The sequence below is a fragment of the Rhinoraja longicauda genome, chromosome 1 (assembly GCF_053455715.1).
Source record: "Rhinoraja longicauda isolate Sanriku21f chromosome 1, sRhiLon1.1, whole genome shotgun sequence".
Taxonomy (NCBI): Eukaryota; Metazoa; Chordata; class Chondrichthyes; order Rajiformes; family Arhynchobatidae; genus Rhinoraja; species Rhinoraja longicauda.
This window is the reverse complement of record NC_135953.1, coordinates 42,598,655-42,857,248: the sequence shown is the minus strand read 5'-3', so window position 1 is coordinate 42,857,248 and position 258,594 is coordinate 42,598,655. Positions and strand designations below refer to the sequence as shown.

Genomic DNA, 258,594 nt, shown 5'->3' with positions numbered 1-258,594 from the left:
CAATCATGCCTATTAAACCCGAAGGTTCGCAGTAACACTTTCTTCATGGCCTCGTACTTGCTTTCTGCAGGCGGATTAACGATGAACCGCATCACGCGTGTGGTCGTCTCCGGTGATAGAGCGCTGACGAGGTAGTAATACATCGTCGAGTCGTCCGATATCTTCTTTATATGAAATTGAGCTTCGGTGTGGACAAACCAAGATTGCGGTGAATGTGTCCAAAACAACGGAAGGTGAACGCTTACCGCGCTTAACTCCGGTGTGCCCGGCGCGGCAATCAACAACGAGGTGTCGTGTCCCTGCATAGTTGGTGATCGTCCAGATCACGTCGGGGTCACCAATATGGCGAGTCCGAAAACTTGTTGGTTGTAGAAGAAGTTTATTGCAGCCGCAATATTCGAATACAGAGTTAAACAACAAGGTAAAGGACAACCATCAAAAACTTACTGTCTTCTTCGAAGACTTCGCCGAACTGAACATTTCGGGCGCCAAAAGCTTACATGACCACGCTGGCCAATCAGCGATGTCGCTCTCTGGACCAATCCCCATGGTCGCGTTCCCACGTGACCTCGCTGGCCAATCTGAGGGTTCGACGACCTGGACCATTCTCTATGGTCGCTACAATATAGCTCTTAAGGATAGCGGAGTGAGGGGGTATGGGGAGAAGGCAGGAACGGGGTACTGATTGAGAGTGATCAGCCATGATCGCATTGAATGGCGGTGCTGGCTCGAAGGGCTGAATGGCCTACTCCTGCACCTATTGTCTATTGTCTATTGACAGTGCAGCGCAGGAACTGTCCCTTTGGCCCAAAATGACTGCAGAACATGATGCCAAGATAAACTGATCTCATTTGCCTATACATGATCATCATTCCCAGCATCGTAACTTTATAACTAAGTCCCATTGTTTGAGATTCTCTCATGACTGGGCAGAGATGCTGTGTGGTCCCCCCATGGTCTTATGTTTCAATACGATTACACCTCTTCTGAACTCCAAATGATCTAGAGATTTACTTCTATAGGTGGTGGTGTTAGGACAGCCCTCTACGGGAATTACAGGAATGAATTTATTGTGGACTTTCTTCAGTGCCAGTTCATTAAAACTCCATTAATAATAATAATAATAATAATATAATAATAATAATAATAATAATAATAATAATAATAATAATATTCATTTATTGTCATTGCAACGAGTACAACGAAATTAAAAAATAGCCAATCCTGACGGTGCGTACAAACATATATGCAATAAATGCAAAAACAAATAAATACATAAATACAATTATATTAAGTACAAGATTTTTTAACGGTGTTGCCTAGTGCAAAGGTAGTGTTCAGTTCTCGTATGGCCCTGGGGTAAAAACTGTTCTTAAGTCTGTTTGTTCGGGATTTGATCGACCTGAAACGTCGACCAGAGGGCAGATGAACAAACAGACGGTGGCCGGGGTGGGATGGATCTTTTATTATTTTGCCTGCTCTACTGAGGCAGCGTAGGCTGAACAGGTGCTCCAGGGAGGGCAGTGAGCAGCCGATGATCTTCTGGGCCGTCGTGATGACCCTCTGAAGGGCCTTCCTGTCCTTTTCTGAGCAGCTGGCATACCATGTGGTTATACAGTATGCCAGCACACTCTCGATGGAGCAGCGATAGAAGGACAACATGAGCTTCTCCTGCAGGTTGGTTTTCCTGAGGATCCTCAGGAAGTGGAGTCTCTGCTGTGCCTTCTTTACTGCGGTGATGGTGTTGGTAGACCAGGTAAGATCCTCTGCGATGTGCGTACCCAGGAACCTGAAAGCGGGTACCCTTTCCACACAGACCCCATTGATGTAAAGTGGGTCGTATTCTACACTGGTTTTTCTAAAGTCAATTATAAGTTCCTTTGTTTTGGGGGAGTTCAGGACCAGATTGTTCACTGAACACCATGCTGCCAGCCTTTGGATTTCATCCCTATAGGCTGTCTCATCTCCTACTGAGATGAGTCCAACCACAGTCGTGTCATCCGCGAACTTGATGATGGTGTTGGTGGGATGGGTGGGGGCGCAGTCGTGAGTGTAGAGGGAGTAAAGGATGGGGCTCAACACACAGCCCTGTGGTGAGCCGGTGCTCAGTGTAATGGTGGAGGAGAGGTGAGGGCCTATTTTGACGGTCTGGGGGCGGTTGGTCAGGAAGTCCTTGATCCATTGGCAGATGGTTTGGGAAAATCCAAGGTCGGAAAGTTTGGTGACCAGTCTGCTCGGGATGACCGTGTTAAAGGCAGAGCTGAAGTCGAGGAAGAGCATCCTCACATAGCTCCCCTGGTGTTCAAGGTGGATCAGTGCAGTGTGAAGAGCAGTGTCGATGGCATCCCCTGTAGACCTATTTGCTCTGAGCCAGCCTGAGTTTTTCCAGTTTGTTAGATGTTATTCCTATGTTAGACCCCTACTTTTTATATAGATGTTACACAGTGGAATGATATTTCTAATTAACTGTATGTGTTGTCATTTGTGAGCGGAGCACCAAAGCACATTCCTTGTATATGCATACTTGGCCAATAAATGTATTCATTCATTCATTCATTCATTCATTCATCCATTCAATGAACCCAGTAAGTTTATAGAAGTACATTTGTGGTTATTCAATCTGCTGGTACCTTATAGAGCTCAATGAGTTTTGAAAAACTTCAACTAAAGGCTCCATTATCCACTTCCACGTCTTTTAAAACCCTCAAAAACCGGCCGTAGGGACCTGGTGACTGGTCTGCCTAGAGTCGCATTTGATTTTCCAATACCTCATCCCGAGTGATAGTGATTGTTACAAGCTCTTACAAATGGTTTCAAACTAGCCCATTGATAACTTTAGAATATTTACAGTATCTTCTACTGTTAAAACTGATACAAAGTACTAATTTAACTTATTGATAATTTCCTTGTTTCACATTATTAATTCCCTAGTCCTGCTCGCTAGGGATCCCCATCCTCTTCAAGTTTATAAATTTATATCCTTTGATGCCCTTGCCATTTGTTTTAATATTATTTGTCAGTTTGGGCATATAATCACCCGAAACGTCACCCATTCCTTCTCTCCTGAGATGCTGCCTGACCTGCTGAGTTACTCCAGCATTTTGTGATACCTTCGATTTGTACCAGCATCTGCAGTTATTTTCCTACACATTCTTTTCCTTCCTAAAGTGGCCTGGAGACACAAGGAACTACAGATGCTGATTTACAAAAAAAAGACAAAAAGTGCTGGAGTAGCTCAGCAGGTCAGGCAGCATCTGTGGAGAACATGGATTGGTGATGCTTCAGATGGGACCCTTCTGTCAAAGTGCAGGAGTAACCTCCTGAGTTACTTTGTGTCTAAAACAGCGTGGGTTGGTTTTTAACATACACCTCTAAGAAATCATTCTCAACACATTCTACAAGTTCTTCTTCCAAGGTGTCCTTGTTAGTTTGATTTGCCAAATCAATGTGATTAAAATCACTCATAATTGCAGTTTCCCCATTTATTGTGAAACCACACCTTGGGGGTCACATGGACTACTTCCACCTGCATCTTCATTCCCTGTGATTCATTATTTTCACCCAAGATTAGTCCACATTAGTTTCATTAGTAGCTAAAACACTACCAAATCCCTGTAGTCACAAGGGACTGCAGATGCAGGTTTACAGAAAAAGATACAAAATGCTGGAGTAATTCAGTAGGTCAGGCAACATCTCTGGAGAACATGGATAGGCAACATTTTGGGTTGGGACCCTTCTTCAGACTGCTTGTGGTGGAGGGGGAGAAAGTTGGAAGGGAGGTTGATGTGGGACAAAGTCTGGTAAGTGATGGGTAGATACAGATAAGGGGGGGTTCAATTTGGCAGATGGTTGGATAAAGCCAGAAATGAACAGAAAAGGCGTGAAGTAGAAAGATAAGGGTAGAAGCGGAATGAAATGTAAGTCCAGAGGAAGGAATATAGGTGGAAGGAGATGGGGGGGCTGGGGAAGAGAGAATTGCATGTGCATCCATATGGGGTACAGGGAAATGATGCGGAGAAAGAGGGAGTTCAATGTTGTAAGCCACCCAAGCGGGATATGAGGTGCGTTCCTCCAGTTTGAGTGCACTACCAAACCCTTATTCAGCTTTGCACTGATTCCTCCCTTGATTCATAAAACAACCCCATCTCTTTTTTGTAATCATTTTTTTAAAAATCTTGCAGTATCTGGGATATTGAATTCTCAGCTGTGGTCATCCTGTAACTTAAGAAAATAACTGCAGATGCTGGTACAAATCGATTTATTCACAAAATGCTGAAGTAACTCAGTCTGAGGGGGGGGTCTCGACCTGAGGCGTCGCCCATTCCTTCTCTCCCGGGATGCTGCCTGGCCTGCTGAGTTACTCCAGCATTTTGTGAATAAATCATCCTGTAACATATCCCTAACAGTTAATCAATCATATTTATGATCATTGTGTGTAGGAAAGAACTGCAGATGCTGGTTTAAATCAAAGGATGACATAAAATGCTGGAGTAACTCAGCGGGACAAGCAGCATCTTTGGAGAGAAGGAATGGGTGACGTTTCAGGTCGAGACCCTTCTGCAGACTGATCATATTTATGATCATGTTCCTTTTCTGGAGGATTTTGAGCATGTGATTATTATGTCCACACAAACTAATTAAGGCACAGCATGCATATGTCAGAGGCCATGAACAGCTAAAACACATTATCTCATTAATCTTCCTTACAGATTAAGAGTCTTCAAACATTATTGGAAAGTAGGTGCACAACATGTCTCTTTCTGAGGGAATCACAGTGGTGCAGCAGTAGAACTACTGCCTCACAGTGCCAGAGACCTGAGTTTGATCCTCACTGTGGGTGCTGTTTATGCGGAGTTTGCACAATTTCTCTGTGACCATGTGATTTTTCTTTAGGTGTCCTCGTTTCCTTCCACATTCCAAAGACGTGCAGGTTTGTAGGTTAATTGGCTTCTGTAAATTGTCCCTAGAGTGTAGGATGCAAAAGTGAGATAACAGAACAAATGTACGGGTGATCAATGGTCAGCGTGGACTCGATGGGTCGAAGGGGCTGTTTCCACACTGCATCTCTAAACTCTAAATCTACACACATATAGAAAAATAGAATCAGCATATCTATGCACATTAGTATATTGTCATGACCTGTGAATTTTTTTGCATTCATCATTATAAAGGTTGGGCCTTGAGTATTTTGAACTTTCAAGCCAGAAGCAGTTTGCGCTATTTAGTCCAGGGATGAGGTGGGGCAAGGTAGTAAGTTGAAGAATTTTGCTAAGAATGGGAACATGGGGAGACAGTGGAGCAAAAGAAGAGATTGATGGCATTGACTGGATAGATAAATTCAATCAGATAGTGTAATTCCACTCAGAAAAACAGTGGTGAAGAATAGAGTGTTCAACAATATAAATTGCAGGCAACTCACAGAGTAATTACCTATCATGTCACAGTCAAAATTGAATCTCATTGTCAACAATGATTAAAGTCATTTGGGTGTAAGGGAGTCTCAAGATGAGGTGCACCAGGGAACAAGTGTTCCAGGAGGGTGCAAAGAGTAAAGTTGGAGAAATAGTGTGGGTAAAGAGGAGTTGTTTAGTATGGGTTGTTCAGATGGGCAGAGGGTATCGAGTGGAAGATAGTCACAAAAAGCTGGAGTAACTCAGTGGGACAGGCAGCATCTCTGGAGAGGAGAAATGAGTGACATTTTGGGTCGAGCCCCTTCTGCAGACGACGTATCAGGTGGAATGTGGCTGTGGATGGTGAGGTGGGATGGGGAAATGTTGCAGATGATGAGATGTTACGAGCGAGGCATGGAGAGTAACTTGGGTATGGAGAGTTTGTGCAGGATAAAGGTATCATGCTGGGAAGTGTATATTCTGGGCTGTAGATGGAATGGATGTAAAGGGTGGACATTGAGGCTAGGGAAGAGTTAAACCCAGAACTGTCACTATACAGTATGGTCCTGGAGTTTTGATATGGTTTTATTGTTGCCAGGTGTACTGCAATATAGTGAAAAGCTTTTTTGCGTGCTATACAGTCAGAAGGGCGGCACGGTGGCGCAGCAGTAGAGTTGCTGCCTTACAGCGAATGCAGCGCCGGAGACTCAGGTTCGATCCTGACTACGGGCACCATCTGTACGGAGTTTGTACGTTCTCCCCGTGACCTGCGTGGGTTTTCTCCGAGATCTTCGGTTTCCTCCCACACTCCAAAGACGTACAGGTTTGTAGGTTAATTGACTGGGTAAATGTAAATATTGTCCCTGGTGTATATAGGATAGTGTTAATGTGCGGGGATCACTGGGCGGCGCGGACTCAGTGGGCTGAAGGGCCTGTTTCCGCGCTGTATCTCTAAATCTAAAAAAAATCTAAATCTAAATCATACTGTAGGAGCCATTTTGCATATTATTATATTACTTTGTATCCTGCTGTATTTTTGGACACTGGGTGGTTCATGCTATGCTTACGTCTAGGCTGGGCGGAGCCAGAGAGCCTCCAGCTTTGACGTTTTGTCGGTGGTTCAAGCCAAGAAGCGGCTGATAGAAGTTCAGCCTAAAGAAGTAGCTGATGTGAATCGGCTAAAGAGCTTACTGACAGGAGATCAGTAAGAAATCTGAGCTGGAGATAAGATCTGGCAGATTGTATAACTTACGTAGATTACAATAGGATAATAGATTTTTACCAAGCTAATCAATAACAAGTCGATGACAAGAGATATGCCAATATGTTATATTGTTTATATGTTTATATGTTCAAATAAATGACTAACTGATTTAAATGTCGTGGAGATCTCTGTTGTTGTGTTGCTTGCGTCAAGGAATATCGTTCCAACGAATCTACGTCAAAACGGCAGCTCAGAGCTTGATGACAGAGACGAGAAGCTTTCCGTAATTTCGTAAAAATCTATATTCGTGACATCGTAGATTCATCGTAATCTACCATAGTTGGAGCAAACTGTTTTGAATCAGCTCTGCTTGTCTTTGTTTTTGACGAAGCAGAAAAGTTTAACTGTCCTGGAGTGATTTGATGATAAGATTTTCTCAACCAAGAATAAATCTAGAGCTATCTTTGGTGAAGAAACATAAATCTGTCTCTTAGAGTTATTGGAAGATAACTCTTGTATAGAGACTGAAACTTAGCGATTGAAACCTGAAAGATTGTTTGTCGCTAAGCTTTGAAGCTAGAAACGGCTAAGAAATTGATGTCTGCATTAAACTGGTTTATAAGAAAGCCTGATAATTGCAGTAAGCTTTTGGAAAGCTGTTTTCGTAACTGGTACAGGAGGCTTGGAATGCGAGCCACAGAGAAACGACCTTGAAAACCCTGGTTACCAGTCTTGTTGACATTCCTAATAAAGTCACAGCTGCTATTCTTCAAGAAGCTCAGAATGTCTGTAACTAAATCTGATGTTCGGTCACAAGGTGGCGACAACGGAGCATGGCCTAAAGTGGAAAAAAGGGCCATTAAGCTTCCCCAAATTGGTAAGGATATGGCTAGTGAAAACCATGAAAAGATGAAGAGACGTAAATATAAACTTGCTGAGGTTAATGGAAAACATCAAAGTGCTAATGAAATCAGCAAAGGTACATGATGTAGGGTTCAGTCTGAGTCAACTTAACCTCACCAAGGACGAAATCTATGAAACATTGAAACTTACAATTGTCACCAGAAGAATTTGAAAGGCAAGAGAAATGGATGCGCCAGGTAGGGGACACTCTCTATGAATTTGGCCAAAACATTGGTGCATTGATATGCCAAGTTAGCCAAGGGACCCTCCAATGTCGAGAGTGCCTCATGCCAGGGTGGTGAAGACGCAGATTCCATCAGACCTGGAGATAGTGCTTCAAATATTTCGAACTCTAAATTGAAGAACAGAAAAGAAGACAATTAGAATTGGAAGAAAAATGGAAAAGAAGCCAATTAGAATTGGAAGAAGAACAGAAAAGTAGCCAATTAGTAATAGAAAGCCAGAAGGAACGGTTGAAAAGGCAGAAGGAACGATTGAAACTAAATGCTGCAATGACAGCAGCCACAGCAAAACTCAGTGTGCTTGGTACTCCGAAATAAAGGAGCTGCTCAAAGCCAATGGTCAGCTAAACAGCAACCATTTGCGACTAAATCCTGGCATGGTTGGGAGCAACAGTCTGTTCGACCGAAACAAGCAGCTTCGAGACCACATGCCAGAGCTAAGGTATTTATTCACAAAAGGCTGGAGTAACTCAGCAGGCCAGGCAGCATCTCAGGAGAGAAGGAATGGGCGACGTTTCGGGTCGAGACCCTTCTTCAGACTGAAGAATGGTCTCGACCCGAAACGTTGCCCATTCCTTCTCTCCTGAGATGTTACCTGGCCTGCTGAGTTACTCCAGCATTTTATGAATAAATACCTTCGATTTGTACCAGCATCTGCAGTTATTTTCTTACACTACATGCCAGAGCTAGTGATACAGCACATTTAACAACATCCTCCACAAGGGGCCACAGCAAGGCCTCAAGAACAAAGAGGTGAGCAGGGGCGTGCTCATATTAAACCACCTGTACAGCCAGATGGAGGCCGAAACCACGTGTATGAGCTATTGCAGAAGCAGACTGAAATCACTGAACTTCTAACTAAACAAGGTATCACAGAATGCTGGAGTAACTCAGCAGGTCAGGCAACATCTCTGGAGAGAAGGAATGGGTGACCATTCAGGCCGAGACCCTTCTTCAGACTGAAGAAGGGTCTCGGCCTGAAACGTCATCAGTCTGAAGAAGGGTCTCGACCCAAAACATCACCCATTCCTTCTGTCCAGAGATGCTGCCTGACCTGCTGAGTTACTCCAGCATTCTGTGATATCGTCGATTTGTACCAGCATCTGCAGTTATTTTCTTACATCCTTCTGACTAAACAAAATCTTTCTTCCACACTACCACCAAGAGACATTCCTGTGTATGATGGTAATCCTTTGCGGTATCAACTTTTTATCAAGGCATTTGAAAGAGGAGTAGAAAAAAAACTGATGATGAGAGTGACCGTTAACATTTCCTGGAACAATATACAAAAGGACAAGCAAAAAACTTGGTCATCAGCTGTCAACATTTGCCTTCAGACCAGGGCTGTCGGGAGGCAAGGATGCTGTTTGAAGAGCATTTTGGCAATGAGCAGAAGATTGCCACTGCTTATAAAACCAAGGCATTGGCCTGGCCTGCTTTCGGGCCAGACGACGTGAAAACATTACACGAGTTCTCATTATTTCTTAAAGGTTGTTGCAATGCGATACAGCAGCTCAAATATATGGATGAAATGAATGTTCCCTCTAATATGAAGACCATCCTTCAAAAACCGCCTTATAAGCTCAGAGAAAGGTGGAGAGATCAGGCATATGAAATTCAAAGAAGTGAAAACCGTTCCCCTAGTTTCCTGACTTGGTAAACTTTATAGCAGTACAAGTGAGGATACTGTCAGATCCACTCTATGGGAATATTGAAGAGGCTAAAACACCAGAAACCGCTAAAGGCCCTACCTTCAGTAAGACAAGAGAAAGGCCGAAAACAGCCAGAAGTAGTTTTGCTACGGCTGCCGAACCCATGGAAGAACAGGCTCAAGGCAATTTGACGACCAAAGGAAAGAAAGCTGACAAACCTATAGTCGGGCAGCAGGATCATTGTCTGTTCTGCAACCTAAAGAATCATACACTGGAGAAGTGTCGGCAGATCAAAAAGAAGGAACTAAACGAAAAGGTAGAATTTATAAAGGAGAAGAGAATCTGTTTTGGATGTTTGAAAGTAGGCCACATGAGCAGAAGCTGCAAGAATTGTTTGACATGTTGTATGCAAAGGAGAGCATCCTGAGATACTTCATATTGAACAGAAGGACAAAGAAAGGAAACCAGTACAAACAGATCAGAAGGAAAAGGTGAGTGAGAGTGGTGCCGCTCCTCTTTCTCCGATGTGTGGACATATCGGGGCTGTTGAAGGAGCTTGCATCTTCTCCATCGTACCGGTGCAAGTAAAGAGCTACAATGGGAGTACAGTGCCTGGTAAGAAGGCTGAAGATTTCAGGACAAAAGAAGAGGATTCTCCTGAGTACCATAAATCAGGAGAAGTCTGTAACCAGTCATATTATTTCAGGTTTGGAAATATCTGGTCTGGACAGCAATGATTTTGTTCAATTATCCGATGTGTTTACCAATAAGACCATTCCTGTTTCACGGTCAAACATTCCTAGACAAGAAGACCTGAAACAATGGCCTTACTTGAAGAATATCAAGATTTCAGAAATAGACTCTGGCATTGACTTACTCATCAGAACTAATGCTTCCAAGGTATTGGAACCCTGGGAGGTGGTTAACAGCAGAGGGGATGGAACGTACGCCATGAAAACCTTGTTGGGATGGGTTATTTATGGTGCTCTGAGAAAAGACCGCGACAGCAGGGATGGAAATGGCTCTCCTGTTGCGGTTATCAATCGAATATCCATTGCAAATCTGGAGGAACTTCTGGTCAAACAATACAATCATGACTTCAATGAGGAATCCAGCAAGGAAAAGGAAGAAATGTCTAGAGAAGAGGTAAAGTTCATGGATATTATGAATTGTTCGGCGAGGACCACAGATGGACATTATTGTCGAGACTTACCTTTCAAACAGGAGGATATCAGCTTGCCGAACAATCGTTGCATAGCATAGCATCGTATCCAGAGCTTGAAAAGCAAGTTTATTAAGAATGAGAAGTTTTGCAATGAATACACATCTTTCCTCACAGAAATGATTGATAATGGTTAAGCTGAAAGGTTACCAATGGACCAGCTGGATCGAAGTGATGGGAAACTCTGGTACATCCCTCATGACGGGGTGTATCACTCAAACATATTGACTATCTGCAATTTCTGTGGTGGCCCGATGGTGATATGCAGCAAGATCTTGTGGAATACCAGATGAAGGTACATCTTTTCAGAGCCATGTCATCGCCAAGTTGTGTAAACTTTGCACTGAGAAAGATTGCTGAGGACTATGGTGCATGCTTTTCGCAAGAGGTGACAGGGTAAAGAACAACTTCTATGTGGATGATTGTTTAAAATCCATGCCTTCGGAACTGGAAGCAGTTCAAATGATAAAAGACCTGACTGAAATCTGCCAAATGGGGGGATTTACGCTATGGAAATGGATTAGTAATAGCTATGCTGTATTAACATCCATTCCTCAAGCAAGTAGAGCTAGAGAGATCAATAGACAATAGAGAATAGGTGCAGGAGGAAGCCATTCGGCCCTTCGAGCCAGCACCGCCATTCAATGTGATCATGGCTGATCATTCTCAATCAGTACCCCGTTCCTGCCTTCTCCCCATACCCCTTGACTCCGCTATCCTTAAGAGCTCTATCTAGCTCTCTCTTGAATGCATTCAGAGAATTGTCCTCCACTGCCTTCTGAGGCAGAGAATTCCACAGATTCACAACTCTCTGACTGAAAATGTTTTTCCTCATCTCAGTTCTAAATGGCCTACCCCTTATTCTTAAACTGTGGCCCCTTGTTCTGGACTCCCCCAACATTGGGAACTTGTTTCCTGCCTCTAACGTGTCCAACCCCTTAATAATCTTATACGTTTCGATAAGATCTCCTCTCATCCTTCTAAATGCCAGTGTATACAACTTAGGAGTTGGACTTGGACCAGAACAATCTGCCGATGGAGAGAGCACTAGGATTGCGCTGGTGCGTTTAAACCGATGTGTTCAAGTTCAGAATTGCTGTACAGGAACGACTATGCAACAGACATGGCATCCTGTCAGTAGTCGGCTCTATCAGAATCAGAATAGCCTTTATTGTCATCCAAAAATGGATCCTTTAGGATTTCTGGCAACATGTACCTTGCCTACTAAGTTGATTATGCAGGAATTCTCCAAGGAGAAGCTTGGTTGGGTTGACGGTATACCCCAAACATTTCATCAGCGATGGACAGGATGGCTAACAGATCTCAACAAGTTTAAAGTGGAGTTTAAAGTGGACCCGTGCATGAAGCCTACAAACTTTGGCCACATCAGAAATGTACAGCTACACCACTTCTCGGACGCAAGCAAAAGTGGTTATGGTACTGTTTCATATCTGAGACTGGAAAATTGTAGTAAGAAGGTGCATGTTGCATTTATAATGGGTAAGGCCAGAATGGCGCCATTAAAACAGATGACAATTCCCAGAAAGGAGCTTACAGATGTAGTCTTAGCTGTTGGAGTTGATGTAATGCTGCAAAAAGAATTACAGCTTCAACTAGACAATTCTGTATTTTGGACTGATAGCACAACGGTGCTTAAGTACCACAACAATGAAACCAAACGCTTTCAAGCATTTGTAGCTAACAGAATTTCTTTTGTAAGGGATGTTACTGATGTATTGCAATGGAAATATGTTAGCACAAAGGAAAATCCTGCAGGTGAAGCATCAAGAGGACTGACAGCAGACCGCTTCTTAAGCTGGAAGAGAAGAAGACTGAAGAGGGGATGGGGATGGAATGGGTGAGGGGGTACGGGGGAAGGAGGAAGGGGGTACGGGGGAAGGAGGAGGGGGGTATGGGGGGAGGAGGAGTGGGGCGCCTAACGGCTGCGGCTCGCTAGCAGTCTGTTCGTCTTTTTTCCTTTTTTTTGTTGTGTGACGGTGTTGGGATGTTTTTTTGTTTTTTTTTATTGTGTATGTGTGGGGGGTGGGGGGGGGGTGGTGGTGTGGGTGGGGGGGTGGGGGAAACCTTTCTCTTTTAGGTCTCTTCCTCACGGCGCGGGGTGCGGCTCGGCTCGGCCGCGGGGCCTAACATCGCCCGGTGCGGCTCGGCCGCTGGACTTAACATCGCCCGGCGCGGCTCGGCCGCTGGACTTAACAGTGCCCGGTGCGGCTCGGCCGCGGGGCCTAACATCGCTGGTGCGGCTCGGCCGCTGGACTTAACAGTGCCCGGTGCAGCTCGGCCGCGGGGCCTAACATCGCTGGTGCGGCTCGGCCGCTGGACTTAACAGTGCCCGGTGTGGCTCGGCCGCGGGGCCTAACATCGCTGGTGCGGCTCGGCCGCTGGACTTAACAGAGCCCGGGCCGCGGGGCCTAACATCGCCCGGCACGGCTCGGCCGCGGGACTTTTCATCGCTGGTGCGGCTCGGCCGCTGGACTTAACATCGCCCGGTGCGGCTTGGCCGCGGGGCCTTCCATCGCCCGGTGCGGCTCGGCCGCTGGACTTAACAGTGCCCGGTGCGGCTTGGCCGCGGGGCCTTCCATCGCCCGGTGCGGCTCGGCCGCGGGGCCTAACATCGCCCAGTGCGGCTCGGCCGCTGGACTTAACAGTGCCCGGTGTGGCTTGGCCGCGGGGCCTTCCATCGCCCGGTGCGGCTCGGCCGCGGGGCCTAACATCGCCCGGTGCGGCTCGGCCGCGGGACTTAGCTGCGCACGGCTCAGTCGCGGGGCCTTCCACCGCCCGGTTCGGCCGCGAGACGTCTCAGCGCCCGGTGCGACTCGGCCGCGGGGACTTCCATCCCCTTGCGGGGACTGTGCGGGTCGGTCGGGGACGAGCTGTCTGTCCGTGGGCGTGGGGAAGAGAGTGGAAGTTTTGTTGCCTCCATCACAGTGAGGGGGTGTTTGGAGTCACTGTGATGGACGTTTGTGTTGGGGTCATGTGTCTTGTGTTCTTTTTTGTGTGTGACTGCTATGTAGTTTTGTTCGGTACCTTGGTACCGAATGACAAATAAAGCTCTGTTGAACTGTTGAGGAGGAGGGGGGATGGAGTGGGTGAGGGGGATGGGAGGAGGAGGAGGAGTCGAGTAGGTGAGGGGGGGATAAGGGTGGGGGGATGAGGGTGGGGGGATGAGGGTGGGGGGAGGAGGTGGGAGGGGTTAAGTGGCTGAGGGGGGGATGGGGGGAGGAGGAGGAGGAGGGAGGAGGGGGAGGAGGAGCAAGGGGGGAGGAGGGGGTTAGAGTGGGTGGAGGGGTGGGTGGAGAGGTGGGTGGTGGGAGGAGAGAGTGGGGGTGGGGGGGAAGGGGGGGTGGGGGAGGAGAGAGTGGGGGAGGGGGTGGGAAGGAGGAGGCGGGGTGGGGAGGAGAGAGTGGGGGTGGGGGAAGTGGGGGGGGTGGGGGAAGTGGGGGAAGTGGGGGGGGGTGGGGGAAGTGGGGGGGGTCGGGGGAGAGGGAGTGGTGGGGGAGGAGGGGTGGGGGGAGGAGGGATGGGGGTGATGGGGTTGGGGGTCAAGAGAGAGTGGGGGTGGGGGGGAAGGGGGACAGTGGGGGGCAGGGGAGAGTGGGGTTGGGGAAGAGGGGAGAGGGGAGAGTGGGGGGAGGGGGTGGAGGGAGGAGAGAGTGGGGGTGGGGGGAACGGGGGGTGAGGGAGGAGAGAGTGGGGGGGTGGGGAGGAGGGAGTGGGGGTGGGGAGGAGGGAAGAGTGGGGGTGGAGAGGAGGGAAGAGTGGGGGTGGGGTAGAGTGGGGAGGAGGGAAGAGTGGGGGTGGGGAGGAGGGAAGGGTGGGGAGGAGGGAAGAGTGGGGGTGGGGTACAGGGGGTGGGGAGAAGGGTGGGGGTGGGGAGGAGGGAAGGGTGGGGGTGGGGAGGAGGGAAGAGTGGGGGTGGGGGAGAGTGGGGGCGGGGAGGAGGGAAGATTGGGGTGGGGGAGTGGGGTGCGGGCAGGGAGAGTGGGAGTAGGGGGTGGGGAGGGAGATGGTGGCGAGTGGGGGTGAGAGGGAAATAGGGGTGGGGGGGAAATGGGTGTGGATGCAGGGCTGGGGTGATTGGGGGTAGGGAAGGGGGAAGTGGGGATGGGGGCAGTGGAGGGGCAAGTGGGGGTGGAGTGGGTCAGTGGGGGGAGGAGGGGGGATAAGGGGGATTGAGTGGGAGGGGGTTGAGGGTGCTACACCAATACAGGAGGGGCTTTGGGTCCAGGGCTCACTCACTCACACCCTCTCCCCTTCCCTGTCCCCTCTCTACGAGGAATGGGCCCAAGGGGTCCACTTGGTCTAGTAACTCTTAATATTACTACTACATGTAGGATCCTGCTGTGCACACATTTGTGACATCAATCCCTATTATTTACAGTGATTACAATTCTAAAATGCTTAACTGGCTGCAAATTGGCTGCAGAACTCTTTGAGACATCCTGAGATAATGAAAGGTACAATATAACATATAATTTGCGTATTTCATTATTTTTTGTATTGCTAAACAACGAGTGTTTTGATCTTTTCTGGCCTCCAGTTTATTCCCTCCCCCTCCACCTTTTACTTTCAATCTGAAGAGGGTTCCAACCTGAAACATCACCTATTCTTTTTCTCCAGAGATGCTGCCTGACCCGTTGAGTTACTCCAGCATTTTGTGTCTTATGCGTGGGCATTGTTTGTCAGGAAATTAATCACCATTGATGAATCAAATGTTTTAATTTAGAATTAATATACATACATCTTTGAACAGAATAAACATTTTATAGGAAGTTTTGCTGTCGCAAACGAACTACAAGTGACTCAGATATTGTTATCTACTTCACTTTATCTATTCTATCTTTTGATTTAGTTGATTGACTTTAATTCTTGGCTTCTTTTAGTATTTCCTCTACCTCATGGATCTTGAAATCTACATTTGTTACATGTGGAACTCTTTTGTAATATGATCCAGCGAACTGCTTCTCTTCAGCAACTTGATCATTACTTCTTGATTGAGGTGTTGTATAAAGGGGAGAGCCACTACACAATTCGATGGGAAAAACTGTGTGCAAAAAAAGTTGAACGTTTTACTTTCAATTAGTGTAGACAGTATCAAAATCCAGGAAAATTTGACCGATCAAGTATTCAGGGAACATGTAATACAAAATGATTTGATGGATTAATGTGTGTATTGACAGTCCATTTCCCTGCATTAAAGTCAGAGGCTTGCAGGAATGCTCATATTTCCTGCACAATTTTCAGCTCCATCACAGGATTAGCATAAACCAAGTCTTCTACAAGTTCAGAAATGAGTAATACTCTGGAGCAGGGAAAGCCTGTATTTCCTGATTACGGAAATTATCCTCGGTATCTTATGGACCTACAAAAGCTGATTAAATTAAAACTTCTGAGAAAACATTCCATCAGAAATGTATCAGCCTATTAAGCACTTTGCTTATGCATAGAGAAAATATTTCACTTGGGATGATGGCAGTCCTAGTGACATTTATTTAGGAGCATTGGAATAGCTACATGTTGTGGAATTTGTCACATATATTCCATACGAGATGGGGATAGCAGAATCTTCCTTTGATGCACATTAATAAACTAGTTGAGTTTCTGCTACAATCTGGAATTTTCATAATGATTTTTCAGATGCTAGCCCAAACTTATCAATTTCACAATTTTGAACTTGCAATATTTGAAATCCTAGTCTGGTACTACAATTACCAGACAAATCCAGCTGTTAACCGAGTTGCATTCATAAGAGTCAATGGGGAAGGTTATTTTGTTGTTCCTCCTGTTTCTGCACCTGTTATCCTGAAGGAAATTACATGTACTGGCACTCATTTTGGTAGCTGATCGGCATCTGGATTTTACTGGTTGATGTCAAGGTTTAAGAATAAATCAATGGATCTGAAAACCTGTTTAACATCATAATCAGGGCTTCAGATTTCACAGCTTCCCTACCCTGAGTTACTATTTTAGTGTTCTACCAAATCCTTGATGTGCGTTAGTAAATTTTTCGAATAGTAGCAGTATTTTCCCTGCCTCTCCATTTTCCACCTCTGAAGACACTCTTTAAAATTTATTTTTACCAGCTTTCATTTAACCATCCTTGTATCTCTTCTTTTCTCTTCACATCAGTATTTGTTGGAGCATGCTTTCGTTTGAGATCCCTTTGTATATTCAGTGTGAAGTTTTGATTGTTCTATTTTTTACTGGGTTCATGTTATTAACACTGATCAACTGGGTTGGTTCCTGCATATTTGAGAATGGGTTTAACTCCAAATGTCCAATATCTAATTTACTTTCTGAATTCAGCAGTGAGAGCAAAAGCAGTTCATATCAATGGTCTGGTATTTCCACAATATTAATGAATAGGTTTCATATATTAGTTTAGAAGAGATCCAGATCAACTTTGATTTTAAAAAGTGCCTGAGAGATATTTATACGATATACAGGTTATGTAATTAATAATGTGTAAATAAGAATTTGATGCATGCATATACATCATGTATGCAACTGTACTTTAAAGATTTCTTTGTATCATACTGGTTTCATTTACTTTGTTCAATTTTCTTCATTTCTAGGTAAATCTTTCTGTTCTTCTCAGGGTATGTTACTTCATGCAGTGCTAATTTGTAGATGGGTTTGTGGTTACTAGTCATCAGGAGAAACATAATTGTCGAAAGGCAGAAGGGCCATGTGCACGCAGGTAATCCAAACTAGAAAACAACACATAGTAAAACAGTTAGATAGCAGCATAATTTCTACTTCAAGCTATTGATGAATGCAAGTCTGAATTAATGCTTTGATAGAAGATATGCTCCTGGAAATAATTCTATTGTTCCGCAGAATGCAGTTGGTAGTCAACTTTTATCAATTATTTTTTATATGAATGCTGCTGATTTGCATCAACAATGCAAAAAGTAATCTAAATATAGTTTCAAGAATGGAAATGCAAAGTTAATATTTATACATTCCATTTATACATATCTGTCTATATTTTTAGCATGCAGTGCTTCATTTCCCCAGATATTTTGCATTCCACTGATTAGTGGCTCAGTACTGTGCGCCTACCTGATCAAGTGATGTACTGACTGACCTAAGAGTTATAGCCCGCAAGCCACAGTTTACTGGGGTTGTATGCTACTGAAATGTCTGCAAAGGACACCGCACGGAAGAGCAGCTGCCTTGTCTCACAGACATGGACCTTCAAAAGATAGAGTCATACAGCATGGAAATAGGCCATTTGGCCTTCCTTGTCCATGCCAAGTGGTAGGAACCAATTCATATTAATCCCATTTTCCAGCACTTAGCTTGCAGTCATCTGTTACCAGGTGATTCAAGTTCTTGTCCTGTCATTTCTTAAATGCTGCCAGTGAATCTACTTGCACCACTCTATCAGGCAGTGTATTCCAATCTGGATGTAAAAGGTCCCCCTCAGATCTTTACATTTCTTACCCTTAGTCATCACTGTATGGCTAAACACAGCCCCAATGCCATCTATAAATTTGCTGACGATACCATTGTGGCTGGTTGAATCATGGGTAGTGATGAGCAATCAAGACTCCAGGATGGCGTTTTGCCTCCCTAGTGCCAGGGTCCAGGTTGTAATGGACTGGCTGCCGAACATTCTCAAGAGGAAGAGGAAATAGCCTGAAGTCGTTGTGCACGTTGGCACAGATTACCTATGTAAGAAAAAGGATGATGTCCTGCAGAGTAAATATAGGGAGTTTGGCAAAAGGTTAAAAAGCAGGACCTCATGATCTCCGGGCTACTCCTGGTGTCATGTGTTAGTGAAGGCAAGAACAGGAAGTTAGAACGATTGAATTCGTGGCTGAGGAGTTGGTGGAGGGAGTTGGGATTCAGATTTTTGAACCATTGGGATTGCTTCTGTGGCAGTGACCTGTACAAGAGGGACAAGATGCACCTGAACTGAAGGGGGGACCAATATCCTGGCAGGCAGGCTTGCTAGTGCTACCTAGGATCATTTAAACTAGATTGGCAGGGGGACGGGTTGCAATTCAGGAGTGAGGCAGCTTAGAGGCTAGAAGTCGGTGCAGAAGGCAACAAAAGCAGATTCAGACTGGATAGGCAGGAGCATGGCAAGGAGTGAGGAAGAACTGTTGGATTAAATTGCATTTATTTTAATGCAAGAGGCCTGGTGGGTAAGGCAGATGAAAGATAGGGACGTGCAACTAGATATTATAGTCCTGATGGAAACAGGCTGGGGGGGGGGGGAGGGTACGGATGGACAGGACTAGCAGCCTAATATTCCAGGGTACAGGTACTAGAGGCAGGGTTAAAAGAGGAGGTGGAGTTGATTTGTTGATTACGTCATGGCAATCGTCTGATGTGACTCTTCTGATGATTCGTCCATTGAGGCTGTAAGGGTAGAGCTGATACATAAAAAGGGGGTGATCACCTTGTTGGTAGTGCACTATATGACCCCAAATTGTCAATTGGAATTAGACGAACAAGTAATCTTGGAGATTTCTATCTCGGATCGGTCAAAGTCAGCATAGATTTATGAAGGGGAAATCATGCTTGACTAATCTGGAATTTTTTGAGAATGTAACAAGTAGAACAGATAATGGGAGAGCCAGTGGACGTAGGTATCTGGACTTTCAAAAAGCTGACAAGGTCCCACACAAGAGATTAATGTGCAAAATTAGAGCACATGGTTTTGGGGGCAGGGTATTGACATGGATAGAGAACTGGTTGGCAGACAAGAAGTAAAGAGTAGGAATTAAGGGGTCCTTTTCAGAATGGCAGGCAGTGACTAGTGGGGTGCAGCAGGCTTGGTGCTGGAACCCCAGTTATTTACAATATCTATTAACGATTTAGACGAGGGAATTAAATGTAACGTCTCCAAGATTGTGGATGACACAAAGCTGTTTGGCATTGTGAGCTGCGAGGAGGATGCTATGAGGCTGCAGGGTGACTTGGATAGGTTGGGTGAGTGGGCAGATGCATGGCAGATGCAGTATAATGTGGATAAATGTGAGGTTATCCACTATGGTGGCAAGAACAAGGTGGCAGATTATTATCTTAATGGTGCCAGATTGGGAAAAGGGAAGGTGCAATGAGACCTGGGTGTCCTTGTGCATCAGTCACTGAAAGTAAGCATGCAGGTACAGCAGGCAGTGAAGAAAGAGAATGGCATATTGGTCTTCATAGAGAGAGGATTTGAGTATAGGAAAGGAGGTCCTACTGCAGTTGTACAGGGCCCTGGTGAGACCACACCCGAGTATTGTGTGCAGTTTTGGCCTAATTTGAGGAAGGACATTATTGCTATTGAGGGAGTGCAGCGTTGGTTCACCAGATTAATTCCCGGGATGGCGGGACTGACATGTGATGAAAGAATGGGTCGACTGGGCTTGTATTCACTGGAATTTAGAAGGATGAGAGGGGACCTTATAGAAACATATACAATTCTTAAAGGATTGGACAGGCTAGATGCAGGAAAAATGTTACCGATATTGGGGTAGTCCAGAACCAGGGGTCACAGTTTAAGAATAAGGGGTAGGCCAGTGAGATTTAAAAAAACATTTTCACCCAGAGAGTTGTGAATCTGTTGAATTCTCTGCCACAGAAGGCAGTTGAGGCCAATTCACTGGATGTTTTCAAGAGAGGGTTAGATTTAGCTCTTAGGTCTATAGGAATCAAGGGATATGGGGAAAAAGCAGGAACGGGGTACTGATTTTAGATGACCAGCCATGATCATACTGAATGGCGGTGCTGGCTCGAATGGCCGAATGGCCTACTCCTGCACCTATTTTTCTATGTTTCTATCACAGGCACAGCCCTCCGGATCATCAAATGTATCTAATATGAAATGCTGCCTCATGAAGGTGGCATCCAACTAGGATCTGGGCAATGCACTCTACTCACTGCTATCATTTGGCAGAAGGTACACCAAGTTCAGGAACAGTTACTTTCTTGAACCAAACCCCATAAATCTATACGTTCCTCAACATTGTGAACATTGTGGACTGCCTATTGCACTACCATGGACTTGTTTTTTTTAAACTATTAGTGTTTTGCTCTAATATTTTTTTTGTGTAGTCTTTTTTCTTTTTACTGTCTTGCAGAATTTTACGTGTAATTTATATGTAATTTTTTTGTGCGTTTGCCTGAGTCTATGTGCCTAAGCTAATGCATGCGAATTCTTCATTGTACCTCTATCTCAATGTATTTGTGCATCTGACAATAAATCAGATAAGACTGGATTGACTTGAATGTCTTTTAGTCTAATCTGCTTCTGATGTGGAGAAAGGTTTTCTGCCATCGACCAATCTATACATGCCCCTGATGATTTTATATACGCTCCTTCCACCCCTCCCGGAAATACATACCTCTCCTTTCCAGTCTCTTTTCATAATGGAAATGGTACATGCCAGGCAACATCCTAGTGAATCTTCTCTGCACCTTTTCCAGATTTATAACATCCTTCCTATTATGTGGTAACTAATGTAATGTCCGAGAAACATTTTGTATAATTGGAGCATAATCTCCCTGCTCTTGTCTTCAGTGTCCCAGCTAATGAAGGCTAGTACACCATTGGCTTTCTGAACCATGTTAACTACCTTCACTGCCAGTCTCAAAGATCTTTCTAGTCAAGGTAGCAGGGTAGGAAGCATCCAAAGAAATCCCATGAGAACAGCCGGGAATCCCCGTGAGAAAAGAGATCAACAGAAGGTGGCAGCAGACACCCACACAAAGATTAAATTTTTCCAGTCATCGCCATACACTGTTTAAGAAAATAACTGCAGATGCTGGTACAAATTGGTGATGTTTCGGGTCGAGACCCTTCTTCAGACTGAAGGGTCTCGACCCGAAACGTCACCCATTCCTTCTCTCCTGAGATGCTGCCTGACCTGCTGAGTTACTCCAGCATTTTGTGAATAAATACCTTCGCCATACACTGTTTTCTCCCCAAATCTCACAAAATAAGTTGTTTACGTTTTCAAAGTACACACTCCATACTTAGTCACAACAAATGAATAATGATAATTTTTTTCATTCCAATGTTTCAATATTAATTTTGTACCAGAAGAACCATGACTTTCCCTTTCACCGATAAAACAGAACTAGTAAACTAATGGTTATTTTTCTTGATGATATATGTATGGTGCACAGGGTCAAGGGTTTTAGTGGACAGCAACTCATTATCTGATAATAGGGATAAACATATTTTTTACCTGCTCCAACATCCTCCAGACTAATTCTCAACACCTATGCCCCAATCAAAGCTTTTCACTGTTCCTTGGTACACGTGACAATAATAAATCCAAACCTAAACCTATCAAGAGATTCGTTATAGCCCTTTCCAGATTGTCTGCTGCATTTCATTTAAGCTTTGGAAGTAACTTTGTCAGTTGCAAAACACCTTGCATTATTCTGAGTTTATGAAAGCCATGACACAAGTTGGTTCTTTGAATAACTAAACCTAATGGCGGCACTGCCCTAGCAGCTGCCGCTCACCTGCAGTCCATTTGTCTTTGTGTTTTTGTTGTTTTTTTTTGTCTTAATTGTAGTTGTGATGTGGTGTTTTTGTGTTTGTGTACTATGTGTGTATGTGGGGGGGAGGGGGAAACTAACACTGTAAATATGTGTCCCTTCAGAACGGAGACCCGACCTTTGTTTTCTGGGCCGTGTCTCCGTTCCTGCTGCGGCCTACCATCGGCCCAACTCCTGGAGCTGTCGGCCTCCAGGGCTCTGGTTCGCAGAGCCCGCGGATCGGACTTACCACCACCGGAGCCGGCCGTCTTCGGAGGCTGCGGGAGCAGCTGCGACTCGCCTTAGGCTCGGGCCGCATGGATGCCGACATCGGGAGCTCCGGCAGCGGCAGCGTGTTCGCCCACCCCGGATCGCGGGGCTTGGGGCGCGGACATTTCACCGTCCGGCGCGGCCTAGGATGGCCGCGGGATATTTCTCTGCTGGGCGGGGGCTTCAATGTCGGGAGCCACGACCGCCCCGACGTGCAACAACAGCGGCAGCAGCGTGTTCGCCCGCCCCGGATCGGACTTATCATCGGCGGAGCCGGCCGTCTTCGGAGGCTGCGGGAGCGGCTGCGACGCGACGCCCTTGGGCTCGGCCCGCTGTGGACCGTCCGGTGCGGCCTGCAACCACAACAACCTGACTGCGGGCGAGGCACAGCGGGAGAAGGGAAAGACATTGTGGCCTTCCATCACAGTGAGGAGAGAGAGGACTGGAGGAGACTCACTGTGATGGATGTTTCTTTGATGGATGTTTCTTTTTTTGTGTGTTTTTGGGGTTGGGTGGTTTGAGTGCCTGTTTGATGCTTTTATTGTTGGACTGTGTTTTTGGGGGTTTTGGGGTGTGTGATTTGAATGCCTATTTAATGCTTCTATTGTTGGACTGTGTTTTGGGGGGTTTTTGGGGTTGGGTAATTTTGGGTGCCTGTTTAGTGCTTTTATTGTTGGACTGTGGGTGATTGAATTAACATTTTGTTCAAGATGGCCGCGCCGTTGTGTTTGGCTGCCTGCCACTGTATGTTTCTTTTTTTTCCTGGTCAGATGTGCAGCACTTTGGTCAACGTGGGTTGTTTTTAAATGTGCTATACAAATAAATTGACTTGACTTGACTTGACTACGAATTTAGTTAATGATACTTATCCATGGGTTGAGTTTTAAAGGGAAATGCATAAAAATTGTAATAATTGAGGATGATCACTTACCACAGACATTATATTCATGAGTGCTTCTCCTAAGTAAGCGCAAAAAATTGCTTTTGGGAAAAAGAAGGATAGATAGTTTAGTAACTATTAGAAAAATGAATTAGTTTTATTTCATAAAATTAGAACACATACTTGTCTAGTCTTAAGATTGAAATATTTTACAGTTTATTTGAGATGTAGAATAAAAATAATAGGTTTTTAAAGTGCGAAAGCAAAACATGTATATTTTAACGTTTAAATCTGTGATGACATAGGAACAGTTGATGGCCAAGTAAAATGCGTGTTGTGGCGTCAGGTGGAAAAAATATCCTGTAATATTGAAAAATGTACTTGAAGGACATGAAGGCAGAAATAGGGACTTCCGTTGGGTTAAATAGCCAGCAGAGCTAGGCAAGGATGGTCTTACAGGGGAGGAATAGTCTGTACATTGAGAGGCTTTGGGCCACAAGATTTTTAATGAGCAAGTTTGTGAGGTGTGTCATGTACATATTAGAGATGAGAATATCAGAGAAATTAGTACCCTTAGGAATGGATGTTTCAATAGTGAAGAATGAAATACGAGTATAATATTTTGGAGATTGAAGGAGATAGTCCAGAAACAGATGTGGGGTAGAAACATGGTACTGTTTGAAGAGAGTACCAAGATGTGCAGCCTGATCTAATTGAAACTCAAATGATTCCAGGGAACATTGATAGTGTTGATGCTGGGTGACTGTTTCCCCCAGCTGTGGAGTTTGGAGCAAGGATCCCAGTTATCTGAACTACACTTCCTCTCACCCTGCATCTTGCATAGACGCTATCCCTTATTCTCAGTTTTTCTGTTTCCACTGCATCTGTTCCAAAGATGAGACTTTCCATTCTAGGATATGCGAGATGTCCCCTTTCATTAGTAAACATGGTTTCCCCTTGCTGTCATAGATGGTTCCCTCACCCACATCTCCTTTCTGTTCCAAAGTCCTGCTTTTGTTCTACTCGCCCACCCCTACTCCTCCGGACGCCTCCCTCCGTCACCTTCGATGTGATCCCACCATCAGTCACATCTCTGCAGCCATCACTAGAATGTAAGCCAAGAAGTTCATGTCACAACACCTTAATCCAGGCATTGGATTATGTCACCAGCCCTGCGAGTGGCCTTAAAAATATTTACATTCCCCATGCCAAGCGAGGACTGTTAAATTGACCACAGCCACATCCTCTCTTATTTCTCTATTCAGCCTGACCACAAAACAAAATAGCAACAGATCATCCACAATCAATAACCCCTGCCTGCCTTCTCCCCATATCCCTCCATTCCACTAGCCCCGAGAGCTCTATCTAACTCTCTCTTAAATCCATCCAGTGATTTGGCTTTCACTGCCCTCTGTGGCAGAGAATTCCACAAATTCATAACTCTCTGGGTGAAAAGGTTCCGTCTCTCCTCAGTTTTAAATGGCCTCCTTTATTCTAAGACTGTGGCCCCTGGTTCTGGACCCCCAACATTGGGAACATTTTTCCTGCATCTAACTTGTCCAGTCCTTTTATAATTTTATATGTTTCTATAAGATCCCCTCTCATCCCTCTAAACTCCAGTGAATACAAGCCTAGTCTTTTCAATCTTTCCTCATATGACAGTCCCGCCATCCCAGGGATCAATCTCGTGAACCTACGCTGCACTGCCTCAATTACAAGGATGTCCTTCCTCAAATTAGGAGACCAAAACTGTACACAATACTCCAGATGTGGTCTTACCAGGGCCCTATACAACTGCAGAAGAACCTCTTTACTCCTATACTGAAAGCCTCTCGTTATGAAGGCCAACATGCCATAAGCTTTCTTCACTGCCTGCTGTACCTGCACGCCAACTTTCAGTGACTGGTGTACAAGGATACCCAGGTCTCGCTGCACTTCCCCCTTACCTAACACCATTGAGATAATAATCTGCTTCCTTGTTTTGGCCGCCAAAGTGGATAACCTCACATTTATCTATATTATACTGCATCTGCCACGCATCTGCCCACTCACTCAACCTGTCCAGGTCACCCTGCAACCTCCTAACATCCTCTTCGCAGTTCACACTGCCACCCACACTGCGGTTTGTGTCATTCGCAAACCTGCTAGTGTTACTTCTAATTCATTCATCCAAATCATTAATATATATGGTAAACAGTCTCCCAATCCTCTGGCTTCCCGCTAATCTTTGCTGTGTTATACATCTTTTCTTTTAGTTTTATTCCATCCCTAACTTTCCTTGTCAGCCACAGTTGCCTCCTACTCCCCTTAGAATCTTTCTTCCTCTTTGGAATGAAATGTTCCGCATTATGCCCAGAAATTCCTGCCATTGCTGTTCCACCGTCATTCCTGCTAGGATCCATTTCCATAGGACCTTGGCCAGCTCCTCTCTCATGCCTTCACAGTCCCCATTGTTCACTGCCACACTGACACTTCCGATTTAACCTCCTTCTCAAATTGCAGATTAAAACTAATCATATTATGATCACTACCTCCAAGCGGTTCCTTTACCTCGAGTTCTCTTATCAAATCTGGTTCATTGGACAACACTAAATCCAGAATTGCCTTTTCTCTGGTAGGCTCCATTACAAGCTGCTCTAAGAATCCATCTCAGAGGCGCTCTACAAACACTCTTTCTTGGGGTCCAGAACCAACCTGATTTTCCCAGTCTACCTGCATATTGAAATTCCCCCATCACCACAGTGGCATTACCTTTCTTACATGCCAGTTTTAACTCCTGCTGCAACTTATACCCTACATCCGGGCTACTATTTGGGGGTCTGTAGATAACACCAATTAGTGTCTTCTTACCTTTACAATTCCTCAACTCTATCCACAGGGACTCTACCTCATCAGTCCCTATGTTACCCCTCGCAAGGGACTGAAGTTCGTCCGTCACCAGCAGAGCTACCCCACCGCCTCTGCCCACCTGCCTGTCCTTTCTATAGGATGTATAACCCTGAATATTAAGTTCCCAGGCTCGATCCTCCTGCAGCCACGTCTCTGTAATCCCCACAATGTCATATCTACCAACATCTAACTGAGCCTCAAGCTCACCTACTTTACTTCTTATACTTCGCGAATTCATATACAATACTTTTAATTCCTTACTCATCTCACCTTTCACATCGATTCCTATTACACTTGGCCATACTCTCCTATCCCTTTGTGAGCGGTCTTTCCCATTAATTTTGGGGTCATTAACTATCCCTTTACTCTCTTTCCCTTTAACTCCATCCTTGACTATCCCATTTGACACCCCCTCCCCCTTATTTAGTTTAAAACCATCCGTGTAGCAGTGGCAAACCTGCCTGCCAGTATGCTGGTCCCCCACCTGTTAAGGTGCAATCCGTCCCTTTTGTACAATTCCCCCTTACCCCAAACCAGATCCCAGTGGTCTAAGAATCTAAATCCCTGTCCCCTGCACCAGTTCCGCAGCCACACATTCAGGTCGTGTAACTCCCTGTTCCTGCTCTCACCAGCACGAGGAACTGGAAGCAAACCAGAGATAACCACCCTGGAGGTCCTGGTTTTCAGCATTTTTCCAAGCTCTCTAAAGTCACGCTGCAGAATACCCATCCCCTTCTTTCCAAAATCGTTTGTGCTGACGTGCACTTCCACTTCCAGCTGTTCACCTTCGCCCTTGAGGATTTTCTGCACTCTGTCCGTGACATCCTGGATCCTGGCACCAGGGAGGCAGCACACCATCCTCGAATCCCGTCTGTTGCCGCAGAAACCCCTGTCCGTACCTCTCACAATGGAATCTCCAACTACCACGGCGTTGCCTGACCTCGGCCTCTTTGGTTTTGGCTCAACAGCACATTTTGCTTCGCAAACCAGTCTGTCGTTCAGTGTGGCAACGTCTTTTTCCCCGACAGCTTCCTGGTGGGTGAACCTGTTCTCAAGAGGTACAACACCCAGAGTCCCTTGCACTCCAAGTTTCCTTCCCTTTCTCATCGTCACCCACCTTCTCTCTTCCATTACATTCAGTGTAACAATCTCACTGTAAGACTTGTCCAGGAACGACTCAGTTTCTCGGACGGACCTGAGGTTATCCACTTGCTTCTCCAGTTCTCCAACACGGTCCTTCAGGAGCTGAACCTGGATACACTTCTCACACTTGTAGCAGCCAGAGGCACCAGCAGTGTCCCTGACCTCCCACATCCTGCAAGCATCACATTGAATCAGCTTGCTTGACATTTCCTTCGTGTCTCACCCTCTCCAACTTTTGGTATGGCCTCCTCCCTGAAGACTCGCACTTTTCTCACAGGGCACTTTTCTCACAGGGCACTTTTCTCACAGGGCACTTTTCTCACAGGGCACTTTTCTCACAGGGCACTTTTCTCACAGGGCACTTTTCTCACAGGGCACTTTTCTCACAGGGCACTTTTCTCACAGGGCACTTTTCTCACAGGGCACTTTTCTCACAGGGCACTTTTCTCACAGGGCACTTTTCTCACAGGGCACTTTTCTCACAGGGCACTTTTCTCACAGGGCACTTTTCTCACAGGGCACTTTTCTCACAGGGCACTTTTCTCACAGGGCACTTTTCTCACAGGGCACTTTTCTCACAGGGCACTTTTCTCACAGGGCACTTTTCTCACAGGGCACTTTTCTCACAGGGCACTTTTCTCACAGGGCACTTCCCCAACAGGGCTGCACCCCTTGAGCGAGCCTTGCTTATATCAGTTGCTAAATTGATTAATTGGCCAATTTACCAATCTTCTAATTTAATTGCTCAGCCAATCACTGCACACACTCCTAACCTACCTTCCTCTGACAAGCTTGAAGGTGTGTGCTGCTGCTTCTCCCGACTTTGACTGAAAGGAGGTTGACAATATGGCAACCTCAAACTGACAGTGTTTACAGAGTCTTGAGTTCCCTGAAGTCCACCACGATTAGCAACTGTGAAGAAACTCTTGGCTGCTTTACCAGGAAACACGACAAATTATTTAGTGACAATGAACAGCAGATCAAAGAGCTAATTAGTTGGAAATGCAACGCATGCTTGCATTCCTTAGCCTTATTCAAATTACTATGATCTTGATTTTTGTCTTTTGATTTAGAAATTTCCCCTTGGTTGAAACTCCATCCACACTTCCTAGCAGCGCATTTCGAAAGCAGTGACAGGATCGGTCAAAGTGAGCATGGATTTGTGAAGGGAAAATCATGCTTGACTGAAGTTCTGGAATTTTCTGAGGATGTAACAAGTAGAATGGATAAGGGAGAGCCAGTGGATGAGGTGTATCTGGACTTTCAAAAACCTTTGACAAGGTCCCACACAAGAGATTAGTGTGCAAACTTAGAGCACATGGTATTGGGGGTAGGGTATTGACATGGATAGAGAACTGGTTGGCAGACAGGAAGCAAAGAGCAGGAATTAACAGGTACTTTTCAGAATGGCAGGCAGTGACTAGTGCGGTGCTGCAAGGCTCGGTGCTGCGACCCCAGTTATTTATAATATATATTAACGATTTAGACGAGGGAATTAAATGTGACATCTCCAAGTTTGCAGATGACACAAAGCTGTGTGGCAGTGTGAGCAGCGAGGAGGATGCTTTGAGGCTACAGGGTGACTTGGATAGGTTGATTTAGTGGGAAAATTAATGGCAGATGCAGTACATGACCGATCCCGTCACTGCTTTCCAAATGCGCTGCTATAACATCTTTAATAATCGACTCCAGTATCTTCCCCACTACCGATGTAAGGCTAACTGATCTATGATTCCCCGTTTTCTCTCTTCCTCCTTTCTTAAAAAGTGGAGTTACTTTGGCTACCCTCCAGTCCACAGGAACTGATCCAAAGTCGAGAGAACATTGGAAAATGATCACCAACGCATCCACGATTTCTAGGGCCACCTCCTTGAGTACTCTGGGATGCAGACCATCAGGCCCTGGTGATTTATCTGCCTTCAGTTTACCTAACACCATTTCCTGACTAATGTGGATTCCCTTCAGTTCCTCCCTTCCACTAGATCCTCGGTCCCCTAGTATTTCCAGGAGATTGTGTCTTTCTTAGTGAAGACAGAACCAAAGTACTCGTTTAACAGTTCTGCCATTTCCTTGTTTCCCATTATAAATTCATGTGTCTCTGACTGTAAGGGACCTACATTTGTCTTCACTAATCTTTTCCTTTTTATATACCTAAAGAAGCTTTTACAGTCCGTTATTATATTCCCCGCAAGCTTTCTTTCATGCTCCTTTTTCTCCCTCTCAATGAACCCCATTGTCCTCCTGTGTTGAGTTCTAAATTTTACCCAGTCCTCTGGTTTGCCACTTCTTCTGGCCAATTTATATGCCTCTTCCTTGGATTTAACATTATCCTTGACATCCCTCGTCAACCACGGTTGAGCTGCCTTCCCAGTTTTATTTTTTAACCAGACAGGGATGAACAATTTCTGGAGTTCATCCATGCGGTCTTTAAATCTTTGCCATTGCATCTCCACTGTCAACCCTTTAAGTATAATTTGCCAGCCTATCCTCACCAATTCCCATCTGATACCTTCAAAGTCTCCTTTAGTCAAGTTCAGGACCCTAGTCTCTAAATTAACCGTGTCACTATCCATCCTAATGCAGAATTCTACCATATTATGATCACTGTTGCCCAAGGGGTCTTGCTCAACAAGATTGCTAACTAATCCTTCCTCATTACACAATACCCAGTCTAGGATGGCTTGCCCTCTAGTCGGTTCCTCTACATATTGGTTTAATAACCCATCCCGTATACATTCCAGGAAATCCTCCTCCTCAGCGATGCTACCAATTTGGTTGGCCCAATCTTTATGTAGATTAAAGTCACCCATGATAACCACTGTACCTTTGCTACACGCATCCCTAATTTCCTGCTTGGTGCTATCCCCAACCTCTCCACTGCTGTTTGGTATACAACTGCAACAAGCGTTTTCCGCCCTTGGCTATTTTGCAGTTCTACCCATACCGATTTTACAGCATCCAAGCTAATGTCTCTCCTTGTTATTGCATTAATCTCTTTAACCAGCAATGCCACCCCATGTCCTCTTTCTTTCTGTCTTTCCTTCCTGAATATTCGAAAACCCCTGCATGTTCAGCTCCCAGCCTTGGTCACCCACCTAGTAAGGTTACCGGCACGGTAGCGCAGCGGTAGAGTTGCTGCTTTACAGCGAATGCAGCGCCGGAGACTCAGGTTCGATCCTGACTACGGGTGCTGCACTGTAAGGAGTTTGTACGTTCTCCCCGTGACCTGCGTGGGTTTTCTCCGAGATCTTCGGTTTCCTCCCACACTCCAAAGACGTACAGGTATGTAGGTCAATTGGCTGGGTAAATGTAAAAATTGTCCCTAGTGGGTGTAGGACAGTGTTAATGTACGGGGATCGCTGGGCGGCACGGACTTGGTGGGCCGAAAAGGCCTGTTTCCGGCTGTATATATATGATATGATATGATATGAGTTTTTTTTTTGATAGGCAGAAAATAGGACAAAGGCAAGACAAAAGGTGTGAGACAAAGATAGAAGAGTCGCAAATCGTGAAGACAATTAGGAAGGAATGTAGGTGGAAGGAGGGAGAGGTGAAATGGGTGCGAATCCAGGTGGGGCATAGACAATAGACAATAGGTGCAGGAGTAGGCCATTCGGCCCTTCGAGCCAGCACCGCCATTCAATGTAATCATGGCTGATCATTCTCAATCAGTACCCCGTTCCTGCTTTCTCCCCATACCCCCTGACTCCGCTATCCTTAAGAGCTCTATCTAGCTCTCTCTTGAATGTATTCAGAGAATTGGCCTCCACTGCCCTCTGAGGCAGAGAATTCCACAGATTCACAACTCTCTGACTGAAAAAGTTTTTCCTCATCTCTGTTCTAAATGGCCTACCCCTTATTCTTAAACTGTGGCCCCTGGTTCTGGACTCCCCCAACATTGGGAACATGTTTCCTGCCTCTAAAGTGTCCAACCCCTTAATAATCTTATACGTTTTGATAAGGAAAGGGGAGGGGGGGAACGGTGTGTAGTTACCTAAAATTGGAGAATGCAATGTTCATATCGTTGGGTTGTAAGCTACGCTAGCAGAATATGGGGTGCTGTTCTTCCAGTTTGAGTGTTGCCTCAATCTGGCAATGGAGAGAAAGGTCAGTATGGGAATGGGACGAGGAGTTAAAGTGGTTAGCAAGCAGGAGATCCAGTAGGCCTTGTTGGACTGAGTGCAATTGTTCAGCTAGATGGTCGCCGAACCCTAAAGGGATTGAGTAACTACATCATGGACAAAACTGTACAGATATTTAATCTCCTCCCTGATGGATCACAATGCCCACAGTTCTGATAACAACTCAACAACTCCAAATCTTTTTTTCCCCCTGAGTGATGGACACAAATTGTAAAGGTGGTTGCCTGAATCTCACTGGTGCTTGGTAGCTACTACATGCTGCATATTATTGTACACCTTGCCATCCCTACTTAACAGTCTCGATATAAAGAATTTTATTCATTTGATTAACAGTCTTATTAAATTTGTTTATCATATCATATCATCATATCATATATATACAGCCGGAAACAGGCCTTTTCGGCCCACCAAGTCCGTGCCGCCCAACGATCCCCGCACATCAACACTATCCTACACCCACTAGGGACAATTTTTTTTTTTTTACATTTACCCAGCCAATTAACCTACATACCTGTACGTCTTTGGAGTGTGGGAGGAAACCGAAGATCTCGGAGAAAACCCACGCAGGTCACGGGGAGAACGTACAAACTCCTTACAGTGCAGCACCCGTAGTCAGGATCGAACCTGAGTCTCCGGCACTGCATTCGCTGTAAAGCAGCAACTCTACCGCTGCGCTACTGCGCTATCTACTTTATTACTTATTTAATGAAGTTGGAATTATATTTTCCATCATTTTTGTTTAAACCACTATCCAAACTTAAAAAACAAAAAAGGTAAACCTTAAAAACCAATGGCCTATCCATTCTCCAGAAACGTAACATTGATTTTATTTTTGCAGTCTTGTAGTCAGACTGTTGATACTCTCTATTCCAGTTGCTGTTTTTTTCATTTCTACCACTCTCATTCAGGTTCTGTTAATTCTGTCTCTTGGCTCTTTATATCCTTGCTACTTTCAGATAAACATTTCTTTTCGTCTTTTGCCATTATATCTCCATCATGCTCATTCAATTACCACATAAGCATGCTCTCTTTATTACCTTTCCATAACTTTACATTTCCTATGCTTTCATTGGACTTTTCTTCTATACATTTGCTATATTTACTCAATGCTATCTCTTACTCTCCATTACAGCAAACATTTAATTGTAAAAAAATATTGTAAATTAGCTTATACTCTCCTATTTCCCTCACAGCCGCTCCTTTTCATACACGTGTACAGTGTTGTTATTCCATATTATAACCTGGCTCTGGTTCAGTGGTAGTATTTACCAGCATAACTACTGAGGAATTTTAGTTCACTTTCGGTCTAAAGTAGAGGATCATGTGGACATTCGGCAGCTATGGCAGGGCTCACACACCATTACTTCCTAAAGGCATCAAAGATGCTCAGCACTGGCCACACTCTCATCTTGCTCCTACCATCAAGAAAGTGGCACAGAAGCCTGTAAACAGTGACCTACAGGCTATTGAATACTTCACAGGTAGACACAAAATGCTGGAGTAAGTCAGCGGGTCAGGCAGTATCTCGGGAGAGAAGGAATGGGTGACGTTTCGTGTCGAGACCCTTCTTCACACTGATGTCAGGGGAGGGGACGGGACAAAGATAGGATGTAGTAAGAGACAGGAAGACTAGTGGGAGAACTGGGAAGGGGGAGGGAAAAGAGAGGGACAGAGGACCTATCTGAAGTTAGAGAAGTCAATGTTCATACTGCTGGGGTGTAAACTGCCCAAGTGAAATATGAGATGCTGTTCCTCCAATTTGCGCTGAGCCTCACTATGACAATGGAGGAGGCCCAGGACAGAAAGGATTGGGAATGGGAGTTGGTGCTGAGCCACCGGGAGATCAGGTTGGGTAAGGCGGACTGAGCGAAGGTGTTGAGCGAAACAATCGCCGAGCCTGCGCTTGGTCACGCCAATGTAGAGAAGGCGACATCTGGAGCAGCGGATACAATAGATGAGGTTGGAGGAGGTGGAGGTGAACCTCTGCCTCACCTGGAAAGACTGTTTGGGTCCTTGGATGGAGTCGAGGGGGGAGGTAAAGGGACAGGTGTTGCATCTCCTGCTGTTGCTGGGGAAAGTACCTGGGGAGGGGGTGGTTTGGGTGGGAAGGGACGAGTGGACCAGGGAGTTACGGAGGGAATGGTCTCTGCGGAAAGCAGAAAGGGGTGGAGATGGGAAGATGTAGCCAGTAGTGGGATCCCGTTGGAGGTGGTGGAAATGTTGGAGGATAATTTGTTGTATACGACGGCTGATGGGGTAGAAGGTGAGGACAAGGGGGGACTCTATCCTTGTTACGAATGGGAAGAGGAGGAGCAAGAGCGGAGCTGCGGGATATAGAGGAGACCCTAGTGAGAGCCTCATCTATAATGGAAGAGGGGAATCCCCATTTCCTAAAGAATGAGGACATCTCTGATGCCTTAGTATGAAATACCTCATCATGGGTGCAGATGCGGTGTAGACGGAGGAATTGGGAGTAGGGGATAGAGTTTTTACAGGAAACAGGGTGGGAAGAAGTGTAGTCAAGATAGCTGTGGGAGTCAGTAGGTTTATAGTAGATGTTGGTCACTAGTCTGTTTCCTGTGATGGAGATGGTGAGATGCAGAAATGGTAGGGAGAAGTTGGAGATGGTCCAAGTATATTTAAGAGCAGGATGGAAATTAGTGGTGGAATTTATGAAGTCAGTGAGTCCTGCATGGGTACAAGAGGTAGCACCAATGCAGTCATCAATGTAGTGGAGGTACAGTTCGGGGATGGGGCCAGAGTACGCCTGGAACAGGGATTGTTCGACGTACCCTACAAGCGTTTTGCTCCATCTCCACCCACATTGAATCTTTCTCTTTAGTGGTCCACATGATTAAGGCTCTGAGTTGCGTTGCCCAATAATAATTTCTTAAATTAGGCAAGTTCAACCCTCCCTTTTCTTTTTTGCTAAGAAGCGTCTTGTATTTAATTCTTGCTTTTTTACTTTGCCATAAGAATTTCGATATAATTTTATCCAGTTTTTTTAGAAAAGCTCCCGAGATCATAATAGGCAACGATTGGAACAAAAACAACAGTCTTGGCAATATATTCATTCTGACTGTTTCTACTCTTCCCACCAGAGTCAACGGTAAAATCTCCCATCCAGCCAAATCATCCTTTATCTCAGATATCAGTTTCCCATAATTAGCTTCAAATAGCTGTGCTGTATTCGAAGTGATAATTATACCAAGGTATCTAAACCCTTTTTTGGTCCATTTAAAATGGACTTTTTCTTTAAGTTCCACTGGACAATCTCCTGAGAGCATCATTGCTATTGATTTGGCTTCATTTGTCAAATATCCTGATATTTCACCATATTCTTTTAGGTTATCTAGTAGAGCTGGTATAGACGTGGAGGGCTCCACTATGTATGTTAATAAATCGTCCGCAAATAATGACGTCTTGTGTTCTATGCCCCCTTCATCTTTTATTCCTTTAATGTTTTTATTTTGTCTTATTGACTCTGCTAACGGTTCAATACTTGCAGCAAACAGTAGCGGGCTCAGGCAATCTCCTTGCCTGACTCCTCTTTTGAGGTAGAAGAAGTCTGAGCAGCAGCCATTAATTCTGATCCGTGATTTGGGATTTTTATAAACAATTCTTACCCAGTCTATAAACGTTGAGTGAAACCCAAAAACCTTCAATGTTTGATATAAAAAGTTCCATTTCACACGGTCAAACGCTTTTTGTGCATCTAGGCTAAGCAGCATGGTAGGTCTGGGATTATTTTTAGCACATGATATAAGATTTAGTGTTCTCCTGATATTGTTAGCCCCCTGTCTCCCCGGGATAAACCCCGTTTGATCTGGCTTGATTAATTTAGTTATATGTTGTTGCATTCTCTTTGCTAGTATGCTTGTTAATATTTTTAAATCATTACAGAGCAAGCTGACCGGTCTATATCCCTCACATGAAGTCGGATCTTTGCCCTCCTTATGTAATACGGAAATTATGGCTTCTGACCAAGTATCTGGGCGGTTTCCTGTTGATAGCGCATAATTAAAAACTTTACATAATTCTGGTGTTATGTCTTCTGCAAAACATTTATAATACTCCCCTGAGAAGCCATCTGTACCTGGGGATTTGTTACTTTTAAGGGTTTTTATAGTATCGGCTATTTCTTGTGACGAAATTGGTTTTATCATTTCAGATGCTTCTTCTACCTTTAATGCTGGTAAATGTAGTTTTTTGAAAAATTCTTGTGTTTTGGTCTCAGTGAGATTAGATTCTGAGTCACTGTATAAGTTTTCATAATATTCTGCAAAGGCCTTTGCTATCTCTTTTGGCTTAGCCATAATAAAATTGGAAGTGGGATGTCTTATTTTTGTAACTATTCTATTTGTTTGAGCTTTTCGCAGTTGGAATGCCAGTAACCGGCTTGCTCTGTTACCCATCTCATAATATCTTTGATTTATAAAACGAAGAGCTCCTTCTGCTTTATATGTTAAAAGTTCGTCTAACTCTTGTCTCATTTTTTTTAATTCGACGAGAATAGATTTGTTTCTTGTTCTTTTATGTTCTAAGTCCAACTCTCTGATTTTACTTTCTAGCTTTCCTTGCCTTTCCATTCGGGTTTTTTTCAATCTGGAAGTTATCTCTATTATTTTCCCTCTCATGACTGCTTTTCCTCCCTCCCATAATGTCGATGGTGAGACCTCGCCATTGTCATTTATTTGAAAATATTCCTTTAAGTTTAGTTTTAGTTCTTTGACAACCTTTTCATCTGATAGGATTGACACATTAAGTCTCCAGTACTTAAAGAAGGATTCCCTGCCCAGCTCAATGGATAGTATGACAGGGGCGTGATCACTTATAGTTATGGATTCTATACTGCAGTCCCTGACTGTATGTATCTGTTGTTTTGACACACAAAAAAAGTCTATTCTCGAATAACTCCCATGTGGGTTAGAATAAAAGGTAAAATCTCTTCCTTTAGGATTATTATGTCTCCATGGATCAACCAGACCTAATTCTTTTATAACATTATTTAGGACTCTAGATTTTTTTGTTTTTGGTCCCCTCTCAGATGGCAACCTGTCTAAGTTACCATTCTGTATGGTATTAAAATCCCCTCCCAAAATTATCATCCCTCGTCCGTTACTGGTAAGTATATTGGCTATGTTTTTAAAGAATGTTTCATTTTCTTCATTTGGGGCATAGATGTTTAATATTGAAATACTCATATCTCCTATTGTGCCAACCACCATGATATATCTTCCCATATCACCTTTAATCACTTTCTCTACAGAAAATGGTAGGGATTTATTAATTAGTATGGCCACCCCCCTTTTCTTGCCATATGAAGCATGGAATACTTGGTTTACCCATTCCCTTTTCAGTTTTTTATGTTCATTTTCACTCAAGTGAGTTTCTTGGATTAGTGCAATGGCACATTGTAATTTCTTCAACTGACTCAATATTTTCTTTCTCTTAATAGGGTGATTTAGACCGTGCACATTATAAGAAACAAGGTTCAACTTATTCATGACATTTTAAGATGTAGGCCATAAACTCGGTTCCTCCTATAAATCAAAACAACTGTGCAAAACGATACACAGCGAAAAAACAAACAAACAATACACATCTCCCTCTGAACTACTATACAAAAATAACATGTGACTCCCAAAAGTCCCGTCATCAGAGAGTGTGGCAATCTCTCTGGGGAAATAGCACAATGTGCACCTGCAACTTCTCAGAATTAAGTTGCTCCTTGCTCAAATTGAGATCCAGCTTTGCTCCTTCAACCAATTTTGACATTATTCAGTATAAGTGTTACTTAAATCCCATAACTAGCTCCTTTTCAATTCTTTGAACATTAAACATAAATTCAGATTGTCCGCATTATATATACTTCAGGATTGTCATTATTTTTTTACCCTTAGTTCCAGGCTGTTTTTTTTTTTAGTCCTTACCACTGTGAACCTCAGATTTCACAGACCGAGGGCTTGTATGTCCGCCTCTGTGATGGGTGGCTGTCTCCTCTTTCCCTTCTGTCCTGTCCCCGTAGTCCAGCTGCCCTCCATCCTCACTCTCTGTAGTTTCTCCCACTCGTCCTCCTCCACATGGATCCCCATGTCCTTCAGCATGGGGGCAGCCTCCATCAGTGTATTGAATGTCTTCGTCTCTGTTCCCAGAAACACCTTCAGTCTTGCAGGATATGGGGACTGTGCCTTTATGTTTTTCTCCTTCAACTTTTTTATTACATCCCGCACTTGTTTCCTCTTCTTCTGTATCTCGGTAGTGTAGTCATGGTTGAAGTAAATGGTCCGTTCCTCATATGTTATTTTTTGTTTCCATGCTTGTTGTATGATGCGGTCTTTCACCTGGTGGTCAATGAAGCGGGCGATGATGGCTCGCGGGGGAGCCGCACTCTCTTTCGGTTTGGTAGTCAGCGAGCGGTGCGCTCTTTCGATGCGGATATCGACGGCCGCCGAGATTTGTAATGTTGTTCGGATGAAATCAGTCACAAATCCTATGGTGTCGCCTTTCTCAGCGCCCTCCGGGATCCCATGTATCCGTATGTTATTACGTCTCGCTCTTGCTTCCAAGTCGTCACATTTTGCGGCTAACGCCGCCTCTCTTTGAAGAAGAAAGGCGACTGATCTTTCCAGCCGCGCTGCCCTGTCTTCCGTCTCCCCCAACCTTTCTTCTATGTTCACTGTTCGTCGCTCCAGTGAAGCGGTTCTCTCCAAAAGCTCCTTTAAATTAGTTTCTAGTCTCACCAGAGCTTTTTTGTTGTCATTTACCGCTTCTGTGTGCTCTTGTCTTAACTTGCGTAGCTCCGCCAATATTACGGAGTCTTGTTCCCCACAGCTGGTTCCCTTATCTGGCGTGGCTCTCTTTGCCAAGTCCGTAGCTTTAGTATCCGCATTATCCTTTTTGTTTAACCTTGTCTCCATATTTTTATTTATCGTTAACTTTCGTTGTCGATATAACTTGCGATTGGCCCGCTTCCTGTTGTTACTAATGTTTAAAAGAGCTAGTTTTAATTGGTTTCTTTGAGAGCTAACTTTTTAGAGCTGCAAGGAATAGAGACCCAGCCTACTCAACCTCACCTTATAGCACACACCCTCTAGTCCTGGCAACAGCCTCATAAATCTTTTCTGAACCTTTTCAAGCTTGACAATATCTTTCCTATAACATGGTGTGCAGAACTGAACACAATATTCTAAATGCTGTCTCACCAACGTCTTATACAACTGCAACATGACCTCCCAACTTCTATACTCAATACTCTGACTGATCTCATTCCTAAAATAACGTACTTTAATTCAGAGGCTATGATCTCTCGTCCTAGACTCTCCCACTAGTGGAAACATCCTCTCCACATCCACTCTAGCCAAGCCTTTCACTATTCTGTATATTTCAATTGAGGTCCCCCCTCATTCTTCTAAACACCAGTGAATACAGGCCCAGTGCTGTCAAACGCTCATCATAGGTTAACCTCCTCATTCCTGGGATCATTCTTGTAAACCTCCTCTGGACCCTTTCTAGAGCCAACACATCCTCAGATATGGTGCCCAAAATTGCTCACAATATTCCAAATTTGGCCTTACCAGCACCTTATAGAGCATCAGCAATACATCCCTGTTTTTGTATACAAGCCCTCTTGAAATAAATGCTAGCATTGAGTTTGCTTTCTTTACTACTGATTCGACTTGTAGGTTAACTTTTTGGGAATCCTGCACCAGCACTCCCAAGTCCCTTTGCACCTCCGATTTCTGGATTCTATCCCGATTTAGAAAATAGTCGAAGAGTTCTCCGAGATCTTCGGTTTCGTTCCACACTCCAAAGATGTACAGGTTTGTTGGTTAATTGGCTGAGTATAAATGTAAAATTGGCCCTAATGTGTTTAGGATAGTGTTAACGTGGGGGATCGCTGGTTGGTGCGGACTTGGTGGGCTGATGGGCCTGTTTCCGCGCTGTATCTTTAAACTAAACAAAACTATTAAATTGCAGCAAGTTCATGCTTGGCTGTCCAAAATCGAAGGCAGCTGGGAAAATTGCATCAGACTGCAAGTTATGATCTTTGGCTCGTGTGCGAATCTTGAACATCCTAATAATGAGGGAGGTAAATTCTGGCAGGTCAATGTGAACTGCTGGCAGTTTCTACTAAGTTTTAGCTTAACATTTCCCTGTTATCCTCCTTCTGTTCTCTCTCTCTCTTTTTATTCCTAGCTGCATCATATCCACATCACACTCATTCAGCTCTCTATATCGTCTCTATTTACATGAAGCATTTCTCAACCCTGTTACATTTCCCCTCTCAACCCCATTCTCCTGCTTTCTCCTCAGAATCTCTTTTAGCTCTCTTTCTGAAAACCCAGCAGATTTTGAGTGATTTCAACGTTCTCATTCTCTGTTTTCATATCCTTGCCAACATCAAACAACTCTCTAGTTCGTGAGATTTTCTTTGAACCCAGGTCACTGGCGCTATGAGGCAGCGATGCTACATGCTGCACCACTGTGTGACTCATATTCATCACTTATACTCTACCAATCTTTTTCAGCTCCCACTCTCCATCAGCATACATATGGGAAATGAGTATCCTGTATTTGAAAAATACATGGGAGATCAAAGGCGGATGCATCAACGTTGACCATATAAGCAATGGGAAAACAAATGGCTTAAAGAGATGCAATGTCCAGATAATGGGGCTATATCAGCGTTATGCTATAAAGATAGACTATTCAGGAAAATGATTGATGGTAAGGGTCAAAATGTGATTAGAAATTGGAAAGATATTCAGGATTTCTTCAGGGACTATTTCTGACATTTATTCAAACTTACAGCATATTATTGCCAATATGTGGGTCTGCCATGTTAAGGCATAAAACATTCCACCCACAGCAATGCAGGCAAGGACAGAGTTATAACTCCATAATCCATTATAGATTTTCTGAAATGGCGACGCCAAAGATAACCCTGCAAAAAAGTGAGCAAAAAAGCAGCTTAGCCTCTTATTGATTGCTAGTTGTTTCCACCTCTTCCAATAAAAATGTTTAACAAATACCTTTTTCTTAAATTTAAATGAACTTCTTAGGTAATTAAAAAAAACAAATGAAACAAATAGTGAATACTTGTCTTATGTCAGTGCCCAGAAGTTTCGTAAGAAACATAAAATGACAAAACTTTTATACAATAATTATTTAATTTAAGTAGCTTTGCTGTACGGTGGTCCTACTTGTCAATTCCTTGTCATAATGAATTTATCATGGGAGAAATTGGGATCGGGCATCTTATGTTTTCATTCTAATCTATGATGTTTACATAAATAGTTTATTGTTTTATAAAGCAATGATTGTCTAAATCTCTATTTTCATAGGCTGAATTAAATTTTACATAAGAACTTTCAAATAGAGAAGTAAACTCATGTCAAATTTTGAAATCAGTTAAATTATCAGTACAGCAATTTTGATGTCATGTTATTCGATTTGTAATCCAAAAATTAAATGAATCTAAAGAATATCCTCAAATTCCAGCATCGCAATTTGTGAAAAATTTAAACATTAAAAATATTCAGTAAAAGTGACATGAAGCTAGTGATCTGTAAAATAAATTCTTAGAAAAGTAAACTTGCCATCCTTATCTGTGGTTCCAGTGCCACAGTAGAGGCAGTACAGTGGTGCAGTTGTAGAGTTGCTGCCTTACAGTGCCAGAGACCCATGAACGATGCTGATCACCAATGCTATCTGTATGGAGTTTGTACGTTTTCTCTGTGATTGCATGGGTTTTCTCCGGGTGCTCCGGTTTCCTCCCACATTCCAAACCCAGGCTGGCTTGTAGAGTAATTGGCTTCTGTAAATTGCCCCTAGTGTGTAGGATGTGAAAGTGGGATAACATAGAACTAGGATACAGATTGGTCGGCGGGGTCTCGGTGGGCTGAAGGGTCTGAATCCATGCTGTATCTCTAAACTAAACTGGTTTATTTCTAACTTACCTCTGAAGTGGTCTAGCATCTGCACTTTTGTGAATGATCAATAAATCTTGACCTTGTCCAAGAAAAAGGTAATAAGTAAAATTTTACATGGAACCCTTAAAAATTATAAAGAAGTATGTAGACACACCTGCCAAAGTACCCACACAGGATCCAATTGCAGCATGCAGACATATGATTGGAGATGAGATAAATAATGCAGCAAAGAAAATGCCACCAGTCCATGGATTATCACAGCCGTACACCTGTCCAACTCCCACAGGGATAGATCTCAAGAGCTGAATAAAATAGCAACACAACATTTAATGATTTTCGTGGAATATGAACATTCTTTTATTACATTTTCAATTAAAAATAAACAATCATAGCTAAACTGGCGATCATAGAGGAAATACTGTGAAGACTTTAGAGGGATTGGTTTTGTGTTCAGAGGGACCTGAAAGTCCTTGTATGCAGGTTACTTTAAATTAACATGCAGATACAACAAAATATCAATAAGGCAAATGGTACATTAGCTATTTTTGCAATAACATTTAGTGTAAGAGTAAAGATATCTGACTGGAATTACATAAGCATTCAGCAGGACCACACCTGGAGTAATCTGCTCAGATCTGGTCTCCTCACCAAAGGAAGGATAGAGGGAGAACCAAGAAGGTTCATCAGATCGATTCCCAGCATGGTGGGGTGGTCTTGTGAGGAAAAGTTTTACAGGCTGGGCCTACATTCTCTAGAGTTTAGAATGAGACGTTATCTTGTTGAAATATATGAAATTCTTACAGAACTTATCAGGGTAGCTGCAGAGATGATGTTTCCTCTGGCTGCGATGTGCATAACAAGATGTCAGAGTTTCAGAATAAGGAGTGAACCATTCCGTAATGAGATGAACAGAAATGTCTTCATCTGGAAAATTGTGGGAATTTATTGCCAAAGGGATGTGGAGACTCAGTGCCTGACTATATTGAAGAAGTAAATCAATAGAGTTTGAGAAATCAAAGGAATCATGCGGATACGAGTTTAGTACAAGAAAGTGGTGCTGATGTAAAAAATCAGTGGTGGAATCTTATTGAATGGCAGAGAATGTTATGTTACATTTGTACCAACACAACTGTATAAAATACTTAATTGGGTTATCTTCAATGTAATGATGTTTATTTGTTATGCAATTGTCTATTTTTCAAAGGATTCAGAAAGTAGTTCACAATATAAAACCAGGTTCCAAATGCTGTGGTACCTCAGACTACATCACTGAAAATGACTTGTATCCACTACATTTGGTCTAATTAATATTGCCATTTTAACCCAAAATTGTTGTGCACAGGAGAAAATATTATAAGAACTATTAACAACTGTCTTTGTGGGTTAGATAGTTTAGCAATATGGAAGCTCTGGGGGCAATCACAAAGATGGGGCAACTTTGTTAAAAATATTTGCAAATTCACGGAACCACATGATGGCAACAGCAAGAAGCAACAAACTAGAGAGGGTTAAAATGGAACAATTTTTAATGTTCCTGCAATGCCTAATGTGCCAAACTGCATATTAGCCTATGTGCGGTCCAGGTGTGAAAATTAGCTGGCATTTCGTTAGTCCACCAATTGAGGTATGATAATATCCTGGGATCCCAATGCAGATTTTAGTTCCAGCAGGTTGAGCGTTTTCCTTGAAAACTAAATGTATTGATCTTTGCAATGAGCAACTCAGAGGTTCTTAAAGAACAACTGTTGTAATAAGAATAAGTTGGACTAAATTTGTTTTCCTACTGTCAGGAGGGACATTACTGATATAACTTATGAAACTGCCCTCCATTCCTAACCCTCTGTGGATCATACTTCGGATCAACCTTCCCTCACTCATGTTTTCCGCAACTAAATGTACTCCCATTAAAATACTCAGCTAAATCAGGCAGTTTCTGAGGAGAGTGACAGTCAGTTTATATTGGAGGAGCAGGCGACATGGTGTCACAACTGGCTGTGCTGTTGCCCTAGTTAATTTCTGAATTTAGGTTCTAGCTGTGTGGAGTTTCTTGAAAATGTGGTAAAAAAAATAGAATAAGTGTGAAGGGGTAGTTGGTGCTCGGCATAGACCTCATATGCCAAGCAGTCTGATCCATATGGTATCTCTCAATGACTCTAAATTGTAATTGATTTGTATTCACTCATCTATTTTCAGGTGATTTCTTATGCCCTCAAAAATATACAACATTGCATACATAAAGAAAAAAATGTGCATAAATATAAACAATTGTTTTCGTGAAAATATATATTTCTGAGTTAGTTATATTTGAATAGATATCTTGAACATTTCTGATGTGTTCTCTATTAATCTAATGCGATTGCCATCTTACAACATTTAAAGATTTAAAAGGAAGCATTGTATTGCTTACCATTGGAATACTGAGATCAGGCCATGTAATATTATACGATGTAGTTACAGGTTCAATAAGAATCTGAGGAAAATGATGATTGTAGTGCCCCGTAGCAGCCATGAACAAACCAACACTTAAGTTAAAAGGCAACGTGAAAACCGGTAGATCCCATTTCCCCAAGACCGCAGCCAAGGCACTTGAAATAATAGGGCTGTAAGTAGAAATGTTTTTAGTGCAAAAATAAGATAAAGTTTTAATATCACTCATTAAAGAGCTTGGTTGCGCTGTTTTCTCACAAACAATGTAAAGCTTTGTTTCTGTACTTTTTCTATCTATTCACAATTCCTTACAATGTTGATGGAAGCTATACTCGTTGATTAGACGTTGAGTCTATGCCAGTTTTCAGAGCAAGTCCATCAGTCCCAATTCCCCACTGACTGTCTTCAAACTTATTCTTTTTCATAGGTCTATTAATTGTGCCATGATTGTCCTACCAGGACAATCTACAGTTGGAAATTAACCTATCAACTTTGTGATGGTATTAATTTGGTTTGGTATTGGTTTATTATTATTGCCACGTGTATTGAGATACAGTGAAAAGCTTTATTTGCCTGCTATCCTGCACAAGTATAATAAGTTGTGAAACAGAGAGAAAAAACACTGGAGTGCAGAATATAGTATTACATAGTTATAGTTGCAGAGAAGGTGCAGCTAAAAAAAAAGTACAAGGGCTGCAATGAGGTAGCGTGGATGACTAGGACTGCATTCTTAGCTTATGAGAGGACCGTTGAGCAGTCTGATAATCACAGGGAAGAAACTGAATCCAGTTGTATGTGCTTTCAAGTGTGGGTGGAGCTGATTGGAGGGAGGCTGGTTTGTGTGATAGACTGAGTTACATCCACAATTCTCTGCAATTCTTTCCAGTCTTGGGCAGAACTATTGCCAAACCAAGCTATGATGCATCCTGATAGGATGCTTTCTATGACACATCTATAGACATTAGTAAGAGTCATTGGAGCCATGCTGAACTTCCTTAGTCTTCTGAGGAAAGAGAGGCATTGGTGTGTTTTCCTTGCCATCGCTATAGTTTTTCCAGGATAATTTATTGGTGATATTTACACCTAGAAATTTGAATATCTCGACTATCTCCACTTTGATACCATTGATGCTGACTGGTGCACTTCTTTTACTGAAATTAATAACTAGTTCTCCATCTTGCTGATGTGGGAAGAAACATGATCATCTCGTGGAATCCATGTGATCATAGAGTGAATATGCTAATCACACAAAAACAGCACTACAAGCCAGTCTAACCCTGATCACTCGAACTATGAGGCAGGAGCACTACCAGTTGCAGCATTTTTCATGTTGTAAATGATTCCTTGGTCCAAAGGCTTAGACAGGAAGGTATATTTGGGACGAAAATATTGCAAAGATTTTTTTAGACACTAATGCTTTCGTAAACAGCTGCACAGAACAATTGTCCAGGAAGAGGGCTTTCCGGCAATTTTTCAACAGCCCTTCCTGTGTCAGTGTAGCTGAGCTTCCACCGTAAAGTGATTGTCAAACAACCCAGTAGTCATCTCCAAAGTAAAGCATGGAAAAAAACCTTCACTCCTTTCATTGCTCTCAGCTAATTCATGCATGCCATGTCAATCACTCTGCACCTGGAGGGGAGAATTGAACAATTATTCTTTTAAAATCTTTCATAAATTGAAAAAACCCTTGCAAAGAGAGCCAGTCTGTTTATTCTTTCCCGATATGTATAATCTTATGTTTTTGATATCAACCCTGTACATTTCCCTGCATTCTTTGCAATGCATTTATGTTTAAAAAAAATATAACTTAGTGATCTTACCAGGATTAAATACATGTTTGGCATAATTTCCCTAAACTTCAGCGCTATCTATTTAGAAATATATTCTGGTGCCTGGCTTGTTTTTCTTTATGGATATAATAACCCGCAGCTTTAATTTTCATGATTCGTATATTTATGTACTGAGATCCATTTGTTATTCTACCCCTCTTAAACAAACACCTTCCAAGTAATAATTGGCATACCTATTCTTCCTTCCAAAATATATTACTTCACATTTACCTATGTTGAATATTATTTATCAATTATCCCTACTACAAAATCATTATTTATCCCTCTGTTGACTATCTGATTCTCCTCGAACCCCAGTTTGGTATCATCAGTTCTGGGCACCATGTTATAGGAAATATGTTGTCAAGATGCGCAGAGTCTCTTGCCCAGAGTAGGTGAATCGAGGACCAGAGGACATAGGTTCAAGGTGAATAGGAAGAGATTTAATAGGAATCTGAGGGGTAACGTTTTTCCACAATGGGTAGTGGATATATGGAACAAGCTGCCAGAGGAGGTAGTTGAGGCAGCGACTATCCCAACATTTAAGAAGCAGTCTCTTATGGAGAGGTTTGGAGGGATCTGGACCAAATGCGGGCAGGTGGGACTAGTGTAGCTGGGACATGTTGGCTGTTGTGGGCGAGTTGGGCTGAAAGGCCTACTTCCACACTGTATCACTCTATGACTCTATTTTCCAATTTATAATTTATGTTTATGTTTCCAGGGTCTAAATCACATGTAAATTATGAAGAGCAGTGGTCCAAGCAGAGACCCTTGTGGAATAGGACGATCCATTTTCTACCACTGTTTGTTGTGGTCCTTTACTCTTACTCCCTGTTTTCTGTCCTGAAGTCAATTGCCAATTGCTGCTCGCTTCCTGACTGTATTTTCTAACCTATATCTTATCAAAAACCTTAAAAAAATTCTAGATAAATTACATCTGTTGTATTATCATTGTATACTCCCTCAATTCCTACATGAAAATTTATGTAAAGTTGGTCAAGCAAGGAGTCCCCACTGATTATTCATAATTATAATTTTTATGTTTAACTGTTCTTCAATTCTCTCCTTTATGTTTCCTCCCATTTAAGTTAAGATGACGATCTATAAATTCCTGTACATGTTCTAAAATCAAAGAGCATAGTTTTAAGGTGGGAGGGGAAGGATTTATAAGGGACCTGAAGGACAACCATTTCCTCCATAGGCTGGCATTGATAGTTGAAAAAAGATAATTTTGTCAATATCCATTCTGTTCTGAATTTTCCTTTAATGACCGCAGCCCATCCCTTTTTTCATATTTTTGCCAGAGTTCTGGTTCTGGTTGATTACTACGCAAACACCTTATAAGTGGTTATCTCGCGGGTTTTGACTAAGGGTCTTTGACCTTTTATCTTTGTTTCTCTTCCCACTGAGTTGGCCTAACTCACGAGTATTTTCAGCATTTTCTGCTTTTAATTCAGATTTCCAGCATCTGCAGGTTCTTGATTTTCCATAATTTATTGTTGCATCTGTAAGACATGTTACTATTTTTGTTCTTTTATTATTTAATAGTTTCTCTTTAGCTTTCTAATTATCTTCAGTCCTTTCATGTTAATCACTCGTGAATTTTCTGCTATCAAGGTACTTAATTGAATTATTTCCTTACTCTTAATTGTTCCCTTACCAATATTATGTGTTTATGCTGGAAATATTCTACCGTATTGCTCTGACAGCAAAGATAATGTACATCAACAAAATCTTAATTATTCCAAATCACATGCCATGGGTTCATTTTTCTCTCAATCAAAAATAGCAGAACAAAATATACAACTGGACACCTCTCCTAAACCAAATTCATGAATGAATCAGACCATCGATAATCCATTCAAAAGTCAGGTAATGACTGTACTTTTGAGCGCCGTTTAAAACCAACAATACTGAACAACGTAAAACAACTACTAACTTTACTTAGGAATTTTTGGACGCTGTTATCACCAACAATACTGAACAATGTAAAACAAAAACCTCTCGACATTCGGTACCATTTTCCTCATTTAGTAAGGTACGAGTACGAAGATATCTTCAAAAGAACAGTAATACGTTTTTTTTCCAGTGGGGTACTGATGGAAAATGAACAAGTGACAGCCCTCTGGCCCTTGGGATGTCGGTGCAGTCGGCGTACACAGGGTAATGTAAGGTTAAGGCGGATGTTAAATGCTCCCGCTCAACTGTCCCTTCAACCCAAGTCCAGCCGGCCCAGGCCGATGAAGCTTGTCCCCAGGTCCTCCTCTGCTCACTGACTTCCATGATCTCACACTGCCTGTTACTTGTTTGGTGGAGAACCGCGGAAGGATTATCTGATGCGAATCAACATATAGCTACTCATGAAATCAAAAGGAAAAAACCGAAAATGTAAAAACAAAGAAGTGCAGATGCTAGTTTCCACAAGAAGGCACAGGCACAGAGTGCTGAAGTAACTCAGCGGGTCAGGCAGCATCTCGGGAGAACGTGAATAGGTGACTTTTCAGGACGGGTCGGGACGCTGTGGTCTCGGCCAGTGGTGCTACAGATTGTCAGAGATTCAGAGGGGCAAACACGGGTAGTTTCCGAGTGTTTTAATAATATTTTAATTTGTTCAAATTCTCACACAATCACACATACATTTGTATAATTATATAAAATAATCGATGTATAATTATTAATAATTATTATAATTAGATAGCAGTAAATGCTTATCTTGCCACAGTGTACACTTTCTGAGAACGTACAACACATAACAGCCAGAAGATCAAAAGCAATGTATAATATCACTGTGGTTGCCATATGTTTTACAATTCTAGGTTGCTAATGTTCAGGTCTAGGGATTTGTTTCAGTCTTCACTGCCATCTCACCACCTATTTTACTATCATTTGTCTGCTGGACAGGATTTGGACAGGACAGGATATGGGTCAAATGCGGGAAGGTGGGACTAGTGTAGGGTACCTTGGTCAGCATGGGCAAGCTGGACCAAAGGGCCTGTTTCTATGCTGTATGGCTGCATGACTGTAACACCAGTGGACTGAGCACCTATTCCTGTGGCACATAGTTGGTCATTGGTCTCTGATCTGTAAAACAATCCTCCACTATAGCCCTTTCTCCTTCCACAGAGCCGTTTTATCCAATTGGCTTGCTTGCCCCGTACCCCATGGGATTTGACCTTCTGACCAGCATATAATGCGGGCCCTTGTCTGGAGTTTTGCAGAATTCAAAGTAGACAATGTCTACTCCCCTGCCGCTCTCAATGCTCTTGGTCACCTCTGCAAAAATCCAATCAAATTTGAGAGATGCAATTTCCCATGCACAAAGCCATGTTGACTATTTCTAATCAGTCCCTGCCTTTCCAAACACTGATATTAGGCTCACCAGCATGCAGTTCCCTGGCTTGTTCGTGCAGCCCTTCTTGAATTAAGGCACAACATTAGCACCCTCCTACCTTTGGGTATCTCTTCCATGGCTAAGCAAGGTATAAAAATCTCTCCAGGCCTCCTTTAATTTTTACCCTTGCTTCCTACAACCTGTTAGGATTCTCTTGATCATATCCCAGGGATTTATCCACCTTAATGTGTCTTAAACACTTCCTCCATAATGTCAATATGTTGCAGGGCATCACTGTTCTAATTTTAAAATTCCGTGGCATCCACAACCTTCTCTGCGGTATATACAAATGAGAAGTTTACATTTAAGTCCTTGTACATCTCCTTTTGCTCCACACATAGACAGCCACGCTGATCCTGAAGGGACCTATTCTCTCTAGTTACACTTTTTCTCCTATAATTATGGAATCTGTTTGTCCTATCCACCAGGTTTTGTTGCCTGCCCCATTGAAACCATCATTCGTGCCATCTACATGGCTCTCTTGAGGAATGCCTTTCTTTCCTGGCCACCGTTCACTTGTGTCTGACCACATGCAAATTTGATCCTTGTAGGGGTTGGTTCAGCTTGTGGAATTTTTACTTCTATACATTAGGGGTCCAATTGACCCCATTTTCTATGGCAGCATCGTTTATTGTGTACATGTCAACCACATGTGCATGGATCATGCACCAGAATTCAGCTGGACCATCGGTGGAGAGAGATTCTATCTTTATTCTCATGGCTCCAATGCAGGGGCACCGTGGACTATTGAAGTTATCATAACTATTGCCGTGAAACCGGACATTAGACTGCATGATGGTTAGGCGGATCAAAGGTTGACCCAATGAGTCATGCAAAATTCCCAAAACTTTCGACTTTACTTTAGAGATACAGCGTGGAAACAGGCCCTTCGGCCCACCAAGTATGCACCAACACCAACAGTACTAGCACTGCCCTACACATTACCGACAATTTAAAGTTTTTACTGAAGCCAATTAACCTACAAACCTGTATGTCTTTAGAACGTGGGAGGAAACCAGAGCACCTGTAAAAACCCACGTGGTCACAGGGAGAATATACAAACTTCATATAGACAGCACCCATAGTCAGGATTGCACCCGGGTCTCTGGTGCTGTAAGAAAGTAACTGTACCGCTGTGCCTCTGTGCCACCCCTAACTGATTGAATCCATGCGAACAGAATATTTTCCCATGGTGAGGAGTCTGGAACTAGATGGTCACCATTTCAGAATAATGGCTTGCATATTTAGGTATGAGCTGAGCTGAAATTTAATTTGGAGTTCATTTGGAGTTTGAAGTTCTTGACGTCGTTCTGTGATTACTTAATAGCCATTCACTGCAGTGACTGATAGAATATTGCATATTATCGAATCAAGGACTATGAAATAGTACAGAAAGGTAGTGTTAAGATGGAAGATCAACCATCAATGTTCCATTGCACTGTGTGCTCAGACACATCACTGTTGCAAGCATTACATTTGTAATGCTTCTTTTATGCATTGAGACACTGCAAATAAATATATTCACAGGTAGCTTAATTGCAAGGCAGCGCATAAACACTTTACATGCTGCATTTCTAAAATGTTGCTGCATACTGAATGGCATAAAATATTACATTTGAAAGGCATATGCAGCACATGACACAAATACATGTTGAGGTACAGAGGAAGCTGCATGTTCGTTGCTTAAAGATACATTACAATACTCACATCTTACTGTTTTCACAATGCCTAGCATTTAACAATGATGGTCATGTCACTGAAACAGCATGTTTAATATCCAGGTCTCTTTGAATACCCACATTTCCAAAACTCTCACTATATTAAATAATGCTAACCATTGAAAGTATTGACTTATGCTTATTTGATCGTTAATGTTTGTAGATACTTAAATGATTATATAGAACAGGCAGCACAAACTTGTTGGTTCTGCTTTGCAATTAACTGGCACATTAATTATGCTTTCAATACATATGGTTGTTTACAGGGTTTATCAAGTTTAAACTCCAAAGGATTTCAGCTTCCTTAATAAAGTCAAGCTTAATAAATTAGCTTACTTCAAAATGCCCCTTCTGGTTTCATGGAAAGAATTTATGGTATTAACATTGAAATAAGTATGACCTTCATTATCCACTTGCACTACTTTTTTGGTCTTGTGGCATTCAGTGTTCATAGCCTTAACTTTGAAGCTGACCAGTGTATCTCCTACACCCCTGTTATGCATACCAGGGAAACATGTTACACGATTGAATACTGTTCTTGTGCTTGGGTAATTCACTTTATCTAAACATTTCCCTGATTATATTAACAGGATACAAGTGAATGTTATTATGGAAGCCTGTGGTATATAATTTACATTCAATCTGTGATAATACCAGTTCAGGTCTCTTTACCAACCATTTGTTTTGAGCTAGTGTAAATTGTAGGGTATACTGTAAATGTAGACCCGCCACTTAAACAGGACAGGCTTTGGTTAAAATAATTAATTGATTTTCATTCCCATTATTCCCAACTGATCATATAAGAAGATGGAAGAGATTGTATTTTGCTTAGGAAGTGTAAGACAGAATTAAATATTCTGATTCATGGAGGAAAGAAAAGAAAACTTGTGGCAGGAAGAAGAAAAAAATTAAGAATAGAAGATGATAGATTATCAAAGGACGTAGGAAAATCACTGCAGATGCTGGTACAAATTGAAGGTAGCACAAAATGCTGGAGTAACCCAGCGGGTCAGGCAGCATCTCAGGAGAGAAGGAATGGGTGATGTTTCGGGTCAAGATCCTTCTTCAGACTGAAGGTCTCGACCCGAAACGTCACCTGTTCCTTCTCTCCTGAGATGCTGCCTGACCCGCTGAGTTACTCCAGCATTTTGTGGTACAATAGACAATAGGTGCAGGAGTAGGCCATTCGGCCCTTCGAGCCAGCACCACCATTCAATGTGATCATGGCTGATCATTCTCAATCAGTACCCCGTTCCTGCCTTCTCCCCATACCCCCTGACTCCGCTATCCTTAAGAGCTCTATCTAGCTCTCTCTTGAATGCATTCAGAGAATTGGCCTTCACTGCCTTCTGAGGCAGAGAATTCCACAGATTCACAACTCTCTGACTGAAAAAGTTTTTCCTCATCTCCGTTCTAAATGGCCTACCCCTTATTCTTAAACTGTGGCCCCTTGTTCTGGACTCCCCCAACACTGGGAACATGTTTCCTGCCTCTCACGTGTCCAACCCCTTAATAATCTTATACGTTTCGATAAGATCCCCTCTCATTATCAAAGGACAATCTTTTCCACAGTATAAGTGTGGCCATGCCATTTATGTGAGACACAGAGACCAAAGATGTTAAGACACAATGAAGGATTTAGGACGGAGCTTTAAAAGATTTTCTGCAATGAATAAGAACAAGAGTTATTGGAGAAGAACAAAAGTATACTCCATTCAACTTTTGAAAGTATTGTTGAGGGGTTGAGACCATTTCTGGCATTTTTAGTTGGTTAATTGTTGTATTCGGCTGGCTGCCAGGGATGTATATAAACAATATTTGTCAACATTGAGATGGGCATGCATGCTGTTTTACATCCATAATGGATGCAATTAATACCAGTTTATTGCTTCACTTATATTTCTATTGCTATCATGATTGGCGAGAAAGCATGAAAAGTACCAAATCTTACAAACAATGCCATTCTTAGTTGCTAAATGCTGCGGACACTTACCCTTCTATTCAGTCATGTCTGAAATGGAAAAGAACCTTTCCCATAATTTTCAATGACCAAAATGACATTCTTGAGCTGAGTTCCAAGAGACTTGGCCCATGATTTTCCCATAAGATCTGGAAGTAGTAAGTATTCTTTCACAGTTCTGTTATTTGCCCTGTATTCTGTTCACCGCTGGGAATTCACTCTCTCAGTAATGCTTTAATTTCTTCTTTTGAATTGAATTTTCTCCCTTGTTATAATAATTTTGTTTTCCAGCTTAAAAGTTGACAATGTCACTTGAAATTACAAATGTTCACAAATTTTTTCCAGTTTATTCTCTGCTTTTCAAGTTTAAACAAACTCTATTAATGCCCCTTGGTTTTAATAGATTTGATTCTCATTATGTTTCTAAGTTGCTAAACAGGTACCAAAGAATCTGCAAAATCTTGAAGTGAATTTAAACTCTGTTTGGTATCTTCAATAAGTTGTATTAACATAGGATTACAGATGTGAAGTTGGCAACTAGGGTACTGCAGCTCTTGGAATTACTGGCCGTTATTCAGGTCATATCATACCATTGGGTATGCAACACATGGGTCCCACAGGGGACGGTCCTCTCTCCCTTCCTGTTCACCATCTACACCTCGGACTTCAGATATAACACAGACTCCTGCCACCTGCAGAAGTTTTCAGATGTCTCTGCAAATGTGGGTTGCATCAGTGGATACAGAGGTGTCGTCAACGACTTTGTTGAGTGGTGTGGGCTGAATCACCTGCAGCTCAACACCGAGAAGACTGAAGAGTTTGTGGTGGACTTCAGGAGGACAGGAACACCCCTGTCCCCTGTCTCCATCAATGGTGTGGATGAGCAGTTTACCAAGGAGTACAAATACCTTAGAGTGTACCTGGACAGTAAACTGGACTGGTCCAGGAACGCTGAGGCCCTGTACAAGAAGGGACAGAGCCGGCTGTACTTTTTGAGAAGGCTCCGTTCCTTCAACATCTGCAGCAAGATGCTGCAGATGTTCTACCTATTGGTGGTAGGCAGTGCCATCTTCTTCGCTGTCGTGTGCTGGGGCAGCAGGGCGAAGGCAGCAGATGGCAACAGGATTAACAAACTGATCAGGAAGGCTGGCTCCATCCTGGGGGCGGAGTTGGATTCATGGGAGGTGGTCTTGGAGGGGAGGATGCTCCTCAAACTGCGGAGTCAAACTGAGGAGTACTTTCATCAACAGACTGATTCCACCAAGATGCAGTACAGAATGCCACAGGAGATCCTTCTTTCCTGTGGCTATCAAACTGTACAACTCCTCCCCCTTCTATCATGGGGTAGACTGACTCCTCTCCCACCCCCCCCCCCCCCCCCCCAACTCCCTCCCCAAATCTTTGCACATCCCCAATCCTTTCAATCGTCACTTTAATTTCATGTTTCGTGTTTTATGACTGTTGACAGATCAATTTCCCTCCTGGGATAAATAAAGTTCTATCATATCGTATTGTATCATATTTAATATTTCACTTTTAAAATTGTAAACCCTGATTGATACCATATATTCCACTGTCTTTCTGCTATTTGAATATGTTAGCTTTAGATTCATAAGATAACCCTTACCTCCATAAATGATTTAACCACTATTCAGTTAATGACTTCTGTTATTTTTGTGGTTAGGCCATTAACAAAGGTTGAATGATTATGTTATTTCCTTTTAATTTGCTATTTGATTGTATCTCAATTGGCTTTATGTTCCACTGCTTTTAATCAGCAGGTAATTCATTCTCTAGTTCCATGTTACTACATCCAGGCTGTCAGTAAAAGCTCAAGACCTTTCCAGGCCACTTCATCCACCTACAATGCTTGAACTCACATCTACCTCATTTTTGGTCTCCCAAAGAATTACAATCATTTGTGTTATTTTCATGGAATGGGCCACAATTTTAATTAGCAACCGATTTACAAATTATTATTGAATCAAACTGAGAATCAGTTTTCATTTATTTAAACCACATACAGGAATTAGGTGACAGACATTTGCTCTTGTGCTCTCTTGACGAGTACCTTTATCATTGAAAATGCCTACAGGATATATTTGGACAAGCCCCATGGGTTTTCTTATCGTCAGTTTTTTGTCAGAATATTGTATTTACGAAATTTCTTCTTTTTTTTGTGATCAAAATTTACTTGTGGGAAATAACTTCCACACAATTATTACATATTTTTGGCTGTAATGCCAAATTACAGGCATGGCAAGTGTCAGAGAACACATCTCCTGCAGTTTAACTTACCATCACTTTCTGAAGAGCAGTTAGACATGGACAATTAATGTTGACAATAGACAATAGACAATAGGTGCAGGAGGAGGCCATTCGGCCCTTTGAGCCAGCACCGCCATTCAATGTGATCATGGCTGATCATTCTCAGTACCCCGTTCCTGCCTTCTCCCCATACACCCTGACTCCGCTATCCTTAAGAGCTCTATCCAGCTCTCTCTTGAATGCATTCAGAGAATTGGCCTCCACTGCCTTCTGAGGCAGATAATTCCACAGATGATTTTACATGTAAGTCCATATCCAATGAAAAGATAAAAGAACACTAATTATTGTTTAACCCTCAAATCTATGAGGTAGAAATTAATATGACCTCCAAATAAAAAAGAACAATAATTATCATATAACTAAAATCTATCGGGATGGTGGGCCTGTCATATGATGAAAGAATGGAATAATTGGGCTTGTTTGCATTGGAATTTAGAAGGATAAGAGGGGATCTTATAGAAACATATAAAATTATTAAGGGATTGGACACGCTAGATGCAGGAAACATGTTCCCGATGTTGGGCGAGTCCAGAACCAGGGGCCACAGTTTAAGAATAAGGGGTAGGCCATTTAGAACTGAGATGAGAAAAAACATTTTTACCCAGAGAATTGGGAATTTGTGGAATTCTCTGCCTCAGAAGGCAGTGGAGGCCGATTCACTGGATGCATTAAAAAGAAAGTTTGATAGAACTCTTAGGGCTAGTAGAATCAAGGGATATGGGGAGAAGGCAGGAACAGGGTACTGATTGTGGATGATCAGCCATGATCACATTGAATGGCGATGCTGGCTCGAGGGGCCAAATGGCCTACTCCTACACCTATTGTCAATGTATCTATAAGGTAGAAATTAATATGACCTAGATTTTATTTTGTGTCCAGACTTAATACTGCACATGCCTAATCAGAAAAGCCCACATCAGCATCAAAATTGGGCTTCAAGTCTCACGTGTACATTTAGAATGAGTACATTTAGAATGAGTCTGTCAAATCTCGACCTGTGGCAAAATTAAATATTGGAAACAACCCTCAGATAATTTCTGAGATCAGGCAATTTGGAAGTTAACTATCAGTACTGTGAAGTCGCGAAAGTACATATAGTCCTTATTTAAGGGTTCATGCATTAAATACTGTGTGATGTATATCAATGTTTTTTTTAACAATTCCCATTCAACTGCATGTTCCCCAGTCCCAATGTATGCTAGATGACTGATAGTATTCTGTACAATGGGTAAAATATACAATTCAAGAAACCTGGCTCATCGGGTGCTGGTTCTGTGCTCCCTTTAAACTTACCAAGGCCCATGAAAAACATTTTATACCACTGTGTAATACATTAAAATAATTAATTTAAAGTTTGATGGGGTTAATGGGAGTAATATCCAATAGTCCAGTAAATCTATGAGTTCCAAACCATTAAAGTTCTCTTTTATCCCTATCTCCTTATCTCACACGTTTTGTCTTTTCATCTCTGGCCTTTGTTTAGCCATCTACAAATCAACCCCCCCTACCCCCCCACACCTGCATCCACCCATCACTTGCCAGACATTGTTTCTGCCCCACCTTTCTTCCAACTTTCTCCCCCCTACTACAGTCTAAAGAAGGGTCCGACTCAAAGTGTTGCCTATCCATTTTCTCTTGAAATGCTGTCTGACCCACTGAGTTACTCCAGCACTTAGTGTCTTTTTGGTAAACCAGCATCTGCAGTTTCTTGTGTCTAAAGTTCCAATTGTGCTGGGCGGTAGGTGTTTTATTGCAATCTCTTTTTTGAACACCTGTACAGAAGTGATGCAGTCCATCCCATTCCATCCTTCCCAAAATTTTATAACCTGTCCTTTACGATATCCTTTTTGTACGACCTTTTATAGATATATACCCCTGAGGAGAAAATACAGATGAAATAAAAAATTGCCTTTTGGCAAGGCTTAAAGTAATTATTTCATTATAACCGTACCTGGCCTGAGTGTTCTATTCCTTCTTCAAAATAATGTTTTAAACACATCAAAATTCACCAAATATTTAATGCCAGTTTTAAAGAAAGATATTAGCACAGAGGTACTGGTGGTGATATTAATGGGCAAAAACATGATTTTAGGCATTTCTTTGTCTGCCAAGTGAAAATAAAATACATGGAATCACCCAATGAAATCCATTACTGATCCCGACATAATTTCATAATGTGGTTCCTATATTTAAACCTCAACCACGATAAATTGTATAGCAGATGAATTAGAGATTCCTTTTGAAGTTTAATCATGCATTAGCACAGGATTAGTTTAAAACATTTCTTCATTGTCAAAAATGCTAGAGGCAATCTGTAGTTGCTGTAAAGAGTATAGTTTAACTTCATATAACAGTTCAATTATGAACTTACCAAACCATTGACATCAGTATCACAGCTGACAACAACCACCAATACCAATCTCCTTTGTCACAAAACACAGCCAATAAGACACCGACCAAGATGCCATTATAGCCAGAAAGCCCGGCTGCAATCATAGACCTGCAAAGTTTAAAGGAAATGAAATAGTTTCATTTTAGAATTGGTTAGTTGTTTGTATGGATTAAAAAATATTAAAATTATTATGTTTTAATTGGGTTATTAACAGGTGGTGAACTAATGCAAAGATGTAAATGGATATTTTTTGTAATAAACTAATATTCAACCATGTTGATAAAAAATAATTTCCATTCTTACATCGAAGGAAAAAATAAAAGAAACTTTAAAAAATATTGTCTGACTGGTGTTTCATCTCAAATTTTACATTTGGAAATATGCTTCAGCAGAAGGTTGGAGAAAAAAAATGCAATTCAGGCACAATTTATGCCAGTACCAATGGTTCCACCTAACCCAAAACTCCTGATCTCCTGTCAAAACTTTGATCTCCCAACCCCTAACCTACATTCACAAGCCTGTTGTTGAATGATGACTTCAATTGAGTGCGTGCAGCGTAGGTTCACTAGGTTAATTCCCGGAATGGCGGGACTGTCGTATGTTGAAAGGCTGGAGCAATTAGGCTTGTATACACTGGAATTTAGAAGGATGAGGGGGGATCTTATTGAAACATATAAGATAATTAGGGGATTGGACACATTAGAGGCAGGAAACATGTTCCCAATGTTGGGGGAGTCCAGAACAAGGGGCCACAGTTTAAGAATAAGGGGTAGGCCATTTAGAACAGAGATGAGGAAGAACTTTTTCAGTCAGAGAGTGGTGAAGGTGTGGAATTCTCTGCCTCAGAAGGCAGTGGAGGCCAGTTCGTTGGATGCTTTCAAGAGAGAGCTGGATAGAGCTCTTAAGGATAGCGGAGTGAGGGGGTATGGGGAGAAGGCAGGAACGGGGTACTGATTGAGAGTGATCAGCCATGATCGCATTGAATGGCGGTGCTGGCTCGAAGGGCTGAATGGCCTCCTCCTGCACCTATTGTCTATTGTCTATTGACTTGCCTGAATGCCAGCCAATCTGGCCACAATAGAAAAATAAGAACTGACAATCAATCTGAAGGGTCCAAACCTGAAATGTCACTTGACCATTCCCTCCACAGATGCTGCCTGGCCTGTTGAGTTCCTCCAGCATTTTAATTTTTACTCAAAGAACTGATAACAAATTTATGACATTTAGTTTGGATGAACATGAAATAAACTTGTTTTTTTTAATCTTCCAAAAGCAAAATTGTGTTCTTCAAAATCTATAGTTCCATCCCAAACTCCTCCATGCCTCCATGTGTCAGGAATGTTCAATCACTTTTTCCTTGTGCTCTGAAATTCTACTGGTTTCTTAGAGAATCATTGAAAGCATCTACAGACTTGTAAACTTGGTTCTTAGCAATCAATGGCAAGATCTTTTCTTAAATAAGAATGAAAAATGGTACCATAACTAGAAATGTGCAGAATATCATTTTGATATATGTCACGAGAACAGTTTGAACATCAAATATTTATTGCCATCACACATTTACCTGTCATGATTAAGCAAAAGTGCTGCCAAAGTCGCAAACACTGTACCCAGGAAGCCATTCAGTGCCCACCATGGATTCTGCACAACCAGTCCAATTAAAATAACAAGTCCACTCAGAGGGTTGTTGACAAACATCACTTGAGCGGAACCACGCAAGACCCAGTCGATAAATTGAAAGGTAATGTTCTGGTCTGAAATGGGGCCAAGAAAAAAAGTATATGACAATTAAATAATATAGTGAGCACCAGCCCTATAAATGCAGATTTTAGGTGCTGCCATGCAGTCTGTAAATGTTATTTTAACCTTAAAATAACCTTATTACAGCAGGTATTTGCATAATAACCCAAATAATTTTAGGCGGCTCAGTGGTGCAGCTGGAGGAGCTGCTGCCTCACGATGCCAGCGGCCTGGGTTTGATCATATATGCTGCCTGTGTGAAGTAGACATAGACATAGACATAGAAAATAGGTGCAGGAGGAGGCCATTTGGCCTTTCGAGCCAGCACCGCCATTCATTGTGATCATGGCTGATCGTCTACAATCAGTAACCTGTGCCTGCCTTCTCCCCATATCCCTTGATTCCGCTAGCCCCTAGAACTCTATCTAGCTCTCTTTTAAATTCATCCAGTAAATTGGCCTCTACTGCCTTCTGTGGCAGAGAATTCCACAAATGCACAACTCTCTGGGAGAAAACTTTTTTTTTCACCTCAGTTTTAAATGGCCTCCCCTTTATTCTTAGGCTGTGGCCCCTGGTTCTGGACTCCCCCAACATTGGGAACATTTTTCCTGCATCTAGCTTGTCCAGTTCTTTTATAATTTTATTTGTTTCTATAAGATCCCCTCTTATCCTTCTAAATTCCAGTGATTACAAGCCCAGTCTTTCCAAAAAACAAATTTGGTTATTGGGTTATCTGTTGAGTACTGTGTTTAGAAACCTGTTATGCTGCTGCTGCAACTAAGAATTTCATTGTTCTGTTTTGGTATATATGACCATTAAACACATGATTCATTATCTCTTGAGGTTTCAGGAGGGTAGGTTTTGCAGCTATTGTAATAAATAATTTACAATTGTAGGTGACAGGTTAAATGATCAGATGATCCTCAGCAGTTCTTCATTGGTTTTATGTTGCATTACATGAAAGCATTTCACATCATTTTTGGAGTTATACTGTGTAATGAACTTTAAAAATTGCAGTGTGGACATACATTTATGAAAAACAATATTTTTAGTAAAAGGGAACGTAGATGCACTATGATGGTACTATCATGCTTATTTGACACATATGACTTCTTTTTTATGGTTAATCAAAATCCTAGTATTTATTGTCATAAGTTACCTCCAGTTACATTTTGGATTCAATGAACACTAATCTGACTATGTGCATCTGCTGATAAATAGGACCAAATTACTTGAATGCACAATGTTACCTAATTTCCCAGGAACTGTGGAAAATAAACATTTTTCGAATAACTTTTCTTATCACCCAGTGATATTGGTTATTGTTTCCTACAACAGTGTATTTATATTCTGATCCTGAATCTATTGAATATTGGAAAATGATCACCAATGCGTCCACTATTTCTAGAGCCACCTCCCTGAGGACCCTTCAGTCCCAATAGTCTACCCAATACTATTTCTCGCCTAATGAAAATTTCTTTCAGTTCCTCTATCCCCCGAAATCCTCTGTGCTCCAGTACATCTGGGAGATTTTTTGTACCTTCCTTAGTGAAGACAGATCCGAAGTACCTGTTCAACTCTTCTGCCATTTCCTTGTTACCCATAATAATTTCACCCGTGTCTGCCTTCAAGGGACCCACATTTGACTTTGCTACTCTTTTTCTCTTAACATATCTAAAGAAGCTTTTACTGTCCTTCTTTATATTCTTGGCCAGCTCCCCCTCGTACTTCATCTTTTCAGCCCGTATTGCCCGTTCTGTTACCTTCTGTTATCCTATGAAAGTTTCCCAATCCTCTGGCTTCCGGCTACTCTTTGCTGTGTTATACATCTTTTCTTTCAGTTTTATTCCATCCCTAACTTCCCTTGTCAGCCACGGTTGCCTCCTACTCCCCTTAGAATCTTTCTTCCTTTTTGGAATTAAATGATCTTGCGTCTTCCGGATTTTGCCCAGAAATTCCTGCCATTGCTGTTCCACCGTCATTCCTGCTAGGATCCATTTCCAGTCCTTTGGCCAGCTCCTCTCTCATGCCTTCATAGTTCCCTTTGTTAAACTGCAACACTGACACTTCCGATTTAACCTTTTCCTTCTCAAATTGCAACCTTTTCCTTCTCAAATTGCAACCTTTTCCTTCTCAAATTGCAACCTTTTCCTTCTCAAATTGCATCAAAATGTTCTCATCCAAATTGTTTAAATAAATGACGGATAAAGGGACCAAATCCAATTCTTGTGGCACACTATTAACCATAGGTCTTCAGTTTGAAAAACAACTTTCCACCATGCTTTCTCCCATCAAATCGATGAAGCACCTAATCAGTTAGCTCTTCCTAGATTGCATATTAATTTTCCAGATGAGCCTACAATGTGCGACCTTGTCAAAGGCGTCGCTGAATTTCTTATAGACTATGTCCACTGCCTGCCTTCACCAATCCTCTTGGTTCCCTCTTCAAAAAGCTCTATTAAATTTGTGAGACTCAATTTCCCACATATATATACTTACTGACTAATCATAATTAATTCTTGTCTATCCAAATGCTAGTAGATCCTCTCCTTCAGAATTCGCTTCAGTAAGTTTGCACATGCTTCCTGTGACCATGTGGGATTCTTCTGGGTGCTACAGTTTCTTCCCACATCCCAAAGATGTGCAGGTTAGTAGGTTAATTGGCCTCTGAAAATTGCCCCTAGTGTGTAGGCAGTGCATGTGAAAGTGGGATAACATAGAACTAGTGTGAATGGGTGATCAATAGTTGGCATGGATTTGGTGGATTGGTGCCTGCTCCCATGCTATTTCTCCAAATAAACTAAGTTACCCATCACTGATGTCAGGCTCACTGGCTTGTAGTTCTCCGGCTTCTCCTTGCTGCTCTTCTTAAATAACAATACAAAATTAGTCTTCTGGAACTTCATCTGTAGTTAAACATGAAACAAATAAATCTACAAAGGCCTCCACAATGTCTACCCTTGCTTCCCACATGGTTTGAAGATACACTTGGTCAGGTCCTGGGGATTTATCCACCTTAATGTGCCTTAAGACTGGCAATACCTCCTCTTTGGTAATTTGTATATGTTCGAAGGCATCACAACTCATTTGGCTCAACTCCTTCTCCACAGTAAAAACTGATGAGAAATATTCAATACAAAATCTCACCCATCTTTTCTGGGTCCACTCACAGATGGCCACACTGATCTTTAAGGAGGTCCTATTCTCCCCCTAGCCACATTTTCTCTCTTAATATACCTGTAGGATCTTTTAGGATTTTGCTCTATCTTGCCAGCCGGATCCATTTCATCCACTTTTATGTTCCCTTCTTATTTCCCTTCACTTACTATTCCTACACTCTTTATGCTCATTGAGCTACTCACTTGATCCTGACTGTCTAAACTTAATGATTGCCTCCTTTTTCCTGACCAATGCCTCAATATCTTTCATCATCCATAGCCACCCAATATTGCCAGCCATACCCCTTGCTCTACAGGAAAATACTCTCCTTGAACTCTTGCTGTTGTATTTTTAAAAGTCTCCCACTTGTCGGACGTCGTTTTACCTGCAAACTGTCTCACCTAGGTGACCTCAGCAACATCCCATCTAATGCCTCCAAAATTGGCATTTTCCAATTTAGGACTTTAACTTCTGGACCAGTCCTATCTTTCTTCACAACCGTTAAAAAAGTATTAGAATAATGGTCACTGGTCCCAAAGTGCTCGCTCACCAAAACCTCAGTCACTTGTCGAAACTCATTCACCAAGAGGAGATCCAGTGTTGCACCCTCTCTATACTGATTAAGGAAGCTTCCTTGAACATATTTAACATATTTTATCCCATCCAAGTTCTTTAAACTGTGTGTGACCTAGTCATTACTTGAAAAGCTAAAATCTCACACTAATAATACCCCTATTCTTACAACTGTCTGAGAGTTTCCTGCACATCTGTTCCTCTAATTCCCCAGCTCATGCCTGTAAGCCCTATAATACAGTCCTGTACTTCGCTTACCTGTACCACTACCACACCTGTAGCATCTGTACTCTTGGGCATTGAGCTGCCACTCTTGCATTTTTCTCAGCCATATTTCCGTTATGGCTATCATTTTCCAATCCCTTAAACCAATCCTCACCTTGAGATAGTCCATCCTACCTGTTAAAGCTCTTGCATTGAGATTAGGTGGTAGATGTCTAATTGGACTGGTTAATTGGATCCATAATTTACTTATAAGAGAGAGGCAGAGGGAGGAGGAAGGAAGGATGGACAATAAATGAGGAGTGGGAACACCTAAAAGTTGCTTGGAGCTCAACCTGTGAGGAGGCCCTAGGGAGAAGGACCCAAAAGCACAAGGAGTGGATAACACCAGCAAACCTCAACACAATCCAACAGAGGTGAAAGTTCAAAGAAAAGGTGAACAACTCAAGAACAATAACTGAAAAGGCTTTGGCCCAAAAGGAGTACAACAGATGCCACAAAGAAGTGCGAAAGAACATCAGGAGGGACAAGAGAACACTGGTGGAGAGGCTAGCCAAGGAGGCAGAAATTGCGGCGACTTAAAAGAACATGAGGGAGTTATATACCATCACAAGGAAATTGTCCGGGACATACCTGCACAGTAATAAACCAATTACAGACAAGAACGGCCAACTGCTTTCAACCCAGGAGGCGCAGCTCGACAGATGGGTAGAGCATTTTGAAGAAGTCTTAAACAGGCCACCACCGGCAGTACAGCCACATATTCCCAAAACCAGGAAACCACTACATATTAAGTGTGATAGACCAACAAAATCAGAAATAAAGGCTGCAATCAAGCGACTGAAAACTGGCAAGGCTGCTGACCCTGACAATATTCCACCTGAAGCCCTTAAAGTAGATATAGACTCATAGAAACATAGAAACATAGAAAATAGGTGCAGGAGTAGGCCATTTGGCCCTTTGGGCCTGCACCGCCATTCAATATGATCATGGCTGATCATCCAACTCAGTATCCCGTACCTGCCTTCTCTCCATACCCCCTGATCTCTCTAGCCACAAGGGCCACATCTAACTCCCTCTTAAATATAGCCAATGAACTGGCCTCAACTACCTTCTGTGACAGAATTCCACAGATTCACCACTCTCTGTGTGAAAAAAAACTTTCTCATCTCGGCCCTAAAAGACTTCCCCCTTATCCTTAAACTGTGACCCCTTGTTCTGGACTTCCCCAACATCGGGAACAATCTTCCTACATCTAGCCTGTCCAACCCCTTAACAATTTTGTAAGTTTCTATAAGATCCCCCCTCAATCTTCTAAATTCCAGCGAGTACAAGCCAAGTCTATCCAGTCTTTCTTCATACGAAAGTCCTGCCATCCCAGGAATCAATCTGGTGAACCTTCTCTGTACTCCCTCTATGGCAAGAATGTCTTTCCTCAGATTAGGAGACCAAAACTGTATGCAATACTCCAGGTGTGGTCTCACCAATGCCCTGTACAACTGCAGCAGAACCTCCCTGCTCCTATACTCAAATCCCCTCGCTATGAATGCCAACATACCATTCGCTTTCTTCACTGCATGCTGCACCTGCATGCCTACTTTCAATGACTGGTGCACCACGACACCCAGGTCACGTTGCATCTCCCCTTCTCCTAATCGGCCACCATTCAGATAATAGTCTGCTTTCCTATTCTTGCCACCAAAGTGGATAACCTCACATTTATCCACATTATACTGCATCTGCCATGCATTTGCCCACTCACCTAACCTATCCAAGTCACGTTGCAGCCTCCTAGCATCCTCCTCACAGCTAACACTGCCCCCCAGCTTCGTGTCATCCGCAAACTTGGAGATGTTTCATTCAATTCCCTCGTCCAAATCATTAATATATATTGTAAATAGCTGGGGTCCCAGCACTGAGCCTTGCGGTACCCCACTAGTCACTGCCTGCCATTCTAAAAAGGACCCGATTATTCCTACTCTTTGCTTCCTGCCTGCCAGCCAGTTCTCTATCCACATCAATACTGAACCCACAATATCGTGTGCTTTAAGTTTGCACACTAATCTCTTATGTGGGACCTTGTCGAAAGCCTTCTGGAAGTCCAGATATAACACATCCACTGGTTCTCCCTTATCCACTCTACTAGTTACATCCTCGAAAAATTCTATAAGATTCGTCAGACATGATTTACCTTTCATAAATCCATGCTGACTTTGTCCAATGATTTCACCACTTTCCAAATGTGCTGCTATCCCATCTTTAATAACTGAATTTTGCATTTTCCCCACTGCCGATGTTAGGCTAACTGGTCTATAATTCCCCGTTTTCTCTCTCCCTCCCTTTTTGAAAAGTGGGGTTACATTAGCTACCCTCCAATCCTCAGGAACTCTCCAGAATTTAAAGAGTTTTGAAAAATTATCACGAACGCATCCACTATTTCTGGGGCTACCTCCTTAAGCACTCTGGGATGCAGCCTATCTGGCACTGGGGATTTATCGGCCTTTAATCCATTCAATTTACCTAACACCACTTCCCGACTAACTTGGATTTCACTCAGTTCCTCCATCTCATTTGACCCCCGGTCCCCTGCTATTTCCGGCAGATTATTTATGTCTTCCTTAGTGAAGACAGAACCAAAGTAGTTATTCAATTGGTCTGCCATGTCCTTGTTCCCCATGATCAATTCACCTGTTTCTGACTGCAAGGGACCTACATTTGTTTTAACTAATCTTTTTCTCTTCACATATCTATAAAAGCTTTTGCAGTCAGTTTTTATGTTCCCTGCCAGTTTTCTTTCATAATCTATTTTCCCTTTCCTAATTAAGCCCTTTGACCTCCCATGCTGGACTCTGAATTTCTCCCACTCCTCTGGTAGGCTGCTTTTTCTTGCTAATTTGTACGCTTCATCTTTTGTTTTGATACTATCCCTAATCTCCCTTGTTAGCCACGGATGCACTTCCTTCCCTGATTTATTATTTTGCCAAACTGGGATCAACAATTGTTGTAGTTCATCCATACGGTCTTTAAATGCCTTCCATTGCATATCCACCGTCAACTCTTTAAGAATCAATTGCCAGTCTATCTTGGCCAATTCACGTCTCATGCCCTCAAAGTTACCTTTCTTTAAGTTCAGAACCGTTGTTTCTGAATTAACTAAATCACTCTCCATCCTAATGAAGAACTCAACCATATTATGGTCACTCTTGCCCATCAACAGACATGCTCTACGGCTTCTTTGGGAGAATTTGGGAGGAGGAAAAGACACCCACAGAATGGGCAGAGGGATACATTGTGAAACTGCCAAAAAAAGGGGACCTAAGATAATGTAACAACTACTGAGGGATCACCCTACTTTCTGTACCCATTAAAATTCTAAACCGGGTCATCCTGAACCATCTTCAGGAAGCTGTAGACGAGAGGCTACGGGACCAGCAAGCAGGATTCAGGAAGGATCGCTCATGCACAGACCACATAGCAACACTACGCATCATCATTGAACAGTCTATTGAATGGAACACGTCCCTGTATATCAACTTCATCGACTTTGAAAAAGCGTTTGACAGCTTAGACAGGACAACACTATGACACCTAATGGACCACTATGGAATTCCCACCAAGATCATAAACTTAATCAAGAACTCGAATGATGGAACCTCATGCAAGGTTATGCATGCAGGCCAGCTCTCCCAGAACTTTAGTGTCAAGATGGGTGTCAAGCAGGGATGTCTACTGTCACCATTCCTGCTCCTCCTGGCAATTGACTGGATCATGATGGAAACAACTGAAGGGAAAAGAAATGGAATTCAGTGGACAATGTGGGAACAGTTAGATGACCTTGACGTTGCAGATGACATAGCTCTCTTTTCACACACACAGATACAAATGCAGGAGAAGACGGACAGACTCTTACAAGCTGCAACAAAACTTGGTCTTACACCCAATACAACAAAGACACAGGTGATGAAGATCCATTCCAAAACCAGCAACCCTATCTTCATGCACAGCACTGCCCTGGAGGAGGTAGAAACATTCACATACCTAGGCAGTTTTGTAGACACCACCGGAGCAGAGGGGCAGATGCAGACATAAAAAGCAGAATCAATAAGGTTAGGGTGGTGTTTAACATGCTCAGGAAGATCTGGAGTTCAAAATACATCTCAATCAACACCAAAATACGCAAATTTAATTCAAATGTGAAGCAGGTAATGCTGTATGGATCAGAGACATGGACAACAACAAAACACACAACAAACAGGCTGCAAACATTCATTAACACCTGCCTTAGGAGAATACCAAACATCTGGAGGAGAGACAAAGTAAGCAATGTGGACCTGTGGAAAAGAACAAGCCAGGATCCCATTGACTTACAAATTCGAAAGAGTTGGATTGGACACACCCTGAGAAAACCTGCCACAAACATCACCCGGCAAGCCCTGAAATGGAACCCCCAAGGAAAAAGGAAAAGAGGTCGCCCCAGGAGCAGCTGGAGAAGAGGTGTCCAGGCAGAAGTGTCTGGGAGTGGGCTCAACTGGGGAGATCTCAAAAGAACCGCCAACAACCGAGGGAGGTGGAGGACATTTGTCAATGGCCTATGATCCTCAGAGGAGCCAAGGGCTTAAGAAGAAGAAGAAGAAGAAGGCAGAGGGCAATGGTGAATGAATATTTGTTTTATTGGGAATCTGTGACTATGGTGTACCAGATGGATTGGTGCTATGGATATTTGCTGTTTGTGATATTAATGACTTGGATGTGTGTATATAGGAGGTATGATTAGAAAACATGTGGATGACTCACAAATTGATTATGTTGTGGATAGCAAGGACAGTTGTCTAAGGCTACAGCAGGGTATAGATCAGTTGGAAGGTTATATGGAGCATTGGTAGATTAAATATACAGGTGGGAATATCCCTTTCAAGTCAAATTGAATATATTATCATATGCACAAGCACAGTGAGGTGCTTGTGCATATGATAAATTTTGTGCAATGTAAATATATGTGCCTATGATGCTTTTGCTGGCAAGATTTTCATAATGCCTGTGCCTTGCCATACTTGTGCAAATGACAATAAATCTGATTTGTCTTGAATGGGTTACATTTGCTTCTATATTTTCTATTCTTATGTTACACTGTCAATTACAGAACCTAAATATTGTGGGTGGGAAGGAACTGCAGATGCTGGTTTAAACCGAAGATAGATACAAAAAGCTGGGGTAACTCAATGGGACAGGCAGCATCTCCGGAGAGAAGGAATGGGTAAATTTTCGGGTGAAGAAAGGTCTCGACCTGAAACATCACCCATCTATTCTCTCCAGAGATGCTGCCTGTCTCACTGAGTTACTCCAGCATTTTGTGTCGATCTAAGTATTGTGGGTGTGGAATACTTTTTTAGGTGGTTTCAACCAGTGCTAGCCTGAGTTTGGTAAAAAGTAATAAACAGCAGTTAGGGATGCCTGAATTCTGCAATAATGTGTTGAGATGAAACATTAGTGGTGTTTAGATGCTGCCCCAGTTTAGCATCCATTTGCCTGCATTATCTACTTTTTCCCATATAATTCTGAATCATGGAGGAGCAATGATCAATGCTGTAAGCTAATTTTAAAAAAATGCAAGGAATGCTAGTATTTGTATTATTGTGCTCTTAAGTAAATGTGGACATCTCATTGTTCTAATGATGCTGCATAAATGTAAATTGATATTGTTGAAGTGGAAAATAAGAAGTATTTTAACAAAAAAATTACAGAGGACAAGATGAAAGGATAGAAAACACCAAGAAAAAGTATAATTTACTCTATTTATTTCACAGATAAAGATGAAAAATAATTCTATTTTTGACCATATCAAAATCACTCCATCTCTTGATAAAGGATTCTGCAAAGTATTCCCGTACCCAAGCAAAGTTCAGAACTTATTTGACTTTTATTTTACTTTATCTATATGTGTCCATATCTTTGGCCTGATGTTATCTCAGTAGGCCAAAAATTATCACAATCTGCTCAATATTCCCTGACTATGTTTCTCTAAAATATTGCACCTAACTAGAGAATCTCAACTGTTTTGTCTATGTTTATTGACAGGTTTATCTTATATCTATAATACATAAATGTAGATATATTCATTTCATTTACATTGATTTCAGAAATTTACCCGTCTTCTTCACACCCCTGTTATTGAAAAATATTTTCTTGCAATGTTGGGACGCCACATTGAGAATAAATCTTCAATATTCACTTACCTTTGATCCAGTAACCAAATTCTCTCATATCACCAGACAGATAGCGTACTCCTTTCAAAAAGATGTTTTTCATGTTATTTTGTTGCACGAATGATAACTCCTCAATTGTTTTCTTTGACTCCATGAATGATTTCTGTTTCTCAAACTATTAAAAGAAAGTTAGTGTACCATGATTTTATTGTGATGATAACTTTACATATCTGTTATCTTGTACGTAACAAATGTATTCAAATTATTCTAATTTAAAATGAGGCTGGGGAATTGTGGTAAAAACAATTCAGATATAAGATCATACATACCTGAGGAGTTTAAATTTAAATATTCAAGCTGTTTTTGTCTTCACTGGTCAACTCCAGGGAAAGATCGAATGCTTTATGCAGTATAAATAGTGTGTAAAATTTGAAAGCATATTGCTATCAAGATTGCCAATTTGTTTAATGAGCTTGTATTTGCACTGCCTAGGGTGTTCTGCGTATGTGATGAAATATTTTACTTCCTTATCGATTAATAAGTTACTTATGAAAAGTTTACAGAAATTCATAATTTGGCACAATGGAAAGTTACGGTGGCTTTAGTCCAGGAGTGAATTCAATGATTTCAAGTTTTTGATATATTCAACTAACATTCCTTAGCAGGTTCAAGACACCATCTCTCCTGAGTGGCTCGCCTCTTATTTTGAGACTGTGACTACTCTGAGCAAGCATCAATTCTGCACCTATCCCAAGAATTTTATACATTTCTCTTAAGATTTTCGTTGATGGGTTGGCGATGGACAGTTAACAGCTTCAAATTTCTGGGAATTAACATCTCGAATGGCCTGCCCTGGGCCCAGCACATAGATATAATCACAAAGGAGGTGTACCAGCACGTCAAATTTCTTTGAAGTTTAAAAGGATTTGGCATGTCACTGTAGGATGTATCATGACTAGTTGAATCATGGCTTGATATGGCAATTGCAACACACAGGGGCATGAGAGGCTGCAGAGAATGGTGGACTCAGCCCAGTCCATCACAGGCACAGTCCTCCCTACCATTTTAAGTGTCTACATGAACCACTGCCACAAGAAAGCAACGTCTATCAACCTTGGAAAATTTGTTCAGTTAATCCGTCAGTTTAGACCAGATGTGGCCTCAGCAATTCCATCCATATCAATGGAAAAACCCACAGAAGGAGAAAAGTTTTGGGTTTTTTTGTAAACATTTTAGGGTCCTAGCACTGCTTGGGACTGCACCAGTCAAGTAGGCCCACAGTTCTTTGTGGCAGTTTGTATTGGGGAAACAATTTAAGGAAGCAGTAAATTCAGTGGATGGATGACGTGAATGTGAACAGGGAGCAGCATTTGTAGAGATTTTAGGCCAATATTTCAGGGTCAAGCCGAATCAATTTAGAGATCAGACCCATAAGATAAGAAGCTATTCATTTTAAACCAGTCTAATAGCTGCATCTCTGAAGACAGCTATATTATATAAATTAAACTATTATTAAAAAATTATGAAAATGCTTTCCATCTACAAGTTGTAGGTTGCACTGTAGCGTGCTACATCATTTATTATGATTGCTTACAAATGCAATAAATGTTGTTTCTTTTCTCTTTTTGCTGCCTGGAAGGAAAATGGTACTATAAATAACATAAAAGTAAACTCTTATAAAAAAAACAGTAGGAGTCTGCTCATGTTATTAATGGTGCTCAATCAGACTCTTTGATGTGAAGTTTTGACTTTTTCACTTCCATAATGATTTTCATGAGGCTAAGTGCCAAAACGCTTATATATCACTGTGTACAGTGTACAAAATCGTGAGAGATTGGGTAAACGCACAGCGTCTCTTGCCCTGAGTTGGGGAATCGCGAACCACAGGACATAGGTTTAAGTTGAGGGGGGAAAGATTTAATAGGAAACTAAGGGGTAACTTTTTTACACAAAATGTGGTGGGTGTATGGAACGAGCTGCTGGAGGAGGTAGTTGAGGCAGGTACAATCGCAATGTTTCAGAAACATTTAGACAGGTACATGGATAGGATAGGTTTAGAGGGATATGGGCCAACCACAAGCAGGTGGGACTAGTGTAGATGAGACATGTTGGTCGGTGTGGACAAGTTGGGCTGAAGGGCCTGTTTCTATGCTGTATGACATTGGTCAATTAACCATTTAAAAAATAAATGACTAATATTTTCCCATACCTTTGGGCCAGCTCCTTTATTGAGATCTGTAACAATAACATTCCTTAAAATTGCTGATTTGTCCAATAAGACTCCTATGTTCTGATAATCCATAACTGGAATTGTTTCCTGAAGAAAATCAAAGTGAGTTAAATTTGCATTCAAGGTTTTAAATTTATAAATTTGGTATAATATAAAACAATTTATTTTTGGGGTCGCCATACAAATATATTGCAAATTATTTAAATTAGTTTCATTAGAATTGAAAGCGAAACATAGGTTTAATGTACATATTGTTAGAAATGTGCTTGTAATTGAACCAGTTCTGAAGTTTGATCATGCTGCCCGGTCAAAGGAAACCATTCTGAAGAAATTTACATTTAACATTTTAAAAATGAACGTGTAAACAATTGAGATTCCAATCAAGACCATAGGCAAGTATTAATAACTTTGCTTAATGAGTTTGCTATCATACCATTTATAATATTCGATGCACATGAGCAAATAATTCACCCTTTTATTAATCAATGACTTAAGAAATACTGACATAAATTATTCACCACAATGAAAAAATTGGACACCTGTGTTCCCAGAATCTATTTGATTGACGACTTTATTCCACATACCAAGCATATCGATTTGAAACAATGCAAATCAGAGCTGAGAGTTGCAGTGGAGGTTGGTAGGAATTGAACTGTGCTGTTACCATTCTGTAACAATTCTTTCTTTCTTTTGTACATAAGACGTGACAAAGATATAATTGATAGAGTGTACTGTCAACTTAAAAAATCCTCAGGATTGATTATCTGTATTAATCAACAATGCAAGCGAATTTTAGGTAAAAATTAGCGCTGAACAATAAAAGTACTTGTTTAGTACTAGAATATGTCCTTGCATATTCCAGTCTGTCATGGAAAATTCCTAACTCCTTAACGTTATCTTAAATGTCAACTGTGGACATAAAGCTTGCACGTATAAACTCCAATGCATAGAGAATTCCAGTTCATTGAGAACCTAATGTCAAATCCTTATCTTTTTAATAAATCCTGCTTATTGTTCACCCCATTTAATGCTAATCCAATGTTTTGTGATGGAAACAGTCCTAGAAATTGACATTGACCTAGATCTGATGTTATTAAAAACATTAAGAGGAATCCTTCTGCTGCTAGAAGCAATTTGGTAGATGGGGAGAAAACTGAATAGAACACCTCCCATTCTGGTACAATCCGCTCATCGTCCATTGTAGTAAAGGAGAAACAAGTTAGAAAAAATGCAAGAAACTGTTTAATTGAGGATCCAAATGATTTGCCTTCCTCTGTGGACCACCAAACACCACAATTTTATTATTAGTACAGGCATATTGCAAAAATAGATGGTTTACATAAACAGAATTCAGATGGACATTCAACACTGGATTTTTAAAGTTTATAGCATTGTAAGCCGTTGACTTGAGGGATTGAAAACAGGAAACATTTTCTTAATGATTGAAGGATTTTAACAGAATCAAACTATTTGTTCAATTGAATGACCAATTTAGAAATATTCATAACAGATAAACTCACAAATAAATACAGTGTGCTTTACCATATAACAGGTATAACAGAGCTTTATTTGTCGTTCGGTACCGAAGTACCGAACGAAACTACATAGCAGTCATAGAAAAAAAAAAGAACACAAGACACATAACCCCAACACAAACGTCCATCACAGTGACTCCAAACACCCCCTCACTGTGATGGAGGCAACAAAACTTCCACTCTCTTCCCCACGCCCACGGACAGACAGCTCGTCCCCGACCGACCCGCACAGTCCCCGCACCGGGCGCTGAAACGTCTCGCGGCCGAACCGGGCGATGAAAGGCCCGCGACCAAGCCTTGCGCAGCTAAGTCCCGCGGTCGAGCCACACCGGGCGATGTCAAGTCCGCAGCCGAGCCGCACCAGCGGTGAAAAGTCCCGCAGCCGAGCTGCACCGGGCGATGTCAAGTCCGCAGCCGAGCCGCACCAGCGGTGAAAAGTCCCGCAGCCGAGCTGCACCGGGCGATGTTAAGCCCCGCAGCCGACCTGCACCGGGCACTGTTAAGTCCAGCGGCCAAGCCGCACCGGGATGTAAAGTCCAGCGGCCAAGCCGCACCGGGATGTAAAGTCCAGCGGCCAAGCCGCACCGGGTGATGTAAAGTCCAGCGGCCAAGCCGCACCGGGATGTAAAGTCCAGCGGCCAAGCCGCACCGGGCGATGTTAGGCCCCGCAGCCGAGCCGCACCCCGCGCCGTGAGGAAGAGAAAAGTTCCCCCACACCCACACCACCACCCCCTCCCACACATACACAACCAAAAAATATATATAAAAACCATCCCAACACCGACACACAACAAAAAAAGGGAAAAAAAAGACGGACAGACTGCTAGTCAGCCGCTGCCGTTAGGCGCCGCCATGTGCAAGTAGTATACATCACCTTAATGTCACATTGCTGGATGCTGGATGACTCTCACCCAGTGATCAGTGTGAACACTCAACTTTAATTGTCGCCCCGAGTTCTTGAAAAAGTAGTTTCAGAAGCTGTTTATCTTGTATACATTACTGATTACTCATCCCCTTTGATTGTTTTACATTTGACTGAGTGCAATTCTTTCTTTATGATAGATTTGTAATGTACTTTTTATTTGTTGCTTTAGTACAGGTATCAGAGGTTTTGGGGAGAATGCAGGAGAATTTGGTTAGGAGAGAGAGACGGATCAGCCATGATTGAATGGCGGAGTAGACCTGATGGGCCGAATGGCCTAATTCTACTCCTTTTCCTTATGAGCTTATGACCCAACAGTGGAATTGAGAATGTTGGCAAGTACTTTCAATTATATCAGCAAGTATTAGTTCTTCAAAGCTGAGATGTATCCTGTCCCACAAGCTCCTGGCAAGATTAGCAAAAGTGAAGGTGAAGGAGACTGAATTTAATGCTGAAATAATTTCATAAAATAGACCAACAGGAATTGATATTTTCACCAAAATAGATATTGGAATTTAGGATGTCATATTCAACTGGACTTTTTTAACTCACAGGGGATAAATCGTAACACCCAAAAGTCTGAAATACAAATCAACAACCCTTGCTTTCCTCCCCAGCACACTAATCCACATGCAGTCTTAATGAAGGTAGGATAAGAGGCAGGTAGCCAATCTGTTTGCAGGAGATGGGTTGAGCATTTGCAGAAGATAAATTGATCAGATGCAAGAGATGGATTGATCAACTGTACACCATTTTAGCAGTGGTTCTACACTCTACCTTAGGATACCTTAGGAAATTTGGAAGCTGCAAATGGGCAAGGAGGTGGGGGGGGGGGGGGAGCGGGGTGGGGGGGAGAGGTGTGGGGGGGGGGAGGCAAACCTATCAGGTATGTTATTTTACCTTGCTTGTGAGGAGGAAAAATAGAAGTGTTTCACATAGCACAGGTAGTACGTTTTGAGACCAAGACGTGTCTGGCTCCCCACAATCAACCTCATCAGCACCTTGACACCATTGAACACCATGATCACCATCAGCTATGCAATGTCTGCTTTCAAAATACCACTAAGGTTTGATCTCACCTCATTGTTAGATTCCACGCTTTCCCAGACTTGTTCGCAATTGGCCTGGATATCATGCTGCATCATTTCCAAGCTCTCAGTTAGAATGAATGGTGGAGAAAAACCTGCAGGAAGAAATGTGATATTTCAGGAAATCCTTACATCTCCAAATTGACACCCATATCAAAACCACATCCAGGCCACCTTGTCTAGCTAGGATCAACATCAAGCAGTTTTAGCATTGTGCTAAAGTCAACAGAGCTGAGAGTCAAGAGTGTTTAATTGTCATGTCAGAACACTGAAAGGCTTATTTGCTGCAGCTTTAATGCAATAACACAACAAATAATTATACAATAATCAATAACACTAAATCATCAGTAATATTAGGTAACCAGATCCCTTCAATGGTAGCGAGGTCAATCTCTGTGATGGATCAGTCCACCACTTTCACTCTTGGGTGATCAAGTTACCGAACCAGGCAATAAGTCAGTGTGCTCTCTACTGTACACCTGTAGAAGTTGAACCTGGGTTGTGGGAATCATAACTTATGAGTTGAACTGAATGTGATTTCTACTGACATTGCTTTGCTCCACTTTGCTTTAGTGGCAGTTTGGACCCTCAAGTACAGTTTTAGTAAAATGCAACCTGTCTGAAACTTCAGTTTTTTGAGTGATCAGAATATGGATTTTCTTCTGCTGGAAAGTAAGAGGTGGTGATGCACCTTCTAGTGTTACCAAATTTGTCATAGAAATATGGAAAGAAATACATAGGCTGCTAAAATTTGAAATTCTCCACAAAAAATCTTGAAAGATTTTTTAATATACAGCCATGTTTGTGGAATATAAAAAAATGACCAATATAAAAATCTATAAAGCTATTTAAGTTTATATAAATTGTCATGGGATTAATTCTCCTAGCCGATAGCTGTTACCAAGCTATTTCAGTGATTCTGCAGCTTCCAAGAAACTCAAGTATTTTTCATTGTTGCTTCACTAGTATTTCTTAGCTCCATGGTAGTTTGCTGAAAAAATTACTTCTGTTGTAAATATAAGGAAATGCAAATTCAAGATACTTATGCCTAGAAATAATCACCTTTGTTGATTTTACTGGACAAAGGGGTTAACTAAATGCAGATATTGACATGGATTTTAAATTAGCTTTAAATCTCTGCTAAAACAAAAAATAAATTGAAGACTGACACTCAAAAGGAAATAAATATTATTAAGTTAAGAAATAAATAATTTTACTTCTTTTTGCTGCTCCTAGTGTGCTCGATTCCCCATGGACATTAAACCAACAGGCAATATTAGGTCTTTGACATCTGGAGATGATTGTTATGGGCTGATGTCACTTTTCTTGCAAAGTTAATGCTAAAACTCCATGATGGGTAGGAATAGAATACAAACAGCAAAACAATATAATTTTGTTATCTTCAGAGTAACAGACATTACACACGCACCAGGCACAAGGCAACGGTGGCCCGACTGGTGGTTTGCTGACAAATTCTTCTCAGCCAAAAGTAGGAACAAGGAACTGCAGATGCTGATTACAAAAACAAAACAAAAAAGTGCTGGAGTAACTCAGCAGGTCAGACAGCATCCCTGGAGAACATGGACAGGTGATGTTTTGGTGTAGGGAAGGAACTGCAGATGCTGGTTTACACCAAAAATAGACACAAAATGCTGGAGTAACTCAGTGGGACAGGTAGCATTTCTGGATAGGAATCGGTGACATTTCGGGTCGATTGTATTCAGACTCAGTTTTCTCAGCAGTTGTGGAGGTGAGTCAGTTCCTGGTCCCCCAGCATGGCCTAACTATTTTGCTTTGGGCCCTACCTTGAATTGAATTTAATTGAATTGAATACTTTATTGTCACATGTGACAAGCCACTGTGTAATTCTTTGCTTGCATACCAAGGTATGCAAATAGTCGTCCCTAAAGGGCGCTTACAAAGTTACAAATCCCCACCCCCCTCCCCATGCCAGGTCCCCCTTTGTTCTTCCAACCCTCCCCCTTCCCTCACGGCGGTCCCCCCATGCTGGGTCCTCCTTTGTTCCTTCCCTCGGCAGCGGTCTTCACTTCCACATGTCCTCATCCGTTGGTCAGTCACATCATCGACCGCTGCACCGACCTCTCCACTAATGCTGCCGGGTCCTCTCCAGATACCTCCATGGTGCCGGCCCAGGCTCAGCAGCTGACCTTCCCTAATCAGATGCAAGGTCACTGCCAGCCAACGTTTGGTTTTACTAATACATACCAAGTAAATGCACGGCAAAGGGCAGAGATTAATGTGGCAACAGGGCAACGTCACAAATGCCAGGTCATTAACTTACTTTTTCCTCTCGCCACTGCCTAACTTGCTCAGAGTTTCCAGCACTTGTTGTGAATCGAGTTTGCTTGAAAACAAAAAGATCTCATAAGATCAGCTTCAACACTGGCGATCATCATTTCAAAAGTTTGACCAAAATAGTACCTTTCCCTACCCCACCAAAAAAATCAATATGTGTTCAGAAACATTCTGATGAAATTAGTTCATGACTCTGTTTTTCTGCGGGAGATTCCGTAACTGAAGCAAAATTATATTAAATAATAATTTGTATGATGGAACAGTGTGAAATGTGAATGAACAATATTCTTTCTACCAGAACACTTTGCAGCTGGTGAGATTATGTTCTGTAGCAAATTAGTTCACGCATGTACCAGGGGGCGCCACACGATGGCTGCCTTGCCTACAGTCTGTCTGTCCTTTTCAAACTCTTTTTGTTATTTTTGGTAAGTTTTAAAAGATTGTGTAAATGTTCTCTGGTTTGTTTTATGTGGGGGGTGGGAGAGGGGGTCGGGGGAAACTTTTTTTCAATCTCTTACCTTGCCGGAGATGCGATTGTTTTCCGGATCGTATCTCTGGTCGCTCTGCGGCCTAACATCACGGAGCTGGAGGTCTTGCCTGGGACTGACCTTGAGTCCCCGCGGGGGCGTGGACATCATCTGAGCCTGCGATCCCTTGCCTGCGGACTTTAACATCACGAGCTCGCAGTCTCAGGTTGAGACCGGTCGGGAGCTCCAAAAGCTGCACGAGGCTCGACTGGTCCTGACCCGGGGTAGATCGCCGGCGCGGGGGAGCTGAGATCCCCCCTCCCCCAATGCAGGAGCTCGATCTCCCCGATGAGGAAGGCTCGCCGCCGGCTACGGGAGTCAAGATCATCCCGTCAACGGAAGGTTAGAGCCTTCGACAGCGGGAGGACAAAGAAGGGAGAGATTTAACTTTTTTTTCACCTTCTATCATAGTGAGGAATGTGGAGGAGTCACTGTGGTGGATGTTCATGTTAAAATGTATTTTGTGTGTTCTGTTGCTTTTTATTGTTACGGCTGTATGGCAAATGAAGTTCCTCGTATGTTGTAAAACATACTTGGCTAATAAAGTTTTATTGTGATTGTCTAAAGCAACTGAGTCAATCAATGTTGTAGTTTGAAACATAGAAACATAGAAAAATAGGTGCAGGGGAGGCCATTCGGCCCTTTGAGCCAGTACCGCCATTCAATACGATCATGGCTGATCATCCAAAATCAGTACACTGTTCCTGCTTTTTCCCCATATCCCTTGATTCTGTTAGCCCTAAGAGCTAAATCTAACTCTCTCTTGAAAACATCCAGTGAATTGACCTCCACTGCCTTCTGTGGCAGAGAATTCCACAGATTCACAACTCTCTGGGTGAAAAAGTTTGGAAAGGGATTGGTTCTCTGCCACAGTATCATTCTCCAACAATCTAATGTTCTAACTACAGTATATGCCTACTGAGATCAACAAATACATCTATAAATATTACCTCTCCATAATATAACCTTTTCACAATCCGATTACACCAGGGTATAATCAAAACTAGTGCATAACCACAATGGTTATTAAGTACCCAGTAACAACAATGACAGATAGGTTTATTTTCCTCCACAGGTCTGGAGTCATCCATGTAACAGAAAGACCCTCCTTCAATGCTTTTGTAAGCTACATTGATTAATTGAAGGAAGGATATTGTCAGGAGCTCAATGCCTGAAAGGATAGTTTAAGCAGAAAAGCTCATAACATTTTAACAATATTTGATCTGTGCTTGAAAAGCCATGACCTGCATTGTAATAGACCTCGTGCGAGAAGATGGGATTAGGTTGGGTAGCAATTTTTCAACAGAAGAAATGGGCTGAGTGGCCTCTTGCCTCAAGTTTTCTACGATTCTATATCATTACTCTGTTAATTCAGGGGAATGGGATTACAGGCAATGAAACCTAGATTTTAGGAGGTTAAAAGAGTTTGTTATAAGGATCGAATTTCACAAAAGTCAACACAATCAGTCTCTGTCCACTCCACATCCATTTTTTGACCCCACTGCTCATGCCTGCACTCAGAAAAAGAATTATTGCAAATACCCCAAACCCCAGAGGAATTGCACGCTGTTAGTATATTATTCTTTTGTCTGACGAACGGTTCCGACCTAAAACGTCAGGTCAAAAGTCAAGAGTTCAGCATCTCAATTTTTTGTGTCTACATTATATCTCCTGTAATGTTTCTGCCAGTTACTAGTCATGTTATATAATTCTTATCTTTTGCTTGTGTCATGGAAGAAAGTCATTGGTCCATTGAGTCTATGCAATCTCAGACAATTCCAGCATCCCATTCCCTCATTAACTTCCAATAATTCATTCTGCCTCAAATGCCCATTGGCACATCCTCCCTCCCAACTGATTCTCCCTCTTCCCACCTGCACTAATGGCAGTTTTGTTACCAACTAACCAACCAACTAGCCCATCCTTGGAAAACCAGGGCAGCTAGGAGAATTCCTTCTTGTCATCTGGTTTAGTTTAGATTAGAAATAAAAACTATCTTTAGAGATACAGCGCGGAAACAGGCTCTTCGGCCCACGGGTCCGCGCTGACCAGCGATCCCCGCACACTAACACTATCCTACACCCACTAGGGACAATTTTTACATTTACCAAGCCAATTAACCCACAAACCTGTACGTCTTTGGAGTGTGGGAGGAAACCGAAGATCTTGGAGAAAACCCACGCAGGTCACGGGGAGAATGTACAAACTCCGTACAGACAGCACCTGTGGTCAGGATCGAACCCGGGTCCCCCGCACTGCATTCGCTGTAAGGCAGCGCCCTATTTAAAAAATATGAAATGTTGGAATTAAAATTGAAAATGCTGGAAAGACTCAGCAGGTTAGATAACATCTGTAGAAATTGAAGTAGAGGTATGTTCTATGACCTGACTTCATATATTTAACATGATTTTAACCCACAATAGAACATCATCTTTTATTCCATATACAGAGCACTTCTAACCAACTAAAGACTTTAACAAAAATATCAGGTTTCCAGTGTTTCTTTACCTGTATCCCATCTTAACTAAATATTAAAATGTCAATGAAACTCAAAGACTGCAGGTACTGAAAATCAGAAATTAAAACCGAAGAAGCAGGTTAAAAATGTGGTTACAATTTCCTCCTGAAATGAAGTTATTTGGGGTGGACCCGGCTCCCAATGTGAAGTCTCAAGATATGAAAATGTGAAGTGGAGAAGCAGCTAGAATGTCATAGTGATCCTTTTTACAGTGAATAAAATTTATCAACTCATTCACAGTGTGAACTTTGTTTTTAATGTATTACTAGACCAAGTGGACCCGTTGGGCCCAAACCTCTCCTGCATTGGTGCAGCACCCTCTCCTCCCCCTCCCCTCCCCTCCCCCCTCCCCTATCGCACTATCATGTACCGTTTTGGCTGTAGTTCAGGAACAAACAAACAAACAAACAAACAAGAGTTTTAGTATATAGATTCTCAGCTGAAAAAGAAAACTCAGAGGGAGAAAAAGCTCACATTTTTAGCATAGAAATATTATTAAGATCTCTGCAAAGGGTTAATTGTGTTAATGTACTCTCAATGAAATACTACGTCATATCCTTAAAGTTAGCAGTTTTTCAAAGGTATCCAAAATGTCTGGATTAATAAAACTAATCCTGTGCACCCAGTTGGAGACTTGGCTAAAAAATTCAGCATCATTGACTAATGCATGTTGTCAGTATTGTGTGCTTTTATTCCGGGCAATGGCTTTCATTCTATGAATTTTGACTTAATTATTATAGGGAAATGTTTCATCATTTGAAAATATTCCCAGAGCTAGGTAAGCCGCTAATTAGTAAGTCTCAACCATATGACTGCACAATGTATCTAAACTTCTTGACAACATGAAAAAAAAATAGACTTTTGTACTAGTCTTTTCTTTTATCGTTTGAAGCACAGATATTATTATTCTATTCATTAACTTATGGATAAATCAGCCATGATCGAATGGTGGAGTAGGCTTGATAGGCCCAATGGCCTAATTCTGCTCCTATAACATAAACAATGTCACCCTGGATACTCTCTGCAAAATGCACTGCGGTTACTTACATATGACAAACAAACAGCAGCACCCAAACCTATGACCTCTAAAATATGGACAAGAAATTCAGGGATGCAGGAACACTACCAGCTGCTGATTTCATCCAAGTCACATACCATGCTCTGTTGGAAACATCTTGATGTTGCTTTATTTTTTGCTAGATCTAAATCATTAATGGACATTAGTGGAAAATCTTCAACTGATAGTGTGCTGTGATTCCAGAAGATGTCTAAGCACCATTGTCTCAAAGGCAGTTGGGGAATGGACAATAACCATAGGTCTTGCTACAAATGCTCTCATCCTGAATAAAAAATGTAAAAAAGCTACAAAACTATTAATATATAATAAATGTGAAATGTAAGTATTTAGTGCCTGAAATTGATTTGCTGCTCCTCATTTATAGGGACTTCAAGAGTTCTTAGATATCAAAAATGGTATCCATGATGCTGTACATGCTTGTATCAAGAGTTGTTGAAAGCTATATTGATAGGGTAGGTCCAAATCTGATCCAATACATTTTTAAAAATTCAAAAGTGCAGCTAATTTGAGAATCATTAAAAAAAATTATAAGAATAAATTATAAAATATTTTAAATATAAATTATGTTAGTTGTTGGTTGGCTTCTTGATGTTGTAATTCTTTAAGTGATTGGCACTTACTAATTTTGATTCAAGTTGCAAAAATCTGCCAAGGCCAATAGACACAGGTGCTCCAGGTGTTTCTTTTAACCAACACTTTCTAGTGCATTAATCTGCTTCACTGTCATAGGCACTTCCCTTACACCACAATACAATGCAACTGGGAGAATGAGTAGAGTACAGAACTTGGCTCTGGGTCACCTTAAAGCTGTGCCCCATTGTATGAGATATTTCCATCTTGGTAAAAGTGACTGACTGTCTGCCCTATCTATGCCTCATAATTTAATATATTTCTATCTGGTCTACTCGCAATCTCTGGCTTTCAAGAGAAAAAAATCCAAGACTGTCCAACTGCAGCCTGTAGCTAATACTGTCTATTCCAGGCATTATTCTGGTAAACGTCCTCTGCAACCTTTCCAAAACCTCCACATCCTTCTTGTAATGGGGTGACCAGAACTGCATGAAAGTCTCCAAATTTGACCTAACCAAAGTCCTATAAAGCTGCATTATGACTTCCTGCCTCTTATATTAGGTAGCCCAACCTATGAAGGCAAGCAAACTATATGCCTTCTTTACCACTCTATCTACTAATGTTGCCACTTTCAATGAATTATGGACTTGGACCCCAAAATCTCTCTGCACATCAATGCTGTTAAGGATAGTTAGTTATTTTTAGTTATATGAGAGAAGAGGGGGAGGGTGATACTCAAGCTCTTCAAAGAACAGGTTTTCTGTGATAAAATCTATAAAATCTATTGCCATCCTAACGTGATGTTCTGTCACCAGCTATACTGATGGAAGTTGACAAACAGGAACAGATGCAGCGAAAGGTTGGAGAAAGACCAAGTGAGGAATTGCTATGCACAACCACTTTTTACTTGGCGTGGTCCTGAGGAATTCAACTGGTGTGATTGCAATACCCTTGCGACCAGTACGATATTCCATTCATTCATAGTTTTGCACTTTACTTTCACCCTATCACTGACTATATGAGAGCATTTACCCACAGGCAGAAATAAGAAGACTACGAAATACATTCTATCCCAAATATAGAATGAAACCATACCAGATTCCATGCAAAAATACAGCATTAATCAAATTTATAGGTCTTTGAAAAGAGTATTATTACTTTTGGCATGGCTTGCTTTAAGTTAGAATTTTAATTACTAACAAAAATAATGAATGATTTTCATTAAAGGGCAACATTTATCTTTGAAAGTTATTTAATGTAATGCTATGTTCTTCCAAGAATTTTTTTTTGTTTTTAAATATGAAATGTCTCTCCAAGAAAAGGAATTTCACAGCACAATGTATCAATTTTGGCTCAATTGTAACATTCCAGCTTTTGTGTCGGAGGTTAAATCCCATTCCAAGAATATTTCACATGTGATATTAACAAAATGCTGGTATGTTAATTGTGCCAAATTTTGGGTAAAAATTAAACTGAAGGACAAAAATTAAGCTGTATTTTCAGGTGGATTTCAAAGATTGTTTTTTACAATTCATTTAGGGGATGTAAGTATCTCCAGCAGGGACATCGTTTATTTTGTAAAAGACCATTTCAGAGATGGTTAATAGTCAAATCTATTGCTCTGACTCCAGAATTACACATATGCATGATTTATAAGTAATTGATATCACACATTAGCTTCTTGCACATTGGTTCAGTTATGAGGCTGCAAAATGCGTGAAGGACCTTGCATGAGGCTGTAAATTGCAGAAAGAATATGGCATAGACTTTAGGTTGAAGTACAACGCTCAGGAAATATATTTGCAAAGAGTGGTGCAGCTGGTAGAGCTACTGCCTCACAGCTCCAGAGACCCGGGTTTGATTCTGACTTTGGAGTGGACTTCTGTGTGGAGTTTGCACAATCTCTCTGTGACTGCATGGGTTTCCTCCGTGTGCTCCATTTTCTTCCCACATCCCAAAGACATGTGTTTTGTAGATTAATTGGCCTTTGTAAAATTGCCTGTAATGTGTAGACAGTGGATGAGAGAGTGGGATAACATTGAACTAGTGTGAATGGGTGATTGATAGTCGGTGCTGTATCACTAAATTAAACTAAAATATTTTTTGATAAAGAACACAATGTGCTGATTAGATTGGGATGTTTAACAATCTGAATGACTGGGGATAATCCAATGTTCTCATATGAATCAATAGACAATAGACAATAGGTGCAGGAGTCGGCCATTCGGCCTGAGGGGTTTAGAATGTGGAGAAAAATGGGAGGCTTTAAAGATGGCGGACAAGATTTTTTTTCTTCTATTGGTTGTGGCTTGTGGAATGCATCACCAGAATTAATGGTTACATTTGGGATCATCCCAACATTTAAAAAATTGGTCAGGTAGTGGTTGAATGGATACAGGAATGAATGAGGCATGGGACTAAAATCATTGTTCATTCTCAAGTGTGGAAAGATAGGAAAATTTGTCTATCTTTGTAAATCTGTTACATTTTCTTGAAAAACTTTGTACAGGGTTCAAGTCTCAGTTACATGCTAACAATTCTTTGCCACTTCTTGTCAATCTTTATCAGTCAATGGAATATGATAGTTCACCTTCTTTGTTTCATATCATATCATATCATATATATACAGCCGGAAACAGGCCTTTTCGGCCCACCAAGTCCGTGCCGCCCAGCGATCCCCGTACATTAACACTATCCTACACCCACTAGGGACAATTTTTACATTTACCCAGCCAATTAACCTACATACCTACATACCTTTCAAAGTTACCTAAAGAAAACCTTTTGTATCTGCTGCTTCACTAACTTCTGAATGATCGCATTCTTTACTCCTTGCAAAGGCACAGTTGGTTTTGACTTTTGCATGGGCATGGGTTCACCTTGGCTCATTGACAACACTTGATTTCTGAAACCAATTTAAGTTGAATAAATCGTTTTCATATTGTCAGGGTATTGCAATGGGCTTCAAGCCAATCAGCTATGTATTGACAATTTTCTGCTGCAATGTAAGGTGTGAAGATGGCTGTAATAACAAGTGTCAGGAGAAACAGGTGCACTGAGTGTGATGCTGTAGTTACAGTTGAATGAGGGCAGCTGAATGGAAAGCATTTGAATTCTGAAGTATGAGGCATAATACTTATACATGATATTGGATGTTAAAGCTCTAAAAATTGGTTGCATCTCCAATAACTTTCTAGTCAGTCGTTGATTGTTATGTCAATAAAATGTTTATGAAACTCATACAAAAATAGTCTGCATGTATCTTGTGGTAAGTAACAAGGTGAATACTGAACAGACACATATCATAAAGGAATAAAAGATCAGGGAGGAAAAACTGCTTTCAGAAACATTGGTTGTATTTAAAAAAATACAGATCAAGAAAGAGACTAGCCCAAGCTTCTATATTGGCGTGCTATTTGCCCAAGTTTGCACAGAGATTCTCGTTGAGATCCAGGATCAAATGACATACCAAACTGTCCAAAGTACTCTACTAGTGAACATTTCATCAATGGACCTTGAAATATTTAAAGCCTTTGTTTAAAATTATACAGATTTATTTAAGCACGTGATATTTATCGATTAGTAGCAGATAAGCATGATACTGGTCTTTGACTCACCGTACAGTACAGGAGATAAGTGAGTGAGCAAATGTAAAATGAATGTGTTAATGCAAAAGTGTTAATATTTAACTTCAGTCAGTTTCTCATTACAAAATGTCAGGACAAGCTTGGATAATCTAAATATTGAAGAGAACAAAATGTGCTCTTGCTATCTATTTGGCATTCTTGTGCCATGAATTAGAATTGAAGAAATTGAAACAAAAACAATGGAAATAAGTCAGGGTGTCATGCCAGCCCTTTAACAGAACTGTCCAATTTAACATTTCACACATGCTTTCTCAGCATATCCCTAGAAATTGTTATTTTTAACCAGATGTCCTGTTGCCTTTGAAAGTTCTTCTGGAATCATCTTCTGAATATTCAGGTGGCACAAATGGTAATTATACTTTTACTCTTTTTGCAATTAATTGCACCCAGAGGAATCCAACCCTCTACTTGCTTTTCCCTACAGGGAGAACATATAACTTGCTGCAGGGAGCTCATCTGTAGCGTGTCAAAAGCTTTGACATCCTCCCTGTAGTGTGTGGCATCCATTATTGTGCATTACACTCTGGCTGAAGCTGGTGCCTGGAAAAGGCATACTTTGTAGTTAATATAACTGACACAATGAATCCATATTTCTCAAACATTTTCTTAATCACCTTGTCAATTTGCCCTTCTCAAATCTCTCAATAGGCATCCCAGGTTTATCTCCTCAAAATACAACTATGTAGATAATACCGCCTTACCATCTTGTTTCACCTAAATTGTATCACTATTCCATATAAGATTACATCTGCCAAATGGCCGTCAACTTCACCAGTCCATTTCCTCCCGAGGTCTGCTACTATCCTTTCCGCAACTTACTCCAAGTTGTGTGTTGTCCAAAAACTTTGGCATTACACTCCCTAAACCCAAGTCCAGGTCATTTTTATATCCAGAAAGAAAGTCCTAGTAATTGGGTTTTGAAGGATTCCACTTTGTCTTACGGCAAGAAAAAACATAATCTATTAATTTAAATTAAGTATTTTCCTCACAGCCAAGCAGAATGCTTTTATAAATTACATTGCCACAACTTCGACAGCACTGCAGTATACAGTATCTACTGCACAACTGCGAATAGTGAAAGGCTTGGACAGAGTGGATGTGGAGAGGATGTTTCCATTAGTGGGAGAGTCTAGGACTAGAGCCTCAGAATTAAAGGATGCTCCTTTAGGAAGGAGATGAGGAGGAATCTCTTGAGTCAGAGGGTGATGAATCTATAGAATTCTTTGCCACAGAAGGCTGTGGAGGCGGTCAATGGATACTTCTAAGGCAAAGGTAGATAGATTCTTCTTCTTTCGTGTCCATCATCTATGTTTCAAATGTTGACATCGCTGTTATCGTCCGTCCTGAAAAGGACGCAAGCTTCCAGTGACAATCAGTGGAAGCCATCACTTGTACAATAGATGATGGTGGTAGCAGAATTAGCTCAGGAAAACACTTCCAGTTTCCAGCCCCGCGACGTGGATGCTTCTGCTATGGGGCCAGATAGATTCTTGATTAGTACAGATGTCAAAGGTTATGGGGAGAAGGCAGGAGAATGGGGTTTGGAGGGAGAGATAGATCAGCCATGATTGAATGGTGGAGTAGACTTGATGGACCAAATGGCCTAATTCTGCTCCTATCACCTTATGACCTATTTCATAAAAGCGCTTGAACAGGCAGAACTGACGCTATTTGTTTTTTAAAATAATGTGCAGGTTGTTCATGAGCTTCTCCAAGTGAAAATTAATTTAATTCCTGATTATGCCTTTTTGACTATTTTTTCTACCAGTCCTATTACCCTTAAGGATCAATGTCATACTTCAATATGCTCTCCTTTATTGTAGATTATTGTGCCTTGTTGCACCACTGTAAATGCAATGCCTCCCACTTCTCTGCTCCAAATTGTCATTTGCCACTTCTCTGCTCAACTGATCATACCATCTACATTTTCCTGAAGTTGTTCCTTCTTACCTTGTTAACCCTTATTTAGCCACAGCGTGCTTTTACACATTGATAACACATTTTAGGAACCCTTTCATGCAAGTCACTTATCATTTCTCATGGTCTCACTTTTCCCTTCTTGAATCATTCTTCAATTTCCCCAGCACCCTTTTGTTAGTTAGTTTAGTTTATTGCCATGTGTACCGAGGGAGAGTAAAAAGCTTTTGTTGTGTGCTAACCAGTCAGTGGAAAGACAACACATGATTACAATCGAGCCATCCACAGTGGATGTTGTAGTCTATCTGTTGTAATTAATATTTGTCACTGTCACATCTGGAGTTTACAGAGGCATGAGGCAGGAGCTGGCCAGATTTGACTGGAAGGAGGCCCTAGCAGGGAAGACGGTGGAACAGCAATGGGAGGTATTCCTGGGAATAATGCAGAAGCTGCAGGATCAATTCATCCGAAAGGGATTTTTCCCAAAGAGGAGGAAAGAATCTAAGGGGAGTAAGAGGCACCCGTAGCTGACAAAGGAAGTGAAGGACAGCATAAAAATAAAAGAGAAGAAGTATACATAGCAAAAAAGAGTGGGAAGCCAGAGGATTGGGACTCTTTTAAAGAGCAAACGAAGATAACTAAAAAGGCAATACGGGGAGAAAAGATGAGGTACGAGGGTAAGCTAGCCAATAATATAAAGGAGGATAGTAAAAGCTTTTTTAGGTATGTGAAGAGGAAAAAAATAGTTAAGGGAAATGTGGGTCCCTTGAAGACAGAAGCAGGGGAATTTATTATGGGGAACAAGGAAATGGCAGGCGAGTTGAACCGGTACTTTGGATCTGTCTTCACTAAGGAAGATACAAACAATCTCCCAGATGTTCTAGTGGCCAGAGATCCTAGGGTGACGGAGGAACTGAAGGAAATTCACATTAGGCAGGAAATGGTGTTGCGTAGACTGATGGGACTGAAGGCTGATAAATCCCCAGGGCCTGATGGTCTGCATCCCAGGGTACTTAAGGAGGTGGCTCTAGAAATCGCGGACACATTGGTGATCATTTTCCAAAGTTCTATAGATTCAGGATCAGTTCCTGTGGATTGGAGGGTAGCTAATGTTATCCCACTTTTTAAGAAAGGAGGGAGAGAGAAAACAGGAAATTATAGACCAGTTAGTCTGACATCAGTGGTGGGGAAGATGCTGGAGTCAATTATAAAAGACGAAATTGCGGAGCATTTGGATAGCAGTAACAGGATTGTTCCGAGTCAGCATGGATTTACGAAGGGGAAATCATGTTTGACAAATCTTCTCGAATTTTTGAGGATGTAACTAGGAAAATTGACGGGGAGAGCCAGTGGATGTGGTGTACCTTGACTTTCAGAAAGCCTTTGACAAGGTCCCACATAGGAGATTAGTGAGCAAAATTAGAGCACATGGTATTGGGGGTAGGGCACTGACACGGATAGAAAATTGGTTGGCAGACAGAAAGCAAAGAGTAGAGATAAATGGGTCCCTTTCAGAATGGCAGGCAGTGACTAGTGGGGTACCGCAATGCTCGGTGCTGGGATCACAGCTATTTACAATATACATTAATGACTTGGATGAAGGGATTAAAAGTAACATTAGCAAATTTGCAGATGATACAAAGCTGGGTGGCAGTGTGAACTGTGAGGAAGATGCTATGAGGTTGCAGGGTGACTTGGAGAGGTTGTGTGAGTGGGTGGATGCATAGCAGATGCAGTTTAATGTGGATAAGTGTGAGGTTATCCACTTTGGTGGTAAGAATAGAAAGGCAGATTAATATCTGAATGGTGTCAAGTTAGGAAAAGGGGACGTACAACGAGATCTGGGTGTCCTAGTGCATCAGTCACTGAAAGGAAGCATGCAGGTACAGCAGGCAGTGAAGAAAGCCAATGGAATGTAGGTCTTCATAACAAGAGTTGAGTATAGGAGCAAAGAGGTCCTTCTGCAGTTGTACAGGGCCCTAGTGAGACCGAACCTGGAGTACTGTGTGCAGTTTTGGTCTCCAAATTTGAGGAAGGATATTCTTGCTATTGAGGGCGTGCAGCGTAGGTTTACTCGGTTAATTCCCAGAATGGCGGGACTGTCATATGTTGAAAGACTGGAGCTATTAGGCTTGTAAACACTGGAATTTAGAAGGATGAGAGGGGATCTTATTGAAACATATAAGATTATTAAGGGGTTGGACACGTTAGAGGCAGGAAACATGTTCCCAATGTTGGGGGAGTCCAGAACCAGGGGCCCAGTTGAAGAATAAGGGATACGCCATTTAGAACGGAGATGAGGAAAAACTTTTTCAGTCAGAGAGTTGTAAATCTGTGGAATTCTCTGCTTCAGAAGGCAGTGGAGGCCAATTCTCTGAATGCATTCAAGAGAGAGCTAGATAGAGCTCGTAAGGATAGCGGAGTCAGGGGGTATGGGGAGAAGGCAGGAACGGGGTACTGATTGAGAATGATCAGCCATGATCACATTGTATGGTCGTGCTGGCTCGAAGGGCCGAATGGCCTACTCCTGCACCTATTGTCTATTGTCTATTGTCTATTGAGATGGCTATCATTCAATGCAAACGGATAATTCCTTTTAACAGCATGCTCACCAGGTTCATCATTGTCCTCATCACTTCCAAAATCACCCTCTACGTGACGGACGTGACCCTTCTTTATCTGTCAAGGTCTATCTTGTCACTGGACTTCCCTTTCTCCCTTGCCTTGGAAGATTCACTCTTGTTGTAATCACTTGTCTTGCCCCTGGCCTTACTTTTACATTTCTTTGCAAAATGATCTTTGTCTCCACACTTCCAACATGTTCTACCTTTTGCCAGACAACATGCATCTTTCCCTATGTGACCCTTGTTGCCACACCTGTAACACTCAATCTCACGTTCAGGCTTACTTCTTGGTCTACTGTAGGACAGCCAGTTAACTTGCCCGGTCTTGGAATCTTTGAATTTCATGTTGTGAAATTGTCCCTCAACAGCTTTCAGTGCCGCTGCAATCGACAAAGCATCATTAACTCACCCCATTTTTCTAGCAGCCTTCTCCTGAGCTTGTCTGACCTGCAATGCTAGACAACCTGATCCAATATCTGGTTTTCCACATCAGCAGCCACAGACACCTGTCTGAATCGCGTCACAAATTGAGCAACAGTCTTGCCCTCTTCCTGTGTTGTTTTGCGGAATAAATGGCATTGAAATGTAGCATTCGGCGCCACCACATAATGACTGTTCAATGTATCAAGGGCTTTCTTATAGTCTTCCTTCATTCCGGTGTCATGGAGTGTTTTAAACCATTTCTCGAACCGCTGGCCCCGCGGTGAAGAGAAGCAACGCTCTCCGCTGTGCCTTCTGCCCCGGCGTACTCTCATCAAGAAAGACTCCGCGACTGTCGGAGTAGGCCTCTAATTCTGCCAGCTTAGTGTTCCACTTCACGCTGACGGTACTCGCATCACCCGTCGGATCGGTGTGGAACTCCGCGAAGTGCTGAGAAATCAGCCCCAGCGACTGCCATTATGACCTTTTTCTAACCTTTTTCCAGCTCGTAGCCACGGATTCAGAATCCAAAATGTCCAAAATATCCAAAATGCAAAATATCCTCGTCGCCAATGTCACATCTTCGCCTCTGATGTGGAATAATGATACCGACACAATATTTACGGGTTACATTCCTTATGTTTATTATCTCTGCCGACCATGGCCTCCTGCCTTGGCTTACACAATGCGCACCCCATCTGACCTCCAAGTCAGCTGATACAAAGGTCAAGATATTTGCATATCATTATCATGACTCATCATCTTGACATCCACAAGCTTAAGATAGACATAAAAATTCTGGAGTAACTCAGCGGGACAGGCAGCATTTCTGGAGAGAGGAATGGGTGACATAGAAACATAGAAAATAGGTGCAGGAGGAGGCCTTTTGGCCCTTCGAGCCAGCACCGCCATTTATTGTGATCATGGCTGATCATCAACAATCAGTAACCTGTGCCTGCCTTCTCCCCATATCCCTTGATTCCGCTAGCCCCTAGAACTCTATCTAGCTCTCTTTTAAATTCATCCAGTGAATTGGCCTCTACTGTCTTCTGTGGCAGAGAATTCCACAAATTCATAACTCTCTGGGTGAAAAAGTTTTTTTTCACCTCAGTTTTAAATGGCCTCCCCTTTATTCTTAGACTGTGGCTCCTGGTTCTGGACTCCCCCAACATTGGGAACATTTTTCCTGCATCTAGCTTGTCCAGTTCTTTTATAATTTTATACGTTTCTATAAGATCCCCTCTTATCCTTCTAAATTCCAGTGATTACAAGCCCAGTCTTTCCAAAAAAAAAAAACTGGTTTATTGGGTTATCTGTTGAGTACTGTGTTTAGAAACCTGTTGTGCTGCTGCAAGTAAGGATTTCATTGTTCTGTTTTGGTATATATGACCATTAAACACATGATTCATTATCTCTTGAGGTTTCAGGAGGGTAGGTTTTGCAGCTATTGTAATAAATAAGATACAACTGTAGGTGACAGGTTAAATGATCAGATGATCCTCAGCAGTTCTTCATTGTTTTTATTTTGCATTACATAAAAGCATTTCACATCATTTTTGGAGTTGTACTGTGTAATGAACTTTACAAATTGCAGTGTGGACATACATTTATGAAAAACAATATTTTTAGTAAAAGGTAATGTAGATGCACTATGATGGTACTATCATGCTTATTTGACACATATGACTTCTTTTTTATGGTTAATCAAAATCCTAGTATTTATTGCCATAAGTTACCTCTAGTTACATTTTGGTTTCAATGAACACTAATCTGACTAGGTGCATCTGCTGATAAATAGGACCAAATTACTTGAATGCACAATGTTACCTAATTTCCCAGGAACTGTGGAAAATAAACATTTTTATAATAACTTTCCTTATCACCCAGCGATATTGGTTATTGTTTCCAACAACAGTGTATTTATATTCTGAATTTTGTGCTTTAGCACAAACAGCTGACTGTTTGCAGCTACTTTCACTGTAAAACCTTATTTATAATTACAGAGAAATCATGATTGCAACATGGCATAAAATTCAAGCCCTTGAAATTGTAACCATGGGTATAAGTACAAAACCATCAGTAAATAAGTAAAGTGGAAATTTAGTAAATATAGCTGTGTAAGAAATGGACAAAGTGTCAATTCATTAAAAAGTAGACTTTGGTTTTATTATTGTTGTTCACTATCATCTGTGCTAGTATGAACATGGGCACCGACATCACTGAAGAAGACAAAAGGAGCATTATGTGCAAAGATCTCTCTGCGTTGATTGCATAATAATGAACCTTCAATACTGTCATGCTGCCTCCTGTTGATTTACATGATGGCAGAGGAGGAACAACCTAATTAGAAGCACAATACATTTAAATTAAAGGCCGGCAATTCTGATTGCTCAAACCATAATACAAAAGGACATATTAGGAAGAATGTCATCATCAAACAACTGAACATCCAAGTATCTGCAGAGGATAAGTGTGAGGAAGATACTATGAGGTTGCAGGGTGACTTGGACAGGTTGTGTGAGTGGGCGGATGCATGGCAGATGCAGTTGAATGTGGATAAGTGTGAGGTTATCCACTTTGGTGGTAAGAATAGGAAGGCAAGAGTATTATCTGAATGGTGTCAAGTTAGGAACAGGGGACGTACAACGAGACCTGGGTGTCCTAGTGCATCAGTCACTGAAAGGAAGCATGCAGGTACAGCAGGCAGTGAAGAAAGCCAATGGAATGTTGGCCTTCATAACAAGAGGAGTTGAGTATAGGAGCAAAGAGGTCCTTCTGCAGTTGTACAGGGCCCTAGTGAGACCGCACCTGGAGTACTGTGTGCAGTTTTGGTCGTCAAATTTGAGGAAGGATATTCTTGCTATTGAGGGCGTGCAGCGTAGGTTCACTAAGTTAATTCCCGGAATGGGGGGGACTGTCGTATGTTGAAAGACTGGCGTGACTAGGCTTGTATACACTGGAATTTAGAAGGATGAGAGGGGATCTTATCGAAACATATAAGATTATTAAGGGGTTGGACACGTTAGAGGCAGGAAACATGTTCCCAATGTTGGGGGAGTCCAGAACCTGGGGCCACAATTTAAGAATAAGGGGTAGGCCATTTAGAACAGAGATGAGGAAAGACTTTTTCAGTCAGAGAGTTGTAAATCTGTGGAATTCTCTGCCTCAGAAGGCAGTGGAGGACAATTCTCTGAATGCATTCAAGAGAGAGCTAGATAGAGCTCTTAAGGATAGCGGAGTCAGGGGGTATGGGGAGAAGGCAGGAACAGGGTACTGATTGAGAATGATCAGCCATGATCACATTGAATGGTGGTGCTGGCTCGAAGGACCGAATAACCTACTCCTGCACCTATTGTCTATTGTCTATTGTCATAAACCGTCTTCAGGTTTTTGAATAATTGGTATTGACCAATTTCATTATTTTTTTTAAGGGAATCCCATTTGGTTCGAGAGCCAAATAAGTGATTGATTGATTGAAAGATACAGCATTGAAATTGGTCCGTCAGTCCACCTAGTCCACATCAACTGATTGCCCGTTCACAATAGTTCTATGTTATCCCACTTTCGCATCAACTCCCTACACATGAGGGATAATTTACGAAGTTTCTTTTGTTCAATTAATCTACAAATCTGCACGTCTTTGGGATGTGGGAGGAAATTGAGCACCCGGATGAAACACATGCGGTCACATGGAGAACCTGCAAGCTCCACACAGACAGGATCAAACCAATTTAAAAGGTGAAGTTTACGGACCCAGCAAATGTCAGGTTTCTTTTTCGACATTGTGAGAGAGAAGTAAAAAGGGTTAATTGATTTAAACTAAGGACCATGAGAAATAAGAACCGCAAGAACAAATAGTGACATTCCAAGGATAAGGGCAAGATATCCAAAGAACTAGGAGAGAGGGCAAGATGACCAGAGCACTAGGGGAGAGGGCATGAACTACTCTGTACTGCGCATGCCGAATGAGATAAATGTATATTGCAAAAACGCCCCGCATGACAAGATGCCTCATTTAAATGTACATGCGATGTATGATGTGGGAGGCAACAGGGGCGGTGTCGTTAGATTGTGCACCTCAGTGCTCCGATTGGAAGGAGCCCGAAGGGGAGGAATTTAAGATGTGACAATTGTAAAGTGAAGTGAATAAAAAGAAGGGATTTTCCCGACCTCGGTGTGTCTTGAGAGGGAAGGCACCCAACTCTGCAGACTTGCAAATAAAATACTTGTTTCTCTAGATTGTCTCGAGCATCATAATTGTGAGCACTCACATTTGCATCTCACAACATGGTTCATCTCAGAAAGTAGTTATCATATGCAAGCTGGCTCATTGCTTTGAGGAAAATTAGCCAGGGGTTACATCTCTGATCTCTACTGAGCTGGCACATTTTTTTTTTCTTTTGTAGATATCTGGAAGATATCGAAACCAAGTGGAATCCGATTTCTGGGCAAATGGTGTAATACAATCAAAAAAGAAAAACTGCTTAAATACATCCACTGATTGTATAGGTGAATGAAAGGATTAGGATTAATTATGCAATAAAACACAGTTGTAACATTAATGCTTGCATCTCAATGACATGGGTTGCTATTTTGAATCACTCCATGGATGGCCACCTATATTCCTCATGCATCTCACACACAGCATCAGTAGATTTTATGAGCAAATGTGTATGTGTTAGGTTTAACTTGCATAATATTTTAAGAATGTACAAGTATGTGCAACAGTGCATAAAATTGCATTGTAAAGGTGTACGTCATTCCATGGTATAGGAAAATAACTGCAGATGCTGGTACAAATCGAAGGTATTTATTCGCAAAATGCTGGAGTAACTCAGCAGGTCAGGCAGCATCTCGGGAGAGAAGGAAAGGGTGACGTTTCGGGTCGAGACCCTTCTTCAGACTGATGTCAGGGGGGCGGGACAAAGGAAGGATATAGGTGGAGACAGGAAGATAGAGGGAGATCTGGGAAGGGGAGGGGAAGAGAGGGACAGAGGAACTATCTAAAGTTGGAGAAGTCGATGTTCATACCACTGGGCTGCAAGCTGCCCAGGCGAAATATGAGGTGCTGTTTTTCCAATTTCCGGTGGGACTCACTATGGCACTGGAGGAGGCCCTGACAGAAAGGTCAGACTGGGAATGGGAGGGGAAATTGAAGTGCTCGGCCACCGGGAGATCAGATTGGCCAACGTGGACTGAGCGCAGGTGTTGAGCGAAGCGATCGCCGAGCCTGCGTTTGGTTTCGCCGATGTAAATAAGTTGACATCTGGAGCAGCGGATGCAATAGATGAGATTGGAGGAGGTGCAGGTCAACCTCTGCCTCACCAGGAAAGGCTGTTTGGGTCTTTGGATGGAGTTGAGGGGGGAGATAAAGGGACAGGTGTTGCATCTCGTGCGGTTGCAGGGGAAAGTGCCCGGGGATGGGGTGGTTTGGGTAGGAAGGGACGAGTGGACCAGGGAGTTACGGAGGGAACGGTCTTTGTGGAACGCAGAGAGGGGAGGGGATGGGAAGATATGGCCAGTGGTGGGGTCCCGTTGTAGGTGACGGAAATATTGGCGGACGATTTGTTGGATATGCTGGCTGGTAGGGTGGAAGGTGAGAACGAGGGGGATTCTGTCCTTGTTACGGGTGGGGGGAGGGGGAGCAAGAGCGGAGCTGTGGGATGTAGAAGAGACCCTAGTGAGAGCCTCATCTATAATGGAAGAAGGGAAGCCCCGTTTTCTGAAGAATGAGGCCATCTCTCCATGGTAGTGTACTTAACAGAGTTTGAATTTTCATGTTATCACATTGGTATTTAAAAATATCAGCATCTGACTTAAGCTTCCTCCATTTTTCTTTCTTCCTCTCTCAAAGCAACTGAATCAACCTACACTACCTATAAGCACCTGTACTATAACTCTCTGATCTTTCATCCAATGGCCTTTTCTCATGTGTGGGAGCACTGGGATGAATGTTGGCAAACTATCAGAGTAAGGAGAACAACATGACCTAGCCCAAGCCTGAACTCCCTTATATTAAAACAAAACTGTAGTGGTGGCTTCTTAGTAGAGATTAGGGATGTAATTCCTGGCTAATTTTCCTGGCCTAAAGCACCGAGCCAGTTTTCATATGCTAACTACTGTCTGAGAAGAACCATATAGAATTGAACCTGACATTTTCAAGATCTGCAAACTTCTCTAATCCACAATAGTGATGAAGACGTTGTTACGAAATGAAACACATACAAATCATCCGACAATTTGCTGCGTTAGCACCTTCTTGTGTTCCATCTGACATTTTGTATCTATGAACTCAATTTGGCAAAGAATATAGAATGGGTATTGCACAATTCCTTTTTATTCCATTCTTATGCTCGAAGGGTATAGATTAGAAGATTTTAATATGACAAAACTATTGTTTTAAATTAATTTAATAAAAAACTGCAAATGTCAGAAATTAAAAAAACTGAAAATGCTGGAAGTACTCAGCAGGTCAGGCAACATATGTGATGATAAACAGTTAATGTTTCGGGTTGGTACCCTTCGCCAGAGTAGTAAATAAAAGTAGCAAAGATGATGGGGAGTGGAATGTTGGATCAAAAGGAACATTTCTGAAAAGGATATCGTAATGCAGCAGTTCTGGAGCAGCTATGATCAGATTAAACTTCTTTGTATATAACACAATGTTTTGCAATTAATGCCATAATGCAGGCCAAACTAAACAAAAAAAGAAAATTAAAAACAGCCAAAATGAAGATCAGGCAGAAAATGGCCAATTCTGTTACAAAGAGAAAGAAAAAGTGAGTTGTTAAATGTAGTTAATGTAGACGGGTTAATGTACAACTGTTTTGTTATAATGCTAATATCTATATAAAGGAATTGATGATTCCTTTACATAGATCAGACGCAGTTTAAGACTTCTTTCCTATGCATGGTTCATAAGGACTTTTATTTACAAATCTATGTATCAACTTCACAGGAAAGTTGCTAAGTAGATCGTTATTTCTTAACTATTCATGTTGCATTCATGGTTGTGTTGCCCACTTGAAAGTTACAGGTTAAAAGTCATATGCACTTTGTAAAATTACAGTTGTATTCTGTGGTTAACTTCATGCTGGCACTTAATCAAGTAGTCCTTTAAAAGAATGAGTAATTTTAATGAATTTTTAGGCCATTGTTTGTGGCTATCAATCTTAATAATGTGTATTGTTTGGAGCCAGATTAGCAATAAACTGTGTATATACATCGCCATTCTGATTCAGATGTGTTAGATCAGAGTCTCCGTTTATTTCTCCATGATATTTAGTTCTACTTATTTTGTTTAAAAAATTTTAGTGGTTCTATGCTTTTTATAGGTTTTTGAAAACCATCCATGTGATTTCAATAATTTTGACATCACTTAAAACATTTTGAATGACAGTGAAGATGGTTATCAAGAATTACAGTGGGATTTTGATCAGCTGGCAAGTGGTCTAAGAAATGGTTAATTGAGTACTTTAGATAAGTGTGAGGTGTTACATTTTGGGAAGTCAAACCAGCGCAGGACCTTCACAGTAAAAGGCAGGGACCTGGTGAGTATTCTAGAGCAGAGGGATCTTGGAATGCAGGTATATCGTTCCCTGAAATTAGCATCGCAGGTAGATAGGGTGGTATGGTATGATACGATAGAACTTTATTTATCCCAGGAGGGAAATTGATCTGCCAACAGTAATAAAACACAAAATACATGAAATTAAAGTGAAGAGTGGAAAGGATTGGAGGTGTGCAAAGATTGGGAAGGGGAGGGGAGGAGTCAGTCTCAGTCCCAGTCTACCCCACAACAGAAGGGGGAGGAGTTGTACAGTTTCATAGCCACAGGGAAGGAGGATCTCCTGTGGCATTCTGTCTTGCATCTTGGTGGAACCACTCCATTGCTGAAGGTACTCCTCAGGTTGGCCAGTGTGTCATGGAGGGGGTGAGCTGTATTGTCCAGGATGCTCCGCAGAATACTTTTGAATAACTTTGGCATGCTGGGCCTAATCAGTCAGGGAATTGAGTACAGAACATGGAACGTTCTATGTTTTGTTTATACAAGACATTGGCGAGGCCTCGCTTGTTCAATTTTGGTCATCATGTTACAAGAAAAATGACATCAAGCTGGAAAGGGTGCAGAGATTTACGAGGATGATGTCAGGACACAAAGGGCTGAGCTATAGGAACAGTTTGGGCGGGCAGGCAGGCGTTTATTCCTTGGAACGTAGGAGGCCGAGGGGCAATCTTAAATATACAAAATCATGAGGAGAATAGAGAGGGTGAATGCACAGTCTTTTAAAAAAATCACGAATCAAAAACTGAAGGGCACGTATTTAAGGTGAGAGGGAAATGATGTAATAGGGTGATCTTTTTTACACAGAAAGTGGTAGGCATTTGGAACAAGCTGGCAGAGGAAGTAGTTGAGGCAGATTCAATAACAGCATTAAAAATATATTTAGACAGGTACATGGATAGGAAAGGTTTAGAGGGGTATGGCCAAACATGGGCAAATGAGACTAGCTTAGATGAAACGTCTTGATAGGCATGGAGAATTTGGCCTGAACGGCCTGTTTCTGGGCTCTATGTCCTAGCTTTATCAGGAGATTAAACTCTGCTCCAGACTAAATGTGTAAGAAGGAACTGCAGATGCTGGTTTAAACCGAAGATAGACACAAAAGACTGGAGTAACTCAGCGGGACATGCAGCATCTCTGGAGAGAAGGTATGGGTGACTTTTCGGGTCGAGACCCTTCTTCAAACCGGTTAAGGATAAGGGAAACGGTGATGTGGAGAGATAAGGAACAATGAATGAAAGATATGCAAAAAAATAATGATGATAAAGGAAACAGGCCATTGTAAGCTGTTTGTGGAGTGAAAATGAGAAGCTACTGCGACTTGGGTGGGGGAGGGATAGAGAGAGAGGGGCAATGCCAGGGCTACCTAAAATGCCTACCACTTTCTGTGCCCGATCCCAGAACTCTATCTCTGTTACATTGATGACTGCATTGGTGCTACCTCCTGCACCATGCAGAACTCATGGACTTCATTAACTTCACCACCAATTCTACTTGGACAATCTCTGACAACTCCCTCCCCTTCTTGATCTCACATTCTCCATCACAAGAAACAGACTATTGACTGAAGTCTATTACAAAAACACTGACTCCCACAACTATCTCGGCTACACTTCTTCTCATCCTGCTTCCTAAAAAGACTCTATCCCTTACTCCCAATTCCTCCGTCTACGCTGCATCTGCGCCCAAGATGTTCCATACTAGAACATCCGAGATGTCCTGATTCTTTAGGGAACGGGGGTTCCCCTCTCCCATCATGGATGAGGCCCTCACTCATGTCTCCTCAGTACCCTGCAGCTCTTCCCTTGCTTCCCCTCCCCCCAGTCGAAACGGAGACAGAGTCCCCCCAATCCTTACCTTCCACCCCATCAACCGTCGCATACAACGTAATCCTCCGACATTTCCGCCTCCTCCAACAGGATCCCACCACTAACCACATTTCCCCATCTCTACCCCTTTCTGCCTTCCGCAGAGACTGTTCCTTCCGCAACTCCCTGGTTAACTCATCCTTTCCACCCAAACCACCCCCTCCCCAGGTACCTTCCCCTGCAACTGCAGAAGATGCAACACCTGTCGCTATACCTCCTCCCTCGACTCTGTCCAGGAACCCCGACAGTCCTTTCAGGTTAGGCAGAGGTTCACTTGCACCTCCTCCGACCTCATCTGCTGTATCCATTGTACAAGATGTGGACTCATACATCGGCGAGACCAAACGCAGACTGGGCGATCATTTTGCGGAACACCTTTGCTCTGCCCATGTGAACCAACCATGGTCAGAGTGAGGCTAAATGCAAATTAGAGGAACAACATCTCATATTTCGCTTGGGCACCTTACAGCCCAGTGGTATGAATATTGATTTCTCTCACTTCAGGTAGCCCCGACATTCCCTCTCTCTCTATCCCTCCCCCACCCAAGTTGCAGTAGCTTCTCATTTTCACCCTACAAACAGCTTACAATTGTCTGTTTCCTTTATCATCGTTACCTTTTTGCATATCTTTCATTCGTTGTTCTTTATCTCCCCACATCACCATCTATATCTCTTATTCCTAACCAGTCTAAAGAAGGGTCTCGACCCGAAACGTCACCCATTCCTTCTCTCCAGAGATGCTGCCTGTTCTGCTGAGTTACTCCAGCTTTTTGTGCCTATCTTCTGCTCCTGATTGAGATGGGGGTTCTGGGGCATAGAGCTCAATAGTATGCAACGTGTCATTGCTGAAGACCTGATTTTCCTCAGGTTGTCTCCTGGGCATAGAGGGTCAGACCATTTGAGGCTCTACATCTTGGCCAGGTACATATGGATGTGTTGGGACTACAGTCATTAAGTTTCAGAGACAAGCTGAATCCACCATTGATTTTACCCATGGAATACATTTGCTGCAATTAATTAAACAGTCAGCCGAGAGAATAAGAGAACTTATGAATGCCATAAGTTTAGTTTAGTTTAGTTTACATGATACAGCATGGAAACAGGCCCTTTGGCCCACTGAGTCCACGCCGACTAAAGATCCCTGTACATTAACACTATCCTACACACTAGGGCCAATTTGCAATTTTTAGTGAAGCCAATTAACCTACAAACCTGTATGTCCTTGGAGTGAGGGAGGAAACCGGAGCACCCAGAGAAAGCCCACGTGGTCTTGGGGAGAACATAGAAATTCCATAGAGTCAGCACCCGTAGTCAGGATCAAACCCTGGTCTCTGGTGCTGGAAGGTAGCAACTCAACTGCTGTGCCACCGTGCATATCTGAAGAATTAATTATGTAAATAAATTGATAAACCACAATCATTAATCACTTTTCATATATGTAAAATACAAACTACATGTGACAAAATGCATACATCATTTGAACGGTTGGCATTTTAACATTATAGAAACATAGAAAAATAGTAGGAGTAGGCCATTTGGCCCTTCGAGCCAGCACCGCCATTCAATATGATCATGGCTGATCATCTAAAATCAGTACCTTGTTCCTGCTTTTTCCCCATATCCCTTGATTCCTTTAGCCATAAGAGCTAAATCTAAATCTCTCTTGAAAATATCCAGTGAATTGGCCTCCACTGCCTTCTGTGGCAGAGAATTCCGCAGATTCACAACTCTGGGTGAAGAAGTTGTTCCTCATCTCAATCCTATTCTTAACCTTATATGTTTCTTTTAGATCCCCTCTCATTCTTCTAAATTCCAGTGAATACAAGCACAGTCTTTCATCATATGTCAGTCCCGCCATCCCGGGAATTAACCTGGTGAACCTATGCTGCACTCCCTCAATAGCAATAATGTCCTTCCTCAAATTATGAGACCAAAATTGCACACAATACTCCAGGTGCGGTTTACTCAGGGCCCTGTACAACTGCAGTAGGACCTCCTTGCTCCTAAACTCAAATCCCTCGCAATGAAGGCCAACATGCCATTAGGTTTCTTCACTGCCTGCAGTACCGGATTATTCCTGATACATTTATGAAATCTGGGAATGGTAACAGCATCATGCTTTACTTTTCAAATGCAGGTTTCAATCTATTATCTGACCTCTAGATATTGTGGAAAAATAAACCTTGTTCTCATCACAGACCATTATACTTCAGAAAGTACAATTTGATTGTTATTAACATAAACAATATGATATCAATGCCCTTAGCAATTCTCTTTTAGCATTGCTGAGAATGATAGACCTCCTCTATTACAAAACTAATAAACATACTTCACATCATAATGCAAAGTACTCTACAATTCCAGTAAGAAATTGTAACCTGGCAATATAGGTATGTGCATATTATTAATAGTAATGCAGAACATTTAACACTGCAGATTATAAATGTTTAATTGTTAACATTTACTCACAATTGATAGCTTTGGAGTTGTAGAATATGTCTTTTTAATCACTTATGGGATGTAGACATCACCAGGAAGGCTGGCATTTACTCCTATCATTAACAACAATTGTCTGGAGTTATCTTCATGAGCTGCTCTAGATTAGTCTCTTATTAAGATACTCATATAATCCAGTAGAATCACCAGACAACATATTTGCACAATGCTTCAGAACCTCTGGTTATCATCACACAATGCTTTAGAACCTGTGGTCATTATCTCCACACTGTGTTGTAGTACATCTGGTCATTATCTCCGCACAGAGTTGTAGTATCTCAGGTCATCATCTCCACACAGTGTTGTAGTACCTCTGGTCATTTCTGCAATGTCAAAGTACCTCTGGTTTTTATACTCACACAATGCTCTCGAACCTCTGATTATTCATACAACATTGTTGAATCTCTGGTTATCATACTCACACAAATTTGTAGTGTGCATCACTATATGACAACATTAAAACAGAATTGGAAGCATGGTGGTTGAATTACCAGATTAATAATCCAGAGATCTGGACCAACAATGTAACTCTGTGGCTCCTGGAGAATGTTAAATTTCATTAATTAAATGACCTGATATATGATTTTAATAATGTTGACCTTGAAACTAGTAGATTATAAAGTTCCATCAGGATCACTAATGTCCTTTGATACTGAAAATCTGCTGCCCTTGCACAATGTGGCTCCCTTGACCTTGCTGCAACACTCCACCCAAGCTTGGCGATTCATCTCATGCGTTCAGACCAGCCGCTAATATATGGGATATGATGTGGTGGAAGGAAATAATAGATATTTAATATAGTGCCTCCTTTTCTGAAATAATATGGTTCAGCTGCCTGGAATAAGGCAGGCGGTTTATTACTGTTTCCATGGATGTTGACTACTGTGTGATGTTATTAAACTTACTGCAGTATGGGACAAAGTCCAGAGGGTATCACCACTTGTATTTAGGAGACATAATAAATTGCAGGTGCTGGTTTACATAAAAAGGCACAAAGCGCTAGAGTAACTCAGCATCTCTATAAAATATGGATAGGTAACATTTTGGGTTAGGAACCTTCTTCTGTCTGAAACATCACCTATCTATGCTCTTCTGAAATGTTGCCTGATCTGTTAGGTTACTCCAACACCACTTGTATTATGCTCTCTGGCCAACTCCTCATGTCAGCCCAAGGAGTCTTCATCCAGCTCTTTCACCAAGATTTCAATGGATTAATTTCCAGCAAAGCTTAAACATTTTTCATCACACTTTTAAGAGTTTATCGAAGAGATTATGCCAATCAACAAAATGGTTAGTTTCAGCAGGTGCAAAGGACTCTTGAAATTACTTGAGTTTTGCATGCGCGAATGGGGACAGTGTCGAGATTGCTCACTCCAGAGCTTGCACAAGATCTGTGCATGGAAATTGTACAGATGCCAAGCCAATCTATCCTATATGGCATGTTTCCATGGATTTAATGGATTTCTCACCTTCTTGTACATTGTGTTAAATGCTATCGTGCTGACAAAATCAGAATTCTGCACATATCTACTACTATGATTATACCCCTTAAGATTTGGGATTGGGTCACTGGCTGTTGAAAACAAAGGGTATGAAGAATTTATAAGATTGTGGAGGACATAAATTGCACCCTGTGCTGGAACATACATGGGATAGGATATTGTATTTATTCTGGCTTGTTCTAGAACATTTGTATCGCATGTGCTCTAATTACTTCATTATTTACAATACTGTATTGCCAAGGATATCAGGGATAGCAATAAATATCGATTTGCAAGTGTTTTATATCTCCCACGAAATGTAGTTTACAGAGAAAGTGCTCTGATATTTATGATGAGGCAGCTTCGTTATGCGTGTGGTATTTGCTGAGATATTTACTGATTGTAACTGTCCTATAATAAATATAAACACAATAAGTTTTATGGCAGACAGACAGATTGAGCTTTGCATGGAATTCATGAGATTGTGCTTGCAAGATGTATTTGGAATTTTTGCTGTGATTTTTATCGGGGTTTTGTGAAGAAATTCATGGGGTTCTCTACTATGAAACATATTTAAACTTGGAGGCACAAGGAACTGCAGATGCTGGAATCCTGAGCAAAACATAAAGTGCTGGAGTAACTCAGTTGGTCAAACAGATCTATGGAGGGAATGAATAGGTGATTGTTTTGGGTGAGCAAACTTCTTCAGAATTCTTAGTTTGTAAAAGGGTTCTGACCCGAAACATCACCTCTCACTCACTCCATTACTTTGTGTTTTTGTTCAAGTCAAGTCAAGTCAAGTCAAGTCAAATTTATTTGTCACATACACATACTCGATGTGCAGTGAAATGAAAGTGGCAATGCCTGCGGGTTGTGCACAAAAAGAATTACAGTTACAGCATATAAATAAAGTTAATAAGTTACTAAATATAGCACAAAAAGTGTCGACAAAAATTTAGTCTCTGGGGTTATCAAAGTTGACAGTCCTGATGGCCTGTGGGAAGAAGCTCCGTCTCATCCTCTCCGTTTTCACAGCATGACAGCGGAGGCGTTTGCCTGACCGTAGCATCTGGAACAGTCCGTTACTGGGGTGGCAGGGGTCCCTCATGATCTTGCTTGCTCTGGATCTGCACCTCCTGATGTATAGGTCCTGCAGGGGGATGAGTGTAGTTCCCATGGTGCGTTCTGCCGAACGCACTACTCTCTGCAGGGCCATCCTGTCCTGGGCAGAGCTGTTCCCAAACCAGACTGTAATGTTGCCGGACAGGATGCTCTCTACAGCCCCAGAGTAGAAGCAATGAAGAATCTTCAGCGACACTCTGAATTTCCTCAGTTGTCTAAGGTGGTAAAGGCGCTGCTTAGCCTTACCCACCAGTGCGGCAATGTGCGTTGCCCACGTCAGATCCTCTGCGATGCGGACTCCCAAGTATTTGAAACTGCTCACCCTATCCACAATAGACCCATTTATCTCCAGTGGCGTGTACGTCCTTGGATGTTTAGCCCTTCTGAAGTCCACAATCAGCTCCTTTGTTTTAGTGACATTCAAGAGGAGGCTATTGTCCTGACACCAGAGTGCCAGATCAGCCACCTCCTCCCGGTAGGCCTTCTCATCGTTGTTGGAGATCCGGCCCACCACCACAGTGTCATCAGCAAACTTGATGATGGAGTTTGAGCTGAACCTGGCCCTACAGTCATGTGTGTACAGGGAGTACAGTAGGGGGCTAAGGACGCAGCCCTGGGGGGATCCTATGTTCAGGGTGAGGGAGCTAGATGTGTGTTCCCCCATCCTGACCACTTGGGGCCAAGATTTCAATGGATTAATTTCCAGCAAAGCTTAAACATTTTTCATCACACTTTTAAGAGTTTATCGAAGAGATTATGCCAATCAACAAAATGGTTAGTTTCAGCAGGTGCAAAGGACTCTTGAAATTACTTGAGTTTTGCATGCGCGAATGGGGACAGTGTCGAGATTGCTCACTCCAGAGCTTGCACAAGATCTGTGCATGGAAATTGTACAGATGCCAAGCCAATCTATCCTATATGGCATGTTTCCATGGATTTAATGGATTTCTCACCTTCTTGTACATTGTGTTAAATGCTATCGTGCTGACAAAATCAGAATTCTGCACATATCTACTACTATGATTATACCCCTTAAGATTTGGGATTGGGTCACTGGCTGTTGAAAACAAAGGGTATGAAGAATTTATAAGATTGTGGAGGACATAAATTGCACCCTGTGCTGGAACATACATGGGATAGGATATTGTATTTATTCTGGCTTGTTCTAGAACATTTGTATCGCATGTGCTCTAATTACTTCATTATTTACAATACTGTATTGCCAAGGATATCAGGGATAGCAATAAATATCGATTTGCAAGTGTTTTATATCTCCCACGAAATGTAGTTTACAGAGAAAGTGCTCTGATATTTATGATGAGGCAGCTTCGTTATGCGTGTGGTATTTGCTGAGATATTTACTGATTGTAACTGTCCTATAATAAATATAAACACAATAAGTTTTATGGCAGACAGACAGATTGAGCTTTGCATGGAATTCATGAGATTGTGCTTGCAAGATGTATTTGGAATTTTTGCTGTGATTTTTATCGGGGTTTTGTGAAGAAATTCATGGGGTTCTCTACTATGAAACATATTTAAACTTGGAGGCACAAGGAACTGCAGATGCTGGAATCCTGAGCAAAACATAAAGTGCTGGAGTAACTCAGTTGGTCAAACAGATCTATGGAGGGAATGAATAGGTGATTGTTTTGGGTGAGCAAACTTCTTCAGAATTCTTAGTTTGTAAAAGGGTTCTGACCCGAAACATCACCTCTCACTCACTCCATTACTTTGTGTTTTTGTTCAAGTCAAGTCAAGTCAAGTCAAGTCAAATTTATTTGTCACATACACATACTCGATGTGCAGTGAAATGAAAGTGGCAATGCCTGCGGGTTGTGCACAAAAAGAATTACAGTTACAGCATATAAATAAAGTTAATAAGTTACTAAATATAGCACAAAAAGTGTCGACAAAAATTTAGTCTCTGGGGTTATCAAAGTTGACAGTCCTGATGGCCTGTGGGAAGAAGCTCCGTCTCATCCTCTCCGTTTTCACAGCATGACAGCGGAGGCGTTTGCCTGACCGTAGCATCTGGAACAGTCCGTTACTGGGGTGGCAGGGGTCCCTCATGATCTTGCTTGCTCTGGATCTGCACCTCCTGATGTATAGGTCCTGCAGGGGGATGAGTGTAGTTCCCATGGTGCGTTCTGCCGAACGCACTACTCTCTGCAGGGCCATCCTGTCCTGGGCAGAGCTGTTCCCAAACCAGACTGTAATGTTGCCGGACAGGATGCTCTCTACAGCCCCAGAGTAGAAGCAATGAAGAATCTTCAGCGACACTCTGAATTTCCTCAGTTGTCTAAGGTGGTAAAGGCGCTGCTTAGCCTTACCCACCAGTGCGGCAATGTGCGTTGCCCACGTCAGATCCTCTGCGATGCGGACTCCCAAGTATTTGAAACTGCTCACCCTATCCACAATAGACCCATTTATCTCCAGTGGCGTGTACGTCCTTGGATGTTTAGCCCTTCTGAAGTCCACAATCAGCTCCTTTGTTTTAGTGACATTCAAGAGGAGGCTATTGTCCTGACACCAGAGTGCCAGATCAGCCACCTCCTCCCGGTAGGCCTTCTCATCGTTGTTGGAGATCCGGCCCACCACCACAGTGTCATCAGCAAACTTGATGATGGAGTTTGAGCTGAACCTGGCCCTACAGTCATGTGTGTACAGGGAGTACAGTAGGGGGCTAAGGACGCAGCCCTGGGGGGATCCTATGTTCAGGGTGAGGGAGCTAGATGTGTGTTCCCCCATCCTGACCACTTGGGGCCTGGCAGTGAGAAAGTCCAGGACCCAGGCACACAGAGGGGTGCTAAGCCCCAGTTCCAGCAGCTTTTCAACCAGTCTGCTGGGGACTATTGTGTTGAATGCTGAACTAAAGTCAATGAACAGCATCCTCACATAGCCCCCCTGGCTGTCCAGATGAGAGAGAGCGGTGTGTAGAACCTGGGAGACCGCATCATCCGTGGACCTGTTCGGACGGTATGCGAACTGTAGTGGGTCCATGTTGCGAGGAAGGAGGGCGCAGATGTGCTTCTTGACTAGCCTCTCCAAACATTTCATGACAACCGAGGTGAGGGCCACCGGTCGGTAGTCATTTAAACACGCTGGAGAGGCATTCTTTGGCACCGGTACAATGATGGATCTTTTGAAGCATGCAGGGACCACGGACTTTGCCAAGGAGAGGTTGAATATTGTGGTGAGCACTGGAGCAAGCTGAGTAGCACAAGACTTTAGTACTCGCCCAGATATACCATCTGGGCCTCCAGCTTTTCTCGTGTTCACACGCGTCAGAGCCCACCTCACCTCGTGCTCGGACACCGAGAATGTGTGCACATCCCCAGCGGTGGATCCCCCTCCAGCCTCGCTAGCCAGCGCCCCTTCGGTGCTGTTTTTAGACGGCGAGCTGGTGGTGTTACCCGTCTCGAACCGTGCGTAAAAAGAGTTCAGGTCATCAGCTAAGGAGGAGCCGGCACTTCCGGTTGAGGGGGTGCTGGACCTGTAGCTAGTTATAGTCCGTAGCCCCTGCCAAAGGCGCCTGGTGTCCTGCTGCTCCATCTGTGACTCCATCTTGTCCCGGTACCTCTTTTTTGCATCCTTCACTGCCCTTCGCAGTCGGTAGGACTCTCCCTTGTAGTCGTCCATGTTGCCGGATGCCAGGCCGGAGTTGTAAGCAGCGGTGCGAGCATTCAAGGCCACGCAAATAGACCTGTCCACCCAGGGTTTTTGGTTAGGGAAGATACTGACCCTTACCGTGGGGATGATGGTATCGGCTATAGTGGCAATGAAGTCCGTAACCGCTTCCGCAAACTCATTTACGTCTCTGGAACTTTCTTGGAACATGTTCCAGTCGACTTCGCTCAGTGCATCCTGCAGCATGGCCTCTGAATGGTCAGCCCACCGCTTTACGTCCCTCGTCACTGTCGTTTCCCGTACTATCCGTTGTTTGTACTCCGGCAGCAGGAAAATGGCAGCGTGGTCAGATTTCCCAAAAGGAGGGAGAGAAACGGCCTTGTAGCCTTTCCTGAACGGCGTGTAGCAGTGGTCCAAAGTTCTTTCCCCCCTGGTGACACACGTGATGTGTTGGTAGAAGTTGGGCATGACCTTTTTGAGATTTCCCCTATTGAAGTCTCCAGCCACCAGCACAGCCGCATCAGGGTTCTTGTTTTGGTGTTGACACAACACATCGTGTAGGGTGGACAGTGCCACGTCGGTGTCCGCATGCGGTGGGATATAGACGGCTGTGATGATCATCGAGCTGAACTCCCGGGGTAGGTAGAATGGTCGGCATAGGATAGTTAGATGTTCCAGGTCCGGCGAGCAGGAACGAGAAAGCGTCTTAATATTCCCAGGATTACACCAGTTATTATTGGTCAAGAAGCAGACTCCTCCGCCCTTGGATTTCCCGGATTCTTCCGTTCTGTCCGCCCGGAAAACAGTGAAGGACTCGGATGGGCAGATCACCTGGTCAGGCACCAGCGGGGTCAGCCATGTTTCGGTCAGACAAAGGATGTTACAGTTCTTTATGTCCCTCTGGAATCTGATCCTTGCCCTCAGGTCATCCAGCTTGTTCTCCAGGGACTGGACGTTGGCCAGAAGTATGCTGGGCAGAGGTGGACGTAAGGCTTGGGTTCTCAGCCTGTTCCGAATCCCCCCTCGCTTCCCTCGGTGTTTTTTCCGACTTTCCCACTGACCTGCGCTCCCACTGCTGCTGCCGTGGTGCGCTCCTTTGATGATCTCTATCGGTATATCGGTGAGTAGATTTCTGTTTAATAGTGCTCCTGTAGCGCTCGAGTTTAATTTTACGAGCGTTTCCCGGTCGTACATTGGTTAATGCTAAGTGCTAGCACACGCTAGAGCACTTAGGGATAATTTTAAAGTAAACATACCAGTTTAAAACGCACAGTTCCCGCAGAGCTACCACGACGGCGACTGGACTGGACCGCGCCATAGTTGGACTTATGTTGATTCATGTTTATGATATTTGTTCCTTTGTTCTTTGATAATTGTATATCCTAAGATTTGTATGGTATTATGTATGGACCATATTTACCAAGGATTTGCAAGATTAAAATTGAGAAATGCACTTTGATATTTGTAGAGGTGTAATGGGATATTTTCGAGAGTTTTATTGAAATATTGTAAAATATTTGTAAAGTTACTTGTGCCTGTTGTACTGTGATATTTCATGAGATTTATTATTATATTTATGGAGGTGTGCTGTGATATTTAACAGTGTTGCATTCTCATTCTTTCTGGCGAATATCAGGGTAATTAATTAATTAATTAGTCTTAGTTACTTACATTACTTATATTAGGTTAACTGCTGTGATATTTATAGGAAATTTGTTGGGATATTACATAGAAACATAGAAACATAGGAAATAGGTGCAGGAGGAGGCCATTTGGCCCTTCGAGCCAGCACCGCCATTCATTGTGATCATGGCTGATCATCCACAATCAGTAATCTGTGCCTGCCTTCTCCCATATCCCTTGATTCCACTAGCCCCGAAAGCTCTATCTAACTCTCTTTTAAATTCATCCAGTAAATTGGCCTCCACTGCCGTTGTGGCAGAGAATTCCACAATTTCACAACTATCTGGGTGAAAAAAAATTCTTCTCACCTCAGTTTTAAATGGCTTCCCCTTTATTCTTAGACTGTGGCCCCTGGTTCTGGACTCCCCCAACATTGGGACCATTTTTCCTGGATCTAGCTTGTCCAGTCCTTTTATAATTTTATACGTCTCTATACCTCTCTATACCTCTCATCCTTCTAAATTCCAGTGAATACAAACCCAGTCTTTCCAATCTTTCCTCATATGACCGTCCCGCCATCGTGGAGATTAACCTCGTGAACCTATAGCCTCAATAGCAAGGATGTCCTTCCTCAAATTAGGAAACCGAAACTGCACACAATACTCCAGATGTGGTCTCACTAGGGCCCTATACAACTGCAGAAGGACCTCTTTACTCCTATAGTCAAATCCTCTCGTTATGATGGCCAACATGCCATTAGCTTTCTTCAATGCCTGCTGTACCTGCACGCTTACTTTCAGTGACTGGTGTACAAGGACACCCAGGTCTCGTTGCACTTCCCCTTTATCTAATCTGACACCATTAAGATAATAATCTGTCTCCTTGTTATTGGCACCAAAGTGGCTAAACTCACATTTATCTACATTATACTGTATCTGCCATGCATCTGCCCACTCACTCAACCTGTCCAAGTCACCCTGCAACCTCCTAACATCCTCTTTGCAGTTCACACTGCCACCCAGTTTTGTGTCATCTGCAAACTTGCTAGTGTTACTTCTAATTCCATCATCCAAATTATTAATATGTATTGTAAATAGTAGCGGCCCCAGCACCGAGCCTTGCGATACTCCACTCGCCACTGCCTGCCATTCTGAAAAGGACCCGTTTATTCCTACTCTTTGCTTCCTGTCTGCCAACCACAATAAACAATAGCCAATAGGTGCAGGAGGATGCCATTCCATGTGATCATAGCTGATCATTCTCAATCAGTACCCCACTTCTCTATCCATGTCAATACCCGACACCCAATACCATGTGCTCTAATTTTGCTCACTAATCTCCCATGTGGGACCTTATCAAAGGCTTTCTGAAAGTCTAGATACACTACATCCACTGGCTATCGTTCATCCATTTTACTTGTCACATCCTCAAAAAATTCCAGAAGATTAGTCAAGCAGGATTTCCCCTTCAAATATCCCTGCTGACTTGGACCAATCCTTTTACTGTTATCCAAACGCGCTATTACTACCTCTTTAATAATTGACTCCAGCATCTTCCCCACCACCGATGTCAGGCTAACTGGTCTATAATTCCCCGTTTTCTCTCACGCTCCTTTCTTGAAAAGTGGGATAACATTAGCTACCCTCCAATCCACAGGAACTGATCCTGAATCTATAGAACATTGGAAAATGATCACCAATGCATCCACAATTTCTAGAGCCACCTCCTTGAGTACCTTGGGATGCAAACCATCAGGCCTGGGGATTTATCAGCCTTCAGTCCCATTAGTCTACCCAATACTATTTCTCGCCTAATGCATATTTCTTTCAGTTACTCTGTCTCCCAAGATCTTCTGTCCTCTAGTACATCTGGGAGATTGTTTGTGTCTTCCTTTGTGAAGACAGATCCGAAGTACCTGTTCAACTCTTCTGCCATTTCCTTGTTACCCATAATAATTTCACCCGTTTTTGCCTTCAAGGGACCCAGATTTGACTTTACTAATTTTTTTCTCTGAACATACCGAAATAAGCTTTTACTATCCTTCTTTATATTCGTGGCCAGCTTCCCCTCGTACTTCATCTTTTCAGCCTGTATTGCCTTTTTAGTTACCTTCTGTAGTCCTTTGAAAGTTTCTCAATCCTCTGGCTTCCTGCTGCTCTTTGTACATCTTTTAGTTTTATTCCATCCCCAACTTCTCTTGTCAGCCACGGTTGCCTCTTACTCCCCTTAAAATCTTTCTTCCTCTTTGGAAAGAAATGATCTGGCATCTTCTGCATTATGCCCAGAAATTCCTGCCATTGCTGTTCCCCCGTCATTCCTGCTAGGATCCTTTTCCAGTCTACCTTGACCAGTTCCTCACTCATGCCTTCATTGTCCTCTTTGTTTAACTGCAACACTGACGCTTCTGATTTAACCTTTTCCTTCTCAAATTGCAGATCAAAACTAATCATATTATGGTCACTACCTCCAAGCGGTTCCTTTACCTTGAGTTCCCTGATTAAATCTGGTTCATTGGACAACACTAAATCCAGAATTGCCTTCGGTCTGGTAGGCTCCAGTACAAGCTGCTCTAAGAATTCATCTCGGAGACACTCTACAAACTCCCTTTCTTGGGGTTCAGAACCAACCTGACTTTCCCAGCCTATTAACAGGGATTTGGGTAATACTTGTAGTAGATATTATGCTCTTTGTAGAATTTGATTTAATATTTTTTGCAATCTCTTTGAGCCCAACCGCGGGGCCGTGAACTTACCATCGAAACCTGCGATCCCTTGCCTGGGATCGACGCTCCAGCCAGCGGCTTGCGGATTTCAACATCGAGGAGCTCGCAGACTTGGGTAGAGACCGATGTCGGGAAGCTCCAAAGTAGCAGAAGGTTCGACTAGCCCCGACCTGGGGTCAGATCGCCCGGTGTGGGAAGCTGAGATTCCCCCCTGCTGCGGGAGCTTAATTGCCCTGCCACGGAGGGCCCGACCTCTGGCTACGGAGCCATGATCGCCCCGTCAATGGGAGGCTCGAGGCCCCCGATCGCGGGAGAGCAAAGAAGGCAAGCGATTGAACTTTTGTTTGCCTTCCATCACAGTGAGGAATGTGGAGGAATCACTGGGGTGGATGTTTATGTTAAAATGTACTTTGTGTGTTCTGCTGCTTTTTATTGGTATGACTGTATGGCAAATCAAATTCCTCGTATGTTGCAAAACATACTTGGCTAATAAAGTTTGATTATGATTATGTTTTACTCAAAGAATCTGTACTAAGCTAATTATGTGGATTTGTGCTCATCAACCTGGCTGTTATTTATTGGGTGACTATTTTTCTTTCATAGGATATGGATATGGAGATCAATGGCAAGGTCAGTACTTATTGCAGAACTCTAATTTTCCTTGAGAAGATGGTGAGCCATTCCCAGAACTGCTCTGTCCATGTGATGAATCTGCACCCACATTGCCATTAGGCAAGGCATTAAAAGAGAAAGGGGGATGCACAAGAGACTGCAGATGCTGGAATCTTAAGCAAAATGCAAACTGCTGGAGGAATCAGCTGGTCAGCCAGCATCCGTGGAGGGGATGATGGTTTTGGGTCAGGACCCTGAAACAGTCCGAAGAAAGGTCCCGACCCTAAACATCGTCTGTCTATTTCCCTCCACAGATGCTGCATAACCTGCTAAATTCCTCCACCACTTTGTTTTTTTGCTCAAGGCATTGAAAGAGTTAAATTCAGTGAAGTTTGGAAGATGTGTGACTTGGAAGGGAAATTGCAAATCTGATGTTGCCTACTGTTGTTGTCGTTCAGTCTGGCCAAGGGAGTGGGTTGGGAAAGATCCACATATACTTCAGGATAAGCAAACCAGCATCAGTGTCTTTCCGAAATCATCACCGCCAGCAAAGAAGTCCTGGATGTATGGAAGGGGGGGAATGTTGAATATGATGCCACCTTTTAATTGCATATTCTCCTAAACGGGTCTGAATGGAAGTAAAGTAAACCGGACAGATTTATGTCCATTTTTGGAAGTTGTCACATCTAATGTTTCAAGCTGATTCTCTCCCTCGAAGTAAAGTAAACCGGACAGATTTATGTCCATTTTTGGAAGTTGTCGCATCCAATGTTTCAAGCTGATTGATTCTCTCCCTCGAAGTAAAGTAAACCGGACAGATTTATGTCCATTTTTGGAAGTTGTCGCATCTAATGTTTCAAGCTGATTGATTCTCTCCCTCGAAGTAAAGTAAACCGGACAGATTTATGTCCATTTTTGGAAGTTGTGACATCTGATGTAATTTTCAAGCTGATTCTCTCTCTCTCAGTTGTCACATCTAATGTAATCTTTTTTTTTTTTTTAAGTGACAGAGGTTTTAAAGCGCTGCCCCCCCTGATTTATTGAAAGTTTTCAGGGGGGCGCTGTGGTGCGGCATCTCCTCACTTGTATATATATTTCAATGATTTCGGCTGATTACGGCTAAACGGTGAACCGTAGCGCCACGATTTTTGCACCGCCTTAATCACCACGCTGAACGCTGCTGGAAAATGATTTTTTTATTTGATTCGGTCGTGTATTTTTTAAGTTACAGAGGTTTTAGTAAAAATTAAAAAATTCCAGCCGTTTTTTCCATTGCCTTCAGCGTGTGACGTCAAAATGCCCATGTGACAAGAGCTCGTGCAACCCCCCTCCTACTGATTTATTGATGGCTCAGCATGGTGCGTCTGTGCGTATGGGCTCCCCTCTCCTCTCTCCCCTTGCTTCTCTCCTCTCTCCCACACCCGGGAGACCCTCTCCCCGCTATCCCCCCCCCCCCGGACCTTTCACTGATGCGCTTCCCCCCCCCCGGATCTTTCACTGATGCGCACCCCCACCCCCCCCGAACCTGTTGGTGCTGGGGGCAAGAGAGAGTAGGGGAAAGGGGTGTGCTGGGGAAAGGGGTGTGCTGGGGAAAGGGGGGGTGGGGGAGAGTAAGATTGGGGTTGGGGGAGGAGAGAATGGGGGGTGTGGGAATGGGCCCAACGGGCCCTCTTCGCTAGTCTATCTTATTAAAAGTCAGATCTTGTGAATTAATATATATGTATGTATCTGTGATTTCGCTGATTACGGCAAAACGGTAAACCGTAGCGCCACGATTTTTGCGCCGCCTTAATCACCACGCGGACAGCTGCTGGAAAATGGTTTTTTAATTTAATTCGGTCGCATATTTTTTAAGTGACAGAGGTTTTAAAGCGCTGCCCCCCCCTGATTAATTTTTCAGGAGGGCGCTGCGGTGCAGATTTAGTCTTCAGCGTGTGACGTCACAATGCCCCTGTGAGATAGACAATAGACAATAGACAATAGGTGCAGGAGTAGGCCATTCAGCCCTTCGAGCCAGCACCGCCATTCAATGCGATCATGGCTGATCACTCTCAATCAGTACCCCGTTCCTGCCTTCTCCCCATACCCCCTCACTCCGCTATCCTTAAGAGCTCTATCCAGCTCTCTCTTGAAAGCATCCAACGAACTGGCCTCCACTGCCTTCTGAGGCAGAGAATTCCACACCTTCACCACCCTCTGACTGAAAAAGTTCTTCCTCATCTCCGTTCTAAATGGCCTACCCCTTATTCTCAAACTGTGGCCCCTTGTTCTGGACTCCCCCAACATTGGGAACATGTTATCTGCCTCTAATGTGTCCAATCCCCTAATTATCTTATATGTTTCAATAAGATCCCCCCTCATCCTTCTAAATTCCAGTGTATACAAGCCCAATCGCTCCAGCCTTTCAACATACGACAGTCCCGCCATTCCGGGAATTAACCTAGTGAACCTACGCTGCACGCCCTCCATAGCAAGAATATCCTTCCTCAAATTTGGAGACCAAAACTGCACACAGTACTCCAGGTGCGGTCTCACCAGGGCCCGGTACAACTGTAGAAGGACCTCTTTGCTCCTATACTCAACTCCTCTTGTTACGAAGGCCAACATTCCATTGGCTTTCTTCACTGCCTGCTGAACCTGCATGCTTCCTTTCATTGACTGATGCACTAGGACACCCAGATCTCGTTGAACTCCCCCTCCTCCTAACTTGACACCATTCAGATAATAATCTGCCTTTCTATTCTTACTTCCAAAGTGAATAACCTCACACTTATCTACATTAAACTGCATCTGCCATGTATCCGCCCACTCACACAACCTGTCCAAGTCACCCTGCAGCCTTATTGCATCTTCCTCACAATTCACACTACCCCCCAACTTAGTATCATCTGCAAATTTGCTAATGGTACTTTTAATCCCTTCGTCTAAGTCATTAATGTATATCGTGAATAGCTGGGGTCCCAGCACCGAACCTTGCGGTACCCCACTGGTCACTGCCTGCCATTCCGAAAGGGACCCATTTATCCCCACTCTTTGCTTTCTGTCTGTCAACCAATTTTCTATCCATGTCAGTACCCTACCCCCAATACCATGTGCCCTAATTTTGCCCACTAATCTCCTATGTGGGACCTTGTCGAAGGCTTTCTGAAAGTCGAGGTACACCACATCCACTGACTCTCCCTTGTCAATTTTCCTAGTTACATCCTCAAAAAATTCCAGTAGATTTGTCAAGCATGATTTCCCCTTCGTAAATCCATGCTGACTCGGAATGATCCCGTTACTGCTATCCAAATGCTCAGCAATTTCGTCTTTTATAATTGACTCCAGCATCTTCCCCACCACTGATGTCAGACTAACTGGTCTATAATTACCCGTTTTCTCTCTCCCTCCTTTCTTAAAAAGTGGGATAACATTTGCTATCCTCCAATCCACAGGAACTGATCCTGAATCTATAGAACATTGAAAAATGATCTCCAATGCTTCCACTATTTCTAGAGCCACCTCCTTAAGTACTCTGGGATGCAGACCATCAGGCCCTGGGGATTTATCAGCCTTCAGTCCCATCAGTCTACCCAACACCATTTCCTGCCTAATGTGGATTTCCTTCAGTTCCTCCATCACCCTAGGTTCTCCGGCCCCTAGAACATTTGGGAGATTGTGTGTATCTTCCTCAGTGAAGACAGATCCAAAGTAACGGTTTAACTCGTCTGCCATTTCTTTGTTCCCCATAATAAATTCCCCTGCTTCTGTCTTCAAGGGACCCACATTTGCCTTGACTATTTTTTTCCTCTTCACGTACCTAAAAAAACTTTTGCTATCCTCCTTTATATTATTGGCTAGTTTACCCTCGTACCTCATCTTTTCTCCCTGTATTGCCTTTTTAGTTAACTTTTGTTGCTCTTTAAAAGAGTCCCAATCCTCTCTTCCCGCTCTTCTTTGCTATGTTATACTTCCTCTCCTTAATTTTTATGCTGTCCCTGACTTCCCTTGTCAGCCACAGGTGTCTCTTACTCCCCTTAGAGTCTTTCCACCTCTTTGGAATAAATTGATCCTGCAACCTCTGCATTATTCCCAGGAATACCTGCCATTGCTGTTCTACCGTCTTCCCTGCTAGGGCCTCATTCCAATCAATTTTGGCCAGCTCCCGCCTCATGCCTCTGTAATCCCCTTTGCTATACTGTAATACCGACACTTCCGATTTTCCCTTCTGCCTTTCCATTTGCAGAGTAAAACTTATCATGTTGTGATCACTGCCTCCTAATGGTTCTTTTACCTCTAGTCCCCTTATCAGATCAGGATCATTACACAACACTAAATCCAGAATTGCCTTCTCCCTGGTAGGCTCGAGCTCGAGCTGACCCCCCTTCCCCCCCCCGCGGTATTCAGCGTGTGACGTCACAATGGACAAGCAGCTGCTATTGGGTGTCTACTCTTTACAGAGGTTTTAAATTTAAATATTTTTATTTCTAACCTTTTTTTTCAGGGTCTTCAGCTTGTGACGTCACAATGCTTGTGTGAGATGGGTGCTACATTGTTTCCAAAAGCTTGGTGGTGGGGGAAAGAGGGGTACTTGGAAAAGGGGAGGTCCCCCTTCCCCCCTCAACCCCTTCCTCCCTCCTCCTTCCCACCTCCATCCCCACTCCCTCCCCCCCTCCTCCCCAACTCCCTCCCCCCTCCCCCCCTAACTCCCTCCCCCCCTAACTCCCTCCCCCCTCACCCCTCCCTCCTTCCCCCCTTCCCCCTCCCCCCTTCCCTCCCTCCTCCCCCCTCCCCCCCCCCCTACCCCCTCCCTACCCCCTCCCTCCCCCCTTCTCCCCTACCCCCTCCCTCCCCCTCCCCTCCCCCCCTCCCTTCCCCCCCCCTTCCACACCTCCCTCCTCCCTCCCTCCCCCCCACTCCCCTCCCGGTTACAATGGAAACCCTACGAGGACGGGCCCAACGGGCACACTTGTGCTAGTGATGATTAAAACTGAAGTAATTTTAACACACAATGGAAGGGCATTCGGCTCAGTGACAGAGCTATCCCATTAATTCTATTCACTTCCATTTCCTTTCAAAATATACATCAATCTTCCTTTGTTAGTACAAAAACAGCTTCACACATAAATGACAGAGCAATACAATGTATAAGACACAAAGAATTACGTTTCTTTGAACGGACATGTCAATTTGTTTATTGCAATGTTAATTTAGTTAACTGCTTCCACAATACTAGCACAGATTGTCCCATGCTAAGGGCAGTATGTTCTTGAATATAAATTCAAGCTGAGGAAGGTTAGTTATGTATATAGCCACAAAAGACTACAAAGAACAAACTACTGGAGGAACTCACCAGGTCAAGGATCATCTGTGGAGGGAAAAGGACAGTTGATGTTTTGGTTTGAGATCCTTCCACTGGACTGAAAGAGTGGAGGGAGGAAGGCCAATATAAAGAAGTCGGGGGTGGGACAAGAGCTAGCACATGATAGGTGGACCCAGTTGAGGAGGGGTGGATTGGTGAACCGTGTCAGATGGGGAGAGAGGGGTGGAGATAGCAGCAGAGGCTGAGACATAATTGATGGTAGTAACCAGGGGCTGTAGATTCTTGAATCTGTGGGAAAAGGAAGGCAGAGTGTGCAACAAATAAGAGAGAAGGGATGGGCAGATGGGGGTGGGTCTTAATGGGAGGAATGTGTGAGTGATGGGCAGATGGGGGAGGGTCTTAATGGGAGGAGTGTGCGAGTGATGGGCAGATGGGGTGGGTGGGTAAGAATCTGGCGAGAGGGGGCTTTTGTGGAAAAGAATAGTCTGAATGGAAGGACTTGGATGGAAGGGGGAGCAGGCTACCTAAAATTAGAGAGTTTGATGTTCATGCCATCATTTTGTAGATTAAGGAAGCAGAATATGAAGTGCTGTTCCTCTACTTTGTATTTGTTTGCACCTTGGTGGTGGAGGAGGTCTAGGACAATCAGGTCAGTGTGGGAATGGGGATGGGAATTGAAATGTCTGACAACTCTGAGCTCAGGATGGCTTTTATGGACTGAAGCTCAGCAAAACGGTCGCCTCACCGGTGCTTCTTTTTCACGCTGTACAAGAGGCTGCATCAAGAGCACCAAATGCAATAGACAGGGTTAGAGGAGGTACACGTGAATCACTGACTCACCTGGATGGGCTGCCTGGGTTCCTGGATCGTGGCAAGGGTGGAAGAATAGGGACAGGTATCACATTCCCAAATATTTGCAGGAGAAAATACCTGAGGAGGGTAGGGATGAGCAAACAAGGGTGTCACGGAGAAAGTGGTCCCCATGGAAAGCAGAAAGGAGTGGGGATGTGAAGATGTGACAGGTGGTGGGATCATGTTGTAGCTGCCATAATGTTAAAGAATGATATGCTGGGTGCAATGGCTGGTGAGGTGAAAGGTGAGGACCAAGGGATCCCCATTCAGTCAGGGGAGAAGGCAGGGCGAGAGCAGATGTACAGAAAATGGAGATGTGGGTCAGAGCACCATAAATATCAGTGAGGTTAAAGACCATTTCCTAATGGAAGTGGATATCTCCAACATTCTGGAGTGGAAAGCCTCCTCTCAGGAACAATTGTGGTGGAGGTGAAGTAACTGCAAATACTGGAATCTTGAGCAAAACACTGCTCTCTGCTTGAGGAACTCAGTGGGTCAGACAGCATAGAGTCATAGAGTGATACAGTGTGGAAACGAGCCCTTCGGCCCAACTTGCCACACTGGCCAACAATGTTCCAGCTACGCTAGTCCCACTTGCCTGTGCTTGGTCCATATCCCTCCAAACCTGTCCTATACATGTACCTGTCTAACTGTTTCTTAAACAATGGGATAGTCCCAGCCTCAACTATCACCTCTGGCAGCTTATTCCATACACTCACCACCCTCTGTGTGAAAAAGTTACCCCTTGGATTCCTATTAAATCTTTTCCCCCTCACCTTGAAGCTTTGTCCTCTGGTCCTCGATTCCCCAACTCTGGGCAAGAGACTCTGTGCATCTACCTGATCTATTCCTCTCATGATTTTGTACACCTCTATAAGATCACCCCTCATCCTCCTGCTCTCCATGGAATAGAGACTCAGCTTACTCAACCTCCCCCTATAGCTCCACTCTCTAGTCCTCGCAACATCCTCGTAAATCTTTTCTGAACCCTTTCAAGCTTGACAATATCTTTCCTATAACATGGTGCCCAGAACTGAACACAATATTCTAGATGCTGTCTCACCAACGTCTTGTACAACTGCATCACGACCATCCAACTTCTATACTCTATACTCATCATGACTGATGATGGCCAATGTGCCAAAAGCCTTTTTTGACCACCTTATCTACCTGCAAATCAGCCTTCAAGGAACCATGCACCTGTACTCCAAGATCCCTCTGCTCTACAACTCTACCCAGAGACCTACCATTTACTGTGTAGGTCCTGCGCTTGTTAGACGTCCCAAAATGCAACACCTCACACTTCTCCGTATTAAATTCCATCAACCATTCCTCTGCCCACCTGGACAATCGATCCAGATCCTCCTGCAATCTTTCACAACCATATTCACTATCAGCAAAACCACTAACTTTTGTATCATCAGCAAACCTTCTAATCTTGCCCTGTATGTTCTTATCCGAATCATTGATGTAGATGACCAACAGTAACGGGCCCAGCACCGAACCCTGAGGCACACCACTAGTCACAAGCCTCCAGTCCGAGAAGCAACCTTCCACCATCACCCTCTGCTTCCTTCCAAGGAGCCAATTTGCTATCCATTCCGCTATCTCTCCTTGGATCCCATGCGATCTAACCTTCCAGAGCAGCCTACCATGCAGAACCTTCTCGAACGCCTTACTGAAGTCCATGTACACAACATCTAAGCTCTGCCTTCATCGACCTTTTCGGTCACGTCTTCAAAAAAATTAATCAGATTTGTGAAACACGACCTCCCACGTAAAAACATTGCTGACTATCCCTAATCAGCCCTTGCCCATCCAAATGCCTGCATATCCTATCCCTCAGAATACTCTCTGATAACTTTCTAACTACAGATGTTAGCTCATCGGCCTTTAGTTCCCAACATTTTCCCTGCAGCCCTTCTTGAAAAGAGGCACAACATTTTGCCACCCTCCAGTCTTCAGGCACCTCTCCTGTATTAAAGGACGAAGCATCTCTGGAGGGAATGGGTAGACGACGTTTCAGATCGACACTGTTCTTCAGACTGATATAATCCAAATGAATCAGCCTGAGGAAGGCTCCTGATGTGAAACATTGATTGTCCGTTCCCTCCATAGAAGTTGCAGGACCTACTGAATTCCTTAAGCACATTTTTGCTTTGCTTGAGAGAAAGGGATGGTGTCCTTACAAGAAACTAGGAAGAAGGGATGTAGTTTAGATAGCTGTGAAAATCAGTGAGTTTATAGTAAATCTGCGTGAATGCTTCGTCTCCTTGATAGAGACAAAAAGATCAAGAAAGGGGGAGGGAGGTTTTGGAAATGGTCCAAGTGCATTTGAGGGAAGGGCGGAAGTTACTGGCAGGGTTAATGACATTGATGAGTTCTGCATGACTGCAGAAGGCAGCACCAATGTAGTTGTGGAGAAAGAGCTGGAGAGTGGTGCCAGAGTAGATTTGGAGCACAGAACATCCAATGTAGCCAAGGAAGAGGCAGGCATGGCAGGAACCCTTGGCCCTGTCCACGGCTATGCTTTTGATTTGTATAAATTTGGAGGAGTTGAAAGAGAAGTTGATCAAATGAGAACAAATTCCGCCAGGCGTAGGAGAGAGTTAGTCGAGGGGAACATTCCTTAGTTACTCCCATACTCCACCTTCTTTTCCCATTTCATTCCATCATCTGCAGTTCCCGGTTACCTCTACTAATCATGCCCCAGCCACTGTTGTTATCTCCACTCCTTTCTCCCTCACCTGACTCCTTTTACCAATCCATCCCTCCTCATTTAGATTTAACTACCATGTGCCAACAATTTGCTCCACCTCTCAATATTGTTTATCCCCTCTCCACTCTTTCAGTCCAGAGGAAGAATCTCAACCTGAAATGTCAACTGTCCATTGCCCTTCACGGATGCTGCCGGACTTGCTGAGGTTTTTCATCAGTTTGTTAGTTGCTCTGATTATCCATGTAGCTCATCAATCCATGATTTCCATCCATACCCATCAAAACAATCAGGTAATTCTAGAATCAATAAAACCAACTGCTCTATTTTCACATCCAGATGACATTCATATCAGTAGAATGTTAAACATTCTTTGTATGAAGAACTGATGTCTGATTTTAGTTTTTCACACAGAGGGGGTGCATACATGGAACGGGATGCCAGAAGAACCAGCAGAGGGGCGTATAATTACATTAAAAAACATTTAGACACGTACATGGATAGGAAAGGTTTAGAGGGGTATGAGCCAGGAGCAGGCAAGTGGAACTAATTTTTTCAAGCAACTAGGACAGCATGGATGAGTTGGGCCAAAAGGCCTGTTTCCCTGGCTTATAGCTTTATGACTATACTGCGGGGCTGTCAAACAATGTTAGCGAGTTAGAAATGGGTGGTCTTAGCATTGGTTTTGCTGTGTGGTCAGTAGATCAAAGTGAGATTGTTTCAGGTTTAGCTACAGTGAGGGGGAAGGAGGTAGTGGCTGGAAGATGTTTGTGGTGGGAACGTAGAACATCGAACAGCAGAACATTCTTTGTATAATGAACTGCTTTCCAATTTTAGTTCTAAAGTTACTATTTTACTATTTCATATGTTGGTCTCTTTGGCATAATGTTATCACTTAACATGAAAAGTTACCCCAAAACAGTGGCATCTTCATTGACTTCATGATATTCAAAAATTAAATAAAGCTTTAACTTGTACTATTGAAAATATCAAATAGCTTCGAAGGACGAGGTAAACAATGTGGTTTGCACAGGTACAAAACATAGATTATCCATTAAGATTTTTAAATTACGCATCAATTCATTCAGGTTGTTCATGTTTACACATATCTTTGTAAAACTTTCTGTTCTCCTCAGGGCAGGTGACTTTGATGAGTGGCAATTTATAAATTGCTTTGTTGTTAGTGGTCATCAGAAGAAAAAGAATTGTAGAAAGGCAGAATGGCCAAGTACATACAGGTAATCCAATCTGCAAAACAGCATAACACAATTGTGAAGCAAAGTTCTTTCAAAAAAGTTCCAGCAAAAAGATATGCATTCCAATGCACTAACTAATTTTGCGCACAGGCTGATTTATGAAAGAATAGTGAGAGAACTGGGAATATTAAAGGTTGACTGTCAGTGAGGCTGATTCCTCGATCTGCCGTGTGAAAAATGTCATATGGTCTCAAATGAGCATTGTTCAGCATTTTATCCAAATTATAGAATTTATGAATAGGCAGCATTTTCATGCTCTGGGCTATTTGGATCTGCAAACTCGAAATATCCTGTGCTTGGTGTACTTACATCCTCTTTCCTCAAAGAAAGTGATGAATGTTCTGCTTCTTAAAACCAATTGGCTGTTTTGGTTAATGTCACAAGTTTTGGTTGTATAGTTTCTTGTGTATACATCATGCCATGGACTGAAAATTGACTTTCAATGCTGTTGCAGGCAGTATCTCATTTTGCAGCAGATCCATTAATATAGGTCTCTGATGCAGAATTTGATGACAAAGTGCTGGAGTACCTCAGCAGGTCAGGCCTATCCATGTCCTCCAGAGATGTTGCCTGACCTGCTGAGTTACTCCAGCACTTTGTGTTTAGTCTAGTTTAGTTTAGAGATAAAGGGTGGAAACAGGCCCTTCGGCCCACTGAGTCCGCACCGACCAGCGATCCCTGCACATTAACACTATCCTACACACACATTTTATATTTTACACCAAGCTAATTAACCTACAAACCTTGGAGTGTGGGAGGAAACCGAAGAATTCAGGGAAAACCCACACAGGTCACGGGGAGAATCTGTACAGACAAGCACCCATTGTCAGGTTCAAGCATGGGACTCTTGGGGCTGTAAGGCAGCAGCTCTACCACTACACCACCGTGCTGCCTTGTGTTCTACATAAGATTCCAGCTTCTGCAGTTCCTGTTTCCAGGTCTCTGATGCATCAGGAGGCTGCGAGTAATAAAAATAGGTTCTTGAAAATGGACAGGCTGTTTGATAATGAGAAAACTTTTCCAAATTTGCAAGTGTGTAATAGAAACTCCAAATGTTTCCCTCTTCAAGAACCCTTTTTTTTTTACAAATGAGGCAAACTTCCCGACACATCAGCAATTTCAGGATTTGTTCAAAGTGAAAGTAAAATAACCTTAAGAAGTGGATCTGTAAATAAAAGTTGGAAGATAATTTCAGGCTCAAGCACAGATCAGCGTTATGTGAAACACCAATACTTTAATATTACATTTTTGATGTTTAATGATAGCAACTTACCACAGATATTGTGTTCATCAGCGCTTCGCCTAAATATGCACAGAAAATCGCTAATGGAGGAAAACATTATTTTGTAAATATGAGATAATGATTAATTCTATAATAGAGCATTCTATTAGGGAATTTCTTTAAGCTATACCAATTATATAGCGATAATACTTTGATAATACCTCTATCTAAATGAAAAGGTCACAAAGTGCCTTCTAAGGATATTACCAAATAAAATTTGATACCAAACAGGAACGGACATTATAGGCTGGATCATGCTGTTACGGTCCTTTTTACATTAGATTAGAGACATTCAGAAAAAGCAGGAAAAACATGAATAAAATATTAAAATGTTTTAAATTCCTCGAGTTATTAAATCCCCAGTTTCAGCAACCCATGGAACACCCTGGACTAACTATAGAGGTCAAGGTTGCAGACAGTGATTCAATGCTCATCCATTTGACCTCCTGTGCATTCCAGAATTGCATTCTTGTGCTTGGTGATGGAAGTCCGTATTGAACTGAGGTCCGACCTGCTGCCAGCCATTGGTTCTCTATGAAGTGCCTGTGTGTTCTGGCCCAATAGGATAGATGACCAAAAGTTCAGTTTTAAGAAGCATCATTATGAAATAGTTAGGTTGAAATGTAGAGAGGTTTCATGGAGGACTTTCAAAAATTGGAATCTTGGATGTTGAAGCCACAATTTGTGTGGCGAGCATGCTGACGAGTTAAACCAATCTCCTCTGCCTGCAGGTGATCCATATTCATCCATTCCCTGCATCTCTATGAGTCTATCTAAAAGGCTCTTAAATGTTACTCTAGTATTTGACTCCAACACCACCCATGGGAGGTATTCTCGGCAGCCACTGCTCTCTGTGTTAAAAAAATGCACTCCACACATTTCCTTAAACCCATTTTAACAAAGCTGTGCCCACTCGCCTTTGACATTCCCACCCTGTAAAAAAGGCCTTTCATAATTTTATATACTTCCATCAGGTCTCCCCTCATCCTCTGACATTCCCATGAAAGCAATCCGCAAAAACAATCCAACAATGCTTATCATCCCCATTTGACAATTAGGATCCTTTTTTGAGGGATTGGATCTGCAATCTTACAGTTAGAAGGATTGAACCTAACCACCTGCAGATGCAAGCTTCTTTTCCAAAGCCTGCTCTGGTCCCATTCCCCGACTATAAATCAATCATGGTAGTCTCTCAGAGGAACTCCCAACAAATAGATACATTGTACTATGACATCTGAGGAAAGTAGACCTCAACTGAAAGTTCATTCCTGCTCAAGAATCCTACCCTTGCCAGTAACTGAATAAGTCAAAGTTTATTTTTCTTAAATGGGAGTCTAGAATATTTTTAACTGATGGAACTCTGCCATCTTGCTTTTGAAGTTGTAAATTTTTCCTAATTTTTTGGTTGAATTGCAGACTTTCGAAATGATATCATAAGTTGTTCAGGAAAAAAAAAAATGTAGATGGTGGTTTAAATCGAAGGTAAACACAAAATGCTGGAGTAACTCAGCGGGTCAGGCAGTATCTCGGGAGAGAAGGAATGGGTGACGTTTCGGGTCGAGACCCTTCTTCAGACTCAGCATCCCGAGATGCTGCCTGACCCGCTGAGTTACTTCAGCATTTTGTGTCTACCATCATAAGTTGTTTCCTCTCCTCATTTCCTTGTCAATCCATTTCAGGTTATCACACACTTCTCATACAGTGTTTGCAAACTACCAGCCAATCACAATTTCCCCTTTCTCCTCCATTATTCTTGAAATGTTTGCTGACTTAAAAATTAATACTTCCTGCTCCAAAAACTGGTGGCCAAATAGATTTGTGGTAGAATATTTAGTGTCGTATCCCTGACACCATTACGTTTGGCCACCACCATTGTTTGTTTACTTGGTTGCATTGACCACGATGCCATCAGATGGCACGTCAATGATGCATAACATTTAGGGCATCATGAATACATATCATTTGGGAACATCGTGCATTCAAGGAATAACATGGTAATGTACCAAGAAGATCACAATGCTTAAAAAAAATATTAAGTTGCATATGTCTTATTATTTGAGTTCAATGGCCTGGATTTTGCAGTCAGCAACTTGCACTGCCCACTGCCCTCTAGACAAAGTTTCCACCAATTTATTTTGAATCTTTTCGCGAGAATTTGCTGGATAAAACCAGATCCAACATCAGCGGTAAGCTCTGTGCCAACTGCAGGACCTTTTGCACATATAATCTCATAATGTTGGGGTTGGTGGGAGAATAGAACAAGCCCTGCCCACAAACACTGTAGGGAAAGGAAGAGGAGAGCAGTAGTAATAGGGGACTCTATAGTGAGGGGGTCAGATAGGCGTTTCTGTGGACGCAGTCGGGAGACCCGGATGGTGGTTTGCCTCCCTGGTGCCGGTGTCCGGGATGTGTCTGAGCGTGTCCAGGATATCCTGAAAGGGGAGGGAGAGGAGCCAGAGGTCGTGGTACATATAGGTACCAACAATATAGGTAGGATAAGGGAAGAGGTCCTGAAAGGAGAATTCAGGGGGCTAGGAAGAGAGTTAAAAAAAAGGACTTCCAAAGTAATAATCTCAGGCTTACTGCCTGTGCCACGCGATAGTGAGAATAGGAATGGAGTGAGGTGGAGGATAAATACGTGGCTGAGGAACTGGTGCAGGGAGCAGGGTTTCAAGTTTCTGGATCATTGGGACCTCTTCTGGGGGAAGTATGACCTGTACAAAAAGGACGGGTTGCATCTGAACCCGAGGGGAACCAATATCCTGGCGGGGAGATTTGCTAAAATAACTGCGGAGACTTTAAACTAGTACGGTTGGGGGGAGGGACTCAAACACAGATAGCTAATAGGCAGTGTGTGAGGCAGGAGGCAGAAAAGGGAAACACTCAGACCCAATATGTAGGAGAGAAAGAAGGGAAAAGAAATAAACTGAGAATAAGAAATGATGGGTCCCTTAAATGTGTATATTTTAATGCTAGGAGCATTGTAAGAAAGGTGGATGAGCTTAGAGCCTGGATTGACATCTGGAAGTATGATGTTGTCGCGATCAGTGAAACATGGTTGCAGGAGGGTTGCGATTGGCAATTAAATATTCCAGGATTTCATTGTTTCAGATGTGATAGAATCGGAGGGGCAAGAGGTGGGGGTGTTGCATTGCTTGTCAGGGAGGATATCACAGCAGTGCTTTGGCAGGACAGACTAGAAGGCTCGATTAAGGAGGCTGTTTGGGTGGAACTCAGAAATGAGAAAGGTTTAGCAACACTTATAGGGGTGTATTATAGACCGCCAAATAGGGAACGAGAATTGGAAGAGCAAATATGTAAGGAGATAGCAGATATTAGTAGTAAGCACAGAGTGGTGATTGTGGGTGATTTCAATTTTCCGTATATAGACTGGGAATCACATTCTGTTAAAGGGCTGGATGGTTTGGAGTTTGTAAAATGTGTGCAGGATAGTTTTTTGCAGCAATACGTAGAGGTGCCTACCAGAGAAGGGGCAGTGTTGGACCTCCTGTTAGGAAATGAGATGGGTCAGGTGACGGAGGTATGTGTTGAGGAGCACTTTGGGTCTAGTGATCATAATGCCATTAGTTTCAATATCATTATGGAGAAGGTCAAATCTGGACCAAGGGTTGAGATTTTGGATTGGAGAAAGGCTAATTTTGAGGAGCTGAGAAAGGATTTAAAAGGAGTGAAATGGAAATTGTTGTTTTATGAAAAGGATATAATAGAGAAATGGAGGATATTTAAAGGTGAAATTTTGAGAGTACAGAGTCTTTATGTCCCTGTTCGGTGGAAAGGAAAGAATAATCATTTGAAAGAGCCATGGTTTTCCAGGGAAATTGGACACTTGGTTCGGAAAAAGAGGGAGATATACAATAAATATAAGCGGCAGGGAGTAAATGAGGTTCTTGAGGAATATAAAGAATGTAAAAGGAATCTTAAAAAGGAAATTAGAAAAGCGAAAAAAAGATATGAGGCTGCTTTGGCAAGTAATGTAAAAGTAAACCTCAAGGGGTTCTACAGATATGTCAATAGCAAAAGGATAGTGAGGGATAAAATTGGTCCACTAGAGAGTCAGAGTGGACAGCTATGTGCTGAGCCGGAAGAAATGGGGGAGATATTAAACAATTTCTTTTCTTCGGTATTTACCGAGGAGAAGGATATTGAATTATGTGAGGTAAGCGAAACAAGTAGAGTAGTGATGGAAATTAGGAGGATTAAAGAAGAGGAGGTACGGACACTTTTGAAGAATATAAAAGTGGATAAGTCTCCAGGTCCTGATAGGATATTCCCTAGGACATTGAGGGAAGTTAGTGCAGAAATAGCAGGGGCTATGACGGAAATATTTCAAACGTCATTAGAAACAGGGATGGTGCCGGAAGATTGGCGCATTGCGCATGTTGTGCCTTTGTTTAAAAAAGGTTCTAAAAGTAAACCTAGCAATTATAGACCTATTAGTTTGACGTCTGTGGTGGGAAAATTAATGGAAAAGATACTTAGGGACAATATATATAATTATTTGGATAATCAAGGCCTGATTAGAAACAGTCAACATGGATTTGTGCCTGGAAGGTCATGTTTGACTAATCTTCTTGAATTTTTTGAAGAGGTTACCAGGGAAATTGATAAGGGCAAGGCTGTGGATGTTGTCTATATGGACTTCAGTAAGGCATTTGACAAGGTTCCACATGGAAGGTTGATTAAGAAGGTTAAATCGTTGGGTATTAATAGTGAGGTTGCAAGATGGATTCAACAATGGCTGAATGGGAGATACCAGAGGGTAACGGTTGACAATTGTATGTCAGGTTGGAGGCCAGTGTCTAGTGGAGTGCCCCAAGGATCTGTGTTGGGTCCACTGTTGTTTGTCATTTACATTAATGATCTGGATGATGGTGTGGCAAATTGGATTAGTAAATATGCAGATGATACTAAGATAGGTGGAGTAGTTGATAGTGAGGTAGATTTTCAAAGTTTACAGAGAGACTTGGGCCTTTTGGAAGGGTGGGCTGAAAGATGGCAGATGGAGTTTAATGCTGATAAGTGTGAGGTGCTGCATTTTGGTAGGACAAATCAAAATAGGACGTACAGGGTAAATGGTAGGGAATTGAGGAATGCAGTGGAACAGAGGGATCTGGGAATAACTGTGCATTGTTCCCTGAAGGTGGAATCTCATGTGGATAGGGTGGTGAAGAAGGCGTTTGGTATGCTTGCCTTTATAAATCAGAGCATCAAGTATAGAAGTTGGGATGTAATGTTGAAATTGTACAGGGCATTGGTGAGGCCAAATCTGGAGTATGGTGTGCAGTTCTGGTCGCCAAATTATAGGAAGGATGTCGACAAAATGGAGAGGGTACAGAGGAGATTTACTAGAATGTTGCCCGGGTTTCAGCACTTAGGCTACAGAGAGAGGTTGAACAGGTTGGGTCTTTATTCTTTGGAGCGTAGAAGGTTGAGGGGGGACTTGATAGAGGTTTTTAAAATTTTGAGAGGGACGGACAGAGTTGACGTGGGTAGGCTTTTCCCTTTGAGAGTGGGGAAGATTCCAACAAGGGGACATAGCTTCAGAATTGAGGGACAAAGGTTTAGGGGTAACATGAGGGGGAACTTCTTTACTCAGAGGGTTGTGGCTGTATGGAATGGGCTTCCGGTGGAAGTGGTGGAGGCTGGCTCGATTTTATTATTTAAGAGTAAATTGGATAGGTATATGGATAGGAGGAGATTGGAGGGTTATGGTCTGAGTGCAGGTAGATGAGACTAGGTCAGGGAGAATGGTCGGCGTGGACTGGTAGGGCCGGACAGGCCTGTTTCCATGCTGTAGTTGTTATATGTTATATGTTATATGTTAATAAACATCTACAAACGTTGAAGCCTCAAACCCAATTTTTTTGTCTGTCAAAATGTCACAAATATTTCTAAATGTTATGATCAAATTAAAATATTTAACAACAGTTAAAAAGTTGCAAATATATGTAAATGATTATGTATCTAATTATATAGACACCTTAATTCCTCTCAGTCATTTTTTGAACTTAATGTAGAACAGCTTGCACCAAGTCGAACTTGGCACATGTTGTTGGAGTGAGTTGCCCAGGAAGATGCTAAATCTCTGCTGGACAAGCATGGAATGCGGTTATGAAAATGTTGCTGAGCAACTGTTAGCAAGTTTGGAATACATTTAGTGAAAGTAATAGATCTGTGAGAAACTCTTGGTATTTCTCTGGAAAATCTAGCCTATTTCTTTGTTTGAAACCTTGCTTTGACATGGAACTTTAATATAGAGAGAAAGAATGACAACAAGCTATTTTGTGAAAAGCATTATGAGAATATGATTGCTTTATCAAAAAGAATCACAATAATAAAATATTAACATTAAATTATCATGTATAAATATGATTCTTTCATTTATCTATTCTAAATTCTGGTAGAATTACAAGATGTGATATTCATAGACATCTTATGTAAAACCTTTCATGATATATTGATATGTACCGCATAGCATTGCCAAAAGATGGGTCTGCCACGTCAGGGCATAGAACATTCCACCCACTGCAATACAACCCAGGACACTGTTGTAGCTCCACAATCCATCGTAGATTTTCTGAAATGGTGAATCCAGGGATAATCCTAAAAGACAAGTTAAATACCAAAACAAAATATGAACTATTCAGCTCCATATCAGAAGTAACTTTTTATTTTGCCTATGTATAAGTATCTCTGTTACGTAATTACCACTGTAAAGTAACATGATAAATTGCATTATATTTCCATTGAATGCATTATGTGCATATGCAACGGATATGAGTATCTGATGGAAACCTAACTATCTTGTTGAATCACAAGCAACAGGAGTAAAAATCACCCTCTGTTGCTTTGTAACAATCCATGGCAGGGGCAGTTGCATTTCATTACTCAAGATGATTCCCACTTTACTATCAAAACCAAGAGCCCTCAATATTCTTCATGTTTTTGATTCCAGTATTTCCAGATGAGAAATGTTATGATCTTACCTGCCAATATGCCAAAAGACGATCCGATTACAGCATGCAGGCAGGTGATAGGAGATGCGATAACCAATGCAACAAGGAAAATGCCGCCAGCCCAGGGATTGTTGCAGCCGTAAACCTGCCCGACTCCCACTGGAATAGCTCTCAGAAGCTAAATAAAAATTGATTAAAATTCATATTTTAATTTATGCAATCTATAAGAGCAAAAGTCATGGAAGCTGTCATGGAAATACAACAGTTTTTAAAAGTTTTGTTTACCATATGGCACTGTGTTACTGCGAAGTTTACCTCAGAACTTTATTTCGCTGCACATCTCTTTTCCTTCCTTAGTTGTTTACTGTCATTTCTACAACGGTGCATCCTCTCTTAAAGAATGTTAAAAGGGTGTAATTAGGGTGTAGTAAAGATTAATTAGGGAGGTTGTAACAAAGAAGGGCTTCTGTTATTTGGACAGTCAGAAGAAACCATGAGATTGTTTTCCACGGTGCAATGATGGATGAGAAATGCTTGTTGGAGTTGTTCATGATCAGCAAGGATCTGGACAAAGTGAATAAAGAAACTTTCCAATTGCTGAGTCTTTAACCATAGGAAATGATCTTTGAAGCAGGAGGTTCCGGTACAGAAAGTTGTGAAATGCTGGTCAACGAACATGGATGACATTGTATGCGACTGCTTTGAGCCAGGGACTGGATTCTGCAACTAACCTGAATGAGTACGCCACTGCCGTGACTGGCTTCATTGGCAAGTGCATGGAAGACTGTGTGCATGGAAGTGCATGGAAGTCAATCCGAGTGTTCACTAAGTCCTGGTGTCGAGACAACAACCTTTCTCTCAATATCAGCAAGACAAAGGAGATAGTGATCGACTTCAGGAATCAAACCACACATACCCCAGTTTGCAATGACAGTGTTGATGTAGAGATGGTTGAAAACTTCAAATTCCTAGGAGTCAATATCACCAATAACGTCTCCAACGACCAAGAAAGCACACCAACACCTCTAATTCTTTAGAAGGCTTAAGAAGTTTGGCATGACCCCTATAACTCTAACCAACTTCCACAGATGCACCATAGAAAGCATTTTATCAGGACGCATCACAGCTTGGTTTGGAAACAGCTCCGTCCAAGTCCGCAAGAAATTGCAGCGAATTGTGGACGCAGCCCAGACCATCACACAAATTAACTTCCGTTCTATAGACTCATTTTATACCTCACGCTGCCTCGGCAAGCCCAGCACTATAATCAAGGAGTCGTCGCACCCTGGCCACTCTCTCTTCTCCGCTCTCCCGTCAGGCAAAAGGTATAAAAGTGTGAAAACACACACCACCAGATTCAGGGACATTTCTTCCCAGCTGTTATCAGGCAATTGGATCATCCAACCACAACCAGAGAGTAGTGCTGAACTACTATTTACCTCTTTGGTAACCCTCGGATCATCCTTGATCAGACTTTGCTGGCTTTACCTTGCACTAAACGTTCTGCCCTTATCATGTATGTATACACAAAATGGCTCGATTGTCTTTCTGCTGAATGGATAGCACATATCAAGAGCTTTTCACTGTACCTTGGTACATGTGCCAATAAACTCAACTGTAAACTGGCTGTCCAACAACATTTGTAGTCTGGGAAGGAGTAGTCAATGGCAGGTCGAGCGTAACAAAGCAGCAGTAGACTTGTTCTCCTGGGAAATGTTCTCCTATTCCTCTGTAGCATCTTGCCTGAACGTGCGCAGAATTGTGGATAAGTAATTGCTTGTAATAAAGTTAACCCTGATGATACAAGTTTCACCTTTTTTGGAGTTGGTAGACTAATAGCAATATTTACAATACAAATAATAAAATATACTCTTTGAGCGCCTATATTAACAATATCCAGGCCAGATTGTTCCCATCTCAATGAAAGTGGCCTTTCTCCAGTTGACTATCTTTTAACCTAAAAGGGTCTATATCCCTTTCTGTAGCTGTTTCAATGTAATCAACCATATTAAATGGTTCAATGATACTTTATTTTCACATGTAATTCCTTTTTTGCATCCAATTCAGTAAAAGACCTTGGTATAAATAGGCATAATCATACTCAACTATAAGAGTGTAAGAACAGTAGATTACACTGAGGCCGTACAGAAGAGTCATCATGTTTCTAGTGCCATCTTGTACCTTTCAAGTTTAAAGTTGTTAGAAATGTTAGAGTCTTAACTTGGCCATAATACCCTTTGTCCTGGAGGTAGCACTGGGATGGAATTGCAGGGTCGTCCAGGGTCAGCCTGGCTTGGTGATATTGACAATTCCCTCTACCGTCCAATTCAAGTGCTCAACCACCTGGTATGGTGCCCAATCTAATTGTGCTCCAGGCTGCTGCTGGGTCTCCAACGGTCCACATCACCAACATGGCGATCTGGGCACGTCGACACGTGAACATGCTGACTCTCACCTCACACATCCACATCTCTCCACCATGGCAATAGTGTCGTCAATCAAAGCTACCAATCTACACCCTTCTCCCTTTTCCTGTCCTTCTTGAATACCTTCTTGAAGCCCAATGTAGAAGAGATAAAGGGGTGAAACAGTGACGCAGCGGAAGAGCTGCTGCCTTACAGCTCCAGAGATCCGGGTTCAATCCTGACTACGGGTGCTATCTGTACAGAGATTGTACGTTCTCCCTGGGAGGGTTTCCTCCGGGTGCTCTGGTTTCCTCCCACGTTCCAAAGATGTGCAGGTTTGTAGGTAAATTGGCTTCTATAAATTGTCCCTAATGTGTAGGATAGAACTAGTGTAAAGATATAGGAAGGAACTGCAGATGCTGGTTTAAACCGAAGATAGACACAAAATGCCTGAGTAACTCAGCGGGACAAGCAGCATCTCTGGAGAGAAGGAATGGGTGATGTTTCCCTTCCTCAGACTGAGGGGTGAAGGTAAATCATTGATTTATTGATCTGCGCGGACTCAGTGGGCTGAGGTGCCTGCTTCCCTGCTGTATTGTTAAAACATATGACTCTGTATCTGTAAAACTTATATTCAGGAATATTTAGAACACCTTATTACTTTCTTCTTACCCAGATCTCTATTACTGCCAAGATCATAATTCCATGTGGGTAATTGTGATAGCAGCTCGCCAACCTTGTTTATTGGTTCAACAATAACATAATAAGATTCCACACTACCACTTTGCTTACCATAGGAACATTGAGCTCTGACCATGTGTAGTTTGGTGGTGAATTTATGGGTTGAATAACATTCTGGGGAAGATAAATATTGTGTCTTGTAGCAGCCAAATACATCCATACAGCAATATTGAATGGCAGAGTGAAAACAGGCAGGTCCCATTTTTCCATCACAGAGGTTAATGCACTGGAAAGCAAAGGACTGTAAAAAGAAATAGTTTTCAATGCAAATATATAGCTGAATTGTGTTTAAATATAAATGCCATGAAATCATTAATAATTAGAACGTCAATTGCTAATGACAGAGAAAGATTTTCTAATATCCAGGAGATCCAAAAATAGCTTAGGACAAAAACTTCAGATTTTATCCCCCAGACAGTTTGCAAAAATATAAATTGATATGTGAACGAATTACCCACTGTGGAGAAATTATGGTAAACATTTTCAAAGAGAAGAACTTAAGATCATAATTGTATCATTGATATTATATTAAACACAGATGAACAGTGCATAGAACTGAATAGGTTTAGCAATTACTCCAGATATTCCATAAGGGAGCACGAATGGGACATAATTGGGAAGGAATTGTTAAGAGTTACATTGCAATTTAACTGGATGTGGAATCCAGTTATGGATTATGAAATTTTATATCAATGAGGATCAGGAAGAAAATTCTCCAATGACAGCACAATGAAAGTTGGTTATGACTTTTTGGAGGCTAGTTATTTCTGCCCTGGAATATCATTGTTGGAAACCAGTGCAAAGTCCTGTGCCTAATTATTTTCTGCAGCTTCATCTACAAGAGACAGGACTCGAGCTGTTCACTGATGATTGCACAATGTTCCTTTGCATTCGCTTTCCTTCAAATCAAGTCTCCTATGTCTGTATTAAATCCTTTAGGCAGATAACTGCAAGTAACTTCCTTCCTGTAACATAATTCAGATTATTATCTGAATGGAGTGAGACTGCGAATGATTGAAGTTCTGAGGAATCTTGGTGTGCAACGTGTTTGCAGACAGGTCCAACTATTAGGTATTAGTTACAGCTGTACAAGACGTAGGTAACATCACACCTAGAATACTGAAAGCAGATTTGGTCTACTTACCTAAAAAATTACATAGTGGCATTGGAGGCAGTCCAAAGGATTCACCTTGTCCAAACAAGTTGCCCCCCACCCTCTTTCTTTTGCAAATTAAATTAATGTTGGTCTTGCTGAATGTACATAAGAAACTAGCAGCATGAGTAGATTTTATGCTCCCCAAGACTGCCCTGCCATTAAGTAAGATCAAGGTTGATTCAGTGTTCAAATCCAGTATTAGGGAGGTTACTGATAATTTCACGAGAGCAAATGAGATGTTGTCTCGATCATCATGAGCATGAGGTGATGGGCCACAAGGTACACTTTCAGAGACCATACTAACTACAATGGGAACTGTTGGGCAGTAGGTGGGTGGCTTAGGAAAAATAGTTTTTTTTTGAAAATTGTTTGTTTTGTTTAGATTTCACCTAAGATCTAATCAATAAGGGTTTTCTCAATTGAAAAATAATTTCAAAAAAATTCAAAGGACACAAGATTTTATTTTTCATGTTTTTAGCATGCAAAACATTATGGATTAATCCCCCTATAAAACAATGGAATTTTTACTAATGGAAATTTTCAATATGGTCATACAATTCTCTTATACTTGCCATGTTAGCATTCTCAATTCATGGAGAAAATAAGGATTAGTAATAGAAAATATGAAAACTTAGTGATTAACTTTGAATAAACTGATTAGGTCAGATGAAACACATCAAATAATGCTTGATTAAAGGAAAGCAGTGGAAGGGTGAACTATTGCTAAAAATAAGCTACGCTAATAAGGAAACCAGCAGAAGATTAGAAAATAAGTATTCCAGTTAGATTAAAAATCCTATGCATTATTGAGCAAATGGAGTGACAATAAAGTCAATCACAAAGGAAGCTGTTCAAGTGTATTTAACAAAAATAAAAGAAATGAACCCAAGCCAACACAGGGATTATGGTAGGTAGGTCATGCCAAACAAATTTATTGCTGAGGTGTTCATTCTTCTGAAACATCTAGCCTAATACTATAGTCCAAAGCTAAATTATCCATACAACTGTTATTTTGCTAATCTTAAGAAACATAATACAGGGAACAGTAGGTCCAAAGTGCGGAAATGTACACTTAATATTCAAAATGCTCTTTCTGATACAAGCTTTGTGTTTTATTGGCCTCACTGTACCTATGCTGTGAAGGACTTGGGGGAATGTGAAATTGAGTCATCTGCATTGACATATCCATGATCTCCAATAATCCTTCCTTGCATTCTGTCTATCTCCTGAACATTCTTGGCATAATGGAAAGGAAAAGTGTAATGGAGTTATGATGCTGAGCATGTGGTATGCACATTAATTGTGGCATTGTGTTCATTGCAAACCAGCTGCATGCTTGCACTTGCCAAAGTAATAACAGATCCATGACACATTATCATGTAATAATGGAAACATTGGTTATGCCAATTATTAGTAGATTAAAATAGTTTAATCAACAAAAATATTTTCTTTCTATTAATATTAGTTAATAATGTGCAGATCTATCTTCTTTGCAAGAAGGGTCTCGACCCGAAATGTCACCCATTCCTTCTCTCCTGAGATGCTGCCTGACCCGCTGAGTTACTCCAGCATTTTGTGTCTACCTTCGATTTGAACCAGCATCTGCAGTTATTTTCCTATACATTCTTTGCATTTATCGTTGACTATGTCAACGGTGCTGGCTCGAAGGGCCAAATGGCCTCCTCCTGCACCTATTTTCTATGATAATCAATTGTATATAGATCAACCATTCACTAGAAATACATTTTTCATCATCAATCAAGAATAGAATATAGTTGTGCCGGGAGACACAAAATGCTGGAGTAACTCAGCGGGACAGGCAGCATCTCTGGAGAGAAGGAATGGGTGATGTTTCGGGTCCAGACCCTTCTTCAGAATGATGTCAGGGGAGTGGGTGGGACAAAGATAGAATGTAGTCAGAGACAGTAAGACTGATGGGAGAACTGGGAAGGGGGAGGGGATGGAGAGAGAGGGAAAGCAAGGGCTATTTGAAGTTTTGCTGGAATCCACGAGGTAAACGATGGACGCGCAGGCAAGTCCCAAGAAAACAAACGTGGCTGTGGTAACAGGTCTGGGTTAAGACGTGGTCGTAGAGTCGGAGGGAAGGAGGAATCACAGAGGGGGAGTGTGCCCTTCACTTCATCAAAACCATCATTTTAAAACATCTCGCAAAATGTCCTCAGTTAGATTCTCAGTTCCAATCGAACATATACCATGATTTCAAGGCTCTCCTCAAGACTGTAGTTTCTTACAATTAATGTTGCAGTTCTGGTTGTCCCACTACAGGAAGGATGTGGAAGCTTTAGAAAGGGTGCAGAGAGGTTTACCAGAATGTGACCAAATCAAAGTCCTAATTAGACCAAAGTCCAATGGTTCAATGTTCTTTATTTGTCACATGTGCAAAGTACATAGTGAAATTCTTTTTGCATATTTACACATGCAGGCGCCATGTTTTGGTGCCTCGTTTAGGGGATATTAGCTACAAGGTTGGACAGACTTGGATTGTTTTCTCTGAAAGCTAGAGTTGAGGGGAGACCTGATAGAAATATATAAAATTATGAAAAGCATAGATGGGATAGGCAGTCAGAACCTATTTCCCAGGGTATAAATATCAATGATTAGAGGGCATAGCATTAAGGTAAGAGGAGATGTGTGGGACAAGTATTTTAGGACAGATTTTTTAGAGGGGTAGTGGTGTAGGCAGATACGATAGCGGCATTTAATGGGCTTTTCGCTAGGCACATGGGAGGGCATAGGATTAATGGATATGAATTATGCTTGGGCAGTTAAGAGTTGAACTTGGCATCACAGTTATTGTGGGTCAAACGGCCTAAACCTGTACTGTACTGTTGTCCATTCTATGTTCTATGGGATTTGGGTTTTGCAGGAATGTGGTGCTGAAGTAAAAGGTCATAATTTTATTTAATGTTAGAGCAGGCACAGGGGACTAAATGCCCTACATGCTTCTATTTCTTACATAAATGGAATGCATGTTTGACATCATTAGAAAAATTGATGGAGACATACTCCAATGACATTGGGAATTATATAAGAACCAACCCCTCTTTACCAGTTGCCATCAAATGGAAATAAGACCTTGCATTTTCCACGGAATATTGGTAGACTGATATTGCAGGTGCAAGAAGTCCTGCATACTTCATGCAATTAAATGCGTTCCCACTCGATCCACAAACTCTCGGTTGTTAGCTGATGGCCATCAGCCCATATCCCTTGATTCCACTAGCCCTTAGAGCTCTATCTAACTCTCTCTTAAATCCATCCAGTGATTTGGCTTCCACTGCCCTCTGTGGCAGAGAATTCCACAAATTCACAACTCTCTGGGTGAAAAAGTTTCTTCTCACCTCAGTTTTAAATGGCCTCCCCTTTATTCTAAGACTGTGGCCCCTGGTTCTGGACTCGCCCAACATTGGGAACATTTTTCCTGCATCTAGCTTGTCCAGTCCTTTAATAATTTTATATGTTTCTATAAGATCCCCTCTCATCCTTCTAAACTCCAGTGAATACAAGCCTAGTCTTTTCAATCTTTCCTCATATGTCAGTCCCGCCATCCCAGGGATCAATCTCGTGAACTTACGCTGCACTGCCTCAATTACAAGGATGTCTTTCCTCAAATTAGACCAAAACTGTACACAATACTCCAGATGTGGGCTTACCAAGGCCCTATACAATTGCAGAAGAACCTCTTTACACCTATACTGAAATCCTCGTTATGGCTAACATTCCATTAGCTTTCTTCACTGCCTGCTGTACCTGCAAGGCAACTTTCAGTGACAGGTGTACAAGGAACCGAGGTCTCGCTGCACCTCCCCCTTACCTAACCTAACTCCATTGAGATAATAATCTGCCTCCTTGTTTCTGCCGCCAAAGTGGATAACCTCACATTTATCTATATTATACTGCATCTGCCACGCGTTTGCCCACTCACTCAACCTGTCCAGGTCACCCTGCAACCTCCTAACATCCTCTTCACAGTTTACACTGCCACCCAGCTTTGTGTCATCTACAAACTTGCTAGTGTTACTTCTAATTCCCTCTTCCAAATCATTAATATATATGGTAAACAGTTGCGGCCCCAACACCGAGCATTGCGGCACTCCACTCGCCACTGCCTGCCATTCTGAAAAGGACCCGTTTACTCCTACTCTTTGCTTCCTGTCTGCCAACCAATTTTTTATCCATGTCAACACCCTACCTCCAATACCATGTGCTTTGATTTTAGTCACCAATCTCCCGTGCGGGACCTTATCAAAGGCTTTCTGAAAATCTAGATACACTACATCCACTGGCTCCCCTTCATCCATTTTACTTGTCACGTCCTCAAAGAATTCCAGGTACCTCTGGTAAAGTTCTAAACTCCTTTAAAAATGTTTAGAATGTTGCAATGTCAAAGACCATTGCCATATTTTTGTTGCAAGGACACTTAAAATGTTATGATTCAATCTAAGGATGTTCATTCTTAATCTTTTGTTCTTTTGTTGGCTCTCCAACAGAATGTCTATCAAGTGAGACATTGCAGTGATTCATTCATGTGGCAAAATATTCCTGTCACTTCAAATAATACAAAAGCAAACTTCAAAGGTGTCATGGCATGCATGGATTAAGCAAGGATGTGGAAAGGAAAATTAAAAGCTGCAAACAGAAAAAAAAATGAAAACAGATCATTTTGGTAGATGGATCTCTCACATATTGTTTCGTTTATTAAATTCTACACTCTGTACTACTTATCTATAAATACATATCTAGTCAGCTATTGAATTCATTGATATTTTGATATTAAAATTAATCCTCCTGCATTGCTCATTAGCCTTTTGTCTTTTTGGTGGTATCGGGTACTCAGCGGTGAAATGAAACTTAAAAGAACAAAATTGAACAGTGTTCTTGGACCTATAACCATTCATGTTTTTTGGCCATTTTTAGACTCATTCCCAACCTGATACCTCAGGGGCTATTAGTTTGAATGATATGTTTCATGGTTTAACCATACCAGCCTTAGCTTTGAGTCACAAGGCTGTGGTTTGAGTCCTGTCCAGAGCCCTGAGCACAAGATCTAGGTTACTATTTCAGTTGTACTGGTGGAATGTTGGAGGTTTTGAATTTCAAATTACATTTTCAACCAACAACTGTCTGTTCTTTCTGGTGGATATGAAATATCACATTGTATTCCCAACAAGATCAATGAAATTTTCCCCAGAGGCAGTTGTTAACTAATTTGACTCAGCTGAAAAATAAGTGAACTTATTTTGGGTAGACAGAGGCTTCAACAGATCTCAGTGCTTCCATCTCACTCCTGTTGGACAGACAGCAGCAATATGCCCCAAGGTGCTGAGGATTTCCAACCCTTTTGTGTTCCTATTGTTTAAATTCTAAATTCGCATGTCTTTAAAAACATATATATTTCTTATCAATCAGTATTATCATAACAAGATTATTTTAGTTTCTAAAAATAAAAGTTTGAATGTAGAATATGTGTATCAAATGTTTTAAGTTTATAATGAAAGGATGGCTTCACGTACCAGACAACTGACATGACAAACACAGGCAGAAGCAGCCACCAATACCAATCTCCTTTATTAGAAAAGGCAGCCAGCAGAAGGCCGACCAAGATGCCATTGTAGCCATGAAGTCCTGTTGCAATTTGGGATCTGAAACACAACAATATAATTCATACTTCATAATCCCAAATCACCAAAGCAATTTATTTTTAGGGAAGTAATGCTTCTGAACAATTTAGATGAAAATTTGTGGATACAGATTACATCATGTGTGGGTTTGTTCCAGTTGCTCTGGTTTCTTCCCATATCTTAAAGATGTGTGGGTTGGTAGATTAATTGGATGCGGTAAAGTGCCCCTAGAGCGTAGCGGAGTGGTAGAATCTGGGTGGAATTGATAAGAATGTGGGGAGAATAAAAAAATGAGATCAACGTGGGATTAGTGTAAATGGATGTTTTATGGTTGGCACAGACTTGATGGGGTGAAGGGCTTGTTTCTGTGCTGTTTCTTCTGCATTGACACTTTTCTTCTCGCCACTGTACTGCCTCATCGGTTGAGTGTTTCAGGCATTTTCTGTTTCTGTTTTGAAAAGGAATTCATTGACTGTTAAGTACTTTGGAGGCTCTGAGGTTGTGAAAGGTAAAAAATAAATGCAAGCCTTTTCTTGATTATTTATTCAAAGGATTGTACAGGTATGGTTTATGCTTGATTCCCAATGTCCTAAAGCAGCTTAGCAAAATGCTCAGTTTCACAAACAACCTTTATGAAGCACTAGCACCTCGAAGATTGCAGTGTTTGAAGATTTAGTATACAAGCAGAAAATATTGGAAATGCTTAGCAGGTCAGGCTGCATTTGTGGAAAAGGAATCAGAGTTAACGTTTCAGGCCAAAAACTTCACATTCCTCTGGAACTTCAACTTTCTCCTCTTTTTAAGATTCACTGCAAAACTTGCAACTGAAGCCAGAGCTCTGGTGGCCCAATGTTAAAACCTAGATTGCTTCACCACCACCACCATTCTACTTGCTGTCCACCTGCAGCATGCTCAGGAATTCTTCCTTTCTTAATTACTTTACTGGAGGACTTCACCATTGCCTCTTCAGCAATATCACCCCATTACCCAAAATAATTCCTGTCAGGTGGCCATAGATATCCGGTCCCATTTTTCAGAAATACGAGCTAGTGCAAAATGTAGCTGCCCTGCTCATAGAACATAGAACAGTATAGTACAGAAACAGGCCCTTTATCCCACAATCTCTATCCTGAACAACATGATGCCAAGTTAAACTAATCTCATCTACCTGCAGGTCATTCATAACCCTCCGTTCCCTACAAATGCATGTGCATATATCTAAACCTTCTTAACACCACCATCACAACTGCTTCTAACACCACCCTTGGCCACACAATTCACATTTACACATCTCGTCATCATCAACTTGATTAATTGATTGAATGAAAGGTACAGCATGGAAACAGGCCCTTTGGCCCTCCGTGTCCACACCGCCCATCGATCATCTGTTCACATTAGTTCTATGGTATCCGACTTTCGCATCATTCCCTACACATTAAGAACAATTTACAGTGGCCAATCAACCCACAAACCTACAAGTACTTGGGATGTGGGAAGAAACCGGAGTACCCGGAGGAAACTCACATGCTCACATTTAGAATGTTATAAACTCGGCACAAACAGCATCCGAGGTCAAGATCGAATCCGGGTCTCTGTTGCTAATAGGCAACAGATTTCGGCGAGACCAAGCGCAGGTTCGGCGATCGTTTCGCTGAACACCTCCGCTCAGTCTGTCTCAACCAACCAGATCTCCTGGTGGCTCAGCACTTCAACTCCCCCTCCCATTCCCAATCTGACCTTTCTGTCCTGGGCCTCCTCCAATGTCAGAGTGAGGTCCAGCGCAAATTGGAGGAACAGCACCTCATATTTCGCTTGGGCAGTTTACACCCCAACGGTATGAACATTGACTTCTCCCACTTCAGGTAGTCCATGCTTCCCCTCTCTATCCCCTCCCCCTTCCCAGTTCTCCCACTAGTCTTCCTGTCTCCAACTACATCCTATCTTTGTCCCGCCCCCTCCCCTGACATCAGTCTGAAGAAGGGTCTCGACCTGAAACATTACCCATTCCTTCTCTCCTGAGATGCTGCCTGACCCGCTGAGTTACTCCAGCATTTTGTGTCTACCTTTGATTTAAACCAGCATCTGCAGTTTTATTTTCCTATTTTTTAAATAGGATCTTGGCATCGATGGCAAGACCAACACTTCTGGCACATTGATACTTGCCTTTCAACTGAGTGGATTGAGTGGGTCTACAGGCCACACCAAGGAAGGACAGCAGATTTCCTCCCCTGAAGGAAACCAGTAAACCCGATGAGTTTTTTGTAACAATCTGGTAATTTTATGCTCATCATTGCCAAGGCCCTTATAAATTCAAGATCATTAAGTACTGCAGTGGGATTTCAGTTTGGGTCTCAGGCTTTTTGTTTGAGTATTTTGGAGTAAAGGTAAAGTAATTTATCACTGCTGCATCAAGTACCCACGGGAGCAAAACCTGCACGAGATAGCCCAGCTGTTGGCGGTTGTGTTGTAGAAAACAGAAACAGAAACACCATACCCCATACATAGCTTGCTCAATCTCTTTTTAACTTCCTCCAAGATGTTATCTTCACTCTATCACTGCAACCTTGGCTGGACCCATATCCATGCTTCGTTGACAGGCTCATGGACCTTTTGTGTGAACCATCCTCCCTTTGCTCAATGCCATGCGTTCAACTGCCTAGGTCACAATATGGAAGTTTCTTATTCAACATGTCCCTCCTCTCTAACTCAACTCCTTATCAATGATTGACAAGGGCCGTGTATTTGCCGCTGTGAATATAGACTTTCAAAATCTGCCTGATAAAATATTTTATTACCATCTTAAAAGCAAAATCGAAGGCCATGGAATGAAAGAGGCTGCAGCATTACGGTACTAAATTAGCAACAAAATTAAAAATAGAGTTGTTGTGAATAAATGTTTGTGAGGTAAAGAGAGGTAAACAATGCAGTTCATCTGTATTCTGTTCTGGGCTTCTGCCATTTTTGATTCAAAATATTAAATCCACAGCCCAATTAAAATATCTGTCAGTGAAGCAAAACTTTATAGGGTGGTAAAGTGAGAAAAAAAGTATGAAATATCAGGACATCTATTGGTAAAATATGTGGGCAAGTGGTAGATGGAATTCATTACAGGAAATTGTGGGATAATTGTGAAATAATATAATAATAGCAATGAGCAGTTGTCACCCAGAAAGTAGAACACCACTGCTTAGTGGTGCATGGTCTTTGACTTCCGTCGTCTGTGCCAACCATGACTCTAAATTAAACTGCAGATCTGCCTGCACATGATCTATCTGCCTTCATTCCCTGTCTCATGAACCTCCTCAATAGAGTACCAAGGAATAAAATAAATGATTTGATAAAAATATTTTGGTCTGTTATGTCTGTGTGGTGAAATTTATTATTTCCCAAATCTCACAAAAATTAAACGCACTTCAATGTTTTAAAATTGTTGAAGATCAAATACATATTACCACAGTATATTTACCTGTTCTGACCGAGCAAAACTGCAGACACCGTTGAGAACATAGTGCCCACAATGCCATTCAGTGCCCACCATGGATTCTGCATAATTAAACCGGCCAAGATAATAATCCCACTGAATGAATTGTTGACAAACATCACCTGAGCAATTCCACGTAAGTTCCAGTCAATGAAACGAAAGAGAATATTCTGTTCTGTAAAGTTTATGAAAAATAAATCAGTATAAAATGAGTGCACATGACTTTCACATTATTCATCTTAATGACTTCCAATGTGAAGTTAAATTGCAATTGAAAATTAACATGCTTGTGAACATTTGAATCCAAAAATATTGGTTTACTCAAACAATGGTCACATTGCCTGAACAGCTTTGGTTGAACCCTTTGGCAGTACTCAGCAGAGTGTGGCTGAAGAAGTGTGGTTAAAGGAACATCGATTAGTCACAGATATAATATGTCTACGTTATATCTGCATAATGTAGAACAGATGATTTGTTTTACATTATACAACCTCCACTGATCATTATTGGTGGCGCGAGCCAGTGTGTTGCATGTGCCTAGTGCCCTGGTATAAATCCAGATGCCGCTGGCTAGCAAATTTTTGCGAAAAAGGGAGCCGAGTGCGTAAGCCTCCCCCTGCCAGTACATAACCTCTGCATCATCAAGACTCTCGCAGTGCCTCCTCGTGGCAACACGGTAACTGGGGCCACCTTCAGTCCCAGGCTAAACTGCGCGGGGATCTCGGAGGAACTCTGTCCCCCAGAGATGCGACATGCAGGCCCACCGGCGTGTGGGCACGTCCTGATGTCCATCAACTAGGTCCCAACTATGGGTTAAATAGCACCCCGCTGCCTTGTGGGTAAGGCTCAGGAGAGCCAAAGGCACTGGAGCTGGAGTCCCTAGAGACGGTCGACTGATCCCTCGTGCAATCACCTTCCGGCAACTCCTACAACCGAGTAAGCCCCAGACGTAGCAGCCACACCGTTCCTCTGGAATTAGCCTATCAGTTCGAGAGAAGAATGCAGATGCTGGGCAAGTTCGTATTCCCATTTACCTGCCCAGGCTCAGCGGCCAAATCAAATGGAGAGGACACTTCATCCTTGCTGGGCACAGTGAGATGTAACCACAGATGAAAACTCCTCCCCTCCAAGCAGGACAATGCCAAGCCGCACCATCATCTCTTGCAGATGAATGGATGCCAGTACTGATCATTCACTTGATGTGCATTTGCCTCTGCATACATTACTCTAATGCATTTCTCCCTCAAAAACTGCAGCATAGCCTTCAGGTATGAAGGTCAACAGTGTATTTGAAAAAGAAGGGACACATGGTAGCGGCAGTCAGAGTGATGCTGGCAGTGGTAGTGGTTGTTACTTCCATCCCCGCTTTTTTAATAGCACAAAATGCACCTGTGGTGCCCAGTAGTTGTATTTACTGGCCTTATAGCCAACTAAATCAGGGCTGTAATTTAACTAGCTATCTCATTGTTTGTTAGTGCGACTTGTTCTGGTTAACTGTGAAAGGTTCCTCCCATCAGTACCAGGAATTTCTAGCTGGAACGATCAGTCAAATGCAAGATTCGGTTTAAACCAGAATCTGTAGTTCCTTCCTACACATAATGCAAGATTAAGTTTAATTGAAGGTCAGCAGTGAGCTGACGGTGTATTTCAGCTCTGCACAAAGGAAGATAAATATAGGCTGGATGAGCACTTTGTGGAAAACCTCAATCCAGACTGCAAGCTTGACCCTGTGTTTCCAATGTCCAAACTAAATAATTCACTGACCCACACTCAATCAGCACATTCTCTTCTTGGCTTCATTTGTTTAATAGCCTGAAGCAACTTCACATGTGGCTGTCCAGAGACAACTCAAAATTTGACAAACTCATACAACGATACAGCTACTTCCATTTATACTTTCTCTGAAATCACCTTTTGTTTCTATACTTGCACCATTCCACCCACTTTTGGCTTGCAACATCATCCTTATTGTCATCCAATCTGTCCTGCATTCCAGCATATTACAGCCCAACCTTTTGTTCCGGTTCCATCCAGTTTTTCTCACCATTTTAAAACACTCATCTTATTTATTTACTTTTTACTTTTTATTTTTTCAAGTGCTGTTGAAAGGTTATTTAAGTCCACTTCTACTTGTGCCACAAATGCTGCTTGTCAGTGGAGTAATTTGAGGATTTTCTGTTTTGTATCATATATTCCATGCCTGCAATATTTTTATTCTATCATATACAGTTCTTTCTTTGAAATCTGCATTCTGTTCAATATTTTAATTAAAGTCTGATAAGCCAGTTTTATTTTCCTTATCTTAACAGGCTGCTTTTTCAGATAGTCTTCCTCGAAGGTAGGACATTGACTATGGTGTAAGGAATGAAAGTTTTCTGATGAACAGTCACCGATCTGAGATCTGAATAGTCACCGATCTGAACTTCCTCCAATTAAATGAGAGCAAGTCTGAGGTCATCCTATTCGGCCCCCCCGACTCCATCAAATCGATAACAGGCAGTCTTGGAAGCCTATCCTGCCTAGTCAAACCGCATGTCAAAAACCTCGGCGTGATATTTGACTCTGCATTAAAATTTGACAAGCAAGTCAACGCTGTGGTAAAAGCCAGCTTCTTCCAACTTCGTACCATAGCTAAAATCAAACCTTTCCTCCAATTCGACGACACAGAAAAAAATCATTCATGCTTTCATTTCCTCCCGCCTAGACTACTGCAACTCCCTATACACTGGGATCAGCCAATCTTCCCTGTCCCGCCTGCAACTGGTCCAAAACGCCGCAGCGAGACTCCTGACGGGTACCCGTAAAAGGGACCACATCACCCCGATTCTGGCCTCTCTCCACTGGCTCCCTGTACGGTACAGAATCAACCAAGCTCCTCCTATTCACATATAAAGCCCTAAATGGACATTCCCCCCCCCACATCAAAAATCTTCTAACCCACCTCTCTAACTCCAGGTCCCTCAGGTCGGCCGACTTGGGGCTACTCACTATCCCACGGTCTAGGCTTAAGTTCAGGGGTGACCGCGCTTTTGCGGTTGCAGCTCCTAGACTGTGGAACAGCATCCCTCTCCCCATCAGAACTGCCCCCTCCATCAACTCCTTTAAGTCCAGGCTCAAAACCTATTTCTACTCCCTAGCGTTTGAGGCTCATTGAGGAGGCGCTGTGAACTGTTTGCGTGCTACTGTATGTTTCATTTTTTCCTTAGTACCTAATCAGATGTACAGCACTTTGGTCAACGTGGGTTGTTTTTAAATGTGCTATACAAATAAAATTGACTTGACTTGACTTGACTAACTGTTTCTCTATTCATAAATGATGCCTGATTTGCTGATGATTTTTGATATTGACTTTTAATTTTTTTGGTGTTTGCATGATTTGTTTATCCATGGTTTTTGCTTCTCACTATTGTTAATGGTGAAATATGTGGCCATTATAACAAAAAAGAAGGCCATTTGTCAAACGCAGTTTATCTTATTATTTTTTGAACAATTATGATCCCCACTTCCATGTGCCTTGAACATTCTAATAATTCTTACAATAGTTATATCGATTCAGATTCTGCATTAAGCACAATCCTCAGATGTCATAAATATGGAATAAATTATTCAGTAACATCAGAGTCCACAGTTAGAAATGAATATGTAGAATTGTATGTAGAAACAAGGAACTACAGCTGCTGGTTTACAAAAGAAAACATAAAGTGCTGGAGTAAGTCAGCGGGTCAGGCAGCTTTCCTTGTGAACATGGATAGGTGATGCTTGAGGTCTGGACCAGTCTTCAGACTTAGGCAGAAATATGAAGGTAGGCTAGCCAACAATATAAAAGAGGTTACCAAATGTTTCAACAGATATATAAAAAGTAAACGAGAGGCAAGGGTGGACATTGGGTCCACTGGACTGTGATGCTGGAGAAGTAGTAATGGGGAACAAAGAAATGGCGGATGAACTGAATATTTTTTTCCATTTTCACAATGGAAGACATCACCAATATGCCAGAAATTCAAGAGAGTCCAGAGAGTGCAGCTGCTAGTACAGACAAAAAGGTGCTTGGGAAGCTGAAAGGACAAAAAGTGGCGAAGTCACCTGGACCTGATGGACTACACCCCACGGTTCACAATGACGTAGCTGTTGAGATTGTGGAGGCATTAGTAGTGATATCTCAAGAATCACTAAAATCAGAAATGGTTACAGAGGACTGGAAAATCGCAAATGTGACTCCACTGTTTAAGAAGGGATTGAGGCAAAATATATATATATATATAGGCCATGACATTGGGTGTTTTTAAGGCATAGATTGATAGGACGTCTTGATTATGAAGGACTTCAAAGATTACGGGGTAAAGGCAGGAGAATGGTGTTGAGAGGGAAAAATAGATCAGCCAGGATTGAATGATGAAGTCAACTCGATCGTATGAATGGCCTAATTCTGCTCCTATGTCTATGGTCTTATGGTCTTATGATCTAAATATAAGTTGCCCTGATGCTCTACAAACTTTACCTCACTGGTAGATTTGGCTTTGAATTCATATAAAAGCATTAACCGATAATTAGTCATAGTCATAGTGTCATACAGCACGGAAGCAGGCCCTTCAGCCCAACTTGCCCATAAAACCCAAGATGCCCCATCTAGACTAGGCCCTTTGCTTGCATTTGCCCCATATCCCTCTGAACCTTTTCCATCCATGTACCTGTCTAAGTGTCTGTTAAATGCTGCAATAGTACCTGCCTCAACTACCTCTTCTGGCAGTTTGTTCCTTGTACCTTCCACTCTCTGAGTGAAAAAGTTGCCCTTCAGGTTCCTATTAAATCTTTCCTCTCTCATCTTAAACCTATGCCCGCTAGTTCTCGATTCCTCTACTCTGGGAAAAAAGACTCACCCTATCTATTCCCATCATGATTTTATACACCTCTATAAGATCAAACCTTAACTTCTTCCACTCAAAGGAATGAAGTCCTATTCTGCCCAACCCGCTCAGTCTCCCGAGTCCTGGCAACATCTTTGTAAATCTTCTCTGCACTCTTTCCAACTTAATGACATCCTTCCAATAGCAGGATGACTAAAACTTTACACAATACTGAACTGAATTGAAAATTGTACTCCTGATGTGAACTCACCAATGTCTTGGATTCAAACCTGACATCAATAAATATCTGGATATTAGAGGAATCAAGGAATATGGGGAATTAATCTAGAAGATGAGCCATGATCTTGTTGAATGGTAGAGCAGGTTTAATACACCAATAGGACTTGCTAACTCTTTGTGTTAGGAGGACTTACAGTATCTACTTTTCTCCAACTATCATGGTCTCCAGAAGTGTGTCAGAAAACTAGAGACCCTCTTAAAACATACTCTGCCAAAGCCTCCAGACTGAAGATAAACACAAAGTGCTGGAGTAGTTCAGCGGGTCAGTTAGCATCTTTGGAGAGCAGAGATGGGTGATGTTTTGGGTCAGAACCCTTCTTCAGACTGAAAGTAGAGGGGAGGGAACTGGAGGTAAGAAAGAGCCCGAATAAAGGAGAACCGGCTCCAGGCTCTAATCTGACATCTGTCGTTGTGTGCAGGCACAGGGCATCTTCACTTTACAGGGGCTGGTGAATTGGTGATAGTTACATAAAAATTGAACATTGTGGTTATGGGGTATTGATAACAACAACATAATAGTTTTGGCTAGCCACTGAAATTATGTCAGTGTGATTAGAACAACAATTTTGTGTCATCCTACATAGGGTTCACACAAGTTCAGGTTAATCACATATTTGATGCCAGCAATATTCCAGTGCTAATTTTTTAGGTGCCGGAGCTGTCACTGGTGCCGGAGCTGCCGCTGTTAAATTCCCTGCTAGTTAAAACTCCCCGCTGTTTATTTTGGCTTTTTTTTTTTTTTTACAGAGGTAGCGGCGCTCCGGTAAACTCTGGCAGCACTGCACCCCTGGATACCAGTATAAATGCATCAATGTTCAAATGCATTATTAATTACTGAGTTCCATAAATCTGATCTCTCTCTCTCCCATTTTGTTCTTGATCCGTTTCCTTGTCATTTACTTGTTCGTCATACTGAGCAATTGTTTCACATGGGTAGTTCAATATAAATGGTACTTGATAAAACTATTAAGTCAAGTCAAATTTATTTGTCACATACACATACTCGATGTGCAGTGAAATGAAAGTGGCAATGCCTGCGGGTTGTGCACAAAAATAATTACAGTTACAGCATATAAATAAAGTTAATAAGTTACTAAACATAGCACAAAAAGTGTCGACAAAAATTTAGTCTCTGGGGTTATCAAAGTTGACAGTCCTGATGGCCTGTGGGAAGAAGTCTTTGGCAATCTATATATATAAAACAATTATTTTTGTATACACCCCTATTTTTGCTAAAATTAATAAAGACAGAACAAAAAATCAACTCTGCAGTTTCTTACCTTTAAGCCAATTGGCAAAATTGTAGATCTTATTCGGGTAATCAGTGAAAACTTCATAATTACATTTGAAGGTCTCAGCTTCTTTGATGGCTGTATTCTGTTCTTTGGATATCGATGAAATTCGGTTTAGGAATGCATTTGACTCCAGCTAAAAATCATATTAATTGAAAGAATTTACATTAAAAAATCTCTTTATAATTAAGAACAGTAAACAAATTGCAATTACAAAATATAGTTTACTGCAAAGCTTCGATTTCGGCTTACCTATATGCCAGCTTGGGATAGTCCTCTTATTTTATCTTTGGGAGATTTTAAAGGTCTCAGTCAAGAAAAATCAATCAAAAAACAGTATCTTTATTAGACAAATATATAGAATAAAATGTGCTACAGAAACAAGGAAATGCAGATATTGGTTTACCAAATAAAGACACTAAGTGCTGGAGTAATTCATCAGATCAGGCATCATCTCTGGAGATCAAGGATAGGTGATGTTTCCAGTCGTGACTCACTCTAAAGAAGGGTCCTGTCCTGAAACATCACCTATCCATATTCTCCAGAGAGTGCCTCCAGCATTTGTGTCATAAAATGCGCCTTGTTGTATTAAGAGAAAAGTGGTATTGATTTCATATTTAACTGAGTTTTGAATCATTTTTAGTGCTGAATCATTCAAATTTTAGCTTTCCCAAATATGTTTTCATACAATGAACGACTGTGTGCCAATTTGCCTTCTAATTCTTGTATAATTCTTTATACAATTAACAGGTAATATGACTTTTATGAGATATTTATGTTCATGATGTAAGCACTGCCATGGAGATATTGGTATTAGACAATAGACAATAGACAATAGGTGCAGGAATAGGCCATTCGGCCTTTCAAGCCAGCACCACCATTCAATGTGATCATGGCTGATCATTCTCAATCAGTACCCCGTTCCTGCCTTCTCCCCATACGCCCTGACTCCGCTATCCTTAAGAGCTCTATCTAGCTCTCTATTGAATGCATTCAGAGAATTGGCCTCCACTGCCTTCTGAGGCAGAGAATTCCACAGATTTACAACTCTCTGACTGAAAAAGTTTTTCCTCATTTCCATTCTAAATGGCCTACCACTTATTCTTAAACTGTGACCCCTGGTTCTGGACTCCCCCAACATTGGGAACATGATTCCTGCCTCTAACGTGTCCAACCCCTTAATAATCTTATATGTTTCGATAAGATCCTCTCTCATCCTTCTAAATTCCAGTGTATACAAGCCTAGTCGCTCCAGTCTTTCAACATATGGCAGTCCCGCCATTCCGGGAATTAACCTAGTAAACCTATGCTGCATGCCCTCAATAGCAAGAATATCCTTCCACAAATTTGGAGACCAAAACTGCACACAGTACTCCAGGTGCAGTCTCACTAGGGCCCTGTACAACTGCAGAAGGACCTCTTTGCTCCTATACTCAACTCCTCTTGTTATGAAGGCCAACATTCCATTGGCTTTCTTCACTGCCTGCTGTACCTGCATGCTTCCTTTCAGTGACTGATGCACTAGGACACCCAGATCTCGTTGTACGTCCCCTTTTCCTAACTTGACACCATTCGGATAATAATCTGCCTTCCTATTCTTACCACCAAAGTGGATAACCTCACACATCCACATTAAACTGCATCTGCCATGCATCCGCCCACTCACACAAACTGTCCAAGTCACCCTGCAACCTCCTCACAGTTCACACTACCACCCAGCTTTGTATCATCTGCAAATTTGCTAATGGTACTTTTAATCCCTTCATCCAAGTCCTTAATGTATATTGTAAATAGCTGTGGTCCCAGCACCGAGCCTTGCGGTACCCCACTAGTCACTGCCTGCCATTCCGAAAGGGACCCATTTATCCCCACTCTTTGTTTTCTGTCTGTCAACCAATTTTCTATCCATGTCAGTACCCTACCTCCAATACCATGTGCTCTAATTTTGCCCACTAATCTCCTATGTGGGACCTTGTTGAAGACTTTCTGAAAGTCGAGGTACATCACATCCACCGGCTGTCCCCTGTCAATTTTCCTAGTTACATCCTCAAAAAATTCCAGAAGATTAGTCAAGCATGATTTCCCCTTCGTAAATCCATGCTGACTCGGAACGATCCTGTTACTGCTATCCCAATGCTCCGCAATTTCTTCTTTTATAATTGACTCCAGCATTTTCCCCACCACTGATGTCAGACTAACTGGTCTATAATTTCCTGTTTTCTCTCTCCCTCCTTTCTTAAAAAGTGGGATAACTTGTAGCAGAGAGTCACAGAATCACATAGTTATACCACATGGAAACAGGCCCTCCAGCCTAACATATCCATGCCATTCAAAGCCTGTTTTTGGCTCAAATCCCTCTCAATCTTTTCGATCCATGTACCTGTCCATAAATCCTTTAAATATTGTCTTCACCTCTACTGATTCCTCTGGCAACTTGTTCCATGTACCGCCCTCTGTGTGAAAATGTTGCTCGTCGGATCCCTTTTGAATTTTTTCCCTCTTAACTTCAATCTATACCCTCTAGTTTTAGACACTCCTTCCCAAATAAAAAGACTGACCGTTTCTACTTCCATCATAATTTTACATCCCTCTTTAAGGTCACTCCTCATTATGCTAAACACCAGGGAAAAAGTCTCAGCCCATCCATCTATTCTTTTAACTCAAGTTCCAGTTTTGCACCTGTTTCAGCTTAATGGTTTCCTTTCCATATCTTGGTGATCAAATATGCACACCGTTCATCAAATAGGGTCTCACCAACTACCTACACCCGATCCAGAACTTTTCTTCTGCTCTACCTCTTGCCCCTCTTTTGGACACCATTAATCTCTTTGACAAAGATTTTGGTCACTCCTCCCAATACTTTCCATCTTAGTGCTGATATCAAAATCTTGTTTGAAAACTCTACTATAAAGCTCTTGTACTGCAAGAATGGTACAAGGGCAGGACCTACACAGTAAATGGTAGACCTCTGGGGAGTGTTCTAGAGCAGAGGAATCTAGGAGTGCAGGTGCATGGTTCCTTGAAGGTCGATTCGTAGGTAGATAAGGTGGTCAAAATGGCTTTTAGCACATTGGCCATCATCTATCACAGTATAGAGTAAAGAAGTTGGGAGGTCATGTTGCACTTGTATAAGATGTTGGTGAGATTTAGAATATTGTGTTCAGTTCTGGGCACCATGCTCTAGGAAAGATATTGTCAAGCTTGAAAGAGTTCGGAGAAGATTTATGAGGATGTTACCAGGACTAGAGGGTGTGAGCTATAGGGAGAGGTTGAGTAAGCTGGGTCTCTATTCCATGCAACGCAGGGCGATGAGGGGTGATCTTATAAAGGTGTACAAAATCATGAGGGGAATAGATCGGGTAGATGCACAATCTTTTGCCCAGAGTATGGGAATCGAGAACCAGAGGACATAGGTTCAAGTTGAAGGGGAAAAGATTTAATAGGAATCCGAAGGGTAGCCTTTCCACACAAAGGGTGGTGGGTGTATGGAATAAGCTGCCAGAGGAGGTAGTTGAGGCTGGGATTATCTCATCGTTTAAGAAACAGTTAGACAGGTACATGGATAGGATAGGTTTGGAGGGATATGGACCAAGCGCAGGAAGGTGGGTGTAGTGCAACTGGGACATGTTGGCCAGTGTGGGCAAGTTAGGCTGAAGGGCCTGTTTCAACACTGTATCACTCTATGACTGTAATTGAAGCCATGTTTGATTGCCACATTTTCTCCTTTGGCATCAGGATGATGCTCAGTTGGATAATTTCATTCACACATAAAAAGATCCAGCACCTGGTTCCAGTGTGGATCTTTTCGGGTGTGAGTGAAATCAGATTAGGATTAGGATATTTGATAGTTGTAGCTGTCAAAATAATCCAAAATACATCTGGCAGGTGCCCACGGGATCATGGTATGATACAATTGTCCTAAAGAATATTTGTATGAGGGAGACTACAGCTTTCCCGTAGTCCTTCTAACCTCTGCCTCCATCTCTCTTAATGACACCCCCCCTCTACCCCCACACAACATCACAGAGCAAATAGCTTACCCTGGTACAGAATTTGGGTTTTTGATCCACTTAGACTGATCAACCGTTTGGGGATGCATATCGTTCATTCCTTCGATCTCTCCATATCACCGTCTATATCTCACGTTTCCCTTACGCCTGACTCTCAGTCTGAAGGGTTTCGACCCGAAACGGCACCAGTTCCTTTTCTCCAGAGATGTTGCCTGACCTGCTGAGTTACTCCAGCTTATTGTGTCTAAATCCGAATAATTCCTGCTCTGTCCAATTGTCATCGTAAGCAGCATCCCCTTGTTGTTAGGAGGCACAGTGAACTGGATGCTGCAAAACACTTAAGTGTTGGAGTAACTCTGCATCTCTGAAGAGAATGAATAGGGTCGGAACACTTCGGACTCGATTGTTTTATTGTGTGAGTTGAGGAGTTGCAACCCTCGCCCTCGCCTCCGCTGGCCATCTCCAGCCGGCGCCGTTACACGCCAGTCTCTCGCTGCTAACGGGAGACAGTCGAAGCCACACGTGGAGGGAGACGGGCAGCAGCGATCACATTTCTTCACTAAAGAGGCACAAAAATTAATCTAAATAAATACATTCACATGCATCGACATGCAAACACAAGGTACCTGGATCATCCCGATGTCAATCATTTCCCATTTGATCATGCTGGAAGCGAGCAGAAGGAGTCGCTGGTCGGTGTGAAATCTGTCAGTGGCCAGAGTTGAACACAGGAGTGAGTATCTGGCAGGGCTGTTACATCTACTTAACGTGGAGCCGCGTCAACCCACATGACTCTGCACAAAGCCAATTGGGAAATAGCTGAAAGTCGTGCAGCGGGAAGGAACAAGAAAGCAGAGAAGTGGCGGAAAATGAAGTGCATTGTTTAGTACGTGCAAGAGTGGGACACATGGACTGGGTAGGTCCGCTACAGTTGTGACAGATTGGAATTCTCCAGGAGTGGGGATGGAGAAATCGCCGATGCGGAAGGGTTGGTTCTCCCACCCCGACGATTCGATGTAGCAATTGTTGTGAGAAATAAAGCCTGTTTGAAAAGTAGGACAATGTATTATTGTCATCGGCTTCTTTGGCTTGTGCAGTTATTTAAACTTCAAATAATGGTCAGAGTCAATTTATGAAAGCAACCTCTTCCAAAACAAAGGTGAATTTCCTGTCATTGTTGGTGCTTTGAAGTTAACAAGCCATTTAGTTCTATATTCAATAGGGCAAAAATATTAATCTTTAGTGAGATTCGTATTTTAGTTTCTTGTCACCATTTTCGCCTCTCCCCAAACTTTATCTCGGCCGTGCACGTAGGTCTGAAGCTGTGGTTTGATGAATCAATTGTTCTTTCTCTATTGTTTTAAATGTAAACGTTGCTTCCCCTCTGAAACAGAATCCAAACTCAATTGAATCATTTCTGACCAGCTTACCTAAAGTTCTGAATTAACCAAGTGTAGACCTGATCCAGTGCAAGACTGTTGTGCAGTAGCTAATACAACTCTGTGAACATGTCCATGAAAAGCTTTGGACACAATACAAAGTACTGGAGGAGCTCAACAGAACAGGTAGCAACTCGCAGTGGAAAATGGATCAATAGCATTTCGGATTGGGAGTTGGGACCCTTCTTCATACTGATGGGAGGGGAGAGAGTTGGTGAAAGAGGTGAAAAGAAGGGCAAGCGCTTGCAAGTGATGGGTGGATCCAGGTAAGGAGTGGTTGATTGGCAAATGAATCAGTTGGAGGAGAGAATGATGGAAATAATAATAAGGGGATTAAAAAAAACGTTCGGGACCAGCCTACAATCACATACCGTCCAGGTCGGCAGAGGTGCAGCAGGTGAAGGAGTGAGTGTGGGGATTGGCTGATCAATTAAATCAGCTAATTGGTAAGTTAGCTAATTAGTCAATTAATCAATTTAACAGCTAATATAAGCAAGGCTTGCTCTAGGGGAGCGGCCTTGTCGAGGGAAGTGCATTGTGAAAAAAGGGCAAGTCTTTGGTGAGGAGGTTGAGGGAGGAGACTACACCAAAGGCTGGAGAGGGTGAGAAGCTGTAAGGAAATGACAGGTAAGCTGAGTCAGTGTGATGTTTGCAGGATGTGGGAGGACAGGGACGCCGCTGGTGCCTCTGGCTGCTACAAATGTGGAAAGTGTGTCCAGGTTCAGCTCCTGAAGGACTGTGTTGAGGAACTGTAGAGGCAACTCAGGTTCATCCGAGAAAACGAGACGTTCCTGGACAAGACCTACAGTGAGATTGTTACACCGAAGGTACCGGAAGAGAGAAGGTGGGTGACGGTGAGGAAGTGAAGGAAGCTTGGAGTACAAGAGACCCCGGGGGTTGTACCTCTTGAAAACAGGTTCACTCTCTTGGAAGCTGTCGGGACAGAAGTCACTGCCAGTCTGAGCAGTGGACAAGTCTGCGAGGCAAAACGTGGTGCTCAGTCAAAGCCGAAGAGACCGACGTCAGGCAGAGCTGGAGTAGTAGAGGACTCCATCGTGAGAGGCACTGTCAGGGGTTTCTGTGGCAACAAGTGGGATTCAAGGATGGTGCCAGGATCCAGGACATCACGGACCGAGTGCAGAGCATCCTCAAGGGTGAAGGTGAGCAACCGGATGTGGTAGTGCATGTCGGCACAAACGACATCGGAAAGAAGAGGAAAGATATTGTACAGCGTGACTTTTGAGAGCTTGGAAGAAGGCTGAAAAGCAGGACCTCCAGGGTGGTTATCTCCAGTTTGCTTCCAGTTCTTCGTGCTGCTGAGGGCAGGAACAGGGAGATAGGGGATCTGTGCCTCTGAGATGGATTCTTAGAGCAGCTTGTACTGGAGCCTACCAGAGAGAAGGCAATTCTGGATTTAGTATTGTCCAATGAACCAGATTTAATAAGCGAACTTAAGGTAAAGGAACTGCTTGGAGGTAGTGATGATAATATGATTAGTTTTAATCTGCAATTTGAGAGGGACAAGGTTAAATCAGAAGTGTCAGTGTTGCAGTTGAACAAAGGGGTCTATGAAGGCATGGGAGAGGAGCTGGCCAAGGTCGACTGGAAAAGGATCCTAGCAGGAATGATGGTAGAACAGCAATGGCAGGAATTTCTGGGCATAACCTAGATGGTGCAGGATCATTTCTTTCCAAAGAGGAAGAAAGATTCTAAGGGAGTAGGAGGCAACCGTGGCTGACAAGTGAAGTTAGGGATGGAATAAAACTGAAAGAAAAGATGTACAACATAACAAAGAGTAGTGGGAAGCCATAGGATTGGGCAACTTTCAAAGGACAACAGAAGGTAACAAAAAGGGCAATATGGGCTGAAAAGATGAAGAATAAGGGGAAGCTGGCCAAGAATATAAAGATGGACAGTAAAAGCTTCTTTAGGTATATTAAGAGAAAAAGATTAGTAAAGACAAATGTGGGTCCCTTGAAGGCAGACATGGGTGAAATGATTATGGGTAACAAGGAAACGGCAGAAGAGTTGAACAAGTACTTCGGATCTGTCTTCACTAAGGAAGGCACAAAGAATCTCCCAGATGTACTTGAGGACAGAGGATCTAGGGAGATGGAGGAACTGAAAGAAATTTGCATTAGGTGAGAAATAGTATTGGGTAGACTGAAGGGACTGAAGGCTGATAAATCCCCAGGGCCTGATGGTCTGCATCCCAGGGTACTCAAGGAGGTGGCTCTAAAAATCGTGGACGCATTGGTGATCATTTTCCAATGTTCAATAAATTCAGGATCAGTTCCTGTGGATTGGAGAGTAGCTAATGTTGTCCCACTTTTCAAGAAAGGAGCGAGAGAGAAAACGAGGAATTATTGACCAGTTAGCCTGACATCGGTGGTGGGGAAGATGCTGGAGTCAATTATTGAAGAAGTAATAACGGTGCATTTGGATAGCAGTGAAAGGATTGGTCCAAGACAGCAAGGATTTATGAAGGGGAAATCCTGCTTGACTAATCTTCTGGAATTTTTTGAGGATGTGACAAGTAAAATGGATGAAGGAGAGCCAGTGGATGTAATGTATCTGGAGTTTCATAAAGCCTTTGATAAGGTCTCACACGGGAGATTGGTGAGCAAAATTAGACCCCCTGGTATTGGGGGTAGTTTGTTGACAAGGATAGAGAATTGGTTGGCAGACAGGAAGCAAAGAGTAGGAATAAACGGGTCCTTTTCAGAATGGCAGGCAGTGGCGAGTGGAGTGCCGCAAATTACATCTCCTGATGTAATTTGTACCTTTCATACAGATTGGTATTTAGAGGGTGGTATATAACACCCATCAGGGTCTTGTTACCCTTGCAGTTTCTTAACTCTCAAAACTCTAATGCTTTCCAATGCATCCACATCCTGCCTGTAATGAGGTGACCAGAATTGCAACAATACTCTAAATGAGGCTTAACCAAAATCATATAAAGCTGCATCGTGACTTCCCGACTCTTGAATGCCCTGACCATTGAAGGCAAGCATAACATGTCTTCTTGTGTTGCCACATTCAGGGAATTATGGATTTGAACCCAAAGATCCCTCTGTATGCTGTTAAGTATCATGCCATTAATTGCATATGTCTCCTTACATTCAACCTACCAAAGTGCAGCACGTCAGGTTGGGAAAATCAGGTTGGAAATGGACCCCAGGAAAGAGAGTTTGTAGAGTGCCTTCGAGATGGATTCTTAGAACAGCTTGTACTGGAGCCTACCAGGGAGAAGGCAATTCTGGATTTAGTGTTGTGTAATGATCCTGATCTGGTAAGGGGACTAGAGGTAAAAGAGCCATTAGGAGGCAGTGATCACAACATGATAAGTTTTACTCTGCAAATGGAAAGGCAGAAGGGAAAATCGGAAGTGTCGGTATTGCAGTATAGCAAAGGGGATTACAGAGGCATGAGGCGGGAGCTGGCCAAAATTGATTGGAAGGAGGCCCTAGCAGGGAAGACGGTAGAACAGCAATGGCAGGTATTCCTGGGAATAATGCAGAGGTTGCAGGATCAATTTATTCCAAAGAGGTGGAAAGACTCTAAGGGGAGTAAGAGACACCTGTGGCTGACAAGGGAAGTCAGGGACAGCATAAAAATTAAGGAGAGGAAGTATAACATAGCAAAGAAGAGTGGGAAGACAGAGGATTGGGACTCTTTTAAAGAGCAACAAAAGTTAACTAAAAAGGCAATACGAGGAGAAAAGATGAGGTACGAGGGTAAACTAGCCAATAATATAAAGGAGGATAGCAAAAGTTTTTTTAGGTACGTGAAGAGGAAAAAAATAGTCAAGGCAAATGTGGGTCCCTTGAAGACAGAAGCAGGGGAGTTTATTATGGGGAACAAAGAAATGGCAGACGAGTTAAACCGTTACTTTGGATCTGTCTTCACTGAGGAAGATACACACAATCTCCCAAATGTTCTAGGGGCTGGAGAACCTAGGGTGATGGAGGAACTGAAGGAAATCCACATTAGGCAGGAAATGGTTTTGGGTAGACTGATGGGACTGAAGGCTGATAAATCCCCAGGGCCTGATGGTCTGCATCCCAGAGTACTTAAGGAGGTGGCTCTAGAAATAGTGGAAGCATTGGAGATCATTTTTCAATGTTCTATAGATTCAGGATCAGTTCCTGTGGATTGGAGAATAGCAAATGTTATCCCACTTTTTAAGAAAGGAGGGAGAGAGAAAACGGGTAATTATAGACCAGTTAGTCTGACATCAGTGGTGGGGAAAATGCTGGAGTCAATTATAAAAGACGAAATTGCTGAGCATTTGGATAGCAGTAACGGGATCGTTCCGAGTCAGCATGGATTTACGAAGGGGAAATCATGCTTGACAAATCTACTGGAATTTTTTGAGGATGTAACTAGGAAAATTGACAAGGGAGAGTCAGTGGATGTGGTGTACCTCGACTTTCAGAAAGCCTTCGACAAGGTCCCACATAGGAGATTAGTGGGCAAAATTAGGGCACATGGTATTGGGGGTAGGGTACTGACATGGATAGAAAATTGGTTAACAGACAGAAAGCAAAGAGTGGGGATAAATGGGTCCCTTTCGGAATGGCAGGCAGTGACCAGTGGGGTACCGCAAGGTTCGGTGCTGGGACCCCAGCTATTTACGATATACATTAATGACTTAGACGAAGGGATTAAAAGTACCATTAGCAAATTTGCAGATGATACTAAGTTGGGGGGTAGTGTGAATTGTGAGGAAGATGCAATAAGGCTGCAGGGTGACCTGGACAGGTTGTGTGAGTGGGCGGATACATGGCAGATGCAGTTTAATGTAGATAAGTGTGAGGTTATTCACTTTGGAAGTAAGAATAGAAAGGCAGATTATTATCTGAATGGTGTCAAGTTAGGAGGAGGGGGAGTTCAACGAGATCTGGGTGTCCTAGTGCATCAGTCAATGAAAGGAAGCATGCAGGTTCAGCAGGCAGTGAAGAAAGCCAATGGAATGTTGGCCTTCGTAACAAGAGGAGTTGAGTATAGGAGCAAAGAGGTCCTTCTACAGTTGTACCGGGCCCTGGTGAGACCGCACCTGGAGTACTGTGTGCAGTTTTGGTCTCCAAATTTGAGGAAGGATATTCTTGCTATGGAGGGCGTGCAGCGTAGGTTCACTAGATTAATTCCCGGAATGGCGGGACTGTCGTATGTTGAAAGGCTGGAGCGATTGGGCTTGTATACACTGGAATTTAGAAGGATGAGGGGGGATCTTATTGAAACATATCAGATAATTAGGGGATTGGACACATTAGAGGCAGATAACATGTTCCCAATGTTGGGGGAGTCCAGAACAAGGGGCCACAGTTTGAGAATAAGGGGTAGGCCATTTAGAACGGAGATGAGGAAGAACTTTTTCAGTCAGAGGGTGGTGAAGGTGTGGAATTCTCTGCCTCAGAAGGCAGTGGAGGCCAGTTCGTTGGATGCTTTCAAGAGAGAGCTGGATAGAGCTCTTAAGGATAGCGGAGTGAGGGGGTATGGGGAGAAGGCAGGAACGGGGTACTGATTGATAGTGATCAGCCATGATCGCATTGAATGGCGGTGCTGGCTCGAAGGGCTGAATGGCCTACTCCTGCACCTATTGTCTATTGTCTATTGTCTATTGTCACACTTCCTCGAATTAAACTCCATCTACCATTTCTCCACAACTTTCTATAGCTGATCTGTATCCTGCTGCATACTTTGACAGCCTTCCTCGTAGTCCGTGACCCCAATAATCTTGGTGACATCTGCAAACCCGTCTACATTTACACCCAAGTCATTTATATATATTGCTAACAGCAGAGGTCCCAGCTTAGATCTCTGTGGAGCTCCACTGGTCACAGACCTCCAGCCTGAATATCATCCTTACACACCACAACCCTCTGTCTTCTATCAGTAAGCCAGTTCTGAATCCACAGGATCAAGTTACTGTTAATTCTATGCATCTTAATCTTCTGGATCAACCTATCATGGGGACATTGTGAAATCTATATACTAAAACTCTCGTTTGTTTGTTTGTTTGTTTGTTCCTGAACTATAGCCAAATCGGTACACGATAGCGCGTCAATTTTGGCCCATCTTACTCACCGTCAACCCTTTGGTGCTAATGGGAGAAGTTTCATTGAAATCGGTGTTATATTTTTTAACTTATTCACATTTTAAAGTTTAAATCTATCTCCCAGGGAGGGAGGGAGTGGGGGGAAGGGGGAGGAGGGATGATAAGGGGGGTTGAGTGGATGGAGTGGGGAGGAAGGAGGGGGGAGGGAGGGAGGGAGGAAGAGGGTGTAGGAGGGTGTGGGGGGGGGGGGGGGGGGGGTGGGGAGAAGGTGCTGCACCAATGCAGGAGAGGTTTGGGCCCAACAGGTCCACTTGGTCTAGTGCCTTCCTAAAATCAATGTAGATAACATCTATCTCCTGACCCTCACCAATCACCTTCATCACCTCCTCAAAAAGCTTGATCAACTAGTTGAATTGATTAGATAGCATGCAAAACAAGGCTTTTCACTGTACCTCGGTAGATGTTACAATAATAAACCTAAATCTATTGAACCGACTGGGATAGGACTGGGATAGAATTGATGGGGGAGGGAAGAAGCATACTTCACCATCCACATCTTTTATATGATAAGACAATGAGAATGAGGGGAAACATAATACAAGAAAGAGAGATGGGCATAATTGTTCTACCATTTTCTGTGGTTCAGGAAGTATATCCTGCGTCTTTGCCACTGGACCTTTTGTCCTTGCCACTGCTATGATCATGAGTACCCTCTTCTCCATGCTTTCGACCACTGAGGTGATGTACACCTGTGTTAGAGGGAATGCAGTGAAGGCTCACGAAAGTGACTCCTGGGATGGTAAGTTTGTTTTATAAGGCGACATTAAACTGCCGTACACTCTTAATTATGCAACCATGAACAGTGATCTAATCAAAACCAACACATTTTTAAGGCAAGAGAGACATAATGTTTGATCCATTGAGTTACCACAGCACTTTGTGTCATTTCTTTTTGTAAATCAACATCAGCAGTTTCTTGTTTATTCAAAATTTACAAAGCACTTGAGTTGATGTTTGCCATAGCTGGAGATATTAGTACCAGGTTATCAAACTCACAATTAAAAGAGAAAAAAACATTCAGATAAGAAACAAGAAGACATTTTGTTGCCCAAAGAATGGCAAAGCTTTGAAATTCTCTACCGAAAAGCACTGTGGAAATTGGTCACTGAAAGCATTCAACACAGCATTAACATATTAAGAGAATCACAAATAGAAACATAGAAAATAGGCGCAGGAGGAGGCCATTTGGCCCTTCGAGCCAGCACCGCCATTCATTGTGATCATGGCTGATCATCTACAATCAGTAACCTGTCACCTGCCTTCTTCCCATATCCCTTGATTTCACTAGCCCCGAGAGTATATAACTCTCTTTTAAATTCATCCAGTGAATTGGCTTCCACTGCCTTCTTTGGCAGAGAATTCCACAAATTCACAACTCTCTGGGTGAAAAAGTTTCTTCTCACCTCAGTTTTAAATGGCCTCCCCTTTATTCTTAGACTGTGTCCCCTGGTTCTGGACTCCCCCAACATTGGGAACATTTTTCCTGCATCTAGCTTGTCTAGTCCTTTTATAATTTTATACATCTCTATAAGATCCCCTCTCACCCTTCTTTACTCCAGTGAATACAAGCCTAGTCTTTGCAATCTTTCCTCATATGACAGTCCCTCCATCCCAGGGATTAACCTCGTGAACCTACGCTGCACTGCCTCAATAGCAAGGACGTCCTTCCTCAAATTAGGAGACCAAAACTGCACACAATACTCCAGATGTGGTCTCACCAGGGCCCTATAAAACTGCAGAAAGACTTATTTGCTCCTGTACTGAAATTCTCTCGTTATGAAGGGCAACATGCCATTAGCTTTCTTCACTGCCTGCTGTACATGCACGCTTACTTTCAGTGACTGGTGTCCAAGGACACCAAGGTCTCGTTGCACTTCCCCTTTACTTAATCTGACACCATTGAGATAATAATCTGCCTCCTTATTTTTGCCATCAAAGTGTATAACCTCACATTTATCTACATTATACTGCATCTGCCATGCATCTGTCCACTCACTCAACCTGTCCAAGTCACCCTACAACCTCCTAACATTGTCTTTGCAGTTCACACTGCCACCCAGCTTTGTCATCTGCAAACTTGCTAGTGTTACTTCTAATTCCATCATCCAAATCATTAATATATATAGTAAATAGTTGTGGCCCCAGCACCGAGCCTTGCGGCACTCCACTCTCCACTGCCTGCCATTCTGAAAAGGAACCGTTTATTCCTATTCTGCTTCCTGTCTGCCAACCAATTCTCTATCCAGGAGAAAATGGGAAATTATAGACCAGTTAGCCTGACATCAGTGGTGGGGAAGATGCTGGAGTCAAGTATAAAAGAAGATATTGCGGAACATTTGGATAGCAGTACAGGATTGTTCTGAGTCAGCATGGATTTACGAAGGGGAAATCATGCTTGACTAATCTTCTGGAATTTTTTGTGCATGTAACCAGGAAAATGGACAAGGGAGAGCCAGTGGATGTAGTACCTGGACTTTCAGTAAGCCTTTGATAAGGTCCCACATAGGAGATTGGTGTGCAAAATTGGAGCACATGGTATTGGGGGTAGGGTACTGACGTGGATAGAAAATTGGTTGGCAGACAGGAAACCGAGTAGGTCCCTTTCAGAATGGCTGGCAGTGACTAGTGGGGTACCGCAAGGCTCGGTGCTGGGACCACAGTTAATTACAATATACATTAATGACAGATGAAGATATTAAAAATAACATTAGCAAAATTGCAGATGACACAAAGCTGGGTGGCAGTGTGAACTGAGGAGGATGCTATGAGGATGCAGGGTGACTTGAACAGGTTGTGTGAGTGGGCAGATACATGGCAGATGCATTTAATGTGGATAAATGTGAGGTTATCCACTTTGGTGGTAAGATCAGGATAGCAGATTATTATCTGAATGGTGTCAAGTTAGGAAAAGGGAAAGTACAAAGAGATCTGGGTGTCCTTGTTCATCAGTCATTGAAAGTAAGCATGCAGGTACAGCAGGCAGTGAAGAAAGCTAATGGTATGTTAGCCTTCATGACAAGAGGAGTTGAGTATCGAAGCAAAGGGTCCTTCTGCAGTTGTACAGGGCCCTAGTGAGACCACACCTGGAGTACTGTGTGCAGTTTTGGTTTCCAAATTTGAGGAAGGACATTCTTGCTATTGAGGGAGTGCAGCATAGGTTCACTAGGTTAATTCCCGGAATGGCAGGACTGTCGTATGTTGAAAGACTGGAGCAACTGGGCTTGTATACACTGGAATTTAGATGGGATCTTATTGAAACATATAAGATTATTGAGGGATTGTACACGCTAGAGGCAGGAAACATGTTCCCGATGTTGGGGGAGTCCAGAACCAGGGGCCACAGTTTAAGAATAAGGGGTAGACTATTTAGAACGGAGATATGGAAAACTTTTTCACTCAGAGTTGTAAATCTGTGGAATTCTCTGCCTCAGAAGGCAGTGGAGGCCAATTCTCTGGATGCTTTCAAGAGAGAGCTAGATAGAGCTCTTAAAGATAGCGGAGTCAGGGGGTATGGGAAAAGGGCACGAACAGGGTACTGATTGTGAATGATCCGCCATGATCACATTGAATGGCGGTGCTGGCTCGAAGCACCTATTGTCTAATGTCAATACCCTACCCCCAATACCATGTGCTCTAATTTTGCTCACCAACCTCCATGTGGTACCATATCAAAGGCTTTCTGAAAGTCTAGATAAACTACATCCACTGGCTCTCCTTCATCCATTTTACCTGTGACATCCTCAAAAAATTCCAGAAGATTAGTCAAGCAGGATTTCCCCTTCATAAATCCATGCTTACTTGGACCAATCCTGTTACCGCTATCCAAATGTGTCATTATTACCTCTTTAATAATTGACTCCAGCACCTTCCCCACCACTGATGTCAGGCTAACTAGTCTATAATTCCCTGTTTCTTCTCGCTCCTTTCTTGAAAAGTGGGATAACATTAGCTACCCTCCAATCTATAGGAACTGATCCTGAATCTACTGAACATTGGAAAATGATCATCAATGCGTCCACAATTTCTTGAGCCTTCTCCTTGAGTACCCTGGGATGCAGACCATCGGGCCCTGGGGATTTATCAGCCTTCAGTCCCATCAATTTACCCAATACTATTTCTCGCCTAATGCAAATTTCTTGCTTCCTCTGTCTCCCTTGATCCTCTGTCCACTAGTACACCTGGGAGATTGTTTGTGTCTTCCTTAGTGAAGACAAATCCGAAGTACCTGTTCAACTCTTCTGCCATTTCCTTGTTACCCTTAATAATTTCACCCGTTTCTGCCCCATATTCATGGGATTTGAGGAGAACAACTGCTGTTCAAGAATTAGGATCTCCTCCTCTCATTTCACGTATGAACAGATAGGCTATCTTTTGTGCATCATGACATCCTGGGGTCTAGACTTCATTTTGTGGTAGAATGCTTACGCTGATCCCCTTTATTGTTCTTTTTGAATACTCCTCATTGCATGGAAACATTCAATTTGTTGTTTCCGGTCCACTTTTCCAAAATCTTTCCCCAGTTTATTAGAATTGACACGTCCAGTCAAATGGATAGTATTTCACCTTGCTCCTCTCATGTTCCTGATTCTTAGATGATTCTTCCTGCATTTTGTGGACAGGACATAACACTGCAATTTTGAACCAGAGATGTTTTTATGACAGTATGAGGAAATCAGACTATAAATTTTAGCAGTTTTGCATGTACAATTAAATGCAGAGTCTAAATGTTATTGTCAAAGATATTCAGTTCACCAGTCATCAAATTATTTAATTTTAAATGAATATTGTTGTAAATGTATAATGTTAATTCTTTGGAATATTATGCATAGCCACATTGGGCTATTCTTTTTATTCCTTTCAAGCAAATGGTGATGGCTTTTGAACTACAAGAGATCCAACAAACCAAGTGTTTAAGAATGTCAGAGAATATCACACTGCAGCCAGAGTGCTGCTTGGACTTAAGTCATAGCTGGTCAGAGGCATGGACATAACACATTTAGGGTTGTCTGTTATTTTCCAAAACAATGTACACACTGAGAAATTTACTTCAAATCGTAAGGAACGATCAAATTTTATTGCAGCTAGAAAATTGTTTAGGTATATATTAAAAAATAATGATTTATTTGAGGACTGGATTAGGGACTTTGACAATACCTTTCACTTCAATAAAGAGTTATTTTTATCGAGTTGAGTAAAATGGACAAGGGCATTCTATATAGGGAAATATTATAATATGTCTAGAATTATAAAACAAATGGTAAACAAATATTTAGAAGAATTTCATGGAAATATTGTGTTGGACAGTACATTTCTAACAGAGATGAAATAATGATTTTAATCAGATATTCTCAAACACCAATGATTAAATTATTTCCCCACATAAGAAGTGTTCTGAGCGAAGACAATTTAATTACTTCTCCAAAGGATTTGTTGCAACATAAAGTTTAATATGGAACTTTCTCTCTGGATCAGAAGGTTGCAAAACTAATTCATTATAACCCAGCTCACTGAACGCATGATGCACCAAACACAATCACAATTAAATGGAATTATGGCACAGTCCTAGGTAAAGATGAACCGTGGGAAGTGGAAGTATTGAAGTTGCAGTCTGCAGGGCTGGCATGTAAATGCCTCTTTCTCAAGATTTATGAGCCAACTTAAAGAAATAGTGAAATTTTTTAAATGAATAAGGTCTACTTTGAAGCATTTCACATGCCTTGGTGTTTTAAGTTCATTGTTGTAATAAAACTATTATTAAAATTGTTAAAGCAAATACAACATATTTTTCCATGTCATAAGGTCAAGTGTGATGGTCAGTTATTTCGAAACGATGGTAATTGCAAATAATGCGTTGAAACAGAATTACGTTTAACACTTAGCAGTGAATGTCAGGAAACTTAATTGGACTGGTGCTATGTTGGTAGAAGATAAATAACCTAGGACAGAAGAAGTTTGTTAAATCTGTGGCAAAGAATTCCACAGATTCACCACCCTCTGACCAAAGAAATTCCTTCTCATCTCCTTAAGGGAACGTCCTTTAATTCTGAGGCTTTGACCTCTAGTCCTAGACTCTCCCACTAGTGGAAACATTCTCTCCACATCAGATCTATCCAAGCCTTTCACTATTCAATAAGTTTCATCCTTCTAAACTCTTCTGACCAAAAGACCGCAATCGGTGAGGATAGGTGACATCATTCTCTATGATAATCCTCAACACTGGTGCCCCGCAAGGCTTCGTTCTCGGCCCCCTTCTATACTCCTTAAACATTCATGACTGTGCAGCCAAATACCAATCTAATCCAACTCAATTTACTATAGTGGGCCGGATATCAAATAATGATGAGACGGAGTACAGGAATGATGTTGAGAACCTTGTAACCTGGTGCCAGGCAACAATCTCTCCCTCAATGTCAGCAAGACAAAGGAGATTGTGATCAACTTCAGGAAGTGAAGCGGTACCTACACCCGGTTATACATTGATGACGCTGAAATAGAGATGGTTGAAAGCTTCAAGTTCTAAGGAATAAATATCACCAGCAATTTGTGTAAGGCCAACGACAAACCAATGGCCAAGAAAGTAGGTCAATGCCTCTCCTTCCTCAGAAGGCTTAGGAAGCTTGGCATGTCCTCAACAACCCTCGCCAACTTCTACAGATTTTTTTGTTTAGTTTAGAGATAACAGTGTGGAAACAGGTCCTTCGGCCCACCGAGTCCATGGCAACCAGCGATCTCCGCCCACTAATGCTATCCTATACACATGAGAGATAATTTACAATTATACCAATCCAATTAACCTACAAACCTGTACGTCTTTGAATGCACCGTGGAAAGCATTTTATCGGGATGCATCACAGCACGGTTTGGAAACAGCTCCATTCAGGACTACAAGAAATTGCAGAGTGAAGATAGCCAAGACCATCATGCAAACCAACCTCCAATTCATTGACTCCATCTGCACTTCATACTGCCTCGGTAAGGCCACCAGCATAATCAAGGACCAGTCTCATGCCGGTCATTCCTTCTTCTCCCCCTCCCATCAGGCAAGAGGTACAGAAGTTTGAAAATGCATACCTCCAGATTCAGGGACAGTTTCTTCCCAGTCGTTATCAGGCAACTGAACTGTCCACTCAGCAACTAGAGTGTCGTCCTGATGTCCCATCTACCTCATTGGAGATCTTCGAATGATCTTTAATCGGACTTTACTGGACTTTATCGTGCAGTATACTCTTTATCCTGCATCTGTACATTGTGGACAGCTTGATTGTAATAATGTATAGTCTTTTTGCTGACTAGATAGCACACAACAAAAAGCTTTTCACTGTACCTTTTCACACCTGACAATAATAAACTAAATAAAACTGATATTTAAAATACCTTGTGGTTTATAGTAGTATGAACAATTATTTTGAGATTTTTTTCACATCAAATCCTTTAGGTAAAACAAAACTATTAATTGGAAAATATACATATATATTTAAATTTCTTGTCCTCTGGTTTTATCAATGCTCCAAATAAAAATATCCCAACCTACCAACCTCTCCCTATAATTCAAGTCTGCAAGCCCAGGTAATGTCCCGGTGAATCTCTTTTGCACCCTTTCCAACCGAATGACATTATTCCTGTGGTCTGGTGGACCATAACTGCACAAAATACTCCAGATGCGGTTTTGCCAATTATTTGTACAGTTGTAGCATAATGTCGCAACTTTTGTATTCAATACTCTTCACAATGAAGGCAAGTGTGCCAAATGCCTTCTTCACCACACTGCCCTCATGACTAGCTACATTTAGAGAAGCATGTACCAACGATAAATTAAACTAAAGATAGATTCGAAACACTGCAGTAACTCAATGGGACAGGCTGCATCTCTGGATAGAAGGAACGGGTGATGTTTTGGGACGAGACCCTTCAGCTGCGTGTCCTGCTGAGTTACTCCAGCATTTTGTGTCTATCTTCGGTGTAAACTAGCATCTGCAGTTCCTTTCTACACGTAAACTAAACTAATCTTTCTGTTCTGCAACATTCTTCAATATACTACGATACACTGTGTAAGTTCTGACCTGGTTAGACATAGGAAAGTGCAACCCCTGAAGAAGGGCTGCATAGAAAAGCAAGGGAAGTATAGACAAGAATGCCAAACAGGTAGGCAGGTACATGACTTGAGAGTATTCTGAGGGAATAATACAATATATAAATGCATTTCAATAGACAAGCTAAATAGAGATAGTCATGATAATTATTTTACGTGAGAGCTCTGATTGACCTTTTTGACAAAGTCAGAGATATTTCAAGATGGATTTCAGCAAGGCATTTGTTAAGACCCAGGTGGTAGGCTCCTCTGGATGGTTGGATTGCATGGGACCCAAGAAGAGCTGGCTGACTGGATGGAGAATTGGCTTCATGAAGGAAGCAGAGGGTGATGGTGAAGGTTGTTTTGTGGACTGGCTTGTGACTAGTGGTGTGCCTCAGGGATCAGTGCTGGGCACATTGCTTTTTGTGGTTTATATCAATGATTTGGATGAGACTGTGGATGGCCTGACTTATAAGTTTGTAGAAGATACTAAACTGGGTGGTATCAAAGATAGGTGGTGATCAAAAATAACAGCAGGATCTTTATCAATTGGACAAGTGGGCTGAGGAGTGGTTAATGTGTCCCATCTTGCAGTTGCACAGAAACGTAGAAAATAGGTCCGTTAGCGGGCGGCGGCAGAGTCGGCCATGGAGTGGGCGCCGCCGCCTTTGCCCTGCCACGCTGCCACGGCCGCCACCCCTCATACAACGCAGGCGGGCAGGGCCAGGGCCAGTGCCAGGACGATCCTGCCTCCCGGGGGCAGCACGGCCGTGTTGGAGGCGACTGGAGGCCGGGTCTCCCGGGCCGGGACAGAAGCCTCGCCGGCGCCCCGGGGAGACTCGAGCCAGCGGCCTGGGACCCGTACCCGGGGCCTGAGGGGCAGCAGCAGCCGGCGGATGGCGCTCCCCGCCCGTGGGGCTGCGGACCACCACCTGGAGAGAACCGCCCCGGTCTCGACCGTCCCCCCACGCCGTGGGATCAGCCGCAGGACTACCCCCGCCCCCACGATGTCTCCACTGTCTTGTGTGCATGCCACAAGTACAGTCGGCAAGTCATTGGTTCTAGCGGCTTAGGGCTTGTCTACCTAGCATGTGAAGCCTGGGTTCAATGGATTGCGTGGAGGAAACCACCAGAAGGTTCAACGGGCAGAAAGTCGATCCCAGCAAAGTATCATGGAGCGCAAACAGGGCAGAGTGAGATACATAGGACACTTCTGACCATCCACTGCATCCTGACCTGTCTGTCCCCAGCCGTCCCGACTATGTCTTGCTGCTGGAACCCGATAGGCCAGGACGAGAGAGTGAGGCCGACGATCTACGCAACTCCCCCTCACTTAAATCCAAGTCAAGCGCAAGTCATGACTTCAACCTCGGCCAGCATACTGGCAGGGATCCCAATCAGCGGTCGAAATAATAAGATTGAAAGTGAAGTCATGGTCATCTTCAAACCCGAAGGACGAACAACAACAACAATGTTGTTTAATGCAGATAATTGTGAGGTGTTGCATTTTGGAAAGTCAAACTGGGCGTGGCCTGGCGAGTTTTGTACACAAAGGTTGGTGGGTGCATGGAAACGTGCTACAGAGGAGGTGGTTGAGATAAGTACGATCGCAACACTTAAGAAACAATTTGACAGGCACATGGATAGGACAGGTTTAGAGAGATATAGGCCAAATGCTGGCAGGTGGGACTAGTGTAGATGGAGCATATTGGGCGGCATGGGCAATATGTGCAAAACAACTCCTGGTCGATTCCATTGGCGTGAAAGGGGGGGGGGGGGGGGGGTAGAATGGGACGATCTGTTGCCAGCGCCTCTATTCCCCACTCAGATTCTGCTTCACCATGGTTCACAGGAGCCGGCGACGCCGCGGTACAAAAGGCAGCCCGCTGCGTCCTGAGGTGTTATCTGCTGAGGTGATGTGAGGTGACCACCCGACCCGCGGTGCTGACCCGCGGGGATACTGCGCATGTTTGTCAGTCCCAACCAGGGATGGAGCGAAGAAGCCTCCCCTTTACTGACTCCGCTCCGTGTGTCAGAGGGAGATCAGCGCCACCAGGTACGTCGGTAGTCCCGGGGGAGGCGGTGACTGTCAGTGGTGGAGGCAGCTTCAGTGTCCCCGGCCTGGGTGGCAGCGATGGCGACCTGGGTTTCGGGCTCGTGGCGGTGGGCAGGTGGCACAGTCCAGCGGAGGAGCCCTGGGCTGCAGGCGGTGGTGTCAAGGAGGGTCGGTGGGGGGGTCCAACCTGGAAGTGGACAAGCTCGTGATTCAAGATGCAAGAGTGCAGGTAGGCGAGGAACTGTATATTGAATGTGTGGATCTGCCGTAGGAATATGTAAAGTTGGGGTCCATTGCAGGTTTGAGTGAGCGAGGCCCAGAGCTATTGGATAGCTAGAGTGGATGCCAGCTGGAGCCGACAACTATTTATTTTCTCCAGGGATGCCGTCTGACCCGCTGAGTTACTCCGGCATTTTGTGTTTATCTTCGTTATAAACCAGCATCTGCTGTTCCTTTCCACACATTTTGATCCACTGCAGTCTGCCTATTGTCAACGCAGGTCTTCAGCAGAGGACTTGACCATCTCCCTGGCTCTGAAGTCATTTCTGTAACACCTAGACAAGAAGGACTCCGATGAGAGATTCCTATTTATCAACCATAGCACTGCCTTCAGCACCATAATCCCATCCAAACTCATCTCCAAACTTTTAGACCTCGGAAACAGCGCTCTCCTCTGCCACTTTGCATAGGTGAAAACATCTGCTCTACAATAATTTCGAAACTGGTGCCCTGCAAGGTTACGTTCTAGTCCCCTGCCATATGCTCATGAATATGTGGCCAAATTCAGCTCTAACTCTATCGACAAGTGTGCAGATGATAAAACTGTGGTGGACTAGATTGCGAACAATGATGAGTCTGAGAACAGGAAGGAGACAGAGAAGATAGTAACATGGTGTCAGGACAATAACCTCTCCCTCAATGTGAGCACGACAAAGGAGATTGCTATCGACATCAGGAAGTATGGTGGAGTACACGCTCCAAACAGCCGAGGTGAAAATGTTTTAGAGCTTCAAGTTCCTTAGTATCAATATTATCAATGATCTGCCATGGACCAAACATAGTGAAGTGACAGCCAAGAAGGCACAACAATTGCCTCTATTTCCTGAGGAGAATGAGGAAATTTGGTATATTTTCAATGACACATACAAACAGATGCCCCATATAAAGCAACCCGTCGGATTGCATTTCAGCTTGGTTTGGGAATGGCTCTGCCCAAGACCGCAATAAATAGCAGGAGTTGTAGATGTAGTTCAGTCCATCACATAGACCAGAGTCCCCATGAATGACTCAATTTACACCTTGTTGAATCGGGAAATTAGTCAACATACAGTGCATTCACAAAGCATTCAGACACCTTTACTTTTTCCTCATTTTGGTTCGTTACAGCCTTATTGTAAAATGGATTAAATTCTTTTTTTTTTATCATCAATCTACACGCAATACCCCAGAATGAAGAAGCGAAAACAGTTTTTTTTTTTAGTTTGAATTAGAGATACTTTGCGGAAACAGGCCCTTCGGCCCACCGAGTCCGCGCCGCCCAGCGATCCCCGCACATTAACACTATCCTACACACACTTAGGGGCAATTTTTTTTTTTTTACATTTACCCAGTCAATTAACCTACATACCTGTACGTCTTTGGAGTGTGGGAGAAAACCGAAGATCTCGGAGAAAACCCACGCAGGTCACAGGGAGAACGTACAAACTCCGTACAGACGGCGCCCGTAGTCAGGATCGAACCTGAGTCTCCGGCACTGCATTCGCTGTAAGGCAGCAACTCTACCGCTGTACCACCGTGCCGCTCGTGTTTAGAAATTTTTGCAAAGTAATTAAAAAGAAATAACTGAAATAGCACATTTACATAAGTATTCAGACCCTTTGCAATGACACTTGAGCTTATGTTCATCCTGTTTCCATTGATTATCCTTGAGATGTTTCTACAACTTGATTGGAGTCCACCAGTGGTAAATTAAATTGATGGGACATGATTTGGAAAGGCACACACCTGTCTACATAAGGTCCCACAGTTGACAGTGCATGTCAGAGCAAAAACCAAGCCATGAAGATGAAGGAATTGTCCGTGGCCCTCTGAGACAGGATGGCACAATCTGGGGAAAGGTATAATACAATTTCTGCAGCATTGCAGGTCCTGAAGAGCACAGTGGCCTCCACCATTCTTAAATGGAAGAACTTTGGAACCACCAGGACTCTTCATAGAGCTGGCTGCCCGGCCAAACTGAGCAATCGGGGGAGAAGGGCCTTGGTCAGGGAGGTGACCAAGAACCCTATGGTCACTCTGACAGAGCTCCAGAGTTCCTCTGTGAAGATGGGAGAACCTTCCAGAAGGACAACTATATCTGCAGCACTCCACTAATCAGGCCTTTATGGTAGAGTGGCCAGATGGAAGCCACTCCTCAGTAAATGGCACTTGACAGCCCTCTTGGAGTTTGCCAAAAGGCACCTAAAGGACTCCAGACTATGAGAAACAAGATTCTCTGGTCTGATGAAACCAAGATTGAACTCTTTGGCCTGAATGCCAAGCAGCACTGTTTATCACCTGGCCAATACCATACCTACGATGAAGCATGGTGGTGGCAACATCATGCTGTGGGGATGTTTTTCCAGCGGCAGGGACTGGGAGACTAGTCAGGTTCGAGGGAAAGATGAACAGAGCAAAGTACAGAGAGATCCTTGAGGAAAACCTGCTCCAGAGCGTTCTGGACCTCAGACTGGGGCGGAGGTTCACCTTCCAACAGGACAACAACCCATAGCACACAGCTAAGAGAACACAGGAGTGGCTTCATGACAAGTCTGTGAATGTCTTTGAGTGGCCCAGCCAGAGTCCGGACTTGAACCCGATCGAACATCTCTGGAGGGACCTGAAAATAGCTGTGCACCTGACAGAGCTTGATAGGATCTGCAGAGAAGAATGGGAGAAATTACCCAAATACGGGTGTGCCAAGCTTGTAGTGTCACACCCAAGAAGACTTGAGGCTGTAATCTCTGCCAAAGGTGCCTCAACAAGTACTGAGTAAAGGGTCTGAATACTTATGTAAATGTGATATTTCAGTTATCTCTTTTTAATTACTTTGCAAAAAAATCTTTTTAATTATTTTGCAAAAATTTCGCTTTTATATTTATATTTTGTGTAGATTGATGATATAAATAATGAATTTAATCCATTTTAAAATAAGGCTGTAACGCAACAAAATGTAGAAAAAGTGAAGGGGTCTGAAGGCTTTCTGAATGCACTGTAATCAAAGACTTGCCCCACTCCGGTCATTCCTTCTCGCTGCTCCTGTCAGGCAAAAGTTAGCAGGGAACCACCAGACTCAGGATCAGATTCTTCCCCTCTGTTATCAGGCTTCTGAACAGCCCTTCCAAAAGCTAGGGTACTGTCCAATTCACCTCTATCCTATTGCGGACATTAGGCTTTGACTATGGAACTGAAGAGCTCCAATTCTGAGAACTATATAATGCACTCTTATCTTCTCCTTTGCTCTTCCTGTCATACTTTGTTTGACTTAGTTGCATTTATCTAATATTTAGTATTATCTGATATGATTGGATAGCATGCAAAACAAAGCTTTTCACTGCACCTCGGTACACATGACCATAATAATCCTGAACCTAATCCAAAGACTAGAGCTTTAATGTGAGAGGGGCAAAGTTTAAAAGAGATGAGAGGGTTAAATCTTTTTACACAGGGGGTGGTGACAGCCTGGACCAGCTGTCAGGGGTGGTAGTTTTAGTTTAGATTAGTTTGGAGATAGACAATAGACAATAGACAATAGGAGCAGGAGGAGGCCATTCGGCCCTTCGAGCCAGCACCGCCATTCAATGTGATCATGGCTGATCATTCTCAATCAGTACCCCGTTCCTGCCTTCTCCCCATACCCCCTGACTCCACTATCCTTAAGAGCTCTATCCAGCTCTCTCTTGAATGCATTCAGAGAATTGGCCTCCACTGCCTTCTGAGGCAGAGAATTCCACAGATTCACAACTCTCTGACTGAAAAGGTTTTTCCTCATCTCAGTTCTAAATGGCCTACCCCTTATTCTTAAACTGTGGCCCCTTGTTCTGGACTCCCCCAACATTGGGAACATGTTTCCTTCCTCTAACATGTCCAACCCGTTATAATCTTATACGTTTTGATAAGATCTCCTCTCATCCTTCTAAATTCCAGTGTATACAAGCATATACAGCGCGGAAACAGGCCTTTCGGCCCACCGAGTCCGCACCGACCAGCTATCCACGTTCATTCTTTAGTGAACGTGGTTTCCCCACAGATGTCATAGGTGGATCCCACACTCGCATCTCCTCTTTGTCCTGTAGTTCAGCTCTCGGTTCCCCTCACCCAAGATGCAACAAGGGTAGAGATCTCTGGTCCTCACCTTTCACCCCACCAGCCTCCCTTTATTTAGCAGTGCCCTCTGGTTCTAGACTCTCCCACTACTGGAAACATCTTTTCCACATCTATTCCATGTCTTTTATGACCCGACAGATTTTAATGGCATCCCCCCTCATCCTTCTGAACTCCAGAAAGTCCAAGCCCAGAGCCTACAAACATTCCTCATCCCCAATGTATTATGAAATTCTACCAAAATCTTTCTGCTCTTATATTCTGTCTGTGCTGCCACCTTCAGGGAATCATGGTTCCTTGAGATTTTGCAAGACCGAACCATTCTGAACCATATATGCTACCTGATGCCATTGAAATGCAAGAGACCGGGCACTCTAGAAATTCAGCTATATTTTGCAGCTCTGATATCTTTTCCGGCTGCAGGAGGCAGTGCACTGCAGCTCGACATTGGAATGTGTCGCTGGAGGCCCTGCAGCAGCCTAGAGCTCAACTAGATAGGGCACCGCATCAAGTAGCCGAGCACACGGATCAGACGTGACCTGCAGCTGCACGGAGCGATGGAGCAGCGGTGGAGGACATCAATGGCTATGCTTGGCCAGGCCAACCGTGCAATGTCGCTAGGACACCAGGCCTTTATGGCCAGGTTATGAACTCTGCACTTCTAGCAACTTGGTCTTGAAAATAGCACCAAAACCTGGCGACTCTTGAATACCATCTCAGTGTACTATCCCTATACACTTGTACTGAATCTAAGATGTGCTTAAGTGGTGTAATACAGCAAACCCTCATAATAAAGTACCTCATTATAACAGATTTTGTTTATAGCAAATAGAATTGCATAACACATGAACAGGCTCCTCAGAACGCAATGTCTGTGCCCCGCATGATGCCAAGATAAACTAATCTCATCTGCCTGCATTTGATCCATATCCGCCCATTCCCTGCTATCTGTGTACCCATCTGAAAGCCTCTTAAATACCACTAACGTAAGTGCCTCCACAACGGGTGGCACGGTGGTGTAGCGGTAGAGCTACTGCCTTACAGCCCCAGAGACACGAGTTTGATCCTGACTAAGGGTGCTTGTCTGTATGGAGTTTGTACGTTCTCGCCAAGACCTGCATGGGTTTTCTCCAAGATCTTTGGTTTCCTCCCACACTCCAAAGACGTACAGGTGTGTGGGTTAATTGGCGGTATAAATGTAAAATTTATACCTAGTGCATGTAAGATAGTGGTAATGTGCAGGGATTGATGGTCGGCACGGACTCGGTGGGCCAAAGGGGCTGTAGGACGACAAAAGTAAGGCCTGTGTTGAGGACTGACCGTTCCATATCAGAAAGAGGAGGTCAGAGTGGACGGTGGAAGCATGACGGGGGTGAGAGCTGGGGGCAGAAGTGGGCAGGGTGGAGGTAGGCTTGGGCAAGGTATTGTGGGAGGATGATGGGGGTTCAGAGAGGAGGGGGATGTGAGGGGTAGTGTATGTGTGGGGGGGGGGGAGGTAGTGGAACTAGCGTAGTTTTAAGAGGGGGAAGGGCAGCAGGAACCAGAAATTTCATTGTACAGGTCTCCTGTTGAAAGGGGAGGGAGAGATCCAGGAGAGTCAGACCCAGGACCAAGAGAGTGGGCAGGAGAGTTAGAGCACGCGGTGTAGTTGGAACTGGCAGTGTGGTGGCTCCCAGTCTGGAGCTGGACCTAGAACCCTGGTGAGCTGAAGTCCACAGCCTGCTGGCAGCCGGTGGGGAGGGAGGATCGGCTCAGTGAGTGAGTGACTATGGCCTGAGGGAGGCCAGAGTGCAGGTGAGGATTGGTGGTGAGGTCAGTGCCAGTGTGCCTGGCCTGCGAGTGGCCGGGGAGGTGGTGAAGATCGGAGTGGCGGTGACCCCCTCACGCTGCTCCTTGCAGCAGTGATGGTGCCGTGTCTCGGCCTCGTGGGGGTCGGGCACATGACGCCATCTGTCGGTGAAGCCTCCGGCCTGTGGGCAGTCAGGAATGCAGCTGAGCCGAGGAGAGTCAGTGGAGGGACCGATCTGGAGGCGGCCAAGCTTGTGATCCTTGGTGGAGTCCAGGTAAGGCAGGAAGCATTTATTGAAGGGAGACACAAAATGCTGGGATAACTCAGCGGGACAGGCAACATCTGTGGAGAAAAGGAATGGGTGCCGTTTTGGGTTGAGACTCTTCTTCAGACTGAAGAAGGGTCTCGACCTGATGCATCACCTATCATTCTCTCCTGAGATGCTGCCTGTCCCGCTAAGTTACTCTAGCATTTTGTGTCTATCTTCAGTGTAAACTAGTATCTGAAATTCCTTTCTGCACATTCTAGGCATTTGTTGAAGGCATGGATTCGACAGAGATTGGTGTTGGCATTAACATTAGCATTAAAATTAAATTAACTTTGACACCCCTGCTATTATTCATATTTCAGACCACCCAAGGGCAGTTCTTTCCAAGCCGGGAATTTTGGAGCAGAAGCATTGATGAAGCAGGGTGCCCAAGAGGGGGAGGCATGGCTGTCACCAGTCCCCATGTCAACACTCCCCATAATTCTTAAAGGGTTGGACAGGCTGGGTGCAGGAAAAATGGTCCCGATATTGGGGGAGTCCAGAACCAGGGGGTCACAGTTTAAGAATAAGGGGTAGGCCATTTAGGATTGAGATGAGGAAAAACTACTTCACCCAGAGAGTTGTGAATCTGTGGAATTCTCTGTCACAGAAGGCAGTGGAGGCCAATTCATTGGATGTTTTCAAGACAGCATTAGATTTAGCTCTTAGGGCTAAAAGAATCAAGGGATATGGGGAAAAAGCAGGAATGGGGTACTGATTTTAGATGATCAGCCATGATAATATTGAATGGCGGTGTTGGCTCGAAGGGCCGAATGGCCTACTCCTGCACCTATTTTTCTATGTTTTTATGTTTCTAATTGTAACCAGACCAACATCGAGAACCTTAAACAAGCCTAGGGCAGTGACCACGACCTAAAAACAATTGCTAGAAGGGAAACACCCATCCCTTCTGATCAGTGGAAGGAGAAAATTATCTGTAAGGTTGGGGTCATTATTCAAGACATGGGATCGCAAACAAGATATTTATCAGTGGCATAATGTTCAGGGGTATTTAGGAGCAGAAGCCATGGGGGAATAAATTAAGGGATCATGCTGGTGACCAGTGGTAGATGGGGATGTGAAACATTACAATAATAATTGTTTAATCGTCACCCAGTGCAATCCTGATTGGTTTGCGTGTAAAGATGAACTGAGCCATACCTAACCTGCAGAGAGAGCTTGGACAAATTTACATTGGGCACCCAACATTCCGTACTGGGAGAATACAAATATATCCTGGAAATAGAGGAAAACTGTGCCAGATGGCCCTACATTTTTTCCAACATGAACCCGTACTACCCACACACAGCCAAGATCCCAACCCAACGTTTTCACGAGAAGGGGCTTTCCCTACAGCATTGAGCCAGATCAGGGTACCAACTTCACCAGCCAGGTAAAGCAGGAGGCAATGCAATTTTTGCCATGCATCAAAAATTCCTTCAATCTGAAGGAACAGTGGAACAGATGAATCATCTACGCAAAAAGGGATGCTCAAGAAAACGTTCCAGTAAAACAGTAAAACCTGAACTGTGCTGCTGTCCACTGTGTTGACACTGGTATTAATGGTATAAACTTCGACCCGATTTACCCCACAAGTCCTCATGACAGGGCATCCTAGGAAAGATATTGAGCCCCTATTGGACCTCCACCTGCCGGAGCCCAGGATCATGGCTCTCGGGCTTGTACAGGCTTTGCTATAAAACCTTTTCAGTCAGAGAGTTGTAAATCTGTGGAATTCTCTGCCTCAGAAGGCAGTGGAGGCCAATTCTCTGAATGCTTTCAAGAGAGAGCTAGATAGAGCTCTTAAGGATGGCAGAGTCAGGGGGTAATAATAATAATAATAATATATTCCTTTATTCGTCCCACACCGGGGACATTTACAGTGTTACAGCAGCAAAGTGGATAGCAAGACATTATAAATAAAGGTAAAGACAAGGATAAATTGTCATCAGTATTCTGTGTGTTCTTAACTGTACAGGGAGAAGGCAAGAATGGGGTACTGATTGAGAATGATCAGCCATGATCACATTGAATGGCGGTGCTGGCTCGAAGAGGCGAATGACCTACTCCTGCACCTATTGTTTATTGTCTATTGTCTATTGAGTACACATCATATCAGGAGGTCTTACTTCAAATCTTCCAAACAACACCTTCCTATTTCCTAGATTTTCAGGGCCTTAAATCTGGGGACTGTAATGTGTGCCTGAATGGAAGAGAAGATCCCATTCCTCAAGCATTTACTAGGCTTTGTTTGAATAATATAAGAGGTCATAGACGGGTAAGTCAGTAGGCGAATGGAATTATTCCTTGAAGTGGGCAGCACGGTGGCGCAGCGGTAGAATTGCTGCCTTATAGCGCCAGGAACACGGGCTGGATCCTGACTACAGGTGCATGCCTGTATGGAGTTTGTATGATCTTCCCGTGTCCTGCATGGGTTTTCTCTGGGATCTCCAGTTTCCTCCCACACTCCAAAGCCATACAAGTTTGTATGTTAATTGGCTTGGTATAATTGTAGATTGTCCCTAGTATGTGTAGGATAATGTCAGTGTGTGGGGATAGCTGGATGGCGTGTACTCGGTGGGCCGAACAGCCTGTTTCCACGCTGTATCTCTAAACTAGTGTGGTTGCATATTTATACAATGTAAACTTGCACAGTTAATTATGTAAATTGATTTATCATATATTTCACATTTATTAATAACATTAAGCAGTGCAGAACAGGCAGGATAAAGCAGAAACCAGTTATTTCAGTTGCTCTGAAATGAGTTATGAGGAGAACAGGAGAAGCTGGGTCTGTTCTCTCTGGAGTGGAGGAGGCAACGAAGGGACCTGCTTGGACGTCTCAGATTATGCAGGGCACAGATAGGGTGGACTGCAAGAAACTCTCCCCCGTTTCTGAAGTAGATAAAACCAGAGGACAAGAAATTTGTAGAAAAAGGTATAAGATTTTCCAATTCATAGTTTTGTTTTACTTGAAAGATATGAATTTTTTAAATTCAAAATACTTGTTATTTGGTAGTCAGTACTCAACTACCACAAACCACGACGGTGATTTTAAAAAGCTGTGCTATGTTTTGCTCATTACTAGGTCAAATCATTCTTTTACAAATTGAACTACTTCTTTGCATCCTAATTGACTTGCTTGCAGATAGTTTTCTTGCATGGGACCCTCAGTGCGGTTGTCCAGCATTCTGTCACAAACATTGTTTGCTTCAGCGGTACAGCTTTTGAGATATTTCAGCTGCTCGGTTGTTCTACCTCTTAATTGATATTCTGCCCCCAATGTACTGGTTTCAAGTCCCATGCTTCATTAGCATGTTCCTGATAGATTTAGCACACTTCTTCTGTCCCAGGTTGTTTTTCTGCTTTCAACATAGCACCACAGTCTAATTTAGTTTCCTGACATTCACTGTTCAGTGTTAAATATAAATCTGTTTCAGCACATTATTTGCAGTTATCATCATTTTAAAATAATTGACTTTACACTATGGAAATAAATATTGTATTTGCTTTAACAATTTTTATACAGCTTCTTTGCAGCAATTAATTTCAAACATCAAGACGAATGGGAAATATTTTAAAATAGGTCTTATTCTTTTAAAACATTTCATTATTTGTTTAACTTGCTTCTCATAACTCTTGAGGAAGAGGCATTTTCATGCAGCTCTACAGACTGCAGCTTGAATACTTCCACTTCCCACGGTTCATCTTTACCCAGAACTCTGTGCTGTAATTCTATTTAATTGTGATCTTGTTTGGTGCATCTTGCACCTCAATGAGCTGAGTTATAATGAATTACTGTTACATGTAGTTTAGAGATACAGCGTGGAAACAGGTCCTTTGGCCCATTGACCAGTGATCCCCGCATATTAACACTATCCTACACTAGGGACAATTTTTACATTGATGCCAAGCCAATTAACCTACAAATCTGTACATCTTTGGAGTGCGGGAGGAAACTGAAGATCTCAGAGGACACCACGCAGGACACGGGGAGAACGTACACACTCCGTACAGACAAGCACCTGTAGCCAGGATCGAACCCGGGTCTCCGGCACTGTAAGCGCTGTAAGGCAGCAACTTTAGCGACTCTACCGCTGCGCCTCCATGCCGCCCTAATTGTTCTAATCCAGAGAGGACGTTCCACATTAATCCTGACGTTGAAGGTTAAACATAACTCTGGAGAAGTTAGTAAAATGTCTTCATTCAGTACACTTTAAGATACGTCTCATGCGGAGAAGTAAATTCATCATTGTTGATTGTGATTATCTGATTAAAATTATTATTTCATCTTATCTAGTGGCTCAAAAAACTACTGTCCACCACAATATTTCCATTAAAATATTTGTGTATCAATTAAAAAAAAATCCTAGGCATATTCCAATATCTCCCAACATACCACATATTTGTCCATTTTTCTTAATCAATAAAGTACCCTTGCAATATGGTCAGAGTGATTATATTCATGTTTGATCTTTTCTCTGACTGGATAGCATGCAAACAAATGCTTTTCATTGTACCTTGGTACACGTGACAATAATAAACTAAACTAAACTGTGCTATCATAAGATAGACACAAAAAGCTGGAGTAACTCAGCATTGGACAGCATCACGCAGGTCAGACAGCATCTCTGGAGAAAAGGAAAGTATCATAAGTGTAATCAGTTATGGCGCCACCTAGCGTTAGGATTGTTGTGAGGAAACAGTTCAGAGTTGAATATTTTCAAACAAATTTAAACTAACTGCATCAAATTTCAATCTCAGAATATTAAGTACAAAGAAGTTTATAATAATTGGTGTGTGTCATTAATATGTAGGGTTTATTTTATGTATTAATTTGATAAGGATTATAACCTTTATTGGTCATGAGTCTGAAGAAGGGTCTCGACCCAAAACATCACCCATTCCTTCTCTCCAGAGATGCTGCCTGTCCCGCTGAGTTACTCCAGCTTTTTGTGTCTATCTTTGGTTATGATCTTTACTGGCTGGAGGTGGAGGTTGATGCAGCTGTCCACAGTTTCCTATTCTATTAAAGGCATGTTATAAATATGCATTGCTTCCGCATAAGAGAAGCAGCATATGTCAGTGCTTGCAGATGATTGCACAGCATCATGTCAAGCTTCAGGGCTTAAAGCAAACCTTTTCATCATGGATCAGTACTACAGTGGTTACCTAATTAGCAGAGACAGGTATGGGAGGAGAGAGAGCTTGACCTCAAAATCCTTGCAGTTGAGTTTCCTCACATGCTCTGTGTCAAGTTTGCTGACTGCTGAACCTATTACATGATGTGATATACCCCTGGAATATGGGACAATGTTGCAAGGAAATGCCATGACCTGATAATAGTCATAAATTCATAAGCTTTAGGAGCAGAATCAGTCTATACTTCACATTGCCTTGGGTAAGCAGCCAAGATTATCAAGGACCACTTGCATCCCAGTAATTCTTTTGCCTCCCCTCTCCCATCAGGTAGAAGATACAAAAGCTTGAATACATATATCAGCAGGTTCAAGAACAACGTTTTCACCAGACTTAGTTCGATTCCCACAGAGTGAAGAGCTGCCCATGTTGAAATACAAAATGGAAGAACAGCTCAGTTCTTCCCACAATCCCCACACATGACAAGCACAATTAATTTCCTGGTTTATGACACACCCAATTTTGCAACTACCATTTGCGAGTCTATAAATAACTCCTACCTTTTTTCCTGTTTCTAAGCTGAAACCAAGCTGATGTTAATTCTCCTTCATTCTTTGTAAAGTCAAGATCATTTTTCACCATTGCACTGATCTCACCATTCTCACCATTGCACTGATTGATAGACGTATGTCAGACTGCTGTTAACACCACCATCCCCTCCAAACATATCACAAACTCAGAGAGAGAGGTCTCTGCTCATCTCTATTTAAGGTGGGGAATATAAAAACTGACTGTAAAAGCTTCCATAAATATGTGAAGAGGAAAAGATTAGCGAAGACAAATGTAGGTCCCTTATAGTCAGAAACAGGTGGATTTATAATGGGAAACAAGGAAATGGCAGACCAGTTAAACAAGTACTTTGGTTCTGTCTTCATTAAGGACGACACAAACAATCTCCCAGAAATACTTGGGACTGAGGATCTAGCAGGAGTGAGGAACTGAAGGAAATCCACATTAGTCAGGAAAGGTGCTACGTTTTAGACGAGGGAATTGAATGTAACATCTCCAAGTTTGCGGATGATACAAAGTTGGGTGGCAGTGTGAGCTGCGAGGAGGATGCTATGAGGTTGCAGGGTGACTTGGATAGGTTGGGTGAGTGGGCAGATGCATGGCCGATGCAGTAAGATGCGGATAAATGTGAGATCCATTTTGGTGGCATGAACAAGAAGGCAGATTATTATCTGAATGGTGTCAGATTAGGAAAAGGGGAGGTGCAACGAGACCTGCGTGTCCTTGTACATCAGTCACTGACAGTAAACATGCAAGTACAGCAGGCAGTGAAGAAAGAAATGGCATGTTGGCCTTCATAGCGAGAGGATTTGAGAATAGGTGCAAGGATACTGCAGTTGTACAGGGCCCTGGTGAAACCACACCTGGAGTATTGTGTGCAGTTTTGGTCTCCTAATTTGAGGAAGGACATTCTTGATATTGAGGGAGTGCAGCGTAGGTTCACCACGTAAATTCCCAGGATGGCAGGACTGACATAAGGTGAAGGAATAGATCGACTGGGCTTATATTCATTGGAATTTAGAAGGATGAGAGGGGATCTTATAGAAACATAAAAGATTCTTAAGAGATTGGACGGATGCAGGAAAAATGTTCCCGATGTTGTGGGAGTCCAGAACCAGGGGTCACAGTTTAAGAATAAGGGGTAGGCCATTTAGGACTGAGATGAGTAAAAACTTTTTTACCCAGAGAGTTGTGAATCTGTGCAATTCTCTGCCACAGAAGGCAGTGGAGGCCAATTCACTGGATGTATTCAAGAGAGAGTTAGATTTAGCTCTTAGGGCTAACGGAATCAAGGGATATGGGGAGAAAGCAGGAACGGGGTACTGATTTTAGATGATCAGCCATGATCATATTGAATGGCGGTATTGGCTCGAAGGGCCAAATGCCCTACTCTGCACCTAGTCTCTATGTTTCTATGTTTCTATGTTTCTAATTGGATCCTTGGCTTCCTTATTAACAGACCTCAATCAGAACGTTTTGGCAACACTTTTTCCTCAATAGCCATCAACTCGAGCTCCTCAAGGCTGTGAGCTCAGTCCCCTGCTCTACTCTATAACAATGGCCTAGTGGCCAAACACAGCATCAACACAATTTTTCAATTAGCCGGTTATACCACTGTTCGACAAATAATGGGTAACAATGTGTCCGTCTACAAGTAGTTTAAAAATGTGATTGAATGACACTAGAATAACAATCTTGCTCTGACCATTGGCGAGACCAAAGAGCTGATTGTTGACTTCAGGAATGTTTGTGAGTGGGTACAATCAGAGGCACTCCGGTCTACATAAGTCCTTTATTAGCAGATCATTGGCAGTACAGATGCTGGCTATCGTTACCTCCAGCCCTCAGGATAGTCTCCTAACTAACACCAGGATAACGCAGTACAAAACCCGGCCTGGATTATGGACCGGATGCACAACAGTAAAACCAGACATGGATCTACATCCCCTTCTTAAGCATAAGCCCCCAAACTAGATAAGAGTATATAAAGCCACTACAATATGTAAAAAACTTACAGCCTAGCGACATCCTAATATAAGGGATGAAAATAGCAACTACGACAAACGCTAAGCAGAGGAGGATACAAATTGAGTAAGATAAATGAAAGGGAACGGTAAGGACTGTAATTAATCAGAGTCCATAATAAGTGTCTAGCCACAGTCTTGGTACTTGGGATTGGGCTTACAGACCCGTCCTGCACGAGTACAATTCAGGCCCTCCGCCATACCCATTGTAGGTGGCAGCACCGTAGGCGGTGGTTCCAACGGCACTGGTCTCGCAACAGCCTTTTGCACAGGAGACTGCACCGGTAACGTCACGGGTGACTGTATAGGCGATTTTATGGGTGATTCCATCACAGGCACCAGCGGCTCCTTTGTTGGTATAAAGACCAGCTTGCGGTCTGCCGACGCCTGACCTCCATCGGTATGTAACCTGCCATCTGCGACCTCCATGTAGCCATGCGGACGCGGCTGAGATGGCACCGGCTCATTCACCACTAACTACGCCCAGACGATCATGACCCTTCTGGGTCTGCAGATGGACCGTCTGACCCTCCGACAGAGGCTGGAGAGGACGGCTAGACCTGTCGTAGTACGCCTTCTGGATCTGCCGTTTATGTTGCAGCTGCGCCTGAACAGATTGGGGCTCGTGAACATGGGGCTGCAGCAGGTGTCTTCCAACAGGAAGGGTGGTACGAGTTTGTCTGGACATCAGACGTTGAGCTGGTGAACCCAGCACCGGGTCACGTGAAACGTTACGGAGATTGAGGAGGTCCAGGAATACATCGGACCCGGCGTTTCTGGATCTCTCCATGACCTGTTTGGCATTACGGACAGCCCTCTCGGCTAGCCCTTTCGACTGTGGATACTCCGGGCTGCTGGTGACGTGTTTAAAATCCCAGCGCATAGCAAAGGCCTTGAAACACTGACTGGTAAATTGACCGGCATTATCCGACATGAGGGTGTGAGGAGACCCATGGACCGAGAAATGTCTTGCCAGTTTTTGAATTATCGCCACTGAGGAAATTGTGCAGAGCAAATCGATCTCAAACCACCCGGAATAGGAATCCACCAGGACCAGATATTGATTGCCACGCCACTCAGTGGCCACAGAGGACCAGGGTAAATCAGGAACTGGGTGCAGCAAAAGTGGTTCCCTTTGCTGATGTGGGGCCAAACTGTTACATACTGCACATGATTGCACCCTCTGGTGCACGTAGTCAGACATAGCAGGCCAGAAAAACATACTTTTTGCTCGCTGAACCGTTGCCTCAGCGCCAGGGTGGCCCCTATGTACTGCGTCGAAGTACTGCTGCCGTAGTGAGGCAGGGATCACCGCCTTGTGGCCTCTCATATTGACCCCGTTCTCGATAACCAGCTCATCTCCAACGGGAAAGTACTGCTGTACAGAGAGTGGTAACATATGCAACTTGCCCGGCCAACCGTGTCGAATGACGGACGTGAATTCTTATATGAATAGAAAGGCAGATTATTATCTGAATGGTGTCAAGTTAGGAAGAGAGGATGTTCAACGAGATCTGGGTGTCCTAGTGCATCAGTCACTGAAAGGAAGCATGCAGGTACAGCAGGCAGTCAAGAAAGCCAATGGAATGTTGGCCTTCATAACAAGAGGAGTTGAGTATAGGAGCAAACAGGTCCTTCTACAGTTGTACCGGGCCCTGGTAAGACCGCACCTGGAGTACTGTGTGCAGTTTTGGTCTCCAAATTTGAGGAAGGATATTCTTGCTATTGAGGGCGTGCAGCGTAGGTTCACTAGGTTAATTCCCGGAATGGCGGGACTGTCGTATGTTGAAAGGCTGGAGCAATTAGGCTTGTATACACTGGAATTTAGAAGGATGAGGGGGGATCTTATTGAAACATATAAGATAATTAGGGGATTGGACACATTAGAGGCAGGAAACATGTTCCCAATGTTGGGGGAGTCCAGAACAAGGGACCACAGTTTAAGAATAAGGGGTAGGCCATTTAGAACGGAGATGAGGAAGAACTTTTTCAGTCAGAGAGTGGTGAAGGTGTGGAATTCTCTGCCTCAGAAGGCAGTGGAGGCCAGTTCGTTGGATGCTTTCAAGAGAGAGCTGGATAGAGCTCTTAAGGATAGCGGAGTGAGGGGGTATGGGGAGAAGGCAGGAACGGGGTACTGATTGAGAGTGATCAGCCATGATCGCATTGAATGGCGGTGCTGGCTCGAAGGGCTGAATGGCCTACTCCTGCACCTATTGTCTATTGTCTATTGTCTATTGAACGACTGCAAAGGGTCGTCCTCCGCCGTGTGTGCCACTAACATGTCCAGACAAGACGAGGGGAGATGATCGACCATCATTACGTCAAAACAATCCTTCTCGGCAGCATACCCATTATAGGTCTTCCTGGACGCACGGGACAGGGTGTCAGCCAGGTGCATGTCCTTGCCCGGTTTGTAAATGAGTGTAATGTGGTATTTTTGGAGACGCAGCAGCATCCTTTGCAGTCTCGCCGGGGAGCATGGAGTGGTTTGTTCAGTATGGAAATCCATGGTTGGTGATCAGTCTCCACAATGGCAGTCTTGCCGAAAATGTAGTCATTGAACTTTACGCATGCGAAGACAACCGCCAACAGTTCTTTCTCGATTTGTGCGTAGCATGTCTCCACGTCCGCCATGGTCGTTGAGGCATAAGCAATGGGCTGGCCATCCTGCAGTGCAGGCACGCAGCACCGAGGCCGTACTGGGATGCGTCGCAGGTCAGCGTAACTGGTCGATTGACGTCAAAATATGCTAGGGTGGGAGGACACGACATCAGGTGTCTGGGAGTGTCAAAAGCTCGCTGTTGTTGCTCATGCCACGTCCATGCAATGTCTTTGTGAATAAGCTGTCGCAGTGGAGCGGAGAATTCGCTAAAGTGAGGAATAAACTTGCCAAGATAGTTCAGCATGCCTGGGAACCTCTGCAGGCTGATGACGTCAGTCGGTACTGCCATCTCACTGATGGCTGCTGTCTTCTCAGGATCAGCCTTGAGGCCCTCACTGGTGAAAACATGTCCCACGTAGTTCACCTTGTTGCCACGGAACCTGCACTTGTTGGGGTTGAGTTTTAAGTGTACCTCCCTGGCACGATTGAGTACCTTCCTTAAGTTAACATCGTGCTCCTGCACGTCCTTACCCCCAACGATAATGTCATCGACAACAATCGCACAGGAGTATCTGTCGAAGAGCTGCTCCATAGCCCTTCTTCTGACTCATTTTCCCAATCGGAACTGTTGCCTATCCATTCCCTCCACAGATGATGCCTGACATGCTGAGTTACTCCAGTACACTGTGTTTTGTTCAGGATTCCAACATCTGCAGTTCCTTATAGATCCATGAACCCCTTTTCCTTGTTGCCTGACCTTCTGAAACGTGAAATACCCAGGGATATTTAGTTCCCAGCTTTGGTTACTCTCGCCAATTTTGGTTATAGCAATTAGATCATATCCATTCACTTTATTTGTACTCTTAAATCATATACCTCGTTGCCAATGCTGAAAGCATTCAGCCTCGTGCCTTTAATTTTGATCATATTAACATGTTTTCTGTATTTGTAACATTTTTTTCTGTTCCTTGACCAATGCTCTGCCTAAATTTGTTTTTTGCCATCAATTTAATTCACTTGCTATTATAAATTTCCTCTTCCTGTTTTGTTTTCCCTATTACCTGAATTTCCTTTGAGCTTCACAATCCTTTGCTATGCTAGTTCAATTCCCCTCTCCACTGTCCCTCTTCCCCACTCGTACCAGTAACCCCTCCTCATCTTGCAACAATATTTGGCCTGTCTCTACTGATGTTCATTAAATTCTCCAATTTTAGGTAACTATTCCACAAACTATCCCCTTTTTTCCTCCCATCCCTCTGTCTTCCCTGGGCCCCACTCGGACTTCCTCCTATTTCTTCCCTTTCCCCTCCCCTTCCACCTATATTTCTTTCTAGGACTTCACAATTTGTACCTCTTTTATCCTTATCTGGGCATCTTTTATCTTTTCATCTCTGGTGTTTGTTGAACCATCTGTCTATGAAAACGAACCTTCATCTGTATCCACCTATCACTCGCCAGATTCTGCCCCTCCTTTCTCCAGAAACGTCACCTAGCCATGTTCTCCAGAGATGCTGCTGCCTGATGCTGCTGAGTTACCCCAGCATTTTGTGTCTTCTTTGAAATAATTCTCTGTGACCAGAAGATGGCAGTGTTGCGAGAAAATACTGGAAACTTTTGATAATGATACAAAGTAAATAAATGCACAATCACATAAATGCACATTGATTTACCATCTTTGTCAACGCTCAATAGAGGCACAATCTGTTTTTCAGAAAGCTAATTTTCTTAGAAAAAGAAATTGTTATCTTGTCTTAAAGCATAAATCGACAGAGAAACATTAATGTAATCTTACTATTAATCAATAAAGCTTGATGTATTTATGTCATGGCAGCACTTCCAAATACTTATTAATTCTATGGTTGTTATTTAAATGTTCAATGATATTCCAGATGCACAACTCTGATATAAAATAATGCTTTATTTATTCTTGCTGATTCTGGTTTTGTATGCACTCACAGAACAAAAAGCAAAGGCTCTTTGTACATTTAGATTATGATTTCAAACTATATCTTTATTGACTGCAAGAATAATACATAAAAATAAAATACGATATAACAGAGAAATGAACATCAGGCAAGCTTTAAGAAGATGCATGAAAGTGGCAGAACAACATTTGTCCAATAACCTTTGCTGTTGTTTGTTTCTACTATTTATATAATTATTATTAAGGGGTTGGACACGTTAGAGGCAGGAAACATGTTCCCAATGTTGGGGGAGTCCAGAACAAGGGGCCACAGTTTAAGAATAAGGGGTAGGCCATTTAGAACTGAGATGAGGAAAAACTTTTTCAGTCAGAGAGTTGTGAATCTGTGGAATTCTCTGCCTCAGAAGGCAGTGGAGGCCAATTCTCTGAATGCATTCAAGAGAGAGCTAGATAGAGCTCTTAAGGATAGCGGAGTCAGGGGGTATGGGGAGAAGGCAGGAACGGGGTACTGATTGAGAATGATCAGCCATGATCACATTGAATGGCGGTGCTGGCTCGAAGGGCCGAATGGCCTCCTCCTGCACCTATTGTCTATTGTCTATTGTCTATTATAATCCCTTACTCGGTTATAGTGGACATTCGGCAATAACGGACATCAGCCTCTTACCCCCATCCCCCAATAATCCATTATAACAAGAGTTTACTGTGATTATATTTTGAATTACACATTAGGAATTAAAAAAAAATCTTGCTGATGTTCATTAATTGCTCGCATTCTTGCATTTTATGAAGCCATTTGAGTTCCCATTTGAATGGGAAATTAATAAGTTATTGCCGAGAGCAATTTAGTATTTATTTGGGAAGAAATCAAAGGTTGGATGGTGAGACAGACCTTGAGGTCTTTCCTCAATGTGGTTTACTTTCGAACACATGCAGAATTCTGTGATGATGTATTGCTGTTGTTTCATTTATAAGCACATTAAAACGATGCTATTTGAAAGACTCCGAGCTGAATAGAAAAACTGCAGAGTTATATAATAGTTAATTGTACAGTTCAGTAGAAACTCTGAAAAAACTCCCAATTGATGCCAACCTGTTTGATTGAATTTGGAGCTTAGGACATGCAGAATTATATATTTCAAACATTTACACATCAAGGCAAAATGCACCGAGATCATCACATTGTCTCAGGACAGCAGCCAACAGATTCAAGGACCTTTCTCACCCTGGTCATTTCCTCTTCTCCTCATCTCATTGGGCAGAAGATACTAAAGCTTGAAAGTGTGTACCACCAGACTCAGGAATAGCTTCTTCCATGCTGTTATTAGACTACTGAAGAGCCCTCCCATAATGTAGTCCCGATCTTCCAACCTACCTCATTGAAGACATTGGATTTTATCTTTGGAACTACTGCTACAATGTTGCAAAATTATATTCCGCACTCTGGCATGTCTTTCTTTACTCTCCCTGTTGTACTTGCGTATGGCTAGTATAGTATAATCTGATTTAATTGGGTAACATGCAAACAAAAGTGTCTCACTGTATCTCAGTACACGTGACAATAATAACACCAATACCTATACTAATGGAAGTGTAGGTTCTGAGCAAGACCGAAAAATGATTTTAATTGAAGGTGCCACTCAATGCTATGATTGGAGCATCTGTATATTTAAACGAAACACAGAAACATAGAAAATAGGTGCAGGAGGAGGCCATTAGGCCCTTCGAGCCAGCACCGCCATTCATTGTGATCATGGCTGATCATCCACAATCAGTAAACTGTGCCTGCCTTCTCCCCATATCCCTTGATTCCACTAGCCCCTCGAGCTCTATCTAAAAGAGTCATCCAATAACTTTATCAAGTCTTCCATAATTCTTGGACTGCTCAGTGTCATCTTACAGGGTGGTCCTGTGAATGAAATGCATTATAATTACACTGTGATTTGCATGCGCCAAATTTTAACCCGAATAGCAATTTTGCTAAGGATTAAGTTGGAGTGGAGTTACCAAAGGAGAGATGGAATGCCGGCCTATAAATAAGCAATGAAATCCTTCACAAACATACCCCATGCATGAAACAGACATGCAATGGTGGCTAGGTCATTTTCACTATCTCATGATAGTGCCTCATCAGTTTCAAGAGTGAAATGTTCCCTGAACGTTTTTAATAATTTTTGGACAGATTATGATTTAAGATGTCCACTCTGGATCAAATCAATTGAGCAATGAGGGTATTATGGGATATTTCTTTTGATTCACTGCAACTGCAGGGTTTTCCAGGCATTGTAGGGGCACCTTTGTAGGGGCAGAGTGGTACAGTGGTTGAGTTGCTGCCTTACAGCGCCAGGGATCCAGGTTCGATCCTGACAACGGGTGCTGTCTGTACGGAGTTTGTACGTTCTCCCTGTGACTGCAGGTGTTTTCATCGGGCACTCCGGTTTCCTCCTACATGCCAAAGATGTGCAGGTTTGGCTTCTGTACATTGTCCCTAGGGTGTCAGATAGAACTAGTGTATGGGTGATCGTTGGTCAGTGTAGACTCGGTGGGACGTAGGGCCTGTTTCCACGATGTTAGAACTACTGTTAGACCAAAGTCCACAGATTATTAAGGGGTTGGACACGTTAGAGGCAGGAAACATGTTCCCAATGTTGGGGGAGTACAGAACAAGGGGCCACAGTTTAAGAATAAGGGGTAGGCCATTTAGAACGGAGATGAGTAAAAACTTTTTCAGTCAGAGAGTTGTGAATCTGTGGAATTCTCTGCCTCAGAAGGCAGTGGAGGCCAATTCTCTGAATGCATTCAAGAGAGAGCTGGATAGAGCTCTTAAAGATAGCTGAGTAAGGGGGTATAGGGAGAAGGCAGGAACGGGGTACTGATTGAGAATGATCAGCCATGATCACATTGAATGGCGGTGCTGGCTCGAAGGGCTGAATGGCCTCCTCCTGCACCTATTGTCTATTGTCTATTGTCTTTATTAAGAACCCCTGGAATCCAATGGATATTATTGCATTTGGAACATCATATGAGGTCTACCCTAAAATATGCTAGCATATGGAAGGATAGTCTTCAGCTATGATGTATTTAGGCATCAATAGGAAGTATTTGTTGAGGAAATAAATGAATGTTGTATCTCCAAAGAATCTTACCCCTCAGTTTTCAGTTCTTAAGAGACTCTGAGGATTAACTATGGTTGTGATGCAACAGAAATGTTAAAAAAACAAAGTTCAAATGAAATACCAAGATCAAATGTCTTGAGTATAAACTCGGTGACGGGATTTGTGCAGGTGCGGACGGAGCTAAAAGAGAGAATGATTTAGCAGAGGCAGCTGGCAGAGCTGTTACTTCACAGCGGCAGAAACTTGGGTTCGATCCTAACTAAGGGTGCTGTTGTACGGAGTTTGTACGTTCTCCCTGTGACTACCTGGGATTTCTTTGGGTGCTCTGGTTTCCTCCCACACCCTAAAGATGTGTGTGTTTGTAGGTTAATTGGCTGCTGTAAATCACCCCTTTAGTGTGTAGGGAATGGATGTGAAAGTGGGATAATAGAACTAGTGGGTTGAAGGGCCTGTGTCCATGCTATCTTTCAATCGATCAATTAATCAGTCAATCAATCAATCAATGCCCATAATTGGTGAGATCCAGTTTTTGCAAAACGGGATTTTCGTACACTTATTCACTGCTGGACATGTATGAGGATAGTAGTTGGATGGAGATAACCTTCATCTGAGATTCTACAGACCAGCAAATCAGGATTTTCCATTGAATGTGGTCATAAGGTCATAAGTTCATAAGTGATAGGAGCGGCATTAGGCCATTCGGCTTATCAAGTCTGCTCTGCCATTCAATCATGGAAGATCTATCTCTCCCTCCTAACCCCATACTCCTGCCTTTTCCCCATAACCCCTGACACCAGTACTAATCAAGAATCTATCTATCTCTGCCTTAAAAATATCCATTAGCCTCCTCAGCCTTCTGTGGCAATGAATTCCACAGATTCACCACACTCTGACTAAATAAATTCCTCCTTATCTTCCTAAAGGAACGTCCTTTAATTCTGAGACTGACCTCTCGTCCTAGACTCTCCCACTAGTGGAAATATCCTCTCCATATCCATTCTATACAAACCTTTCACTATTCCGTAAGTTTCAATGAGGTCAATCAATTCACAACTGTTCTCGTCACAACAGTTGATGTGGATGAAGAAATTAATGCAGTGGATAATATACATGGTTCGGAGTAAATACTCAAGTGATTTTACCACCACAACTACAAAGTACCCAACTACAAAGTAAAATTATTTAAGTGCACCCTTGCACAGCCAGAGGTGGCACGTCCTGGTCTTGATGACAGACACTAATGGCCTATTAAAACATGCTTGATACTCTCCCGAAAGTCAAACATCTTGACAAAGCTTTTTGTGAATGATTCAATACTATTCCAGATTCTTGCCTGGAGATGGGGCTAACACCACACACCAACTTCATAACAAGGAGAAATAGAATTGAACATCGAGCATTTGATCAATATCAATGCAGTTTGAGTATCAGATCTTCATTGGTTCACATTGCTAAAATGAGAAGTCTATAGACAGCATGAAATATTTTTTTTGGAGTGAATATAGAAACCAAAGAAATAAGCATCAGTAAAAATGTAGGTTGATGTTTAGGTTTATTATTGTCAAGTACTGAGGTATAATGAAAAACATGTTTTGCATGCTATCCAAACAGATCAGATATACCACACATACTGTAGGAAAGAAACTGCAGATGCTGGTTTAAATCGAAGGTAGATCCAAAATGCTGGAGTAACTCAGCGGGTCAGGCAGTATCTCAGGAGAGAAGGAATGGGTGATGTTTTGGGTCGAGACCCTTCTTCAGACCCGAAACGTCACCCATTCTTTCTCTCCTGAGATGCTGCCTGACCCTCTGAGTTACTCCAGCATTTTGTGTCTACCACACATGCTGTAGATACAATCAGCTCAAACTCAAGTACAATACTTAAAGCAAAGTGGAAAATACAGAGCTCAGAATATAGCTCTCAGCATTGTAGTGCAACAGTTCCACAGACAAAGTCCAATGTCCTCAACAGGGTAGAGGTGAATTGCACAGTAACCTAGTTTATGGAAGGACTGTTTCGAAGCCAGATAACCTACAGGAAGAAGCGATTTCTGAACTACTTCTGCAACTTCTGCTGGACGGGAACGAGGAGAAGAAAGAATGACCAGGGTGAGACGTCTTTGATTATGTTAGACTGGACTACATCTATAACTCCCTGAAATTTCTTCTGGTCTTGAGCAGAGTTGTTACCAAACCAAGTTGCGTTGCAACCCGACAGTATGCATTCTATGGTGCATCTGTAGAAATTTGTAAGAGTCACTGGAGACATGCTTAATTTCCTCATTCTCCTCAGAAAGTAGAGGTGTTATTGTGCCTTCTTGGCTGTCGCATCAATGTGGTTGGTCCATGACAGGTCATTGGTAATATTAAAGAAGCTCTCTACAATTTCTAGTTTAGCACTGTTGATACTGATTGGGGGATGTACTCCACCATGCTTCCTAAAGTGAATAACAAGCTTCTTCATCTTGCTGACATTGAGGAGGAGGTAATTTTCCTGACATCATATCATAAAGTTCCTATCTCCTTCCTGATCTGTCTTGTTCTTTGCGATTCGGCTCTCCACAGTGATGTGGTCTGTAAACCTCTGGATGGAATTAGGGTTTTGAAGGAGGTGGCTATGGAAATAGTGCATACACTAATGGCATCTTCCAAAATTTCATAGTTTAAAAAATGGTTCCTGTAAAAGATAATAAGACCTATCTTTTGGCACAGCTAGTAGAGCTGCTGCCTCACAGCACCAGAAACCTGGGTTGAATCCTTACTTCGGGTGCTGTCCATGTGGAGTTTGCACATTCTCATAAGTTCAAAAGTTATAGAAGAGGAATTAGGCCATTCGGCCCATCAAATCTACGCCACCATTCAATCATGGCTGATCAATCTTTCCCTCTCAACCCCTTTCTCCTGCCTTCTCCCCATAACCCCTGACACCCGAACTAATCACAGGTTAACCCGTGGATTTACTCCGTGAACTCTGATTTCCTCCTACATCCCAATGACATGTGCTGTGTAGGCTAATAGGTTTCTGTAAACTGCACATGGTGTGTACCGACTGGATGCAAAAATGAGATAACATAGAAAAAGTGTAAATGGGTAATCAATGGCCAATGCGGACTTGGTGGGCTGAAGGGCCTGGCATCATGCTGCATCTTTCATTAAAAGATCATTGATCATTGATCTTTTAATGATCAATTAATCTTTTGAGCTTAGATGAATTGAAACATTGAAACAGACAAAATTCTTCTGAAGTTTCATAGGGTAAACTAGGGATTGACCATTCAGTTCAGCGATGAGAAATAATCCCTCAGTCAGCAAATTTTCTATCCAAGATTCAGCACAGAGTATTTTGAAGGTAGAGATCAATAGATTTCTAGATATTAGCTATACAGGATGATGTAACAAGTGGGGCTAGGTTATGCAATCAATAATGAACTTATTAAATGAGGGGCTGAAGCACCTACCACGTTTCGATTTTATTATGTTATTTTGCTTCAGGTTATAGTCAGTTGCTGTCTGTGTTCCTGTCTGCTGCTGTGGATGATGAGGAAGAAAAGTCTATAGCTTTAGCTTTTGCAATCTCTGAATAAAACTGAAGAGATAAATTTAGAACAAAGCACTAGCAATTATTATTGGTGTGAAGAAATTCCATTAGGTCCTGCTGGGAAGACCCTTTGTTCACATTATGGATCCCAAACCACTATTTATAATCCTGGATGCAAAAACATTAATTCCAATAATGGCAACTCCTAAGATGCACAGGTGGGCAATTTATCTGTCAAGGTTTGATGAATATCATTCATTGAGGAGAAAAGTAACTGCCTTTGTGGTGGCCAGTTCACAGTATGAATCACATGAGTAAAAATGCAATATTCAGACGGTGACTTGTTGATGAGTATTTCCCAGCCATGTCTACAGAGAATTCACAGATGACTGCGCAAGATGTACTCTGGAAGCAAGTCTATGAATATGCTCTGAGAGGGCCATTGAGAATAAGTGTCCACTGAAGACTTGAGCCTGATTTAGAGGAGAGGGCAGAGAGGTGGGAATTGAAGCATATGTTAGAAAATTGAATGACTCCAGCATCTGTTTTTATGACATAAACATTCAGTGTGAATGTGCCTTGCATTTAACATCCCTTTGTACTTCAATGCTCCTAAGGATCCTGCCATTTTTCTTTGCATACTTTCTTCCTGCATTTGACCTTCCAAAATACAGCAGCTCATACTTGCCATCCACACTCCACCTGCCATTTTCTGTCCAAATTTTCAAATCCTGCTGTGTCCTTTGACAACCAACTTCACTATCCACAGTCTATAGGGGTAGAACTTAGAAATAGCAAGGGAATTATTATTTTAATGGGACTGTATTATAGGATCCTCCAATAGTTAGCTTGAATTAGTTGAGCAGATGTGTTGGGAGATTGCAGATAGCTGTAAAAATAGTAGGATAGTATTAGTGGGAGATTTTAACTTTCCATATATTGACTGGATCTCCCATTGTGTAAAAGACTTGGGTGGGGTGGAATTTGTTAAATTTGTCCAAGAAAACCTCCTTTATTAAAGGACCCTTTCTGACATGACGCAATACAGCACCTTCTCTAGTGAACAATGCCACAATTCAATTTAGTTTATTGTCATGTGTACTGAGGTACAGTGATAAGCTTTTGTTGCATGCTACCCACTCAAAGAAAAGACTATACATGAATACAATCGAGCCATTTACAGTGGAATAACGTTTAGTGCAAGATAAAGCTAGCAAAGTCCTATCAAGGATAGTCTGCGGGTAGATAGTAAAGTGGTAGATAGTAGGTCAGCGCTTCTCTCTGGTTGATAGCATGCAAACAAAAGCTTTTCACTGTACCTCGGTACATGTGACAATAATGAGCTAAACTAATCTAAGTTCAGAATGTCCAAAAACTCTTCTCAACTTCCACAGATGCATCCCATCAGGATGTACTACAGCATGGTTTGGCAACAGCTCTGCCCCGACCGCAAGAAATTGCAGAGAGTTATGGATGTAGCCTAGTCCATCACACAGACCAGTCTCCCCACTAACGACTCCTTCTTTGTGACTTTGGAAAAGCACTTAACATAATCAAGGACTTTTATCATCCTTGTCATGCCTTCTTCGCTCCAGATGGGTAGAAGATACAAAAGTTTGAAAGCTTGTACGGACAGATTCAGGAACACTTCTTTCCCACTGTGATCAGACCCCTGAATTGTCCTCCTCCCATATATGGGGAAGTAATCCCAATGTTCCAACCAACCTCCTGGCCACTTTGGACATTTTCTATAATGCTGTAACACAATATTCTTTACTCTTGTATATTTTTCTTTTTGCGTTACCAGTTGTACTTGTGAGTGACTTGATTGTACTCATATACAATAGGGGTTGGAGACACAAGGAACTGCAGATGTTGGAATCTTGCGTAGAACACTTAGTGCTGGAGTAACTCAGCTGGACAGGTGGCATCTCTGAAGGACATGGATAGGCATCGTTTTGGGTCTGGACTTTTCCTCCGATTATTTGTAGTAGGGGGAGAAAGCTGGAAAACAGTAATTGGCAAGACAAATCCTGGCAAGTGAATGTGAGGAGTGAAAGACAAGTGATGTACTACAGACTCATTGGGCAGAATAGACTAATTCTGCTCCTATGACATATTTAGAATTTAAAAACCTTTGGCGTGGTTCACATGCACCCCCTATAATCTCATCTAAAGCATTCAGTGCTCCCGAATTAGCCTCCTCTGCATTAGGAAGGGATATAGGTCGAAGAAGACGGCAGGAGGGGGGAAGACCTGAAAACGGGGTGGGATAGTGGGAGAAATCAGTGCCTACTGGAGTGGAGGGGGGCACAGAGACGAGAGCGAGAAGAAAAAAGGGGGGGTACCTAAAGTTGAATCAATTCGATGTTCATACCATTAGGTTGTAAGCCAACCAAGCAGAATGTGAGGTGTTCTTCCAAATTTTATTTGGCCTCAGTCTGGCAAAGGAGGAGGCCCAGGGCAGAAAGGTCGGTGTGGAAAAGGGAAGGGGAGTTAAAGTGGTTAATAACCTAGAGATCCAGCAGGTCTAAGTGGACTGAGTGCAAATGTTCGGTGAAAAGGTTACCTCGTCTACGCTTGATCTCACCAATGCAGAGGAGGCTAAATCGGGAGCACTGAATGCTTTAGATGAGATTATAGGAGGTGCATGTGAACCACACCAAAGGTTTTTAGATTCTAAATATAAGTCATAGGAGCAGAATTAGTCTATTCTGCCCAATGAGTCCAGTCCACCATTCAATCATGGCTGATCTATCTTTCCCTCTCAATCCAATTCTCCTTCCTTTTCCCCCATAACCTTTGACACGCTTACTAATCAAGATTCTGTCAATCTCTGCTTGACTTCCACAGCCATCTGTGCCAATGCATTCCACAGATTAATCACCCTCTGTCTAAGGAACTTCCTCCTCGTCTCCTTTCAAAGGCCGAAAGGCGAAGAATCTGACCCCAGCTATAACACCCGTCAGGTTTTCACCATCCCCCTGACCCCCCCCCACCCTTTTCAATGCAGAATGGTCGGGCTTTTGCAGGTCCTCGTACCTCAACAAGTTCTGATCCCATGATGATGTCAAGTTCTTCTTCCGTTGCCTCTGTTCCAGGACTATCTTTCTAGCAATATGTCCTCACCTCCCAGTGATGACCCCTCCTCCCATCTCCAGCACTTCTCCTCCTCATGGATTCCCTCTGCCGGCCTTCTACAATCTCTAGAGCTTTTTATTTCCAGCTGCCTGTGGGACATTAACCGTCTTAATTTCTCCACTCCCCTTACCCACTGCAACCTCACCCCCTTTTGAATGCATCGACCTCCACTCACTCGGTAACAATTCCAATAATGTTATCAAACCTGCTGACTAGAGTGGTGCAGTTGTAGTTGAGCAGGCTGACCTCTACTGTACTGAGGTCAGGCGTCAGTTCTTGGACACCTCCTCAGACCCATCCCTTGACCATGACTCCATGGATGAACACCAGGCCACCATCTCCCATCTTGTCACCTCTGGTAATATCCCCTCTGCAGCTCACAAATTATAGATCCCCAACCCTATCCTCTCATTTATATCTCCTTCCCAAATCCACATGCAGGACATTCCAGGGAGACCCATTGTTTCTGCCTGCTCCTGCCCCACCAAACTCATCCCCAGCTTCCTCGATTCTATCTAGATCCCCCCCTTGACTAGTCTCTTCTGACATAGATCTGAGGCACATCACATACTCTTTAATAGCTTTCACTTCTTAGGCCACCATTGGCTTTACCTTGACATCCAGTCCCTTTACGCCTCCATTCCCCTCTAGGAAGGTCTCAGGGCTTTTGGTTCTTCCTTGAACAGAGACCCAATCAGTTCCCCTCCGCCTCCTCTTCTCTGCCTTCCAGATCTTGTCCTCACCCTCAACAACATCTCCTTTGACTCCTCTCACTTTCTTCAACAATAAACAGTCATTTAGGTTTAGATTTATTATTGTCACGTGTACTGAGGTACCGTGAAAAGCTTTGTTTTACATGCCATCAATCAGATCAGATAATATTATACTTGTGGTTCCAAACATACACTGGCACCATCACCAACTCATTCTCTGCTCCATTGATGACTGCATCAGGGCTACCTCCTGCACCTGCACCTCATTCATTTTATCAACTTTACTGCTATCTCCCACCCTGTCCTCAAATTCACCCTGACTATTTCTGACAAGTCTTTCTTAATCTCTCTGTCTCCATCACAGAACACAGGCTAACAACTGACATCAGATATAAACCTACCGACTCCCACGGTTATATGGACTACACCTCTTTCCACCGTAACTCTTGCAAGGATGCCATCCCCTGCTCACAGTTTCTCCATCTCTACCGGATCTGTTCGCAAGGTGAAGCTTTCCCTTTTAGGACATCCGAGTTGACCTCTTCCTTTGTAAATGTGGTTTTCCCCACTGCTGTTGTGGTTGGATCCCTCACCCATGTGTTTTCTGTGTCCCGCAGTTCTGCTCTTGCTCCCCCACCCCACTCCCACTCCAGGCAGAACAAAGATTTCCCTGGTCCTTACCCTACACCCCAGCAGCCTTCACATCGAACACATTCTCCAAATTTCAGCCACCTGCAACGTGATCGCACCACTAGTTGCATCTTCTATCCCCATCCATTTCAGTTTTCCCTCAGCAACTCTTTGGTTCACTCATCCCTTCCTACCCAAATCTTCCACTCCCCAGGTACTCCCCCCTACAACCATGGGAGATGTAATGTCTTCCCTACCCCTCTTCACTCACCTCCATCCAGGGACTACAGCAGCTCTTCCAGCTGAGACACTGGTTTACTTACACCTCCTCTAACCTCATCTACTGCATTCAGTGTTCTAGATGTGGCTGCAGATCCCTCTGTTCATCAACACTTCACAAGAGGCTGGCACTGACATTCAATGTGTATGTCCTGTACATGGGTTGTGCTGCCCAAAATACATCACTTTGCACTTGTTGGAGTTAAATTCCATCTGTCATTCCTGTGTCCACTTTCTCAGTTGATGTATATCCTATTGTCACCTTTGACAATATTCGTCACTGTTTACCACACCACCTATTTTGGTATAATTTGTAAGCTTACTAATAATGCCACTTACTTTGCAATACAAATATATATATATATATGATGAACAATAAAGGACTTAGCACAGATTTTTGCAACATGCCAATGGTAACATCTGAAAGACAACTCTCCACTACCATTGCCTGCCTCCTACCACAAAGGCAATTTTGTATCCAATTTGTTAGCTAACCCCGAACCAATGTGATCTCATCTTCTGGGCGAGATGATCATGTAGGATGTTGTCAAAGTTGCTAAAGTTGATGTAAACAATGTCTACCCTCCTGCCCTCAACAATCCTCTTGGTTAATAGATAAATAATTCAGTTCGATACCTATTGTAGCTCTACTATGATAAGAACTAATTGCTACAGACCAATTTTTATGGTCCTGAAAATTTATCATTCTTTTACGAGTTAATTGGTGTTCAGGATTTTAAAATACATTATATTTAAAACTTTTCTCTAAAGTAAAGTACTTAAAGGAAAAAAAAGTACTGACCATGTTTTTAAAATCTTTCTGCGCATTGATCAGCATAATGAGTGTCTGGTGTTGTAAGCACCAAATGTGCAGCACTTATTATTAATTGGAGCTTGACATAAATCAAGCTTACAAAAGAAAATGCCGGAAAAGATCAGCATCCGTGGAGAGAGAAACAGAATTAACCTTACAGATCATATAAAGTGAAAGGTGAGAGTCGGCTGGAAGAAGGATAGAAACACCTTTTGATCACCCTTTTGAATAATCACAAGGACTAAATTTCCACATCCCTCTTGGGTAGAAAATGTTCAAGATTAACTAACCTCTGGATAAATAATTTAAAAAAAAACATTCTGCTTAATTTCTACTTACTCAGTCACCAAAACCACCGTCCATTCAAACTGGTGAACTCTCACAAAGCGTCTCTCTGCCATTGCACCTGTTTAATGCTATGGCTGCGTGCTCTATCAGTAAACTAGCAGGAACAATTTTCTTGATGCAATTGCTATCCTGTTGGACTTATCACTTGCTCTCATTGTAACCCTGAAATCATTACATTTGGTCACACGTTATCTGTATAGCTTCATTATTTTCTGTATTAAACTTACTGGATCACATGCAAGCTACATGCAAGGAGCCGCTGAAAGAACAATATTCTCCATTCTCATGCAGGATGTTATGGTTGATATACCACCCTGTGCCTATGCTTGCTGGTACTTGGGGTTAGCCACCATCATACTCAACAACATTATTGATGCTTCACACTGTCATTATGGCCACCAAGGCTGTTGCATTGCTGTTAAATTCCCTTGTTTTAGGATCTTCATATACAATCCATTTTGATGTATAGAAGTTGGGAGGTCATGTTGCAGCTGTATAGGACGTTGGTGAGGCTGCACTTAGAGTATTGTTTTCCTTTCTGGGCACCATGTTATAGGAAAGATGTTGTCAAGCTGGAGAGAGTACAGAGAAGATTTACGAGGATGTTGCCAGGATTGACGGTCTGAGCTATAGGAAGGTTGAGTAGGCTGGGACTCTTTGGAGTGAAGGAGGGTGAGGGGTGATCTTATAGAGGTGTATAAAATCATAAAATCATAAATCGGGTAGATGCACAGGGTCTCTTGCCCAGAGTAGGTGAATCGAGGACCAGAGGACATAGGTTTAAGGTGAAGGGGAAAAGATTTTATAAGAATCTGAGGGAAAACGTTTTCACACAAAGGGTGGTGGATGTATGGAACAAGAGTCCAGCAGAGCTAGTTGAGGCTGGGACTATCCCAACATTTAAGAAACAGTTAGACAGGTACATGGATCGGACAGGTTTGGAGGGATATGGGCCAAACACAGGCAGGTAAGACTAGTGTAGCTGGGACATGTTGGCTGGTGTGGGCAAATTGGACGAAGGGCCTGTTTCCAAGCTGTATCACTCTATGACTATGTCTGTTTTTTGTGAAATCTTTCTTAAAGTCCTGATGATTTCATACACGGTCCACTTTTCACTATATCATTACCATTTTGTAATGTACATATGCATTCTTATTCTAATTGCATATGCTACCTGGAATATTGTGCAATTTTGAAAGTCATTTTTTATTCCAGTCCTGCCACAGTCTATATGCATAAACATGGTAAGATTTTGTCAAATGTTTGTATTGACTACACAAGTATTTGAGAAACCTCAAGTGCCATTAAACAAAAACGTTAACATGTAAAATTATTCATTGTTTTGGAAAAAATTAAGCCTGAAAGACTTTGTACACAATTAAAGACAGGTAAATACATTTCAATCAACTGATTTAAATCAAATGAAAAGGAAATTAACTTGCACTTACTATTTCTTCGCTTTGATTTCAATCGGCTAATTGGACATACGCCAATTTAAACTGGTGACTAATTGTTGCTTGATATCTCTGTTGACAACACCTTGCTGTCACTTGGCATATGATTGAGAGTAGATTGGTGGGACAATCACCGCCACTGTATGCATGCGGGATTGGATTTATCTGGCTTTTTATGGACAGAGTCAAGTGTCAACAGTGTTTTATTGTCATATGTCCCAGATAGAACAATGAAGGATATACCTGAACTAAATTTCCACTTTATTGGCAAATCCTCGTGTAGTAGTTGTACTGGAACAGCTTAACTAAAGGCACATCTAGTTTTCAAGTACAGATTTTAAGCATGGGAATTGAGTAGTTCTTGAGTTCTTGATTTTCTTTGACAGTCACAGCTTTTTCTTGACTAAGTGAATGAATTCAAAATTGGCTGGTGTATTGTTGGAGGTCTCAAGAGGCAGCAATTATGTTTGACAATAGACAATAGGTGCAGGAGTAGGCCATTCAGCCCTTCGAGCCAGCACCGCCATTCAATGTGATCATGGCTGATCATTCACAATCAGTACCCCGTTCCTGCTTTCTCCCCATACCCCCTGACTCTGCTATCCTTATAGCTCTCTCTTGAATGTATTCAGAGAATTGGCCTCCACTGCCCTCTGAGGCAGAGAATTCCACAGATTCACAACTTTCTGACTAAAAAAGTTTTTCCTCATCTCTGTTCTAAATGGCCTACCCCTTATTCTTAAACTGTGGCTCCTGGTTCTGGACTCCCCCAACATTGGGAACATGTTTCCTGCCTCTAACGTGTCCAACCCCTTAATAATCTTATACGTTTCGATAAGATCCCCTCTCATCCTTCTAAATTCCAGTGTATACAAACCTAGTCGCTCCAGTCTTTCAACATAGGACAGCCCCGCCATTCCGGGAATTAACCTAGTAAACCTATGCTGCACGCCCTCAATAGCAAAGGAGCACAGATGCAGGTATGTGGTGTCGACATGGATAGGTAATGTTTTGGGTCGGGTCTTCTTCAGCCCCTCCGAATAAGAGTCCCTGACCCAAAACGTCACCCGTCCACATCCTCTAGAGATGCTGCATAACCCACTGAATTACTCCAGCACTTGGTGTTCTACCATATGATTCCAGCATCTGCAGTTCCTTGTGTCTGGTAGGGGAACTAACTGCGTCGAGCGGCAACTGTGGGGGGAAAACAATTGTGGACTTTTGGGGTCAAGGCCCTGCATTAGGATTTGGTGAGTTTGACATGATATCATTGATGAGTTGGGCTCTTGCCATTCTGAGGTCATGGACCTCATCATTAAATAATTGTAAGAGTCTTTCCACTGGTGTTTTTTTTATAAGGGAATTTTGTTTAATTTTCAGCTTTATGGACCCCATCCATGATGGATGATGGAGAAGCAAGCCTTTTCTAATCATTTTTGGCAACATCATGCTGGGTCTTCATGGTTTGTTCATTGGAACTCCTGATTTTGGGAACCTTATTTCCTTGATTTCAGTGGTCTTGTTGGGGTAGGTAGAGATTCTACCCGCCACAAAATCAATTTTAAACGATGGCATATGTCTGAAATTCGACTTTTTGCACCCAGGCCATTCTTTGGTTATTCCAGTGTACTGTGAGTTGAATAATGGCAATACACATTTGAAATTATCACGCTATCAGCCCCATATAAATGCAATCGGAATGAGTTAATGCTATGTATAAATTTTGAAACTTTGTGCATTAATATTGGTCCATTCTCATCACCTAAAGTTATTTGGGCAAAGCACTGTGATCTCAATGTCAAGTTCCTGTTAGCTGGGTGGCAGAATACTATTATGTGGATATCCCTAATCTATAACCATTAAATTGTTACTATTTTCTTGTAATTGCAGATTTATAACAGGATATGTTGAAAATCTGGCATTATTAATAATAATAATAATAATAATGCATTACATTTATATAGCGCTTTTCAAACACTCAAAGACGCTTTACAGGGATTTCTAGAACATAGAGAATTGAATAAATAGATAAATAAGTAAACGTACAGAAAAAGGAGACAGAAGGTGAGGTGACGTTCAGTGGTTGAAGGCAGTGCTGAACAGGTGAGACTTCAGTGATGTTTTGAATGTGGTGAGTGAGGAGGAGTCTCTGACGGTTTGGGGTAGTGAGTTCCAGAGGGTGGGAGCAGCGATGGAGAAAGCCCTGTCCCCCCAGGATCTGAGTTTGGTCCGGATGGGGGGGGGACCGGAGATTGGCAGCAGCAGAGCGGAGGGTGCAGGTGGGAGTGTGCCTGTGGAGGAGGTCAGTCAGGTAGGATGGGGCCAGGTTATGGAGGGCTTTGTAGGTCATGAGGAGGATTTTGTACTGGATTCTCTGGGGGATGGGGAGCCAGTGGAGTTTGTAAAGGACGGGGGTGATATGGTCACGGATTGGAGAGTGGGTGAGTAGACGGGCAGCGGAGTTTTGAATGTATTGAAGTTTACTGATGATTTTTGAGGGTGAGCCATAGAGGAGGCTGTTGCAGTAGTCCAGACGGGAGGTGATGAAGGTGTGGATGAGGGTTTCTGCAGCTGTGGAGGATAGGGATGGACGGAGACGGGCAATGTTTTTGAGGTGGAAGAAGGCTGTCTTTGTGATGTGTTTGATGTGTTTGTAGAAGGAGAGGGTTTGATCAAAGATGATTCCAAGATTCCGGATGTGAGGGGAGGTGGATACTGGGAGACCATCAATATTGAGGATGAAGTTTTGGGTGGATTTGGTGAGCGTTTTTGGACCAATGATGATGATTTCAGATTTGTTGCAGTTGAGTTTGAGGAAATTTGATTGAAGCCAAGATTTTATTTCAGTGATGCAGTTTGTCAGTGTAGAGTGTGTGGTGGTGGAGATTGACTTGGTGGAGATGAGGAGCTGGATATCATCGGCGAAGCAGTGGAAGTTGAGACCATGACGGTGAATTAATTGACCAAGGGGGAACAGGTAGAGGATGAAGAGGAGGGGGCCAAGGACTGAGCCTTGGGGGACACCTTGGGGGAGGGGAGCGGTGGGGGATTTACAGTTGTTAATGGAGATGAACTGGTGCCTGTCAGAGAGGTAAGATTTGAACCAGGATAGGGCTGTGCCGGTGATGTTAAAGGAGGTTTCAAGTCGGGTGAGGAGAATGGAATAAAATACACATCTGTTTGCATTCATTACCACAACTGACTATTTAACTGATTTGCAAACATGAAATCCCAGGCTACCAATCCGTTGTATGATGTGGTATTTAATAAAAATGGTGTTTAATACTAGTGAAGACTAACTTATTCTCTGATCGCACTTCTTTCTTTTAGGGTAGTCTTTTAAAATTCCATAACTGAAGTCATGAACTTCCCATTGCTTTAGTACTTTGCCAAACGTGCATGCTAAAACTCAGTATCCAAGATCCATCGTGGATTAATACTTCAGCACGGTTCGTTAAAGGAGTTTATTTTATAGCATGGACAAATTTCACTCTACATTCTGTATTGCAGTCCTATTGAAGTACCAGTATACATATGAATGCCACCTTTTAACAATTAATCATTCGCCCTCATACTTCACATTCCCACTATGAACAAATATGAAAATAAAATTGTGTGCATTCATTTCTTTTAAATGTGCAGGTAATTGCAACCGGGGGCAATCCACATTATTTGTTAAAAAATAGCAAGAGTGTGAGAAAAGTCAAAGCCGACGACCATGCAAAATGTATAAAAGGCTGAAGACTTAAAGCAAGCTAAATTATTCTTTCATAGGCACATTAATAGGAATTCAATACAAGAATACAGTATATCATGTTTCAAGAATTTAATAGGCTTCCCAATTATTACAAAGACATTTTGCCAGACGCACAGCTGGAGGCCAAACAGTGGGAGAGTATAAAACATCTGCGTATTTAAACTGTCGCCAAAACCTACTGAATTTGATCTTGAATGACTACAAATCTTTGGAATGTAAGTGTACTTTCTTTGGACCCACCCAAAAATCTATTGAGAATTCCATATGGAACCACTAAACTGTATTATACAGGATTTCCTATAAACAAAATTGCAGTCAAAGACATTTTTGGATGTTAACCAATCTTTACAAAGAATAACCTTTTTGTTCTAAACACATTCTGGCTTCATTTGTAGCGTCAATAAACGTAAAACTCTTAACAAGACCAACCTTAATCATTCTATGCAGTCAACCCATAGCATATAAATATTTCTAGTACTTCAAAAGTATTAATTAGAAACATATGGCCCCATACAATTTCTTGGCCCCAACTTATGGTTGTAATTTAATGTTATCGCCATACTATAAACATTGTCAATAATGAGTGGGTACAACTTTACAGCAACAGACATCAAAAAGGTAACAGGGACTTACTTTTGTCTGGTCACGTTGAAGCTGAATCATACACTACTAAAAACATACAACAAATTTTCTGCCATAATGTTCTTGTTCATTTTTAAATGAAATGCTGCAGACATATTTTTCAATTTGATTTTGCAAATGTCAAAAGTAATTTTAAACCTGTTTAATTTGGGTAATTATTATTTTACTCTCAATGTGTCAGGAAAAGAATTAAAGAATAAAGGATAGAAAGGGATAGTTTGTACAAAGAAAAAAAAATACTGTATATTACTTCATGGTGGACACAGGCTTTCTGAATTATTAATAATATCCCATATAAAATATTCATTCTCTGACAGCCATGTATTTATTTTATCTAAGGGTTTCTCGTAAAATCACTGTTACAAAAGATCCACATCTAATTAATTCCTGAATGTGACAGACCTAATAGTGTGTTATTTCCAATTCATTTGATGAACAAATTTTCATAGCATCTTCAATATAGAAAATGTTCCAATGCCATGCAAGGATATAATCGGGATAAGACGGTCTTAAGCTGATGAAGGAATGTTTGGAAGAGGTGACAAATATTTGACTAAAGAGAGATGTATAGTGCTGAAGTGTTGAAGTGCTGGAGTAACTCAGCAGGCCAGGCAGCATCTCTGGTGAACATGGATAAGCAACATTTAAACTGTGTGTCTTTTTTCTTTGTAAACCATTTCCTTGTGCCAACAAATGACTAAAGAGGTCAGTTTTAGGGAGCATAATAAAGGAAAAGAAAGCAATGGACAGACTGAGCAGCTTAGAGGGATAATTCCAAAATGGAGAATCTGGATTCCTGCAGGTAACACCACCATTAGTGGATGGAAGGACAAGGGAAAATATCCATGACTTATCAAAAAAAAATGATATTGATCACGTTTACAAAATAAAGAAATGGTTATTTGGATGATAACTTCCAAAGTTGCTTTTTGTATCTTCAATCACATTGTCACCAGAGTTCAATACCAAGACACCCTTTGTACTTCAGACCACCTGACACATACCAGTTTTATTGCCAACATGCAAACATTTTGTGAAATATGTTTACTTTTGCAGCAAGTTAACAATTTTAACAGACAACTTCATAAAGTCTTTAAAATAGTGGCATGATTTTGGATTGTGAGCACTTATGTTTATTGAAAATATTAGACAGAAAACAGGAATCTTTCAAAAACTGGTTTTAATATTACAGTCACATGACCATTCTTTGCCTGAGGCTAAATCTGCTGTTAATTTATCACCACATAGGCAATGCCACTGATGTATTTTAAACCAACTTAAATTTATGGAATGACTAACTCCTTAAAAAAAAAATTATATTTCAAAGGGTTTACTTAAAGGAGACTTTGTGGCAATTTTAAATTATATTGTTGAGTAATAGCAAAAAATAGAAGCAATGAATCAATGTTCATGTTGAATTGTAAAAGCAATGACAATATGAAGAAATAATCTATATATTTTAATGTTTAATTATTTAATATAATAGTCTTAAAATAATTTGAACCATGTTCTTTGAATCTTGCATAGAACACAGTGCCGGAGTAACTCAACTGGTCAAGCAGCATCTCTGGAGGGCATTTGGGGTCAGGAATCCTTTTTCAGAAAGCTCTGATAAAGACTGAAGAGGGTCCCAGCCTGAAACATGTCCTCAGAAATGCTGCTGAGTTACTCCAGCACTTTGTGTTCTACGCAAGATTCCAGCAACTACAGTTCCTTGTGTCTTCATCCGATCTTGACTGCTTACTAATCTCTGACATGCAGAGCTTGTCCTTTTTCATATGTTTTCAAATACTTATTTCTTTCAGGCATTATTATCTTGGATGATATCGTGGAATTGACTATATTCTCCATTTAACTCCAAACAACTTCAAGATTTCTATGCTAACATGGAGGTCTCATAGTTGTGATGAATAATTTGTCTCTGATCTTCCAAATGAGCTTTCATTATGAATACTCAGTGCCAAGAGAAATCCAAAAGTTGGAGGTGCAAAGGGACTTGGGAGTGCTGGTGAAGGATTTCCAAAAAGTTAATCTGTAAGTTGAATCGGTAGTATACAAAAACATGGATCAAATGTTCAGGCTCTATAAGGCGCTGGTAAGGCTGCATTTGAAGTATTGTGAGAGATTTTGGGCACCATATCTGAGGAAGGATGTGTTGGCTCTGGAGAGGGTCCAGAGGAGGTTTACAAGAAAGATCCCAGGAATGAGTGGGTTAACATATGATATGCCTTCCTTTGTCCCACCCCCCCCTGACATCAGTCTGAAGAAGGGTCTCGACCCGAAACGTCATCCATTCCTTCTCTCCCGAGATGCTGCCCGACCTGCTGAGTTACTCCAGCACTTTGTGAATAAATACCTTCGAATTGTACCAGCATCTGCAGTTATTTTCTTATATAACATATGATGAGTGTTTGATGGCACGGGGCCTGTACTCGCTGGAGTTTAGAAGAATGAGGGTGACCTCATTGAAATGTACAGAATAGTGAAAGGCTTGGAGAGAGTGGATGTGGAGAGGATTTCTACTAGTGGAAGAGTCTAGGATTAGACTAGGACATAACCTCAGAATTAAAGGACGTTCCTTTAGGAAGGAGGAGGAGGATTTTCTTTAGCCAGAGAGCAGTGAATCTGTGGAATTATTTGCCACAGAAGGCTGTGGAGGCCAAGTCAACGGATATTTTTAAAGCAGAGATAGATAGATTCTTGATTAGTACGGGTGTCAAGGGTTATGGGGAGAAGGCGGGAGAATGGGGTTAGGAGGGAGAGATAGATCAGCATGGAGTAGACTTGATGGGCTGAATGGTCTAATTCTGCTCCTATCACATGACCTTATGAAGTCGAGGATCCAGTTGCAGTTTTATGTTTTGTTCGTTACTACCTCTAGTCATGGGCTCCCACTATCTTTCATATTAATAGACAATAGACAATAGGTGCAGGAGTAGGCCATTCGGCCCTTCGAGCCAGCACCGCCATTCAATGTGATCAGGGCTGATCATTCACAATCAGTACCCCGTTCCTGCCTTCTCCCCATACCCCTTGACTTAATGACATGACAACCTAGGCCCTGGTGTCACTTTAGTCAGAGGGTGGTGAATCTGTGGAATTCTTTGCCACAGGAGGCTGTGGCAGCCAAGTCAATCGATATTTTTAAGGCAGAGATAAATAGATTCTTGATTAATACAGCTGTCAGGGGTTATGGGGAGAAGGCAGGAAAATGGGGTTAGGAGAGAGAGAGATCAGCCATGATTGATTGTCACTTATGACCTTATGACCTAAGTTATGACCAAAGTTGCCCTAATACCCATACTCATAGTGGGACATCTCTGAAACTATACTGTGCAGAGATCATTACTTCAGTGAAAAAGAACCCCGCATGGGGCTAGTGATTAATTAATTTAAAAAAAAAGTATTTAAAGTATTTTAAAGCTTTTATTTTTAATTTATTTTAATACAGGTTATGAATATTTATGATTGTTTTTGAGTATCAGAAACATCATAAAGTATTTAGTATGGTTTTCTCTTTTGAAAACTAGCTCAACCAAGAGGTTCTTCTTGGTCAACTGTCAAAATCAATTCTAACATCTTTATGGGTAATGCTTGCTTTGCTCCCTCCATATGATCGCAATGTGCCAACATGCAAGGCTTCACTTTGAGTGATTGAGCTGGCTCTGAACTGTAAGTTCCCGCTGGGTAAACCACACTGAATACGTCTGAACTTTGCTCAGTGCTCAACAGCAAGTGGAAGTTTCTCACAGATGATTGTAAATTCTGGGCAATTGTGCATAACATGCTGCAAATCAATTGTTCAATGATGAAATAAAATTGTGTCTTATTTAGACGCTGCATTTTGTTGCAAGGATGATGCAGGCATGTTGACATCGTCTATCCATTTTTAGTTACCCTGACAACCGAGTAGATTTTAGATCATTACATGTCAATCATATTTAATTATGTACATGTATACTTGTGCTCGATCAGAAATAGATTTTGTTATGATAATCCAACGATAATCATGTTTGTCCTGCAGCTACATTTTCAGCTTTACCACCTGCCTGGTAAAATAACAAAATGACGACATACCTCAGAACACACCATGTTTTATTCGAAGGTAGACACAAAATGCTGGAGTAACTCAGCGGGACAGGCAGCATCTCTGGAGAGAAGGAATGGGTGACGTTTCGGGTCGAGACCCTTCTTCAGACAGATTCAATCCATTTCTACTAAAACTATGATTTAAAACAAAACCTCACAAATATTTCAAACAAACAGATGATTTAAAACAAATATTAATTAGGACATATTCCAGGATTACAGCTCAGGCTGTGAAGTTAAAAAACACTCTCCTGGTGTTAGTCCACAAGTCAACAGGTTTCACCCATTTCAAGGGGTGCAATGGTGAGATTTGCCACTGGGTCACTGGGCCAAATGTATAAACAGTATAGTCCAATTTTCAGGCAATAACATTTTCTATGTAGATAAAATACGACTTGTCGGTAGTCATTCTCTCTGAGCGTATATTTGAAAATATAAGAACAAGACTATATTCAATTGCTTTCTATGAGATGTTTATGCTTTCTAACTTGTCCCTAAGTTGGCAAGGTGAGGTGACATAAGCTTAGGTGGAATCTGTGGCACCAAGATTTCCATTCAGTTTAATTATTGCCTGAAATCCCAATTATTCGGGGGTGAATATGGCTGTATCTTCCATCTGGAACCCGACAATAATAGTCAATATTGCTGGATACCTGGTAGAACTCTGGATTTATCTGGAAGACTTCTTCAAACTTCTTCCTGAGATAACATAGGGCACCTAAAAATCAAAAATCACAAGATAATTGTACCCAGACAAACCATTTACATTTCCAAGTACTTCAATGTAATTCTAAATTACATTTCTTAGAAATTAAAAGGCAGAACATTTTTTCTACTTACATCCCTTGGGGGGAAAAAAGTAAAAATGTTAAAAGAAATCCAGTGTTTTACACAATTTGTGCCTCAACATCTTACTCTTGGAAGGGAAGCTTACACTTTTGCCACTGATGCCTCATCAGAACGGAACATACAAGTTGTTCCAAAGGGTGGCGCTGTCTTAAACGATTCTACATCCGAATTTCGAATGTTTAAGTCCAAAGGCAGCTAAGTTTCGGATTTAGTGCTGAGAGTTGGCAGCAAAGTTTGGGCCAACTTTACGTTTACAAGGGGAACTGTTCAGGTTGCAAAATGTTGGACGGCATTGTGTGTATCCACTAACTGCATCAAAATTGGGGATGATCTCCAGCAACAAAGCGTCTCTGCCGGATGAGCTCAGGGATTTTTACACCTATTTTAAATAAGCGAACACAGTATCACCAAGGTGCATCCTCCATCCCCATTGGCTCTGTCCCCTACATCTCGGTGGCAGAAGGCAGACCACAAGGGAAAACATTTGGAAAGTGGCGCACCTGAATGGAGTTTCTTGACGGGTTCTGAATCTGTGCACCAATTAATTGGCCACATTTTTCGCCAACATATTCAACCTCTCCCTTCAACAGTCCACTGTCCTGAGCTGCTTCATGGAAACCTCCATCATTCCAGTACCCAAGAAAATCTAAATTGACCTCTTCTCAATAACTATCGCCTAATAGCTTTAACATTGAACATAATGAAATGCTTTGAAAAATTGGTAATGGCCCACTTATGCAGCAGTCTAAGGGACAATCTATAACTCCTGCAATTTGCATACAGGAAAAATAGGTATGGAGGATGCTATCTCCCTTGCACTACATTCATCCCTGGATCACTTTGATAATAAGAACACCTTATTATAGCTTAGCCATAATAGACTTTCCACCTCATGTTGCAAGTCCTTGATTTTATTTAATGACACTTTTACTAATTGTTATCACCCTTCATGCATTGTGCTTAACAATGTAATTTCTAGGCCTGAATATTACCAAATATAAATTAATTGGAATCATTGCAATGAGTCACTGACCCACTGTCCCACTGACTGCAGCAATGAAATCTGAAATTCTGAATCTGAAATATGAAATCTGAAATATCTGAAATATGAAATTAAAAAAAAAAAAAAGAAAATGAAGCCCAAATTTCTACCACTAGTGAACCTCTAGCAACAAACGTAATATTTATGCGTTCATATCTGCATATACATTTTAATGAAGATTGATAACATGGAACTCCCAAAGTTGCACTCAGTTATATGGATAAATGAAAATCCAAGAAAAACTATCACTGAAAATTTGAAACTAAATGCAGAAAGGGCAGAAAACTGAGGCTACATCTAGGGAAAGAGAAATAGTCTTAGAAATATGAAAGAGTATAATTGACCTGAAACTTTCTCCTTCCGCAAATACTACCTGACCTGCTGAGTGTTTCCAAAATTTCTGGTTTTTATATATGTGGCACTATGCCAGCAGAAGCCAACAATTCACTGATATTGTATCACAAAATCCTGGCTCCTCATTGCATACACAAATGGTGCCAGGAGGAGTTCATGGCAGTAAAGTCTGAAACTATCAACCTTGCGGTTAAGAAATATAAATCCATGTATAGGATTGACTAAAAGCTCACAGATAGGAATTGAAAATGAATGAATCATTAGCTACATTTCAAGGAGGCTGAAATTTAATCATGATATAATCAGCAAGTGAATGATTCCCTGATGGGAAGTTGATGGCCGAATATTGATACATTTGAGCTCTTGCCTGTCTTTGGATTATCATGGCGTCCAGAAACATATGAAATCCTGAGGGCTGGAAACAGTTGTACCTGGCTCCTCATCGATCTTTTCATTGGAATCAAGTTATCAATCTTCATTAAAATGTAGAAACAAGGAACGGCAGATGTTGTTTTTTTCTAAAAAAAGACGCAATGTAACTCAGGATGTTGGGTAGCATCTCAGAAGAACATGGATAGGTGACGGTTCATGTTGGGATCCAAACTAATTGTGGGGTGGGAGCAGAAAGCTGGAGGCAGGACAACGCCTGGCAGGTAATAGATTGATACAGGTGTGGGGAGTAATTGGTAGGCAAATGGTAAACAAAAGTGAGAGATGAAAAAATAGAAGGTTTGAGACAAAAGGATTGAAGAGTTACGAATTGTGAACCTAGAGGAATGATTGTAGAAGGAGAGGGGAGACGAGATAAGTCCAGGTGGGGCACTGGGAAAGTGAAGGGGGGGGGATGAGAAAGGGGGAAGGGTGTTTTGGGGGACGAAAGGAGAGGAAGAGGGTTTTGTAGCTGCCTAAAATTGGAGAAACATACTGTTCGGTTGAACAGCTACCCGGGTGGAATATGAGGTGTTGTTCCACCATTTTGCATCACTTTGGCAATGGAGGAGGCCCAGGATGGAAAGGTCAGTGCGGGAATGGGAAGAGGAGATAAATTGTTAGCAACAAGGAAATTCACTAGGCCTTGGCAGACCAAGCGCATGTTTGATGAAACAGTCACCGAGTCCACACTTGGTCTTGTCGGTGTACAGGAGGCCACATCAGGAACACCACATCTTCTCTGTGTCCCATAGTTCTGCTCTCCACATCCCTCCAGATAGAACAAGGATAGGGCTCACCTGGTTCTCACCTTTCACCGTACCAGCCTCCGTATCCAACACATCATCCGTTGACATTTCCGCCACCTTAAATGTGATCCCACAGCCAGCACATTTTGCAGTCTGAGGTAGGGTCTCGACCCGAAACATCACCCCTACCTGGATCTGTCTTCACTGAGGAAGATACACACAATCTCCCAAATGTTCTAGGGGCCGGAGAACCTAGGGTGATGGAGGAACTGAAGGAAATCCACATTAGGCAGGAAATTGTTTTGGGTAGACTGATGGGACTGAAGACTGATAAATCCCCAGGGCCTGATGGTCTGCATCCCAGGGTACTTAAGGAGGTGGCTCTAGAAATAGTGGAAGCATTGGAGATCATTTTTCAATGTTCTATAGATTCAGGATCAGTTCCTGTGGATTGGAGGATAGCAAATGTTATCCCACTTTTTAAGAAAGGAGGGAGAGAGAAAACGGGTGATTATAGACCAGTTAGTCTGACATCAGTGGTGGGGAAGATGCTGGAGTCAATTATAAAAGACGAAATTGCTGAGCATTTGGATAGCAGTAACGGGATCATTCCGAGTCAGCATGGATTTACGAAGGGGAAATCATGCTTGACAAATCTACTGGAATTTTTTGAGGATGTAACTAGGAAAATTGACAGGGGAGAGTCAGTGGATGTGGTGTACCTCGACTTTCAGAAAGCCTTCGACAAGGTCCCACATAGGAGATTAGTGGGCAAAATTAGGGCACATGGTATTGGGGGTAGGGTACTGACATGGATAGAAAATTGGTTGACAGACAGAAAGCAAAGAGTGGGGATAAATGGGTCCCTTTCGGAATGGCAGGCAGTGACCAGTGGGGTACCGCAAGGTTCGGTGCTGGGACCCCAGCTATTTACGATATACATTAATGACTTAGACGAAGGGATTAAAAGTACCATTAGCAAATTTGCAGATGATACTAAGCTGGGGGGTAGTGTGAATTGTGAGGAAGATGCAATAAGGCTGCAGGGTGACTTGGACAGGTTGTGTGAGTGGGCGGATACATGGCAGATGCAGTTTAATGTAGATAAGTGTGAGGTTATTCACTTTGGAAGTAAGAATAGAAAGGCAGATTATTATCTGAATGGTGTCAAGTTAGGAGGAGGGGGAGTTCAACGAGATCTGGGTGTCCTAGTGCATCAGTCAATGAAAGGAAGCATGCAGGTACAGCAGGCAGTGAAGAAAGCCAATGGAATGTTGGCCTTCGTAACAAGAGGAGTTGAGTATAGGAGCAAAGAGGTCCTTCTACAGTTGTACCGGGCCCTGGTGAGACCGCACCTGGAGTACTGTGTGCAGTTTTGGTCTCCAAATTTGAGGAAGGATATTCTTGCTATGGAGGGCGTGCAGCGTAGGTTCACTAGATTAATTCCCGGAATGGCGGGACTGTCGTATGTTGAAAGGCTGGAGCGATTGGGCTTGTCTACACTGGAATTTAGAAGGATGAGGGGTGATCTTATTGAAACATATAAGATAATTAGGGGATTGGACACATTAGAGGCAGGAAACATGTTCCCAATGTTGGGGGAGTCCAGAACAAGGGGCCACAGTTTAAGAATAAGTGGTAGGCCATTTAGAACGGAGATGAGGAAGAACTTTTTCAGTCAGAGAGTGGTGAAGGTGTGGAATTCTCTGCCTCAGAAGGCAGTGGAGGCCAGTTCGTTGGATGCTTTCAAGAGAGAGCTGGATAGAGCTCTTAAGGATAGCGGAGTGAGGGGGTATGGGGAGAAGGCAGGGACGGGGTACTGATTGAGAGTGATCAGCCATGATCGCATTGAATGGCGGTGCTGGCTCGAAGGGCTGAATGACCTACTCCTGCACCTATTGTCTATTGTCTATTGTCCAGAGATACTGCCTATCCCGCTGAGTTACTCCAGCATTTTGTGTCTACCTTCAGCGTATCACTTGCCAGGCTTCATCCTGCATCTTCTTTCTTTCACCTTTCTTCCATCCCCCTAATCAATCTGAAGGAGGGTCCCTCACCTATCCATGTTCTCCAGAGATGCTTCCTGACCCGCTGAGTTACTCGAGTATTTTGTGTCATTTTTAAATTCATCTTCATTAACCAGATAAATGAAGGAGACCTGCTGAGTTACTCCAGCATGTTGTATCTTTCCAAGTGAAGGTAAGTGTACCTTTAGTTATTAATTAAAGGTAACACATGTAAATTAATGCGTATTATTTAAATGTCTTTTTTTAATGAATTCAATAATTATTTATTAATAATATTTTGAACTGTTGTAAATAGGGGAGGATGTTTCATGGAGATGTGTGAGGCGAGTTTTTTTACATTGTGAACAATAGGTCTCTGAAACATACTGTTGGGGAGGTGGTGGAAGCAGATAGACAGCACTGTTCAAGAGGCATTTAGACAGACACATGAGCAGGCAGGGAATAAAGGGATACAGAATGTATGCAGGCAGATGGGATTAGTTTAGATTGGCATCCTAGTCGGCAAAAGGGCCTCTTTCTGTGTTGTACTGTTCCAAGTAATCACAATGATGTTTAGGAACATTTTGAAGCAGTCGACACGGCTGTTCTGAAGACTACGTGGGTGGTCTCTGATTTGGGACCTCACTTTGAGCTGTCTATGGCTTAGTTGCAACTAACTGGTCTGGCTTACGGAACAGCCACAATAGCAATTTTGTAGTGCACTGGGAGCTGAAAGGCTGCAAAATATAAGTATTGACTATCGGGCAAGTGCTGGGATGACTGAGTGGCAAAAGCCAGGCGGAGAATGATGTGGCTTTTCCTCCTGGAGAATGGCGCACAAATTAATCAAGAGCATACTGAAGTTAATTTATGAAGAAACCTGCATGGATTAGTCTTGAATATTAAATATTAATATGATTCATTGAGGTGTTTAAAATGGCTAACGGTTTGCGTGAATCAAAAATGTTAAACCATTTATAATCTGTGGAAAGTGGTAGAGATAATGTTTCAGATCTGGGGCCCTTCCTCAGGAGGGGTTGGATGAATGTGATGGAGGAGCTGATAGGGACAGATGTTATATCTCCTGTGGTTGCAGAGGATAGTACCTGGGGAGGTGATGGTTAGGATGGGAACCTTTCAATTCCAAGACATGGCATTGTCTTGATAACACATAGGATCAGATTTACTACTCTTGCACATCTTGCTACCTCCCTTAATGATCTGATGGTGTGCAGCCACATATTTAAACTGCCAGTCTAATATGAAAACCACGTAAATCGTACATTATTTAGTACTCTGTAAATTGTTGCAAATTTTGATAAATCCTTAACTAATCAGATTAAAAAAAAGATGGAACCAGAAATACAAAGAAAGAAGGTTAAGTTGCAGTGGATGAATTTAATCTTAGATGCAGCAAGAGGGAACTTAATAATTAAATGAATATATGAGTTTGAAAGGAAAAGAACAATTAAATGTTATATTTTTAGAATCTCCTTCAACTACTGTATTCATACTAGACAATGTTATTATGTACCAGAATGTTTGAATGACAGAAATGGATACATCATATCTGTTCAATTGTCCTTATGCCTGAAACAACAAGACAACTTATGACACTGTGACACTTGCTTTACTGTGTGATTAATTGGTTAATTGACATTAACCTTGATAATTTTGTTAAATTTAATGAGAGATTATAACTTGAAATGTTGAAAATAAACAGATCTGTTGGCACCATGACAATTTAGTAAATCTCTAGAAATTCTTTAAAACTGAGACAATTTGATTTAGATAAGCCTTGATGCCTGGTTGCGGTGTAGTACATACATAACACTAAATAATATGAGGATGGGAATAATCACATGCAAGTTTTTTCTCATTGCTAGATTATTCTTATAAGGTGTTTAAAATATTTCCTGGAATTTGTGCATCAAATAATATCTCCTTCAAAGACACGTAGAAAGCCCAACGTAGAAGAGGTAAAGGGGTGGCACAGTGGCGCAGCGGTAGAGTTGCTGCCTTATAGCACAAGACACCTGGGTTTGATCCTAACTACAGGTTCTGTTGGTCCAGAGTGTGTATGTTCTCTTTATGACTGCTTGGGTTTTCTCCAGGTGCTCTGGTTTCCACCCACACTCACTCCAAAGAGTACAGGTTTGTAAGTTAATTGGCTTTGGTAAAATTGTAAGTTGTCTCTAGTGTTTAGTAGATAGTGCTAGTGTACATGGTGATTGCTGATCGGTTTGGACTTGATGGGCTGATGGGCCTGTTTCAGCACTGTATCGGTAAAATCTAAAGTAAAGTAAAGTAAAGACATGATAGCATTCTACCATTTTCCATTTTTGGTGTGCAATCTATCTAAAAAAGCTTCATCCAGCATACTTAAATCATCAAGATTCACTGAGATGGATTGTTTGTACAACCATGTCACAGTTGGAACATGAGCCCAATGTAGAAGAGATAAATGTTTAAAGAGTTGCAGCATGGTCTCAGTGGTGTAAATGCACTAAATGACTTGATATTAATAAGAGTTAGTGGTCTTGGCTCTCTCTCACTCTATTCTCATATTCATAGTTCTCAGATAAATGCTCTTACGTCAAATAATTTGCCACCAAAACCCCATTCTGATTTAAATGGGCTCTGGGGACCTACGGCAGTGCTAAATTTATCAGCACTAAACAGGACCACTATTCGGCTGCACCTGGGGGATGATTGTGATTATCTTTTGAAGGTGAGGTCAAGATTCATTTGGGTTCTCCATGTGAGACCCAAAGGGCCACAGAATTCACCACAACATCCTATAAGCTTTACACTCAGATTCGATACCCTATACTAAAATCTTTAACAGCATGTCTTTGGCTTGTTTCAGACTCTTTAAGGCCAATTAACATTTGCTGTTGCAGATTTGGTTGCACTCACAGTTCTCTTTATTGATTTATGCTTACAGACTTCAGTTGTTGTTTCTCTTCATCCTGAACTTAATAAAAGATAATTGGACCACTGCAGCGATTTGTACACTGAGTAGATTTATCAATATTTGTACAGCATATAATTAGAGATGTTGGAGGGTTGAAGGAAAATAATGAATGCATATAAACCACATGGCCAAGACAACAGGCACTCACTGAATGCAACAAATGACCAAGAAAGCACACCATCACCTTTACTTCCTAAGAAGGCTTAGGAATTTCGGTATGTCCCTAACAACCCTCACCAACTTCTGCAGATGCGCCGTAGAAAGCATTTCATCGGGATGCATCACCATTTGGTTTGGGAACAGCTCCATCCAACACCGTAAGAAATTGCAGTGTATTGTGGATGCAACCAAGACCATCACACAAACCAACCTCCCTTCCATTGACTCCATTTATACCTCAAGCTTCCTCGGCAAGGCCAGCAACACAATCAAGGACAACAGCGACTCATCATCCACTCTTCATTATCCCCTTGGAATTGTTTTTGTTGTAGTATTCTTCTACGTTTTGCAGGTATATCATCCAAGAAATCAACTTACTTCCAAAGCATATTGTTGTTTTGAGCACCATTCTGGAAGTGCTGACCAGCCATTCACTGGTTTCATCAGTAGGGATACTGAGCGGAACGGTTAGGAAGATAGAGAGAAGTTATTCCCACTGAATGAAATGCCAAGATATAATTGTCCTTGTGTAAAGTTAGATCCTGACTTTACAGGTATGCATGAACTTCAAAAAATCCTGCATGTGGTGGGAACCTGGAATAAGCTGGTAGATCCTGGAAAGACACTCCAGGTGACTTAGAAACGGTGAAAAGAGAAGTGAAGTTAATGCCTCAGGTCCAAACCATCTGCCAAAACTGGGACACAAAACAAGTTAGTTTTAAATCTCCCCCCCCCCCCCCCCCGCACACAATTCTCTTGCAACTTAAATCCAACTTGTCTTTCTCTCATTCCAGTTGTGACAAAGGAACTGAAACATTAATTCTGTTCCTTTTCTGACAGATAGGACACAGAATATATAACAGTCTAGCAGAGGAAAGGGCCCTTGGCTCACAATGCCTTTGTCGAACATGACACCAAGACCAACTCTAACCTGCCTGCATCTGATCCATAGCCCTCCGCTATCTGCATATCAAGTGCCTATCCAAAAGCGTCTTAAACGCCATTATCGTATCTGTCTCTAACACCATGCCTGGCACTGCATTCCGGGCACTTACCACCTATTGTGCAAAATTTGCGCTACACAAAAAACTTTTTTTCTCATGGTTCTGCAGTTTAATATACACCTGAACGTTCTATGTTTAATCGTATTTAATCTTGCAACAATTAGATTGCTGAGACAATCTCACGGTGCTGAAGAGTTTATTAGGAAGGTGTAATTGGCATTATTGGTTCAGAATTTCCAGCCATGGCATATGATACCTTACAATGTCCTGTATAGCAATCACCTTATTGCTAAATATTTGTAAAATGTATTGGAAAATAAATTGCAGTGCATTATAAATGCACGATGTGGAAACAGGGATCACAGAGATATTGCATTAATGGCAGGCACCAAAACAATGTCATGATTAAGCACAGCATTGCATGATAATGCAGAACTTGCCCAATACAATACATTGAGCCGTGAGAATAGCTGAGGTCTTAGAATTATCGCTTTCAGAATTTAAATGGATTCTTGATGGCACAGCTGGCAAAAGAGTCTTGACCCAAAACGTCACCCATTCTTCTCTCCAGAGATGCTGTCTGTCCCGCTGAGTTACTCCAGCTTTTTGTGTCTATCCCAGGCAAACTTGAATCTCATTTAAAACAAGGGGAAAAAATAGAGATGAAAGTCCAAATAGTTATCACACATGAACCTAAAAGTCATTTGTGTAGCTTTTGGTCAAATTGCTACTGTAGATTTTGTAGATTCTTCTTGGTATGGCAGTTTCACAATAAATAGGTTTCTAGCCAAATATCAAAATATGGAGAGAAAATTAGTATAAGGTTACAGTTACTGAAAAAAGAGCCCTAATTATAAGATGATGGACGCATGATGTACTTTTCCATTTGGACTTCAAGCCATTCTCACAGAACCGAGCAGGACCCTAAAAATATTCTAAACTAATTTTTAACTTCATGATTATATTCCTTAGAGAGAAAGATGGGGTGAATTTCCATTTACTCTTAGCTCCTATAGCTTAGGCAAAACCAAAGAATCTGTGGAAAGGTTGAATAAACGATACTAATGTTGCTTCTCCTGCCTTTCACAGCTTTTATGCTTGGGTCATAGTGATTAACCAGGAGATTCTTTAAGAAAATTAACCTCAGAATATTCATAACTTGAGGATTGTTATTCCTAAAAGATGTTCGGAAGTGAGAAGTTATTACAGAGTATAATAAGATGATGGATAGTTGGAATTATTTATCAAAAATGGACAACTCTGCCAGGTTTAATGGTCTTTTCCTCTTCCTAGCATTTTAATGCACTCTTTTAGCTCCTTATTATTTAATGTGACAGCTCCCTTACTTATAATGGCCTTCTTTGTGAGAAAAAGGGCAACTTGACCTTTTTAGTGAGTATCTGTAAAATTTATATGATCTCAATTTCTTTCAAGTATGCAGTAGAAATATTACCTTAGTGGAATATTACAGAACAAAATAAAATCATTTCACAGGACATGGAGCATTATAATAATCAGTGCATGGTGCATTAGTAATGCCTGCTCGCTCTCAATTATAGTTTCAATATGTTGGTTGCCAACCAATATATAAGTTATTTGAATGCTGAGTTATAATGTGTATAAACCCATTATCTCCACTGTCATTTTTATGGTCAGGTTTAATACTGGGAGCAAATGAATTCATGTTTATAATGGTTGTAAAAATAAACAACTGAATGTTTACCATTATCTTATTGAATGTGCAGAAAACCCCCAAATATATTAGGATAATTTTCTTATAAATTATCAGTCATTAGTCTACAAAGGATTCAGTATGAGCACCAATATGGAATGCAATTAAAGTGTGGAATTTGCTTGTGTATCTCTTTCTTTATGTCTGTCTATTATGTGACAGATTTGATCCATTTAGTTGAAATCTCCATTTTAAGTTCCTGCATTACCTACAACCCCTGCAGGTGGCATTACTTTATCGTTGATGGTTATCATTTTTATCCACCAGGTTCCTTCAGATTACATCCTCATTTTTTTCTGAAAACGTTCAATTTTTTTTCAGAAAACGAAAAAGTACTTTACAATAATCAAATGAGTAAGAATATGCTTAATGCATTCAATATATTTTAATGCATACATTTAATTTTATTCTTGTGGATCTTCCTTCAAATCGTGTACATGCTGATTGATGTTGATGCCATTAAAGAATTATAATGATATTGGCCATGAACTTCAGTTTCTATGCCGTTCATTCATTCATTCTTTGGATGCTATATGCAAACTTGGTTGGAGGCTTATACATCTAGGCAGATTTGTAGAAACAAGGAACTGCAGATGCTGGCTTACAAAAAAGACACAAAGTGCTAGAGTAACTCAGTGAATCAGGCAGACAATAGACAATAGACAATAGATGCAGGAGAAGGCCATTCGGCCCTTCGAGCCAGCACCGCCATTCAATGTGATCATGGCTGATCATTCTCAATCAGTACCCCGTTCCTGCCTTCTCCCCATACCCCCTGACTCCGCTATCCTTAAGAGCTCTATCCAGCTCTCTCTTGAATGCATTCAGAGAATTGACCTCCACTGCCTTCTGAGGCAGAGAATTCCACAGATTCACAACTCTCTGACTGAAAAGGTTTTTCCTCATCTCAGTTCTAAATGGCCTACCCCTTATTCTTAAACTGTGGCCCCTTGTACAGGACTCCCCCAACATTGGGAACATGTTTCCTGCCTCTAACGTGTCCAACCCCTTAATAATCTTATACGTTTCGACAAGATCTCCTCTCATCCTTCTAAATTCCAGCGTATACAAGCCTAGTCGCTCCAGTCTTTCAACATATGATAGTCCCGCCATTCCGGGAATTAACCTAGTAAACCTACGCTGCACGCTCTCAATAGCAAGAATATCCTTCCTCAAATTTGGAGACCTAACTGCACACAGTACTCCAGGTGCGGTCTCACTAGGGCCCTGTACAACTGCAGAAGGACCTCTTTGCTCCTATACTCAACTCCTCTTGTTATGAAGGCCAACATTCCATTGACTTTCTTCACTGCCTGCTGTACCTGCATGCTTCCTTTCAGTGACTGATGCACTAGGACACCCAGATCTCGTTGTACGTCCCCTGTTCCTAACTTGACACCATTCAGATAATACTCTGCCTTCCTATTCTTACTACCAAAGTGGATAACCTCACACTTATCCACATTAAACTGCATCTGCCATGCATCCGCCCACTCACACAACCTGTCCAAGTCACCCTGCAACCTCATAGTGTCTTCCTCACAGTTCACACTACCACCCAACTTTGTATCATCTGCAAATTTGCTAATGGCACTTTTAATCCCTTCATCCAAGTCATTAATGTATATTGTAAATAGCTGCGGTCCCAGCACCGAGCCTTGCGGTACCCCACTAGTTACTGCCTGCCATTCTGAAAGGGACCCATTTATCCCCACTCTTTGCTTTCTGTCTGTCAACCAACTTTCTATCCATGTCAGTACCCTACCTCCAATACCATGTGCTCTAATTTTGCCCACTAATCTCCTATGTGGAACCTTGTCAAAGGCTTTCTGAAAGTCAAGGTACACCACATCCACCGGCTCTCCCCTGTCAATTTTCCTGCTTACCTCCTCAAAAAATTCCAGAAGATTAGTCAAGCATGATTTCCCCTTCGTAAATTCATGCTGACTCGGAACAATCCTGTTACTACTATCCAAATGCTCCGCAATTTTGTCTTTTATAATTGACTCCAGCATCTTCCCCACCACTGATGTCAGACTAGCTGGTCTATAATTTCCCGTTTTCTCTCTCCCTCCTTTCTTAAAAAGTGGGACAACATTAGCTACCCTCCAATCCACAGGAACTGATCCTGAATCTATAGAACATTGGAAAATGATCACCAATGCGTCCACAATTTCTAGTGCCACCTCCTTAAGTACTCTGGGATGCAGACCATCAGGCCCTGGGGATGTATCAGCCTTCAGTCCCATCAGTCTACTCAAGCATCTTGAGAGAAGCTGCCTGAAGTGCTGAATTACTCCAGCACTTTGTGTCTTAAGACATATTTGCAGCTCAGTTCAATAGACAATAGACAATAATAGACAATAGGTGCAGGAGTAGGCCATTCAGCCCTTCGAGTCAGCACCACCATTCAATGTGATCATGGCTGATCATTCTCAATCAGTACCCCGTTCCTGCCTTCTCTCCATACCCCCTGACTCCGCTATCTTTAAGAGCTCTATCTAGCTCTCTCTTGAAACCATCCAGAGAATTGGCTTCCACTGCCTTCTGAGGCAGAGAATTCCACAGATTTACAATTCTGTGGTTCATTCCAGAAGGTTTGTGTAATGCATCTGTGGATCATGTATGTTGTCAATCTTTGTCTGGACACAAGTACCATCAAAATGGACCTCAATCATACAGCTAATGTGATTTATCGTTCAGCACCAGGAACAGCCAACACCTCTTTCACCCATGCTCTTGAAAGGGATTATTAATGATTTGGAGGTTTGTTGGTTGTTGAAAGGAAACGTAGAAGCATAGAAAATAGGTGCAGGAGTAGGCCATTTGGCCCTTTGAGCCATTCAATATGATCATAGGTGATCATCCAAAATCAGTACCCCGTTCCAGCTTTTTCCCCATATCCCTTGATTCCCTTAGCCCTAAGAACTAAATCTAACTCTCTCTTGAAAACATCCAGCGAATTGACCTCCACTGCCTACTGTGGGAGAGAATTCCACAGATTCACAACTCTCTGGGTGAAAAAAATAATTCTCATCTCAGTCCTAAATGGCCTACCCCTTATTCTTAAACTGTGACCCCTGGTATGGGACTCCCCCAACATCGGGAACATTTTTCCTCCATCTACCCTGTCCAATCCTCTAAGAAGAAGAGTTGATCTCAGAGAAGCACTCCTGTTTGGAATTTGCAGGAAATAATAGATTCAGAAATACCCATGGTTGAAGCCTGATATTTAAATTTTAAACTAATGCCACTGTCTCTCTAGCATGACAATCATTCATCAATCAATCAATCCATCAATTGACAATCAGTCCAGGGGATCAGTTGTTGTCCAATGAGGAATGCAGAGAAACACACTGAATGCAGTGGAAGATGAGCCTAGAAGAGATCCCAAGCTACATATTTGCAAACAGCAGAAACAATATTTAACAGACAGTGCAAAGCAAACTCACAACCTATGGACCAAAGCAAAGCTCTGCAGAACTGCCACATCTTGTTGTGAGTGATAGTAGATAGTTATTCAGCCAACAGGAGATTCCAAGAACACCCTATTCTCAACCATGGTGGGCCTAACATGTAAATGTTACATTGCTGGAGTGTTCACAATTACATTTGTCCAGAAGTGCCAGAAAATAAATCATGTCTTCCTCCTGCGAGATTAGTTTGCATCAGTTTTCAGCCAATTCAGTTCACTCCATATGATATCAAGAAATGGCTTAGCACAGCAAAAGCAATGCACCAGACAACATCTCAGTGTAGTACCCATGATTTTTGTTCCAAACTAGTTATGCCTCCAGCCAAGTTGTTCCGGAAAAGTTACAACATTGACATCATCCCAACAATGTGTAAAATTACCCCAAGTGTACAACCTAACACGTCTCCACAACAAACTCCATTTGCCAAGGTTTTGACTACTCATTTAACCTGTCTACATTTTCCTGCACAGTCCAAATAAGCTCATCACAGCAGGCCTGCCCACCTATTTCAATGTTATTGACAAGTTCAGATGCTCTGCCCCTCCTCTAGGTTTTTAATATAGATGGATGCATAATGTAATTCTAATTATCGAATCATATGGCCATACCACACAGGACCTCCGACCCATCTTGGCCTTGCAGGGCAATAGACAATAGACAATAGACAATAGGTGCAGGAGTAGGCCATTCAGCCCTTCGAGCCAGCACCGCCATTCAATGCGATCATGGCTGATCACTCTCAATCAGTACCCCGTTCCTGCCTTCTCCCCATACCCCTTCACTCCGCTATCCTTAAGAGCTCTATCCAGCTCTCTCTTGAAAGCATCCAACGAACTGGCCTCCACTGCCTTCTGAGGCAGAGAATTCCACACCTTCACCACCCTCTGACTGAAAACGTTCTTCCTCATCTCCGTTCTAAATGGCCTACCCCTTATTCTTAAACTGTGGCCCCTTGTTCTGGACTCCCCCAACATTGGGAACATGTTATCTGCCTCTAATGTGTCCAATCCCCTAATTATCTTATATGTTTCAATAAGATCCCCCCTCATCCTTCTAAAATCATGGGTACTACACTGAGATCTTTCTATACATCCTGTTTTCCAGCGCTCATTCTGCAATCTTCTACATCCCTGTATTTCAAGTACTTCTTAAAGGCTACAGGAGTACCTGCCTTCACCACCATTTCAGCCAGTGAATTCCAGGTTTCAAATCCTCTCCATGATAAAAAGATTTCCTCGACTCCCCTCTTTGTCTCCTAAATTCTTGGTTTTCAATCTCTGGCTCTACAATCCTCTGAAAGCAATGCACTTCTTTGTTTTTTTCCTTGTTAATTGTGCCTGAATTTTATTCCATCACTTAATTCCCAACTGGTCATCAGCAGAAGGCTTTCTAAAACACAATCTGCAACTCGCAGCCGTCAAATCAGACTCTCCTCATAAATCAAGCCTTTTTCCTTGGCAACTAATTATTACAAGATATATTACTGGCTCCCTCTACAATGATATCTGGTACCTCAGTCCCACAGCTGCTGCGTCCTCCAGAGAGCCACAGGACGGACATGGCCACTGGGGTTTAGGGGAAGAGGAAAAAGCAGCCGGAAAATTTTGGCTTGAAATGTTGTCATCATACCGCTGATGTCATGGAGAACCATATTGTCTGGTATCAATTTGGTGTAAAGCACTAGGCCACTCTATTATGCACCATAATGCTACTGTGTCCAGCTGCAGCTCCTCGTAGACTGACAATAGACAATAGACAATAGGTGCAGGAGTAGGCCATTCGTCCCTTCGAGCCAGCACCGCCATTCAATGTGATAACAATAGACAATAGGTGCAGGAGTAGGCCATTCAGCCCTTCGAGCCAGCACCGCCATTCAATGCGATCATGGCTGATCACTCTCAACCAGTACCCCGTTCCTGCCTTCTCCCCATACCCCCTCACTCCGCTATCCTTAAGAGCTCTATCCAGCTCTCTCTTGAAAGCATCCAACGAACTGGCCTCCACTGCCTTCTGAGGCAGAGAATTCCACACCTTCACCACTAGATCAACCACTTCATGGCTGATCATTCTCAATCAGTACCCTGTTCCTGCCTTCTCCCCATACCCCCTGACTCCGCTATCCTTAAGAGCTCTATCTAGTTCTCTCTTGAACGCATTCAGAGACTTGGCCTCCACTGCCTTCTGAGGTAGTGAATTCCACAGATTTACAACTCTCTGACTAAAAATGTTTTTCCTCATCTCCATTCTAAATGGCCTACCCCTTATTCTTAAACTGTGGCCCCTGGTTCTGGACTCCCCGAACATCGGGAACATGTTTCCTGCCTCTAAAGTGGCCAACCCCTTAATAATCCTATATGTTTCGATAAGATCCCCTCTCATCCTTCTAAATTGCAGTGTATACAAGCCCAGCCGCTCCAGTCTTTCAACATATGACAGTCCCGCAATTCCGGGAATTAACCTAGTAAACCTACGCTGCATGCCCTCAATAGCAAGAATATCATTCCTCAAATTTGGAGACCAAAACTGCACACAGTACTCCAGGTGCAGTCTCACTAGGGCCCTATACAACTGCAGAAGGACCTCTTTGCTCCTATACTCAACTCGAAGTTAGGGGACTGGAGCTTTTACATTTATCATGAGGGGCAATCATCCAATCTGACAGGTGACAACAGTGAGGGCATAAGTGGAGTGGCAATGGTGAGTTGATGGAGCAGTCATCCTGAGAGTAGATAGCAGATTTACCCTGAGAGTAGATATCAGCATCCAAGCTCATACCAATCCCTTCTCCCACCCACCCTGTGGTTTGAATAGGTTGCTGATGGTCACATAGACTGCTGTGGCACTTGGGCTCCTTTTGAACACTGATATTTAGTGCTCACTGAAATACTGTCCCATGGACACATTGAAGGCAGCCCCCTGGGTACCAGCCATGGAATCCTACTCCTCCTCCTGCTGCCTTTAGGATCCCACACTCCTCACTCCCCACACCAGTCTTCACTACCCTAACCCTCCTGCTGCTACTTCTGGATGCCATTCCTCTGACTGCTGACTGTGGGACCTTGCACCCACTCTTCTCTTGTCCCTCCAGCTCCTACAAGTGACACCTGCACCTTGCTCTGGCGACTGCATGGATGCTGCACTTTTGCTTTCATTCTGTGACAATAGACAGTTATATCTCTGAACAAATAAAATTAGTGGGAATTATTAATCTTTAACTACCTGAACAAAATGATCTGTAAAGGTCTTTTCCATCTATCCATGGAATAGATAGTCCACATAGACAGCACCCTTAGTCAGGATTGAACCGGGATCGCTGGCGCTGTAAGGCAGCAACTCTACCGCTGCTCCATTGTGCCACTCGTGGAGATTGTAGGAGAGAAATATCCAGTGTCAAAAAGTGAGGGGAAGGGGTGGGGCAGGATACAGAGTTTTGTTCCATACAATATCCTATTCTTGTTATAACCCTTCTGAATGCATGTTAAACCATTTTCAGCACCTTTCCCTCTGCAAAGAGTGGAGCAAATGCAATTGTTATTGGTGTAATCACATGTAGGAAGCAAGTTATCAGCATATTCAAATCCTGCCTATAAATTGAGATTCCTCTTGGCAACTAAATAATACGGGAAACTTTACTGCCCCTCAAACCCCCACTGCTGCAACCTCTGGGACCTCCATTCTGCAGCTGCTGTTTCCTGCATAGAGCCACTTGGTGGACGTGCCTGTTGGGACAGAGGCAATTGAGGGTTAAATACTGTCCTGCACTAGGGTAGGATCATCCTGACCATCAGGAATTTGAAGAAAGGTCTCGACCCGAAGCGTCACCCATTCCTTCTATCCAGAGATGCTGCCTGTCCCACTGAATTACTCCAGCATTTTGTGTCTATCTTTGGTTTAATCCAGCATCTGCAGTTCCTTCCCACATATATCAGCACAGTTAGTCAGCCAAATTACAAACAGACTTTCTGGCAGGTCAGACGATGTTCTGTGTACTTTATTGATCAAACCCATTGGTCTCCTTGCACTTTGTCACTTTGTAACGGAACTCATGTGACCCTTAAGCACAGGGGTTCTGGGACTTGTGTTATCATTTCCCACTGCTCTGGCTGCTGACAATGTGATGTTCCCCTAATAGATCCAAATCTAAACTACTTCTCATCTCAGTATCTGAGCTGGTCATCTGGGGTGAGGAATTGAATGACCGGGTGTAAGCTTCGTAAGCCCAACCGCCTAGAGTTGCTTCATGAATCACTTTCCTTCCACAGTAAGGTCAGAAAATCAGATATTCACTGATGATTTCACTATGTTCACTTCAATTACAACTCATCAAAACATGATTTGCTATTCTTGCTATTGAGGGAGTGCAGCGTAGGTTCACGAGGTTAATCCCTGGGATGGAGGGACTATCATATGAGGAAAGATTGCAAAGACTAGGCTTGTATTCACTGGAGTAAAGAAGGATGAGAGGGGATCTTATTGAAACATATAAGATTATTAAGGGATTGGACACGCTAGAGGCAGGAAACATGTTACCGATGCTGGGGGAGACCAGAACCAGGGACCACAGTTTATTGGGGGCGTGGCTGTGTTCTGCAGCTGCGGCTCACCGGCAGTCTCTCTGTTTTTTTTGTTTTTTTTTTGTCATTGTCGTTGTTAAATGTACGTTTTGTTTTATTTTTAATTCTGTGTATGTAGGGGGGTGGTGGGGGGGTTGGGGGAAACCTTTTTTCAAATCTCCTCCTCAACGGAGATGCGACCTTTACCGTGTCGTATCTCCGTTCGCGCTACGGCCTAACATCGTGGAGTCGGCGGCCTCCAGCTGGGATCGACCTCAAAGACTCCGGTCGCAGGGCCTGGACTTACCATCTCGGAGGCTTCGGGAGTTCGCAGGTCCCTGGCTGGTGACCGGCTTTTGGGAGCTCCAGCCGTAGCAACTTCGACCGCCCCGAAGCGTGAGGTATGATCAACCCGCCCGCAGGCCCTTCATCGCCCTGCGTGGCTCGGCCGCAGCACTTTCCATCGCCCGGTGGGGGCTCAGGACTTTCATCGGCCTGCTCGGCTCGGCCCTGGGACTTTCCATCGCCTGGTGGGGGCTTCAAAAAGTTGGGAGCCTCGAACACCTCGTGGCACCACGGGAGAAGAACGAGGAGGAGATAAGACTTTGCCTTCCATCACAGTGAGGGTATGCCTAGAGCAATCACTGTGATGGCTGTTTTATGTAAAAAAAAAAAAAAAAAAAAATTATCTGTGTGTCTTGTGCTCTTTAATGTCTACTGCCGGACCTTGACGTGAGAGGACGCTGGCGTTGAGTATTCGCCGCTTTTCCGTCAGGATAGTTTGTCTGTTTGTTTCTATGTTAATTGTTTTTGTAAAGCGCTTTGAGCATGCGATAAGGCGCTATATAAAATAAATGGATTATTATTATTATTATTATAAGAATAAGGGGTAGGCCATTTAGAACGGAGATGAGGAAAAACCTTTTTCACTTAGATAGTTGTGAAGCTGTGGAATTCTCTACCTCAGAAGATGGTGGAGGCCAATTCTCTGGATGCTTTCAAGAGAGAGTTAGATAGAGCTCTTAAAGATAGTGGAGTCAGGGGATATGGGGAGAAGGCAGGAACGGGGTACTGATTGTGCATAATCACGGTGAATGGCAGTGCTGGCTCGAAGGGCCGAATAGCCTACTGTTATGCTCTGGAGCACACAGGAACTGGACTCAAACGCACGACTCACACACAAGAGTCAATTTGGAGAAAATAAAGGCGTTCTTTAATTTTCACATTAAAGAACACTGCGATTCGAACCAAAAACTCTAAACTTACTTAGCTACAAAAACATTAGTTACAAAAATTACTTACTAGCTATACTACGACCGAGAGCACATGAATCACAATACGAACTGGCACAGGACAAAGGGAGGCGTGGACTATATATACATGAGGTAAGGGCACACAGGTGGAAACAATCAAGGCGGGGCTGACAATTACAATGGCAGGAAGTCAAGGGACCTGAAATGAGAATCTAAACACAGAACATGACACAAGACTAACAGATCTGACGGGACATTACAGTACCCCCCCCCCCTTTAGGACCGACTCCTGACGGTCCAGGCTGGTCAGGATGAGTCTTGTCAAAGTCCTTGATCAAAGTTTTGTCCAAAATGAAGCTGGCAGGAATCCAGCACCTCTCCTCAGGACCGTAGCCTTCCCAGTCGACCAGAAACTGGCGACCGTGACCTCTCTTGCGGACTGCAAGAAGTGCCTTAACTGTGTAGACCGGACCACCGTCGACGAGCCGGGGGGGTGGAGGGGGCTTGGAGGCGGGCACGAGTGCACTTTCCTTGACCGGTTTTATTTTGCTGACATGGAATGTAGGGTGAACCCTTAATGACCTGGGGAGTTGTAGACGGACCGAAACAGGGTTACTGACTTTCGAAATGGGAAATGGACCCACGAACCTTGGAGCCAGCTTTCTGGCGTGGACGTGAAGTGGCAAGTCCTTTGTAGACAGCCATACCTTCTGGCCTGGGCGATAATGCGGAGCGGATCTGCGGTGGCGGTCGGCTGCTGCTTTCATCCGGGACTGACCCCGGAGTAGAACCCTCCGAGTTCCGTCCCAGATTCGGCGACAGCGTCGGATCATGGCGTGGGCAGAAGGCACCGTCACCTCACCCTCATAAGCCGAGAACAAGGGGGGCTGGTAGCCGTAGGCACACTGGAAGGGTGTGAGTCCCGTGGCAGCCGTAGGAAGCGTGTTGCGTGCGTACTCGACCCAGATGAGATGGTCGCTCCAGGTGGTCTGGTTCTGCGCGATCAGACAGCGCAAGCAGGTCTCGAGCTCCTGGTTCATCCGCTCAGTCTGGCCATTGGATTGCGGATGGTAACCAGAAGACAGGCTGACGGTGGCACCTATGAGGGAACAAAACTCACTCCAAAACTTGGACACAAACTGAGGACCTCGGTCCGAGACAATGTCTGTAGGGAAACCATGGATACGGAAAACGTGAGGCATCATTACCTCTGCCGTCTCTTTGGCAGAGGGGAGCTTGGCCACAGCGATAAAATGTACCATCTTTGAAAATCGGTCTACCACCGTCAGGACAGTTGTGTTACCTTTGGAGGCCGGCAACCCAGTAACAAAGTCAATGGAGATGTGGGACCAGGGCCTCTGAGGGACTGAAAGTGGGTGCAGCAGGTCCGCTTGGGCTTGTCTGGAGGGCTTGCTCCTTGCACAGACAGGGCAGGCGGCCACATATTCAGCTACATCCTTCTCAAGTGAAGGCCACCAAAAACGCTGTTTAACCACAAAAACATTTCTCTTGGCACCTGGATGGCATGTCAGCAGGGACGTGTCAGCCCAGTGGATTACCTGGGGGCGCAATGTCACAGGAACAAACAAACAGTTAGTAGGACAGCCACTCGGTGCTGGAGTCTCATCATTAGCCTGTTTCGATCTGCCAAGACACCGCTCCTACCACACGGTTAAGTGGCAGGATGGGTTCGGGTTCTCTGGTATCAGGTTCAGGGTCATAAAGTCAGGACAGGGGTTCTGGTTTTGTGTTCTGGGAACCGGGCCTGTAAGACAGAGAAAAGTTGAACCTACTAAAAAACAGAGTCCATCTGGCCTGACGTGAGTTGAGTCTCTTGGCTTTACGGATGTATTCCAGGTTCTTGTGATCTGTCCATACCAGAAAAGGCTGCTCGGCCCCCTCCAGCCAGTGCCTCCACTCCCCCAATGCGGCTCTGACCGCCAGCAGTTCTTTGTTTCCGACATCGTAATTTTTTTTCTGCGGGGGTCAACTTACGTGACAGGTAGGCGCAGGGATGAATCCGGTTGTCCTTCTCCGCTCTCTGGGAAAGTACCGCCCCAATCCCCTCGTTGGAGGCATCCACCTCCACAATGAAATGTCTCTGGGGATCTGGGATGGTCAGAACAGGAGCGTTGGTGAACAATGTTTTGAGGCGCTGGAAGGCGGCTTCGGCCTGAGGATTCCACTGGAATTGGGTCTTGGAAGACGTGAGAGAGTGCAGAGGAGCAGCAACAGCACTGAAGTCTCTAATAAAACGTCTGTAAAAGTTTGCAAATCCGAGAAACTGTTGCACCTTCTTTCTGTTAGTGGGGGTGGGCCAATTGGCCACCGCACTGACCTTACCAGGGTCCATCTGGATGTGGTCGGCCGATATAATGTAGCCCAGAAAGGACATTGTGTCTGCGTGGAAGTCGCACTTCTCGGCCTTCACATACAGACGGTTAGCTAAGAGCTTCTGCAACACACACTTGACATGACGCTCATGAGACTATGTCTGGAGAGAAGATAAGAATGTCATCAAGGTAGACAAAAACACACTCATTGAGAAATTCCCTGAGGATCTCGTTCATAAAAGCTTGGAAGACTGCGGGGGCATTGGTTAACCCGAACGGCATCACCAAATACTCGTAGTGCCCGTTAGGGGTGTTAAACCCAGTTTTCCACTCATCCCCCTCTCTGATTCTCACTAGATGGTATGCATTCCTTAAGTCTAGTTTAGTGAATACTTTGGCTTTGTGCAACAGTTCAAAAGCAGAAGACATCAAAGGAAGTGGGTAACGATTCTTGATCGTAATCTCGTTTAGGAAGCTGTAATCTATGCAGGGACGAAGTGACCCATCTTTCTTGCCCACAAAGAAAAACCCCGCGCCTGCTGCCGAGGAGGACGGGCGAATAATGCCCGTCCTCAGGGAGGACTCAATGTACTCATCCATCGCCTTCCTCTCGGGGCCAGATATGGAGTACAGTCGCCCCTTGGGAATAGGGGCCCCCGGCAGCAGGTTGATAGCGCAGTCGAAAGGTCGATGAGGAGGTAGGGTGGTGGCCCTGGACTTGTTGAACACCTCCTTCAGTTCATGGTAACAGGGTGGAACCTTCGACAGATCGGGATAGTCATCATCATCATTAGAAATCTTTATTTCTTCAGATTTAAGAACATTTATTCCCAAAACCGCCCCGATCTTCCCGTAACTCACCCCTTTGTTCACTGGTTCAACAAGAGATGATTGTGTGCACTCAACCCCCCATCGTCTGATCTTACCAGATCGCCAATCAATCTGAGGATTGTGTTTCTGCAGCCAAGGGAAACCAAAGACCAAGGGATGTTGAGCTGAGTCAAACAAGTGAAAAGACATTATCTCCACATGGTTAGCATTGAACATGACTTTGACAGGTTCTGTACGATGAGTTATCTCAAACAACTGACGTCCATCTAAAGCGCTCGCCACAATAGGTTGCAACAAGGGCACAGATTTAACCTTACACGATCGAGCTAGAGTCCAGTCCATGAGACTCTCGTCGGCTCCGGAGTCGATCAAAACCCCCCGAGTCACAATTTGCTGATTCAGAGTGAGGGTGGCCTGTGTCAGAGGTCGAGGAGGTAAGTCCGAAACGGGGAATTGGCTCACCAGTGTCCTCCTTTTCACTGGTGAACCACCCCTTTTACCGAGCAGTCAGCCAGACGGTGTCCTTGTTGACCGCAGTAAAAGCAGGCTCCGTCCTTCAGGCGGCGCTGTCGCTGCTCCGGAGTCAGCCTGGTTCGTCCTAGCTGCATGGGTTCCTCCGACGGCTGAGAGGACGCTGTTTTCTCCGGCCAGCGATGGACCGGGAACGATGACTTCTTCGGTGTGAAGGACCCGGAGGAGCGCCCCTGGTGATTGGGAGGACGATCAGCAGCCTGGTGTCTTTCCTTTTCCTTTATCCTGTTATCGACACGAATAGCCCTGGTAATTAATGTCTCTAGATCACTGGGTAACTCAAAAGGTGAAAGTCTGTCCTTTATAGCCTCCGACAACCCATTCATGAATGCATCCACTTGTGCAGGCATATTCCACCCACTGTCTGTTGCAAGGGTTCGGAAGTCAATGGCATAGTCTATCACTGGGCGAGTGTTCTGTTTTAGCTGCAGTAAGACTCGGGAAGCTTCCTTAGCAGAGGAAGTGTGATCAAAAATACTGCTAAATGTTCTTTGGAAGAGGTCTAGATCCTGTGGAGCCCCGAGACCACTCCGCAGTGGCCTATGCTGCGGCTCGTCCCGTCAAATGGGACACAATAAATGCTACCCTGGCCTGGTCTGAGGGGAAGTGTGCAGGGTTATGCTTGAAGTGGAGATCACATTGTACAAGGAATGATCTACAATTCTCCGAGTCTCCAGAGAACTTATCTGGTGAAGCCAGGCGTAGAATCAGCGTGGGGTTCGCAGGCGTGGCCGGAACAGCAGGCGGATGGCCGGCTGAAGGTTCAACGTGAGCCAGGGGAGAAGCTGCCGAGGTTGGGTCGAGACGAGCCAGAACCTGATGGAGTTGTACAGCGAGGTGGTTACTCTGGGTCGTCACTGATGACTGGAACTCGCCTTGTCTATCGTTCAGCTCGCGCACCCCGTGACTGACTGAGCGCAGCTGCTCCTCCTGGTGCTGGATCTTAGTGCCCTGGTTGGCAGGGGCTGATTTCCAAATCTTAGAGTCGGCTGAGTCCATATTATGGCCAGTTCGTTCTGTTATGCTCTGGGGCACACAGGAACTGGACTCAAACGCACGACTCACACACAAGAGTCAATTTGGAGAAAATAAAGGCGTTCTTTAATTTTCACATTAAAGAACACTGCGATTCGAACCAAAAACTCTAAACTTACTCAGCTACAAAAACATTAGTTACAAAAATTACTTACTAGCTATACTACGACCGAGAGCACATGAATCACAATACGAACTGGCACAGGACAAAGGGAGGCGTGGACTATATATACATGAGGTAAGGGCACACAGGTGGAAACAATCAAGGCGGGGCTGACAATTACAATGGCAGGAAGTCAAGGGACCTGAAATGAGAATCTAAACACAGAACATGACACAAGACTAACAGATATGACGGGACATTACACCTGCTCCTGCACCTATTGTCTATTGTCTATTGTCTATTGTCTATTGTTTATTGTCTATTGAAGCTGTCCGTTTCTGCATGCAACAAGATTTAGGCATGGAATGAGAATAGGGAATCAATATTTACACCACAAATATGAATGCCAAAAGAGAATTAAACCATCTCCCTTCAACATTCAATGATCTTCATATTCAGTTTTGCATCTGAAAGCAGTAAGTACACTGAGTGACTGATCCTTGTACATGTATAAAGAGTAAGGCACACATAAGTGGAGCGGCCGTGTTGAGAAGAAGTGCCTTTGTGTAGGTTAAGTGCAAGGCTTTGGCTCGAGAGGCCTTGGAGTATAGGATGTCAGTGAGATAAGGTGCGGTTTGTGTTTTACCTTTGTTTCGTAAATCTCCCGTTGCCTAGTACACTAAAAATAGCAGGTTGGACAATGGTAAGCTCTTCTTTCAGGATGTGGGAAGTCAGGTAGACTTCCACCTGCCGGAGGTGTGTCCAGCTGCAGCTCCTCGAAGATGAGTTAGGGAACTGGAGCAGCAGCTGGATGACCTCAGGATCATCCAGGAGATTGATCATAGATAAGAGTTACAGTGAGGCAATCATGCCAGGGCTGGAGGCAGAAGTAGATGAATGACTACCAGCAAAGGGAGTAGGCAGAGAATGTAGCAATCTCCTGTGCCCACTCCCCTAGATGACAACATCTGTGGATACTGTTGGGGATAATGCCTGGTCAGGGGAGAGCATCTGGCCTGGCTCTGGGTCACAGCAAGTAAGGGAGAAATCAGGCAGATCCACAATGATAGGACACTCGCTAGTTAGGTGTGCAGACTGGAGATCCTGTTGCAGCAAAAGAGACCTCAGGATAGTGTGCGGCCTCCCTGGAGCTTGGGTTCAGGATGTCTCAGAGCAGCTGCAGAAGTTTCTCAAGGGGAAGAGCAAGTAGGGAAAAGTTGTTGTGCACGTTGGCACAAATGACATCGATAGGGAAAGGCATGAGATCTGGAAGTGTGAATACAGGGAGTGTGAATACCTGGCAAAAAGGTTAAAAAGCAGCATTCAAAGGTTGAAATTGGTCTGGGAGTCATTTGCGAGTGAGGGTAAGAACAGGAAGTTAGGACAGGTGAATTTGGGGCTGAGGAGGAGGTGCAGGGAACAGGGACCCAGATATTTGCACCATTGGGATCTTCTCTGGGACAAATGTGACCTGTACAAGAAGGATGGGTTGCGAATGAACACAAGGGGAACAAATAAGTTTGCGAGTGCTACTCAGGAGGGTTCAAACGAAAATGACAGGATACAATGCAGGATTGAGGAGCGGAAGAGGCTGTAAATCGGTATCGAAGACGATGAAAGCAAGTTCAGTAGACAAGATAGGCAGGAACATGGCAGGGAGCATGGCAGGGAGCATGGCAGGGAGCATGGCAGGGAGCATGGCAGGGAGCATGGCAGGGAGCATGGCAGGGAGCATGGCAGGGAGCATGGCAGGGAACATGGCAGGGAGCATGGCAAGGAGCATGGCAGGGAGCATGGCAGGGAGCATGGCAGGGAGCATGGCAGGGAGCATGGCAGGGAGCATGGCAGGGAGCATGGCAGGGAGCATGGCAGGGAGCATGGCAGGGAACATGGCAGGGAGCATGGCAGGGAGCATGGCAGGGAGCATGGCAGGATTATTGGTTTAAATTGCATTTAATTCAACGAGACCTGATGGTTAAGACGGATGAACTCAGGGTGCAGGTAGGTACCTGCGACTGGGAAGTTACAGATATGACAGAAACCAGGCTGATGGAGGGACAGCATGATCAGCTTAATGTTCCAGGGTACAGGTGTTACAGATGTGACAGAAGTGAGAGTAAAAGAGGAGGGGAAGTTGCATTATTGATTAAGGCGAATGCCATGGCTTTTTCCACATATCCTCCTGACTTGCTGAGTATTTTCAGCATTGTCTGTTTTATTTGCTGTTGCTACAGTCAAATCAAGTCAAGTCAATTTTATTTGTATAGCACATTTAAACACAACCCACGTTGACCAAAGTGCTGTACATCAGTGCAGGTACTAAATAAGAACACACAATAGCACACAAACCTAACAACACAGACATAAACAGTCCTTCACAAGAAGATCAAATAAACTTTGGTTTCAAAGGTCAAATTGACGCCATTTCTATGTGGTTATAGTTCCTGCAACTTCCCCAATGGATAATTAAAAGTCCAAGGTAATGACAGCAATCAAAAATGTAGTTATGACATTAGGTCAGTGCTTACAGCTGAGCATCCTAAACCATCCATGAGGAAAGATAAAAAAACATAACTTGAAGTTTTAAATAAATCTACAATTTAAATTAATTTGTTTATATTTTTATCCAGACAGTATTAACCTTTGGGCAAATCTCCTAATTTCATATATTTTTGTTTTACTTCAGCATAATGTCAGTAGAAAATAAAATAAATATAGTCTTGTTCAATAAAAAGTGCTATATGACTTCATTCTATCAAACGTCTAAGGACCAATGCTAAATGTGTGGGCTTAATGACTTTTCCTTGATGATGTAACTTTGTTCACCGCTAATGGCATGTTGGCCATCACAACGAGAGGATTTGAGTATTGGAGTAAAGAGGTCCTTCTGCTCTTGGTGAGACCACATCTGGAGTATTGTGTGCAGTATTGGTCTCCTAATTTGAGGAAGGACATCCTTGCTATTGAGGCAGTGCAGCGTAGGTTCACGAGGTTAATCCCCGGAAATGGCGGGACTGTGATATGAGGAAAGATTGGAAAGACTGGGCTTGTATTCACTGGAGTTTAGAAGGATGAGAGGGGATCTTATAGAAACATATAAAATTATAAAAGGACTGGACAAGCTAGATGCAGGAAAAATGTTCCCAATGTTGGGGGAATCCAGAACCAGGGGCCACAGTCTAAGAATAAAGGGGAGGCCATTTAAAACTGGGATGAAAAAAAACTTTTTCACCCAGAGAGTTGTGAATTTCTGGAATTCTCTGCCACGGAAGGCAGTGGAGGCCAATTCACTGGATGAATTTAAAAGAGAGATAGATCGAGCTCCAGGAGCTAGCGGAATCAAGGGATATGGGGAGAAGGACTGTTTATGTCTGTGTTGTTAGGTTTGTGTGCTATTGTGTGTTCTTTTTTTAGTACCTGATTGTGGATGATCAGCCACGATCGAAGGGCCAAATGGCCTCCTCCTGCACCTATTTTCTATTTTTCTATGTTTCTATGTCCTCTAGTTTTAATGTAGTATAATTTAGTTTAGTTTATTATCACGTGTACTGAGGTACAATGAAACGCTTTTGTTGCGTGCTATCCAGTAAAATAAAAGGTTCTACGTGATTACAATCAAGTTATCCCCATTGTCCAGATAAAGGATAAAGCGTACAACATTTAGTGCGTGATAAAGTGCGATAAAGTCTAAATTCCTACGGGGTAGAAGATAGGTCAGAATGCCACTCTAGCTGGTGAGAGGATGGTTCAGTTGCCTGATAACAGCTGGGAAGAAACTATCCATGAATCTGGAGGTATGTGCTTTCAAACTACTGTACCTCGTGCCTGATGGCAGAGGGGAGAAGAGAGAGTGACCGGGGTGAGATTGGCCCTTGATTATCCTGGTGACTTCACCAAGGCAGTGTGAAGTGTAGACTTTGACTATCAACCGTATTTATGCCCCTCATAATTTTACAAACCTCTATGTTCTTGTGAGAGTAAACCTAGCCTATTCAATCTCTCCTTATAAGCCCTCCATGCCAGGCAACATCCTAGTGAATCACTTTTGAACTCTTTCTCATTAATGAACAATCTGATTCTGGATTATTAAAGTCTTATTGTATTTCTCACATATTGCTTTCCAGGTTCTTCTACACTGCCTATAACATAGGAAGGAACAAATGCTGCTTTCATTACTTCAATGCTTTACCCCACCATCTCTCTATTTCCTGATGGATGGCTTATTGGTGAAACTAGTTTGAACTCTGCACACCATTTTCTTTCCTCAGAACAGCTCCTTTCCGCTGGTGTTCACAGTAGTCAAAATGTTGACGTTTTAATTGGAACAATCCATGACAAAATGCTTGTTAGGAGTCTATTTTATGCAGTAGATCTTGGCACTTGGCATGGAACAGCATCCAAAACATGTTTGGTGGGGGAATAATCAACATCTCTTTCAATCTTCTAATGAAGTTTTATAGGCCTGCAGCTAGCCTCCAGCACAGCCCCAAAAGTGTTTTCTGCAAAACGTTTTCACTTAATATAAATTCTGGAGCGCTTTTGGACTTTACAGTTAACTAAACCCTGTTAAAACTTGCCCTGTATTGTATTTGGGTACATTATATTACAGATACATTGAGCAGAAATGAACTTTATGGACACCAAACATTTTTTAAAATCATTATTGCTCATTCAAATGTTGTATCATATCATATCATATCATATATATACAGCGCGGAAACAGGCCTTTTCGGCCCACCAAGTCCGCGCCGCCCATTAACACTATCCTACACACACTAGGGACAATTTTTTACATTTACCCAGTCAAATTAACCTACATATCCGTACGTCTGTGCACTGTGCACTGTTTCTGTATCTTTGCAGATTTTTCCAGTCATCTATCAAGATTAATTTGGAACAAATAATAAAAAACAAGAAACCCAAAACCTTTAAGTGCTTTGGTGAAATATTTTCTCCAAGGGGAGCCTTTCACTGTATTTGCCATACAACACACTGTTTGTATAGCGTTGAAGCACTCATATTGAGTTACAATTACACCCCACAGAAAAGTGGTTTCCAGATGTTGGAAAAACAGATTGTGATTGCGCACGGAGGCCGTTTCCAGCTAATTTTGGAAATATGCCATTGCCAGCTCAGTATGCAAACGTGCAATGATTCAAGTGTAAGCAGAAAAACAGTCTGCAGTAATAGGGCTGTAAGATGCACTCAATGCAATAAAACGTCAAACATGAATGTTAAGTAATAGTTTTAATAATTGCCTTATACTTTTATTGTCCCAGGCTGAATAAATGGACCCCAGTGAACTAATAAAATCTTATCATATTAATTTTAGTGAGTATTGTTTTCATTTACAAAGCAATCACTTTGTTACACTAGAATTATGATTGTATTTCCTCAAATTGACTGAGATTGACCATTAATGAAAAACTTCTTGTTTAATATAATATTCATTGGCTGTTGTATTACTTTATAGTTCCACAAACATTCTGTAGGGTATGTCACATCTCTAAGACCATTGGCATGAGGTGTTGTATGGCGGTTTTGAATAAAATGTACACACTTTGTTTGAGCTTTCTTTATCTTACATATATCAGTAGAACACTCTGTTATGGAACAAAACTAAAGTGCAGGAGGAATTCAATGGTTCAGGCAGCATCTGTGAAGTGAACTGACAGATGTTTCGGGTTGGGACCCTTCAGCATGGTGGCACAACGGTAGAGATGCTGTGCTGCCTTACAGCGCTGTTTGCGTGCTGTATCTCTAAACTAAACTAAACTAAACTTCTTCCTTTAGTCTGAAAAAGGGACCTACCAAATGGAATCTGTTCACTCCCTCCACAGATGCTGCCTGACCTGCAGAGTTCTACCAGCAGTTTGTTTTTTGGTTAAGATTCCAGCATCAGCAAACTCTTGTGCCTCTATTCTGTAATGGACTTTGTTAGAGATTATGAATTCACACATAAACACATTTTACATGTACCTCATCCAGATGTATTGCAGGGTGAAATCCTTTATTGTCAGTATTGAGCGTTGCCTGTCTCTGAGGAAAATAAGTGTAATGATTTCAATGTTATTTCTCCATAGGATTATAATTTGTTTTGGTAAGGCCAGAGGGTGATACATATTCTTACAAGTACAGTGGGTAAATTGCACCGTAATCACTTAATATTTATTAATGTTTTAGGATCAGGGTCCCGCTGTCTGTTGGCGAGGGAGTTTTAGGATTTAGACCAGTAATGGTGAAAGACTAGTGATAGGTTTCCAAGGCAGTGTGTTGTGCAACTTAGAGGGGAACATGACAGTGTTGATGTCCATCTGCAGCTGTTGCCCTTATCTATCTTGGTGATGGGCGTGTTTTCAAAATGGCCTTGGCCAGTACCAGCACTACATCTTGAGATGTGGAGGAAGGAACTGCAGATGCTGATTTAAACCAAAGATAGACACAAAAAGCTGGAGTAACTCAGCAGAGCAGGCAGCATCTCTGGAGAGAGGGAATGGGTGATGTTTCGGGTTGAGACTGGTTAGGGATAAGGGAAATGAGAGACTATCCCTCTCCAACCCAAGTTGCACTAGCTTCTTGTTCTCACCCAACAAACATATTTCGCTTGGGCAGCTGACAACCCAGTGGTATGAATTATGATTTCTCTAACTTCAAGTAACCCTGGCATTCCCTCTCTCTCTATCTGTCCCCCACCCAAGTCACACCAGCTTCTCGTTTTCACCCAACAAACAGCTAACAATGGCCTGTTTCATTAATCATCGTTACTTTTTTGCATATCTTTTATTCATTGTTCTTTATCTCTACATCACTGTCTTTATCTCTCATTTCCCTTATCCCTAACCAGTCCGAAGAAGGGTCTCGACCCGAAACATCCCCCATTCCTTCTCTCCAGAGATGCTGCCTGTCTCGCTGAGTTACTCCATCTTTTTGTGTCTATCTACATCTTGAGTTGGTCCACCTTGTAAGCTCATGGTGATCGTATGTCATAGAGTAATAGTCATAGAGTGATGCAGTGTGGAAACAGGCCATCTGGCCCAACTTGCCCACACCGGCCAACATGTCCCATCTACACTAGTCCCACCTGCCTGGGCTTGGCCCATATCCCTCCAAACTTGTCTTATCCATGTACCTGTCTGTTTCTTAAACATTAGGATAGTTTCAGCCTCAACTACTTCCTCTGGTAGCTCATTCCATACACACACCACCCTTTGTGTGAAAAAGTTACCTCTCAAATTCTTATATCGTTTCCCCTTCACCTTGAACTTATGTCCTTTGGTCATTGATTCGCTACTCTGGGCAAAAGATTCTGTGCATCTACTCGATCTATTCCTCTCATGATTTTATACGCCTCTACGAGATCACCCCTCATCCTCCTGTGCTCCAAGGAATAGAGACCCAGCCTACTCAACCTCTCCCTATAGCTTAAACCCTCTAGTCTTGGCAACATCCTTGTAAATCTTCTCTGAACCCTTTCAAGCTTTACAATATCTTTCCTATAACATGGTGCCCAGAACTGAACACAATACTCTAAATGCGGTCCCACCAACATCTTATACAACTGCAACATGACTTCGCAACTTCTTTGCTCAATACTCTGACTGATGATGGCCAATTTGCCAAAAACCTTTTTCACCACCTTATCTACCTGCGACTCGACCTTTAAGGAACCATGCACCTGCACTCTTAGATCCCTCCGCTCCACACCACTCCCCAGAGGCCTACCAGTCACTGGGTAGGTGTCCCAGGTGTTAGACATCCGAAAATGCAAAACCTCACTATGGGAGATAATGAATGTTTAACATAGTGGATCGGGTGACTTTACATTTGACTGCTTTGTCCTAGATGATGCTGTGTTTTTTGACAGCTATTGGCATTAAACTCATCCAGGCAAATAGAGAATATACCATCACTCTCCTGACCTGTACCTTGCTACGTGACTAGGAAGAGCATCGTAGTGTCAGCAATTGAGTTACTCACAGTAGGATCTAGTGGGAGAATTGAGGACTAGAGGTCAAAGCCTCAGAATCAAAGGACGTTCCCTTAGGAAGGGGATGAGGAGGAATTTCTTTAGTCAGAGGGTGGTGAATATATGGAATTCATTGCCACAGAAGGCTGTGGAGGCCAAGGCAATGGATATTTTTAAAGCAGAGATAGATAGATTCTTGATTAGAACAGGTGTCAAGGTTATGTGTAGAATGGGTTTAAGAGGGAAAGATAGATCAGCCATGATTGAATGGTGGAGTAGACGATGGGCCGAATGGCCTAATTCTACTGCTATCACTTATGAACTTATGAACATGATCTCTAGCTTGTGCAAGGGTCTAGCCAGGATCTCTAGACTTGCTTTTGAAACCAAGGTATTCATATATTTCATCCTGTTGAGTTTCTAGTCAATGGCGACCCCCAGTTTGTTGATGGTGCAAGTCTGAGTCACAGTATTGCCATTGAATAACATGGTTAGGTGGTCAGAATCTCACTTGTTGAAATTATCTGTAATTATCTGATCCTTTTGTGGAGTCAGTGGTATTCGCCTATACCTATCCCGGTCTTTCTACAGGCTACTTCATTTTCTGGACAACACAAATAGATTTCAACGATGTTCAATCAATAATGGAAGAAAGGTCATTAATGAAGCATCTGAAGATTGTTGGGCCTAGGACACTGCCGTGAGGATCTCTGGTGTCCTGGGGCCAGGACGATTGCTATTTAGGAGCTATGACTCCAACCATCTTTTCATTTGATTCCCATTGATATCAGTTTTATCAGGATGCCTTGAAGCCATATTCAGTCAATATCACTCTCGCTTCACTTTTGGAATTCAGTTGTTTCATTTATGTTTGCCGTGGTTCTGACAAAAACTAAAATGGGCACTAGTGAGCAGATTATTTGAATGTAAGTGACTTTTGACGACTTCTTCCATAAAACTTTGCTGATGATTGAGAGTACACTTATTGGGTGGTAATTATGTAGATTGAATATGTCCAGTTATTTTACGAATAGGAGAAATTTGTTGTGCAACAGACAATTTTCTCATTGCACTAGAATTGTTCAGTTAGAGACAGAGCCAGTTCATTACATCACCAGTATATCTTTCCTGATGGACTGTGCCCCAATTTGTCCACTTTTTTCCACAAATACTGCCTGATCCACAAGCATTTTGTGTTTTGCTCAAGATTTCAGCATCTGCAAACCATTATTGCACCAATTTAATGAAATTAGGTCGAGGGGACAGGATATGAATTTGTTAGATAGAATGTGTATGAATGGAGCATGAAATAGGAATAAAACTATGGAGTAGACCTGGGTTCAGGAAATGGGAGAGCTTGATGGGGAGCTTGGTTTATGAAAGAGAGGGGAGGAAGCAGCAAATGCTGCTGGAGAAATATGTTTAATGAGATTTTTGACTTCAAATTTTAGAGATATAGCGTGGAAGCAAGCACTTCGGCCCACCGAGTCCGCACCGACCAGCGATCACCCTGTACACTAGTACACTCCTACACACTCGGGACAATTTACAATTAACAGAAGCCTATTAACCTACAAATCTTTACGTCTTTGGAGTGTGGGAGGAAACTGGAGTACCCGTTGAAAACCCATGTGTTCACAGGGAGAATGTGCAAACTCCGTACAGACAGCTCCCGTTGTCAGAATTGAACCCGGATCTCTGGCGCTGTAAGGCAGCAACTCTACTACTGCACCACTGTGCCACCCTGCAACATTTATAAAGAGGGAAAAGATTGGCGTGTCTTCTCTGTGACGATCCATTTATTTTAACTTTGTTTATTATTGACCGAGATACAGTAAAATACAGTCTTATTGACCGAGATACGGTGGAATTAAGAGTGTTGAACAAAATCAATCAAAGGTTACTAGGAAAAGCAGAGTGATGAGAATGATATTTAGACAAATGGAGCAAACGTTTCCATAATAGGCCATCAAGTCTTCTTCTAATATTCTATATAAGGAAAATGGCTGAATCGGAGTTAAAAGCATCAATGCTGAACATATAATAGATGCCTTTATTCACAAAATGCTGGAGTAACTCAGCAGGTCAGGCAGCATCTCAGGAGAGAAGGAATGGGCGACGTTTCGGGTCGAGACCCTTCTTCAGACTGATGTCAGGGGGGCGGGACAAAGGAAGGATATAGGTGGAGACAGGAAGATAGAGGGAGATCTGGGAAGGAGGAGGGGAAGAGAGGAACAGAGGAACTATCTAAAGTTGGAGAAGTTAATGTTCATACCGCTGGGCTGCAAACTGCCCAGACGAAATATGAGGTGCTGGTCCTCCAATTTCCGGTGGGCCTCACTATGGCACTGGAGGAGGCCTATGATAGAAAGGTCAGACTGGGAATGGGAGGGGGAGTTGAAGTGCTTGGCCACCGGGGATCAGATTGGTCAACGCGGACCGAGCACAGGTGTTGAGCGAAGCGATCGCCGAGCCTGCGTTTGGTCTCGCTGATGTAAATAAGCTGACATCTGGAGCAGCGGATGCAATAGATGAGGTTGGAGGAGGTGCAGGTGAACCTCTGTCTCACCTGGAAAGACTGTTTGGAGTTGATGGAGTTGAGGGGGGAGGTAAAGGGACAGGTGTTGCATCTTGTGCGGTTGCAGGAGAAAGTGCCCGGGGATCGGGTGGTTTGGGTAGGAAGGGACGTGTGGACCAGGGAGTTACGGAGAGAACGGTCTCTGCGGAACGCAGAAAGGGGAGGGGATGGGAAGATATGGCCAATGGTGGGGTCCCGTTGTAGATGCCTGCTCTGATCATTTGTATGTGGCCATTGTAGAGGCCAGAAGTCTACCTACAAGAACCACGATGCTGTTTAATATTGTAATAGTCGTCGCATTTCAGATTACTTTTATTTATGATGCTCACTATTACTGACCAGTTTGCAATATTTTGACAAGCCCTACTTGATTTTTTTTCATTTTTTTAAATCTTCTGTACCCTATTGACTTTATTGCTTTATAAATATTTGTTATTCTTTTAAAATGAATACAAGTAGCAATCTTCATAAATAATACATCAAATATACTCAATATTCTTTACAGCTAAGTAAAACTATTTTGTAGTCACATAGCTTTGCCGATATAATGTCATCTAAGTTATAAATCTTTTGAAATAATGATAGCAATCTATTTATTGTGTATTCTACCATGAAGTAAACACATTTGATATACTTGTATGGGTTTTCAATAGGAATAAGTGAAAATTCAGCTATCAGATTCAAGCAAATGGATGGCACAGTGACACTGGTAATAGAGTGGTTGCCTCACAGCTCCAGTGACCCATGTTCAGTCCTGAAGAACAACACTATCTCTGTGGAGTTTGCATGTTCTCCGTATAATCATGTGGGTTTCTTCTGGATGGTCCAGTTTCCTCCAAAATTTCCAAAAAATGAATGGTTTGTTAGGTTAAATGGACACTGTAAATTGCCTCGATGGAAATTAGAAATGCTGATGAGGCAACTTATACCATGCATATGAGCTAGGACTCAGATGCAGATGAGGATGAGTAGTGATCTTATAGAGGTGTATAAAATTATGAGATGAATAGAGCGGGTAAACGCCGAGAGTCTCTCATCTAGATAACAGAATCGAGAACAAGATGGCATAGGTTTAAGGTAAGGGGGAAAAGATTTAATAGGGACCTGATAGGAACCATAAAGGGTGGTGGGTGTATGGAACGAGGTGCCTCTTCTCCCCTCTCCCATCAGGCAAAAGGTGTAGAAGTGTGAAAATGCACACCACCAGATTTGGGGACAGTTTCTTCCCAGTTGTTATCAGGCAACTGAATCTTCCTATCACAACCAGAGAGCAGTGCTGAACTACTATGTACTTCTTTGATGACCCTTGGACTGTCCTTGATCGGACTTTACCTTGCTGGCTTTACCTTGCACTAAACGCTATTCCCTTGTCGTGTATCTATACACTGTAAGTGGATCGATTGTAATCACGTATTGTCTTTCTGCTAACTGGTTAGCACGTAACAAAAGCTTGTCACTGTACCTCGGTACATGTGACAATAAACTAAACTGAACTGCCGGAGGAGGTAGTTGAGGCAGGTACTATCGCAACATTTAAGAAATATTTAGAACGGTACATGACAGGATAAGAGAGGGATCTAGGCCAAATGCAGGCAGGTGGGACTAGTGGGGATGGGAAATGTTGGTCAGTGGGCAAGTTGGACTGAAGGGCCTGTTTCCACACTGTATGACTCAATGATGGAAAAAACTAATGAGAAATTTCAATCCACTGCCTTCAGAGGTATTTGAACATCACAAGGTTAACCCATGTATCCTGCCACTTAAATGGTTGCCAAATGTGAGGGCAGGTTGAAGACAATGGCAAAATTATGCCATTTTGATTGGTCTTTGCTGGATCATATGGTTGACAAATGAATGCCCACAAACCATTTGATATACTGGGCTTAGCATTTGAGTGTGCTGAGAAAAGCTGTTGTTATGGAAATGGCAACTGCTGATAAAGGTGATAAAGATGCTTCCTATTTGCTTGAACGCAAGTGAATAAGAGTATGGAAGAGGTCCACTGAAGTGTGTTGCACACAGTAGACTTGCACAACAAGGAGATGGAGATGCAGGTGTTGACTGGTATCTATTGCACCCTGAGAAGGGATAATAACAGTGAGAAGGAAAGATAAACATGTGCATTGATATTGAGGTAAATTGGTGAGACAAACACCAGAAGTGCCTCAGCCAGGTTCCATGATAACAAAATGGAAGTGCCCCATTGCAGGAGAGATAACCTGAGCTATGGGGCAGGTAAACTGATGGGTTGCCACTGGAGATATATCAATCCAGTTGCCGATTATATTTATGGGCCAGCAATCATGGACATAGGTTGGACTGAGGCATTTAATTTGAGGGTCAGTGCTAGTCTGGTCGTGAAAAGATAGCAGAGACATGCAAGTGTCAATAGTTCACTTCAAACAATCCACTTGCCAGATGGGCTAAGGACGCAGTGTGTCCAAGCCTCCTGCTGGTAGATAAGTGTCACCGGCTGCAACTCCATCTAAATACTTACGGATAACCAGATATCAATGGCGTCCATACAACTACCTGAGAAGGCAAGGAAAAGTATAACCAGAATAAGAGCATAGTGAATATTTGCATCTCTCTTCACAAGGTCTGGCATACTGATAACCTGTGCTCAGTCCCCTAATTCACTCTATCTATGCCTCTGATTGCATAACAAGTCACAGGTCAAACACCATCTTTAAATTGCTGATGATACCACCTTGTTAAATGAATAATGGGTAATGAAGAATCAGAGTACAGAAGGGAGCTTGATAATCTGCAAGAACAACAATCAGCAACGATCAACTATGGATTTTGTTTTGGCTGAACTACATCCTTCAGTTTGCACTCTAATCGTCTGATTGCCCAGTATTACTGATAGTTTATTGTGTATTGATTATTTTATATTTATTTGCATGTTATTGTGTTAAAGGGCCGATAAAGATGCAGCAAATAAGAATTTAATTGTTCCATCCCCAGTGCATAAGATTTTCTTAAGAGGTGGATATAAAGTCACAAGACAGAATAATCAGAGTAATCAGAATAATCAGAGACTGAAATCAATTATGGCGGAATTGTGTCTTGGAAATAGACAGAAAATAAATATCAGGGGAGTTGTCTTCATAACTACAAAAGGGACAATTGCAAAAAAGGAAAATCCAGTGCTTACAGGAATGCAGGATAGAAGTGAGGATGTGGATCAATGTGATTGCAAAGGCATAAAGGTGGAGGGCCTTTAGAAGCAATCACAGTAGTGAGTGGTGAGATTTAGTTTTAACTAGACCAAGTGGACCCGTTGGATCCAAACCTCTCCTGCATTGGTCCAGCAGCCTCTTCTCCCCCCTCCCCCCCTCCCCATACCCTCCCCCACTCCCCCCTCAACCTCAACCCCCCTTATCCATTCACTCACTCACTCACTCACTCACTCACTCACTCACTCACTCACTCACTCACTCACTCACTCACTCACTCACTCACTCACTCACTCACTCACTCACTCACTCACTCACTCACTCACTCACTCACTCACTCACTCACTCACTCACTCACTCACTCACTCACTCACTCATCCCCCCTACTCCTCTCCCCCCCACTCACTCACTCCATCCCCACTCAACCCCCTCCTGCCCTCCCCCCTCACCCATTCACCCACTCCATCCCTCCTCAATCCCCCTTATCCCCCTCCCATCAACCCCCTCCCTCACCCACTCATCCACTCCATCCCCCCGCAACCACCCAAAGCTCTCCTGCATTGGTCTAGCACCCTCCCCTTCCCCACTCCCCCTTCCCCTCCCCCCACTCACCCACTCACCCACTCCATCCCCCCTCAACCCCCCTTATCTCCCCCTCCCCCCCCACTCACCTACTCCATCTCCCCTCAACCCCCTTATCCCCCCTTCTCCCTTCACCCCCTTCCACTCTTAGGGGTTCTCTGGCACTCCCCCTCCCCCCTTCCCCCTGCCCCTCCCCCTCTCTCCCCCCTTCCCTCCTTTCCCCTTCCCTTCCTTCCCCTCCCCCCCACTCACCCTGTTCATCCCCCCTTAACCCCTCTTAGCGGGCAGCATGGCACACACACACACACACACACACACCTGCGGGGCCGGCAACCCTCCCCAACTTACGAAGCTCGTTGCCGGGCACGGAGTGTCCCCTGGGACCGTGGGCGGGTGAGGGGGTACAGGGAAGGGGAGAGGGAGCCACTCACCTCGGCCCCATGCCGCCAGCGCTGCAGCCAGAGCGAGCCGTGGACCCACGGCGAAGGGCGGGGAATGGTGGCGACGGCCATCTTGTTGGACCCTCCGCCACCGCGTTGCACCACGGGAGGAAGGTCAGGCGTGGGGCACGCCGGGACGGGCGCCGGTCCTCCTGGCAGGGGGGGGGAGCGCATCTATTAAAGTTAGCGGCAGGTCGTGGGTCCCCTCCCCTCGTAGGCCGCCACTTCCCGTCACTATGGCAGGTCCCGCCCCCGGTGGGCATCGTGGTCCTCCCCCCCTCATTGGCCGCCACTCCCATCACTCGGGTAGGTCTCATTGTGATGTCGAACGATAAAAACGGCGACCATAATAAGGCACAAAAATAAGGCATTATCAAACAAATACACAAACAAACACAGAGTTTTAGTAATATATTAATAGATAGATTCATTGGACCCATTAATAAAAACAAAACAATATTTTTTCTTTAGTAGTTGAGACTTGTTTACCTGTATTAAATTCAAAGTTTCTGTTAGTCCTAACAATATGTAATAGTTATTAAGTTAACTGTTAGACTTTACTTTAGACTTCAGTTTTTAGATATACAGTGCGGAAACAGGGCCTTCGACCCACTGAGTCCACGCCAACCAATAATCACACTGTGCTCCAGCACTATCCTACACACTAGATAAGTTTACATTTTTTACCAAAGCCAATTAACCTACAAACTGGACGTCTTTGAGTGCGGGAGGAAACTAGAGCATCCGGAAAAACCCCCACATGCTCACAGGGAGAAGGTACAAACTCCATACAGACAGCACCCATGGTCAGGATTGAACCTGGGTCTTTTGTGCTGTAAGGACGCAAGTCTACTGCTGCGCCACCGTGCCGCCCCAGATGTGTAACAGGAAGTAGGTGATCTAAAGCTTCTCTGGATAAATGTTCCATTGGCATTAGCAGTACCTAGAGTGAATAGTTTAGAGATGTTAAGCACAGCTCAGAATGAAGAGTTTTTTTTAACTTGGGAAGAAGAGACCCGGTTAATTATCTACGACATAGTTAATTAACGTTTGGTTAAATTTACAATTGTGCGTCTAAATAATTAATTAATCTAGAACTTCAAATATTTAAATAATTAACCGAGTTAATAATTGTATTTATGTAGGTAGCTGATGGTTTGTATGGATTTATTATTATTTTTAAGTGGAATCTAAGTATCGTATCATATGAACTTTCATATTTAAAGTTGACTGCCTTCAATAATGCAAGTTAGAAACATAGAAACATAGGAAATAGATGCAGGAGTAGGCCATTTGGCCTTTCGAGCCAGAACCACCATTCAATATGATCATGGCTGATCATCCAAAATCAGTACCCCATTCCTGCTTTTTCCCCATTTCCCTTGATTCCGTTAGCCTGAAGAGCTAAATATGTAAACTCTTGAAAACATCAATGTTTCATTGAAAGCTCTGTTATTTGCCTCAGTAAGCTGCAATACCATAGTCTGTCGAAACGACAGTATATTTAGACCATGCCCACCACTTAATGCAGATTGGGCAGTATATTAAACCCGAGCGAAACCTGCACGAGATAGCCCAGCTGTTGGCGGTTGTGCAGTAGAAAACAGAAACAGATACAGAAACAGAAAAATATCTTTGTGGACTTCCTATGCCCAATGTTCAGAATCCATTAACCAGCTACTCAACGTCCCAATGAGAGCCCCAGTTTATTTGAAGGTTTCATTTGTGTTAGGTTGACAGAAAGTAACCAATGTTACCAATGGAATATGGAACTGCCCGCTGGATCTGTGCTCTCACACCAAGAAAAGTCCCTGAAGGAGGAGAGCACAAGCAGCACAGATTGGTGTTCTGGATCCTGAATAAGAATCTCTACTCCTCCTTTTTGGTCAATATTGAGCAACGATTTATCTTTGTGACTCTCTTTGACCATGTTGCCAATTAATATTGGACAGATTGTGGACAACACAGATTTCTCTCCTAGTTAAAGCTCAAAGTATTAAAGACACCCAATGATTTTTAGTCTCGTTTAGTTTAATTTATTATCAGTGTACCGAGGTACAGTGTAAAGCTTTTTTGTTGTATGCTATCCAGTCAGCGGAAGGACAGTACATGATTACAATCAAGCTGTCCACAGTGTGCAGATACAGAGTAAAAGGAATAACATTCAGTGCAAGATAAAGTCCAGTAAAAATCTGATGAAAGATAGTCCTAGAGTCTCCAATGAGGTAGATTGTAGCTAAGGACCGCTCTCTAGTCGGTGATAGGATGGTTCAGTTGCCTGATAACAGATGGAAGAAATAGTTTCCACTGAGAGTGAGCCTGAAAATTAAGCTGATCATTTTGCTTCTCTATTTCTGAAACCACAATGGCAGTGGTGCTGCTATTCAACGAATCACATCGTAAGGTCTGTAAGAGAAAATATTTCCTTGGGTAAAAAATCGTTGATGTGCAGACTTTCAGTTAATGCATCACCAGAATTTCTATTAAATGTATAGTATGGTACTAAGAAAAATCATAAGAAATCAAACTCTACCAAAACTTTGATAATCCAATTATCTTTCTTATTATGCCGTTAAATTGTTGCTCTGTTATCTTAAGTGAAATTTTTGTGTCATTGCCAGCTGTTACCCTGCTATTTAAATTGGACACTTATTTATTCAATATCCATTATAATTTTAATTTAGCATTTCTCCCATCAGAAAGGATTTGACAAAGCAATAGTATTCAGAGTACTAAGAAATTAAGAACATAATCGAGTCTGAGAAAGTCTGATCTAGGTATGCACAAATTCTGAAGATCTCTTGTGCAAATGCTGTAGCAATGCTAAAATCCCATGTTCCAATTTTGTCCCTCTCCCCCTCCTGTTTCTATCCACCCACTTCACACACATTTCTTCCATAGGTTTTTCCCCCTCCCCATCCCCTTTCCTCTACCCTTCCTCCCCCCTCATCTGGCTTTGGTAAGGTCTGCCATTCACTTCTTCCGATTTAACTCCCATTATCACCTTCCTTACTTATCAGATTCAGCACTGGCAGCTTTTGTGTTCCTGCTTATTACTTTCCAGTAGCTGTCTTCACCTTCACCCTCCCATCTCTTTATCTGTCTCCATTTGCCTTTTATTTGCTCTTTCCTTTTTATTTTTTCTTCCGTTTTTTTCTTGATCTGTCCGCCTCCATCATCCACCTGTCTCTGCCTCCCTATTCCATCCCTTCTACTCTCTTATCTGGCGCCAAATGCCCCATCTCAGTCCACCAATTACCTCTTGCTCCTGTTTCCCACTCCCCATGTCATTATGCTGGCCATCTTCCCTCTCCTGTCTCAGACCTAGTGCAAAGTTTAGACCTGAAACATTGACCATTCCTTTCCATCCACAGATGCTGCTCGACTTGCTGCATTATTCCAGTAGATCGTTTGTTG

General features: G+C 42.7%; 2 protein-coding genes across 9 annotated transcripts; both read right to left on the bottom strand.

Moving 5' to 3' along the window:
- Window positions 1-15,405: 15,405 nt before the first annotated feature.
- On the bottom strand, window positions 15,406-119,224 carry LOC144591994 (urea transporter 2-like). Of its 6 annotated transcripts, none has more exons than XM_078396134.1 (13): window positions 119,165-119,224; window positions 102,616-102,698; window positions 75,089-75,192; window positions 71,532-71,639; window positions 69,353-69,497; window positions 58,990-59,179; window positions 57,405-57,533; window positions 43,788-43,980; window positions 41,535-41,682; window positions 40,258-40,392; window positions 23,323-23,372; window positions 17,182-17,341; window positions 15,406-15,675 (listed from the first exon to the last, which is right to left on the bottom strand). In XM_078396134.1, exons 3-13 carry the CDS (start codon window positions 75,152-75,154, stop codon window positions 15,494-15,496), a joined length of 1,506 nt encoding a protein of 501 aa, XP_078252260.1. In that variant the 5' UTR covers window positions 75,155-75,192; window positions 102,616-102,698; window positions 119,165-119,224; the 3' UTR covers window positions 15,406-15,493. The 6 variants fall into 6 exon arrangements, 5 of the variants coding, with proteins under 5 accessions (XP_078252260.1, XP_078252250.1, XP_078252269.1 ...); XM_078396124.1 differs by lacking the exons at window positions 102,616-102,698; window positions 119,165-119,224 and adding exons at window positions 77,400-77,462; window positions 77,932-78,009; XM_078396143.1 differs by lacking the exon at window positions 102,616-102,698 and having other exon boundaries at window positions 119,165-119,218.
- Window positions 119,225-123,768: 4,544 nt separating this feature from the next.
- On the bottom strand, window positions 123,769-170,763 carry slc14a2 (solute carrier family 14 member 2). Of its 3 annotated transcripts, none has more exons than XM_078396188.1 (10): window positions 170,720-170,763; window positions 156,715-156,793; window positions 152,067-152,214; window positions 145,628-145,817; window positions 142,054-142,182; window positions 135,415-135,604; window positions 132,248-132,395; window positions 131,730-131,864; window positions 125,232-125,281; window positions 123,769-123,950 (listed from the first exon to the last, which is right to left on the bottom strand). In XM_078396188.1, exons 2-10 carry the CDS (start codon window positions 156,751-156,753, stop codon window positions 123,783-123,785), a joined length of 1,197 nt encoding a protein of 398 aa, XP_078252314.1. In that variant the 5' UTR covers window positions 156,754-156,793; window positions 170,720-170,763; the 3' UTR covers window positions 123,769-123,782. The 3 variants fall into 3 exon arrangements, with proteins under 3 accessions (XP_078252314.1, XP_078252323.1, XP_078252303.1); XM_078396197.1 differs by lacking the exon at window positions 170,720-170,763 and adding an exon at window positions 152,331-152,365 and having other exon boundaries at window positions 156,715-156,787; XM_078396177.1 differs by lacking the exon at window positions 170,720-170,763 and having other exon boundaries at window positions 156,715-156,838.
- Between the last annotated feature and the right edge of the window lie 87,831 nt (window positions 170,764-258,594).

Coding starts and splice junctions, on each gene's coding strand:
- slc14a2 (XM_078396188.1), bottom strand. CDS start 156,753: ATGATCAAATGGGAAATGATTGACATCGGGATGATCCAG. Junction 142,183..145,627: donor GTTTTGCTCGGTCAGAACAG/GTAAATATACTG, acceptor GTTGTGTTTCAG/ATCCCAAATTGCAACAGGAC. Junction 132,396..135,414: donor CAGAGCTCAATGTTCCTATG/GTAAGCAAAGTG, acceptor ATTTTTATTTAG/CTTCTGAGAGCTATTCCAGT.
- LOC144591994 (XM_078396134.1), bottom strand. CDS start 75,154: ATGATGCAGCATGATATCCAGGCCAATTGCGAACAAGTCTGGGAAAGC. Junction 43,981..57,404: donor ATACTGATGTCAATGGTTTG/GTAAGTTCATAA, acceptor TTCTACTTACAG/CCCTATTATTTCAAGTGCCT. Junction 17,342..23,322: donor TCATGAATATAATGTCTGTG/GTAAGTGATCAT, acceptor GTTGTTTTCTAG/TTTGGATTACCTGCGTGCAC.